Source organism: Eptesicus fuscus, chromosome 3, assembly GCF_027574615.1.
Source record: "Eptesicus fuscus isolate TK198812 chromosome 3, DD_ASM_mEF_20220401, whole genome shotgun sequence".
In the NCBI taxonomy this organism is placed as follows: Eukaryota; Metazoa; Chordata; class Mammalia; order Chiroptera; family Vespertilionidae; genus Eptesicus; species Eptesicus fuscus.
Genome location: NC_072475.1, coordinates 42,640,304 through 42,918,372, shown reverse-complemented (window position 1 = coordinate 42,918,372; position 278,069 = coordinate 42,640,304). Strand labels below are relative to the sequence as shown.

The window sequence follows — 278,069 nt, the reverse complement described above, 5'->3', positions numbered from 1 at the left end:
GCAGTTAGCAGCTGTGCATCACTGCAGATTGCCCAGGACCAAACCAGACAGAGTCGGACCTGCATTACCACCAGTTGTCCACCATCCAGAACTGAAATGTCAGTGCTGACATGTACACATAAGGAACTGTTGGACATTGAAATTGGGTCTCAAAAGAACTGTTGGCCCAGAGAGAAACTCACTACAGACCGATTCATTTGCCTGTCACCATAACCATTATTGCTTGTCTCATTTTCGGTTCTTATAAGTGTATTTCTAATAGCACATGATCTCACTCATCTAGGGGAAATAATGAACAACATAGACTGATGAACAAGAACAGACCCAGAAACAAGGAGGCATGGGTCAGACTGTCGGGCCTCGGGGGGAGGGTAGGGAAGGGTGGGGATAAAGGGAGAGATCAACCAAAGGACTTGTGTGCAGACATATGAGCCCAACCAGCTGTTAAGGACAACAGGGGGGTGGGGGCATGTGTGGGGAGGGGGGTGGGATGGAAATGGGGGGACGAGGACAAATATGTGATACCTTAATCAATAAAGAAATTAAAAAATAAAAAAATAAAAAATAAAAATAAATTAAAAAATAAAAATTAAAAAAAAGAAAAAGGGATGGGTAGAGAGGGAAATCTAGGAGTCACAAATGGTCATCAAATCCATTTCTGGTCCCTCAGGGATGGATGAGCTCACCCAGGGAGAGGGTCTAGGGAAGAGGGAACTCTGGGAGGTACCACGTTTAACTGAGAAAAGGGAGAGAGGCACGTGTCAAGCAGACCATGAAAGAGCAGCCAGGGAGGTAGGAGGAAAACCAGGAAGTCATAGTAACACAGAAACCAAATATTGCTAAGGTACCAAGCAAGGGAGTAGGCCAGACACAAAGCCTTGTTTCTAAGTCACGATTCCTCCTTCTTTCCCTTCCCCTCCCAGTGAAGGATGGCCCCCAGGACACTGGGAGGGAACTTACTTTCCCAAGACGAGTGGAACTGGTCCTGCATTGCTCCATCATGTTGCTGCATGAAGGAAGTGCCTGTGTTGGTACCAGTCATGATGTAAAACTGGATGGTGAAAGAATAGGAAGACATGAACGTGCTCAGGACTAAGGCTCCCCCCTGAATCGGCGAAGGGTTTTCCACTGTCTCAGTAGAGTGGACCAGGGAAGTTCATTTGAGGACTACCATGAGCATTGTTCTAGTTTGATGTGTGTACTTTAGATAGGTAGCTGTCCAGTTCCACAGTCCCGGTTATTGGGTGCCTACCATACTGCAGGTGGAAACAAATCAAACTTCCTCATCTTCACTGGCCTGTGAGTACAAAAGGGACCACAGGAAGGACAGTGATCCATATCTCAAGATCCTCCCACTCTTAAAGCCTCCCCCAGGCATCCCTCCAAGTCCCCACACACAAGTCTCCCTCTCACAATCTCTCTCTCTCTCTCCCCTCCCCTTCCCCCTCCTCCCTCCTTCCCTCTTAAGACACCTCCTCCCTCGCCCTCCCCCTGCTCCTCTTCCTCCTCTCTGTTTCTCACCCCTCCCCCACAACCACCTACAGCTCTGGGCCGCCTTCTGTCACCCCGCTGAATCCAGAGATCACCCATCTCCCTTCCTCGCTGCCTATGGTGTCCTTGGTAATGAGGCTGCTTTCTTCTCCACTTTGCAATTCTTGGAAGATACTGAGCAGAGCCAGGCTCAACCTGCAGAACGTCCTTCTCCCTGACCTGTGCACACACCCTCGATCCCCCCACCTCCCCTCCACCCCCCACTCACACACCCCGGGAGCCGACCGGTCTCCAGGGACGCAGCTCCCAAGAACCAGTCGGTGAGAGGCTGAGTGCGCCGAGCGCTCTCCTGCGGCAGCATCCTCCTGTCCTGCGAATCAACCCATCCATCCTGTGTCCCAGGAAAGACTCTAGGAGCTAGAAACTGGGAGACTAGGGTGGGCAGAAACCCGACTTTTTCTTTTCTTTTCTTTTCTTTTTTTTTTTTTTTTTTTTTTTTTTTTTTTTTTTTTTTTTTTTTTGTACTTCTGATTGTGTTACCATGTAAAGAAAGAATGTGGGTAACGTGCTTGGTATTTTTAAAATGAAATTTAGCCCTAGTCGGTTTGGCTCAGTGGGTAGGGCGTGGCCCACGGACTGAAGGGTCTGGAGTTGGACTCCAGTCAAGGGCACGGACCTCGGTTGCAGGCTCAATCCCCGGCCCTGGTTGGGGCACGTGCGGGGAGGCAACCCATTCTCTCACATTGTGTTTCTCTCTGTGTCTCTCCCCGCCTCTTCCACTTTCCCTAAAAATCCATGGGAAAATATCCTCAGGTGAGGGTTCACAACAACAACAAATCTAAATCGAAAGCGCGCCCAGGGTACAGCACGAGCTGCCAAGCTGTGAGACTGACTATGCGAGGAGCCCGGCACTATCAGGCTGTGCCTGGCTGCGGCCGCCTCACTCCACGCCACCCTCTTGTTTCGGGGTCTCTGGCCTGAGAATGGCGGGGGTGCCGGGGCCCCAAACCCCTGCAGGCCGTTCTCTCCCTTTGCAGGGGCTGGGGCGGAGGTCGTGAAATCCATCAGCGGAGAGCCCACCTCTGCCCAGCTCAAGGGGCTGCAGGGGCGCGGCCAGGGCCCTTGGATTTCACAGCACCTTCTGTGTGCGCCCACGCCCTGGGAGGCCCGCCCCGCGGCCTGGAAGAGGGCCCAGAGGAAGTGGGGGACCCGCCCTTCACAAGTCGCCTCTGTCCTCGGCGTCTCTCGTGCACAACAGCAGATTCGGGAGGCTGAACTTGAGCCTGGAAATAGGTGTCCCGCGTGGGTGCTCAGGGTGAGGCCCCTGGGCCGTTGCGTGTCCTTGTCCCACCACCGCTGGGGTGAGGGCGGCACCCTTGGTATTCAGAAGTTCACACAACTGAGATGAGGAGGAGATGGATGAATCATGGATGGATGGATTCATCCAGTCAGTCATTCATGCAATAACTCTGTCTCTAGCGCCTTCTAGGCACCTGGGAGAAATCCGTGAACAAGGCACTGATCCTGGCCCTCACAGACCTGGGGTGGGAGGTAGTTGGAGACAAAATAATGAACTTGCAAGATCATTTATTGATGTTTAGCCATAAGTAATCTAAACCACCTCCTCCCACACACTATTAAAAGCAAGATTTCTTTGACGAATTGCTCTCCAGCCTGCACGGAAGGAGCCAGCAGGTGGTCACTCAGGGAGGGTATGCCTACCTAAGCAGTATTTTTTTTTTTTTTCATTCATAAAACATCATTCATCTTAATCCCTGGAGCTTCTCAGAATTTTCTAAGTGCCCCTCTCCTTTTTTAGCAGCTAATTTTTGAAACGTTAGAAAGAGGGGCAGTTTCATTTCACGAGGTCATAACAACGCTTTTGCCCTTTGTTTAACACTCAGTTCCTGGCAGGACGGTGAGATGCCTCATGTGGCGACCATCAGTCAGAAGGAAAAGCTCACATCTGAACGGCAAATGGTAGGGATACATGAAGGTCCTACATGGGAATAGCAAGGTTTAATGCCCAGACAGTAGTGTCCAAAATGCCCAATTAACGGGGACATGTAAAACAACGACAAAAGGGATCAAATCCAGAGCACTGAAGGACAAGACTGACGCCTAGCACGCCCAGGCCAGTCATTATTTGCAAAGCAGAATAATTTGCGCTGTGCTTAGTTTGAGGACAATTTTTTGTGTGTGTGTGTCATTTGACATTACCTGCTCATTTATGTGGCACCCCATGCAAGGCCCGCATTCACATACAGGTTTATATGTAGGCAAAACAACACACCATGATTTACCTGTGCACAGGGTCAAGTTCAGAAAATTTCTATCAAAACTAAAACTACCAAGTTCTACCAAACTCAATAACCACTTTCTATAACAAATACTTTGCAAAGCCCCTTTACTATCTTGAAATAAAATTTATAGGTAACATAATCTACCCATATACACAATTGCACAAACTATATATAGATACAGAAATAGATATCACTATAATAGTTGTTGATGCCTCCCAGCCAAAGACCCTCAGGAACACTTGTGGTTGAACAAGTTGAATGCATTGCTCATTGCAAAGAGGGAGAACATGCACTGTGGGAAAGGTGATAGGAAGGACTTTGGGATCTAAGTTTGTGTTAGGTGACTTTTGGAAGGGTTTACGGAAGTGGTGCTTAGCTTTCGAATGGATGCTGTCAAGAGGTGGGAATCCTATATAATAAAGAGGTAATATGCAAATTGACCATCACACCCTTGCATAAGATGGCTGCCCCCATGTGGTCACAAGATGGCCAGCAGGGGAGGGCAGTTGTGGGTGATCAGGCTGGCAGGTGAGGGCAGTTGGGGGGGACCAGGCCTGCAGGGGAGGGCAGTTGGGGGTGACCGGGCCTGCAGGGGAGAGCAGTTGGGGGCAACTGGGCTGGCAGGGGAGGGCAGTTGGGGGTGATTGGGCCAGCAGGGGAGGGCAGTTAGGGGTGACCGGGCCTGCAGAAGAGGGCAGTTAGGGGCGACCGGGCCGGCAGGGGAGGGCAGTTGAGGGTGATTGGGTCAGCAGGGGAAGGCAGTTGGGGGCAATCGGGCCAGCAGGAAAGCAATTAGGCATCGATCAGGCTGGCAGAGGAGTGGTTAGGGGGTAATCAGGCTGGCAGGCAGAAGCAGTTAGGGGCAATCAGGCAGGCAGGCAGGTGAGTGGTTAGGAGCCAGCAGTCCCAGATTGTGAGAGGGATGTCTGACTGCCGGTTTAGGCCTGATCCCACAAGGATCAGGCCTAAACCGGCAGTCGGACATCCCCCAAGTGGTCCAGATTGGAGAGGATGCAGGCTGGGCTGAGGGACAACCCCCACCCCCCCAGTGCACGAATTTCGTGCACCAGGCCTCTAGTTGTTCTATAAATGGGTATTCTAATAAATGTCACCCAGAAGGGCAGACTAGAGCAAGGCTAAAGCTAGTGTTGTAAAGGAGCAGCAGTCACTTGTATTGGCCAAGATGGGGCAATGTTTAGTCATTTCTGTGCTTTAGTCCATATTCACATTTTGTCTGTGTTCAGACATGATCACAGAGTGTTCTTGTCTTTATCTAGATTCATCAGGATCACAGAGTAGCCTTGCCTCTTAGTGGTGTTCAGGGAAATTGTTTATGTGCAACAGGAGAACACTGTGCCAAGTGGTGAATGCCAGGCCGGCTCTCGGGTGTCAGGGACTGCGTTTCTCTTTTTTATATCCTAGCTGAAATAAAAAGGAGAGATAAAAATGGTTGATAATAAAATGACAGACATTTCCATGTGTAAATGTTCCAGCATAACTAAACTAGAATACATAATAGGATCAGATGGTTCCACCGCCTTATGTAAGTCATTTGGATTTAAAAATAAGAATATTGAAAGTGTTTCCTTACAATAAATACAGAAGAATTAAATAGAGAGGTTCCAGTTAACATCAGAATTAAAATTTGTGTTAAGCACTGGTCAGGGCACATACCCAGGTTTTGGGCTCCATCCCTGGTAGGGGGTGTGCAGGAGGCAGCCAATCGGTGTTTTTCTCTCTCCCTCTCCCCTCCTCTCTCTCTAAAAAACAATTTAAAATAAAAATAAAAAACAGTTAAAAATGTGTGTGAAGATATATGTTAATAATACACCATGCTCATTTGTATATGTTTAAAAAAAAAAGAAGAGATAACCCTAAAAGAAACAGAAATAACATGTTAAGCAAATTATAGGCTGTCAAAAAAAGAAAATATAAGAAAGAACAATATTATCAGAACAGCATTGGCCTTGTTTCTAAGAGTAGTGATGAATGAATTCCTTCTGTATGACATAGAACAAGGTAGTGATGAAGTATCTCAGAGCTCACATCTCCTGACTTGACATTTCAATACTCATTCAAGGCAGGCATTCTAGTATTTACAAAGACCCTGAGGACCATATATGATAAACCAGAAGAAAAGGCATATTTTAATTCCATGAGATTCACTTCAGGTCCCTGACCAGCCCTGGTTCCCAAAGCTGAGTCAAATTGAGGCAGACTAAAAGGATAATAACACTTACCCTACAGAGTGGGTGCTGAGATTTGAGATAATGTTTGGGATGTGCATAGTTCATGGTGCTTTGAAAGATAGCCATTGTCATCATTTTGGTCTACACACACACACACACACACACACACACTCACACACACACACTCAACAGATGGAGAGAGAGGATGTATGTTGCTTGGATCTCCGTAATTGCAATTGCATGGAGGGTGCTTGATTGAATGTGTGTGTAGAGACCCCAGTGCGGGCCGGTATTGGGGGGATGGTCAGGGATGGAGAGGACAGGTTGGATGTAACTGAACTGGAACTTGCTCAGTTGGATATATGGATAGTGTGTACAACATGCTTCAAAAAATTTACCTTTGTGCCTTTTTTGGGGTGGGGGGAGTTTGTTTTCATTCATTTATTTACTTAAAAATATTTACAATTCACTGTGTTCTTCTGATTCTACTCGTTGGGATAAATCCTTCGTGAACCTCAGCTTCCTCTCTATAAAGTAGGGGCAATAATATCCTCCAAGATTGTTGTGAGGACTAGATGAGATTTCATGAATATAGCGCCTAGTGCAGGACCTGGTATGCAGCAGGCAGTGCATAACTGTTTGGCCTTTGAAACCCACGAAGGAGCCCACCTTCCTGCTGCTCAGCAGGCCTGCACCTTGGATAGTAATTGATAGAAGATGGATAGTAATTGATGACCACCTCCCCCTCCTAGTGTGCAGTGTCCCCCAACCCCAGCACCACCCCTCCATTGCCCATGGCACTCACTGCTCAGTCTACCCTCCTGCCTCTGCCCCACTGGACTGACTCTGGAAAAGTTTTTAAATAACATCACAAAAATGCAATTCTACATTTTACATGGTTGAGTTTATTTTACTGTGGCCTAGAGTTCTTTTGTTTCATCGGATGACGCAGAATAGAGACTGGATTGAAAGAGAATACAAGAAATCTTAGAGAAATTAGGCCTTCAAGGTGGACCACCTGGGACTACAGCACAGTAACAGTGAAAATCCTGAAAAACAGCAAGGAATTAAAAAATAATAATAACACAATTATCACAAAATGTTTTTCTTTGCATTGTGCTAAACATCTGGTACTAATTTTTTTAAATGGCCTACAAACCTTTTAAATGGCCAACAAATTGTAGCTGAGGCTCTCAATCTGTGGTGCATACAATGACACTGGAAAAGGGAATTATATTTTCTCTGAAATCATTTTTAAGGGCTTCAAATACTGTCAACACCTTTGTATCCATTGTCAGTGATTTTGAAAATAAACGTCCACTGTGGCTTTTTTCATTCCTTAACCTTATCCATGTGAGCAGAGAGCATTCTTATCCCACAGGGGACTTTAGTTAGTGACAATGTGCTTGTCTGATCTCATTACACAGCCGATACTCAACAGCTTTCACAGTCTCATCGATTTTTCTTAGAACAGTATCATCAGAATTCAGCGGATTTTTTTCCTATCATCATTCTAATAATATATCATTCACTGGTAATTGGAATTTTTCTACAATATGTTGCTTACTCTATTTTGCAAGCATTTATACTATTACAGAAGAAAACAGCAACAACTTTACTTAAGGATGTTTTTTTAACATTCAGTATGAATTTTAACTTTTAAACTTTTTCTTTAAATCTCAGAAATATGATATGCTGGCAACTTTATTATAAGTGTGTTTTTTTGTAAAAATCTTTACTTAATGGGGTGACTTTATTAAAAAAGAACTGTAGAGTTGGTGTGCTGGCAACTGTTCACATGTGGGCAGTTATAAAACCAAATTTTCAATGTTCAACAGAATATTGTTGACTCTTTTCCTTTGCATTTGACACTGTCATACAGGCTGAATCAGAATATTTCTATGTAAATGTAGAATCACCATGAAAATGACAGTTAAAATGCAGAGGAATTTTGTTCATCCTATCATACAAGACAATTCTTATCAGTGACTTTTCAAAATGGAAAACTCTCAAAATGGTAAAGTTTTAAATAAAACAGTACAATCTTTCCTTGACATATGCTCCTAAGAAATTTGGTACTTACTAAACCTTTCCCAAAAAAAAACACATAACTATGTGTTCATTTGTAAAATGGAATTACAGTTACCTACGGTCAACCTTTGTCCAAAAATATTAAATGGAAAATTCCAGAAATATACAATTTATAAGTTTTCAATTGCATGCCGTTCTGAGTAGCAAGATGAAATCTTGAGCCATCCCGCTCTGACCCACCCTGGACATGAATCATCCCTTTGTCCAGCTCATCCATGCTATGCACGCTCCCTGCCCGCTAATCACTTAGTTATCTGGAGCAGCAATCTTCAACCGGTGTGTCTCGGCAGGCTCACTCTGTGCCACAAGAATTTTTAAAACATGAAATACCTATTTAGTCAGGGACACTGTCCCCTTTTCCCTTAGATAGTCAAATAAAATAATGACAAGAGCCAACACAACAACAACCATCTGGTGTGAATGAATCAAAATTACACCTTATTTTGATTCATTCAAAAATATATTTTTGTTCAGCAAAAAATGAGCCAAATGAGCATTTGTGAATATGGACTAAAGCACAGAAATGACTTTAGTGACAAATGAGCCAATTGCTTATTTTGGTGCGTCACAGATTTTTAGTAATTCGTTTATATGTGCCATGAGATGAAAAAGTTGAAAATCGTTGACCTGAAGTTATATTTGAAGTCTCCCACATTATTGGAAGGCCCTTGAAAGGCCCCCAGACCTTCCCATTCGTCTTGGTTATGAGAGAGAGAGAGAGAGAGAGAGAGAGAGAGAGAGAGAGAGAGAGAGAGAGAGAGAGGACCTCCACATTACAGTCTATTGTTGTAATTGCTCTACTTTATTATTAGTTATTGTTGCTAATCTCTTACTGTGCCTAATTTATAAATTAAACTTTATCATAGGCATGTACATATAGGAAAAAGCAGAGTATATATAGGGTTCAGTGCTATCTGTGGTTTCAGGCATCCACTGGGGGTCTTGGAACATATCCCCTGCAGATAAAGCAACTACTGTAGCTCTGGGCTCAAATAATTATAAGCAGATTTTTCACCTGCATAGTTCTAGGTTCAGTTATATTCTAGAATTGGATCATTATAAGTCCTGAGGGACACAAGAGAAATCTTTTATTCTGCTAGTCTCGCCCCACTAAATGACAGCAGTAACGCCTGCTTATTATGGGGGGGAAAACCACCAACAACAAAAAATTTCCAAAATACCCCTGGCAGCAGTATAGCCCTGCAGAGAACCATTAATTTTTATGAAGCTACCATCACACATCTGTGGATAACAATCTAAGTTACACCTGGTTAAATAAGAATATAGTCAGACAAACATAATCAGGGCCATTTAAAAACCTTTCTGAGGCTCAGGCCCTTACTTGGAGGCCCTACCCTAATGATATCAAGCATACGAGAATGCACCTTCACCGTACAGTAAATATACTAATAGTCAAACCAGCTATGTGTCAGGCCCCATTCTAAGTACTTCACAACACCCTCTAAAGTAGACGCTATTATTATTCCTATTTTACAGATGAGGAACAGGCACAGAGAGGCTCAGTCACTTGCCCAAAACCACACAGCTGGTACGTGCTGGAGCCAAAATACAAAGGTAGGCCCTCTTATGCCGACATACTATGGCCTGGATAACTCGTGTAGAGTTTGTATTGAAGAAGAATTTAAGATATCATTTATGAGTTAGTTGTATTGCAGGGGACTTAACCTTTGTCCATTTCCGTTGTGAGTTTCCGTTTTGTATTTTGAGCCAATTGCTTAACTTGAGGTCTCAGACATTATTGTGAGGTAGGTACTCAAAAGGCCCCCAGGTCCCTGGTACCAAGCCAGCACTGTTGAAGCCTACATACAATCAGGGAGACCCACGCAGGCACTCACCTTCTTTCCCCTTCTGTTTGTCAGTGTGTGTGTGCGTGCATGTGTGTGTGTACGTGTGTACGTGTGTGTGTGTGTGTGTGTGTGTGTGTGTGTGTGTGTGTAAACAATGGCAATAGTTAGCTTCTAGAGCACTATGACCCATGCAATCATCATCTCTAATAGCACCCATCCTGTAGGATGTGTTATTATCTCAATTTACAGATGAGGAAACCGGTGTCAGGGTGATTAAGTGACTTATCCAATGTTACACATAGCCATGACAGCTAATTCAATCCTTTTGTCTTCAGAGCCTCCGCCCCTCCCTGCCCACATGGACTCAGTTTGGGCCCCTTGGGACTTTCCTGTCTCTTTCCTAACGTTCCTTCCCCAGAACTTTGGCAGGTTTCCAACGGTACTACCACCCAGTTCCCGTCAGCAAGAGATCGCAGCTACTGGTTCTTTCCCTACAGCCACTGTCATCCCATCCCCGAGCGGGTTGAAGCCCTCAGACTCTCACTATAACACAGCCAACAGCAGAGGCTGTTCTGGATGGGGAACTCCAGAGGACGACTTTCTCAGTGCCAGGCCTTCCCGCTCTCCTTTGCCTGGGCAGTAAAGTCACCGTCACTTCTCCTGACCATGCTCTCTTCATAGAGACCGCTCCTGCACCACCCTGGAGGCCATGACTGCACCTGGTTGCCCATTATCCTTGTTGCCTGGACCCAGGAGGACCCAAAGCATGGGGTGGGATTGGGAGGCAGATGTTTTCAACTGGTCACTCTCTCTTGAGACTGAGACAGACTCAACGGGCCCTTCACCTGGAGGTTTCAGAGAATGAGGCTGAAACAGCCTAATTTGACTGGGCTTGTGATAGAGGAAGCTGAGGGAAGGGAGTGAAGACACAGGCACAGAGAAGCAAACAAGGGAGACCTTGCAGAGCCAGAGGAAGGGGGCGTGCATGAGCACAAAACAAACAAAGAAAAAAACTTGTTCCCTGCCTTTGCAGTCCCCAAACCCTCCTGCGGTCTCCCACCCTTCCTATCCTTAGGCTCTGTGAAAGCTGTCAGTCTGCTTCCAATAAATTCCTTTCTTGATCCAGAGATGGAAGACGCTGACCATGCCTTGCCAAACTAGCAGTCAGCAGATGTGCATCACTGCAGATTGCCCAGGACCAAACCAGAGAGGGTCGGACCTGCATTACCACCATTTGTCCACCATCCAGAACTGAAATATCATTGCTGTTATGAACACATAAACAACTGTTGGACACAGAAATCGGGACTCAAAAGAACTGTTGGCCCAGAAAGAAACTCACTATAGACTGATTCATTTGCCTCTCAGCATAACCATTATTGCTTGTCTCATTTTCGGTTCCTATAAGTGTATTCCTAGTATCACATGAGCTCACTCCTCTAGGGGAAAAGATGAACAACATAGACTGAAGAACAAGAACAGCATTGATCAGACTGTCAGGCCTCAGAGGGGAGGAGAGGGTGGGGACAAGGGAGATAGATCAACCGAAGGACTTGTGTGCTTGCATATGAGCCTAACCAGTGATCACGGACAACAGGGGGATGGCGGCATGCGTGTGAGGGGGTTTGGGATGGGAATGGGGGGGGGGGTTTGATGACAAATATGTGATACCTTAATCAATAATTTAAAAAATAAAATTAAAATAAATAAATAAATAAAAATAAAAATAAATTCCTTTCTTGAAACCAACGTTTCCTCCATCACCTTCTGAGCCCCGCCGCAGCTCTTGGTGCTGAGCCCCTGGACAGAGCCAAAAGGACCACCCAGCCCCACCCCCACCCCTGATCTGGCAAGTCATGGCACTAAAGTGAGGGCCTGTCACCTGTTCACCTCTGAATCACAACCACTTACCCCAGGACCTTAGCTGGGGCACTGGCTCACAGCCCCTCCAGTAGGCCCCAAGGCTAGCCCTCCTATGGCCCCTGGCCCACTGTGCTATAGCTCAGCCCTGTCCATCGAGTGGCTCCCTGAGGTCCTTTGCGCCTTCACTTTGACAATTCCAGACTCTGAAGACTCCGCAGTGACTCAGATGATTCAAAACCTGTCCTGCCCCACCCACTGGGTGGCACCTCTCAGTCCAGAGATTTATCTACTGTTTACCTTAGCTGGGCCCACACAATGGAGCATCACCCCGCCAGTAAAGGGACGGTAGCCTGCTGATCTAGGCTTGTAGCCAGACATCTTCATAGGAAACCGTGCAATAAGCATCACGGCTGATTTTCCTTTGGGTTGTATCTACGACGATAGGAGTCAGAACGGTGTTCTGCTGCAGGAGGCTGCCCAAGGGAATTTCTGTGTTCACTGGGAGGGGAGTGAGGGAGTTCTGTGGGGTGCTGGAAATGTTCTCTCTTGATCTGGGGGGTGATCACATAGGTTTGTACATATGCAAAAACTTCTCAAGTAAGTACCCTTACGATTAATGTACTTAATTGCTTGTAAATTGTACCTCAATTAAAAAGAACCAAAAAATGAATTATAGATTTTTCTCTTCCCCAAGAGTACTGGGGGTGGGTAGGGATTTTTTCACCTTGCTGACCTGTTTCCCTGAATTCCTGGGTCCCTTTTCCTCCTTCCTGGGCCTAGAGACTTTCCATTTCTGAAAGCCTGGTTTGAAGCTGAAAGCTACCAAATGGAATTCAAATACTCTTAGTTGAAGAACTCCTGTGCCAGTGATCAAGTTATTGCCTCTCAGCTCCAAGGCGATTGCTCTGTGAGAATGGAGCTGGACCCTAAAATATTTCCCCTTCGCTGGCTGGCCGAGCATTAAGCCTTTCAGTAGTGGCAACTGAAAGAAAGCTGGAGGAGGAAGGCGCTAGCCTGCCAGGTCCCAGTGTGTTTCCTGGGGCAGCCTCCTGCAGCAGGAGACTTCTGCAGCACCTGGCCCAGTGCATACAGGGATTTGATAGACCCAGCAGCCAGCAGCACTAGGGCCTCTCCATGGGCAGCTCCCCACCCCACCCCTGCCCCCCAGAGAACTGTTTCTCAGTGAGTCCTGCTGGCACAGCACCCGGGCAGACCTCAGCATCCAGTGGGCCCCGTCTGCATCCTCTTCAATGAGGTCTGGATCTCAGGCCTGCAAAGGAAGACCTTTGGGCGTTCTACCCCAGCTCTGGGGGAGTGGTTGCTCCAGTACTTATTCAAGTTTTCTCCACCCATTACTAACCAACTTCGCTGTATCCCAATCTCCTGCTGTAGTTCATAATTCTTTATATTAAACTTTCCCTGTTTCAAGTCACGGTGTGGTTTCTGTCTCCTGATTGGACCCTGACTGACGCATCCTCCTTGTGGGTTTCGGTGTGTGAGGTTTTCAAAAAGAAGTAGCAACTGTCTGAGGAGTGATGCACTGAGGTAGAGTCTCTGCTACCAAGTTGCTGTGACCCCAGGTGTCTTAGTCTGTCTGGGCTGCTATAACAAAATACCATAGACTGGGTGACTTAACAGCAAACATTTCTTTCCCCCACTTCTGGAGGCTGGAGGTCTGAGAGCAGGATGCCAGCATGATCAGGTTCTTGGTAAAGCCCTCTTCCTGGTTTTCAGACAAATGTCTTCTCATTGTGTCCTCATTTGGCAGAAAGAGAGCTCACTGGGGTCTCTTTTATAAGGGCACTAATCCCATCCTGAGAGCACCACCCTCATGACCTAGTCACCTCTCCCAGGCCTTACCTCCAAATACCATGACATTGGGGATTAGGATGTCAATATGTGAGTTTTAGAGGGGACACAAGCTTTCAGCCCACACATTGGGAAAGTCCCTTTTTCTCTCTGGCCTCAGTTTCTCCTGGGGTAAAATGAGGATTGTGTCCCCATATTCTCTTCTAACGTCACAGAGATACTGAGGAGAAAGTGAAAGCACGGTGAGTTCCTCAGAAGAAAGGTGCTGCTAACATTCCTGCAGCTCTTTGTTGTCCCTAGAACCATAATGACAGCTTTACTTTAAACACTCACAAGCTCCGTATCACTGGCTCATAAAACTGACTGTCCTGTAAACCAAGGCCTCTGCATGAATCACCATGCCTCCCACTGCAGGGAGGGAGGACTTGGGTGGAGGAATGCAAGGAGGCCTAGAGGCTTTTAGAGGTGAGCAGGGGTAGCTGGATCTCTGGGAGGTTCAAGGCAAGGCCAGATTTTAATACCACACCCTGTCTACGCCCTCAGATTAAGCTAATAGTCGGGATTTCCTTAGCATCAAATTGTGGGACTGTTCCCAGCACACATGTGACAGTAACCATTGATGAAATGTGATACCTTCATGCAGGATCTCTGCACAGTGTGGTTCTAGGTGGTGCCATGCACGTCATAGTTTTGCAAAAGGCACTCCCTGGTGTTGTGAAGTGTTCAGCCTGTGAAGCCATAGGCAGTAGCCCTGCCCAGTTGAGTGAGCCTGAAGCCCTTGCCGTAAGTCCCCTGTGGGTCATCTTCTCCAAGGTCCTCAAGAGAAGGACCTCCAAGCAAGTGTATGACACACAGAACGTGGGCCAAGCCTCCAGCAGCAGCAGAACAATCACACTGATTTCTATCTCACTGTCCTTTGCCACATAAAGGGCAGCAGAACACCTTCTCTGATTTCCCTCCCTGCCCATCGTTCTTCCACCAGCACCGCCATTTTCGGGCTTACAAAATTCCTCACCTACTAGCATGATGTATCACACTTCAGAACATCATAACTTCAGAGCAAGGAACCCTTCTTATGGCAAAGGAAGTGTGAAATGGACATATGATCATAGGATCTACTGATCTTACTGTGTTCTTCAGCACCCCAGAAACAAACAGTCTAAGAGAACATTGGAATGACCTGTTGAAGTCTCATCTGAGGCATGAACTTGAGGACAACCCCTGTGGAGTTGAGGTGCATCCTCTAAGACGAGGTATAGGCACGGGCCAGTGCGCGATAGTGTTATTTCTTCAGTAGCTGTTTGACATGAGTCCAGGGACCAAGAGTTAGAAGTAGGTTTGAGTCTTCCCATCATTACTCCTAGTGTCCCATTTTCAGACTTTGTGCTTCCTGTATCAACAGCCTTATCCTCAGTTGTATTAAAAGACCTGGAGTGGGGTGGGGGAGAGGAGAAAGCATGCTATATAATAAGTGTAACATGCAAATCTACTGAAGGGTGGAGCCAGACCAGCCAAGGCGCATGCCAACGGGCAGAGGGAGAGGATGGCGATCAGGGGGGGCAGCAGCGACCAGTGGCAGTGGAGGGGCGATTGGAGGGCAGAGCTGGCCACTCGCAGGCCTGGACCGTCCCCTGATCGGCCTGCCATGTCACCTCCTGCAGAGACAGGCCACCAGTGGTGGTGGCAGCAGCGGCTGTGGCAGGGGGAGGCCAGACTGCGACTTAGGCCCGCTCCCTGCAACTTAGGCCCACTCCCGGGCCTAAAGCCATCAGTTGGACAACCCCTGAGGGCTCCCGGACTGCAAGAGGGCACAGGCTGGGCCGAGGCACCCCCCACCCAAGTGCATGAATTTTCATGCACCGGGCCTCTAGTCTAACATAAGGGGTCTAGTGAACTTGAAACTATACCTGCTATCTGGACTCTGGAATCCTATGCCAATGGACCAATAAGCAAAGATTACTCACTGGGGGTGATTGATTCTGATTGCCATGAAGAACTAGAGGTCCTATGTCTAGTGATAATGGTGATCAGGTAATAACTACAACCACTGCCCAACAAGAGCATGGTAGCTAAGGCTCAGATTCATTGGAATGAAGGTCTCCCCACCAGACAACCAAGTCACACCAATCAAAGTGCTGGCTGATGGAGAGGAAAATCTATAACAGTGACAGGAGAAGGAGACGATAAATGCCAATTTCAGCTTTGGGACAGCTGTAGCAATGAGGACACCCTTGTATAACATTCTTGCAGAGACTGTGGCTGACAAACTTCTTGATTGGAACTCTATGGTGGACTGGACTTGACAGAAGACAAGCACAAATCTGAGTGATACAAGGATCCCCCTGTGCATCACCTCAAATCATCTTGGCCAAACCTCTTACTCCATCCACTGCTTTGGCAACCAGGTATGCACAGACTTCAATCAATCAGTTCTTTGCCTGTGCAACCTGACAGTGCCTTGCCTTGAGCCAGTGCTCTATATGTCTAGTTCTGTCCTGCTATTGGCACTTATATACATTACTAGAGGCCCGATGCACAAAATTCATACAAGAGTAGGCTTTTGCAGCTGCAGCTTCATCCGGAAGGTCATCCAGAAGGTCATCCAGATGGTCGTTCCGCTGTTTGGCCGTTTGGTCAATTTGCATATTATGCTTTTATTATTATTCTATCTAATAAAGAGGGAATGTGCTAATTGACCATCACTCTGTCACAAAGATGGCTGCACCCACAGCTGAGGCCAAGTTCCCATAAAGAGCCTTAATGAGCAATCAGCAGGGACCTGAGGCTATGCCTCCCCCGCCCCCATATAGGGCTTGACAGGGGACCTCAAGGTGCGCTTCCCATCCTGGTGCTGGGCTAGGGGAACTCAGGCTGCTCCCCCCTGCCCCAGCGCCAGGCCAGGGGACCTCAAGCCATGCCCCCCACCAGGTGGGGCTTGTCAGGGGACCTCAGGCCATGCCCCCACCCAGCGGGGCTTGACGGGGGACCTCAAGGTGCACCCCCAGTGCTGGGTCGGGAAACTCAGGCTGCACCCCCACCCAGCAGGGCTTGACAGGGGACCTGAGGCTGCCCCCCCCCACCGGGTGGGGCTTGATGGGGGACCTCAGGCCATGCCCCCCACTCAGGGGGATTGACAGGGGATCTCAGGACATGTCCCCCACCTGGCGGGGCTTGACAGAGGACCTCAAGGCACACCCCCCACCCTGGTCTGGGCTGGGGGACCTCAGGCCATGCCCCCCATCCTGGCGCTGAGCCAGGGGACCTGAGGCTAAGCCCCCTGCCCAGCAGGGCTTGACAAGGGTGGGACTGGCTGGCTCTGGATCTATCCCAATGGCGGGGGGGGTGGCCGGGTCTGGGTCTCACGCAATTTTGAGATGCATGTGGGTGGGCAGGGACTTGACTCTGGGTCCCGTGGTGAGCCCCAAACTCTGACAGGAGGAAGATTGTCATATACATTTTACTAATTTTCTTTCATCTCTGGCACTTCTATTATAGAGAAAGGGCAAATAGCAATATTAAATTATTTCCTCTAATTAATCCCCTTTTAATGTGCACAAATTTCGTGCACCAGGTCACTAGTCTACACTAATAAAAGAGAAACATGCACATTACCATCACTCTGCTACGCTACCAACCAATCAGAGTGAGTATGCAAATTAACTTGAAAACATGGCAGCAGCCCCCCCCCCCCCCCTCACACCGGGCCAGTAGGGGTCGGAGAAGTCGGGCGCCAGTGCCTGCGGCTGGCTGTGGCCTGGTAGACAGAGAAGCTGCCCACCCTGTGGTCCCGGGTGCCAGCACTTGCGGCTGCAGCCCAGGGGAAGCCACCTGCCCACCATCCCCTGCAGCTGCAGCTGGCCTGGGCGCCTATGGGTGACCAGAGGGAGGGAAGCCTGGATCCTGGGTGCCTGTGGTCGGCTGGAGGAGGGAATCCTGGGTCCCAGATGTGGGGCCGAGGCAGAGGTGGTTAGGGGCGATCAAGCCAGCAGGGGAATAGTTAGGGACAATCAGGCTGGCAGACAGAAGAAGTTAGGGGCAATCAGACAGGCAGGCGAGCGGTTAGGAGCCAGTAGTTCTGGATTGTGAGAGGGATGTCTGACTGCCGGTTATCCCCTGAGGGGTACCAGATTGGAGAGGATGCAGGCCAGGCTGAGGGACACCCTTCCTCCCCGCCCCGCCCCCCATGCACAAATTTTGTGCACCAGGCCACTAGTAGATTATAATAGATGTGCAATCCAAAATACATGGGGATTTAATGCTTGTGGTGCTATTCTTAGAGTCTAAGACTTAGATCAGTGGGGGATAGAAGACAAAGGATAAATTCTTCCTCTTTCATCCTTCAAGCAGACAGCTCTGAGATGCATTCATGAGACTTAACAGAAGGCTTCTAACCTGAGCACAGTCATGCATAGCAGTGGTCAACTCACAAACACATCCTCTGACCCTGTTTCACTTGTTCTTCATTCTTGCTTCCTGAGATCACATTCCCAAACAAACTGCCACCTGAAAGACTTTATCTTAGTATCTGCTTTGGAAGAAACCAAGATAAGATGCATGACCACACCTAATACCTGCAAAGGATATCACTGGGCAGCTGTGTCCAGTTTTTCTTACTAAGAAGGAGGGAGAGGGTGTTGATGGCCAGCTAGCAGTCTCCACCTCAGCAGGGAAGTGTGAAAACATTTAACAGATGCCCCATCTAAAGAGGTAAAAATAATAAAAGTTTTGATGCATAAATGGATAAGTAGTAAAACTTCCCTTATCCTAAGAGGAGAAAACATTTCTTTGGCCGTGACCCAAGAGTGGAGAGAGGAGTATTCTAAGGGACAGGTGGCTAGGATGTGACCACGCTTAGTGGACAAGAAGGAAAGGATGAGCCATTAAAGGAGAAAAAAACATAAGAAGTTTGGGAGGGAGGAGGGGCAGATGAACAAAAACAGGTGGTAAGGCTGCTGCTCACAAACCTATAAATTTGGGTGTAAACATTATTAGTATGAGAGTAGTGACGTGCCTCCCTTCCCTGTCAAAACCATTCCCTCTCTTGACTCAGGGACTCTGCTTTCTTTTCTGTCTCAAAAGAAACTGTTCCTTCTTGCTTAGATTTATCCCTTCCCTGTGTTCCAGACTCAGTTTTCAGAACTTGCTTCAAATATCCCGTCTCCTTCCTCTCTTCATTTTCACGGATTCTTTCTCCTTGTCTGGATTTCCCTCCTTCCCCTTCCTTGTCCCTTGCTCCCAAACTGCCAGGCAATAGTCCATTAGCCTCGTCTCTACCTCCTCACCCCCTACCCTCAACCCAGTACAGCCCCGCTTCAGCCCCAGTTCCTCCATGGAGACTGTTCCAAGACCACCAGTGACTCCCAGTTGCCAGTCTAAGGGCATCTTGTCTGTCTTGATCCCACTTGTCACTCTTGACCCCTCACTCCCTTACTCTGAAAACTCATTCCTCCCTGTGTCTTCTTGACCCTTTTCCTACATTTCTGGCCTCTCCTTCTCATTGGTTCTTATGGTTCCTCCTGCCTTGTAAATACGGGTTCTCCCCAAAAGCCCCACCTTCAGCTACAATATAGTTTGCAATTTGGATAAATTGGACAACTTTCTCACAAAACTTACCAAAACTGAAAGAAATAAAAATTAAAAAAATGTGTGGTATCTTTTTAAGAAACTGTATTTGGCATTTAAATTTTCCAATATTCTAGGACATGGCAGAGTAACTAGTACTGGACTAGCCCTCCTGCTATAAATAACTATAAAACTAGACAACATGTATAAATAAATTTTTTTAAGATATTGGGACAACAGTTAGTAGAGAACTGTGATCCCTAAGAGGAGAATCACCCAAGTGAGCTCCATGAGTATCTGGCTTTTCTTTCTGAAGACATTTTCTAGACCACAGTACCGAGAGGTAGAGCCCAAGCAGAAAACAATGGACTCACTGAGCTGAAAGACAGAAATTAGATTTTAGGCCTGCTGAAGCAGCTGGAACTTGGTGAGGATGGTACTGGAAATGAGACAGCTACACAGAAAAAGAGCTTTAGACATCTGTATAGGAGTCCCCTTAAGTCTTTGACTGAATACTCTTGTGAGCATGGACAGATGAGCAAAGCATGGCAGAGAACAGCTAGTGAGGAGCTGGGAGCTGCGCAGAGATTACAGGGGACTAACAGCGGGAAACTCAGAAGTTCCAACCAGCCAGAGTGGCTGAACAATGTAAAATTCATTTGAGGCCTCAGAAAGGCCACATCTTAGGAGTAGTGCTATTCTAGCCCTAAAATAAGGAATACTCTAGACCAGTCCTAACAAAGCTTAAAACAAGCTTTGAAGAAAAAAAAAAAAAAATCAAAGTGATTCATCAGCAAATAGATTGCCTGCTAAAACAAACCTCAACAACCTCTACTAGTAAAGGAAAACCACATAATTCCAACAACATGGCACGTACAAGGTACAGCCTACAATTAAAAATCACTAGACAGGCAACAAAGTAGTAAAATGTGATTCAAAATCAGGGGGGCGGGGGGAATAGTTAGGAGAAACAAACCCAGACATGATAGAGATGTTGGGATTAATAGACATGGGCTTTAAAACAGCCATTATAAAAATGTTTAAAGGTTTAAAGGGAAAAACGAAACATAATGAGTAAACAAATGGGGAAATTCGGTAAATAAATGGAAACTATTAAAAGGGGTCAAATGCAAATTTTAGAATTGAAAAGTACACTATCAGAAATTAAAGTCTTCTTGACTGGCTTAAGGGAAGATTAGACACTAGAAAAAAATATTTGCAAACTTAAAGGCGGGGCAATAGAACTATCCAAAGTGAATCACAGAGGTACATTTTTTTCAATGGCAAAAAGATTAACAGAGCCTTCGTGACCTGTAGGACAATATTAAGCAGTCTACTATATACGTATATAGATGAAGTCCCAGAAGGAGAGGTAAGAGGTTGTAGCAGGAATAAAATATATTTGAAGAAATAATGGCTGAAACATTTCAGACATGGGAAAAACAAGTCGATAGACAGACAGTAATTGAATGTGTAACCCAAATCAGTATCACCAATGAAGGGCAAGCGAGCACTGTGTTCCTCTGAACGTGACGCCCTGGAAAGGACACAGTGTCACTTGTATAATGTCACTGCCCAGGGTGTGTAAGCTACATCCAATGTGGACAGAATTGCTTCCTAATGAGACGAGATCTTAAGTACACAGAATTACCTAGGGAATGTACTTGCCAAAAATGTTTAACCTGTTTAACATACACAGATAAATCCAGAGCATGGAACATTCCACAAGGTAGCTAGCCTAAGCTCTTCAAAAAGTCAGCACAATGAAAAACTGCCCCAAAAAGTGGTAAGGGGAAACTGTTCTAGGTTAAAAGAGAATAAGGAAACATAACTAACTGTAATACGTGACTCTTGATCCAATTCTGGATTTTACAAAATGCTACTAAAGTAAGTTTGGGCACAAATGGGGAGAATTAAATATGAACTGAGAATTAGGAGATATTATTGAATCAATGTTGTGTTTGGAGTGCAGTAATGATCTCGTGGTAGATAAGAGAATATTGTTATTCTAAATGGATATATATGCTGAAATATTTAGGAGTAAAATGTCATAATGTCTGCAATTACTTTCAAACGATTCAGGGGGAAAAAATCAGAAAGAGAGAAAGAAAGCAAATGTAGCAAAATGCTAATGATTGATGATTAGGGAAAGGGTGTACTCATATTCAGTACACTATTTTTTCAAGACTCAATGAATTCAATTTTAAAAATTTGAGAAAACTATAAATCAGGAAAAATTGCCCAGCCGGGTGTGGCTCAGCTGTTGAGCGTTGACCCAGGAACCAAGAGATCACCGGTTTGATTCCCAAGTTGCAGGCTCAACCCCCAGTAGGGGGCATGCAGGAGGCAGTCGAACAATGGTTCTCTCTCATCATCGATATTTCTATCTCCTTCTCCCTTTCTGAAATCAATAAAAATATTTTTTTAAAATAATAAATAATACAACAGGAAAAATGATCTTAGATAAGACTCGGGGAACAGTCCTAACCAGTTTGGCTCAGTGGATAGAGCATCGGCCTGCGGAGTGAAGGGTCACAGGTTTGATTCCAGTCAAGGGCATGTACCTTGGTTGCAGACACATCCCCAGTAGGGGGTGTGCAGGAGGCAGCTGATCAATGTTTCTCTCTCATTGATGTTTCTAACTCTCGATCCCTCTCCCTTCTTCTCTGTAAAAATATCAATAAAATATATTTTTTTAAAAAACTCACGGAACAAGAGAAAACTTAAAAATATGCATATAGTGTCTTCAGGGAAATTTGAGAAGCTAGTACAAGCATTAAAAAGCCAGAATGCTCTATAATCAGAAAATTCAATGAACAAGACAGCACTCTTAGAAATTAAAAATACGATCACTGAAAAAAACTTCAATAGAAGGATCAGTAGATCAGAAAATAGATCAAAGAGCATTTGAGATCCTGCTCCCTTGCCTATGTCATCAGTTTGGCTCAAATAAACTCTTATAAAAATTCAAAAATATATATTAAAAAGACAACAAAATAGAAAATGTAAGAGAAAAGATAAGAGCTGTAGAGGATCAATCCAGGACTCCAACATATGATTAATAGAAGTTCTAGAAACTGGGGACAAAAATATACTGGGGTGGGGGAAAAGGGTATATGCTCAAAAAATAAAACAAGAAAATTTCCTAGAGATGATGAACATTTGACTTCCATCAAGATCCCAAAAAAAAATGAACTGAAAATAATTCCATCAAGGTTTATTTACACTGTCATTGTGCACGTTCACGGTGCTGAGGATACAGAGATTGTCAAAAGATCCCATGTTAAAATAAATAAAGGAACCATCATTTAAAATGAAGTCAAGCTGAAACCGGTTTGGCTCAGTGGATAGAGTGTCGGCCTGCGGACTCAAGGGTCCCAGGTTCGATTCCGGTCAAGGGCATGTACCTTGGTTGCGGGCACATCCCCAGTAGGGGGTGTGCAGGAGGCAGCTGATCGATGTTTCTCTCTCATGTTTCTAGCTCTCTATCCCTCTCTCTTCCTCTCTGTAAAAAATCAATAAAATATATTTTTTTAAAAAATAAAATAAATAAAAATTAAAAAAAAATAAAATGAAGTCAAGAATCCCTAAAGGGGAGCCAGACCCCAAACAAGAGGACACACCACAGCAGAAGGAAGGAAGAATTTCTCCTTGTCCTGCAAAACACCTTAATGGTCACCAGAACTTCTTTTGCTGGTTGCCTTGGGTTTGAACTCCTGGTTACAGCCCAGCCAATGAGAAGCCGCCACCACCTTGGACTCTGCAGCAGCCCCTCCCATCTTCCACTGTTGCCCTGTAAAAGCATGCTCCCCTCCACTGTTTTACAGGCTTGCCTGTGGTTTACCATAGTTTGCTGGTCCTGAATTGCAGTTCCTCTACTATTCCCAAATAAACCCCTTTTGCTGGTAAAAAATAGATGGTTCGTTTGTTTTTGAAGGTTAACAAGAGATGTAAGCAAACACTCTGACTTGTCACCTGCAAAGGACCAAGAGTCAAGTGAGGTTCTGGACATTGTTACCAGACACTTGACTCTGGGAGACCCTCAAGGAGTACGTCTCGTAGCGGGAGGCCTTGGCCACCAGAGGCTGGGCCTCCCCCCAAGAAGGCCCTTATACTTTGCCCAAGACCATAGTTACTGGCACATCTGTCTTTTTCACTAGGAAGTGAGTTACCTGAGAATAAGAATGCCAACTTATTTATTTTATATCCCCCCCTCTCTTTATTTCTAAAGTCCTACAGGAAAGCGTCAAAGTTCCTTTAAATAAGCTCTAGTCAGTCTCCATCTCACTAGTTCCTTCTTGCCCATTTCCTCTCCCCTTCTTTCTCTCTTAGCTGTTCAAGCCAGAAGCATTGATGGAGACCTGTGTGCTAGGTGAGGGGTTATCAAATAAAGACCCGTCCTGGGTTCCAGGAGTTCACAGCTGTGAGGAGAGAGACTACATGCAGGCACTCCTGGGACCTTCCTCTCCAAATTGCAGCACAGAATCCAGGTAGACCTACGCAATCGTGTAATGCTAAGTGTTGTAAAACTTGAGTTAGACATGAATTAGATTTTCTGCTTATGTAGTTTAAACATTTAACTGGTTTTTACTTATGGAATTTTCTAAAGGGCCCATGGCTCCTGAGGGAAGAAAAGTTTCCTTCTTAATATTCTCAAAAGCAAAAGCAAATGAAGACCCTCCTTGAAGGTTTCCCGGGCAGACAAAACCAGGTAGTCATTAATTGAGCGTTAACTCCCAGTCACTGTGAAGCGCCTTCTCACTGTAGAAGCTGCTTTATTACAGTGTTCCTCGGCGTCTCATCCTATGTTTCGGTCTGAGTGCTCTGGGTTTGCAAACTCCTTGGTGTATACACAATAAGCTTTTACTAATTACTGCTTCATTGGTTTTACTTTGACTCTCTCTGAACCTTTGACAGTACAATGCAGGTAGAATCCATAGGTACCCTCCAACGGCTGTACCCACTACCCCTGTGAGTTGTTCCTTGAAAGGGGATGCCAAGGCATGCAGATGAAGTCTCATCCGCACCCCTGGGCCCGAGGTTAACAATGGGGAGTGGCCCAGAGACCCTGAATGCCTTGGAAGGGTGACTGGGAGCCTGAAACTCGTCACAAGCAGTAATCAGGTGCGCAACTCCCTCTAGTGGCTATCAGTGGAAGCTGCGGTGCTCTCAGCCCAGGAAATTCTTCCCACATACCCCACACACACACCCAGACCCTGGGCCACCTTTTCCGAGTCTGTCCTGTGGAAGAGGCACAGGCCACCGCCATTTATACAATGTCCCTGGGTCCGGGTGGAACTTGCGGTGTACTGGACTCTCCTTGGTTGTACCAGATCAGAGCTTTTGCTCGGGGCCTGTTCTGTGAAGGCAGCTTCTTCCTGCCCAGACCCTCTGGGCATCAAACCTTGATAATGAAGCTTAAGCTTCAGCACCCTCCCTTGCGCAAGTCCCTTCTAAGGCCAATGCAAAAAAAGTAAGGTTTTTAAAAATTATTTTTCCTAAAGAGCGTCCCACAAATTGTATAAGACACAAAGTTTATATCTGAGCCTCTTGGTAACATAGGGACCACTCAGACCGGAGCTCTCTGAACAGTTATTTGATTCAAATGTCCAGTCCCTAACCCCACTTCAACCCCGAACACCACACAGAGGACTTTGAGAGGCCAGTCTGGGCAAGGGTCAAGGACACAGGTTTGTAGATCATACAGACGTAGGTCTAAACCCTACTACTCAACTGTGCCTCTCTTTCTTCATCTGAAACATAGAGATGATAGCCCTGGCCAATTTGGCTTGGTGGTTGAAGTGTTGGTCCACTGACCGAGGGGTCGTAGGTTCAATTCCTGGTCAAGGGCCTGTACCTCGGTTTCAGGTTTGATACCCAGCACTGGTTGGGGCATGTGTAGGAGGCAACCAGGGTTTATGTGTCTCTCTCACATCAATGTCTCTCTCTCTCTCTCTCTCTCCCTTTTATTCTCTCTAAAAAAAATAGAGAGATGATCATTGTACATACTCTTTAGGTTGCTGTGAGAATAGAATCAGACAATGCATAGTAAGACTTCTGTTTGATGCTTGACCTGTAGGAGGCACTCCAAGAATAAAGGCTATGGGAAGATTTATAAATAGACTAGTGGCCCGGTGCACAAAATTCGTGCACATTAAAAGGGAATTAATTAGAGGAAATATCATTGTTCATTGTTTTTCAATTACAGTTGACAGAGGGCTCAGGGTGTATGTGGGGGAGATGTTGGAAAGGTAGATGGACTTCAGAAACTCTTGAGTTCCCCAAACAGTACCGAGGGCCTGGACGCCCAGGGCCTGCTGGCTCCAGGGACTGAAACCCTGAGGTAGGCACCCCCCAGAGTGAGATGTTCATAAAGAGACCCTGATATCACCCCCTCCCCCTGTTCAGCAATGATTAACAGAAGGTCTCGAGGGAGAAGTGAGGACAGAGCCTGGGTGGGCAGGAGGCTGAGAAGAGCATGAGGGGCCGGGCATTGGGGCAGTGCCATGAGGGGACGATGGGGGTACTTTAGCTGCTGCTCTGCTGCTCCTGCTCATGGATGAGGTTGGCGATGGGGCTGGTGATGCCTCCTATCAAGGTCCAGTACTCGTCAAAGCTGATGCGTCCATCGTGGTTGGCGTCCAAGTCCCGGATGAGCTTGTCAGCAGCCTTTCGGTTGCCCGTGTCCATCAGCATGTGGTTGAGCTCTTGCTGAAGCATCTTTCGGAAGCTGCTCTTGCTGATCTTGTTCTTGACCAGGCTGTACTTAGACACATATTTGTAGAAGTTTTCCACCAGAACTGCAACCGCCTTCTCTTGCTCTGTGTAGCAGTCCGCCATCTCACTGCCTCACTCCTCAAGGGGCCTGGGCACCATGAGAATCACAGGTGAGAATAAACCCCACAGGCCAAACCTCCTCCCGCACATACACCCTGGGCTCTCTGTCAACTATAATTGAAAAATAATGCAAAATGATCAAAAAAAAATTTTTTTTAATTTAAGCCCCGTCGGTTCTATCTACTTCTACCCTGCAGGGACAGGGGGACCAAGGCTCCTAGCAAAGACCCACGCCTGGGGAGGGAAGAAATCCAAGTGCAGTTTCCAGCAACCAGGCAGCTAAAGAAATATGGAATATGGTGGGAACACAGAGGTAGATGCAGGTTACTGCTAATGTTTTAGTTCTTAAAACTCGTAGCGAGCAGGGATATCTAATGAATAACACTAAAATCGTTGGTCTTGCTGGGATTGACTCTGGGGAAAACAAAGAAAAGACCTGTATCTGGTTGGTGGGAGAAGAAGAGAAAGAGTCACCATGAAATGTGGGATGCAATTGATCACCGCGATGTTGAAGAGGAAGAGACTTGCAGCTGAGAGCGAACCTGAAATTGTCAGCCTCCGGGAGTTCACAGAAATTTTCATGAAGCCTTCAAACTTCTCCCAGAAGGAGGAGAGAAGGTGCAAATAAAACTATGATGTCAGCTGACACATTACATAGATGAAATGAAGTCCAGCTAAAGCATCCCCTATAGAAATACGTATCCCTTGGTACAATGGGGGAGCCCCCTTCTACTGGCACGAACTTGTTCTATGAGATGAATCAGCACAACGTTTGGAAGTGTGGAGAGGCAGAGAGAAGGCAGGTGATGCCTGTCATAAATATGGAGAAAGGATCCCAAATTGATCCCATTTTCTATGATCCCCACTAGTGAAGCAGCTGCAATCCCACAATGGATTATGTGATCAAGGGATTGGAAAGCTTCAAGAAGCATCGAGAGGTTTTCCAATATGGCAGACAAGTTGAGCTGTAGTTTGAAGCTATCACTGAACATCACCTAAAGAAGCCGTGTTCCTGAGCATAGAAAACAGGTCCTACGGGGCTGAAGGGCAAGTGGTTAAGATAGAAAAGGTGAGCAATGGAAGGAACGGGAAATGGGAAGGGTCTGGGATGGGACTCCCAGACTCATCCTGGGATGGCAGACTCCAGATGTTGGAAGACAAAAGATTCCTCATCCTTCAACAGCTGGAACCAGACCAGCCCCAGCTTATCTTCCCAGGGGAGAGGCCCAGCCCCGAGATCTAATCCAGGCAGACTTTCCAGAACCCTGTTGGTGAGCACATCTCTATACCTACTGACAAAGGCAAGAAGGTAAACAGATGCGGGAGAGACACACAGAGCACAGGCCTCCAGCTAGCCTTCTGGGAGGTGAATTTACACAGGTCGGTCCTGTGTACTATACCGTTGATGGCCCTGTGAACAACTTGTGGTTTTCTCTACACATGTGTGCTCTCACCCAGCTCAGCAGGAATCTGGCCACACAGACATATGACTCACACCAGTGGATTTCTTGTGTTTCTTTGAGACTTAAAAGAATGTCAACTTCATTATAAAAGAACTTCACTCTTAAATATTATAATTGAGATGTCATTTCATTGTGCCATTTCCATGGAGGAAAAAATAATATTTATTCACTTTTTTATGATCACAAAAGTAATAAAATTCATTGGAAAACAGCTAAAAACTCAGATATGTATGAAGAAGAAAATTAATATTGCTCATAAGTTGACCATTCATTCACTAACACTTACTGAGCTCAGTCCTTCTCAATGCCTGGTCTGCTCTGGGCTGCAGAGATTAACGGAACCGGCAGAGCCTTTGTTCTTGTGCTGTTTACATGCTGATGGTGAAGCAGACAAGAGACGATTCAATTAGCATAAAATATGCCTGGTCATCACAAATAGCATGAAGAAGAATAAGCAGGGCAAGGGGGACAGGGAGACGAACAGGAGGGGCAATTTTGCCCAGAAAGAAGCATAGTGAATTTTGGGGATTTTTTTCCTTCTGCTCTTTTAACTATCCATCAACGTTTTTATTATCAGTTGAAACTTTTCACATGAAACTTTAAAAAAACAAACATACTTTCTCTGTCTGACTTATTTCACTTAGCATAATACCCTCTAGGTCCATCCATGTTGTCACAAATGGCAAGATTTCATTCTTTTTTATTGCTGAGTAATAGTTCATTTTAAATATATATATATATATATATCACATCTTCTTTGTCCATCTATCAATGGACATGACAAATACCATATGATTTCACTTGTATGTGGAATTAAAAAACAAAACAAAAACAGACCCATAGAAACAAATCAAACTGATGGTTCCTAGAGGGGAGGGGTAGGAGGGGGATAGGTGAAAAAGATGAAGGGGAATAGTCAGCGATATTGTGATAACTATGTACTGTGACAGTTGGTTACTAGACTTGTGAAATCACATCGTAAGGTATATAAATGTTGTACATCTGAAACTGTATACAGTATTGTATGTCAACTGTACTTAAATAAATAAACAAATAAACATATTTTATTTAAAACATAATTTTGCAGAAAACCTGGAACATATGGAAAAGTAGCAAGAAGACAAATCTCTCATAATAGTACCACAATAGGATAATCTTGCTAAACTCATATAGTATTTATACATTGAATCTTGCTTTTCCTTCTCTTAACTCTCCCTCATAAACATTGCCCCATGAGGGTCAGAGTTTTGAGAGAAAGTACCAGAAGCCACGATTTCTCTTCTATGTGGGAAAAGGCCTTCAGAGACGCCCAGGTGCCCTGCTCCCCGGCTGGGAGAGGAAGAGAGGGATAGAAACATCAATGAGAGAGAATCATCGACCAGCTGACTCCTGCACTCCCCACACTGGGGATTGAGCCCGCCACCCGGGCATGCGCCATGACTGGGAATACAAACTGTGACCACCTGGTTCAGCGGTCAACGCTCAACCACTGAGCCACCGACCGGGCCTTGGTAGCTTCTTAAAAAGTTAAAACTACATCTACTATACGACCAAACCATTCCATTTCTAGGTAGCTACCCAAGAGAAAAGAAAGCACATGCCCATCCAAAGACTTGTATACAAATATTTCCAGCAAATTTATTTATGATAGCTAAAAACTGGAAATAACCCAAATGCCTTTCAAGAGATGAAAAGATAAACAAATTGTGGTTTAAGATAGAGTACTATTAACCCCTAAGATAGAGTACTATTCTGCAATGAAAAGAAACGAACTATTAACACACACAACAGCATGAATAAAATTCAAAGTAATAATGCTAATTAAATAAGTCAGATAGAAAAAGAGTATATATTGTATGATTTCATGTATATAAAATTTTAGAAAATTCAAGCTTCTTGGTAGTTCTAGAAAGCAGACCCATGATTGTCTAGGCCAGTGATGGCGAACCTATGACACGTGTGTCAGCACTGACACGCGTAGCCATTTCTGATGACACGCGGCCGCTGAGGCGGTCGCATGCCGAGGATAAAACATTTGCGAAATAATGTTTTTTCCTCAAAGCGACACACTACCCGAGTGATGCTCAGTTTTTTGGCGAAGTTTGACACAACAAGCTCAAAAGGTTGCCCATCACTGGTCTAGGCACAGAGGGTAAGGGAGAAAAGACTTACAAAGGGACAAAAGGAAACTTTTGGGACTAATAGATACATTCGTTATCTTGATAATGTTGATGGTGCCAAAACTTATCAAATTGTACACTTTAAATACAAGGTTTATTGAATATCAATTATACCTTTTAATAAAGGTATAAATAAATATCTCAATAAAGCGTTTAGGGGAAAAAAAAAAAAACAGCAAATGTCCACTATAACTCTCCCCCTTTTCTCTTGGGAGCCTGTATTTGGGGCCTTGCTTTATTTCCCCTTTTTCTGCCTTCTCTGTCTCTCCTTTAATTTCATAATCTTCCTAAATTAGGCAAGACTCTCCTCTCAGGACTGGGCAGTACGGTCATTCTCCCATAGCAATGAGATGAAAATATTAGGACACAAGTAATCAGAATCCAATTACAAAGTTAATTCACCCTGTATTTCCTCTTATGGTGCCAAACAGTACCCAGATATTAATCACACTGATTTGGCCCTATGTCAGGGGTCCAATTTCTGTGCTAGTCTAGGCAGGTGTGGTTCTCAGAGCTGAGGTGGCTCTCCTGGCAGCAGACTAAACAGAGAGGAGTCTTTTCTGGAGAGCATGGCCTCTGAGCAGCAGCCATATACTTATTCCAAGGGCAGAAGTTGTTACTACATGTTTTACTACTTTCCCGAGAACAAAAATCATGACACCTCATTGTACATTTCTTTTTTTTTTCTTTTTTATTTATTTTTTTTGTGTGTATTAATCCTCACCTGAGGATATTTTTCCATTGATGTTTAGAGTGGAAAGGAGAGTAAGAGATAGAGAAAGAGAAAAATCGATGTGAAAGAGATACATCCATTGGTTGCCTCCCACATGCACCCCAACCAGGGCCAGGGACCAAGCCTGCAACTGAGGTATGTGCTCTTGACCGGAATTGAACATGGGACCCTTCAGTCCATAGGCTGATGCTCTATCCACTGAGCCAAACCAGTTAGGGCTAATTGTACATTTCTTGAATTATTCAATGACAAAGTGGGAAAATGTCCCTCAGTCATAAAGAGAAAACTAAAAAGCAAACCACGGTGGCTTTAAAACAAAGATGGATTTATGACAGGGAATTACAAGTATTTACAATATACCTCTGGCTGTGTACATTGTAAGTAGAAACAATAATCAAGTCTGTTAATTCCATCTGCTTCCCATAAAAGGGAAAAATTCCTTACATGTAGGTATCAGGAAGCCTCCAGTTAATGGAGGGGTTTTCTCCCCAGAGTCTAGCAGAATCCCCTCCCGGTGGTGTTTTGCCTTCTGCAAGCTTCACTTCTTCCACTGCTGTGACAGAAAGTGCTCGCTGTCTGCCTCAGCTTCCTTCTCATCACCCGGCCCTGAACTCGGCTCCATTTGGCTTTGGCCCCATCCCTCCAGTGAGGCAGCTCCCAAAAGCCACCAGCAGCCTCAGTGTTGTTTTCCTGACCTTGTTTTAGGGCTCGTCCTCTCACCTCGCACACTCTTTATCCTTCTTCTCCCCTCTGCCCTTCTCCAAGTCTCCCGCTACCTCTCTAACCACTCTCTTCCATTGGTTCCTCATTTTATCCCAACCTCTTAAGTGTAGGTAATTCCCTAAATTCTATACTTGGCTGGCTTTTCCTCTCTCTGTGCACAAGCTGTCTCTGAATATCTTTTATCCTCCCATGCTTCGAGTTTCCTTTTATTCTTATGACTCCTAAATCTACGTCGTTAGTTAGCCCTAACCTCTCTCTTCACGCTTGAGATTCATGGATGGTGGCCTGTATGGCTCAGCTGGTTGAGCGTTGTCCCATGCACCGAAAAGTCGAGGTTTGATTCCCAGTGAGGGCACATACCCAGGTTGCCGGTTCCATCCCTGGTCGGGGTCCATGCAGGAAGCAACTGATCAATGTTTCTTTCTCACATCCATGTCTCTCTCTCTCTCTCTCTCTCTCTCTCTCTCTCTGTCTGTCTCCCTCTCCCTTCCTCTCACTCTTAAAAAAATCAATAAAGCCGAAACCGGTTTGGCTCAGTGGATAGAGCGTCGGCCTGCGAACTCAAGGGTCCCAGGTTCTATTCCGGTCAAGGGCATGTACCTTGGTTGCGGGCACATCCCCAGTAGGGGTTGTGCAAGAGGCAGCTGATCGATGTTTCTCTCTCATCGATGTTTCTAACTCTCTGTCCCTCTCTCCCTCTCTGTAAAAAATCAATAAAATATATATTTTAAAAAATCAATAAAAACATTTTTAAAAAGAACAACACTTTTTAAAAATATATATATACATTTCTAACAAATAAAAGAAAAAAAATTTTTAATCTGCAATTCAAAATTATGCAGGGGTCCCCTTGCTAGATCAGAAACTGTGGAGAATTCCTAAAGATGAAATGCTGATAAAATAATGATGGGACTGGACTAGAGAAAGAAAACAGTCCCGTGGGAGAGCACCATGCCCAGAGGAAGGAGCGCCCTGAGAGCTGGACCGGACCAAGGAAATTCAAAGGAGAACCACCAAGAGGAGCAGCATTTGGTCTCTGTAAACAGCCCTGTCACATAAACACAAACCCCCAGCCAGTTAGAGAGACCTGGGACATTCCCTCCGGACAACACAGTAGATGTGGGCTTGGCTCCGTGCTTGCTTCAGACAAGGCAGTGTACCATGCATACCAGAAACTGGGGCTCCCACACCCACAAGACCAGCCTCTGCCCTACCCTCCTTCCAACTGCCCACCCTTCCCCTGCCCCACACTCACGCCCAGGCCACGCCTTCTCCAAGCAAGTAGCACAAACAGATGCTAGAGAGTCTAATGAGGCAAATCTCTCAACTACAACAATGGACACTGTCAGCAATCAGCAAAGTTCTGAGGAAGGCCAACACCATGAAAGAAGTAGAGCAGACATTTAAAAAGAATGTACAGAGGCAACGTATAATCATAGCAAGACCTAAACATAATCCAAGTCCTCAGAGGAATAAGTGAGAGTTGGCATCCAAGAATAGGCAGTTTTGATGAAAAGGGCCAATGAGAACTCTTGAAAATAAGAAATTAAACAGATGAGCTATAACAAAATAATTACAGTTTATACGTATTATTGAGCTGTAAAACTGAACTGAGGGATTCTTCTGAAATGTAACACAAGGAAAGGAAAATATGAATTAATGTTTTTAAGAAATGTGGAAAGTGGGTCCAAGATGGCAGCCTAGGAAGACCCCAAAATTACCTGCTCCCATGGACACTCCAAATATACATCTATATCCAGAGCAATTCCTCCTAAAGAACAACTGATGGCTGAGTGAACAGCTTCTACTCAACAAACGAGAGAAGGACCACATACGGAAGGATAGGAGAGATGGAGAGGTGGAAACTAAGGAAACCCTTCCTCAATGGGTGACCTGCAGTAGGGAGGGATAACACTGAGGGGTCTGCAAGGGCAGACTTGGCTGCTCTGGGGCACAGAAACAAAATATTTATTTAAAGGACACCTAAACTGTATGTGAAAACAACCCATTTACTAACCCAAAAGAGCCTGCCAAGCAGGTGGGGAACTGTAGAAAGTTTTCGGGATCTGCAGCAATTGGAGATGCTGGTGAGTTCCATTGTTCACATTCCCCCTCCACCTAGATAGCATGGGCAAGAGCTCAGGGCAAGCACTCTAGCCACCTCCACAGCACTCCTGAGCTGCTCCAGGCAGTGCCTGCTGCAGCCCCAGCCAGCCAGCCACATGCTCCAGGACACCTTAACCAGTGCTTTCTGTAGCTCTGGCTGGCTAGCCTCCTGGGTGTCCCATGTGCCACACTTGCCAGATTTGGTTCCAGCCAGCCTGCCAAAAACACCCAACACACACAGTCTACACAGAGGTCATTCCTACATAAGACCACTTCTTCAAGATCAAGAGAGATAGATAACCTGGCTGGCGTGGCTCAGTGGTTGAACATGGACCTATGAATCAGGAGGTCACGGTTCGATTCCCAGTCAGGGCACATGCCTGGTTGCTGGCTCGATCCCCAGTGTGGGGAGTGCAAGAGGTAGTTGATCAATGATTCTCTCTCATCATTGATGTCTCTTTCTCTCCCTTTCCCTTCCTCTCTGAAACCAATATAAATATATATATATATATATATATATATATATATATATATTAAAAAGAGAGATAGCTGTTTTATGTAATTTATAAAAACAAACACAAAAAGTCAAATAGAATGAGAAGACAGAGGAATATTTTCCAAACGAAGTAACAATAATTAATTAATTAATTAATTAATCAGAAAAAAAAAAAACCCTAATGAAATGGAAATAAATAATTTGCCTGATAAAGAATTCAAAGTAGCCCTAACTGGTTTGGCTCAGTGAATAGAGCATCGGCCTGTGAACTGAAGGGTCCCAGGTTTGATTCCAGTCAAGGGCATATACCTTGGTTGCGGGTACATCCCCAGTAGGGGTGTGCAGGAGGCAGCTGATCACTGTTTCTCTCTCATCGAAGTTTCTAACTTTCTATCCCTCTCCCTTCCTCTCTGTAAAAAAATCAATAAAATATTTTTTAAAAGAGAAAAAAAGAATTCAAAGTAGCATTCAAAAGAAGTTTGCCAAACTTGGGAGAACAATAGAGGAATTCAGTGAGAACTTCAACAAAGAGTTAGAAAAGATAATAAAGAACCAATCAAAGCTGAAGAATACAGTAACTGAAATGAAAAATATACTAGAAGCATATAGATTAATGAAATGAAACAGAAACCCCAGAAATCAACCTATGCCTATATGATCAATTAATATTTGCCAAAGGAGGCAAGAGCATACAATGGAGTAAAGACAGTCTCTTCAATAAATACTGTTGGGGAAATTGGACAGGTACATGCAAAAAAATGAAACTAGACCACCAACTTAAACCATACACAAGAAGAAACTCAAAATTGATAAAAGACTTAAATGTAAGTTGTAAAACCATAAAATCCTGGAAGAAAACATAAGCAGTAAAATCTCAGACATCTCACATAGCAGAATATTTGCCAATACATCTCCTAGGGCAGTGATGGGCAACCTTTTGAGCTTGGTGTGTTAAACTTTGCCAAAAAACTGAGCATAACTCGGGTAGTATGTCACTTTGAGGAAAAAACATTATTTCGCAAATGTTTCATCCTCAGGAGCAGCAAATGTTTCATCCTCGGCATGTGGCCACCTCAGCGGCCGTGTGTCATCAGAAATGGCTACACGTGTCAGTGCTGACACGCGTGTCATAGGTTCGCCATCACTGTCCTAGGGCAAGAGAAACACAAGAAAAAATAAACAAATTGGACTACATCAAACTAAAAAGTTTCTGCACAGCAGAAGAAACCATCCACAAAATGAAAAGGGAACCCACTGTATGGGAGAACATATTTGCCAGTGATACATCTTATGAGTTAATTTCCAAAATATATAAAGAACTCATACAACTCAACAAAAGGAAGACAAACAATCTAATTTAAAAATGGTCAAAAAACTTGAATAGACACTTCTCCAAAGAGGATATACAGATGCCCAATAGACATTAAAAAAAAATGCTCGATGTCACTAATCATCAGAGAGATGCAAATTAAAACTACAATGAGGTATTACCTCACATCTGCCAGAATGCTACCATCAACAAATTAACAAATGACAAGTGCTAGTGAGGATGTGGGGAAAGGGAACCCTAGTGCACTGCTGGTGGGAATGCAGATTGGTACAGTCACTATGAAAAACAGCATGGAGAGTCCTCAAAAAATTAAGAATGGAACTGCCATTTGACCCAGCAATCCCACTTCTGGGAATATATCCTAAGAATCTTGAAATACCAATCAGAAAGAATATATGCACCCCTATGTTCATAGCAGTATTATTTATACCGGATAAGGTCTGGAAACAGTCCAAGTGCCCATCAGTAGCTAAGTGGATAAAAAAATAAAAAGCTGTGGTACATTTACACAATGGAATACTCTGCAACTATAAAAAAGGATTGTTGGGGAGCACAAGAGACTTGGTTGGAAAGTTGTAAGGAGGATATTCCCAGAAAAGGAAAGTGAATGGACGGCTGCCTGCCCTGTTTATCAGAATTCCAACTTAGGGGAGACTTAGGAGAGTGTTCGAAGGCGGCGCCCCTAATTATTCCTTGACCTTCCCAAACAAGTCTGTGCACATGCAGACCCCCAGGTGTTTACTGCAATCCTTATGCTTGGATGCCCTTGCCTAAAGGAAAATGTAAACACATGTGTCCTCCCAAGATTACTCACCCTACTGATTGTATCTAAAGATAAAAATTCCAATAAAAGCCTAACGAGACAGGCAATCCAGGCTGCTTGGACCCTTGAGCCAGGCAAGCCCCTTAACTCTCTCCCCGCACAGTGAAATTGTGTCGGAGTAATCTGTTCATCCATTGTTCAGGGGCTGCTGGTCAGCTCCCGCAAAGGATCTCTTACTTTTTGAAACAGCATGGATGGACCTGAAGATTATTATGCTAAGTGAGATAAGCCAGTCAGAGAGAGACAGCATCACATGATCTCACTATATGTGGAATCTAATAAACAAAATGAACTGATGAACAAATAGGTCCAGAGACATGGAAACATGTAATATACTGACAGATCTCAGAGGGAAGGGATTAGGGAAGGGGGGAGGGAGAGGGGAAGAAGGGAAGAAGAAGAGGACAGGAAGAGATTAACCAAAGAACTTATATGAATATATGCATAACCCATGGATACAAACAATAGTGCAGTGAAGGGAGCTGAGAGGAGTGGGGAACATCTCTAATATCCTCAAAAATAAATTTTTAAAAATACACTAGAAGAAATCAACTGCAGATTAGATAATACAAAAGAACAGATTAGGAGCCTAGAAGATGGAAAAGTTTTAATCGCCTAATCAGAACAGCAAAAAGAAAAAAAAAGAACTTTAAAAAATGAGGATACTTTAAGGAACCTCTGGGACAACATCAAGCACATTAGCATTTGCATTATGTGGATCCCAGAAAAAGAAGACAGAGAGAAAGGTGCAAAAAATGTATTTGAAGAAATAATAGCTGAAAACTTTTCTAACTGGGGAAGGAAAAGAGACATCTAAGACAAGGAAGCAAAGAGAGTTCCAAAAGATGAACCCAAAGAAAACCACAGCAAGACAGATTGTAATTAAAATAACAAGTGTTAAAGATAAAAAGAGAATCTTGAAGGCAGTAAGAGAAAAACACCTTGCCACATACAAGGTAACCGTCATAAAGCTAACAGCTGATTTCTCTGCAGAAACTTTACTGGCCAGAAGAGAGTGACAGGATATATTTAAAGTGCTGAAAGAAAAGAACATACAATCTAAAGTGCTCTGTCTGGCAAGGTTATTATTCGGAATTGGAGAGATAGTTTCCCAGACAAGCAAAAACTGAAGGAGTTCATCACCACTAACCTGGCATTACAAGAAAAGTTGAAGGTCTTCTTTAAGTGGAAAAAAAAAAAAAAGGCCATAACCAGAAATTTAAAAATATACAAAAGAAAAAACCTCATATGTTAAGGCAAAAATATAGTAAAGGCAGTGGATAAGCCACTGAAAAAGCTAATATAAAGGTTAAAAGATAAAAGCAGCAGAATCAAACATAAATACAATAAGTACTTAGGGAATGCACAAAACGAAAAGATCTAAAATATTACATCAACCAGAGACATAGAAGCATGGAACAGACTGTGGAATCTCAGAGGGAAGGTGAGGGTGGGTGGGTGGGTAAATGGGAAGAGATCAACCCCAAAACTTGTATACGTATATGTATAACCCATAGGGTGGTGAAGGCCTGGGGTGGGGGACTGGGGCAGGCTACAAGAGTTCAATGAGGGAAAAGTGGGGACATATGTAATACTTTTAACAATAAAGATTTTTTTAAAAAATAAAATATTACATCAAAACAAAGTGTGGAGAGGGAGTAAAAATAGAGCATTTTAAATATACATTCAAACCTAAATGCCTATTAACTTAAAATAGACGGCCACATATGGAGGTCAATATACATAAACCTCATGGTAACCACAAACTAAAAATCTACAAAAGATACACGAAAAGTAAAGAGAAAGGAACACAAACATAACACTAAAGAAAAACAGCAAACTACAAGGAAAGAGACCAAGAGAAGAAAGGAACAGAGAACTACCAAATCAATCAGAAAACATTCACGAAAGGACAATACATACATCCCTAACAACAATTACTTTAAATGTACATGGACTAAATGCTCTAATCAAAAGACATGGGTAGCTGAGTTGCTTTTTTATTTTTTTATATATTTTTATTGATTTCAGAGAGGAAGGGAAAGGGAGGGAGAGAAACATCAATGATGAGAGAGAATCATCAATCAGCTGCCTGATGCACACCCGCTAACTGGGGACTGAGTCCACAACCCAGGCATGTGCCCTAGACCGGAATTGAAGCTGGGACCCTTCAGTCTGCAGGCTGACCCTCTATCCACTGAGCCAAACCAGCTAGAGTCTGAGTGAAATTTTTTTTTTAAATATATTTTATTGATTTTTTACAGAGAGGAAGAGAGAGGGATAGAGAGTTAGAAACATCGATGAGAGAGAAACATCGATCAGCTGCCTCTTGCACACCCCCTACTGGGGATGTGCCCCCAACCAAGGTACATGCCCTTGACCGGAATCGAACCCGGGACCCTTGAGTCCGCAGGCTGACACTCTATCCACTGAGCCAAACCGGTTTCGGCAAAATTTTTAAAAAGACATCTATATGTTGACCTCAAGAGACTCACTTTACATCAAAAGACACCCATAGACTGAAAGTGAAGGGATGGGAAAAGATATTTCATGCAAATAGAAACCACACAATAAAAGAAAACTGGGGTAGCAATACTCATATCAGGAAAAATTGACTTTAAAAGTATCTTTTTATTGATTTTTTTTTAAGAGAGAGAGGAAGGGAGAGGGAGAGGGAGAGAGAGAAACATCAGTTAGAGAGAAACATCCATCAGCTGCCTCCTGCACGCCTCTTACAGGGGATCAATCTCCCAACCTTCGAATGTACCCTGACCGGGAATAGAACCAGTGACCTCTTAGTTCATGGGTCAATGTTCAACCAATGAGCCACACCATGGCCAGGCAGGAAAAATAGACTTTAAAACAAAGACTGTAAAAAGAGACACAGAAAGTCATTACATAATAATAAAAGGGTCAACCCAAGAAGGGGATATAACATTCATAAAAATGAGCACATAAATATATTAAGCAAATGTTAACAGATATAAAGGGAGAAATTGACATATTAGGTCAATTTAATACCCCACTTATACCAATGAATAGATCATCCAGGTAAAAAAAAAATAATGAGGAAATATTGGCCTTAATACATTAGACCACATGAAATTAATAGATATTTACAGAATATTTTCAAAAGCTGTAGAATACATATTCTTGTCAAGTACATATGGAACATTCTCCAGGGTGGACCACATGTTAGGCCACAAAACAAGTCTCAATAAATTCAGGAAGATTGAAATCATATCAAGTATCTTTTTCAACCACACCGTATGAAACTAGAAATCCTATATAATAAAACTCTAATATGCAAATCGACTGACCGGAGGAACGACCGGTTGCTATGACGTGCACTAATCACCAGGGGGCAAACACTCAATGCAGGAGCTGCCCCCTGGTGGTTAGTGCACTCCCACAGGGGGGAGCACCGCTCAGCCAGAAGCCAGGCTCACAGCTGGAGAGCGCAGTGGCAGTGGTGGGAGCATCTCCCGCCTCCACTGCAGGCAGGCAGTAAGGAGCGAGGGGTCCCGGACTGCGAGAGGGTGCAGGCCAGGCTGAGGGACCCACCCCCCAGTGCACAAAATTTCATGCACTGGGCCTCTAGTCAAGTATAAGAAGAAAACTGGAAAAAACACAAACATGTGGAGACTAAACAACATATTACTAAACAACCAATCAGGCAAAGAGGAAATTAAAAACTATCTTGAAACAAATTAAAACGAAAACACAACTCTCCAAAATTTATGGGATGCAGCAAAAGCAGTTCTAAAGAGGAAGTTCTTAGCAATACAGGTCTCAAGAAACAAGAAAAATCCCAAATAAACAATCTACTTTACATCAAAAGGAAGTAGAAGAAAAGAATAAACAAAACCCAAAGTTAGTAGGAGGAAGGAAATAATAATGATCAGAGTAGAAATAAATAAAATAGAGACAAAAAAAAACACAATAGAAAAGATCAATGAAACTAACAACTAGTTCTTTTTTTTTTTTATTCTTTTTTTTTAAATATATTTTATTGATTTTTTACAGAGAGGAAGGGAGAGGGATAGAGAGTTAGAAACATTGATGAGAGAGAAACATCAATCAGCTGCCTCCTGCACACCCCCATTGGGGATGTGCCCGCAACCAAGGTACGTGCCCTTGACCAGAATCGAACCTGGGACCCTTGAGTCCGCAGGCCGACGCTCTATCCACTGAGCCAAACCGGTTTCAGCACAACTGGTTCTTTAAAATAATAAACAAAATTGATAAACCTTCAGCCAGACTCATCAAGATAAAAGAGGGAGAGCCAAATAAATAAAATCAGAAATGAAAGAGGAAAGATTGCAACTGACACCACAGAAATACAAAGGATCATAAAAGAATACTATGAACAATTATATTCCAATAAATTGGACAACCAAGAAGAAATAAATAAATTCCTAGAAATGTACAACCTTCAAGACTGAACCAGGAAGAAACAGAAAATCTGAACAGACTTAATAGTAGTAATGAAATTGAATCAGTAATCAGTAATAATAAAATAAAATTAAAAACTCCCGACAAACAAAAGTGCAGGACCAGATGGCTTCACAGTTGAATTCTACCAAACATTTAAGGAAGAATTAATACCTATCCTTCTCAGACAATTCAAAAATTAAGAGGCAGAAACACTTCCGAATGACGCTAGCATTACCTGATATCAAAACACTACAAAAAAAAATTATAGGCCAATATTCTTGATGAACAGAGATGCAAAAATTCTCAACAAAACATTAGCATATCAATTTCAACAATACATTAAAATGGTCATACACCATGACCAAGTGGAATTTATTCCAGGGATGCAAGGATGATTCAATAGCCACAAATTCATCAATGTGATAAACCACATTAACAAAGCCATGGATAAAAATCATATGATAATCTCCCTAGATGCAGAAAAAGCATTTGACAAAATTCAACATTCATTTACGATAAAAACTGTCAACAAAGTGGCAGGTTTTTTTTTAATATTACACCTCAATGTAACAAAGGTCATATTTGACACACCCATAGCTAACATCAGACTCAACGGTGAGAGCTCAAAGCTTTCCCTCTAAGATTAAGAACAAGACAAGGATGCCCACTGTCACCACTTTTGTTTATTATAGTATTGGAAGTCCTAGTCACAGCAATTGGACAAGAAAAAAAATAAAATAAAAGGCATTCAAATTGCATAGCAATCAGACAAGATGACATACTATAGGTAAAAAATCCTAAAGACCCTACCAAAAACTATTAGGACAAATAAATAAATGCAGTCAAATTACAGAATATAAAAATCAACATTCAGATATCCGTTGCATTTTTATACACTAATCACGAGCTATCAGAAAAAGAGATGAGGAAAACAAACACATTTACAGTGACATCAAAAAGAATAAAATACCTAGGAATAAATGTAACCAAGGAGGTAAAAGCCCTGTGCAGTCAAATCTCGGTTCTCAAATGTCTCCCATCTGGAACAGTTCAGTTCTCGACCTAGTTGTTCATCGAAAAACGTCTCGGTTGTTGAACAAAACTTCAGTTCTGGACCCAACAACCTTTTCATGCTGATACCTGCATAATGAGTCATGCATCTCTCAGGTGACGAACAAAGGAGAGAATGCAGGAGTGTGAGTTTAGTTTACCGCTAAACCTGACGTTGTTAATGTCTCAGGGAATTGTACCGTGAATATTGATTGAGAAATATCACTATGACAAAGAAGTAACAAACCTTGCAATAAACTTGTTCAATGACAATGCAGTATTTCACTTCAGGCAAGTGTTAAAATGCAGGCAAAATCCCAACAAAGAACAAGTGTTGGTGAGGATGTAAAGAAAAGGGAACCCTTGTGCTCTGTTGATGAGAGTGTAACTGGTGCAGCCACTATGGAAAACAGTTTAAAACAGAACTACCATGCAACCCAGCAATTCTACTTTGGGGCATTTATCTGAAGAAAAAGAAAAAAAAAATATTTTTAAAAGTTATATGCACTCCTATGTTTAGGTCTGATCAAACCCCACCCCCCAGAACTGACCTTTAGGCCACTTCACAATGGACATTCTACTTGCTTAGACCACATTCCACTTGCTAAGACCATTATCTATCCCCTCTGGAGTTTCCCAGAATCCCGACCCTCACAAAGAATTCTCCGCCCAGAAAAAGCCCGCCTAGAGTCCTTTAGAAACCTCTGACTCCCTGTCTTTGGGTGCTAGCACCATTTTGGGGCCCAACCCATGTGGTATCCAGATGACCTAATAAATTTATAATCCCTTACCACTTTGGCTCCTTGCGTTCCTCCTTCCATGACCCTAACACTATGTTTATTGCAGCACTATTTATAATAGCTAAGATATGGAAGTAACCTAAGAGTCCATCAACGGATAAAGGTGTAATATGTGTGGGGTGGATGTGGGTGTAAAGAATGGAATATTACTCAGCCATTAAAAAGAATGAAATCTTGCCATTTGCAACAAAGTGAATGGACCTAGAGGGTATTATGCTAAGTAAAATGAGTCAGACAGAAAGACAAACATCATATGACTTCACTCATATATAGAATCTAGAAAAACAACACAAACGAACAAACAAAACAAGTGCACAGGGCTCTCATAGTTACAGAGAATAAACTGATGGTCGCCTGAAAAGGAAGGATGTCAGGGGATGGGTGAACAGGTGAATGGGATTAAGAGGTATAAACTTCCAGTTAGTAAATAAATAAAGCATGGGAGTGTGATCTGCAGCACGGGGACTATCGTCAATAATATGGTGATAACGTGGTATGTAACAGACAGTTTACCAGATTTATTGTGTTAGTCACATTATAAGGTATATAAAAATTACTATGTTGTACACCTAAAACCAATATAATATTGTATGTCAACTATACTTATTTTTAAAATTAATAAAAAAGTAAATTAAATAGTTACAAAGGTTTAAAAAAGGGAGAGAGCTAGAAATGTGGAAAATAAATTTGAAGTTCCAATTTTTCTCTAATAGGTGTTCCAGAAGAAGAAAATAAAAGAGAGGAAATTCTTAAAAGAAATGCTAAAACTACAAAATAGAACAGAAAATAATATAATACTGTGTTTCCACAAATCAGGAGTGACAATTTATAATGCTTTACCAGATGTGCCGCTAGCAATATTTTTAAAGAAATAAAACTACAAATAAAGCTGATGGTCTTTCTGACCCCAATCTCCCTTCCTCTCCTTTTTCCTTAGGGCAGCAACCACCGTCATGAATTTGTATGTATCTGTCTGGTCCAATAATGTGCATTGCATAATACAGATGATGCTGTTGCATATGGCTTTAAATCTTACTTAAGTAATAATATACCGAACATAGGGCTCTGCGACTCACTCCTTTTACTAACAGTGTAAGTTTTATCTCTCTCTCTGCATTTATAGGGAGAGTGCCAGTTAATTTCTCTGGACTACTGTAGAATATTTCATTGTATTACCAACCCTGCCACATTTCATATTATACCCTTGTTTATAGATGGACTTTTTAACCATCATGAAACAATGCAATAATATGAGCCCTATGCACATGGGTGAAGGTTTTTCCAAGTGTATATCCAGAAGTAGAATTGCAGGGAGATAGGATATGCACATTTCCAATTTTACTAGGTTCTGTGAAACTGCTCTTCAGTTTATATTCCAACAAGCAGTATATGGCTGTCTCCGTTTTCCCTCAACCACACCAAGATGTAATATTTTCAGACTTTTTAATCTTGCCAGTCTGATGGGTGCAAAATTGTCCCTCATTACAATTTTTAGTTGCATGGCCCTTATTTCTAGTAAGTTTGACCATCCTTTCATAGTCTATTGGCCACTTGGCATTCCTTTTCTGTAAATTGTCTCTTTGAATCCTTTTTATTTTAAGTGCTATGTAATTTACATATTACATTATATTAGTTTCAGGTGTATAGCATAGTGATTCAATATATGGCAAGATGATCACCACAATAAGTCTAGTTAACATCCATCCCCACACATAGTTACAAATTGTTTTTTCTTGTATTGGGAACTCTTAAGATCTACTCTCTTAGCAACTTTCAAATATACAAAAAAAGTATTATTAACTAAAGTCACCATACTGTATGTTATATCCTCATGACTTAGTTATTTTGTAACTGGAAATTGATACCTTTTGACCCCCTTCATCCATTTCGCCCACCCCCTGAATTCTTTCTCAATTGTATTTATAGCGTCTTTTTTTTTTTCATACAAAAGCTTTTTATTTTTTTTAATCCTTGTTGGAGGATCTGTTTATTGATTTTTAGAGAGATGAAGGGGGGAGAGAGAGAGAGAGAGAAGTTGCCTCCCTAACCTGCAGCCTGGGTATGTGCCCTGGCAGGGAATTAAACCTGCCCTGACCCGTTTGGCTCAGTGAATAAAGCGTCGGCCTGCGGACTGAAGGGTGCCAGGTTCGATTCCGGTCAAGGGCATGTACCTTGGTTGCGGTCACATCCCCAGTAGTGGGTGTGCAGGAGGCAGCTGATCGATGTTTCTAGCTCTCTATCCCTCTCCCTTCCTCTCTGTAAAAAAAATCAATAAAATATATTTAAAATAAATAATATTTAAAAAAAAAAAAAAACTACAACCTTTCGGTGTTGGGGACAACACTCCAACCAACTGAGCCACACTGGCCAGGGCAGTTTTTAATTTTTTTTATATTGTCAGATTTAACAATCTGATAGAAAATATACTTTTTAAAGAATGGATGGCCTCAAAATGGAGAGGATACACTGAGTGCTCAACGGGATGAATATAGCAAATGCCCATTTAGCCACAGTGCAGTGAGACTTCAGAATATGATTGTCTGAGGGGGTTAGGGGCTTGCTGTTTGTGCTAGCTTTTGCAGTGAGACCAAAAGAGGGGTGGTGGGGGGCTCTCTGGGTGCTGGGAGAAACTGGCAAGGAACTGAGAAGCATTCAGCGCCTCACTCTGTCAGCTGTGACTGCTTCACAAATCACCAGGGACCTTGAGACATTCCTGCAAACAGAATTCTGGAGACTCACTAGGAAGCATGGGTGTAAGACGTTTGTTGTTACTGTTTGAACAATATCTAACAGTTTAGAGTTCACAGAGCATTGTTTGCATACGAGGATGAACCATCCGAACTCGGCCTTTTTGTGGAGTAAAAAAACGATTGAATGCTTGTTGGCTGTGTCTTCGGGTTCAACCTAATCCAAGATTTCATTTCATCCTGTGAGACACACATTATGATCATGAACTTCTTCTACAGATGAGCCACCAGTGTGGCAGGGAGCTGAAGTCTGCCGACGGGGGCCTTATGACGGCTCAACGGCAGCGGTTAGTTTGCCTGCTCCAACTTCCTACCCCCGTCTGAGAACTAGGAAAAGCACTTCATGCTCTTCTCTTCCTGAGGAAGACTGTGCCTGTCACAGTCATCTGTCTTCTAGGGAGATCGGGCTCAAGATCATCCGGGCCAAGAAATGGCTTTTGCCAAGAGAACTTGGCCTGGACGTTGGGACAGACAACATGCTTCAAGCATAACATATGAGCTGGAGAAAAGTATGTCAGGGCAAGAGCAGACTGTGAGCCAGAGAGGATCAGGTGAGTGGGGAGAAAGATTTCTGTGCGTGTCCCAGCTGCTAACGGCGATGCTCGGAGCCCGAGGTAACCGGGCGTGCTATTTCCTTGCACCAACAGTATTCCAGGAAGGAAACCTCCCCGGCCTGGATGACAACTCCAGCCGGCCTGAGAATTTTCTGCTCATTCTTAGAATAGTGTCTGTGGTCACTTTGGTTGCAAACCCAGTCTCCGTTCAGAAATTAGAATGCTAATGCAAGGTAGTCATCCACAGTCTGAACCTTTTACCATAAACCCCACTCTTCCCCTACACCTGCCCAGCTGGAAGCCCACAGTGGGGACAGTGTAGAGGGGCCTGGCTTCTTCTCTCTTTTTCCACTAGGCCTCCCCAGCCAGTTACCATGGCTACGACTACTCCTGCTCTGTGGGAGCAGTCGGGGAAGGGGCAGCAACAGCTGTTAAGTTGACTTCAGGCTTTCTTGCCAGGCAGATGTTAAATTCTGCCTCTTTCTCGCCAAGTGCTTTCATGCCCTCTCCAAGGGTTCCCCACTCGGGCTCTTTCTCCCAAAGTTCTCTCTAACTTCTGGGTGTATCTCCAGTCCAACCTCATTGGGGGTGGTCACCTGAGACCCCTTCCTCAGCCCCTGGGCATTCAGCTCCAGCCTTCAGCTAGTGGAGAGCCCCACAGAGGAACGAAGACATGGAGTTCCTTGCAGGACCTCTCTACTGTGAGGCCCACATCTGTCCAGAGGAAACTCGCATGCTTCTCATCCCCAACCCCCCCCCCAAAAAAAAAAAAAAAAAAAACTCTGCAAGTGCAGGCTGGTCCCAGCATAGTGGCAGCAGCCCAACCAAAGCAGCTTGTGGGCCCTCCTCTCACTTTCCAAGTTTCCCAGGTGGGACCAGAGCCCAGGCCAAAACGCCCAGCTGGAGGGGTCACACGTTATGCTCTCAGAGCAGCCCCGTCCCCCAGGCGCAAGGCCTCAGCAGGCTTGAGGTAAGGGAGCAGGAACTCACTTGTCCCCGCGATGGGACTCCCAGCACAGCGTTCTTCGAGGAAATTTGCCCTCGCAAAACCCTCCTGTCTCCTCTCTTTTTGCTTTTACACAGTCCCAAAGTGGGCAAAGGGGTTTGGAAAGTCTTGGGTCAGACTCAGACATTTCAATGGGTGACCTGGCGTCTCAGTTCGGGTTTTCACATCTATGATACGTATTGGTGCCTGGTGGACATTTTAGTTACAAGGCCCTGTTGTACTCATATGCATCGACCCTCTTTACGGTCCTCAGTACAGACAGCATGATTTCTCACTTTAAGGAGGAGGGAAACTTATCTCTGAGGGCTCAACGAGGGAAGGCCAAGGCCACCCAGCCAGTCAGTGATGGAGCTGGGATGCCAGCCAGGCGTGTCCAGCGACATCTGGGAGGTGTGTGCTCCCTGGCCTTGTACCCAAGGAAAGCATTTAGAGACACCGAGGGAAGCGCTTCCTTCATTTAGGGCCCAGGCCCCAAGTCACAACAAGAGGCTCCAGGCCACTCGAGAGCTGACGTAAGACAGCTCCTGTGGCTCGCTCCTGCCCACACCCTCCCAGGACATCTTCTGGGACCTGGTTTCAGAGAGAGGACTGGTAGGACTTGGGCTGTGGGAGAGACCAATAAATAATTCTACTGATCTGGCAGTGACCCCATCTCAGTGAGACTTGCGACTGGAAGGAGGATGCCAGGAGGGCTGACTCACCTAGTCTAACATCCAAGCCAAACACTGAGGAAAGGGCTCAGCTCGGCCAAGACTGTAACTGCAGGGGGACGGGGAGTCGGTGCTGGGATCCCAGCCATGCCTTTGCCTCGATGTTTTCTCAGTGTGTTTGGGCCTCTTTTTCTCCACGAATTTTGTGTGCTTGGGAACAAGGCTTGCCGGGGCTTCACCTGGTGGTGCAGAAACAGCACACAGAGGTGTTGAGAGGGGAGATAAGGATGAACTGGCGTAGGGTCCTTACAGGAGGGGGGACATGGCAGTGGCCAGCTCCCGAGATGAGCTTAATTTGCTCTTCAGTGAAGTCCAGTCTGGTGGGGGTTTCCAACACAGGGAGTTAGTTCATAAGCCATGGTCCATGCACAATGAGAGGCCACTGAAGAGCACGGCATAGCACACTTAATTATTGGCAAGAGTATTAACCCTTTGCACTCGCTTGCTTTTTTTCTCGATTCCTTTATTCCAATGCTAACCGTGTCGAGTCACACTCGACATCCGAGTGCAAAAGGTTAAGGGAAGAACGTGGAGAGCAGGATCCTGTGGGCCCTGGGATCACACCCTTCAATTAAGTTCCTTCTTATCCTCAGGCTGACCCAGAGGTGTAGCGTCAGGACAGGCCCCAGCCCCTTCCACTTGCTAAGGTCCGAGCACCTCACCTCCATCTCTCCTACGTCCTCTCTCGGGGATCTGTCGGCTGGTCTTCCACACCCTTCAAATACAAACCGAGTTACCATTCCCCACAGCATTAGCCCCAGACAACTGGGCTCACTCTGATGAATGCTCCCTTTAGGGATTCCAGAAGCCTTGCCCCATCCCACCCCCAATTTCTGATGCGGCTTCATCCCTGAGGCCAGAATGTGTTTTTGGCACTTCCTCAGTGAAGAAGAGAAACCGGCTGAACACACACGCACGCACGCGCGCTCTTGTTTAATCTAGGTCAATCTACCTTGAAACAAAACCACAAACACACATATAAATATTGTTTGGGTTTTGTTTTTACCCCCAATCGGCTCATAAGAGGTCTATTATTCTGCCACTAGGGTTGAGCTAAATTCATGCTTAGGACTGAAACATTTCTCCAAGGACATGGTCTGCAGAGATGCACCCCGTATGCCCCCACTGCAAAGGTGATCTTTCTTTTTTTTTTTTTTAATTTAATGAATCTTTATTGTTCAGATTACAATTGTTTCTCCTTTTTCCCCACATATCTCCCCACCACCCAGTTCCTACCCCCCCTCTTCCCTTACCTCCCTCCCCGCTGTCCTTATCCATAGGTGTATGATTTTTGTCCAGTCTCTTCCCATACTCCCCACACAGACACCCCTTTCCCCCTGAGAATTATCAATCCACTCCCATTCTATGCCTCTGATTCTATTAAGTTCACCAGTTTATTCTGTTCCTCAGATTTTTAATTCACTTGACTTTTAGATTCACTTGTTGATATATATGTATTTGTTGTTCATAATTTTTATCTTTCTTCTTCTTTTTCCTCTTTTTAAAGAATACCTTTCAGCATTTCATATAATGCTGGTTTGGTGGTGATGAACTCCTTTAGCTTTTTCTTATCTGTGAAGCTCTTTATCTGCCCTTCAATTCTGAATGATAACTTTGCTGGGTAGAGTAGTCTTGGTTGTAGGTTCCTGCTATTCATCACTTTGAATATTTCTTGCCACTCCCGTCTGGCCTGCATGGTTTCTGTTGAGAAATTAGCTGATAATCGTATGGGAGCTCCCTTGTAGGTAACTAACTGTTTTTCTCTTGCTGCTCGTAAGATTCTCTCTTTGTCTTTTGCTCTTGGCATTTTAATTATGATGTGTCTTGGTGTGGTCCTCTTTGGATCCCTTTTGTTTGGGGTTCTGTGCGCTTCCTGGACTCGTAAGTCTATTTCTTTCATCAGGTGGGGAAAGTTTTCGTTCATTATTTCTTCAAATAGGTTTTCAGCATCTTGCTCTCTCTCTTCTTCTGGTACCCCCATAATTCTGATGTTGGTTCGCTTGAAGTTGTCCCAGAGACTTCTTACACTATCTTCAACTTTCTGAATTCTCTTCACTTCATGCTTCTCTGGAGGAGTGTCCTTGGCCTCTTTGTATTCCAAATCTTTGAGTTGATTCTTGCAATCCTCTAGTCTGCTTTTGGGTCTCTGTATAATATTTTTTATCTCAGTCAGTGTATGTTTAATTTCTAGTTGGTCCTTTTTCATATCCTCAAGGGTCTCATTGAATTTATCGGCCTTTTCCATGAAATTCTTGAAAAACCTTATAACCGTGGTTTTGAACTCTATGTCCAGTCGCTTATTCTCCTCCATTTCTTTGGTTTGTGATCTGTTTCCTTGCCTTCTCATATTCTCTGCTTCCCTGGGTTGGTAGGGTAGTTTTGTGTACTAGGTGTCCTATTGGTTCAACGGGTCAGCCTCCCAGTTACTTGAGGTGGACACTCTTGGTGTACCCTTGTGTACTGTGTGTTCCCCAGCAGGAGCTACAGCAAGGGCTAGTTTTCTCCTCCTTTGCTTGGGCGGTTTTGGAGCAGTCTGGAGCTGTAGTTGGTTAAGCTGCCACAGAACAGGCCATTTATATGCAAAAGCCGCTGTGTGGAGCCTGGGCGGGTTTGTAGGATGTGCGGGGCGGGGCCTCAGGGCAGGGCGGGGTCTCAGGGCGTCACTAGGCTGGGGCGTGGCCAACGGCAATGGCTGCCGTCAGCCGTCTCTGCCTTTCCACGTTTCCAAGTCCCTGCGCCCCGCGCTCCAGCGCAGTAAACAATGATTGCTGGGCGCACCTCTGCAAAAAAGTCACTCTCACTTTCCGACCCGATGGCCGAGAGTCCAGCTTCTCCCCGTAGGCGTCTGGGTCCCCGAGTGTCCCCAGAAACTGGATTTCAGAGTGATCGGGAGCTTGTCTCCCTGCGGGTTGAAGAAAAGCCTCACACCCAGCCGCCCGCCGCTGCCGGCCCGATTCGCGTGCCTCCGTACCTCAGCTTTTCAGCGATTGTGCTCCTTTCTCTTCTCAGCTGTAAATCTTCCACTCAGCCAGCTTTCCCGTGGTTCTGGGTGGTAGACGTTTTTGTCTTTTAGTTGTGTTTTTGAAATTGTTGTGTGAGGCAGCAGATTAGTTGTTTAACTATGCCGCCATCTTGGTTCCGCTTCGCAAAGGTGATCTTTCAATATGTTGGCAGGGCAGCCAGGTCTCGGTGCCTCCGACCTCTGTACGCCAGAGGAGGCTACAGGACTTACAACGAAAGACCTGGAGGCAGATTTCTCAGGACCAGGAAGAGAGAGCTCAAACAGCTCTCTCTCCACAAAACTGTTGGTAGCTCCAAAATGACAGGGTTTGGATTTTGAATTCTGATGGGTTTATTTTGACTCTTAATCTCTCCATTAGAAGGAGGACTGACTTCCTTGTTACATATTTATGCCAGTATATGTATGCTTAGAGCAAATTCTGTAAATACAACAAAATGTTTAAAGTAGTTATGGAAATGACTTGAAATTAAAATATCATTTTTTATTGTTACCTGTGTTTTCCACAATAAATGTCTTCCTTCTCTATTTTGCCAAAGAAATTGAAGCCATTGGCTTGAGCTGCCTGAAATTCCTGTTGCCTTCTCTACACCACTCCTCCAAGTTCTCATCCATCTCTGTGACCATATACATCCTTCCCTCCAAAATCAGAGACTGAGGCAAACTCTCCTTCCATGTCCTTATTACCTCTCTCTGTGTTCTAACTACACCTAATGTGTAAAACTAATCTATCCATGCATTACAGAGTTGTCAGCAGTCATACCTCTGATAAATAAAAAGAGCACAGTAATGATGATGATAATGTTTTGTCTCTCAGTACCTCAGTTTCTTCATCTATAAAATGGGGTGATGAGAAGGGAGTGGAGAAGCAAGCAAGCGGGGCAGCGGAGAAGGGAGGGAAGCAGTTGGGGCAGGGGAGAAGGGAGGGAAGCAGGCGGGGCAGGGGAGAAGGGAGGGAAGCAGGCGGGGCAGGGGAGAAGGGAGGGAAGAAGGGAGGGAAGCAGGCGGGGTGGCGGAGACTGCCGCAGGAAGCCCTATTGCAGGAATCTTTCTGCAATGGGCCTCTAGTAGGGACATAAGCATTTAAAAGTGAAGCAGAAGATTTTAGTGGGGAGGAGAAACCAAGATGGCAACATAGGTAAACACCTGAACTGCTGCCTCCCACAACAATTTCAAAACTACAACTAAAAGACAAAACGGACATCATCCATAACCACAGGAAGGCTGGCTGAGTGGAAATTCTACAACTAGAAGGAAAGAGAAAAGCACACTGAGACTTACAGGAGCTATGGAAGGCAGAGGTACAGAGGTGCACGCGCGGAGAGGGCTGGCAACTGAGTACGCTGCCGGCTTTCTCAATCGGGAGGGAGACAAAAGCTCCTGACTGCTCTGAACTCCAGTTCTGGGTGAGACTCTGGGGACCCAGACTCATACAGGGTGAAACTGGACTGTCTGGCAGCAGGCGGAACTCGAGGGCGGCTTTCTCTCAGAGGTGCTTGCAGCAATTACCGCGGGACACTGAGACCCAGGGGCCTCTTAGGGCAGGGCTGACGGGAAGCCATTGCTGTTTGCTCTGCCCTGAGACTCCACCCCATCCAAGCTGAGTGCAGAGGCTTTTGCATATGAATGGCCTGGTCCTTTGAATTCTAAACTTACCTAACAAATGCAGCTGAGTCAGTAAGACCCAGAACATCCAAAAGAAGGCCCAAGGCCCCGCAGCAGCTTGCATTGCTTCACAGCTGGGCCTCATCTGGGCACCTCCAAAACCCAAACAAAGAAGAGGAATCTGCAGATCTCTCCATTGCTCTTGCTGGGTGGCTTTAGGCAGAGGCTAAATTAGCACCTCCTTGGAGATCCAAGAGCCAGTGTACCCCGGGGTCAGAGTGGGACCATCCAGATTACAACTCCTCAGATCCATAAAGGACACACTCAGGGGGCAGAGTCAGTGAGCACCAAAGCCCCACTGAAGCAAATCTTGTCTCGTAAGGGTGTCTCCAGCACAGAAGTTGTCACATCATAGAAACAGCTGATACTCACAGCCAATTGACCTGAAGGTCAATTCCTCCCAGTGATACCAACAACAATCAAGGCTTAACTACAACAAGACTGTGCACACAGCCCACAGAGGGGTGCACCAAGAGTGTCCACCTCAGGTAACTGGGGAGACTGAGCCACTGGGCCCTATAGGACACCTAGCACACAAAGCCACTCTGTCAACTCAGGGAAGCAGCCAAAATGCGGAGACAAAGAAACAGGTCACAAATGAAAGAAATGGAGGAAAGCAAACAACTGGATATAGAGTTCAAAACCACAGTTATATGGTTTTTCAAGAATTTTCTAGCAACTTCCGATAAATTTAGTGAGACCCTCAAGGATACAAGAAAGGACCAACTAGAAATTAAGCATACACTGACTGAAATAAAGAATAATATACAGCCGAAACCGGTTTGGCTCAGTGGATAGAGCGTCGGCCTGTGGACTGAAAGGTCCCAGGTTCGATTCCGGTTAAGGGCATGTACCTTGGTTGCGGGCACATCCCCAGTAAGGGGTGTGCAGGAGACAACTGATCGATGTTTCTCCCTCATCGATGTTTCTAACTCTCTATCCCTCTCCCTTCCTCTCTGTAAAAAATCAATAAAATATATTTTTTTTAAAAAAAGAATAATATACAGAGATCCAACAGCAGACTAGAGGATTGCAAGAATCAAGTGAAAGATCTGAAATACGAAGAAGCAAAAAACACCCAACTGGAAAAGCAAAAAGCAAAAAGAATCCAAAAATATGAAGATAGTGTAAGGAGCCTCTGGGACAACTTCAAGCGAACCAACATCCGAATTATGGGGGAGCCGGAAGAAGAGAGAGAGCAAGATACTGAAAACCTATTTGAAGAAATAATGACTGAAAACTTCCCCCACCTGGTGAAAGAAATAGACTTACAAGTCCAGGAAGCGCAGAGAACCCCAAACAAAAGAAATCCAAAGAAGACCACACCAAGACACATCATAATTAAAATGCCAAGAGCAAAAGACAAAGAGAAAATATTAAAAGAAGCAAGAGAAAAACCGTTAGTTACCTACAAGGGAGCACCCATACGATTGTCAGCTGATTTCGCAACAGAAACTATGCAGGCCAGATGGGAGTGGCAAGAATATTCAAAGTGATGAATAGCAAGAACCTACAACCAAGATTACTCTACCCAGCAAAGCTATCATTCAGAATTGAAGGTAAGATAAAGAGCTTCACAGATAAGAAAAAGCTAAAGGAGTTCATCACTGCCAAACCAGTATTATGTGAAATGCTGAAAGGTATTCTTTAAAAAGAAGAAAAAAGTAAAGATAAAAATTATGAACAACAAATACATATCTATCAACAAGTGGATCTAAAAATCAAGTGAATAAAAAATCTGATGAACAAATAAATAAATAAATAAATAAATAAATAAAAATAATAAATAAAATGGGGTGATTATAGTACCTGTCTCATAGGACTGTTGTAAAGATTAAATGAATTAATTTTATCTTAAGGACTTAGAAGAGCACCTGATATACAGTAGGTATCTATAAGTGTTTGCTAGTGTTAATATTACTGTACTAATTAGTGTTGCTAGTATTAATATTAGTGCATTCCCTCATTTCTGCCAAAACTTTTATTCATCAACTATCTCCCCCCTCTCCAATATTTTGTTGTTGTTGTTAATCCCTACCAGAGCATATTTTTTCCATTGATTTTTAGAAAGAGTGGAAGGAGGAGGAGAGGCAGAGAGAGAATAACATCAATATGAGAGAGACACGTCGATTGGTTGCCTTTCGCACGGGCCCCAACCAGGGCCAAGGATTGAGCCTACAACCAAGGTACATGCCCTTGACTGGCATCGAACCTGAGACCCTTCAGTCTGCAGGCCAGCACTATATCCACTGAGCAAAACTGGCTAGACACCCCCCTCCTATATTTTAAACCTCTCTCTCTCTCTCTTCAGATTCCTTCCCTTAGTTTATTTAGAGTCAACAATCTTCAACCCCTAGCTCCACCCTTGATTTTACTAACCTACCTTCCTCCCCGCTTCAAGTCCAGACATCTGAAAGAAGTGGGTTTTGAGGTTCACTTTTCCACATTTACTCACATTCAGCACTTCGTCACTCATGATATAATACAATCTGCTGTCCCTCTCACATCTCCAGTGAAACTCCTTCAGCAAAGACCACAAATGCCCTGCTTTTACCATATTCAAAAGCACTATTTTGTTCTTATCTTTCTGTACCTTTCTTCCTTATCTGACCCCACTCTCTCTCCTGAAACCTTTTTCCTTGCCTCTCCTGTCCTCCTCCTTCTCTGGACTCTTCATCTCAGCCTCCTTGCCTGTGTTCTTTCTCACCACTCAGTCCTCAAGCACTGATGCTCCCCAGGGTCTGTGTGCAGCTGCCTGCCCTCCTCAGTCTGTCCTCTCTCCCTAAGGATGCCTAGGCACTGCCAGTCTACTTATCCTCATTCTCCTATAACAACCAAATTACACTTCTGGCTCTGGCCTCTCTCCTAAGCTATAGTCCATTTATCCTAGTACCAGCTGGATATTTACACCTGGAGGTCTCACAGCACTATTTAAACTTAAACTCACTGTCTTCTTAAACTTACATGTTCTTTAGGATTCCCCACCTAAATAGGCAAAAATGTCATGGCCAGCCACCATCGCCATCCTCTGAGCAAGAGCCTCAGGAAACATCCTAGGCTTCTTCCTCTAGTCATGTCTCAAGTCCAGCAGAGCTCATTTTCCTAGTTTTTCTCAAGTTCATCCACTTCTCTCCATAGCAGGCCATGTCAGATGCAGGCAGTGAAAGCATTGTCTCAATCTCTTTATCTATCCTCCTCCTAACTTTCCTCCTTTTTCATTCCCCTCTTGATCTGTTTACTCATTCAATCAGTCAGTCAGTCAGTCAACCAACAAACACAGGTTGAACATCTACAATATTCTAGGACCTAGGAATACAGAAAGGAAAAAGACAATTCTCCTAAGGGAGCTCAGGATTGGTGAGAAAGGGCCACCCAGAAGCCCAGCGTCATGAAATATGCACACACAGGAGCTCGGGAGTCCTTCTGTCTGAACTGAGAAGATTTTTATATAATATTTCAAGCAAACAAAGAAGTATAGACACTAACATATCTTACATCTAAGCACCCAACACCCAGCTCTCTGGAATTCTGATATTTATCTTTCCCCTGTATACTATAAAATATATACACTGAGTGGCCAGATTATTATGATCTCTGAATGCATAATAATCTGGCCACTCAGTATATATATATATATATATATATATATATATATTTATATTAGAGGCCCAGTGCATGAATTCGTGCATGAGTGGGGTCTGACCAGCCTGGCCAGGGGGAGGGGACGTGGGCGGTTAGCCAGCCTGCCTGCTGGTCAAACTCCTGGTCGAGGGGACAATTTGCATATTAGTCTTTTATTATATAGGATATACCCTGAGTGCCAGATTATTATGTGTTCAGAGATCATAATAATCTGGCCACTCAGTGTATGGATCTGTTACAGTATTCATGTTTTCAAACTTCATGTAAAATGTCTTTATGATATTTTTTCTCAACACTATGTTTTTGAGATATATCCACTGTGTACATCACGAGTATTTTCACTGCTTTGTAGTATTCCATTTACTTATTCATTCTCCTGTTGATGGATATGTAGACGATTTCCAGGTTTTCCAATATGAGCAATGTTATAATAAATTTTTATGCATGTCCCATATGTGTCTCCTTGTGCACATGTAGGATTTCTCTAGAAGTCCATTGTAGAGTTACATTCCTTAGACATTGCCAAATTGCTCTTCAACATGATTGTACCACCAGCAGCCCATCAGAGTGTCTGTTTATCTACTCTACATCCTTGTAAATATTCAGTAGTATCCCTTTTTAATTATTGCCAACCCAATGGGTGTGAAATGGTATCTCATATAGCTTAAATTTTTACTTCTTTGATTATTAATAAAGTTGCCCATTCAGTTTCTTTTTGAGTAGCAAATACCTTCCCCTAGCCTGAGTCTTATCTTCAAATTTATTTAAGATGTCTTTTTTGAACAGAAGTTGTTCTGAGAATGTCCTTCATTCCCTTTATGGTTGATTTTTGTGTCCTGTTTAAGAAATCATTACCTGCTCAAAGGTCATAAAGATTTCTCCGTATTTCTTCTAAAAGTTTTAAAGGTTAGCTTTTTAGTTATCTATTTTGGAGGATGAAACTAAGAACCTAATTTAATGTTTTTCCACGTGGATAACAAATTTTCCAAGCATCACTTATTTTTAAAAGTAATTTCTTTCCCCTGCTGATTTGAAATGCCAACTGTTGTATATCTTTTCCATATGTGCGTGGGTCTCTTCCTGGGCTCTCTGTTCTGCACCATCACCCCACTCTCTAATTATCATTCCTTTATAATATCACTGAGTCTTGTTATCTTGTAGGTTAAGTCTTCCTCCCATCCCACCTCCTTGTGTTCTTTTCTAAACTTATCTAGCTCTTGCTCTTCCATATGAATTTCAAGATCAGTTTGTCAAGTTCCATCAAAAAAAAAAAACTTCATAGGGATTTTAAAATTGAAATTTAATTGAATGTCTAGATTATTTGGCAGAAATTGGCATATTTAGGATATTGAGTCTTCTGACCCATGAACCTATGTCTCTTCACTTAATTTCAGGTCTTCTTTTGCATTCTTCCCACAATGTTGTACTATTTTCTCCATAAAAATTATCCTATCTTCTGTTAGATTAATCACTAGGCATCTCATACTTTATTGTGCCATTATGAGTGAGATGTTTGTTTTTACATTGCTAACTGTCCATAATTGATGTGTAGGAAGACTAATAATTTTTCTCTGTTGACCTTGTGTCCAGCAATATTGCTGAATTAATTTAATACTTTTAATAGTTTATCTGTACATTCTTTTGAATTATCTATGTAGACAATTACAGTCTGCAGAACAAAACACTTACATTTCTTCCTTTCCAATTTTTATTTATTTTTTTAATTTCTTTATTGATTAAGGTGTCACATATTTGTCCTCATCCTCCCATTCCCATCTCACACCCCACCCCACGGATGCCCCAACCCCCTGTTGAACTTAACCATTGGTTAGGCTCATATGCATGCACACAAGTTCTTTGGTTGATCTCTCCCTCCTCCCCCCACCCTCCCCTATCCTCCCTCTGAGGCCCGATAGTCCGATCGATGCCTCCTTGTTTCTGGTTCCCCCCACCCTCCCCTATCCTCCCTCTGAGGCCCGATAGTCCGATCGATGCCTCCTTGTTTCTGGTTCTGTTCTTGTTCATCAGTCTATGTTGTTCATCATTTCCCCTAGATGAGCGAGATCATGTGTCACTAGAGATATACTTATAAGAACCGAATGTGAGACGAGCAATAATAGTTATGCTGACAGGCAAATGAATCAGCCTGTAGTGAGTTTCTTTCTGGACCAACAGTTCTTTTGAGACCCAATTTCAATGTCCACCAGTTCCTTATGTGTACATGTTGGCACTGACCCCTCAGCTCTGGATGGTGGACAAATGGTGGTAACGGAGGTCCGACTCCCTCTGGTTTGGTCTCGGCCAGACCCAGGGGCACGGCTTCACCCGGACTCAGGGGCACGTGGCCTCACCCAGACCCAAGGGGCGCGTGGCCTCACCCGGACCCGGGACCCAGCCTCACCCGGATCCAGGGGTACACGGCCTCACCCGGACCCGGGATCTAGCTTCACCCGGACCCAGGGGCGCGTGGCCTCACCCGGACCCTTTCCAATTTTTATACCTCTTCTTTTTTTCCTTGAGTTGTTGCATAGGTGAGGTTCTCCAATGTGGAAAAGAAGTGATGATAGTAGGCATCTTATCTTACTCCTGAATATAAAAGAAATGCTTCTGAAATTGCACCATGTGAGTATGTTTGCTGTTGATTTTTTAAAATATACTTTTATTTATTTCAGAGAGGAAGGGAGAGGGAGAGAGAGATAGAAACATCAATGATGAGAGAGAATCATTGATTGGCTTCCTCCTGTACACCCCCCACTGGGGATCGAGCTTGCAACCTGGGTATATGCCCTTGACCAGAATCGAACCTTCCGTCCACAGGCTGACGCTCTACCCACTGAGCCAAACCAGCTAGGGCATGCTGTTGATTATTGATGAATAACCTTTATCCTGTTCAAAAAGTTTTCTTCTATTCACAATTCAGTGAGTTTTGTCATGAATGGATGTAAAAATTTATCAAATGCTTTCTCTGTATCTGTTAAGTTGTTCATATATTTTCTCCTTTATTTTTTTTAATATGGTAAATCACATTAATAAACTTTCCTAAATTAAATATTCTCACATTCTGAAATAAACTCTAATTATACACTGCTAAATTCATTTTGCTAGTATTTTATTTATCACTTTTGCATCTAGGTTCTTAAATGAGTAACAGTTCTCCATGACAATAACAATTATCCCAAATTAGCTGATTAAATCAGCAATAAACATTTATTATCTCTCAGTCTCTGTGGGTCAGGAATATGGGAGCAACTTAGTTGGGAGATTCTGTCTTGGGGCACTCATGAGGTTACAATCAAGCCAGTGCTGCAGTAATAGGAAGGCTTGACTATGACTGGAGGAACCACTTCTAAGATGACTCCTCACATGACCGGTGATTTGGTGTTGGATGTTGGCAAAAGGCTCAGTTCTTCATCATGTGGATCTCTCTATAGGGATGCTTGACTGTGTCCATGACATGGCAGCTGTTTCCTCCAGAGTGAGCTATCCAAAAGAGTAAGGCAAAGAAGCTTTAGTGTCTTTTATGAACAAGCCCCCAAGTCACTTCTGCAGTATCCTATGGGACACACAGACAAGCCATGGTTCATTGGGGGCGAGTATTACACAAGGATGTGAATAGCAAATGAAGGTCATTGGGGGCCATCTTGGAGGCTGGCTACCAGTGAGATTGGTTTATAATTTTCTTTTCTTGAATCTACCTTGTTTGGTTAATATCAAGAATATACTAGCCTCACCCTGACCGGTTTGGCTCAGTGGATAGAGCATCGGCCTGCGGACTCAAGGGTCCCAGGTTCAATTATGGTCAGGGGCATGTACCTTGGCTGCGGGCACATACCCAGTAGGGAGTGTGCAGAAGGCAGCTGATCGATGTTTCTAACTCTCTATCCCTCTCCCTTCCTCCCTGTAAAAAATCAATAAAACATATTTTTTTAAAAAAGAATATACTAGCCTCAAAAATTAATTTCCCTGTTTCAATTTTCTAAAGCAGTTTTTTGAAGGTTCAGCAAAACCTTCCTGCAAAATTCATGTCTTTTGAAGGGGGATGTTTGATTAATTATACAATTATTATTGGTTAATTCAAACTTTCTATTTCTCCTTCAGTCAAGTTTGATTACTTACATTTTTTCGAAAAGTATCCATTTCTTATTTTCAATTTCATTGATGTGAACTTGTTCTATTGTTCTCTTACTATTTTTTAAAATTTCTGTTCCATTTCTAGTTTTGCCTATTTTTGTTTCTAATATTGATTATGACTTTTTTCCTTGCTAAGTATTGCTAGAAGCTTGTCTATTTTGTTACTTTTCTTTTTCAATGAACCACCATTATTTTTATTCTCTCCCCCTACTTTCCTTGGGTTTACTCATCATACCGTTTTTGTACTGAGTACCTAATTAATTTTAAACCTGTCCTTTTTGTAATAAATGCCTTAAAATTATAATTGTTTTGCTTTATACTATAAGCTTTGCTATATAGTATTTTGTTATCATTTGATTCTAAACATTTGGTAATTTCTGTTGTGATTTCTTTTTAACTCACTTTTTTAGGAATGACTCCTTACAGTTCATATATATGGTTCATGTGCTTTTATCCATTCTGATCATCTCTGCATGTAATCGGTCAACTTTATATAAATAGTGGTTACTTAAATATTTTATCTTATTGATATCAGTTTATTAAATAGGAGTTTAATAATGTTTCCTCTTTTTCTCTTTGAAAAATCTTTGCTGTTTTCTGGTGAATTAATAGTTTTTCTAGTATCTTATTGTCTCTATGTTGGTTTGGAAGCTATATGTTGTATTTTAATTCTTCAGTTTATCTTTAATTCTTTTTTTAAATTCTTTATTGTTGAAAGTATTACATACATCTCCTTTTTCCCCCTTTGACCTCTCCCCACCCACTCCCACCCCCCAGCACAGGTCCTCACCCCCCTACTGTCTGTGTCCATTGTTTATGCTTATATCCATGCATACAAGTCCTTTGGTTGATCTCTTACCCCTCCCCTCCCCTGCCTTCCCTCTGAGGTTTGACAGTCTATTCGATGCATCTATGCCTTTGGATCTATTTTTGTTCATCAATTTATATTGTTCATTATATTCCACAAATGAGTGAGATCATGTGATATTTAGCTTTTTCTGACTGGCTTATTTTGCTTAGCATATGCTTTCCAGGTCCATCCATGTTGTTGCAAATGGTAAGAGTTATTTCTTTTTTCAGTTATTTGTTTTTTATGGTACTCCATTGTATAGATGTACCACAGTTTTTTAATCTACTCATCTGGTGATGGGCACTTAGGCTATTTCCAAATCTTAGCTATTGTAAACTGTGCTGCTATGAACATAGGGGTGCATATATTCTTTCTGATTGGTATTTCTGATTTCTTGGGATATATTCCTAGAAGTGGGATCACTGGGTCAAATGGGAGTTCCATTTTTTATTTTTTGAGGAAATTCCATACTGTTTTCCACAGTGGCTGCACCAGTCTGCATTCCCACCAGCACTTGTTGTTTGTTGATTTGTTGATGATAGCCATTCTGACAGGTGTGAGATGGTACCTCATTGTCATTTTTTTTTTGCATCTCTCGGATGATTAGTGACTTTGAGCATTTTTTCATATGTTTCTTGGCCTTCTGTATGTCCACTTTCTAAAAGTGTCTAGATCCTTTGCCCATTTTTTGATTGGATTGTTTATCTTTCTTTTGTTAAGTTGTATGAGTTCCCTATAAATTTTGGAGATTAAACCCTTATCGGATGTTACATTGGCAAATGTGTTCTCCCATGCAGTGGGCTCTCTTGTTTTGTTGTTTTCTTTTGCTGTGCAGAAGCTTTTTATTTTGATGTAGTCCCATTTGTTTATTTTCTCCTTAGTTTCCATTGTCCTAGGAGATGTATCGGTAAAGATATGTCTGATATTTTGCTGCCTATGGATTCTTCTAATATTTTTATGGTTTCCCATCTTATGTTTAAGTCTTTTACCCATTTTGAGTTTGTTTTTGTGTATGGTGTAGGTTGGTGTTATCTTTAATTATTGACTATTATATCTAATCATAATTTATTCTAACAAATCTAAAGTTGTTCCATTTTCTTCTTCATATACATCAAGGACATTATCACACTTTACTTGATCATTAAACAACTCCTCAATCTTTTGTCATCCAGAGTAGTGCTGTCCTATAGAAATAAAACATGATCCATGCATATAATTTTCTATTTTTAGTAGCCACATTTTTTTTTAATTTCTTTATTGATTAAGGTGTCACATATTTGTCCTCATCCCCCCATTCCCATCCCACACCCCGCCCCACGGATGCCCCAACCCCCTGTTGAACATAACCGTTGGATAGGCTCATATGCAAGCACACAAGTCCTTTGGGTGATCTCTCTCCCCTCCCCCCAACCTCCCCTATCCTCCCTCTGAGGCCCGATAGTCCGATCGATGCCTCCTTGTTTCTGGTTCTGTTCTTGTTCATCAGTCTATGTTGTTCATCATTTCCCCTAGATGAGTGAGATCATGTGTCACTAGAGATATACTTATAAGAACTGAATGTGAGACGAGCAATAATAGTTATGCTGACAGGCAAATGAATCAGTCTGTAGTGAGTTTCTTTCTGGACCAACAGTTCTTTAGAAACCCAATTTCAATGTCCACCAGTTCCTTAAGTGTACATGTCAGCACTGACCCCTCAGCTCTGGATAGTGGACAAATGGTGGTAACGGAGGTCCGACTCCCTCTGGTTTGGTCTCGGCCGGACCCAGGGGCACGGCTTCACCCGGACTCAGGGGCACGTGGCCTCACCCAGACCCAAGGGCGCGTGGCCTCTCCCAGACCCAGAGGTGGGTGGCCTCACCCGGACCTAGGTGCACGAGACCTCACCCGGATCCAGGGACACATGGCCTCACCTGGACCTGGGGGCGCGTGGCCTCTCCCAGACCCAGGGGCGCGTGGCCTCACCCGGACCTAGGTGCGCGAGGCCTCACCCGGATCCAGGGACACATGGCCTCACCCGGACCCAGGGGCACGTGGCCTCTCCCAGACCCAGGGGCGTGTGGCCTCACCCGGACCTGGGACCCAGCCTCACCCGGATCCAGGGACACATGTCCTCACCTGGACCCAGGGGCGCGTGGCCTCAGTAGCCACATTTTAAATAGTTTAAAAGGTGAAGTTTATATTAGTAGTATATTTTATTTAACCCAATAAATCTAAAATATTGACATTTTAATATGTAATTTTTTTTCAATAACGGGCCATTTCGCATTCTTTTGTTCATACTAAGTCTCAGAAATTCAATGTATAGAGCTACACTGTAAATGTAATACATCTCATTTTAGACTAGCCACATTTCAATTGCTCAATGGCCATATGTGGCTAGTAGCTACCATATTGAGCAGCAAAGGTCTAGGTTTTAGTTTTGCCTATTACTTAGGTGAGGGGGGGTTGAAGATTTTCAGTTAACAGTTACCCCAACTCCTTCCCAAGTCTCTATTTTAGAACTGTCTAAAATGATTTTTTAAGCATAAACCCACAAAAGAATGGAAGACAAAAGGACTCCATTTGGAAGCTGAAAAACAGATAGATGAGGAGTAGCAGACCCAATATACCAGAAAAAACTGACACCAAAGCCCACCATACAAAAAATTCAGGAGCAAAGTGGTACAGTGGGCCCAATCCTGAAAAGTCATAGAAACTGGGGATACCAGGTATCTCTGAGAGTAGAGATGTGGGACTAAACATAGGATGATTTATTTAAAATCTGTGTGAGTTGGACTATTCAGCATCCCAGAACATGGCAAACGGGTTAACACCTCACAGTCAACAGATGAGATTCTTCTCCTGAGAGGTTGACCAGTCCTAGAGAAAAGACTTACATATATTGGCACTTGTGGACTCATGGGAAAGTGGTTCAGTCAAACCATCCTACAGTGAAACCCACCTGGACAACACCAGCCCATGCACACAGAGCTTCCAGTCAGCTTTTTATTGCTTTATCCTAAATATTAACAAGCAAGGATTACCAGACATTTGAGCCTCCTCTGGGAAGAGACCAAAAAAAAAAGGATATAAAGACAATTGAGAAGAAAATTGCTTAAAAGTCTATAATTAATATCCTTGGAAAGGTAAGCAGAGATATGTGAATAATAAAAATATGAGAGAAGAAATGAAAAATTACAAGGAGGTTTTGGGGAAAAGCCAAAATATCTCCCTGCAAGTAAAACAGAGAAAGGGAGAGAGAGAGAGAAAGAGAGAGAGAGAGAGAGAGGGCAGGGGGGAGGGAAGGTGTTAAAAAATAGGAGAGAAAAAGTAAGACCTCTAAATGATCAACCTTTAGATTTATTCACATAATTTTAGCAATTTCTGTGCTTAGTATTGTTTATTGTATCCTTTCCTTTCTTTCTGGGTTCATTTTTCTTCTTGAAACACACCCTATAATGATTCTTTCAGTGAGGTTTTTATCTGTATGGAAAGGTTCCTTTTTGTCTTTAACGTCAACTGTAAGTTTGCTGGGTATAAAAGTCCAGTGGCACTTTGAAAATACTACTCCATCATCCAGATATTTTTTTGCTGAGGCTAGAAGTTCCTTTGTAAGTAATCTGTCTTTCCTCAGGTCTATTGTAAGGTCTTTTTCTCTTTGCCTTTGATGTTCTGTAATTTCCCCAGGGAAATTTCTCTGCTACTATTTCCTCATATATCACTTCACTGTGATTCCATTCATTTTTCTTTTTCTAAAACTCGTATTGGACATACATTGTCATTTTACACGCCATCTTTCATGATTCATACGTGCTTTTATATTTTTAATCTTTGTCTCTGTTTACTGTATTAGTGTTCATTCCTAAGCAATGTCTTCTAATTCACTAAATCCCTCTTGTGTCTAGTCTAACAGTTTATTCTGTCTAGTGTATTTTTTAATGATCACTGTTTTCATTTCCAAGATTTCTTATTGATTCTTTTTACATCTACTTCTCGTTTTATTTCTATCTACCTTCATTCATGTCCTGTTAAAGTTCAATGGATATTAAGCCTTCATTTGCCTTTTTAGGCATACTAAACATTTTTTTAATTTTTATTATTATTATTTTTAATATATATATATTTTATTGATTTTTTACAGAGAAGACGGGAGAGGGATAGAGAGCTAGAAACATCGATGAGAGAGAATCATCGACCAGCTGCCTCCTGCACACACCCTACCAGGGATGTGCCCACAGCCAATGTACATGCCGTTGACCGGAATCAAACCTGGGACCCCTCAGTCCGCAGACCGACGCTCTATCCATTGAGCCAAACCGGTTTCGGCTACATTTTTTTAATTATTTATAAGACTTTCACAAAATTAATTTAATCTAGGATGAATTCATATTACAAATGTGGATTCTGTTGACTGTTTTCTTACCACATTTTCATATATTTTGGTTTACAATCTCATAGTGAGTTAAAGAATTTTTAAATTTTGTATTTATATCTATTTTTTAATCTGTTTCTGAATGTCCTGAGCTTGAGACCCTAGGCTCAGTTGAAAACCAGGTCTTATAATAGTGTTTCAGGGCTCCTGCTCTGTGTGGTATGAGGACATCACAGATCCAGGAACATAGCCAGAGGACGGCTTGGCTCTGCTCCTAGTCAAGAGTTTGTCTTCATCTTCCCACATTTCAAGCCCCAGACTGCATAGAAACAGCTGGCTTTTTTTTTTTTTTTCTTGCCTCTTTTCATAAACAGAGGGAACCTCACCCCACCTCGGACTACGAGGAGCCAGGCTGTTGTCCCCTGTCTCACATGGAGCACTTCAGTTCTTCACCAGGAGCTAAGCCTCCGGCAGCTCTTGCTGCTTTTAGACGCCGAGGCCAACCTGCCCTCAGCCCCACATTTCTGATCTGCTCCTGGTACACAAAGATATCCATTTTGATTTGGGGTCCAACTATGTCCTTTTATTTATCATTGTAAAAAAAAATTGTTTATTATTGTTATGTGTTTGGAGGAGAGGGAATAGGCCACAGCATGAACTCACTATGCCATCTTGGCTGGAAATTGAGAGCTGAATTGTGTGATAGCCATACCTACAGAGAAATCCCATGTTTCCTTTTATTAAATGTAAAAGAGAATATATCATTTTGCAGAAATGTGGTAGGCATTTGTACATGGGCTTAGCTATGAATACTGTCTGAGGGCCAGTGGTTCTGATGGAACACATTTCCTCCTCAAGATAAAAGAGGTCCTCAGTTACTTATGTGCCCACTACACACACACACACACACACACACACACACACACACACACACACACACGCTCATAGTGAGTTGTTCTTTGAAAGGGAAGACCACAGGATGGATGCAGACAAGGCCTTAACAGCATCCACTCCTCTCTCCTCAGAGCAGAAGTAGGCCTGAGAATAACTGCAGGGAGTGGCCCTGTGCCATTGAAGGGGACCGCCCCCTAGTGGCCAAAAGAGGAAGCTGCAGTGCCCGCAGCTAAGGAAATGTCCACAGGAGTTAAGGTTTCCTCATACATCCCATCTTGGCCCACTTCTGACCAGTGGAGAGGGCACAGTCAACCCAGAGGGCCACTTAATGGAATCCTCTCTACTGTCTCCCCTGATGTGCCAAAATGTAGCCTACCCTACTCGGGTCTATTCTGTGAAGGCTGCCACTTCCTGTCTTGCCCTAAGAATCAGAACCTTTACTCCAGGGGCCCCTTGATCCAGAGAGCTCTTTGAGTGGGTTCCTTAAGTCAAATGTGCAGACTGTCCCATGAAGGCTACACAGAGGGTTGTGGGAAGTCAGAACGTGGGTTTGGGGATAAGATAGACCTGATCATACCTCTGTCACTCACTAGCTGTGTGTCTCTGAACAAGTTACTTAACCTCTCTGCGTCTCTGTTTCTCCCTCTGTAAAGTAAAGATACCGGCTGCACATACTTTAATGGGTCATTGTGAGAAAGAACCAGATAATCAGGTAACTCCCTGTGTCCCTATATGCAGTCCCTGTTTGGGTGGTGCCGAGGCTCTTACGGCCCCCTCCCCTCCCGTTCCTGGGCCCTGAAGTCTTCAATCAGCCTCCTTTGGCCTTTGGGTAGCAGGGATGGGGGAATTTTTTAGAATAAGCCAAACCCAGGTGGAGTCCACACTGCAGAGGCCCCACATGAAGGCCAAAGTCCTGCGTAAAGCTGTTCCTGAGTATCAGAAACTCACAAACATACCCTCTGACTGACAGTGCCTGGCTGGCTCCTATTTAACTATTTCCCACCCAGTGGCCTGCAAGCCATACGCTCAGAAGACACATGCAGAATTCTGGAGCCCAAGCCAGAGGCACGATTCAAGCACAGCCAAGCCGGGCACTCAGCCGGCCAGTAAGTTGTTAGGTGCCTGCTCTGTGCTGGCCCTGGGTGCTCAGGGAAAGGAGGGGAGCCCTGTCCTCACGGCATTCACAGCAGGGTGGGGAGGCTGACAGACAGACCCTCACGGCATGACTCTTATAACTGCTTTGAAGAGGGTGGCAGCGCAGAGGAAGAGCATAGATCAGGGCCGGTCTGGGCTCACCAGGGACAGCTCCCAGCAGAGGGGCCTCCGGCGGGGCACTTGAATGTGGGGTAAAGAACCTGCCGAGCACAGACTTCATCAATTGGGTCAACACATTTTTATTCACTACCTTCTCCTCCAGTTTCTGTTCTATCCACTAAGGATTCAACGATCATAAAAAGAAAGCTATCCCTGGCATCCTGGTTTTTGCCCTGGCACCCACAGCCAAGCTATGGCATTCTCCTGTGGAATATAAACAATTTCACAGAACATCAACACCAGACAAGGCCACTCTATGACCATGATGGATCTAGACAAAAACAAGCCCCAACCCTGCAGGCCCTTTCTGACGCCCGCATACTGAGAAGCTCCCAGGGCCCCGGGGTGGGTGTTCTCCTTCACTGCAACTAGCAATAAACCCAGCTCGCTCCCCTGCAGGTGGGTTCCTGGCGGTCTTTGGGTGGAGGGCATTGACAGTGATGGCCAAGAAGGTAGGACTGGAGTGGAGACAATGAAACGAGGGGCAAGCCACGTGGAGACGTGCGGGAAGGACATTCCAGGCAGAGAGAACAGCCAACGCAAAGGCTCGAAGGTGAGAATATGACTGGCATGTTTGAAAAATAGCAACTCGGCTAACCTAGCTGGAATAGAAAAGGCAGAGTGGGTTTTCCAGGCGGAGGGAGCAGGCTGCAAAACTGCATGTCCAAGACCGTAAGCTATTGCCTGGCAAGTATGGGGAGTTCCATGTGGTTGAACTAGGAAGTTAGTGTGTTGTGTTTGGGGGAAGAGGGACAGGTACAAAGGAAAAGCAAAACGAAGAGTCTGCTTTGCCTTTTTTGAGAGACTCTTAGCAACGTCACCCTGGGCCCTAACACTCTGTTGGAGCCACTCACGATGGCACTTTTCTTCTATATGGCAAGGGAGCAAATAGATCAATATGTTCTCTTTTCGAGCAAGATCTACCAAACGCAACTTCACTTGTTCATAACTATCCTTCTTGCTATCGCTAGGGAAAAGAGAAAATAGATGCCAGTCCCCCCACCTTTTGGTGATCCTGCCAGCTCCCACTGTGGATGTGTCTCCCTAATCCATCTGGGGGAGAGCCTGTCCCTCTACTCTAGCAGGATTACCTCAGCCAAGTATTTGTGTGGTCCAATGTGATGGCACAGTGAGGGAGACTGAACGAGTTTTATCGCCGGCTGTAATTTATGCCCCAGAAAGAATACAAAAAAAGAGTCTGCCTTCTCACTGCTGGCAACATAAACCGGAAATTTCCTGCAGCTGCTCAGGGCTGCGGCCACAGGTGTGAACACACACACACACACACACACACACACACACACACACCATTGCACCCCAACTCCAACCAACTCAGGGCTCAGAGCAATTCAGCAATTAAAGTTTCCCAGAGAAAAAGGGACAGAGGTGATGCAGGTGATAGCCAAACACTGTTCAGCACTGACATTTAATAGAGAACAAAAGTGAAATTTTGACTCTATCTCTAGATGTCCTGAAATTCCTGTTTCATTAAAATTAATAGAATCCAATAAAAACTCTGATTTAGAACAAAGCCTTCAAAATGTCATGCACAGATTTCTGGTTTTTATATCCTGCTGCCAATGGGGAGCAACGGAAGTATTTTGAACAGAAGGGAGATGTAATCAGATTCAAATGTTAGAGAGATCGGATTAAATAATAGAGAGGTCGCTCTGTTAGCTTAACAGTGGTAGACTGGGCCAACGCATTCATCCTCCGTGCTTTCTGAAATCAATTTTTTTAATATGTTTTTATTGATTTCACAGAGAGGAAGAGAGAGGGATAGAGAGATGGGAACATCGATGAGAGAGAAACATCATCTATTGGCTGCCTCCTGCATGCCCCCTACTGGGGATCATTCCCGCAGCCCAGGCCTGTGTCCTGACTGGGAATGGAACTGTGATCTCCTGGTACATGGGTCGACGCTCAACCACTGAGCCATACCAGCCAGGCTGAAATATTTTTTTTAAGGTTAAAAATTCATAAGGAAAAAGAATAGAAGTGTCAATAGCAACATTTTAGAAGCTGGAAAGCAACTAGACAAAAGGTAACCAATGTACCAGACTTCAGAAAACTCGGTCCTGAGCTGTGGTGCAAGTAAAGGAAACATCCTATTAAAGCCGAAGAACGGCCAAACGGTTCAGGAATCAGTGGCACCAGGTTCTTCTGAAAGTGGCGCCAAAAACAGGAGGATTGAGGGTCCTGCCCATCCCATTCCATCCCTCATTCCAACAAACACTAGAGGTGTGTGTTTCTCTGAACTGACATAGCAGGCAGAGTGAGGGCAGGGCACCAGCTCAAAACGGGGTCCAATGCTGGGTTACATGTTAAATGCTGAGACGTGCCCCACCCACAGCCTCCTCCCCCGCACTGGCAGCCAGGTTCCTAGCCCCCAGCCAGGACACTGGAAGAGCCATCTCCAGAACTCTGACCCGCTCAAGAAGAAATCCCTGAAAGTTCTGATAGCCACACTCCTGTGAAGCAGCCCCGCCCATCCCAGTCCCACATCCATGCTTGAGGCGAACTGGCTAGATCTGGTGACAGGGGGTCAGGGAGGGGAGGAGCCCATACAGTGCCTGGCTTCTGTTCATCTGGTCCCAAAAGAGACTTCCCCCATGCCTTCTCACCAGTCTCTTCCTCCTGACTTTCCGCCTGGCTAGCTCTGTGAACCTCACTGCGAGGAAATGATAGCAAGGCTGTTATTACTCACAGTGCATTGGTTCTTCAAGAACTGTTTCTATTAACACAATATGGACCTTCCTGCCTCTGCGGTTCCATCACTGCTCATGACACTGCATCGCCCACAGCGCAGCCATGAGTGCTGGCTTCCAGGACTCTTCAAAGGTTGTGCGAGGGCTCCCTTGGTAATGATCACAAATGCAAGTCTTCCTAGAGCAGTGATGGCGAACCTATGACACGCATGTCAGCACTGACACACGTAGCCATTTCTGATGACACGCGGACGCATGCCGAGGATGAAACATTTGCTGCTCCTGAGGATGAAACATTTGCGACTAGAGTCTTGGAGTTAGTTTTTTCCTCAAAGTGACACACTACCCGAGTTATGCTCAGTTTTTTGGCGAAGTTTGACACACCAAGCTCAAAAGGTTGCCCATCACTGTCCTAGAGTATGCAAAACAATATGTGCAATTATTTATTTTCAGATCGTGTTAAATTTACCCCTGGGGGGACTTTATAGCATAAACAGAGACAGCGCATCTTCCAACCATAACTCCTCTAGAACTCTTTAGGCCATAATCACTGAATTCCTAGAACATGATCTCCTTCCCTGTTGACCACACCCATGCCTTCCAGCGGAAGGAAAGGTGAGAGGGCCCGTGGCCAGAGTGAAAAGAACAGACTCGTTCATGCTCCCCATAACATCACAGCAAGCAAAAGCACCCGTGGGGAAAGCCCCTTGCTGTTGAGCTGGTGTTGAAAGCCCTGGGAGGAGACGAGTAACACCCAGAAGACTGCCTGGAGTGGCCGTCCTAGTGCCACTGGCAAGGTGGGGAGGGTGCCCAGAGCGCCCTTGCTGCCAGCCCCACCACCCTCAGGTGCTGCCGGCCCGAGGCAGCGCTGCAGTTGGAGCACCGCCAGGCGAGAACTGAAGCCTGGTGTCACACAAGGCAAGCCCAAGAGTTGGCAGTTGACCATCGTTCGCCCAGAGCCTTGAATTTGTCTTGTATCCTGAATGACTCAGTTATGTGATCCCACACAAAAAAATAAAAAAAAAATACTGTGCTGGCTACAGGAGCAATCCACTCACCAGGCTGCCCTCCTGGAAATGGGGCCCAGGCCCAGGCCCCAGGAGGACACCTGGTCCTGGCTCAACGATTCTGCTGGGAGGGCAGCTCTGACTGGTCTAAGCGGGCAGAGTGAGACGTCAAACATTTTGAGGAACAGGCTTCTGGAGACCATGGGCCACAGAGGCCCCAGTGCAGGCTCAGGGCACCGAGCCCAGCTGGTGCCCCAGCCCAGCCCAGACATCCAAGGGGATGGAGGAGAGGTTGGAACATTTGGAGGAAGGCACTCAGAAGCATTGAGTCCTCTAAGGCCTCCCCCAGGGCAGAGACCTGTTTGCCTGCCTCTAACGGCAGTATTCCCAGTTTACCTCCAAGCTGTCCTCTCAGCCCTGAGTTTTTGGGGTCCTTGGTTCTTCTGGTTGCAGGTATGTATGGTAGTCAAGGTCCTCCTCCACAGTCTTCCCTGGCCTATCTGTCCAACCTCATGCCCTCATCTCCTGTTCCTTCTCCAGCCCCACTGAGTCTAGGACTGAGTCTCTATAAACAAGTGATGGAAACCCAGATGGAGCAAAAAGGGGCCGCTCTGGCTCACCAACTGCTAAGCAAAATACTGCTTTGCGTCAGGCCCAGCTGTGTCTGTGTAGCAGAGTTTTGTCCCTCTCTCCAACTCTTGACTCTACTTGGATCTAGTGTTTTCCCATCGTAGAGGTAAAGGCCTTTAGAAGTGCCAGGGAAATGAGAATTCCTCCCCTCAAGTTCACGGCTCTGCCCACGAAGATTCTAGCTGACACTGCTTGGACCACATGCCAGCCTTGAGCCAAAGTATGCTGATGGATGCCCTCCCCAGGTGTGTCTGCCTGTATCTGGGGGTGGAGGTGGGCTGGCAGAGGAGTCCCCAAAAGCACTAGAAGAAGGGGTCTGGCTGAGCAAGCATGGTGAGAATCCAAACGTCCACTGAGCTCAGTCCTATTCAGAGCAAAGACAGCAATGCCTGACCCTCACAGTCTCAGAAGGCCAAGCATCATCTTACTGAAGATGATTTCTGTTATATGTAACCAGAATAGCAAGGCAACCCCCTTACATGCGTCTATAACAGCACAGGCAAAAGACTAGATGGTTACATGAAAATCTTTTTTTTAATCATCTTTTAATTTTCACTTACAATTGACATGCATCATTATATTTGTTTCAGATGTACACCCCAATAACCAGATATTATGTAACTTAATAAGTGATCACCCCAATAAATCTTGCACCCATCTAGCACCACACCTAGTTATTAGAATATTATTGACTAGGCCCAGTACATGAAAATTCATGGACTGGAGTGGGGGTCCCTCAGCCCAGCCTGCCCCCTCTCACAGTCCGGGAGCCCTCACGGGCGAGAGGCACCCCAGGGATCAGGGGAAGGCGACGCCCCCATCACACCTCTGCTGCTGCCACTGCCAGCAGCACAAGCCTTGGCCATCCCTGGTTATCTGAGCTTCAGGCAGCCCTGGGCAGCCGGGGGGCTGAGGAGACTAGGGGACTCCGGAGGCAGGAGCACAGTGGGGCAGAGAGGACTGAGTGCTGCCATCTTGTGGCTGTGGGCACCTCCATCTTTGTGGGCGTGGCAGTCAATTAGCATATTCCCTCTTTATTAGATAGGATATTCCCTATGTTATTACTTTACATCCCCATGACTATACTGTAACAACTAATTTGTACTTCTTAATCCCTTCATCTTTTTCATCCATCCCCCTAACTCCCCTCCCTTCTAGAAACTAACAAAAAGTTCTCTGTATCTATGAGTCTATATCTGTTCTGCTTGTTCATTTTATTTGTAGATTCAATTGTTGATAGAGATATATTTATTGCCATTTTATTGTTCATATTCTTTGTCTTCTTCTTAAAGAAGACCCTTTAACATTTCATATAATACTGGTTTGGTGGTGATGAACTCCTTTAGCTTTTCTTGGTCTGGGAAGCTCTTTATATGTCCATCGATTCTAAATAATAGCTTTGCAGAATAGAGTAATCTTGGTTGTAGGTCCTTGCTTTTCATCATTTTTAATATTTCTTGCCACTCCCTTCTGGCCTGCAAAGTTTATTTTGAAAAATCAGCTGAGAGTCATATGGGACCTCCCTTGTAGGTAACTAACTGCTTTTCTCTTGCTGCTTTTAAGATTCTCTGTTTGTCTTTAACCTTGTGCATTTTAATTATGATGTGTCTTGTTGTTTGGGACTCTCTGCACTTCCTGGACTTGTATGTCTGTTTCCTTCACCAAGTTAGGGAAGTTTTCTGTCATTATTTTTTCAAATAGGTTTTCAATTTCTTGCTCTCTCTCTTCTCCTTCCAGAATCCCCATGATGTAATGTTGGTATGCTTGAAGTTGACCAGAAGCTCCTTACAATCTTCCCCTTTTTTAATTTTTTTATTCTTTTTTCTTTTTTTTCTGATTGGGTGTTTTTTGCTTCCTTCTATTCCAAATTAATGGTTTGACTCTTGGCTTCACCTACTCTACTGTTGATTCCCTATAAATTATTCTTTATTTCACTTGGAGTATTCTTCATTTCTGACTGGTTCCTTTTTATTCTGTTGAAAGCCTCACTAAGTTCCTTGAGCATCCTTTTAACCAGTGGTTTGAACTTAGCTTATAGTAGATTGCTTGTCTCAATTTTGTTTAGTTCTTTTTCTGGAGTTTTGTACTGTTCTTTCATTTGGGCCATGTTTCTTTGTTGCTTCATTTTTGCCACCTCCCTGTGTTTGTTTCTATGTATTAGGTAGACTTGCTATATCTCCTAGGCTTGGTAACATGGCCTAATGCAGTAATTGTCCTGTAGGGTCCAGTGGCACAGCCTTCCTGATCACCCCAGCTGAGTACTTGAGATGCACCCCTGTATGTGGGCTGTACACCCTTCTGTTGTAATTGAGTCTTGATTGCTGTTGTCATGTCAATGGGATGGATTTACCCAGGCTGATCAGCTACAAGGATGGGCTGTGACTACTTATCACCGACCTCCCACCACCTTGGAGGATCAGTTCTGCAGAGGCCCACTCTGAAGAGCAGGAGTTACCTTATATGGGCTCTGGTACCCACTGAGTCCACCCCTTGAATGTATTGCTTGTGGAGGTGGTTGGGTGGTGGTGCCTCAACATGGTCTGAAGCTGTCCCCTGGGTGCACTGGCTCTGGGGGCTCTTGGGAGATGCAGAACAAGGTCAGCCACAGCCTGTGTAGCATACTAGTAAGCTACAAAGCAATCTGCAGATGGCTACTTCTTGTATTGTGCTTGAAGGTGCCCAGGTGAGACCAAGGTCAGCTGCTACTAGTGCCAGACCTGGAGCCACTTAGCAAGAGGTATGGGGCTTGCTGAGCCCAGATACTACTTGTTTGAGAGAATTTAGAAAAATCTCAAGCATAAGCCAAGACAGGCCACTCCTATGGAAAAGCCACTGGAAACAGCTTGGATGGGCCCAAAAGTTGGGTGGGGGAGGGTCTCAGGGAATCACCAGGGTTAGGGTTGAAATTATACATGATTTTGGTTTTCTTCTTTATATGGTTTTTGAAGTTTATCCAGATTATACTTATTTTACCTTTATAAGTACTAAATATTGATATAACAAAAAATGTAAAGAAAACAACATGTTTTTCAGCAAGAATCCTGACACTCAGGGATCATTGACTATTATGTTTTGGCTTCTTAAACACAACACACACACTGTGACCTGTGGAATTGAGTGACACCATCCTGTAGGTACCCTTTATCTATAATAATAAAAGCATAATATGCTAATTAGACCGGATGACCTTCCGGATGAAGCCAGGGCTGCAAGGGAAACCCAGTCCCGGGTGCCAGAGGGAAGCCGGTGCCTGCAGCTGGGGGAAGGAAGGCCTACTCTTGCACGAATTTCGTGCATTGGGCCTCTAGTGTTGTCATAAAGTGCTTGGAGACATTAAAAGAAGTATTTTTGGCCCCGTGGAAAATAAGTTGAACCCTAATCATATTTAAGATTCACATGTGTATGGAAAGCTGTAATGCATAGTTGGTGGGTGGGTGATGAGATCCATGATATGAGCAGCAACTAGAACCCCAGGAAAGAAATTACCATGAGGAAGTGGGCCAGACTCAACACCACAATGTGAAGGCCAGGGGCAGTAGTGAGATAAAGGCTCCTGATCACTATAAACTGAGCTCCACTTGGAATGCAAAGATCTGAGGTTAAAGGGGAGGGGGGGGGGAGACATATATCATGGGGAACCTATTCAACTATGTTAGTTTGGAAAATTACTTCTATGTACCTTGTTTTTCTTATCTGCACAATGGGGATAGGAGGATAATAATAACCATTTCATGGTTGCTTGCAGGACCACATGTATGTTAACTCTTATCATAGTGCTCTTTGGTTCACGGTAAACATTCAGTAAATGGTCATGAGGGTGATGCTGAAGGAAGCACGTCTCGTCCCAGAAGGCTCAGAGTAAAAGGGGGGCCAGAGCACTGAGGGGAGGAAACACCATTAGGAACTCAAGCATGGGACATACGCATCTTCTCCCCTTAAAAAGCTAAACTGAAATAGAAGGATTGTAAGCCCCAGAAATTTGGGAATAGGTGACAAGGCACTCTTAGGCACAGGCAAAAGAGTGAGTATTGTCCCAAGACCCAGGGACAGGCTGAGGATGTGTCATCAACTCTGCATGGGCAGCCAGTCCCACGAGGTACCGGAGGAGGCAGAGACGGGGGTCAGAGATGACTGGCAAACAGTAGGGACAGAGGCCCGTGGCAGGGAGGTAGGAGATAGTTGACAACACAGCAGAGAAATGGTGAAAGCAGCAACTGAAAGGAGCTTCAGGGACCTGCTCTAATCGAAATGAGACACCCCACACACACCCTACCTCTTCTCCATTCTCATCCTTGACCCCAGGACACCTGGAGAAATACAATAAGAGGAAAGGTTATGGTCCTACCTTTTAAAAGTTGATGGCAATTGACCCAGTACACTTGCGGAGGCAGGGGGCGGGGGGGTGGGGGGGGAGGGTGTAAACTAGTAACCTTACCCAGAACCCACAAGTGTGTGGGGTTTAGGAGACTTCTATGGGAGATCCCTGAACCTTCTGGTACTAACTACCCTGGAACAACCTTCTCGTGGGCACAGATAGCAGATTATCACCATTGCTTTTGACCACAGTGTACCGAAGTTGCTGCACCCTTCTCTGACTGGCTGCTCTGAGGGAGACCTCTGACATGGTCACATTGCCTAACCGTGCTTCTAAGGCCTGCCTTTGTCCTCCTCCCTCACCTGCATCAGCGTCCCATGGGGAGCTTTCTAAAACTGTTGCTGCCAGGCTCCCACCCCCAGAGAGTCTGGTTTAGGAGCCAGGCATAGGTGTTTTGTAAAAACTCCCAGGTCAGAACTACTCCTCTACGTAATCAGGACCTTGCAGACCTTTTAAAGACCTGCGATGAAACAGGCACGACCTGCTTGAGAATCCTGTGAACTGGATGAGGCCCCATGAAGCCTTCCTCAAGGGGACCGGGATCCTGGACACTGACTCTGGGAATCCTTAGACATCCTGTCCCTTCCCTTAAAACTAAAATGATCCCACCCAGCCAGTATAGTTCAGTGGTTGAGCATCAATCCAGGAACCAAGAGGTCATGGTTAGATTCTCAGCCAGGGCACATGCTCGGGTTGCAGGCTCCATCTCCAGTAGTGGGTGTGCAGGAGGCAGCCAATCGATGATGTTCCTCTCTCACCGATGTTTCTACCTCTCTATCCCTCTCCCTTACTCTCTCTCTCTCTCTCTCTCTAAAAATCAATAAAAACATATTTTTAAAAAGATAAAGTAGCCCTAGCCGGTTTGGCTCAGTGAATAGAGCCTCAGGTTCAATTCCAGTCAAGGGCACATACCTCAGTTGCAGGCTCCTCCCTGGCCCGGGCCCTGGTAAGGGCTTGTGCAGGAGGCAACCAATCGAAGTGTTTCTCTCACATTGATATTTCTCTCTGTCTTTCCCTCTCTCTTCTACTCTCTCTAAAAATCAATGGAAAAATATCCTCAGGTGAGGATTTAAAAAAAAAAAAAAAAAGATAAAATAAAAGGATCCCTTGAATTCATGTCCCCTGAGTCAGAACTGCATTGTGTCTTTGTACGCCTTGCCTAATCTCTTAAGCCTCAGTTTCCTCTTCTATAAAGTGGGAATAGTAGTACCTACCCCAGGGCATTATGGATGAAATTAAGAATGCATGTCACAGCCCTGGCCAGTGTGGTTCAGTTGGTTGGGCGTCATCCTGTGCACTGAAAGATTGCAGGAGGCAGCCAATTGACGATCCCTTCTCTCTCTCTAAAAATCAATTTAAAATCTTTTTTTAAAAGAGAATGCATGGTTCAGTGTCGGCATGTAATAAATAATAGCTGTTGTCATTCATTGTATTATTACCCCAAACCAGTAAGGACAGAAGGAGCACATTCGCACATCTGCCACAACAACCCCACACCCATATCACCACCTCCACAAAGTACAACAGTGGGGGAACCAGACACCACTGCTGAAATGTGGCACTATCGGGACCAAGGACAGACACCTCCCCTGTACCAATGACTGGCCTCCCCAGTGTGGGTTTGCCTGGATTCATTACTTGGTCCTTATCTTCCTCTTCTCCATCTTCCTCTTTCCCCATTGATACTTCTATTTTTTTCCCTTCTCCTCCTTTCTACCTGCTCTTACCCTATTTGTATCATCAAGTTTCATGACTTACAAACAACAGAAACTTATCCTAGCCATTGGAAGCAAAATGGGAATTGGTATGATAAGGAGGAGGAAGCAGGGATGTTCTTGAGAGCAGTAAGATTGTCAAGGTCTCAGCACAGGACCATCTATCCACAAGCCCCTGCCATTGACACAACGGAATTCACCTGCCACCATCCTCAAACCTTTGGTCATAGCCCAGGAGAGGGTATCCGATTGGTTGAGCCCAACTCACCTGCCCACTCACAGCTGTCCCCGAGAGAGGGATAAATGGTCTCTTTGGTTTATACAGGGGACTGTGGCTATGCCTTTTATCAAGACTTCTCTGAGTGGAGAACTGGGAGGCTGTGGGTGATCTCTGAACTGGTGATCCTGGTGATCTGGGAGCTAATAGGATTGGGAGATTTGATTGGCAGCCTCAAAATGACAAGTAATCACTACACTACCATCCCCCCTCCCCCAGTTTGTATTAAGGTATATGTTACATGTGATAAAATTTACCCTTTCTAGAATTCAGTTCTGAGAGCTTTTGATAAATGTATATAATCATGTAAACACCACTACAATCAAGATATAGAATTGTCCCATGATTCCAGAATTCTCCTGTGCTCCTGTGTGGTCAACCTCTTCCTCAGCCCCAGTCCCTGAAAACACTGATCTCTTTTCTATCCATATAGTTTTGCCTTTTCTAGAATACCATATGAATAGAATCATACTTTTGAGTTGGCTTTTTTCACTGAGCGTAATGAACCTGAGATGCATCCACGTTGCTGTGTGTCTTAGTAGTTCGTTATTGTTTATTGCCTAGTGGTTTTGTTTCACTGACAGATGCAGCATAGTTTGCTCATCTGTTCACCTGCTGAAAACCTTTGGGTTGTCCCCGGTTGTTGACAGTTATTAACAAAGCTTCCATAAACATTCATGTGCAGAGTTTTGTGAAAACGTGGTTTTCTTTTCACTAGGTACATAGTGAAAGTAAAAGGTAGACCGTCATCACTACAGACCAACATCACTACAGACCAACATTCCCTGGGCATCAGCTGTGTACAAAGCCCAGAGATAAGATAAGCATAGGGCCTTGTCTTCCCACCCTTTACTTTCTCCTTCTGGCCAGGGTGCAGATCTCCCCCGGCCCCACCTGGTGAGCTGCAGAAGCTCTGAGGTTCCAGAAGCTTCACCTCAGAGCCCTGGGCCAGATCAGGTCCTGAGGGCTGCTTGGGTGGGAGAGGGGACACTCTCCCCAGAAAACCTGAAGAAGCAGCCCTGTAGCCACTGACTGTTACTTCCTTCCCCAGTGAAATGCAGCTCCAAGAACTCTAATCCTAAAAGCCTAGATAGCTGGGCGGTTCATTCTCAGAGTAGATTTATGTTTAAGAAGCACAATTCGTGCCCTAACTGGTTTGTTTCAGTGGATAGAGCGTCGGGCCTACAGACTGAAGGGTCCCAGGTTCGATTCCGGCCAAGGGCATGTACCTTGGTTGCGGGCACATCCCCAGTATGTGCAGGAGGCAGCTGATTGATGTTTCTCTCTCATCGATGTTTCTAACTCTCTATCCCTCTCTCTTCCTCTCTGTAAAAAATCAATAAAATATGTATTTTTTTTAAAAAAGAAGCACAATTCGTACCTCCTGATATGACCCACTAGGAAATTCAGAACACTCCTATGAAATATTCCTGTGGAAAACTTGAACCAGCATCCAATCAAGACTCTATATTTAACTTTCGGTTTTCAGGAACATAGGGGATGCGGGAACAAATTATATGGCACTACAAGGAGCCAATACATACATACATACATACATACATACATACATACATACATACATAAATCTAGAATGTGGATCATTCTGTAGAGATAATCTAGTTTCTCCAACAAATCACTGGCATGAAATAAAGGGGGGACTATAACAGAATTGTAAGACTTGAGAAACATAATAAGAACAAAAGATGCACAACCAAAGTTAAACAGAGAATTACCATATAAACCAGCCATGCTGCTTCTGAGTAAATATGCAAAGAATTCAAAGCAGGGACTCAGATATTTGTACCCCAGTGTTCATGGTAGCATTATTCATAATAGCCAAAAAGTGGAAACAACCCAAATATCAACCAACAGGTGAATGGTAAACAAAATGTGAAATATACATACAATAGAACATTATTCAGGCTTAAAAGCACGAAATTCTGATACATGCTACCACATAGATAAACCTCGAAAATATTATGTGGGGTGAAATAAGCCCAACACAGAGGGCCAATATTCTATGATCCTACTTCTACTAGATGCCTAGAATAGGCAAATTCAAAGAGACTGAAAGTATAATAAAAGTTACCAGGGGCTGGAAGGAGAACGGGGAGTTGGTTATTGTTTAATGGGTTCAAAGTTTCTGTTTGAGATGATGAAAAAGTTCTAGAAATGGATAGTGGTAATTGTTGCACAACACTGTACCAGTAAATATACTTAATGCCACTGAATTATACACCTAAAAATTGTTTAAATGGTTGATTTTATGTTATATACACAGGGTGACCCCCAAAATGTATATACACTTTAACAGCTGATAGCTCAATTTTGAAAATGAAATGTATTTTAATGAAATAGTGACTTGATAATTATTCAATGTGTGTATATACATTTTTGGACACCCTATATATTTTACCACAAAAAAAATAATTCTATTTTTATTCATATCTTGCAAAATATTAAAGGAGACCTATAAACACAGCCCACAGCAACCTGTTAGAGCCTCTTTGCTCTCATGGCTACTTTCCTCGCATTCACATTGCTGCTGCACACTTCTCCAGCCCCAGAGCCCTGCCCCTGCACCCCATCTCTCTCACCACTTGATTAGGTAGATTGGCTTAGCCTCACTCGCAGCAAGAAAGTATGTTTCCCCTCTGTGCTGGGAAAGGAGGGTGAGGATTAGGCTGGCTACGAAAGACTCTCTTTGACAGTAGAAAGGCAGTAATAATGTGTGTCCTATCACACAATAGAGGCCTTAGCACTCCCTTTCCTCTCCCCCAGAATAACCTCACCCTTCCACGGGCATGCATAGCACTTTATACCTCCCTAATGAATCCCATCCCAATCAGGTCTAATTATAGTGATGTCATTGAGTGTCAACTCTATGCCAAGCATGTTACATATCTTTTTTTCTCTCTTTTTTTTTAGAATTGTTTATTTATTGATTTAAGAGAGAGAGAGAAGCATTGATTTGTTTCACTTAATTGTGTATTCATTGGTTGATTCTTATATGTGCCCTGACCGGGGATGAAACCTTCAACCTTGGTGTATTGGGACAACTCTCTAACCAACTAAGCTACCCAGCCAGGACTGCACATGCCTTTTCTATAGTCCTTATAACAATCATACAGAGAGCCATTATTATCACCATTTTGCAGGAAACTGAGGCTCAAATGTGTCAAATGAGTTGCCTAAGGCCACACAGCCAAATAATGTCAGGCCTTGGAATGAAAGAAGATATTTGCAAATGATATTCCCAAAAAGGAGTTATATCCAAAATATATTTAAAAAGCCATACAACTCAACAATAAAAAAACAAAAAAATTTTTTTTTAATGGGCAAAGGATCTGAATAGATATTTTCCCAAGGAAGACAGACAGATGGTCAACAGGCACATGAAAAGATGTTCAACATCACTAATTATTAGGGAAATGCAAGTCAAAACCACAAGGAAGTATCAATCACCTTACACCCATCCGAATGGCTATTATCAAAAAGTGAGAAATAACAAGTGTCTTTGAGAGTGTGGAGAAAAGGGAACTCTTGTACACTGTTGGTGGGATTATAAATTGTTGCAGCCTCTATGGAAAACAGTATAGCGTTTCCTCAAAAAATTAAGAATAGAACTACCATATATCCAGCAATTCCTCTTTGGGTATTTGTCTGAAGAATATGAAAACACTAATTCAAAAGATATATGCAACCCTATGTTCACTGCAGCACTATTTACAATAGCCAAGATATGGAAGCCACCTAAGTGTCCATCAACAGGTGATTGGATAAAGAAGATGTGATAGCCCTAGCCGGTTTGGCTCAGTGGATAGAGCGTCAGCCTGTGGACCAAAGGGTCCCAGGTTTGATTCCGATCAAGGGCACATGCCCAGAGTTGCAAGCTCGATCCCCAGTGGGGTGCGTGCAGGAGGCAGCCAATCAATGATTCTCTCTCATCATCGATGTTTCTATCTCTCTCTCCCTCTACCTTCCTCTCTGAAATCAATACAAATATAAAAAAAGAAGATGTGATATAGATATGGATGATAGATATAGATACAGATATAGATACATCTAGGTAATGGAACATTACTCAGCCATAGCAATGATGAAATATTGCCATTCATGACAACATGGATGGACCTTGAGGATGTTATGCTAAGTGAAATAAGTCAGAGGAAAAAGGATAAACTGTGATTTCATTCATAGGTGGAATATAAACCGGAAAAAAAAAAAAACACACACACAAATGAACTAACAAAACAAAACAAACTCATAGATACAGACAAAAGATTGGTGGTTATCAGAGGGAAAGAGGATGAGGGAGAGTGAAATGGCGAAAGGTGGTCAAATGTTCGGTGAGGGACGAAAACAAGGCTTTAGGTGGTGAGCATGCTATAGCGTCCACAGATATCAAATTAGAATGTTGTACACCTGAAACTTATATTATGTTATTAATCAATGTTATCTCAAATTTTTTTTTTTAAGTGTCAGGCCCTGGATTCAAACCACTGTACTAAGCTGCTGCTGCTTCAAGACATGCCATGTTTCTGGGAAGTTTTTACAAGTAAGTAAACGGAGACAATAGAGGTCAATTGACCATGAGGGTCTCTAGCAAAGCAGCCTTTTCTTGCTCCTCAGGCCCGGCTCCACCACCATCCCCAACAACCGCCTCCCTTCTTCTCACAAAATGTTATCTCCTGAGCCCAAATCCACTCAGCGGAGTCTTCTTGGCAACCAAAATGAATACACACGTTGCAAACTATTAAGGTAACCACAGCTATGTGGAGGGAGCTCGTCCAAGCTTCGGAGCAGCTTTTCCCTGATCTCAGGGGGACAGCCCCTCCCCCCCTGGAGGCACATCTGTGACTCCCTCTAACTGCCACTTGCCAGCATCTTCATGGCTCCCCACTGCTTCAGACTGTGGTTCATCTTAGGTGTCCAAACTCATTCCTTCTTTATCCCAGGCGCTGTCGCCACGTATCTGCCCTGCCATTATCCCACCAGACCGAGGGCCAAGTTTAGCCCACGCCCGCACTCAGGCTGCGGGGTGTCAGCTTATCCCTCTGCCTCTGCGTCTGGCTTCACCCTTATGTGGAAAAAGAGTCTCTTAAAACCCCAACAATCCATGGCAAAAGCTCATGAGATATGTGATAATAGGGCCAAGCAGAGAAAAGAAGGATATAAAACTATAAACACAGGATAAACTCAACAAAACACACAAGAGGAAGAAAGTATCTCAAAAAACTTGGTATTCTCTGCAAAAACAAATTCTGGATTTTTTTTTTCTTTAACCAGATTTTCTACATTATTGCAAACATTACTTTTATAATTTAAAAAGATGGTTCACTAGAAATAACCATCTCAAATGTTCAGATAAATCATGGTATAGTACTGTTCAGAAAAAGGTTAGGAGGGAAATCAAAGTTAAATGAGGATTATTTCTGAGGTGGTGTTTTAATTTTATTAGGTAATTGACATTAAATTTCTTCACTTTACCCTTTTCTGTTTGCCAAAACTTTTTTTCAATAAAAATTAATTAAATTTGTTACCAGACGAAAATAAAACACTACTTTTTTAATCCCTGTCAGGAAGTTCCCTCGTTCGCCTATCTCTGGAGGAGGGCTGGGGAAATTAAAAACTACCTCTGGCCCAGCCGGTGTGGCTCAGTGGTTGAGTCTCCACCTATGAACCAGAAGGTCACGGTTTGATTCCTGGTCAGGGCACATGCCCAGGTTGTGGGCTCAGTTCCCAGTGTGGGACTTTCAGGAGGCAGCCGATCAGTGATTCTCTCTCATCATTGATGTTTATACCTTCTCTCTCCTTCTCCCTTCCTCTCTGAAATCAATAAAAATATTTTTTTTAAAAAACTACATCTGCCTAACTGGTTTGGCTCAGTGAGTAGAGCATCAGCCTGTGGACTGAAAAGTCCCAGGTTCAATTCGGGTCAAGGGCATGTACCTTGGTTGTGGGCACATCCCCAGTAGGAGGTGTGCAGGAGGCAGCTGATAGATGTTTCTCTCTCATCGATGTTTCTAACTCTTTCTCCCTCTCCCTTCCTCTCAGTAAAAAATCAATAAAGTACATTTTTTTAAAAACAAAAAACTACATCTGAAGGTCTTCCCTGGTGCCATTCCCAGTGGTACCTCATTTGGAGCCTAAGGGATACCTCAGTTGAAACCTATGAGAAAAAAGTTCCTTCATAATAACGTCAGCCTTTCTTAAAAAAAAAAAAAAAAAAAAAAAACTCTGAAAGTCAGGAAAAACATAGTTGATGTGAATCATATGTCTGAGTGGCCGAGTTCCCGCTAAGCTGGGAGAGTGCACAGATGTGCAGGACAGAAATTCCATCTCACACAGCAACTATTCCTCGTGGAGGTCTGGAAGGTAACAGCCGGCCCTCGTCAATGTCCCCGCCTGGAAGGCTGTCTGTGTGTTCCCATTTCCCTACCTCCTCACCCTCCCCTCGCCCGTCCTCTACCTTGTTTCTAACTCCCGCCTTGTCAAAAGAAAGAGGATCTGACAATAGTCATTTGCATTTGTTGACTGATAGGCTGTACTTTAGCAGATGACCTACTATCTTAACCAGTTGTTTGCATTTTAAAACTCCCATCTTCCGGTTGTGGAAGGAAAAAAACTCTTCTAAAGGAATTTCAGGCATCAGCCAGCAGGTGCAGTAATGTTTGTGTCAAGGGGAGCGGGGGATGAGTCCTGAAAGTAAATCTGATTTAGACCCCCTGGGACCTGGGGGGAGGGGATCAGAAGGAGAAGTGCTGGGCCACTCCCCAGGTGGGCTCCCTGCTCCCCTGGGAAGACACCTGGGGTTGATCTGGTTCCAGCTGCAGGAGCTGCTGAAAAGGGGTGGGGGTGGGAGAATGAGGCATCTTTTGTCCTCCAGCATCTAAGAGCCTTTCCAGGGCAGGTCCATCAGGTACCCACCCCTATCATCTTTCCTTGCCCCCCTTCTTTCGCATGAACCCCTTTCCTGAGCGGTTTCAGGAGCCCATTTGCGTTTTCTGCGTGGTGCTTCTTTAGGAGGTGTTCAGTGAGATTTTCAAACTACAGCTCCACTAGCCAACCTCTGCTGCCCACATGAGGACCAGACAACCTCGAGGCCTACCCAACACCCCTCCGCTGAGGAGCTGGAACCCCCCTGGTGGACTCCAGTCAATGCCCTGAAAATCAAATCACTGAATACCAACCCATCTGCCAACTTCTCTGAGTTGGTGAAAATTTTTTCCAAATTTCTGGGGTTTTGCCTCCCCTGCCAATTTAAATACAAAGGGTCAGGTTTCCCTTAAATGCAATCTCCGGCTTTCCTTATTTGTGCAGACTTACATGTGCTCCAGCTCCAGAGGTTATCACACGAATCCCCTCAGCTGGGGCAAGGACAGGCATCACAGCCACTCCACAGGTGGGGACAGAGGTGCTGCAGGGGCAGGACCCAGAGTGGGGGCAGGGCTGGGGCTGGGCAAACTAAAACTCAGAAAAACGCTCAGTGAGTTATTAATAGCGATTATGCAGGGGTTGGAATTCTATCTTTCTAACAGGTGAATTTTTCTTTCTTCCCCACACATTTGTGTATTACTATAAGTATTCGCAATGATTTACTTTTATGGTGAGCAAAAATAATCCTGGCAGCCCCCTTGATCCATGAAAACATATATTAGAGCCAAACAATGTTAAAAGGGTGGCTTCATTCTCAGAACTTTATAATCATTAACAGTCACACAAAAATCCCTCCCTTGTGCCACCCTTAACAGTATATTTCCAGTATTCCATACATATTCTGTTTTTTCCTTCACATTTCATCTCTGACTGACTGAAAATCTGGTGAGCGAAAATGTGTCCCTTCCAGTATGCCTGCTGAACCCCCTCCTGGTCCTAATCCTATTACTTTATGAGACACCCCCTTCGTCACTTTCATTGTGTCAGAAGGGTCACACTTTTTGCCCTGGCCGGTTTGGCTCCGTGGATGGAGCGTCAGCCTGTGGACAGAAGGGTCCCTGATTTGATTCTGGGCATGTACTTCTGTTCACTCTGGTTCAAGTGTGTCTCTCTCACATTGATGTTTCTCTCTCTGTGTCTCCCCCTCCCTTCCACTCTCTCTGAAATGGAAAAATATCCTCGGGTGAGGATTAACAACAACAAAAAGTGTCACCCTTTTGTGTGTCTACTTCCCATTGTTTTCATAAAGGCTAAGGGTGGAATGCAATAGAACAGTTGTCTGAAACTCTTCTTCCTGAGAAGTGCGGCAGCCTACGTGGAAGTTGAGTGGGGGGCCCTGGACTCCCCACTCCCAACAAGCATCTGGGATGTTCACTCTCCACAGCTCCCCCGTTCTCCTGCTGCCTGGAGGCCCTTTCACACGTCTGAGGGTCCGAGGCAGAGTTTGGAAATTACCATTCTGAAGTCATTGCCGTGAACTACTCAAATACCTACACAGACCCTGCTCTACGTGACAGGCCCAAAGCAAACTGGTGGCTGCCAGCTGCCAGCAGCGCCACCAGGTCACAGCCCGCATGGCTATCCCTCACCAGACACCAAAATTTGGATGTGGCAAATAAAAGATGGCACAGGGGTGTCCCCGCAGAAAGCCCAAAGATGCTCACAAGTAAGAAAGCGCAAAGTGGAGGACTGCATGTGAAGGACACTTCAAAAAACAGGTGTATCAGAACCACCGCCTCTCCCCTCTGGCAGCAGAGCCCCTGTGTATTACCTTCCATCTCTTTCCCCGGAGAAGCTCAGAGGCCCAGTCAAACCCTCTACCACATAGAAGGCTTGACTGACCCAATTTTAAATCTTACCAGCACCTGATGGGAGACACTAAAATCCTCTACCCAGGATGGGCTCTCCTTGGGTTTTGTTATTGTTTTAGGGTTGCTTTTGTTTTTTTTAGGAAGGCAAAGGACTCTCAGGGGTAATGCAGCTGCCTAAAGGTGAATGGATGGAGTGCCCTCTTGAGGTCTCTGCAAGTCAGGGCTTCCAAGTTGTCTGACCTGTGGCTCCCATGTGCCCAGGGCTGGACCTCTGCAGTCACTATACCAGGTCCCCAGGATCTGGGGACAGGTCAGCTCTGGTTAGAATGCAGGCCCGTGAGGGGAAAGGTGTTTCAAGGACTGTGGTCTAAGAAGAACAATGGTCTGCCTAGATCCATTAGCTCTTCATTCCTTTGCTCAACTGACATCCACTGATGCTGCTCTGAAGGCTGGCTGGGTGCCTGGGGCAGGATCCAGGAGCAAGGCCCTGCCTCTCGGAGCCTAAGGAGCCACCCTGTGGATGCGCACTCTTCCTCTTGTCTTGTGTCAGTAGCAAACTCATGTTAAATCTAGGGATCAAAATTTCCTTTCTCAACCCTTCTTCCCACCAAACTCCCTCATCAGAGGGGCAGTACTGTCAACTCATCCATTTCTGGGCTAAATCCTCCATCATACCACACCTGGAGCTGTACTTGGTTCCCTGCACTTAGCCCCATGCCGATCCTGCTGCTTTTTCTTCCCTATCCGACCCTCTGATACCCCTACTGACAGCCAGGGCTCTGGGCCAAGTCCAGTCTCTCCCATCCTCATCATCTTCTCATCCCCAGCCTGGCCTCCCCATTCCGCCTGAGCACTCGGCAGACTATCACACCAAACAAAGTTGGAACCCACTGCCACTCTCCTCCCCAGATTTCTCCCTGCCTTTTATTTCAAACCAGCTCCAGGGATCCTACCTCAGCTCGAGTATCTTTGCAATGAACGTATGCCAAGCACTGAGCTGTGTGATTCACAAGCTCTGATTGAATCCTGTGAGGGAGATCTCTGTTCTACAGAAAGGAAATAGGGACTCGCGGAGGTTAAATCACTCAGCTAGTTAATAGCAGAACTGGAACTAGATGCTTCAATGGGCTAAGACCATAACTTCTCAAGCACAGCGCACCATGCCTATCCCTAAATAAGAAGGCGCTGGTTTCCCCTTACTACTACCTCAGTAGGTCATAAAATTCCAGACTCATTTCATCCCACATTGTTTATACAAAAGACAAGCCTGCAGGTGCGTGTATTTGACAGCTCTCGATCCTGACGCTCTTATTTCCCACAAGCCTGTGCGGTCTGTGGGAGTGCCCAGGTGCTGGTGGCAGGAAAGGGGAGAAAGGAACAAGGGGCCTTATTCCGTCCATCACTTAGATAAGCTCAGCCAGGAACTGGACTAGGGCTGATTCCAATCCGCTCTGATCCAGAATTTCCCCAGAACTGATCCAGAATGCAATTAGTTTCCAGGAAAGATTAACAGGAAGTGTTTGCCTCATTTTAGATAAAGAAAATAGAGGCTGGTTATACTTTTTTCTCTTTTGGGAGCAACTTCAAACATGGAGTCAGCAAAAATGCCAGCCATGGGGAGACCAGTGGAAACCAAACTTGCACTTCATTTCTGCTTCAGAGTGCCATCGTTCTTGAGGCTCTAGTCCACCTCAAAGACAGGCCCAAGCTTCTCTGTGGAATCAGGCCTGCCAGCCAGCTGCTGTGCCATCTGCTTCATCTCAGGTCTCTTCCTGCTCCCCAAGGGTCCGAGCAAAGCTCCCGGAGCCAGAGTTCATCTCTCCACCCTCCTACTCTCAGACCCTTGTCCATGGGGTCCCTGGCCATAAAGAAAGACCTTTAGCTCAAAGATTGAAAAAGATGTTTTAATAAATACAAAAATCTTCAATAATGACTCTGCTCAGCTCAGGGGCAGCAGGAGTGAAGTAGGGGGGGGACCCTTGGTGCTGAGTGAGGATAAATTAAAAATCCCAACAAGCCAGTGACATTATGTACAGAAGGAAAGGGGTTGGGCTTCCAAGGCAGAGGCCAGAGGGTGACAGGGCAGGAGCTGGAGTGGACATGGCCGTGGTCTGCCCTGACAGCCCCTCCCCCTTGTGGAGCTGTGGTCCCAGAGGTAGTGGGGGAGGGAGAAGAGGCAGAAAAGAGGAGCCAAAGGCACTGGGTTTCCCGCAGGAGGAGGCAGGGTCCTCGGCGCCACTCCTTCTCCCAGCCCAGGCCCCATCCTCTTGGTCATGGGCCTTCCCGCTGCTCCCTAGGAGCCCGGGGCTTCTTTCTTCAGCTCTGGAGCTGTCCTGGTCTCTGGGGCTGCTGAGGACAGAAGGGAGCGAACTTTGGAGAAGGAGAGAAGGAAATGATGTGGCACGGAGAGCCCAGCAAAGTATCCCTGTTCTGGTCCCAGAAAGGTCAGTATTTTCTAAGCAAGTCAGCACAGAACAGCTGTGTAACCTTAACCTAGTAGCCTAACTCCTGGGAGCTTCAGAAATCTAATTGGTAAAGAAAAGATTATGCCTGGTCGGCGTGGCTCAGCGGTTGAGCATCGGCCTATGAACCAGGAGGTCACGGTTTGATTCCTGGTTGGGGCACGTGCCCAGGATGTGGGCTTGATCCCCAGTGTGGGGCATGCAGGAGGCAGCCAATCAATGATTCTCACTGATGTTTCTCTCTCTCTCTCTCCCTCTCCCTTCCTCTCTTTCTAAAAATCAATAAAAACGTATTTTTTTACAACAATGGAAGATTACCAATAACAAGCCCACCAGGTCAGCTGTGAGGGCAGAATAGAGTGGCAATTGTGAAGCAGAGGGCACTGTCCCTGGCACACGGCGGGTGCTCCCCTCCCTCCTCAGCACCCCACGGTCAGCGCTGCCCCTGGGTCCCCTCACTTACCTCGGCGGGGCGTGCAGTGGGAGCAGCAGCGACTCTCCTTCCCTGAGCCGCAGGACAGTGGCAGCGAACAGTCATCTCGCTCACAGTGGGGCACCCCTGCCTGAGGCAGGACAGAGCGGATCCTGAGGGTCCCCAGAGGCACGGGGGCACAGCAGCCTTCAGCCTCTTTAGGGAGGGAGGGCTGCCCCCAGGACCCTGCCCTCCCTGGGAAGGTCGCCCTAGTCCAGGTCAGGCCTCCAATGCCCACCTCACACAAGCCCCTCACGCCTCACTTACCCCACATCTGCAGGTGATACAGCTCATCTCCCCAAAGGGGGGCACTGAGGGGTGCCAGCTCTGGCTCTCCGGAAACCACTGCCCTGCAAACCGGCAGCCCCGGGGCCCATCGGCCTGCATGGGGTCCCCCAGTTGGAGGTGGGTTCCTGACCCCACTGTTGGAAGGGAGAGAGGGAGATGAAGAGGAAGAGGTCAGTAGATCTGAGCTCTATGAGGGCCACCCAGGTTTTATTTGTCTTTGAATCTCCAGCACCTAGCAGTTTCTGGCCCTTAGTAGGTGATAAATCTGGATGGATGGATGGATGGTTGGATGGATGGATGGATGGATGGATGGATAGATGGGGCAGGAACTAGAACCCATCATAGCCCACTGATACATGCACATCTTTCCATTGTGTTTAGAACCCTGGCTCCAGACTAGGCACAGAGCGGTGCCCAGGAAATGCTGAATGAGCTGAGAAGTCCCTTCCATCCACCCTCACTGTGCATCCCCTCACCCAGGACAAGGCGTGAAGGGCCCTATCTGCCCCAAGAGGCCTCAGTGCCCACGCCCCTCACCTGGACACTGTTTGCAGCAGTCAGTGGGGTTGGCGCGGACAGGCTGGGCACAGGCCAGCCGGGGACACTGCACCTTCTCACAGTGCACCTCTCCCGTGTCCCCCTGTAGGGATCCATTGTGTGAGGGGTGTTAGGAAGGAGGGGGAGCACTCCTGCTTCCTCCCTCTCCTTCCGCGTACCTCGAGTAATATATCCATGGCCTTTTGCTCAGGCCCTGGGCTGGTGCTTTATATACCTGAACTAAATGCTCACTGTCGCCCTGCCAGGCAGGTGCCAGCACATCCGCTCACAGGAGAGGAAAGTGCAGCTGGGGCGGGGGGGGGGGGGGGAGGGCGGCACAGGAAGCGCCCGGGTTACATGGAGACAATGGAGACAGTCAGCTGGCAGAATTCACACAGGTCACCCTTGCCCTTCTCCTGCAGGAAGCCAGCTCTCAAAGCCCAAAGGACTTTCCCATATTATTTTGATCTTTGAGCCCCCCTCACCAAGGCTGGGCTTTTCCTCTCCTGGAGCCCCCTTCCCATCTCTGCAGCCCCCCCACCCCCGGGGTTATAGCACTGGGGAAGACTGAGCAGCCATACCTTGCAGGTGCAGACGGCGCACTTAATTAAGCCAAAAGGGGGAACGACGGGGTGCCACCGGGTACCCGCTGCCCGCCAGCTCCGGTCACCATCAAAATAGCAGCCTGGTGGCAGACAGTGGCCAGCTGCCATTAGTACTGAGCTCCTTGGCTGGATCCAAAAACCAAGGCTTCAGGCTCAGGCCAACCCCACACCCTCTAACCCCTGGGCCCATTCTTGGGCCAGTCACTCTAATGAAGCCTATCAGGTGTTGTGCCGCGCCAGCACAGCCAAGGGTTCGGCGAGCCTGAGCCAGGGCGACGAAGGATGGAGAAATGATAGACAAAGAGAAAAGGCTGGGTCTAGGTGGATCTTCTGTGCCTGGCTGAGGCCACAGAACAGATCCAGACTGCAAAGCTGAGGCTTTATTTATAATCAGGGACAAACAAGGTAATCTGCAATGTTGTTGTAAGTTTCACTTGTTTTGGCAGCACTTGCTGCCCCTCCCACAGCCCACTAGCTACCCAGGAAAGATCTAGGGAGCAGTCACAAGATCAAGCTTAATTATGCTTAGAGGACTGTGCCCTCCAAGCTGGGACTTGTCTGTGACTTTGCCAGCAGGTCAGTCCGAGGCTTAACCCTATAACCGCTTCCTACAAGGTGTCACTGAAATCTGTATCCCTCAGCCTTCACCCACCCATATCTATTCTCACCCTACCGCCCCCCTCCTGATCCCACCCAACAGCGCCTCTTGGTTTCCCACCCTGGCTCATACACTGCCAGCTCACCCTCTCCGGGGTCCCTGCTCCTCGGCAGCCCGGGCAGGTCTCTGACATCTTGTTTCTCTGTGGAGCCAAAAAGTAGTGAAGGCAGAGGGTGACACCCTCCTTCCCTTCCTAGAGGCCTCATCCCCCGTTGGCGGAGCCCCCGTGACTGTCTCCACGCCTGCATGGCACTCACCGGGGCACACAGGGCAGCACTGGTCCGGCACCTGCACTGGACTCGGGCAGCTGAGCAGCGGGCACACCACAGGGTCACAAATCACTGTCCGCCTCTGCAGGGAGAGGTGGGAGGTTGACTGGAGCCCTTGCCCCAGAACCCAGGCCCCAGTACGGCCTGCCTTTCCAGGGCCTCCTACCTGGCAGGTGCAGAGTGAGCAGAGTGGGTCGTAGTTAGGTGCCCAGCGAGCCCCATGGGGGCGCTGCTGTCCCTCGAAGAAGCAAGTGTTGGGGTCTCGGGCTCTCCAGGGGCTGCCAGGTTTGACTGGCGCTGGGGCATCAGGGCCAAGCACAGCGGGCAGCATGGGCAGTGCAGCTGCGCCCACTGCCTCAGGAGCCCCAGGCTTCCGGGCCTCCTCCGCCCCTGCCTCCGCCAGGCGCAGGCCGCCCACCTCGCATTGGTTGGCGAGGTGCACCTGGGAGGGGAAGGGAGCTGAGGCAGCGCCCAGGCTCCCCCTTGCGTCTCCACCAGCTGTGGCCAGCCCGCCAAGCAGAAACACCTCATCCCCTGCATGCCCCTGTGCCCCAGAAGGACGCTCTTCATCCCAGCAATCATTCTCGCTGCCAGGCACAGGGTGGCCTGCTGCCAGCCTTGTTATCTATGTGCCTCGTATGGCTTCATCCTCCCGGGCAGCAAAGCAGTGTGATACTTCCACCCCCCAGGGGCTTGGAGAGAGCAAGTGACACGGAGACACAGGGTGCCAGCCCAACTCTGATCCACCCCCACTGCTGCCTACCTGCCCTCGAAGCTCCCCTTGGGGGCTCCCCTTGGTGGAGATCAGCAGGGACGCAGTGCCCTGTGCCAGGTGCAGCAGCAGCTCAGGCTCCAGGTCCTTCACCACGCCCTGGGCCTGTGAGTAGACAGGATAAGGGATGGGAACAAGGCACTCTAGGGCTGAGTCTACTGTTCCCGACTTGCAGATGAGGAAACTGAGACCCAGGGAGATTAAATAAGGTCTCCAGGATGCAAAGCTCATTAGCAATGGTATGGAGCTCAGGAACCCAGTCTCTCTGACAACAAGTCCATGACCACCCATCTACTTCAGGGGGCGTGGTCACCCCACCTACTCCTCTGGAGGTCCAGGATATTACCTACTATTCAAGGGATCCCACCAGAGAAGGACACAGGAAAGAGAATGAATAATAAAAGGCTGGGTCAGGTTCACAGCCCGGTCTGTCTGACTCCTGAGCCCATGCCAGCTCTGCCATACCAGGCAGCCTGTTCTCTTACACACACACACACACACACACACACACACACACACACTCACACACACACACTCACACACACACTCACACACACACACACACACACACACTACCAGGCAGCCTGTTCTCTTACACACACACTCACACACACACACTCACACACACTCACACACACACTCACACACACACACACACACACACACACACACTCACACACACTCACACACACTCACACTCACTCACACACACTCACACACACACACTCACACACACACTCACACACACACACACACACACACACACACACACACACACAGCCGTTTAAGCTAAAAAGCAGATATTTTCCAAGCTGCCTCCCACCATCGCCTCCTCACCTCTGGGCCATAGAATCCCTTCAGCAGCCGCCGGGGCCCTGGCATCCCAGGTGGACCGAGGAGGTGGGCAGTGACAGTGCCCTGTTCTGAGCCACCAAGCCCAGCCAGCAGCACTTCATAGTGCAGGTGACAGTGGGTATCCAGGGAGAGCCAGGCATGCCCTGCAGCCTGACTCTGCACAGGGGGCAACACCAGGGCTCCTGCCAGGGGCACGGGCAGTGCTGGATCCGGACAGAGGAGAGGTGACAGATGAGCACGTGGCCTAGAGCAGCCGCTCAATCCCGGCTTTCCCATGTTGCCCAGCACAGACTCCATGAGCTGGCAGACACTGCCCATAGGCCCAGGGCTGGGGGAGCAGCAAGCTTTAGACCCCTGCACCATCGCAACAGGGAGGGTCTCCCAGGAGGGCCACCCTTTACATCCCCACCTAGACATCTCCAGATGCGAACTAGAGCTCAGGCAGAGAAAGACACTTCAGGCTCTCGCACTCTGACACCAGCCCTTATGTGCTTGGGTCACTGATTAGAGGGCAGCAAAGGGCAGGCAAACCCGTGGGGCACTCACTGTCATGGCGGGCGCTGTGCCCGCTGTAGGGCAGGGCGGCCACATGCCCCCGCAGCTCTCCATCTGGGAAGTCCTTGGTGGCCACGTTCAGGAACAGCTCATTCTGCAGCAGCATATGAGTCCCTCGGGCACCCAGCCCAGGGCAGACGCCCATGGCCTAGGGGACAGTGAAGGGTGAGCCCCAGCTGGAGCCTGCCAGATCCCAGATGAACCCTCCTCAGCTTTCACACAAGCCTAAGATTCCGAAGCCTTTCCATGTTTTGTGCCCCCACTACACCCATACACACTTCCCCACACCAGTCACCCTGAATAAGAACCGTGCAGGCCCAGGTTCAAGTCCCTTCTCTGCCACTTCCTACCTACATAATAACCTTGAAGAGTTAACCTCTGACCGTTCACCTCATCGTCTCTAAAATGGGTACTGTGAGGGCCAAAAATAATATAAGTAAGGCAACCAGTATAGTACGTGGCACCTAGAAAGGCTCAGTAAGTGGCAGCCATTGCCTTCACAATTAGTATATGATCTCCTGCACTGGTCTCCCTGTCTTACTCCTCTCGTTGGACATGAGCTTGCTGAGGACAGGGGCCATATCTGATTTCCTTTGTCCTCTTTGGCCTGAGTCTCACTAAAAATGTGTCCCGTGAATCAATGTATCAATGAGAGAGCCTGTGAATGCGTGAAGGATGCTGAACCTATCTGCTCCTCCAACTTAGCTTCCCACAACCCCCAGGTCGTGGTACACGGGCCCTGGGGCCCCGCTCTGCCTGTAGCACTCACTGTGTGTCCTCCCGCCTGGAGTCCAGCCATGTGGCACAGGACCGTGCGCTGGTCCCTCCGCTGAGGCTTCGTCTCCAGCGTCATGGCCACCACCTCACTGCCTGTACCTACCACTTGCACCTGGTGGGCAGAGTTGGGGAGAGCAAACTGGAGCGGCAGAGAAGGCCTGGGGCCTGAACTGCAGGCCAAATCTCTAGCCTCACTCTGCTGCCCTTCCACCTCCTGCAGCCCCTGACTTACCTGGTAGATTAGGGAGCCGTTTCCTAGCAGTGTAAGGCTGGCTGAGCCAGCGGCACCTGTCTGAACTGGGGTCAGGGCATCGGCCCCACAAAGGACACTTTGCAGGACTGCAGAGGGGCAAGACAAGTGGAGGCAGGCTGGCCCCATGGCCATTCATACCCCCAGCCCCCAGGATCCCTCCCATATCCACCCTGGCCCTGCCCCTGGCACTTGTCTAATGCCTCTCAGCTGTGTGTGTCCAGGGTGCCAGGCTCCACCCTGCCTCACCATCGCAGCTCTGCCTGGCAGCAATGTGTCCACTGATACGCAACCCTGGGCTACCCGCCCTCTCCAGGGCTATCTGCAGCTTCCCCAGCACCAGCCAGTCCATCTCCTGGGCTGTCAGGTTAGGCAGCACCTCAGCGAAGCCCGGGTCCTAGGGACAGAGCAGGATAATCGGTGGGAGCAGCAAGAGGCCAGAGCAGATGGCAACGAAAGCCAAACCTTCGCTCACCTGGGCTGAGGCATTGGCCTGGAGCTCTCGCAGCAGCTGCCCCTGGTGTAGAATCTGGAGCCGCAAGGGAACCTGGGCCGGTCCTGAAACGATGGTACCTGTGGACACCTCCGAGAGCCAGGTGCTCTCCCCGCCCGACTCACACCCCTCCCCGTATCCCACTTACCCCCACTCCTGGATTCCAGCAGCCCACGGAAGAGCAGCAAAAAATGCAAGGAGTCCTCTGTGTCACTGAGAGTGAGTAGGGTGATGCCCCCTATGCCCTGTTGTGGGGTGCCTTCCAGGGTCAGGATGGCACTGAAGGTCTCTGGGGGAGGTTAGGACCAGGAGAGCCCATCAGAAAGTCCCCTCCGCAGCCCACTCCATTCCTCGGGATAGAGAAGACAGAACTTCATGCCCAGGGGCTGTTGCTCCCCTCACCTGCAGCCAGAGCCCGGTGCCGGATGAGGGGCCCCCAGACCTCGCCTGAAGGATGAGCGGGTGTCACAAGTGCCACGTGTAGCTGCTCTGCCCTGAGGAGCCGCAGAGACAACCGAGGCACTGCTCGCCACACCCCACACACCTGGAGCAGAGAGACAAGACCCTACTCAAACAGTATGCAGGACAGGCCAGCAAAGAGGCCTGTCTGATGAAGAGGGAATACGGGAAGGAGCCCCCATGCTCTCCTAGGAAGCTTAAGAAAGAATCCAGCCCTGGCCGGTTTGGCTCATGGATAGAGTGTCGGCCTGCGGACTGAAGGGTCCCAGGTTCGATTCCGGCCAAGGGCACATGCCCAGGTTGCGGGCTCGATCCCCAGTAGGGGGCATGCAGGAGGCAGCCGATCAATGATTCTCTCTCATCATTGATGTTTCTATCTCTCTCTCCCTCTCCCTTCCCCTCTAAAATCAATAAAAATATTTTTAAAAAAAAAAAAGAAGAAGGAGCCGAAACCGGTTTGGCTCAGTGGATAGAGCGTCGGTCTGCGGACTGAAGGGTCCCAGGTTCGATTCCGGTCAAGGGCATGTACATTGGTTGTGGGCACATCCCCGGTAGGGGGTGTGCAAGAGGCAGCTGGTCAATGTTTCTCTCTCATCGATGTTTCTAGCTCTCTGTCCCTCTCCTTTCCTCTCTGTAAAAAGTCAATAAAATATATTTAAAAAAAAAAAAAAAGAAGAAGAAGGAATCCAGGGGTCCAAATCCTGGCTCCACCACTTACTAGCTGTGTGACCTTGCGCAAATCACATTCTGCTACTGAGCCTCAATTTCCTCATCTGTAAAAGGGGCATATAACATCAGTGCCTTCCTCCCACTGGACTGTTGTGAGGGCCAAAGGAGGTAATGCAGAGCACACGCTCAGCACAGTGTCCAGACTAGATAAACACTCATAAATGGCATCATCTCACCAAGCCATCTTGGGTCGGGGCTGCAGGGTGTTCAAACAGGACGCTGCCAGTGGAGTCTGAGAAGCGGATTCGGGTTGGACGGTCCAGCCTGGGAATGGGGGTCAAGGGGAGCGCGGACTCTGAGCCTCGGCCCGAAGCAGCCCCTCCAGCCCCTCCAGGCTCTCCCGCCCCAGCGCCCAGCCCGCTCTTCCTCCCTCCTCGCCCGTCCTCACTGCCGGTAGGAGATGGAGAAACGCAGACTAGAGCGCAGCAGTACCACCCGGGCCCTGGCCACGGCCTGCGACCTCGGCCCCGTCAGCAGCGCCACGAAGTCTGGGAGAGAAGGAAGATGTCCCTAACCGTCTTCACCCGCTGCGACGGCCGCGCCAAAACCGCGACCCCGGTCCTGGCTGGGTCCCTGCCTACCCGTGTGGCCGTCCCCACGCGCCCGGTCCTCGGCGCCCGGCTCCCCGCGGTCGCTGTAGCTGCGGTGCTCCGGGTCCCGCGGATACTCGAAGGCCAGGCCGGGGGGCTGCTTCTCCGGGCCGCTGCGCTCTGCGCCGGGGGTGGGGGCGCGGGCTTCAGCGGGGCGCGGCAAGGGCCCGGGGGCCGCTCCGTCCGCCCCGGAGGAGGGGCTCGGGACCCAGCACCCCGCCCCGCCGCCCTCCCCTCGCCGCGGAGCGGGCCTTACCCGGCGGGCAGGTCTGGCAGCAGTGGCCCGGCAGCTGGCGCGGCTGCCCGCAGCTCAGGGCTGGGCACTCGGGTTTAATGTTCTTGCAGCTGACCTTGCCCGGGCCCCTCCCGCGGCGACCCCACTGGGGCTGCTCACGGAAAAGACAGACAACGGAGTGAGTGTAAGGCACCGACCCCAAGACCCAAGGAGCGGGGTGTCAGGGACCAAGGTCCCGCCGAGGCAGACACTGCTCCTTCCAAGCTGCGGACAAGTTACTCACACTCTCTGGGCCTCGGGGTCCCTGCCTGAAAGTGGGGACCCTAACCATCTACCGAGGGGGGCTGTGCTAGGCGTTAATACGGGAGAGACCGATGAGAGGGAGCTGGCAAACAGCCCGACGCCTAGCGGGCGACCCAGAATGGTCCACACCTGAGCCTGGACGGGGGCGCTTCCCCCCCCCCCATCTCCGCCGGGAAAGGACCCCAGATTTCTGCAGGCTCGCTTCTTTCTCCTCGCCATCTCCGCGTCCACTCCGACACCCAGGACCCCAGTGCCCCCCGCCCCGCCCGCGAGGGCCCCCCCCCCCCCCCGGCCAGCGCCGTTGGGGGCACTCACCGTCTCGCAGGCGCACAGCACGCAGCGCATCACCCCGAAGGGCTCCCCCAGGTCCGGGTGCCACGTCTCGTCCAAGGCATAGACCTTCCCGCCGAAGGAGCAGCCTGCGGGGACGGGGCCCGCTGGCAGCCGCTGTCCCGCTCCTGCCGGTGCCCGCCCCGGGCGCTGCCAGCGGGCCCTGGGTCCCCGGCACCGCGCGCCTCGACCCCCGCCCCCCCTCCCGGCCCCCCGCCGCGCCGAACCACCTGCGCCCGCGCCCCCTCGGGGCGGGCACGGACTCGCCCCCAGCGGACTTCCCTCCCGCTCCTCCCCGGGGCGCCCACCTACCTGCCGCTCCCCGAATGGGCAGCGGCTCCTTCTCGGGCCGGATGGGCAGCGCGGGCGGCTCGGGGCCGGCGCCGCGGGCCGGCCGGGGACCGAGCAGCAGGAGCCCGAGGAGCAGCAGCGGGGCCGGCGGGGCCGGGAGGCTCGGCATGACGCGAACCGGACAGCTGGGGAGGCGGGAGGAGGAGGGGGCAGGAGAGGGAGGAGGGAGGCGGGAGGAGGGCCGGGCCGGGGGCGGTGCGGCGGAGGGGCCGGGGCCAGGGCCCGGGCAGTGCGAGGGGCTCGTCGGGCGGCCGCGGAGTCGGCGCCGGGCCAGGCGAGAGAGAGGCCGGGAGCGCGAGCGGTCGGCTCTGACCCGGCGGTCCGCTGCTCTGGTGCCCCGGGCGCCGCGCTGGCCCGTTTTATGCCCCGAGCTCCGCACCCCGGCCGGGGGCCTCCTCCTCTGCAAACGGGGCGGCGGCGGCGGTGGCTCGGCGAGGGGCCGGGCTGAGCCCGGGGGGTCCGGCCCAGCCGCCGCGGCCCGGATCGCGAGTGGGGGAGGGGAGGGAGGGGCTGGGACCGGGCAGGGGAGGAGGGAGGGGCTGGAGGGCCAGGGGGAGCGAGGGGGGAGGGGAGGGGGAGGGACCAGGGGGCGCGAAGAGGGGAGGAGAGGCAGGTCTGGAGGGCCCCCCCCAGCCCCCCCTCCACTGCCGGTGGCCCCAGGGTGGCTGGACCAAGCAGGAGGTGCGTGTCCCGCCCAGGATGAGAACCCCAGGCCAGGGAGGGGCAAAGGCTAGGCCTGAGGCCTGGGCCGGGATTCGGTGGTTCCTGCGGGAAGGATGAAGACTTGTCTTTAAGGGTGACGATGTCAGGAGAGGCCTGTCAACCGATCTCCCCCTGACTCTGGGCTCACAGCACCTCTCAAACCCCACCCACCCACTTTCACTGCCTAGCCTGTGTCCCCACCTCTTGTCTGAGGTCTCTCCTCATTCTACTGTTCACGGGGTCGGGAACTTAGCCAGAAATAGACTGTGTCCTTTCCGCCTGGTGACAGTTCCCTCCCGGCTGTGTAACCTGTCCTCAAGATCATCCAACCACCATCGTCCCCACCTGACCTGCTTTCTCACCTCTTCCTTCACCGCGGGCTGCGGGGACCCTCAGCCTCCCCACTCACCTCAAACTCCTCTGTCTCGGTTGGTTTCCTGGTCATGACTGCCTCCCTGTCCCCTCCCACCCACCCACCCACACCACCCCAACCATCCCAGCACCCTCCTTCCTAATCTTGGGAGGCATCTCATCTGGTTGAGATGGAGAATTCCGGGATCTAGGCCATACTCCTTAGCAGACAGCCCCATCCTGCCTGGGGAGGAGGAGCAGGAGAGAGCCTGAAGAAGAACTGGGGGGGTAGGGGGGGGGGGGATGGGAACAAGGTCAGGCCAGGAGGCCCTGAGGACAGAGGCTGTGGGGAGCCTGGGACTGAGAGGAAAGTAAAGGAACTAGAGGCAGGGCCAAAGGAAGAGGGGGGCTAGGCCAGCAGGAGGTATGGGGGGGGGGGGGTGGAGAATAGCAGCTGTCTTTCCTAAGACTGGGACACATGGGCCTGGTTATTCCTCTTGTCACATGTGGAATGGTAGGAGATGGAAGAGGGAGAAAGACCCGGCAAGCAAAGGAGTACACTGGCAGAGAGAAGTGGGCTTAGCTGTCCGAGCCAATGGGCCCCAGCACACACCCCCTCACTGTGCAGTCCTTTCAAACTGTCCAAACCCTTTCCCCATAACGCTGACCTCTGACAGCGTCATTCTCTAATACAGGCAATACCCATGTTCCCACTCAGAAAGGGGGTATAAGACACTACCCCCTAGGGGTTATAGGAGAGAGAAGCAGGAAGGCAGGAGCCTTATTGGATTTCAGCAGCAGGTGTGGTATCTCGGGAAAAGAAATTTGGCCAGCCAGGAACTGAAAACAAAAATGTCCTGCTGGATTCCTCCTGGAAAAAAACAACCTGTTCCCCTCCCATCTGCTCTCCAGCCAGGTCCCAGGTTGCGCATTTCCTAGGAAAAGACAGACCCTCCAGGTGGTGTGTGTGGGTGGAGGAGCTGGGCTCTGATAGTAGACCATGGTCCAGGCAGGGGCTCCAGGTCCAGTGAGGGTGGGAGGAGAAGGCGTCACTTCCGGGGGCCCTCCGCAGTGTCTGGTGGCTCCCTGCTCTCTGATTGGGCAGAAGTGGCCCAGGCAGGCGTGTGACCCCACTGCTGGGAAGGGGCTATGCCCCAACGCCACAAGCTTTCCTACCCATCTGCTCCCCAGCGTGCCTTCTGCTCTGCACCTGGGTCCTGGAGCCCTTCTCACCCGGTGAGTGGCAAGCAGGGCTTGCAGTTAAGTGAGGGTAGGAAGGACAGGAAAGAGGAATTGGGCTCTCAGCTGGGGGAGGGGCGGGCAAACTGGAACCTACAGGCACTGACCTTTGTCAGGAAGCGTGTGGCCTTCCCAGAATGGGAGGAGTAGGACAGAGCAGGGGTAGGGGGTGGGGTGCTGTGTTCTGAGGGACTGATCACAGACTTCATAGAATACAGCACAGTCCCGGCGGGCACTAAGGAAAGGAGGCATGGGCTGGGGGGTGGCGGGGGGGATGAGAAAGGAAGTATATTATTAGGACTTGGGGAACACGGCGCCAAGGTGGACACAGCTCCAATCTTCATTCTTACCCAGTCATTCCTAATTAGCTTAAGGTTCAGAATCCAGGGGCTGGGAAGCTGGGTCAGGCAAGCCAGGGCACAAGGAGAGAGGGTGATGGGAGGAGGGTTCCTGCATGTTGACAGACCTATAGGAAATCCCAATATTGAAACAGGTGCAGGCCTCTTTGCACAACTTGTGAAAGAAGGAGGAAGCCATGTGGGGGGTCCTGTGAAGGAACCGGAAGGGGTCTGAAGAGGGGGCAGGGAGGAAGGTATGGGCTATGAGGTGTGGTGGGTGGCCGTGGCGAGGTATACCATGTAAGGAGGGCATCATCTCACTCAGTAGGTATCCATTCCTGGACAACTTGCCTCAGGAAGAAAGTCTCGGGAATGTTAGCCTACCTCCTTGCCTTGGAAAACCCAGTATTTCAGAACTTGGTGTGCAAAGAACAACTTTAAGAGGCTTTATGTGTGGGAGTAAATAGGGGAAGAATGAGAGGTTAAGTTCTCCCATGCCACCTTCTCTTAATCTTTTAATCAATGACTTATATTAGTCCAATGTTTTGTTTTTTGTTGGTGTTGCTTATTTGTTTGTTTTTGCCTAATTCCACTTCCCAGCCCCACTCCACAAGCTACCCCTCCGTACATTGTACATACATATTTGCTAGTTCCCCATCCTGGCCTTATCCTGGTTTCCCCCCTCTTCTTCAGGTTTGTGCCACAGTGCTCCATTCTCTATCCCCATTCCAGATTTTATGCAACCAAACAATCAAGGTTGCTCAGAATTTGAGGCCCATTAAGATGTGTGTTTGTGTACATATCCTGTCCTGCTGCTCTCGGCAGGAGGCACCAAACTCGTGTCAGATTCACTGAGAAACCCTGACAAAGAGGAGACACCATATGCTACTCTCACAAGAAAACGTGGGAGCACTCAGAGCTTTAGCAGTTCTAGGCTGGTCAGTCAGCATCGCAAGCCCTCCCAGCATCTGTTCCCCCAGCCAGAGTATCTTCCTTAAAACTTGAATAAGTGTTCATCAGCCCCGTCACTTGCAGGATAGATTCCAGACCCTCTTCCTCAGCCCACCTGTGCCGCGCCCCACCCAACTCTGTGTGCCCCACCCCACTCTGCCCAGAAGTGCAAGAGCCCAAGCCGCCTCCATGGCCCCAGGAAGGATTCAGGGCAGAGGCCCCATACAGGGAGCCACTCCAGCCAGACAGCCTGGCCAGAATGGAGCTGACTGGTAAGCACACGCTGGCGAGGCTGAGAGCCAAATCAGAGCACGGTAGAAGGGGAAAGAGAAAGGAGATATGCCGCAGTGGGGGAGGGCTGGGAGAACCCAATTTCCGAGGAATGAGGCATCGGAGTGGCAGATTCCATGGGTTTCAGGCCTGGGTCCTAAATGGGAATTCCTGGACCACCACCCAACAATGATTTCTTCCTGATCCACCCCTTCCGACCTGCCTCTCCTGATCTCAGAACTGCTCCTCGTGGTCATGCTTCTCCTAACTGCACGACTGACCCGGTCTAGCCCGGCTCCTCCTGCCTGTGACCCCCGACTGCTAAATAAACTGCTACGTGACGCTCATGTCCTTCACGGCCGACTGGTGAGAACCCCCAAACACTGTCCCCTCTGCCCGTTTAACTGGTAAGATACCCTCACTCCCTGATCCAATCCCTGTTCTTCCAATATTGTCTTTGGTAAGACCATGACCTTGACAAGGGTTATGATTGGCAATCAAGCTCTCCTCTAAAAGCTAATCTGGACCTATTACTCATGGACGCATCTTGGTCATTAGGTTACCATGTCCTTTCTCTTCCCCTCTCCCACCAATTTTTTCAACAGAGCCAGTGCCCAGACACTCACCCTTTGTCCACACCTGTCCTGCTGCCTGCTGTGGACTTCAGCTTGGGAGAATGGAGAACCCAGACGGTAAGAAAGCCACCCCTTCCCTGGGTTTCTCTAAGTCCTGTCTTCGTCGGTTTCCTGTTGCTTCCTGTGGGTTCTTTAAAATTCCTGAGTTCTCTGAAAATATCTCATCTTCAGCTTGGCCACTCTAACCCAATCTACATTCTACTGTGATAACATCCTCTGGACAAGAGGATGACTTGCAGTGCCAGTGTGTTAAATAGATTCAAAGCTGAACAACATGAAAAGCTGGATAGAGGTCTCTCATGGGCCATGCCTTTGACTTATTCCAATTCAAGCTTCTTCAGTTGGCATGAGTAAGTAAGACTGATCTGTCATCCACAGATGACACAAAGCTGGGAACCACCACAAAAATAACAAAAGACAGAATCAAAATTCAAGTCACTGAAAGGCGAGGTTCAAAACATGGTGGAATTTAACAGAGATAGATAAAAAATTCTACATGTGTAAAGTACTCGAGCAAAGTCCTATTCCAGCTTGCAGGCCACAATGCCCTACTTCCCTCATATAAACTTCTGGCCCTAGAATTTACTATGAAAAGGATCCAGGAGGGTTGAGTTGACCCCAAACTTCACATGTAACAACATTATTGAGGCAGCTATTTAAAAACCTAGTGGTTCTGGGTAGCTTTCAATGTTTAGCACCAATAATGTGGAAATATTCCCATAAAATTCCGAGTGGACTGCACTTAAAAATACTGGACTAAGTACTAGACACACGCTAATTTATTCAGAGGACCTATTAAACTAACATATACCCAGGAGGAAACAACCTGAACAGTAAGAGATTAGAAAACATGTTATATGAGGAATGGTTTAAAAAAATAAAAAGCCTGCCCTAGCTGGTTTGGCTCAGTGGATAGAGCATCGGCCTGCGGATTGAAGGGTCCCGGGTTCGATTCCGGTCAAGGGCGCATGCCCGGGTTGCGGGCTTGATCCCCAGTGGGGGACGAGAAAGAGGCAGCCAATCAGTGATTCCCTGTCATCATTGATGCTTCTATCTCTCTCTCCCTCTCCCTTCCTTTCTGAAATCAATAAAAACGTATTTAAAATTTTTAAAAATAAAATAAAAAAGCCTGTCAGATTAGCTTGTACTAAGCGGCAGTCTCATGGTATAGCATGTGGAGATTTAGTCGGAGGCTCAGGAAACCACTGGGAAGGAGCACTCCATGGTAGGTCAACTCTTCTATCCTCAAGACCCCTGCAATCTCATTCTCCCTTTGGGTCCTAGGGGGCTGGGCTAGGGGAGGGCAGCTCCTAGAGAGCCTTTAGTTCCAGCTCTGCCACGTACCAGCAAGCCCTTCCCTTCACCTTTATGCTCTTTATGATGGTTTCATCTCTACATTCAGTTAAAAAAGAATCACATGATCCTAAGATTTTGTAGCAGAAAGAGATTTTTTTGCAGCACTAGAACCAAGAGGCAAATGCCATAAAAGGGCAGATTTCGGTATAATGTAAGAAAGAAAGAAAAGGAGCTTTTCTGACTGAAAGGAAGTGTAAGACCAGGCAGGGTTACCGGACACTGGAGTTATTCAAGCAGAGGCTGATGACCAATTGTCGGGAGACTGTGAAGGAATTCCTGTGCTGGGTGGGACCTTGGTCCTGTCCAATTCTCAGCTTCTATGATTCATTCTGCTGGCTACTCCTCCCAGCTTCCCACCCGCTATTAGCATGCCCTTTGAAGCAGTGCACTTCTCTCGTCCATCTCTTTCCCAGGAGCAGACCAAGGCACAGGACGTTCTGGGGGCGACGACCCTCCTGCTGGAGGGAGTCATGGCAGCACGGGGACAACTGGGACCCACCTGCCTCTCATTCTTACTGGGGCAGCTTTCTGGACAAGTTCGCCTCCTCCTTGGGGCCCTGCAGGGCCTCCTTGGAACCCAGGTAAGTCCCCAGTCAAGGGAACTATAGGAAATGTCCCTCTTTTCTGACTCAGTCTCCTTAGAAGGCCTGAGGGAAGAGGAATTCTAAGAATCTTGAGGTAGTAGAGATGACCTCCCAAGGAATGCTCCCTCCCAGCCATAAAGCCTGGATGCTGGTACCCTATCTTCCCACATAGACAAGGGAGGCATGAGATCTGGCCCAGGTCTCTGGCCTCAGGCCCATCCTCTGCCCTCAGCTTCCTCCACAGGGCAGGACCACAGCTCACAAAGATCCCCATGCCATCTTCCTGAGCTTCCAACAACTGCTCCGAGGAAAGGTGCGTTTCCTGCTGTATGCAGTAGGGCCCACCCTCTGTGCCAAGCGGGCCCTACCCACCACAGCGCTCCCACACAGTACCTCTCTACTCCTCACACTGAACAAGCTTCCAAACAGGACTTCTGGATTGTTGGAGACGAACTCCAGCGTCCTGGCCAAAACTACTGGCTCTGGACTTCTGAAGAGGCTGCAGGGCGTCAGAGCCAAGAGGCCTGGTCTGCTGAACCAAACCTCCAGGTTCCTAGGCCAAATCCCTGGACAACTGAACAGGACACACGGACCTTTGAATGGAACTCATGGACTCTTTCCTGGACCCTCACCCAGGGCCCTAGGAGCCCTGAATATTCCTCCAGGAACTTCGGACATGGGTTCCCTGCCACCCAACCTCCAGCCTGGATATTCTTCCCTAACCCTTCCTCCCACTGGACAACATACACTCTTCTCTCCTTCACCCTCCGTGCCCACCCCCACGGCCCAGCTCCAACTCCCGCTTCCTGACCCTTCTGCTGCCATGCTCAACCCCACCAGTCCTCTCCTAGCGGCGGCGCACCCTCAATTCCAGAATCTGTCTCGGGAGGAGTAAGGTGCTCAGGCACTGCCCACACCAGCAGTGTCTCCCATTGTAATTCTCTTACCCGGAGGAGAGGCCCGGGAGACAACTGCAGCTCCACCAGGTTTCCTGCTTTCCCTGGAACCCACAGCCCTGGTAAAGGCAGATACATAGGACAGAAAGGGGATAGTTTTTCACTGTTTAAAACACCAGAAGCTATTTTTTTTAAATATGTTTTTATTGATTTCAGAGAAGGGAAGGGGGAAGGGAGAGAAACATTGATGTGAGATACACCGATTACTGCTTCTTACATGCCCCCTCCTGGGAATGGAGCCTGCAACCCAACCTGGGCATATGCCCTGACCAGAATCGAACCAGCGACCTCCTGGTGCATGGGATGACGCTCAACCAACTGAGCCACACCGGCAGGGCAGAAAAAGCTATTTTTTTAACCTATCAATAATATTCACTAGAGCAGCTAGTTATCGTTGGTCTATTTTCTGTACAAATTTACAACTTACGAATTCTCTATATGCTTTTTCGTACGATAATTCCTTAAAGGCCTGGACTGGCCTGCCCTCTGAACAAAGGTAGAGACTAATCTTATGTCAGAAAACAGAAAAGCGAGCGTTGGTTTTCTGCTCAGAACTAAGGTTAGTCTCTTTACCATAACCCTTTACCTCATTCTCAATGGCATTCTGATCTCCTTTTCTTAGGAGATCCTTACCCCTGAGAAATGAATGAGACGTTGTCTCCCAGAAAGACTGTCTGAGCCTATATAAATAAAGAATAAATTAAGTACCCAAAAGCTAACTGAAAAGAAAAAGATATTCTTCTCAAAGGGCAATAGTTCTGCTCCTCCCTAACAAAATAAAAAGAAAAGAAAAGAAAAGCTAACAGGAAGCCTAGGAGTGCCTCACACCTCAGGTAAGGATGTGCAGACAGTTCAGGCAAGACAAGACCTGGAAGTGACAGCTGAGCAAACAGCCGGAGCTTCAGCAGCTCAGCAGGAAGCTTCGCCAAGCTTGGGTCCTGCCTCCCTCCTGTGGAGGTCAGGGGGAAGTGCAGGAAGTGGCATGAGTCAGCCTCCTAGGGCTCACACAGCAGGAGACACAAGTTACAACTCAAGTACAAGTTGAAGGCTCATTTCCCAATACCCAGAGGTAAATAGTATCTAAAAAGCAGCTTTGTGTGACCACCATAAACTCTGTTAGGGGATCTCCAGAGAAAAAAGCCAGGCTTATGGGGCTTTGCCCATAAATGCCATCTTGGTGCTAAGGGAGCGGAGGTTTATATTGCCCAGAACAAATCTCCACTGCAAAGGTCAACACTACCTCCAGAGGCTCCTGTAGGGAAAACTAATGGAAGTTCCTCCTCTTCCCTCCCCACCAAAAGGTCCCTATTGAATATCTAACCCATTCCCAAATCATTCTGTCTCCTCTTCCCTTCACGCAAAACAAAAAACTGTTACGACAAGGAAGTTCCTATCTCTATTCAACTGTATGCCAGTTCTTTCTTCTGGCACCCAGAGCAGCTAGGACAGGAGAGGCACGTCCACAGTGTAGGCAGAGCCAGGAACCCAGAGCTCCCAACTCTGCCGCCAATACCTAGGATCACCGGAGGCGTGCTGAAGCAGGAAGAAAGTCAGTGTGCCAGGAACCGTATGGCCTTCTTTAAGGCTCCGGTGACTCTCTATTTTATAGATGAGGGAGAAGCCAGGCAAGTTCCCAAAGGTTTCACAGCCTGTGAGAAGGAAAAGAAACACCCTCACGAGCCACATGCAGCTCATCGGCCCCTTGAGTGTGGCTCTTCCACAAAATACCACGGCCTGGGCGAGTCTATTTTGAAGTGGCGTTAGAAGAAGTTTAAGTTTAAAAAATGTGGCTCTCAAAAGAAATTTCAACCGTTGTACTGTTGATATTTGGCTCTGTTGACTAATGAGTTTGCCGACCACTGGCCTAGGCCAACTTAGTCTAAAGCGCATGCTCTCCCCAGTGCGGTGCACTGTCCAATGTTATTCAGTGATTCTATTTATTAGGAAAAATTCCCAAGTCCTTAGGGAGTAAATACATCAACAGATAAAAGAATTCTGAGTAAAAAGCCAAAGCTCTTGGTACGAGTGACCAATTTAGACATCTCCAGGTGTCCCTCTCCCCCATTATGGACAGAACAGTTGCCATGGAGAAGCTATCAACAAATGCACTAAGCTCAAAAGTGTTGTCCAAATCTCGAATGGTGTCAGTTTCTACGTGGGAAAGAATCAGTTCATCTACACTACAAATTCCAGGATGCAGTCAAGGGAATGGTAAGTGGAAATTTTAATTTACTGCAGTACTCAAGTAGAGTACATCTAATAATCAAATGAAACCCTTTGTGGTACATGAAAGAGGCAGCACCCAGAACCAGGTATGTCAAAGGGACCAGAGACAATTAGGAGTTCTCAGCACAGTCAGATGAGACAAAGATAGCAAAACTGCAAAAAGTATGTAGCCAGAAAGTTCCAGGCATCCAGTATTGGCATCTGACTTGCTCTGGGGCAAATGTAAATAACTCATGGGCTTCTTCAGTGTGAACTAATTTGTCCCTATTGAATATCTAACCCATTCTCAAATCTGTCTCCTCTTCTCTTCACACAGAACAAAACAAAAAACTGTTACAACCAGAACATTCCTATCTCTTTTCAACTGTATGCCAGTTCTCTTTCTTCTGCCGCCCAGAGCAGCTAGGACAGTCTGCTGTGCCACCCCAGAAACTACTATTAGTAATTAGGTTCTCCCACTCCAACCTAAATTCACCCTTCTCTACCTGTCTCCCACCCCAAAACTGGACTCTATGGAAAGGCTGTAGGATCCCATAAAAATCCACCCCAACCCCCACTGCATCTCCAATTTCCCTCTCCACCCTCCCCACCCCATACTAAAGCAAAAGAAACACCTTTACCTCCTCCCCTGCAGGGACCACTCATTTTCAACCCATTTCCCTAAATACTCTAACACCTCATGTAAAGACCTGAAAATGATGGGGAAGGAGATACCCCAGGCATCCCACCAGGGGACCAGCTCCCCTGGCAATACAAGAGATCAAAAGAGACAACTGCTTAATACACACTCACAAATCTCTGGATAGTTACCCTGAATTTCCCAGGGGTAATCAGAGTCCCGCATGCTTTCTCAGGGACCTTGCATGCCAGGCTGAAGAGCCAGCTCCTCTGCTGGAGTCCTTGTAAGCATCACCATTTCCTCAACTGGGTGCTTCCTCCACGTTCCAGGTGGTGACCGCAGTCAGGCTGCTGCACTGTCTCGGGCACTGGCACTGGCCTGCCAACCTCATTGGTATTGGTGCCCTGTCCGCTTCACTGGTCTGTGCAGCAGCTCCTGTTCAGTGTCACCGGTAAGAAACTTACCCTCCCTCCAGGTCACCACCAGAACACAGAGCAGACAGCTAGCTCCTCCACCTGGTCCCATAACCACCAAATCCACTCTTCCTATTTTCTTCATAGTTGTGTCCCATGCTTGTGTATAAAAGCCTCTACCCAAAGCTTCCTTCAAAATGATGAACATTTCCAGGCTACCCAAGTGACTCACTCAAGTCAACGTGATTTGACTTCTTAAGCGACTGAAAGTGTTGGAAGGACACAAGCAGGGCTCCTTGCCAATTCAAAATTCTATGCCAAATGGGGGTTATCTTCTGCGCCTGGGGTGCCCCAGGAGCCAAAAAACACCTTATCGTCTCTTGTGTAGAAAATCACATTGGAGGACAAATGTTGGGGATAGTCAGCCAGGAGACTGAGAAACCCTCAACCCAGATACCAAAAGGCTGAGACAGATCTTACATTGGATGATCATCTGGCTATGGGCCAGAGACATCATATACTATAGGCAAACTAAAAAAAAAAAAAAAAAAAAAAAAATGATTTTAAAGTAAATGGGGGGAAATTTTAAGGGGAGGAAAAGTCTGAAAAAGTAAAGTTTAATTTAAAAAAATCATACACACAAAACAACTCTGGTTCATTTTAAACTCTCCCGCTGGGTCTTTCACAGGCAAGTCAGTTTCCCACTGAGTCCAGACCAGGCAGAGAAGCACCAGTGGACGGAGAGCCAGCCCCTCCGGAACAGGACAACAGCCACTGCAACTCAGGCTTGAACAAATGTCCATGACCTGAGTGACTAGGCAGCAAGGCTGGCTTCCCAGTGGTTCAGAAGGCCAGTTTCTTCATCAGCAGATAAACTCTGGAATCCACTTCAAATCCATGCAGGTTGTTGGCATCACCCTGCAGCCTCATGAGCAGGCCCCCGTAGGACACGTAGGCAGAGCTGAAACAGAAGGTCCAGTCCCATGAGTCTGAGATTTGGAGCAGCTGTTACTCAGCAGCTCTCCAGCCCAGCCTAAGAAAAAGAGGCACCTTTCTAATGTTTTGTCACTAGGAACCAAAATTCAGACAAAAATGAATGCACAGACACATGCAAGGCAGTGTTTTTTATATTAGCAAAAGTGGAAAATACTACATGCCCAGAATAAAGGAAATGGTCAAATCAATTCAGATATATCCATTTACTGGAATGTTAGATATACAGCTATTAAAATGTTTAGGAAAAGCTCTAAACTGACATGGGAAAACATGTTTTACATAACATTAAGCAAAAAGAGTAGAAGAAAACATTGTAATAAACAACAAGATCTCAAAGAAAAAAAGCACAGAAGAAAAAAATACCTAAATTATTCAAAAGTGTTTATGTAAAAGGTTCCCTCTGGGTATGGAATTATAGATGACTTTTGTTCCTTCTTGACATTACTTCTCTGCTTTTCATATTTCTTACAAAGGGCACATATTGTTTTAATAAGATTTTAAAGAAAAGAAAAAATAGCTAGGCAGGGAAACCAAAGAACTAGGGATTGGGTTGCAGTGTAGCAACATATACATATACATACATACATACATACATACAAACACACAAGCACAAACACACCTAGCAGTTTAATTACTTAATGCTGCATTTATTTCCTAAGGAAGCAACCTTCCTTTGCACCGCACATAGCAAGATTATCAGTCTCTCATTTGGACCACCAGGGCCGAGACCCTGACAAAGAGCAAAGTGAGCAGCCTACATTTTAGACAGAAAACTGTTCCCAGAAGTTTCTTTCTGGGTCCTGCTTAGGTCTGAGGTACTTAGAGAGAGGGACCCAACACAGGAAGGATAAGCAAGTCCCAAATTCTCAGAACAGGGCAGGGTGAAAGGGTTCTCACAAGACCAAGGAACTTACAGACGTGTTGCTGCTTCAGTAGACGTTTCGTCTCCCTCAATCCTGTACACTTTTCCATACATTACATACTCAAATTGGTCAGCCCTGTGGAACAATAGAGGCAGTTATTCTTAAAAGTAGTTAACAATGCCAGGCCAGTGTTGCTCAGTGGCTGGACATCGACCCATGCACCAAGAGGTCAGTGGTTTGATTCCTGGTCAGGGCACATGCCCGGTTGGGAGCTCAATCCCCAGTAGAGGGCGTGCAGGAGACAGCCAATCGAAGTTTCTCTCGATGTTCTATCTCTCCCTTCTCCCTTCCTCTCTCTCTAAAAGTCAATAAAAACATATTTTTTAATTAGTTAACAATAATAAGAGGTTCTTTAAAATTGGTAACTACTAAGTGCCAGCATTATAGCAACAGGCACTTTCCAAATACAATATTATTTAGTCCTCACAGCAAACCTGTGAACTAGATACAACCATCTGTCTTTCACTGACAAGAAAACTGAGGCTGAAAGAGGTTAAGGTTATTCAACAAATGAGTGGTAGGACTGAGATTTTAACTCAATGGGGCTCCAAACTCCCATCACACCAAACTCCCCCCCAAGACTCAAGGCCCATACAGCCTAGGTCACTCAGTAGTCATTTCCTCCACCATCAAAAAGCTACAAATCACAAGCATGTAATCACTGCTCTGGATAAACACCTTGTTAATTGGTTTTTTTTAAAATATGTTTTCATTTATTTCAGAGAGAGAAAGTGAGAGGGAGAGATAGGAACATCAATGATGAGAGAGAATCATTGATCGGCTACCTCCTGTATGCCCCACACTGGGGATCAAGCTTGCAACCCAGGCATGTGCCCTGACCAGGAATCGAACCATGACTGCCTGGTTCATAGGTCGACACTCAACCACTAAGCCACACTACACTGGCCAGGTACCTTGCTAATTCTTAAGTGCAGCAATTTCCTTAAGTTCCTCAGATTCTGCTGATAATCATTTATTCCACGACTTAATTAAATAAGGGTCTTTCTATACCACTTATCTACTTTGTTCTCAGGCATATTTCAAGTACTCCCTTCTTCACTCCCTCACCTGGAAGGTCTATCATCTGTGGGGTTATATTCACCATCATCCAAGGTACCATCTTCATACAAGGTACTGGCTATGACCAACCGGAACTTGTCACCTGAAAGTAACGGCAATATCTGAGAGTGAAAACAGCCGAAATGGCAAAAAGTCTCCTGCTATTTTCTGTGTTCAATACTTACCCAAATCTACAGGGTAAATCTGAATGTTTACATCTAAGATAAGGTCCATCTTGAAAGATTCACTCTCACAATGCAGTCGGGACACTGGAGAGAAGTAGAGAAAGAGTGGCAGAGGGTAAGTGCCTGACCCAGGGTGACCCCGCAGACCACACTTTGGGGGGCGGAACGCAATAGAAGACTCAACCTAACCCAATTTGCATCCACTGGCGTCTCATCTGCTCTCAGAAGTGCAAACTCAATCAGAACCAGATATGCAAGAAGCAAAGTGGAGAAAATCCCAGGAAAAGAATCAAAAGTCCTCTGGCAACAAAGAATATCCAGACTCTAGGCCTGCCTCGGTGATTAAGAAACAACCTAACTTTGAGCAAAGGTTTTGTCTTTCTGTGTCAGGTGCTGTGTTGAGGGGATTATTAGGACATGTAAGAACCGGTGTTTGTCTTGAAGAACATCTCAGTTTCCAGGCAAAGGGTGAGAAAACAGAAAGAAACAATTATTGATCAGTGACAGGATAAAGAGCAACTCTTTATTATTCCAAGCAGTCAACTCTAACTCGGAGAGGGCTTCACAAAAAGCTAAAGATCCTAAGGGCAATACAAGAATATAGGTGGAAAGAGGCTTTACTCTGGGTGATGGGCTCACGATGCAGTATGCAGATGATTTGTTGAATTGTACACTTGAAGCCTGCATGGTTTTGTCAACCAATGTCACCCCAATAAACTCAATAAAAACTAAAAAAAAACAAAAAATAATATAGGTTCTGGAGTCGGATTACTTGCTGTGCAGCCTTGGGTGGGTTACTTCTCGGAGAAAAATGGGTAAGACAATGACTACCTCATGTAGACTCTTGAAAGAAATAAGACAAAGCGTGTAAGGTGCACAGTACAGCGCCTAGCGGAGTGGGCAGTGACCGGAAAGATGCCCAGGAGTTTCCTAGCACCACGAGAAAAGGCCACCCAGGCACCGGGCACAGGATGCGTGAACCCAAACAGAGCTCGGAATCTCCGTTCTTTCATCTATAAAATGTTTCCTGAGTGCGGTCCCTACATCAGGACCTGACGGTAGGCGCCTGCCACGTGGGTTGGGTGGACCGAGGCCGGGGGCGTGTCCCCAAGAACCAGATTAGTCCCTTACCCAAAACCGCCTCTAAATACCATGCTTACCTCGGTCAAACTTCTTGCCCTCCGGGTCAATGTCTTTCACATCAAAAATATCCTCAAACAGAATGCCGGCCATGGCAATAGGGCGACGAGAGTAGCACAGGGGGCGCTGACCGCGCAACCACGACCAGGAGGACGGCGCACCCCCCTCGCGCGGAGAGCACGAGCGGGAGCGGGGGGAAAGGTACCGCCAGAACAGCAACAGCCAGGAAATGGAACAACGCCTGCGCACAGACAGGCAGTAGCACGGCCACTTCCGTCGCCTAGCTCTCGGGGCATCCTAACTTCCGCCCCGAACTACTGCTTCTGAGAGCCTTCAGTGTTGAGGGCGGGCCTCAGGCCGATAACCCCGCCCCAGGGCGGGATCGCAACAGATAGACCCCCACCTCCCGCGGAGGTGGCGCGGTTTCTCGCTCTCTGCGGAGGCTCGACTGCGCCCTCTTCAGTATTCCTGTTGGGAACACTGGAACGCACGGGGCGCTACCCCAGCCAGAGACCTTGATCCTTGGCCCAGAGAAGCCCAGCCCAGCCCAGCCCAGCCCAGCCCTGCCAGCACGCGTGCTCGCCGAGGGCACAGTCCGCGCCGAGAAAGGGCGGAGCAGAACCCCGCCCCCAGAGCGCCGGCTCCGCAGGGCGCCGTCCCTAGCCCCTCCGGCTGGCACCGAGGCCCTTCAGGCCGGCCTGGCCCAGCTCGGCCCTGCTGGATGTCACCCGAGCTGGGTCCTTTCAGTTTGGGAATTTGCCATGATGTCACTCTGGGGAAGAGGAAAGCCTGCACTATCCCTGCCCCTGGTACCGCACCCGCCCCACCATTGTCCTCTTGCCCTGAGCCCTGCTCTCTTCCCCCGCACCGCCCCTGTAGCCTGGCATTGACCCCATCACACTGCCCTCCGGAGCACTGCCCCTTCAGCTTGGTACTGCTCGTTCCCTCTCCACTGCCCTCTCCCCCTGGGCACTGGTCTATGTGCCCCTTCATCCTGGCACGCTCCTCTCCTACGGATACTCTTGCCTTACCCTGCCTGCCCCTTCCTCCAGGACGCCGGCTCCTCTCACACTGCCCCCTTCCTGGGCACTGTGCCCTCCTCCCAGCCAGCACCTCTGCCTCCCACATGTCCCTCCATCCTGTTGCCTCCTCCGGCACACCGCCTGTTTCCTGGGCACTGGCCTCTGCCCTGACACTATCTCCGACACGCACACACAGGCCATCCACCCTGCGTTCACCCCACCCTCTGCTCTATCCTTCTTCGAACCCTGATGGGGAACCAAGAGCCCATCGGGCCATTTCCCCCGTGGCGGCGAGATGTCAGCAGCTACTCGGGTTTCTCCGTGGGCCCTGCCAGGAAGAAGCGACCTCTGTCCCTCCACGCCCGCCTCCAGGAGCGCGCTCTCCCGCACCTAGACCTCCCTTCCTTCGGGCCTCACTGCCCCCCCCCCCCCCCCGCTCCCTCGGCCCAGCCCCGCACACCCCGCAGTCCAGAGTGCTCCAGGTGCACCTCCCCGGGGAAGCCGCGAGAAAGGGGAGGAAGGGAAGGGATGAGAGAGACCCAGGGCCTCAACTCCGAGCATTGCCCCCCACCCCACCCTACCCCCCTATTCCTGGACTCAGTGCTCCCCTCCGAGCCCCCGCAGGTTTGCTTCTCACTCCAGACGGAGCAGCGGCGTATCTGAGCTGCTGGTCCCTCCGGAGAAGCAAGAGAGGGAACCACTTCCGAGAGAGAGACGGGGCCGCAAGAGCCTGATGCGGACGGCGCCGCCGGCCCCGGTCCCGGCTCTCCGACCCCGGCGTCTCCGGTCTCTCCCGCTCGGCTCGGGCACCGGGAGCTGCAGACCCAGCCCGCCCCTCCACGTGCCAGCGGACCCGCCCCCGCTCGGGCACCCGGCGCCCCGCTCAGCCCCCCGCCTCCGCAGAGAGGGGGGCGCGGGCTCGCGCGTCCCCAGCGCCCCCTACCGCCTCTGCCTCGCCTAGGAGGCGGCCCCCACGCAGACCCCGGCCGGGCTGGGCCGGCCCCCGCCAATGGGCCGGCGGGCGGGGCAGCACCGTGGGCGCCGCCCTCGGCCCGCCCGCCGAGGAGGGGACGCGAGCGGGAGGCTCTCTGCACTCGGCCGCCCGGGCTGCGGGGACGGGACGGGTGTCGGCGCGGGCTCCGCGGGCGGGGAGCCGAGTCCAGGCCAGAGCCCGAGCCGCGGCGGGAGGCCGGAGGGCTGTGCGCGGAGATGGCGGCCGGAGCGGCCGCGGCGGCGGAGGAAGGGATGGAGCCGCGGGCGCTGCAGTACGAGCAGACCCTGGTGAGTGAAGCCGAGCCGAGCTCTGAGGAGTGCGCTCCGGACCGCTGCTCCCGGCTCCCCTCGGAAGCGCGAGGACCGGGGACCTACCCGAGCCCCGCCCCAGCCTTCTGAGCTGGGGAAACTGAGGCTCGAGGGCCTGAGAGGTTGGAGGGCCTTATAAGGGACAGGCTGCATGCAGGTTTCTGGCCGAGGCTGGGGCCTGCAGAGGACAAGATCAGGTGCTTGTCCGAGGTGTCCTTCCCATTACCTCTCCCCACCAACGCACCACGTTCTCTTTGCTCCTCCCCCTGACCACCTGGACCCAAGTCTCAGCACCCCACTACCCCTCCCCAGCACCGCTCACACCCGTTGAACTTTATCTGTCCACACCTCTATCTCCACCACCAGTCATTCTCTCTGTCCCCAGTACGTGCATTTTACTGTGCTAGACACAGAAACAAGAGGGTGTAGAAAGATGGTCAAACCCAGCCCCCAATACTGGCAGGAACCCCTGCGTCTATTCTTTGGGGTAAAAAAAAAAAAAAGGTGGCCTGCTGCGCTGGGGGACAGGAACTTAAGCGGGGATGGGTCAAGCAGGAATGGGTGTGGGAATTGGGACCTTTGTCCATGCTTACTCTGAGTATCCAGCCCCTACCCACCCCAGGGGTGTCCCTTGACCTCATTAGAAGCAGGGGGTCCTGGGGTTCTGAGCTGACGTGTGGCCACCACTCTAACTAGTGTTTGAGAAGCCTTTTGCCCTTCCTTATGTCACTGGGGTGGGGGGCCCAAACTCTAGGGAAGGGCTCCTTCATAAACAGCTGGTCCTGGAATTTGCCCAGGAAGGAGGCAGGGAGGGAACCTCTCCAGGAGGAGGGAGCCCCTGGCTGTAATTGAGGCTGGGAGGTGCCCAGTTCAGAGAGGGAATGACCGGATGGAACAGGATGACAGGGAGAGGTGACAGGGGTGGGGGTGGAGCGAGGGTATAGGGTTGAGCCTTCACATAGGGTGGGAGGTGTCTGTCCATCTGCACAAGCCAAGAACGAGGGGGGGGGGGGGGCATTGGTCTAGGAAGCCAGGCACCTGGCCCCGAAACGGTGTCTATCAGTTGCACCAGCCCAGCCCCATCCCCTGCGCCTGGGCTTTATCTCTGGTGTGAGTTCTCAGGGTCACGCTCTCTCCCGGGCACTCTCTGCTCCAGGCTCTCCCCCTTCTCCTTCCGATCCCTTTGTCTTTTTCTCACAGGCTCACCTCCCACTCTGACATTGTGTCGGCCTGTTTATACTCTACTTTGTTTCTCTCCTTCCTCCTCCCTTCTTCTCCCTCTTCTCTGCTCCTCCCCAGTCCTCTCTTCCCTCCCCACCTTTCCTCTCTCTGGTCTCTCTCCTCTCTCTCTCTCTCTCTCTCTCTCTCTCTCTCTCTCTCTGTCTTTCCCTCCCTCACCACCACCACCACCCCAGTCCCAACAGGAGCCCTTTGTGTCTCGAAGCTCTGCGGGTGGCAGCCGGAATCTACTCCTCCCCACCCCTCAACACATGCCCAGCTGGGCAGGTCTAGCCATAGCTCGGAGACTCCCCGGTCCCATCACCCCAGCATCATAGCCCAGCCATCAGCTTCTGCTGTCCCCCAACCTACCACTGGGCTCAGGGCAGCTCCAGGGTGGGCTGAGGCCACCAAGTACTCCCCACCCACCCGAGAGACTTTCCACTCCCAGCTGGTCTGGCAGGCTGGGGCGGGGGGAGGGGTGCGGGGGAGAGAATAGGGACAAGGGGATTAGGATGGGAGGAAGGGGTACAGCTGACTCGGTCACAGGCCAGAGGCCCAGCGGGAACGTGATAAGGATTGAGGCCCCGCCTGTTCCTAGACCCAACTCAGCTGCCCCCAGCTCCTTGAGGATCTTATTGTTACCCGTGTGCCCTTGACCATCCCTTATTCTCTGACCTTCCCTCCTCCCACGTTCAGAGCTGTAGGTTTTTCCAGCGCTCCTCTGGGGCTTCCCTCCCACTCCTCCTCAGCGCTACCCTCCCCCAGGCAGCGCTGTGAGAAGAGGACTGATTATTCTGCCACCCCCAGCGCTGTGTCCCTGTACCTTGGCAGTCCCCATCACTCCGGCAGGACAGCTCCCACAGTCTGCAATGTGCATTGTTCCCACACCCCGAGCCAAAGTGGGACCTGTGGGTTCAAGAGGGGATATATAATCTGGGGGCTGGGAGAAGGGGAGCGGAGACCCCAGGGCCCTCCCGGAATCCCCTCTCAGCCACGCAGAGCTGCTAACCCTGTCTTCCCCATTGCTCAGATGTATGGCCGGTACACTCAGGACCTCGGGGCTTTTGCCAAAGAGGAGGCTGCTCGGATCCGCCTGGCAGGGCCCAAGCCCTGGAGGAGCCCGCTGTCCCCTCCGGCTCCCCTAGAGCTCCTCGAATACGGACAGAGCCGTTGCGCCCGGTGCCGCAGTGAGACTTGGGTTGGGCAGGGGATCTGGCTGTGCTGTACTGGGGGGACAGAGGCCATTCATTAGAGCTGCCCCTTGGGGGTTGGGGGGGGCAGGGGTAGGAGCCCTTTGGTGCCAGCCCCCCCATTGTTTCCTTCCCTGCCCCCAGTCTGTTCCGTACGCTGTCATAAGTTCCTAGTATCCAGGGTCGGTGAAGACTGGATCTTCCTGGTCCTGCTGGGTCTCGTCATGGCGCTGGTCAGCTGGGCCATGGACTATGCCATTGCCGCCTGCCTGCAGGGTGAGGACAAGGGCTGGCAGGGGAGGGCTGGGAAACGCCACCCTGCGTCCTCCATGCCAAACTTGTCGAGGTATCTTGGCTACTTGGCCGCCTGAGGGCCTACCTTCAGACATAATCACTGCCACCTCCCATCCGCCGTGACTTCTCGCCTCCCCTCTCCAACTGCCCCTCTTACCTACAATGATCTCTCCCCCCCCCCCACGAAGGCCTGTAGGACCCCCTCCCTGCCCCTGTGCCTGGGCTCTGTATGGTGTTCCCTGGGACAGCCTCTCCTATCCATGTGGCCCAGCGGCCAGGCCAGGCGGGGACTGGGTGTGCCCCACGGGCCCCGCAGCACCGCCTCTCCCCACAGCTCAGCAGTGGATGTCTCGAGGCTTGAACACCAGCCTCTTGCTCCAGTACCTGGCCTGGGTCACCTATCCTGTCGTCCTCATCACTTTCTCAGCTGGATTCACACAGATCCTGGCTCCCCAGGCTGTCGGTACAGCGGGGAGAGAAGGGAAGGGCGGAGGTGGGGCCTCCTGAACCAGGCCCATCACATTACTCTCCTGGGGCTGCCCACCCTCCAGGGTCCGGCATCCCCGAGATGAAGACCATCTTGCGGGGCGTGGTGCTAAAGGAATACCTCACCCTCAAGACCTTTGTCGCGAAGGTCATCGGGCTGACCTGTGCTCTGGGCAGTGGGATGCCCCTGGGCAAAGAGGTAACTGCGGGCTGGGGAAGAAAGGAGTCCCTCCCAGTGGAGGAGGAAGCCAGGCCGGGGTCAGGGCGTGCGGCTTCCCCTCTCACCTCCGGACCCCCTCCCCCAGGGCCCCTTTGTACATATCGCAAGCATGTGTGCTGCGCTGCTCAGCAAGTTCCTCTCCCTCTTCGGGGGCATCTATGAGGTGAGGGGTGCCCTGGAGGAGGGCAGAGGAGAGGGGTGTGCTCTGAGCCCAGCTGACTCCCCGGTCCACCGCTCCCGCCAGAATGAATCACGGAACACGGAGATGCTGGCCGCTGCCTGCGCCGTGGGAGTGGGCTGCTGCTTTGCAGCTCCTATCGGAGGTAGGTGGCCAGTCCGGCCCCCAGCCCTGCCCTGGGCCTTACCTTCTCATCGGCCCTGAGTCCTGGCCCCGGCCCCGGCCCCGGCCTGAAGTGGCGCTCCCCGGCCCCTCGCAGGTGTCTTGTTCAGCATTGAGGTCACCTCCACCTTCTTCGCGGTGCGCAACTATTGGCGGGGCTTCTTTGCTGCCACCTTCAGTGCCTTCATCTTCCGGGTCTTGGCCGTCTGGAACCGCGATGAAGGTGGGGGCTCCTGGGGGGGTGCGGGGAGCCCCTGAGATGGCTCAGGCGGGGCCCTCGACGCTACGCCTGCCTCCCTCTGCGACTCTGCCTTCCCCCAGAGACTATCACTGCCCTCTTCAAAACCCGGTTCCGGCTCGACTTCCCCTTTGACCTCCAGGAGCTGCCAGCCTTTGCTGTCATCGGGTGAGGAGCTGTGGGAGCTGGGGCGGTGGGAGGGGAGGAGGTAAAAGAGGGAAGACCCCTCTTGCAATGATGCTTCTTCCCTCCCCAGTATTGCCAGTGGCTTTGGGGGGGCGCTCTTTGTCTACCTGAACCGGAAGATTGTCCAGGTGATGCGGAAGCAGAAAACCATCAACCGCTTCCTCATGAAAAAGTGGGTTGGCTTTGGGCGTGTGCGGGTCACAGTGCGGTGGGGGGGGAGGGGGGGGCGCGTTTACAGGTGAGCTGGCATATAGTGGCCCAGTCAAAAACGGGGCACTCCAGCCCTGGCCAGTTTGCTCAGTGGTTAGAGTGTCGGCCCAAGGACCAAAGGGCTGAGAGTTCAATTCCGGGTCAAGGGCACATACCTCAGTTTCGAGTTCGATCCCCAGCCCAAGTCAGGGCACATGCGGGAGGCAACCAATTGATGTGTCTCTCTCACATCGATGATTCTTCTCTATCTCTCCCCCTCCTCCCTTCCCTTCACTCTCTCTAAAATAATCAATGGGGGGAAATATCCTCAGGTGATAATTAAAAAAAAAAAAAAATAGGCACTCCATTGAGAAAATCAGCCAGTGGTGTTTTCCTGGTGGGTTGACCAGTTTGGCTCTTACATGAATTACCTGAAAACTGGCACTTTTGACTTTGCAGTCAGTAGCAGAGGGCACTTAGGTCAAAGACGAAGACCTCCTAGCCCTGGGCCTGGCGCCGACAGCAGTGCTCCCTGGAGAGTAGATGAGCCTTTGTTTCCTCCAGGGAAGCATGGAGATGGGCAAGACTTTTTTTTTAATCTCCAGAGCACAGCTCTAAGTTGTGACCTGAGGACTGGGAGGGGGAAGCCCGAGACGTGACTTTTGTTGGGACTAACGTCCTTCAGGGGAAGGGCAGCCGACTGAGCCTGCTCCCTGTGGCTCCTTCAGTCAACTTCATAAGTGACCCCCGCCTCTCTTCCCCTAACACTGACCTTCAGCCTACGTCACCGCAGAGAAACAGACAGAGCCAGAACCTCTTTCCTCTCGCGCAGAGCCCTTCAGCTAGGCCTGCTGAGGGCAAAGGAAGGAGACACAGCTCCGAGGTGTCCCGCAGGGAGCTGGGGGGTGGACTTTCTGCCATTGCTGCCCGCCTAGGGAGTTTGGAGCCAACAGAAAGTCGTTGGGGCTCGTGATAACCCCAGTGGCCACCACCCCCCGGGCCGTCACCTCGTGGACAGCCAAGGGGACCTTCTCTGGGAACTGGGTGCTTCTATGTAAGAGCTAAGGCTCTGCCGCCACCTCAGCCCTGAGGTGCGCGAGGGCCCCAGCCGCTCCCCCGTAGCCAGTGCACCGCCGTGTTTGATGCTGTGAAACCCACATCTCTAGACGCCTGCTCTTCCCGGCTCTCGTGACCCTGCTCATCTCCACGCTGACCTTCCCCCCTGGCTTGGGACAGTTCATGGCTGGACAGGTAACCCCCGGCAGAACCGGAACGTATGCTTTCCGTTGGGATGCACCCCTCCTAAAGCCAACAGCCCCTGCTCTCCTACGGGCCCCGTCCCTTCATCCTGTGTGTTCCCCAGCCTGAGGCACCCTTTTCCCCTATAGCTGTCCCAGAAAGAGACGCTGGTCACCCTGTTTGACAACCGGACATGGGTCCGCCAGGGCCTGGTGGAGGAGTTAGAGCCTCCCGGGACTGCACAGGCCTGGAGCCCGCCACGTGCCAATGTCTTCCTCACCCTGGTCATCTTCATTCTCATGAAGGTGGGGCTCCTTACAAATGTACAGCTGATGCTTACACGGGCTTATTAGGTGCCAGGCACTGTTCTCGGCACTTTCCACGTATTAACTCCTTTAAGCCTTACAACAGCGCTATGGAAAGGTACTGTTAGTCTCCCTAATGGAGATGGGCATTCAAGCCCGGCCAGTGTGGTTCAGTGGTTGAGCATCGACCCATGAACCAAGAGGTTACTGATTTGATTCCCTGTCAGGATGGTCAGGGCACATGCCCGGGTTGCTGGCCGATCCCTAGTAGGGGGCATGCAGGAGGCAGCCAATCGATGTTTCTCTCCCATCGATATTTCTCTCTCTCTATCCCTCTCCCTTCCTCTCTAAAAATCAATAAAATTTTTTTTAAAAAAAGAGCCCTAGCCAGTTTGGCTCAGTGGATAGAGCGTCAGCCTGTGGACTGAAGGGTTCCTGGTTTGATTCTAGTCAGGGGCACATGCCTGGGTTGCGGGCTCGGTCCCCAGTGGGGGGCATGCAGGCGGTAGCCAGTCAGTGATTCTCATCATTGATGTTTCTATCTCTTCCTCTCCCTTCCTCTCTAAAATCAATTAAAAAAAAAAAAAAGATGAGAAGTTGAGACATAAAGGGATCATAATTGGCCCAACATCACATAGCTAGTGGCAAAGTGAGAATTTAAACTCACGCCATCTGGTTCTGGAGAATTTAAACCCAAGCCATCTGGTTCTGGAGTCCTTCATCCCTGGGGAATTCTGGGATAGCTGGTAAATCTACATTTACCTGATAAGCAATGGGAGTCCTTGGGGTGGAGCTGGGGGCTCCCTGGAGCCAGGTGGCACTTCTACCTGTTTGAACTGCCTTCCGCCTACAGTTCTGGATGTCTGCACTGGCCACCACTATCCCAGTACCCTGTGGGGCCTTCATGCCTGTCTTCGTCATTGGTGAGTCCTCAGTTGCCTGTTTTCCCTTCCCACCTTCTGGCTACCCCCTGGCCATACCCTCACTGCCCGGGAGTGGGTTTTGGTCCAGCCCTGTCCCAGTGCCCACCCCCAAAGGACTGTCCCCTGCACTGAATGACCCACTGGCCCCTCCCCCACCCTCTGACCCTCTCTCTTCCTAGCGTTCCCACCCTCCCCCTCCACTACCTATTTCTCTTCCCACCCCACTCCCTGAAGGAGCAGCATTTGGGCGTCTGGTGGGCGAAAGCATGGCCGCCTGGTTCCCAGATGGGATTCACACGGACAGCAGCACCTATCGGATTGTGCCTGGGGGCTATGCAGTGGTGGGTGAGTGCTCCAGTTCCCCACAGGTCCTGGAAAACCCCTGGTAGGGCCACAGGGTCTGAGGCTCTGGTGCCCCCTGCTGGCAGAAACCAGGCTTCCTCCAAATGCAGAAACCCAATTCTCAAAACTGTCCTGGGCAGCCCTGAGGGTACCATGGGACTGTCCCCAGGTGGGAAGGGCCACCTGGTCCCTGGGCACCCTGAGGCTAAAGGTGGCTTCCCTAGGAGCGGCTGCACTGGCAGGAGCAGTGACACACACGGTGTCCACGGCTGTGATCGTGTTTGAGCTCACAGGCCAGATCGCCCACATCCTGCCCGTCATGATCGCCGTCATCCTGGCCAATGCTGTTGCCCAGAGCCTACAGCCCTCACTCTACGACAGCATCATCCGAATCAAGAAACTGCCTTATCTGCCTGAGCTGGGCTGGGGCCGCCACCAGTATGGAGGGCCGGGCAACCAAGGGGTTATGGGTGAGGGGCAGAAGGTGACCTAGGACCCCCTCACACCCACCTCCAGCAGCGTCCACAGTCAGTGAAGCTGGGAGACCAGCCACCTTGCTCCCTCCTGCCCAGAGCTCCCCTTGTCCATACCCTGGCAGGGACTACTCCTTGGCCTTTAGTCCTTGTCCCCATGGGCTCTGGGGCCTTCCTTATGGCCCTGCTGGTGGTGCTCCGGCTGTCCTCCCCATGCTCCCCACAAACCAAGTGCCTCTCTCTGCCCCCAGGCAGTACCGGGTGCGAGTGGAGGACATCATGGTGCGAGATGTTCCCCATGTGGCCCTCAGCTGCACCTTCCGGGACCTGCGGTTGGCACTGCACAGGACCAAGGGCCGCATGTTGGCCCTAGTTGAGTCCTCGGGTGAGACCAGCAAGGAGCCAGGAGCTATGAGCCTCTCCCAGGGTCGCTGCTCAGGAAGGGGGAGGGAACAGGAAGAGCCAGCATTTGCCAGGCAGGGCTTTCCCCCTGGTGTGTGGCCTGTGTCCAAGGCCCCACTCTGAGTGCGGGAGAAGGTTGGGGGTGGGGAGGAGGGCCTCACTATCGGCTCCTGAGTCCTCCCACCTGCTCTGTTCAGAGTCGATGATCCTCCTGGGCTCCATTGAGCGCTCACAGGTGGTGGCACTGCTGGGGGCCCAGCTAAGCCCAGCCCGCCGGCGGCAGCACATGCAGGAGCGGAGAGCTGCCCAGACTCCTCCGCCCCCCGATCAGGAGAGTCCCCCCAGCCCTGAGACCTCAGTCCGCTTCCAGGTGAGGGAAGGCCCTGCAGTCACACACACCTCCTCCTAACTGCGTGGACTGATCAGGAGGGCGACCTAGCGGTATCCTGGGGCCACCGCCTCACCAGCCCCTTTGCCTGTGCAGGTGAGCACAGAGGACCCGGGCTTCCCTGCAGCCCGGGGGGAGACTCACAAGCCCCTGAAGCCCGCTCTCAAGAGGGCGTCCAGCAACTCCATGAGCCTCAGGGAGAGTCCCCCAGGTGAGCCCAGCACCCACCAGCACCTCCCTCCACTCGCCCACAGAGCCGGAGCCCGGCCTCTGAGACCACACAAGGGCCCCTGCGCACCTTTTAGCTGGGGCACATCCCAGCGAAGAGGCTGCCCGAATGGACCGGGGGTAGAACCAGGATGCCTCGCCCCTTGCCCTCCTCCCCTCTCCCCCAAAGATGACATTGCCCCAGGGCCTTGTGTTTGGGAACACAGGGAACGTGGAGCAGGCTGGCATCGCCCTCAGGAGCCTCTTCTGTGGCAGTCCACCCGCCGAGGCTGCTTCAGAGGTGAGTGGCTGGAGCCTCTCCGTCTAGCTCAACCTCTAATGCTGAGATAACCTCTCCAGTAGCCCTGTAGCACCTGCTTCCATTCTCCCTGCCCTTCTGCCCTCCTGGATGCCAGCTCTGTCCTTGCAATGCACCCTTCCCCCCGGCTCCACCACTCTTCTCACCTCCCTCCTCCCTATAACGTCAATTCCTCTTCTCTCCCTGTCGGCTCTAACCAAGGTGGAGAAGTCGGAATCCTGTGACAAGCGCAAGCTGAAGCGGGTCCGAATTTCCCTGGCAGTAAGTGCTCACTTCTTTCTGCAGCTCAGGAGCACTCGACAGGGCAGGCCAGGGTCTAGGTGATAAACCTCCCCCAGTGCGGGGGGGAGTGGGGGGGATGTACCCCCTTTCCCCAGCCCCAGCTGCCAGCCTCCCTCCCTCTCTCCTAGAGCGACTCAGACCTGGAAAGTGAAATGACCCCTGAGGAGGTAAGGTGTGACTGGACTCTGGACTCTGTTTCTTCCGGGATGTGTTCAGTCATCATCTTGGCTTCTGTCCCCATGGGAGGGACCACGGGGTAGGAAAAGGGGCAGGCCAGCTTTCGGGGAGGTGAGGGCCGCTGGTGGCACCTTCTGCCTAACCCTCCCAGTCTCATACCCTCAGATTCTGGAGTGGGAGGAGCAGCAACTAGATGAACCTGTCAACTTCAGCGACTGCAAAATTGACCCTGCCCCCTTCCAGCTGGTGGAGCGGACCTCATTGCACAAGGTAGGGCCAGCAACCTGGGGCTGGCCTGGGTGGGGGTCTAGGTCCTCCCACAAGTTTGGGCTCAAGCCAGTGGGCAAAAAAAGGGACAGCGGAGAGCGGGCTCTGTGCTGAGCTGTTTTTCAAACACGTTGCTTCACAGGATGGGAGGCCAGGTGCGGGGTCCCCTTAGCCTCTTCCTGCCTGCGGCGGAATCAGGCATCATTTTTCCTCTTCTCAGCCTTGCCCCCCCAGGGAACTCTGGACCAAAGCAGCAACAAAGACCCGGCTCAAGCTGGGTGGGAGCCAGGAGGCCAGGCTAGGGTCAGAGCTAGGGGGGAGGCTGCCAGCTCCCAACAAGGCTGATACACCCACACTGAAAAAGAAAGGGTGAGAAACAGGCAGGAAAAGAAAATCTCATAAACAAGCCAACAAACATCCAAGTAGGGCTGGGGACACTGCAGAGAAGAGATAAACAAAGATGAGAAACGCCCAGTGGGGGGCTTGGAATGTCAGACCCCAGAAAGTCTCAGTTAATGTAGGCCAAAGGAAAACGGGAAAGGACGCAGGAAGATAGCTCAGCAGAAGGGCAAGACCAGCCTGCAGAAATGGGGAGAAAACGTGAGTGCGGACAGGTTGGTGATGGGCGAGGCTGACATTAGAGAACAGGGCTCTCTGGGGAGGACTGCCTTGGGCTCATCACTGGGCGCCTTCAGGCTTCTCAGTGAAGGTGGGGAGTGCAGGCACACCCAGACACCTGTTCTAGCTGAATCGTTAGATTTAATGTGCAAACCTCTGTTGTGTGGGGGCCGGGGCCAGTGGGGGAGCATTCCCAAGGTCTGCAGTTTGGACAGCGAACTTAGATGCAAGCTGTGCCTCAAAGCCAGTTTAGTGCAGACAAGCAGGGGCCCTGGCAGGGAACAAAAGAGAAACAAAAAAGCAAAAAAAAATGTATTAAAGGAACTTATAAGCCTTTGGGTAAAGACCGCTGATCAAAGTGAGTGAGGAACTGCAGTGCAGTTGCAAGAAAAAAAGGAGAAAGGCCCGAGAATAATACATTTGGCTTTTATTTGAAGCAGGGGTGGGGAACCTTTTCGCTGCCAAGGCCCATTGGGATATTTATTTATAACATCATCCGTGGGCCGTACAAAATTATCAGCTGTTTATATATTAGCCTGCTATGTTCGGCCAAACGTTTAATCAGTTCACCCCAATGCCTTGGCAGGGCCAGACCAAATGATTTTGCGGACTTTATACGGCCCACGGGCTGGATGTCCCCCACCCTGATTTGAAGCCTTCCTTCCCAAGACCACTAAAGCTTCTCCATCATCTCACTTAGTTCTCAGACGTCACAGAAAGATGCTGCTGCTGCTGACATTCTATTAGTGCCTGCTGAGTCTCAGGCACTGGGCTAAGCTGTTCACATGTTTTATTTCATCCTCACAACCACGGTGTAAGATAGATAGTGTGATTACTCCAGTTTTTATGGATGGGGACATTGAAATTCAAAGAAGTTAAGCAGTTTGGCCAAGATCACATAGCCAGTAAGTAGCAAAATCCAAGATTGACCCAAAAGCCTGTGGTTTGAACCATTTTGATACATGGGGAAACTGAGGCAGTGAGGTCACTTGCCTCAGTCAGTATAGCAGAGTCAGGCCGAGAGCCCAGATTTCCTGGCCCCAGGCCCAGTATTCTTTCAGCGGGCCACGCTGTCCCTCTCCCTTTCAATTCACTGTTCCCAAGCCCAAGAAATGCAGGCTCTCCAATGAACTCCCTGGTGTCTAATTAAATTAAAATGAAAAAGAACAAAGTAGGTGTTTGTTACAAACTTTAAAAAAAAATCAGAGGAAGAGAAACCTTTGAGGAACCGACTACCAAAAGTACAAAGAACTGGAAGTGATAAGAACATAAGATTAGAATTCAAAATGTCCTTGCAGGCCCGAGGAGTCTATAAGTAGTAGCTCAATTAAGTTCAGGAGGGGAACATCCAGAGGGGCAAGGGAATACACGAGACTATTTAGGAGCCTGTGCAACCGGAGATCACCATATCAGCTAAGTCCCGCATTCATTCAGAGGCCACCTACCCAGAAGCAGTGAGTGGAGGTGGGGGAGGAAGTAGAGTGCCAACACTGGGTCAGACTGGCTGAACCTAATCCTCATTCCGCCCAGTGCTGGCTAGCTGTGTAACCTTGTCAAATTTCTTAGCTTCTCTGTGCTTCATTTCCTTATCTGTAAAATGGGGTACTAAGATAGTACCTACACCACAGGGTTTTCTGAGGATTATGGGAGGTCATACATGTGAGCCACTTAGAAAAGTACCTGGCACATAGTAAGTATTCAATATATTTTAGAAATTACTACTAATTATGCTTAGAGGTGAAAAATAGGGGGCTTTAAGAGATGGTGTAATGAAGGAAGTGTGCAAGAAATTAATATTTTCAGAATAGGATGAGTGATTTAGGTGAGGCTGGAAGCTGGAGAGTCTGGTGGAATCTGAGAATAGAAAGACAGGCTGAGGTGGGCTTGAAAAGGGTCCTATAGGCCATTCTGGGGAGTCTGGGCTCTAACTCGAGTTTGAGAAAGCTGATAGGATGGTAATTCTTGGATAGAAGGGAGGCAGAAAGGATAACCCATTAAGATGTTATAGTCCCATCCTGGCCGGTGTGCTAAGTGGTTACGAGCATCAGCCTGCACACCAAAGTGTCTCAGGTTCATTTCCAGTGAAGGGCACATACCTGGATTGCAGGTTTGACCCCCGGCCCCAGTCAGGGCAAGTGTGGGAGGCAGCCAATCGATGTGCCTCTCTCACATCTATGTTTCTCTCTCTCTCTCTCTCTCTCTCCATATATATATACACACACACACACATATATATACATACACACACACTAGAGGCCTGGTGCAGAAAATTCATGCATGGGGGTGGGGGTCCCTCAGCCCGACCTGTACCCTCTCCAATCCGGGAACCCTCAGGGGATGTCTGACTGCTGGTTTAGGCCCGATCCCTGCAGGCAGTTGGACATCCCTCTCGCAATCCGGGACCGTTGGCTCCTAACTGCTCACCTGCCTGCCCGCCTGATCGCCCCTAACTGCCCTCCCCTGCCTGCCTGGTTGCCCCTAACTGCCCTCCCCTGCTGTGGCCTGATCGCCCCTAACCACCTCTGCCTCGGCCCCCACCACTGTGGCTTTGTCCAGAAGGATGCCTGGAAGATGTCCGGTCTAATTAGCATATTACCCTTTTATTAGTATAGATATCCTTCCCTCCTTCCCATCCTATGTAAAAGCAATGGAAAAATATCCTCAGGTGATAATTAACCAAAAAAAAAATAAAAAAGATGTTACAGTCCCATCCTGATCAGGATGGTGAGGAAGTCAGGAAGAATTGCCAGGATGTTTAGGAGGTAAATCATCAGTAAGGCTTGGTGACTCCCCAGGACAAGTGGTTTGCAAATCCAAAAGGCATATAACCTATCAGAAGCTCACTCTGATTAGGATTGTGGAAAATTCAGGGGAACGAATTAATAGGATCCTTGAGAGAGGATGAGATGGATTATTAAACATAAGAAGACAAATCCAAGGGATTATTAGTACAGGAAATCTTTTTTTAAATTTATATATATATTATTTCAGAGAGGAAAGGAGAGAGAGAGAGCAATAGAAATATCAATGATGAGAGAGAACTGTTGATCGGCTGCCTCCTACACACCCCACACTGAGGATTGAGCCCACAACCTGGACATGTGCCCTGACCAGGAATCGAACTGTGACCTCCTGGTTCATAGGTTGACGCTCAACCACTGAGCCACACCAGCCGGGCAATACAGGAAATCTTATTAAGATATGTTTCCCAATGAAATCAAATGAGGAAATTAAAGATAACTTGTAGCATGTAGGATTCAAGGGACTTGCTAAAGAATGGCAGTTAAGACATTTATTAAAGGAACACAGAAAAACTTATGCTAAAACTAAATTTCCACCTCCTTTTATAAGTACTGTCATGCCTTAGAAGGAGGAAATTAGGAAAGTTCAGGAAGTTCTTTCCTAAAGAATTCAGCAGCTGTACAAGAAAACATTTTTAAAGTGTTAAGATCATTACAATGATTTCTGAGTAGCTGGTACTCAAGAAGCTGGGATAGTAATGCCCATTTCAATTCAAGCATTAAGCCAAGAGGCTTACAAGTAAACTATAAACAGTGTGATAACTGATAGGCCAAAAATTCCAGGAACTGCTGAGTCAGTAGAGTGTTTTTTCAAGACATCTGGCCCAAGAAAATCCACTTGGAGCACAAGGGGAACTAGCTGACAATTTCTGAACCCTGGGTGATTACATTGGAAAGCTTGGGGGAAGGGTCCAAAGCAAGAAAAACATGGGGGTTGGGGGATACTATTGTCCATTGCACCGTAAGCTACATGTCAACAAGACCTGGGATGCTCTGGGCCCTAGAAAAGGCAAACTGTGAGAGACATACAGAGTGCTGCAGGCCAATACTGGGGGGGTCGGAGCCAGGGTGAGGGATACCTTACATGTTCAGCCAGCTGAGGGCAAAGGGGAAGCATGTGTCAGCCACCCAGGTGGAGTAAGAGGAACAGGATTCAGGGCCAGGACCGCTAAGGGGGGGTGTGGAACTTTCCTCCTGGATATATCCATGACTAATCGGACATCCGCATAGTGCCTCCTCCTAGAGGGTACTGAAAAGTGGCCTGGAGCTGCTGGGCCACTTCTTCCTGATGACCCCCAGCAAGTCACTGCACCACTGAGCCTCATGCGGCCTGTCCTGTAGAATGGGTGTCAGACTTCTCAGGACAGTGCTAAAGTTAAACACTAATTAATGTAAGGCTTAGCTAGGTGCCTGGCCAATCATTAGGTGTCATATATGAACAGTTGTTCTCATCCATTCTCCTTGCTAACATGGGATAAAGAATCCTTCCTCTGTCTGTTTCCCATCCATATGAAGATTCTCACTATCAAGTTTCTGAAGACTGGTTGTACAATCTCATACTTTTCCCTCCATTTGGCCTTCCCCCTCCCCCACCACCTGTAGCACCCCCTCTATCCTGCCCCCAACCCAACACCTCCTCCTGGGCCCCTCTCCCCTGGTGCATAAAGTCCAGTGTTTTTCTCCCCACCCTGTAGACTCACACCATCTTCTCGCTCCTGGGAGTGGACCATGCTTATGTCACCAGTATTGGCAGACTCATTGGGATCGTTACCCTGAAGGAGGTAAGATGATAGTGGCTGTCAACGCCACTTCCACTTCCAAAAAGGCATGGAAGCTTATGTCCAGCCACCTGGAGGGAACGGCTGGTGAGTATGAGCAGGGAGCCCAGACTGACCCTCTCACCTTTCCAGCTCCGGAAAGCTATTGAGGGCTCCGTCACAGCACAGGGCGTGAAAGTCCGGCCACCCCTCGCCAGCTTCCGTGACAGTGCCACCAGCAGCAGTGACACAGAGACGACCGAGGTGCATGCACTCTGGGGGCCCCGCTCCCGCCACAGCCTCCCTGGGGAGGGCAGCCCTTCTGACAGCGATGACAAGTGCCAGTGAATTCCTCTGCAGGCAGCCTGGGGTGGCAGTGGCCTTGCTGTCCGCCCGGATCCTACAGCTCTCCTGTCCCTTCTGCCGTGGGAAAGCAGGAGGCAGCTACAGCCAAAGGTTGGGGCCCCAGCCCCCACTTCCAGACCAGGGGCACCAGCTTCTTCCAGTTCCTCCTACTTGGAATCTGACACAGCACCCACCTGCAAGTGTTCCAAGGGCAGGAAGATCAGCACTGCCCTGGCGGGGTGGGGATGGGGCGGGGTACGTGACCCCTGCTGCCCCTTTGAGGGGGAAAGGGGTAGAACTAAGATGGGTTTATACTGGAACCTCCAATGACCAGATGTATATAGAGATTTACAAAGATTTTTATATTAATTTAATAAAACAAATTCTTAAATAGAACAAAATAAACACCTAATGAGCCACTTATATAGAGAATGCTTGTGCCCATCACCTCGTGTTCTTACCTTGGGCCCTCCTGCCTGCCAAAGCCTACAAGGCCTGAAATCTGTAGCCACCTGCACCCCGTGGCCATAAAACTCCAGAGCCTGCTGTCCACGGAGTGTAGGATCTGCAGAGGCCTCCACTGCTTGGCCATCAACACCCTGGCTGCCCCCAGTACTGTAGCTCTGGCCTTTCCTTCAGACAAAAAGGCACTGCCCTCTTTCCTCCCCAAGGAGAGGCACTCCCTTGGCACAATTCCTGCCCTGCTCAGGGCCACCCGTGTGGCCCCCTGGTGGCCCTCTCTGGAAGAACATAGAAGTCACATCTCTGTAGCAACCAGAGCCATGTCCTCTTCCAACTCCACCCTGCAGCAACCTGGTGGGCTGGGAGCCACGGGGCCCCTGCCCACACCTCCTACAAGGGACTGGGAAAGCGCCCAGCCCCCTTCAGGGTGGCCAGGAAAAGGGTGGGGGTACATGCTTTCATCATTCCAATGCCTCCCAGAGAAGATCCGACTGAAAGAACAGACCAAAACCCCTCTTTCTTTAGAAAAAAGGTTTAGAGACAATGGAGAGGTGTAGCACAGGATGAGCCCAGCTGGGAAAGGGACCCTGGGGGACGGCTCAATCCGTAGGCTCCCTGGGTAGGGGTGATTCTATCAAGCACTGTACATGGACTTGGAGGTGAGGAGAGAAGCAGAGGAGAGAGGCAGGGGGAGGGGCAGGGGAGGCCGGGCTCCCTCCCATTCAATCCCACGTAGCCCAGTCATAACTGCCCCCTCAGAGGTTCACATCACCAGAGGAGGAAATATGTGGCGTTTTTGATTTAAGAACATGAACATCACTCTGCCACTGCTGTAGCCATGCCCCAGGGGCCCCGGGCAACCCCCGGCAAGCCCCAGGAGTGGGGGCTGGACATGCGCCCCCAGCCTGGTCCCTGCCTCCTCTCTAGACACTTTCATGCAAAACACACAATGAGGAGTGAGTGCTCCCAGGAGCCCCCCAAGGCTTTGGAGCTCTGCTGGAAGCCTCAAGCCCACAACTGGGCACAGAGGCTGTGCCCCCCGCAGCGGCCAGGGGACACGTGCCGCCGCCAGGCATGGTTTGCGTCACTGTTCCTCGGGCTCCACCTCATCCTCCTCTAAGGACACCACCCCAGAAGAAGCCACGTCAGAGGCTTGCCGCCGGCGCTCCCAGCTGCCCACCGGTGGGCAGAGTGGCTGGCAGTCCTCGCAGGGGGCCGGCTCCACCTCGGCGGGGGAAAGGCAGGACTCTGTGAGGGGCGAGTTGTAGAGCGAGTCCTGGGCCTCCGGCGGGCCCAGGCTGCGGAAGGCACTTTCCCGGCTGGGGGGCAGTTTGGCAAGAAGCAGCTCTTCACCCAGCAGCTGGGAGGCCAGGTGGGCCGGGGAGCCCAGCAGCCCGTCCTCCAGGCTGCACAGACTAGAGCACAGGGTCTCTGGGGACACTGTCTGCGAGCAGTCGCTCTCAGGCTCCACGGAGCCCTGGCGCACAGGCCGGGAAAATCGGTGGCCAGTGAAGAGGTCCTGGAGGTGGGGTCCCAGGGGCAGCTGCCCAGCCATGTCTGTCGGGGAGAGAAAAGAAGGTAACCCTGCTAGCCCCGTCTCAATTGGCCAACCTGGAAGCCACATCTCCGCACTCTCCCTTGGTACGGCTCTAGGGATGGTGGGTAGGACCTGGGAAACTTTAGGCAAGTCACTTAACCTCTCTGCCTCAGTTTCCTTAATGGTGAATTGGGGATTCTTATATACCTACCTTCCAGGGTTGCTGAGAGAACAGTCTGGCACACAGTAAGAAAGCAATAAATGCAGGGATACCTACATGTCCCATGCAGGTTGTTCACTGCCCAAGGGGAGTGTGTCCAAGGCAGTAAGTGAAATTCAGACCACACTCTGCTCACCAAGCAGCATGCCCTGGCATGGGGCTGTGCCCACCAGGAAAAGGAGAACTTTTTTCAAATTTGCACAATGATTCTGCACGGGCTAGTAGTGGCCTTGGATAAATGTAGCTATTTTCATTATGCCAGGGGTCAAAGCAGGCCTGGAACTCAATCAAACAAGAACATTGTGGCCCGGGTCTGTCTTTGTCTCCGTCAGCCCAATCAGTCCTCTCCGGACCACAGCGGCAGTCTCAAAGCTGCTTTAATGTATTGCCCACTTCAGAGAATGTTAATTAGCTAACGGGATGGGGCATGTGGACGCAATCTTCAAAGACAAAGGGGTGGAAGGGGGATGGTGGTCTGGGAGGCTTGAGCCCAGAAGCTACAGAGAAAGTCAGCCATTTGGTCCCGAGAATGGAAGATGAAAGGAGGGCCTTGCACAGCTGCACAGCCCCACAGGGTCCCTTCTGCAAGTACCAGCGGAGAGAAAGCCCACTAGCCTGGAATGCGAGGATGCTAAGCTGGAGCCAAGCAGCCCTGTGGGCAGTCCAGGCTCAGCAAGCTTCCTGTCTGCCTGGGCCACAGCCCAGGAGGTGCTGTGGCTGCTGCACTATGTATCTGTGCTGCCTCGGCCAGCCAGGAGGCTGTCTTGAGAGGACTTTCAGAGGCAAGGCACGGCAGACCCTCCCAGAGACAACATGGTTGCACAGAAGGTGCTGGCGAGATCTCCGGCCTTTCTTTTTTCTTTTTTTTTTCTTTTTTTTTTTTTTGAGGACTGCAAGGCTCAACTGCATCGATGGGCAGAGAAAGGAACTACTCCATTTCCACCTGCTGACTGCCCACCCACGAGAGTGGACAGCCCTCCTTAACTATAGCTAAGGAAAGTCGAGCATTACCTGGACAGAGTCTGCCTCTCTCCGCTCTCCTTCCAAAGGCTGAGGACATTCTGGATCTCCCCTTCCAAAGGCTGAGCTCTGAATCAGAGGGCCTATCAGGCAGTTCCACCCCAGTTGGCAGTACTAGTATAGAATGTCCCCTCACCTGAGTCAGTTCCCCCAGCAAAGTCCTCATCATAGGATTCATCGGTCGAGTCCTCACCATCCACTGAAGACCATGCCCGGAGCTTGGCTTCTGCAATGGCAAATTGCTCAGCCACTCCTGTTGGGGAAGACATGGAATTCATTAGCAGAAGTGAGCTAAGGTTAGGGCTCAGCTTGGAGACAGGAGAGGGAAGACACATGGGTGTGGAAACACTCCAAACCCCACATCAGGCCCAAGGAGATGAGAGAGAATATCCCTATGACAAATGTGTGGCTGATTCTCTTTCTGTCACTCACCTGCCGCAAAGCGAGCCTCTTGCTCACCCTCACTGAGATCCGAATAGGAGGAAAAGGCTGATTCCAAGGCAGCAGGAGAGTCGCTTGGCTTGCTCCAGCCCTTCCATTCAATAAGGTGAGCCACTCGACCCTGGGCCATGGCAGTGGGCTTGGTCACGTGGTCCTTCACCACCTGGGAAATACCTGGAGGTGGGGCAGAGTCAGAAAGCCTGGTAAGAGCATGGGTCAGGGAGCATCTGGGAGGGAAGTGTAAGGGTGGTGGTAGTGAAGGTCCACATGTGCCGTTGGCTGGGCAGGGGGCAGGGATTCACCTGAGAAAGAGAGGAAAAGGGAGATAGCAGCAGGAGCTCACAGGATACAATCCCCAAGGGCATGTAAGAAAGGTCCAAATAGCCACAGGCATGGGAAGGGGTTCATACCATGCAGGGAGGATCTGGCCAGTGCAGCGATCTCCTGGATAGTTAGGGCTCTCCGGGACTTGGGCAGCATCGCGACTGTGTCTCCAACATTCACCTTGGGTGACAGAATCAGAGGGTGAGTGCTCCTCTGACAGCAGTGTCCTCCCACATGCCCGTACCCCACCCAAGGCATCAAGTGGATATGGGAGCTGGGAAGAGATGACAGGGCAACACATGTTTCCCAAAGGCTGCTGGGATATGTAAGAAGGTAAGAAGCCAGGACCAGCAAATTATGTCCCCCCAGGAAGCAATGGAGACGTGGGCAGGCCCAAAGGAGCAGAACTATAGCCAACCCTCTGCCTTCCAAGCTCCCAGAGAAGAAGACAGTTCTGGAAGAACCATGGAGTAGGGTCTTTGAGAAAAGAGGAAAGGAAGAGGATATAACATCCAGGTCCCCTTCCTTTTACCCCTCTTCTCCTCTGTCTTTAGACCCACATTCTAGCTGTTTCTGGAGCCTATCACAGCCACAAACTCAGGATGACCAAAAACAAACCCAACACCTTCTCCTCCATATCTGGCCCTTACTTTGCATCATCCCACCATTCTCCTGTTCAGCCTGGCTCCAAACCTCAGCGTTACCATCAACTCTCCCATAAGCTTTCCTTACGCATATCTGTTGTTAAGATCTAACGATTCCATCGCCAACTGCCTCTAATACTACCCTCATCCTTTGCAAATGCTCCTTGCCCAGATTAGCAGAGTGGTAGTCCCCCAAGCTCCTCAGACTCCATGCTATGTTCTCAGCCTCCTATGTTGTGTAAGTGTTCTCCTTCCCCCTTTCCATGTCTGGCTGGCTCTTTCTCATCTTCTGGGTCTTGGCTGAAACATCACTCCCTCAGAGAAGGCTTCCTGCCCACCCTCCCAGTTGCCCACCCTCCCTCTGTAGTCCGGAACAAGTCACCATCCTCCATCAATGTATCTCAAGTGCGTAATTATGGTCTATTTTATGTGTTTCCTTATTTCTTGTTGGTCTCCCTCACTGGTCTTAAGCTCTTTCAGAAATTCGGTCTCTTTTGGTCACTGCTGCATGCCAGGGTTTAGCACAATGCCTGGCACAGAGCAATCTCTCAAAATACACAGGCCGAATGAACAAGGCAATGTATAAATGTACACAATATTCCTGGGGTGCAACTGGTCACAACATGTCCTTATTTAAAATCTTTCCTGGGCCCCTTCACTGTCCAATGAAGTGCAAGCTCACAGCCAGGCACTGAAGGACTCCGCGAGGCCCTGCCTCCTACCAGGCCTGCTTGGAATCCACCACTGATCTCCTCTGTCCAGTAAAACCCCATTTCTCACTTTCCCTGTCAGCAGGCAGCCTCCTGCCTTCCTCCAGGCAAAGAAACCCAGCTTTTCCCTGGGCAAAGAATGCCATCTTTGCCTGACAAATGCTCCCTGCCATTCAAGGCCTGACTCAAGTGCCACCTCCTATTGTGTTTCCAGTCGTTTTCCCACCCTTGCATCTCTCCTGAGGGATCTCAGGATGGCAGGGCCTGAGTCTGATTCACCTGGGTTCCTACCTCCACCCTGCACCTGGCTCTGTGCTCCTTGGCAAGCCCAGGCAAATGTTTCCCTCAACAAATGAATGAAGTCAGAGATACAGGCACCCTCCCTGGCATTGCCTAGCTCTACTCCATCAGTTCCCACCCCTCACAAGAGGGGCTCCACCTGCCCCTTGACCTCAGGCCCACCCCCTCTGTCCCTCCCCTTCAGTACCTGGCTGACAGGGCCCCCAGGGTGCGCCGGTAGCCTCTGGCCAGGCCTGGAGGGAGGAGCACCTGCTGGGTGTTTCCTGGCTCGCTCTCCCTCCCTCCCCTCATTCCCCCCAGCCGCCACCATCAGTGCCAGCACTCCGCGCAGCTGCGGCCCAGGCCCAGAGAAAAGGTGTATGTCTCCCTGGCAACCCATCACCATGCAACAGGGTCTCCAGGGATATGGCCCGGGATGCGCTGACGTCAGCGCCGAAGGCGCGAGCAGCCCGCCCGCCGACGCTGGCAAGGCGCCGAGCAGAGCAGACCGGTGGGGGCGGCCTTACTGCCGGCCGGATAGCGCCTCCGCGCTCAGGCAAAGGCAGCCAGAAACGGGCTGGCGAGGGATACAGATCCCCTTCATGTGGATACGGTTCCCCCACCCGCTCCCAACACCTGGGGCCCAGCACCTCTGGCAAGTCCTGACTGTCCACGGAGGAAGAGGAAGGGCGAGAGGACCGGCTCCAGCCTCGGAGGGTTCGAGCAGATCCCAAGGAAGAGAGAGAGAGGCCCCGAGGAAGCTCGATCCACTCCACAGCCCACGCGGGGTCCGAGGCCACTGAGGGGTGGGGGAAACGCTGTTCAGCTGGGCTCCCACTTCTGCCAAGATCCCCCTCCTTTTCATCCGGTGTTGCCACATCCTCCTCCTCGCCTTTCCCCACCTCCCAGAACATCAGCAACCACCTGGTGTTCCCACAACTCTGAAAGCTCCTATCCCACTACCCCTAACCTTCCGGCTCCTTTTGTGGCCATTTTGTGGCAGCCACTGACCACCTTCCTCCACTGGATATATTTTGCCATCAAAACCCTCGGGATGAAACCTAAACTTTGATACATTCTGAATCTTCTCTGGTTTCTCGGCCTACCGATTCCTCTTGGAAAGCACACCTCATTCATCCTTCCACCGCCATCACCGGCCCCCTCTCCACCACCATCTTGGGCCCTTTGCAGGCTTGCTGCCTTCCTTCTCTTGGTTCCTCTCGCCAGGCTCAGCTTTACTCTTCTTCTCTATCAAGCCCATGATTTTTTCCTTCGTCCCAGTCCCCTAAGGCTGTTTCCTGATGGCCTGTCTGGCCCCAGCCTGGCTGTTCCTGTTTCAGCCTGGTTCCCAATATCTAAGCCAAAGTAATTTTCCTCTTGCCACCTGAACACCCTACTCCTCAGGTTCCCGTCACCTCCCAGATCACATCTACAGTCCCTGGTCTCACCTCTGCGACTTGTCTGACAAGTCCATCGTCCTCCAGGCCCTTCACGCTGCCAAAGAAACATTTTGCCCAGCACAGAAATCATAGGCATGCTGGCTGTATTGATGCAGAGAAGCAAAAGCCCAGAACTGCTCCAGGCTCAGCTCCCAGTTCTATTCCTATTTTGGTTCCGGATGTTGAGCCATTCTCCTCCCCACTTGGAACCTGTTCCTAGTCACATAAGGAAAGTGTTCCTGTCTCATGGCTTTGAGGAGGTGGGTGTGCCAGGGGCCCAGCCAAGCTCTGTAAGGCTCAGCTAGCTGAGGCTCTTCCCCTAGGCAGTGCCAACAGGCAATGTATATCACAACTGACCTTTAGCTGGAGCAGCCGTCTCTGTCCCTGGGCCTCATCCAGCTGGTGGTTCCCAGAAATGCTACCAACCAGAAGACAGACACAAGGTTACAGGCCATCCCTGGCCCTAGCTGGTACCTAACCCTGAAGTCAGCCAAACTCTCCCCTGACTACAAGAGGAATGACTTCCTGAACTCCAAGCGTTACAGGGCCAGAGAGGTCAGAGCAGCTTTATGCTTCTCAGCTTCAAACGCTGAGGCTAATTTGGTACTACAAATCCCAGAATTCCTCATGGGAACCCAAGGAAAGTACAAATCTGAGTCTTGGTTCCAAAGAACCTCAAGTACCAACCACACAAAGGCCTGTGTGACTGACCACCTATGCTGAAACCCAGGACCCATCAGAAACCTAGCCCTCAACATCTTAAGTTCCTACCTGGCCTTAGGCTTGGCGAAATCCATGACACTGAAGTAGAGTGGCCAACCACAGATGCACAGGACTAAGACCAGGCCCCAGCATGCACCATCCAGGGGAACCAAGGCAAGGGTCAGCAGTTGTGGGTAGACCTGATGGCCTCCCTTTAGGCTCCTGTTTCCCTCCACAGGGTAGGGTGATTTGTTGTTATTGTTGAGAGTGGGGGAAGGGAACTAAAAGAGTTATAAGAGGTGAGAGGTGATCAGGTGCACACAGGTGCCCCAAGTTGGGTCTCAGTCCCGTTCATCAACCATCTGACCCTGAAGTGGGGAGTAAAGGTTTAATTAAAAATTCCCTGGTAGGGTACTTGGCCAGCGTTTGCAGGCTTAAGGAGATTGGGGCTCAGATAAGAGAGGTAGGTTCCCAGGATAGGGCCATTCCCAGGACAGCAAGAAGAGAGGTGTGGGAAGGGGTGGTGGTGGTGGTGATGAGTATATGTGGGTGGACAAGGACAGTCTCCATGGGCTGGAGAGGATTTACTAACCCCTCCCCAGGCCATGCGCCTCCTGCCACCCTCAGCGGTGGGAATCCGGGCGGAAAGACACAAGTCTACCCTGCAGAGCCCAGAAGCAGGCAGGCCAAGGGACCGAACCCAAGTTGATTCAGCCCTCTCCCCGCTCAGGCCTGCTCCGCTCCCTCCTCTAGCCTGGCCCGCCTCCCTGGTGCAGGCTCCTCCCTCTCCCGACGCTGGCCCCTTCCTCAAGGCCCCGACCCACCCGCTCACCGCAACCGGACTCCCCAACCAGTGCCCGGCCTCTGCCTCTTACCCTGACCCGCTGGGCTCCGAGGGCCGATACAGCCCATGGCCGGGAACCCAGGCACGCTAGCCCGCGCTCGGGACCCGGGCCATCGGCTTGCAGAGGGTCGGGCCGCGGCCGCCACCAGGGAGGGGAAAACCCGTCAGGGGAGGGGGGTGGGAACCGCGCATCCGCCACCGCTCCCGGGAGAGGGAACCGGTCCGCTGACGTCAACGCGGGGGCGTGGCCATCGCGTCACCACCTAAAGTGAGCAGGCGGGCGGGGCCGAGCCGGCGTCAGGGCCACGCAGGGCAGGGGTATGGAAAAAGCTTGTCCTCTGCTCCCAGGCCCAACCATGGAAGGACCCCTTAAGGCAGATGGCGCAGGGGAGGGGAGTCGACGTGTCTTGTTGTCTTGGCGAGAATTCATTGGACCAGGCTGCCAGTAGCATGTATGGGGCCATAGGACCTCACTGCATCCAACCGCCTCATTTTATTGATGAGCCCTTATAACCAGAAAGGACTCGCCGGCTATAAACAGCCTGAAACTCTCAACAGGGGTTTGTGCACATTCTGCTAGGAAAGTGAAACCAGCCAAGTGTATTCTACTAAATACCCCAGCTATTCAGTCTCCCTCTGCCCTCCTAACAGGGAACCCCACCACGTCCACTTCAAGGGCCACCCTCCAAGAAAGTGACTCCCAGCTCCCACAATCATGGACAGGGGAAGAGGTAAGAGGGGTGCCAAGTTCTAGGAAGCTGCTGTAGTGCCAGCTCTGGAAAGGAGGCTGCCCGCCGATCCATACCCCTTCTCCGAGGGAGGCCATAAAGCAGAGGCAGTGAGCTTAATTGAATTCATGTTTAATAATTACAGGCACCGTGCCCCCCCTTCCCCCTGCCCAGGCAGCAGCAGGGGTGGTGCAGGGGCTGGGGCATATGCCCCCAGCAGCGAGGACGGCAGTCCCAAGAGTGATTTTCAGAAAATAAAAAAAGGACCCCAGGGGCAAGCAGTGGTGCCCCCCCAAGACACACCAAATTTCAAGACTTTATATATAATATATCTCTGTGTCCCAGGGGGAGGAGAGGGACACCTGGCAGCATCCTGGAGGGGGGCCCCAGGCAGCCCCACGCCATCCTGCCTCTTCAGCCACTTTATTAGCTCAGACACATCGCACTACAGGCACCCACTGCCACCGCCGCTGCTGCTGACCCCCCTGCAGTCCGGGCGGCTGGCTGGGCCATCCGAGTGTCCATGGGACCCCACCGGCCCTCAGTTGTGGTCGGATTCCTCCTCCCCCTCACGAAGCCACTTGAAGAAGCCTGTGACAGATTTAAGGGCCACGCCCTTGCCCTGCTGCTCAGCGGGGTCCTTGCTACTCTCCCAGCTGTAGAAGGCGTCTTCCTTCAGCACATCCTCATCGTACAACGCATCAAAGAACATCCCAAGCAGGTCTGCAAGGTAGGACAGATGTAAGAGGTGTGCTGCCCACAGCCACCCCATCCCACCCACAGGAATCCCTCCCAAGCTCCAATGTTAAAACAAGGCCCTTGACCAACTGTCCAGACATCTGTATCTTTGACCATCTCAGAGTGACTAGGTCTTTGACGGGACGCTAACCTCATGATCTAAAGAGACTGGTGACTGCGCAGGAATGAGTCACTTAGCCAAACCTTACAAAACTTGCCTAGCTTCACTCACCTCAGCAGCTTCAAATTTCCTCACTCTTAATATAATTAACAGGGAAGACTATGTAAAATTGGTACTCCTGAATTTGCAATCACAATCCCAGATGTATCACTCACAATTCAAGGGTATAACCTAAACATCTACTGGCCCCTATTACAGATCCTGACAAACTTGATTCCAATTTCCTCTTACTTTCCACCTCCTGAACATACATACCCTCTCTGGCCTTGACATATTTATATGTGCTACATCTTTTGCCAGGAACATCCTTTCTCTTGTCACCTTCCTAGTGAATTCCTTTAGGCTCAACTCAAGCACCCCCTTCTCTAACCCTCTTTCTCCCTCACCCCTAGCCTTCCCAAGCACTTGTCCTATAACCCTGAACACAACCTACTTCCTTCCCCACACTGCACTGCCGGTATTTCCAAAGCAAACTTTATATTCCTAAAAGTAGTGAACATAGTTCTTCTGAATAAAGAAATTAAGCCCTGGCCTGTTTGGCTCAGTGGATAGAGTGTTGGCCTAAGGACTGAAGGGTCCCATGTTCAATTCCAGTCAAGGGCACATGCCCAGGTTGCAGGCTCGATCCCCAGTAGGGGGCATGTAGGAGGCAGCCAATCAATGATTCTCATCATCGATGTCTCTCCCCCCCAACTTCCTCTCTGAAATCAATAAAAACATATATATACATATATATATATACATAAAATAAATTAATATAGCCCTGACCAGGTAGCTCAGTTGGTGTCATCCTGATACACCAAGATTGAGGGTTCGATCCCCAGTCAGAGCACATAAAAGAATCAATCAATCCATAAATAAGAGGAACAAATTGATGTTTTCCTCTTTCTCTCTCTAAAGAATCAATAATTTTTTTAAAAAAAGCAGAGGGAAATGAATAAACCATAGAATCTAGAGCCCAGTTCATTTGTGAAAAGCTGACTGAGCTGCCTAAGAAGCTGCAATCCAGGATACTCTTAGGGGTATGCACACCCTCAAATCTACAACTGCTTGCTGGTGGGCAGCCTCCCATCCCCATCCCACAGCAATGGCAGCAGTACATTTTTGTCCCAAACTTGTGCTCCAAATCCTTTGCACACCCACCCTGGGGACCCTATACACACAATCTGCCCTGTATTTTCAAGCCTAAGTTTCTCTGATCTCAACACAAAAGGCCTCCTTTACAACCACTATGTCATACCCAAAGTATTTTCGTATTTTGACAGAGATTGAATTCAAAGATTTTTGTTTACATTTGCTGTTTTCTTTTCTCAAATACTATTCAGTCCTTTCCAATTAAGATCCTGCACCCTACTCCACCAAATAATGATTCTGCTGGGATGGCCTCCATGTTTTTATGCTGCAGAAGCCCTTAATTTTCAGGTCATCTCTCATGGAGTTCTCAAGCAGTATCTAGCATTACTGACCACTTCCCGCTCCTAAAATTAGTCCTTCATTCATAGGGTCCTGTCCTCCTTGATATCTGTTTGATCCTTCACCTGAAGGTACTATCTCAGGCCCTCATCACTCTCCCTCAGGCAATCCCGTAATTTTTTGTTGTTTTTTACTTGTGACTTGCATGTGTTGTTGCCCTGTGCTAGCAACTCACAGGTAGACCTCTGGTCCTGATCTCTTCCTCTCCAAATGAATTCAGATATCCAGCTATCTACCAAAATCTCTGATCACCCCCACCCACAGACCACAAACTCAAAATGGCCAGACTCAACTTGATCCAGTGTTCCCTACCACTCAATGGATGGTACCACACTATCACCTCACCTACTAAATACTAAAAAACATCGCGGGAGGCTTATGACTCTCATCGCCCTCTCCCAGGTCAGTGTATGTCTTGGAATCTGCCCACACCTCTCCCATCCCCACAGCCAGACTGAGCCACTACCAACACATTCCTGGATTAGCTGATCCTACTGCATTCACACTCACCCCTATTCCAAACCATACTCTTCCCCTAATAGCCAGATCTAAAGACTGAATTAGAATATTTTAATTTTGCTTAAAGGCCCACAAAGGCGTCTTCTTGTCCTTAGGCTAAAGCCCAGAACTCAACCCCTGGGTACATAGCCCTGCGTGACCAGCCCATGTCCATCTCTCGCCCCCATTTTGCCTCACATGACTGGTTTCTGTGCTCCCTCCCAAATGGTCTTCCTTCAAGTTCTTTTACCTTCTGTCCAGTTCTTCCTACTTCATGGCCTTCTACACAGTTCCTTTTTCCAAGTCTCCCCCTCCCACTTGTTATTTAGCTCCCATTTGTCAATTCCCACTCATTATCCCTTAGACCAAGCATGTCAAAATCTCAGCCCTCTGGCCAAGATTTTGACACGCTTGCCTTAGACTAAGTGTACTCCCCCAAGAGCACCCCGCAGGATCCATCTCCCAACACTCCTCACTCTGTTGCGGATTCCAGGACAGCATGGGAACTGTGCTTGATTTACTGCTAACAGCCCAGGGCCCCAGCACCTACCTATTTACGGAATGCATAACTTCAGGCATGTTAACCTAACCCTCAGTCTCCCAAAATGGAAGAAGACAACACCATCTATTCTAAAGAAGTTGTGAGATAAAATGAGGCAAGAAATGTATCTCAGCCCTGTGCCTGGCAGAGGGAGCCATCATTTATCAGCTCTGCATTCCTGACACCTAATAGCTGGCTAAGCACAAAACAGGTAGTCACACCTTCAAGACTGAGTCTAACTCCTCCCATTTGTAGACAAGGAAACAAACACTATAGAGGGAAGTAATCAACCAGCAGAGCATTTTGCTCTCCAATGACCACCCACCTTTCCATGACTGTCCCCGCTTTCTGGCGGTTCTTCCACCCCACCCCCAACCCTCCAGCCTGGCTCTTACTGGGGGGCTGTTCTAAGGTCACTACAAGGGCCTGGAGGGCATAGAGTGCCTGCAGCTCCTTCTGCTCATCACATAGGTATTTCTGTAGCAGTTTCGCTCGTGCTTTCAGGACTGCAACATCCACTCGGAGGGTAGTCTCAACTATGGGAAGAAAGACAGAGATAAGTGGGATAATGCACCCTCATTCTGGTTCAGAACTAGGAGGCAAAGACCAAAACCTCCCTCCCTCCGTCTGTTGGGCCCACACCCTTGTCCCACCATCTTCCTGGCTCCTCTTACAGATAATTGCGGAATAGCAGACAGTTTTCATGAGGGCTCGAACTAATGTGTTGGATGCTACCTGCTGCTCAGTCAGGTTGGCCTATTCAGGAAAAAGAAAAACATATGACCCATAAATTCTAAATTTTGCCCCCATCATCACACCAGAACAACTTCTCCTTTATCCTGCTCTCCCGATATCAAAAGAAACGTACCTCTATCCAGTCAAACACCTGCTGGTTACTACTGTCCTCCTTGAGCAGCTTCTCCAGCTGCCTGCTCAGCTCCTCAGAGGAGAGCAACCTCTGGCCAGGGGCTTCTGACTCCTCTCCCAGGGTATATTCCACCTTCTGCAACCAAAAAAGCCCATAGTCAAGAGGTAAGTGTACCACGTGAGTGAGATGACGGAAGACTGGCCAGCCCCAAATGGAGCTCCAGCAACAAACCTGTTCAGCAACAAAGGCAGCAACATCCTGGCCTTCCAGTAGGAATTCTTTCCAGCTGAGTCCAGCTTCTCGCCATAGTGCCCCCACCTTTTTGGGACCCTGGAAAACACAAGACCAACTCAGCATCCCTTTCTCTCTCCAAGAATCTAACAGCACCACAAATGGCATCTATCAAATATTTACTGAAAGGCCACTAGGTGCCAGTTAGAGCTCAGGATGCTCTAGACCAGTGGTTCCCAACGTGGGGCACATGCTCCACAGGGGAGAAATTTGATTGTTAAGGGGGGAATTCAAGAATGAGTTATTTTTTGCATTTCTTATGGTTCTAGGAGCCTCATATATAGTATATAAACATACACTGTGATATATTTATGCATTTCAGTCCTCTATTATGTTTTGAAACTTTATTTGCTATATTTTCATATCACTTCATATTATCATTTTTTTAAAAACAATTTCTTAGTTATTTCTTCCTCAGTACTTCAACTGTCCTTTCATTCTTTTATTTTTCTCTTTCATGGATGCCATGTTCTTTGGAATCTTGTTTAGACCAAGTTAATGGCCTTTTAGGCTTCCTCCACATGAATATGAGTTCACTTTTTTTTTTTTTAATATATATTTTATTGATTTCTCACAGAGAGGAAGAGAGAAGGATAGAGAGTCAGAAACATTGATCAGCTGCCTCCCGCACACCCACCACTGGGGATGTGCCCGCAACCAAGGTACATGCCCTTGACCGGAATCGAACCTGGGACCCTTCAGTCCACAGGCTGACGCTCCATCCACCGAGCCAAACCGGTCTCGGCAGGAGTTCACTTTTTAAATAAGAATTATATGTCGGTGGGGGGGGTGCATCAGGATTTGAGAGATGCTTAGGTAGGGCATGGCCATAAAAAAGGTTGGGAACCACTGCTACAGAGGTACAAAATAGGCACAGGACCTCCAGGTTTACAGTCTAGTACCAGGCATAGACATCAAGCACAGACACAAGGCACTCATCCACTATGACACTGCGGGTTGGGGGGAATGGCCTAAGAGGCTCCAGGAAAGATGTCAATTACCTTTCACAGGATTATCCAAGAATTACTGGGTCACAAAAGGTAAACAGCCAAATCCAAATAGATACCTCATCCTAGCCTTACACACTCCTACACACTTTTTTTTTTCTAAAATAGCTTCGTTTTTCCTTACTCCAAGTAACAAATGCTGATGGGAAAGGACAGCTAACAAGTACATTCATTGGTTCCCAAGTCCAGAAAATTTTAGAAGCATATACACCCCTCCACCCACAACACAAATCAGAATCCTCTCATAAACAGCAGTCTGAGAGCACATCTATACTAATAAAAGGGTAATATGCTAATTAGACCCCAGACAAAGCCATGGAGGCAGGGCCGAGGCAGAGGTGGTTAGGGGAGATCAGGCCAGGAGGGGAGGACAGTTGGGGGTGATCAGGCCGGTGGAGGGGGGGGAGGGGAGGCCAGTTGGGGGCGAGCAGGCCGGCAGGGGGGGCAGTGGGGGGCAAACAGGTTGGCGGGGGGGGGGGGGAAGGGGGGCAGGAAGGCTGATGGGGGGTGGCAGTTGGGGCGAGCAGGCCAGCAGGCAGGTGAGCGGTTAGGAGCCAGCGGTCCTGGATTGCGAGAGGGATGTCCGACTGTGGGATCGGGCCTAAACCGGCAGTCGGACATACCCTGAGGAGTCCCAGATTGGAGAGGGTGCAGGCCGGGCTGAGGGACGGACCACCCCCGCCCCCCGCCTTCCCCCCGGCCCCGCACGAATTTCATGTACTCAGCCACTAGTATCCTATAAAAAGCAAGAGATTCTGAAGGGATTACTTTCGTAATCACAGGTATTCAAAATGATGACATCAACTCTTAACAAGATTATACTAGCAGTTCATAGATTTTAAAGATGCCCATGGATTTTAACACCACTGAAATGGAGTTGTCTCAGTATATTACATTTATTAATGGTTACTTTATTATTTTTTTAAAAGATTTTTATGATTTCAGAGAGGAAGGGAGAGGAAGAGATAAATAGAAAAATCAATAATGAAAATCATTGGTCGGCTGCCTCCTGCACTGGGGGATCCAGCCCACAACCCAAAAATGTGCCCTTGTCCGGAATCGAACCTAGGACCCTTCAGTCCGCAGGTCAATGCTCTATCCACTGAGCCAAACCAGCTAGGGAAGTATATTACATTTAAAAATACGACCATAAGTCTTTTTTTTTTTTCTTAGCAGAGCATAAATACATCCTATAATCTATGGCACCTTAGATTCAATGAAAATACAGAAGCAGTTCAACATGCTTTTTCTTTTTTTAAACATAAATTATCCTGGTACATAATTATGTATGCTGAAAGAACAATTCCTTTCAATTCCAAGTCTCATTCCTCCAGGTTCCAGGTAGCTGAACTCTTCTGAAACTGCACTTTCCAACTTCTCACTACCACTAAACACCACACCCAGCTTGCCTTTCCTATCTTCCCACCTTTCTACCTGCTAGTCAACAATTAACTTTCACACCAGGCAGCTTTTCCAGAAAGCATACTGTCATGATTATCAAACAGACACTCATTTGCAACTTCACAGTGCTTAAAACACTCAATTTCAACCACTTTATTTTATGCTTTACTTCACACTGTTGTTTTTGTTAAGTCGTCTTTTTTCTCCTCTTCCAACTTGTTTTTATTCATTGCTGTATTATCAATGCTTACTATGTAGTAAATGTTTTTGTGTTTCTTTAAACACTAGTTTTAAAAAAATGAATGAATGGGGAGAGGGCAATGGGGGAAAAAAGGACATATATAATACTTTCAACATTATTTATAAAAAACGAAATGAATGAATAAATAAAAGAACGAATGAAACAATCAAACAAGGGTCTAGGACCGTGGTCGGCTGCGGCTCACGAGCCATATGCAGCTCTTTGGCCCCTTGAGGGTGGCTCTTCCACAAAATACCACAGCCTGGGCGAGTCTATTTTGAAGAAGTGGCGTTAGAACAAGTTTAAGTTTAAAAAATTTAGCTCTCAAAAGAAATTTCAATCGTTGTACTGTTGATATTTGGCTCTGATGACTAATGAGTTTGCCGACCACTGGTCTAGGGTCTTAGATTCTCATTCTTCAGACTTGGCCAGAACTCTAAGAGGAACTGGTCTGAGGGAGTACCAGCCTCTCTCAGATACTAACACAGCATTACCATCCATCCCCATTAACCCCATCCCACCAAAGGACCAGGAGAGGCTTCAGTGTCACCCCAAATAGCCCAAACAGCACAGTGGGAAGAAATCCTGAACACATCATCCCTGAAAGGCTCTCACTCACCATGCTTTTGCATAGGAGCCCCAGGATCTCCAGCAACAGGGAAGCAGCTTTGCCCAGGGGCCTCAAAGGTTTTGTAATCTCCCTATAAGAAAATTCAGTTGTTTTTGTTAAGCCCTCAACATACTACCCCACCCCTCCCTAAACCCAGGCATCTTAGCCAAACACCCCTCCGTCCTCACCCCCCCTTTCTACCTCTCCTGAATTCCAGCTAAGGGAGCTCACCTGAATAGCTCCCCCATGGGTACTCCACCGTCCTGCAGAATTGGCGTTACCAGTTCTGCTAGGTAGAGCCACACATGGGGGATGTCAATTTCCATATCTTCAGCCAATTCTAGGATTTCAAACAGCCTGAAAAGGGAATTCAAAGTTAGGGCATTCTAGGAAAGAGGAGCCAGGTGTCCACCCTCCTTTTGGGGTAACAAGGCATGACTAAAGAATTAAACATGGAGCCCATCAGGAATATTTCATAAACATGGGGCAATTATCTCAAGCTAAGGACACCTTCTTGTCCTTAGATGGCTCAACCCCCTACCCCTGACAAAAATAATGTTGACCAGGGTGGTTGAGGAACCTACATTCTTCCTCAAGGTTCCACAGGTCCTAAAAAGGAAGGAAATTTGTGGTTTTGTAAAAGTGGGAGGGTCAAAGAAGTCGGTCATACCCTTGATAGTACTGAGCAGTGGAGAGGTGCCCAGCACAGAGCAGCTGGTGCAGCAGCCGTCCCATATGTTCACGAGCAATGGCACTGCGCTCCAGCGTGGACTCGATGCCATGCCGCACAAAGATGAAAAGCAGGGAGGGTGAGGCCAGCTCCTGCACACACTGCACTGCCTCCTGCAGGGGGCACAGGGTACAGGAGGAAGAGAGCAGTCAGAATCTGGTCCAGACCCTACAATGTATACCAGGCAGCACGGTCTCTGCCCACTCTACCATCACTCAGATCCCTCCCACTACCAACCTTCATGTCATTGAGATGGAGGTATTCCTCAATGATGGCCTTGGATTTCTTCTCTAGCTCCTCTTCTGATAGTGCAGCCTTAGGGGGACTCACAGGAGGCAAGGTGGCTTCTCGCTTCCCTGAGGGGGTACAAAACAGATCAGAGACTCTTCAGTTCCAGTCTTTCCAGCAAACTGCAGCTCTGAAGACTATCTAGGGACTGACTAGTCCCAAACTAGCCCACACCATTCCTCCCCTTCCTCTCTCAACCCCTTACCAGCATCCCGCCCGCGGTCCCGTTCTTCCGAGAGGCTAGCTGCCTTGCGCAGCCCCTCAGGCTGGGAAGGCCGCTCTCTACTCCGTTCCTCCACTTCCTTGCTGAAGCTCCGCTTGGTGCCAGGTGTCCGAGAGCGATCTAGCCGGTCCCCACGATCACCTCCCCGCTCACTCCGCTCTAAGCGATCTCCCCGGTCCCCAGCTTTCTCACCTCGTTCTCGGCTCAAGCTACTCCTGGAAGAAAGACAAGCACACGGTCTCTCACCTGTACTGCCCAGGCATTCGCTCCTTTACCCAACATGCTGAGCAACCATCAGGCCTTGTTCTTGGCATCAGGAAAATGCCCCATGCTCAGCATTACAGTTGTGTGTGAGGAATCCTATGGCAACAACCCAAACCCAATCATGGTATCCTCCATGTGTGTGAAAAACAGAGACCTAGGAAACTTCACCTCTGGGCCACACGTCTGTTTTCTGTGCTTTCAGTAGGTGCTGCTTGTTGAAGGGCTGAGAAGCGATTCAAGGTACTAGTAGCTGGACGAGCAGCTTCTGATGCTGGGGAGGCAGTAAATGAAAATTAAAATACATTTTCTTACATCCTATCACCTACTTGCCAGTTTGGGACACTTGGTCCTAGCCCCAACACTAAAGCATTTCAGTCCCTAGTCCCACCAAGTGGTACACGGCTCCTGCATTACCTAACCACTCTGTACTGAAAGCCCCACAGAGAGGCAAGGAGACAAGCTTCCCATGCAGACAATGCTCTACCCAAGAGAGCTCATGACTAATCACCCAGCTCTTTACAGTGGCCTCCCTACCTGCGTCAGAGGGCTTGGCTCCTGAGCCTCCACTGCTGCCCTTGCCCCAGCTCAATCGCCCTCCAGGTGCAAAGAGCTGGTTGTTAGAATCGATGGAGCCAGGCTGAGGAAGGAAAGGGGGTGAAGAGTCATGGGTCTGACCTGGCCAAAGCCCCCAGCCACACAGCCACCAACAGCCCAGACCAGGGCCAGGGAAGCTTTTCCTGTAAAGGGCCAAATAGTAAATATTTGAGGCTTTGCAGCCACACAGTCTCTATTCAACTACTCAACAATGCCGCTGTCACACAAGAGCACTCACAGAGGATAATGGGAATGAGTGTGGTTGAGTTCCAATAAAACTAAGAACAATGAAATGTAAATTTTACATAATTTCACATCACATAATAACATTTACTTTTTCCTACCAGTAAAAACCATTTTTAACCTGGGGGATGTACAGAACAGGGAATGGACCTACCTAATTTGGTGTGTTTGTCAGTGTGCTGACCACAGAGTGGCCCAGACCAATGTGATCACACGTCTTAGGGTTGGCAGTCCTGTCTCTAGTAATTTTAGCTGTCACTTTCCCAACCTCAGAGAATGAGGGCAGGAGACCCAAATGGTGTTTAATGCCTACTCTGATCCCTCAGTATCCTCCTATTACAAACATTACCCCCTCCAACATACACACACCTACCTTCGTGATCTTGGTGAGTCGTGAGGTGTCAATAGGGCGGCTGCCCTTACTGATGGGGACTGTGTTCCAGCCACCACCATCATCTACAAGTGGAAGGCCACGGCCTGGGACAAAAAGGAGAGCATACTGAAACAGTGAGTAAAGCCTAACGCCCTGTCCACTTGGGCTGACCCCAGCCTCGCTTCCTCAGATCCTCAGTTCCATCATGGGGTATCAGTGGCCCAGACACGTGGCACTAACAAGAAGTCATCAGTGGAAAGCACAACCCCTCATGTTGCCCCTCCTCAAATGTAGCCTCAAACTCACTGATAGGTGGGCCTGGAGGGCCACCCCGACGCTTATCGCTGCCCTTGGCCATTAGCTGCTGCACTTTTATGTGCTCCCGATGTTCCTCCATCTCCGCCTCCTTATGGATCTGGTCAATGGTCTTGGGACCCTGATCCCCTCGGCGTGGCACCCAATTGCTCTGTGGGGACATGAAGCCAACCACAAGATAATTACATCAGAGAGGCCAGACAAAGGAGGCACAACTGGGGGCTATAGGGTCAGAGGCAGCAGATTAGTAGTGGGAAGGCAAGGACACACACCCGTCGCAGATCCAGCACGTCTTGCAGCATAAAGCGGATTCGGGATGAAGTCTTCTTTTCCTTGATGATTTTTTCCATCTGGTTGAAATACTGATCCATTCGGGGCTAGGGAGAAGCAGCAAAGAGGTCAGGCCAGGAACTTCTAATTCTTCACCTCCAGCTGCAGGCCCTCAGCTCCATCACTGTGGTTCAGTGGCCCAGACATGACAGCCCAACAGGGAGTTTACCCGTGGACAGTAGGCCCCACGTACTTCAGCTTGTCCCCTTCCACATCCCAGGACCCCTACCTTGGCTTTTTCAAAGTCTAGGTCTTTGCCAATGGTAGTGAGCAGACGGCAAAGGCATTCAAGGGACTCTTCATCGTGGTTCTTAAGCAGTTTAACTACACAGTCGTGCATTATTGCCTCTGTTAACATCTTCAGCTTGAACAACTCCCCAATAAACTTGATATTCCCTAAAGAGCGCCGCCGGGCTATATCTCGAGCCTCTTCCAGCTCTTCCTTCAGGCGTCCCCGTTCCTCTGCCTGGCAGTCGTGAGACAGGAAACACATCAAAAAGATACCCAGCCACAGGGCTAAAACCCTCTCCTCCAACATCTAGATTTCTATACCCAGCAACAAGCACTCATGTCCTCAGGCAGAGAAACCCCCATACCACTACCCTCACCCCCAATTCTACAGCTAGCTTCTGGATAAGCAGTGGAATTGGTTAGTTTTCTCTCACCGTAGCAGCTTCATCCATCTCTTTTTGCTTCTTCTCAAAAACTTCATCATCATCTTTGTCTTTTTCAAACTCCTTCTGACATCGATTCAACAACAGTTTTCGAAAGTTTACAGTCACTGTCGGCTTTTCTGTAGTGGGCACTTTCAGCTGTGTGTCAAAGAGATGGTCACATTCAGATTAGTCCAGGGCAGGGAAGACCCCCACAGTCTTTACCTAAAAGCCAGGAAGACCTTTAGCTCCGGCTCTGCCTCCTCTTAGCTGCCATCAACAGCACAGACTGGAGGAGAACCAAGAAGCTGGACTCAAGAAATGGGAGGCCAGACCCCAAGATTTAGAAAATAGTGGAAACTAACCGCCATGAGGCAGCGACACATGTTGGCATAGGCCACAGAGAAGTTGGGCTCTGAAATGGCCTTCTCAAAAATGAGGTCAATGACCCCTTTCAGGCGTTCCTCGGTGTCGATGGCCAGCTGCGTCACCTGCTTCATCAACTGCTGGAACATCTGGGGTGTCAGCTTATTCAGAATGGAGCGCACCCTGCGGAACAGGTCCTGGTGGGGAGAGGGAATAGGATCCAGTGAGGTTCTCAGAACAGGGGCCACTGGGAGGGATGGAAAAGGGTATGAGAATGGAAGAGGCTAGGGATAGGATGGACAGAAGCAAAATAGGCAAAGTTGGCTCAGCAAACTCTGAAGAGAAAGAACAGAGACTAAACAAAGGACTTGCCGGTACCTGGGTTTTGCTGCCATCAGCATCCTCTTCCCCTCGGTCCTTATCAGCTGCTGTCCGCTTGCTGCTGGGTTTCCAGGCCTTCTCTGCTTTGTTCAGTTTTATATCTTCAGTCATTAATACTGTAGCAATGATCTTGCGTGGCTCCTTTCGGGGGCCCTGCTGAGATCGCCGGGGTCCCAGACCAGCCTGCTAAGCAAGGGGTAAGGACAAGAGAAGATGCAGTAGTCAGCACAACCTGACACGACTACCACACATCTTCAGGGAAAACTTCTAATTCCCCAATGAGATACAGAGGGCCACACATCCCTCTCCCCTTGCCCATCTATCCCGCTAGCCAGTCCCACTCACCGGCCCTCGGGGCAGCTCCCCACCTGGCCCACCCCTTGGGGGCCCACGATTGCTGAGGGTTGGTCGGCCAAGGTTGGCAAAGGATGGAGTAAAGTCTGGGCCACAATTTATGCCTTGAAGTCTAGCAGGATCCAGTGGCCGCAGTGGTGTTTTATTGGCCTGTGAAAAGAACAGAGAAGGTATCAGAAACAGGCTAGGACCACTGACTGCTCTTTCCGGACCTCGGGCTCCTCCCCATCCAGCCAGCCAGTCAGTCAGTACAAACTTAGCTTCCCCTCAAGCCCACCAACCTTATCCAATACCACATCACTGATATGAGGCAGTCCCTCCGGCTTCTGCATACTGGCAAAGATGAACTGAAAGCCAAGCAGGAACTCACGGTCATAACGCTTTTTCTCCTCAAGGTTTAGAGGCTTCCACTGATCTGTAAGGAAGACAGATGAACCAACCATACTGCCTCCTGGGGTCCTGATAAAGAGTACTCAGCCCTCTCAACCCTTCCTTCAACATACCTGACTTATATTCATACTTCTGTTCCCCAGGTTGGATATTCTCAGCATTGTGGATTTTGTCTTCCTTTGAGTCCCAGGTCTCATCTGGTTCCTCAGGTCGTGTGAGCACACTGCTGCTCTCAGGCTCTGGACAGGGGTTGTTGCCTACAGAAGGCTGACTTTCCACCTCCGGTACTCCTGGGTTCGCCTGCAGCCGTGGGGACATTTCGTTTGGTTGCAATTCAGCCACCATTCCATACCCAAACTCTGCCCTCTGCTACTATCTGCTTCCTTACCTCCTTGAAGGCATCTAGAAGGTCTCCTACAGCTTCCTTCTTATTGAGCTCCTTAATTTTCCGTCTCCTCTTTGGCACAGATACTGCCACTATATTTAGGACAGGGGAGGAAAAAAGGAATGGGAATAACTTAAGAAGTGCCCCTAACCCCTCAGGGGAAAAAGCAGTCACTATGTAACATTTCCTCTTTCCATCACATCCTCTCTTAAAATTCCTTAATCTAGTTCTTAGTTTCCATCACAGAGCTTCTGACCCAGACATAATAGCACAAATGGGAGATCAATAAATAGAAAGAACCACACCCTCCAGCTACATCTTACCTTGGTTGGCTGCTGCTGCCTCCAAATTCTGGGACACGTGGGCTGGAACAGGAGTACTCTCTGGTGGAAGCAGTTCCTCTCCTCCCTTCTCACTCTCAGCTTCTCCTCCTTCTTCCTCCTCCTCCTCCTCCTCCTCCTCCATTTCCTCCTCTGGAGCAGGGGAAGTCACCGGAGGAGCCACAGCTGGAGTGGCAGAGAGGATGGTGCGGGGAAGCACTGGTGCTGTACCCTCCTTGGCCTGCTCCTTTGGCTCACTGACTGGGCTCACGTCCACAGCTGGTGGTGAGGGGGCTCCATTGAGCAGTTCCTCAGGTTGGGCAGTTGGAGCAATAGGCGTGGGGGATTCAGAGGGACAAGCGGGAGGAAGGAAAGGGGCAAGTTCTGGGTTTGAGGACTCTAGCTCTGGTTCTAGATCCTCGGATGGGACCGTGCCATTAGGCTCAGGAAGAATTTCCACCTTGGGAGATGCCAGGGGGATGGAAACCTGGAGAGGACTGGAAGAGAACTCAGATTCCGGAATTGGTTTGCTAAGTGTCACTTCTACTTCCAGTATGGGTTCAGCGAGGGGAGTGGGTTCTGGAGAGACACAAAATGGCTCCCCAGTTTCACGGGGCATGGGGGTTGATTCTTCTACAGACATTTGTATTATCCCCGTTGTCATAGTGTCCCCAGGAATAGAGAGGACTGCAAGATTAGGCTCAGATCCTGGTTCCAAGATTGGGGGTGGTGATGGGGTCGGAGAAGGTGACGAAGGCTGCGATTCTGAAGGGCTATGCTCTGTGCCAGGCAGCCCCGGCCGGCCCCCAATGATTGCTCCCTGTGACCGGTCATCTGCACCACAGGAAGAATGAGTAATTAAAGGCAAGTCTTTCTCTGTTGTTCCTCCACCTCCGCCTCCCAGCCAAGGCATTCCCAACCTAATGTTCCCTTCCCCCAATCTTCTCCCACCTAAGCCTTTTCCCTTTTCACCCAAAACCCAACCCACACTCAAAATCCACTACCTGAAAACTTAAGTCATTCTTCTCTGGCACCTGGTTCAAGGCACCACCCCAACTCCTTGGCATTTTGTTTTATTTCTTACACCTCCTTGGCATTTTAAACTGTCACACTCCTTTTCCCCGTAAAAGCTCTGCTCCACATGCTTACACACCTGGCCGGACAACAACAGCAACCTGGGGAGTCTCCCCATTAGCTTGAGGCTCCAGGCCGACTCCCGTCTGCAGGACACAAAGTGTTACCAACTTTGCCTTGAAGAGTCCCACAACCCTCTTTACTAGAGCCATTTCTACTTTAGCTCTGCCTAGAATCCAGGAAGCAGGGAAATAAATCCCTTAGTTGAAGGAAAAGACCACCGGACTTGGGAGTCCAGGGCAGAATAGCCATCCCAACCATGGTCTTACTTAGCAGACAATACCTGGGGAGGAGTGGGTGTGGAGGCAGTTCGGGCCCCAGACATAATTTCCTCTGTGATATCCTTCCCTCCTTGGTTTGGATCTCGAATTCGGATCTGAGGAAAAAAAGCTACAGGATGAGTGGAACGCAGGAGGAGCCCACCTCTCCACCCTGCCCCACACCTAAGACTCCAGGCCAACCCTCCACCCTCCCACTGGGAACAGGTGGGCGGGTGCCGGAAACCCTATGAGTTCTACTGTCAACCCATCCGGCTGCTCTTGTAGTCCCTGGCCTGGTCCCCACCCCTGAGACCCTTGACCTCACAGAGCAGCCCTGTACATCACAATGCCCCTCCCTCCCTCATCCCTGCCCCAACAGTCCCCAAGGCAGTGGTTGCACACCCTGGGGCCCAGGACCCCCATCTAGGACCCATTCGGCTCACTTGTGGCTAGTCGGCCTGATCTCTGGGGGCAGGGCCCAGATCCAGTGGGTGGAGCCAGGGTGACTCAGCGGCTTCCCCAGCCCTGGCACCCTATTCTGGGCACCACGCCCAGGGCTTGAGGATTGAGCAGAGGCGGAGGCCTCAAGAGCTTCCAGGACTAGGGGGTGGGGGTGGGGCCATAGAAAACTAACCATTTCTAAAGCAAGCCACCAGAAACCTAAAACCAAACATGGATCTTTTGGACCCCAGAACCCAGGTCTCTCAGGAATTTCCCCACCAGCCACTTTAGTCTTCCCATGAGCTTCTTCTAAAGTAATCTTAGCACCACACAAAAAAACAGGGGCACTTCACAGATCCCCATTCTTTGCCCATTTCAACTGAAGATCTCCTTCCTCAACTTCCTGCTCCCTGACCCACAACGCGCCTGACCTTGATTCTCCCTTTCCAACATGTCCTAGAGCCCCTGTTGCTACTCACCGTTTTCCGCTCCCTCTTGGGAGCAATCTGGGGTGGCTGGTTCATCAAAACCGGGGCGGGGGCCACACCAGTGGGAAACTGCTGCACACCCTGGGCTGGGTAGTAGGTGCCAGCTTGGCGGGGGAGGGGGGAGACGACACACGGAAAGGAAGAATGGTGGCAGCGTCAGGGCACAACCATATACAAATGCCTGCTTGAGTACCTCCCAACCCCAGAACTTCTCATCACCCACAGCCGGCCCCTTGCCCTGCCCCACCCTCCTCCCCAAGGGAATTAGGTGTCTATCAAAGCTGGGGAACCAGTCTGAGCTGCGTTTACAAGAATTCCTGACACTGGCACACACACCCCTTATAGGCAGGGACTCGTTCCCCATCACACACCAGCCACCAGAATTCTGTCTGTTCCTCTTCCACCTGATAACATGCTGTATGTACCCCACCCCAGGCACCACGTACACATATACTCTGAGGGAGCAGCAACTACTTAACCTGAAACAGAATCAGGTCTTTGGCTGGGAATGAGAAAAAGAGATTTGCCAACCCTATCCACTCAACATGAGTCCAGTTCCAGTCTCCAGCCCTTTGCTCAGGAGCAAGTAAATAAAAAGTAAAATTATGAACCAGGCCCAGGATGAGGAAAAATTAATTCCTTAAAGCAATGGTCTCCAAAGTGGGATACATTCTTTAATCTCATCCATATTCTCCACTTGTTTTTCACAAGCAACCTAAGTATTATTTGTTTAAATTATGCAAATTTATATAAAAAAAAAAACATAACACGTATTAGAGGTACCTAATCAAAATTTTTCGTGATAGATGATCAAAAAACTCTGGAAACCACTACCATAAAGAACAGACTAATCCTCTCTGAGAATATAAATGAAAAACAGCTACAAAAACCTCCCAAATCCACGGGTCCCGAAACCATGGAATGAGTATCACAGGAAATGTTTACTTACAGGCCCTCAAACTGGTGCCTGATCCAATATTCCTTGAGGTGGGGAGGACTCCAACTCTCAGAAATAGGATAAAATTCCCCACCACCCACACATATCCCTACAACCTATTAACCCTATCATTTCTAGACCAAGAGACAAGCCTAGAAAGGGTTTTAGGAATTAGTGAGTTTAGATGTCCCTTGTACTCAACTCTCACCTGATCCCCCCTCCCCTGCTTACCATAGGTCCCAAACTCTGTAGGGCTTGCACCCGGATAGAAACTTGGGGCTCCAGGCTGCACAGGATACTGCTGTGTCGGAACAACATATGTGGAACGCCCCTGGTGAGGGGGAAGGGAGAGGAGGAGGGGGAGAGAAGGAGTTGAGGAAGCTGAGTATCATATCAGACTACAAAGAGAATGTAGGGCAAGATAGGACAAGCCATTAAAAAAAAGATAGGACAAGCCAACTCTGGGCAGTGACCAGAAAGAAGTCCTACCCTATGGAGAAGAGATGGGATTGGAGGGTCAGGATTGGGGAGATGAGGGTTGGAGTACAAGATTCTGTGGCTTCCAGCCCCCAGCCTCCAGCCTCACCTGTCCAGGGATGTAGTAGGCCCCCTGGGAGGCTGGGTAGGAGATCTGGGAAGGGATCATCATTACTTGGGATCCAGCAGGGTAGACATGGGCAGCTGGGCCAGGGCGGGCGGGGGCTGCACTCTGCACTCGGGAAGCTGCACTGCTCGGGGGCTGGGCCCGGCTAGGGTAGAAGTGCTGTCAAGAGGGAGGAAGGCAGTTGACATTGGGAAGGGCCACTCCTGCAATGTCTCTAGTCTGGAGAGAAGTACTAGAGCTATGGAGCATGGGGCCCAATCCTTCCAAGGCCCACTTCACCAAATGATGGTTAAGTGGCCTCTTGTACCTACACATGCCCTCTACACTGAGGTACACACTTCGCACCCTGTGTATTCACTCCCTCACTGCCATGCATACTCATGTCACCTCCACCAGGCTACCCTTCTGAAGAGGCTTCCTAGCACCCAGATGCATTATGCCTAACTAAAGCCTTTTTGGACAACATACTCCCAGCATGCACTGCTCCACCCTAAAGTACTGAGGAACTAACTAACATGCAAAGGTCGCCCAGTTGCCAGGTACACAGTGCAAGATTTAGCCCCTAACATGCATCAGTCAGTCGCAGACTGAAAACTTAGACAGCAAATAAGTCCCCACCCTGAAGCCTCCAGTCCCTAGGTCTAGCCCTGGACTAGGACAGAGGATAAGGGTGAGACCAGGAGAAGGTCCAGAATTAGCAAAGGGGTATTACCTGCAGAGACCTGAATCCTCCCTGAGAGCACATGGGGACAGGAAAGAAGAGCATTATCCCCAAGGTGATGGGGGGAGGTGGGGGAGGAAGTAGGACAAGAATCCTCCCACTTAGTGAGGAAGAATTTAGGGAACAGAGAAAGGCAAGCAGCAGCTGGAGTGTTTATCTTGCCACAGTCCAGAGAGAAAGAAGGGAAGGGGGATGGAGCAATGGCAGCCTCCCAGTAAAAGGAGGAAATAGGAAAGGAGTTGGCAGCAGGGCCCAAAGTACTGCCCCCAATTCTCATGGCACCAGGACCCCTAGTAATGTCACCCCCACCAACTACATACTCCCCAAAGGGCCGTAAGTAATCAACAGTGCAAAGTGCAGAGTCGCATGAAAGAACACAGAGCAACTGTCAGGAAATTGGGGCAGGTACAGGGCCTCCATAGTTTCCATCCAGGCCCAAGCTGGCTTAAAGCTTTCCATAGCTCCCACCCAAGCCCCCTATTCCCATCCCCACAGCCCCTCACCTGACGGGGCTGAGAAGGCGTGTTCATTTGTGTCGCTTGTGGCGTACTGAACACCACCGGTGCTGTCTGCCCCGGGGGAAACGCTGGCTGAAGGGGGAGACCAGAGTTCAGCAAGAGGGGAAACCCGGGTGGGGCAGAAACCCAAGCTGGTGAAGTAAGGGGAGCAGATCTGGGGCAAGAGCCTCAGCAGTCCACATACCCCCTCTCCATGACAGCCCCTGGAACAGCCAGGAGCCCTGTCTCAAATTGGCAGCAGAAAACTGCACTTTGCCCTGACACAGATGGGGGTGGGAAAATCCAGAGGGTTGGAACCTGTTCCTGACCGGCTGCCTGGTCTCCCCCACCCCCACCCCAGTCTCTGCTAATTCCTTCCTAATTACCTGTGGGAGTCCAGGGGATGGGGCGGGTGGGGGGCCTGTGGGCTGTGGAGCTTTGTTCATTTCATTTGGTCCACATCAGGGTCCCCCCAACACCTGTTGGGAAAGAGTGGAGCTCGGAAAGGGGAAGGGACCCAAGCTTAAGGCAAATGGAGTGGGGGAGGGGTGAGAAAAGGGCTAGGTCCCACACTGAGCCCCTGAGACGCCGAGGGGGTGAAGGAGCAGACAAGATACAGCTTACGCCCCCACCAACACGCTGTCAACCCGCATCACCTCCAACCACCCCCCTGACCTGCTGAAACAGCACCCTCACTCACCCCCTCGGTTAAGAATAAGTCCACGGTGCGGCCTACAGGTTCTGGGCATCCGAGGGCCTGGGGTTGGGAGGTGAGGGGTATCAACCTGGCTCCGCGGGGCCCAAGACCAACCAGACCGGAAATTCCAGGTCTCGCTGGCACCAGGCTCCCGGATCATACACGGAGCTAGCAGCTTCGGCCGTGGTGTCCCCACCCCCCACCTGGGGACACCGGGTTCCGGGCCTGGCCCAGGGGCACACAAGGCACGCCTGCCGCGGGTGGCCACGGGGGCACCCGCGCGGGGCCCGAGGCGAAGCCTGCCGCCGCCCAGGAGTGGAAGCCAGGAAGGGCGGGAGTCGGGCAGTAAAAGGCCAGGCGGGCGGCGGCCGAAGAGGAGCCGGTTTCAAGCGAGGGTCGGCCTGGAGGGCGGGCGGGCGGGGCCGGGGGCTCCTCCCTGCCCACCGCCGTCGCCTCCCTCCCCTGCGCCCTCCCTGCGCAGAGCCGACCAGTGCCAAAGAACAACGTGTCACTTCCCGGCGGCCGGGCCGCAAAGGGGGGAGGGGGCGGCGGGCCGGGAGCCGCGGTGCCTGCGCCGGCGGGGCCTCCTCGGGTCAGACCGCGGCGGGACTTCGTGGCCGGGGAACCCGGCGCCCTCCCAGGCCGCAGGGACCGCATATTCTGGCCCCGCGCTTCCCCACCCCCACCCAGCCGCCGGGCCGGGCCAGGCCGGGCACACGTGGGCCGGGGATCGGGCCCTGGCGGGCGGGGGCCTGGGCTTGAGCCGCGGAGCCAGGGCGCCGGGGCGGCGGCACAGGGTGGCCGGTCCCGGCCCGGATGGCGGCGGATGCGGGGGGAGGGGGTGGGGGGGCCGGGTCGGGCCCGGACATGGCGGCTTTACCTTCAGTCTCCTTCAGTCCGCGCGGCCGAGCCCCACGCAGCCGCACAGACGTAGTCCACAACCATTTCCGGCTCCCCGCACAGATCCCGCTCGGCGGCCACCGCTTCTCCGCAGGCGCAGCCGGCGCCCCCACGTGACCGGCGCGGAGGGCGGAGCCGCGCCCGGCGCCGCGGAGCACATGGGATTTGCTCCGCCTCGTCATGTGACAGCCACGGCCCGCCCCCGTGTCCCCTCCCGAACTTTAGAACTCCAGACAGACCCTCCAACTCTGAGGCTGTGTTCCGCAGTCCTTTAGTTCATTCATACTTTGAGCCAGCGTTTACTGAGTGCACACTAAGTGCTAGGTGAAGTGCTAGCTAGGGGTCGAGAATATTGAAATCAAAGACTCAGTATTGCCTAAGTAAGTCATGGTACAAATAGAATGTAAAATATACTATAAAAATACAAAAAGAAATATGAACTATACAGCCTTTGGAAATGATGTGGGTTAGTTCATTAACAGACCTATTAAACAGTGTTATGCCCCGGCTAGGTATCTCAGTTGGTTAGAGCGTGGTCTGGATACACCAAGGTTGTGGGTTTGATCTGGTCAGGGCACATAGAAGAATCAACCAATGTTTTAGAAACTGTTTTTTACATTAGTAATGTATGTTCATTTAAAAACTTTAGAAAATAAAGATAAATTAATATTTTAAAAATTTTCAAAAAAGAATCAACCAATGAATGAGAAAATAGGGGGAACAACAAATCGATGTCTGTGTCTCTGTCTTGCTCTCTCTCCTCTCTCTCCCTTCCTCTCTCTAAAAAGTCTATCTAAATAATTTAAAAATATATAAACTGAGTGCTATGCTAAAAGAATTGAAACATTCTAACTATGAAATTAGTATAAGGGATGTGTCTTTCACAAAGTTCAGCCACTGTCAGAGAGTAAAAATCAATCATGGAAAATTCAGAATGATGGAAGAAGTAATCTCAAAACGACTGCCCAGTAGTCAAAAGAATTGAGACCCCAGAAGGGACCATACTAAAGCCAAATCCACATACCAGGAGTCAGGTAGGTAGCCTGGGTTTTAATCCAAATTATCCTACTTAATACCTGGCAATACACCTACTTAATCTTCTATATATATATAAAAGCCTAATATGCAAATTGTCCCCTCGGAGTTCAACCAGGAGACCGGGAGTTCGATCACTCGCTATGACATGCATTGACCACCAGGGGGCAGCACGAAATGAAGGCAGGCCCTGTCGGGCAGCCCAAAGGCCCCAATTGGCCCTGATTCCTGGCCAGGCCTAGGGATGCTACCCGTGCAGGAATTTCATGCACCAGGCCTCTAGTACAGTTATAAAATGGTAAGATTTGAAACCAGGCAGTCTGGATCAAGTCTAAGCTTTTAACTGCCGTGCTTTTAATCTCACAATGATAATGTGGATTGTGAGGATTAAAGGAGTTAATTCATGTGAAAATGCTTAAACCCAGTCTGCATGGCTCAGTTGTTGTTCATCAACCTATGAACCAGGAGGTCATGGTTTGATTCTGGGTCAGGCAGGGTTGGGCTCAATCCCCAGTGTGGGGCATGCAAAGAGGCAGCTGATCAATGGTTCTCTCTCTTTGATGTTTCTATCTCTCTCTCCCTCTCCCTTCCTCTCTGAAATCACTAAAAATATATTTTTTAAAAAGTGCTTAAAACAGTGCATAGGTTTTTGTTCACTCCCTTCTCCTTGTGTATACACATTATCTAAGAAGAAAAAATATCTCAGCACCAAATGATGAACTGGCCACTTAATATGTATGACTTATGTGACCTCAATCCTCACAATTTCCTACAGAATGGATTGTATTATCATTCCCATTGTATATGAGGAACTGAAGCTCCAAAGGTGGGAGAGCAAAATAGATACATAGAGAAGGAACTACAGTGAAAATGAAAATGTCAATCTAGATCTAGAGTATTCATTGGTTTAAGTGCTGTGACTTAATCACATAGGGCTCCCTACTCTACTCTTCTCATTTCTCTTTCTCCCTGAGCAAACTAAGAAAATCAGCCCTGGTGGTGTGGCTCAGTTGGTTGGAGTGTCATCCTATACACCAAAAGATTTCAGGTTCGATTCTTGGTCAGGGCACATATGGGAGACAACCCGATCAATGCTTCTCTCTCACATCGATGTTTCTCTCTGTGTCTCTCCCCCTCCCTTCCACTCTCTCTATTAAAAAAAAAAATCAATGGAAAAAATATCCTCGGGTGAGGATTAACATCAACAACAAATATCCTCAAGTGAAGATTAACAACAACAAAGAACAGACTGTGGAATCTCAGAGGGAAGGCAGGAGAGGGAGGGTGGGTGGGAAGTGATCAACCAAAGAATTTGTATGCATAACCTAAGGACACAGACAACAGGATGGTGAAGGCCTGGGGCAAGGGCATGCTAGAAGGGGGGAAAAGGGAATATGTAATACTTTCAACAATAAAGATTCAATTTAAAAAATCAGTTACTACCTACATGTCAATCCATTCCTACCTTAGAATCCACTCAAACTCCAGTCAGAACAAGATTCTACCTAAAAGAGATCATACACACACATATGTATATATATACATATTGATTTCAGAGAGGAAGAGAAAGGGAAATAGAAACATAAATGCTCAAGCCCGAAATCCAGGCACTCGCCCCAACCAGGAATCAAACTGCAATTCTAAGATATATTCACCTGCCCTAGCTGGTTTGGCTCAGTGGATAATCGGCCTGTGGACTAAAGGGTCCCAGGTTCAATTGCAGCCAAGGGCACATGCCCAAGTTGCAGGCTCAATCCCCAGTAGGGAACGTGCAGGAGGCAGTCCACCAATATTCTCTCTCATCATTGATGTTTCTATCTCTCCTTCTCCCTTCCTCTCTGAAATCAATAAAAGTATATTTTTCATGTATTGTATTAAACACTGCCCAACCAAAAAATCTGGGATTTGCCCTAGCCAGTTTGGCTCAGTGGATAGGGCTTCGGCCAAGGTTCGATTCTGGCCAAGGGCACATGCCCGGGTTGTGGGCTCAATCCCCAGTATGGGGTGTGCAGGAGGCAGTCGATCAATGATTCTCTCTTATCATTGATGCTTCTCTCTCTCTCCCTCTTCCTTATTTTCTGAAATCAATAAAGAAATATATTTAAAAAAAATCTGGGATTCATCCTACATTCCTTCCCATCCACATACTACATCTAATCAGATACCAGGTCCTACTGGTGTTTGGATCAAAATCCAGTCTTGATTTTCTCTTTTAAAAAATCTTTCTTTGCCTGGCTGGTGTGGCTCAGTTGGTTGAACATTGTCCCATGCACCAAGAGGTCGCCAGTTCAATTCAGGGTCAGGACACATGCCAGGTTGTGGACTAAATCCTCAGTAGGGTGCATGCAGGAGGCATGTTTCTATTTCTCCCTCTCCCTTCCTTTCTCTCTAAAATCAATAAAGGCATTTTTTTTTAAATCTTTCTTCAGCCGAAACCGGTTTGGCTCAGTGGATAGAGCATCGGCCTGTGGACTGAAAGGTCCCAGGTTCGATTCCAGTCAAGGGCATGTACCTTGGTTGCGGGCACATCCCCAGTAGGGGGTGTGCAAGAGGCAGCTGTTTCTCTATTATCGATGTTTCTAACTCTCTATCCCTCTCTCTTCCTCTCTGTAAAAAATCAATAAAATATATTTAAAAATTTAAAATAAATAAATCTTTCTTCAGCTCTTCCCTATCTCCCCATTTTTACTGCCCCAATTTAGGCATTCATTTCACTTGCGTGGTCTCTGAGCCTCCATGTTGCACTTTCCCACCCAGATAGCTAGCTGATCATGTCACTTTCCTGCTCTTATTCAGTGATTGAGATATTGTCAATTTCTTAGCACAGCAAAGCTCTTCTAAACCTGATCAGAGAAGGCTTAGAACTACCTCCAACCACACTTTCCCTGGCTCCACTCACTTATCCATGGTTTCTGAAAACAAATAGCTTTTCCACCTCTCAGCTTTTGTTACTCCTTTAGCTATATCCTACCCTCTTTTCCTCTGGACAAACTCATCTTCTTCCAATTGTTTCCTCAAATCCCTCTTATCTAGGCACTTAGGCCCCATTTGAATGATATCAGGGTAACTTGTTCGCCTAGTACAATATTGATCACAATTGTTTTCTTTCCATTACATAAGCTTTTTGATAAGTTTTTTTTCCCAATTTTTGCATTCCCACAAACTAGAATAACTAACGCAGAATAAGGCTCCATTGATTATTTTTTGCTGAATGAACAATTGAATGTGAAAAGATTAAGAGCCACCATGAAACTTTCCTACTCCAATTATCCTTTTGTTTTCAGTTTCTAATTTATTTTAACATCATCACCATTGGATATCAGGTAAGGCAATTACTATATCCCCCTTATACAGATAACAGAGGCTCATGAGACATGCTGATTTTCTCAAAACTACAACAGGTCTCATGAAAGGGGTTTGACAGGTTTGCTCTCCCAAGGTCAGTGCTTTAACCTTTTATACAGGTTTTATACAGGCTGCCAAATGAAAGCAGAGAAGACAATGGAGACACTCAATCCAAAGTTGCTGCTTCTCCAGCTAGCCAAGAGCTTGGACTACAATGGGGTCCACAAGTCTCCAAAGCTACATGGACAGATTAATATAATGAATTTACAGGCACAGGTTTTGGAGTCAGATAGATTTAGATTTCAATCCTGACTCCACCACTTACTATATGACCTTGAGTAAGTTATTGAATCTCCACATTACATTCCTCACCAAAATACAGAGATACCTCTCTCAAAGTTGTTGTGAGGTCTCAGAAGTATGTAGAATTATTCTTTTAACATTTATAGACCTATGAAGTGCCAGTCACTGTTCAGAGGTTAATCTCATAGTAAGTATTGGGTAAAATGCTAGCAATTACTGCCAGGACCACATGTTCTCTACTGCATCCACAGAGGCCCAGGCCCCAATAGTCAGTGCAGCCCCACAAGGAAGAAGTACTGCAGATCGAGTGATTATATTCCAGGAAGGAGGCCATTTCTCTTTCCCATTGCTACACCAAGGGAAGGTCAGGGTCAAGTTTCTTATACTGATTCTGAAAGGACAGCCCAATAGATGTTAACATGATCAAATTTCTCAAACAGCAGCCTCCCAAGAGTGACAGAGGGTCATAGGAGCTAAAGATGTCCTTTTCATACATCAACACAGAAGTCAAATTATAAAGAGTGGGGCTAATTCTACTGCCTCTTAGAGCAGGAATCCTTAGTTTAGTCCAGTCAGGGAATAATGGGCTTGAGATGGGTGTGCATTGACAGGGTTGGTGTAGGAGGTATATGGGTCCACAAAACCCTCACAAAGTTATTTGTAAGAGTTTGTATAAAAATTTGTGTATATGCATCTCCTAAAAAGAAGATTTACATTTATCAGCATCTCAAGGATTTGAAGATGAACCACTGTCTTAAGATGATTAGGAAAGAGAGGAGAAAGGGTTTAGTTCTTTCCATTCAGGGCAGCCTCCCTGCTAGCCAAGGCTCAGAGTTGCTGCAAACAATACTGGCTCACATCTACTCCCCACCCCATTCTGGCCTCTGTCCACAATACCCCAGAAAACACACAGAGAGGGACCTTGGGGATAAAGGTCTTTATTCAACAAAGTGATCTCACTCAGTAACAAAAGGACAGGAGGTAACAACTCCACCAAAGGTCTGGAGCAGTGTCCACCTCTGGCATAAGGGAGCATGGCCCACTAACATATCAGCTGCAGCTCAGAGCCTTTGGTGGCCACTTAGAGGTCATAGTTGGGGTTCTTCCGAAGGATAACGAAACCTTCCAGAATGGGGGTAACAGGAAGATATTCCTCAGTGGCCAATTCTGCCCGCTCCCCGTGGGCCAACAACACTGGGGTTGTGTGTGTCTGGAACCCTGTGATGGCCTTAGGCTTGCCAGCCTGGCCCACCACATCCACTGCCTGTAGGGTGAGAAAATTGAGATGAAGGGACCCCGGATAGCAATGCAGCAACAATCCAGAGCCCATACCAGTTTCAGAGAAGCAGGTACATGTGCATTCTCCAAGTTCTAGAATACAGTCTGAGCCCTCCCTTCCACTTAACCCCTCACCTGGCCCACACGGACAGACACTGGCAATGGTCGCAACTCCTCATCAAATGTAACCAGCATTCGGGGCTGCATGGCAGCCACCAGCCCATACAATACATAGTGAGATTTGCCTAGGATGACTGAGGGAAGAACACATGACAAACATAGTTAGAGACATTAGGACAAGCCTGATCTGAATCTAGGGACCCCATTCCAGCCCTGACTCTTTAACCCCTGTTATATAGCTGAACCCACATTCCTCTCCTCATATAACCTACTATAAACCAGAGATGTCCCCACCTTACTTGCTAACAGCCCTCAAACTTGATAATCACTTTCCCCAGGCACTCAGGAGCAGAAATTGGACTCAGTTCTCCTTTCTCTAAAGAAAATATATTTGGGCCAGATCAAAAGTATGCTAGATATGCCCTGCCCAGTGCTCAGTAGTTACAGCATTGGACCTTGGATGGAAGGGTTGCGAGTTTGATTCCCGGTCAAGGGCACGTACCTTGGTTGCAGGTTCCCCAGCCTCGGTAGGGGCAAATGTGGGAGACAACCAAATGTGGCTCTCTCTCCCCCACCATCCCCACTCTCTCTGAAAATCAATGGGAAAAAATATCCTTGCCCTAACTGGTTTGACTCAGTGGATAGAACGTCGGCCTGCGAACTGAAGGGTCCCAGGTTCAATTCCAGTCAAGGGCATGTACCTTGGTTGCGGGCACATCCCCAGTAGGGGGTGTGCAGGAGGCAGCTGATCAATGCTTCTCTCTCATCAATGTTTCTAACTCTCTATCCCTCTCCCTTCCTCTCTGTAAAAAATCAATAAAAATAATAAAATATATATATATAAAAATCCTTGGGTGCCCGGCCAGCGTGGCTCAGTGGTTGAGCATTTTACCTATGAGCCAGGAGGTTACAGTTCGATTCTCAGTCAGGGCACATGCCTGGGTTGTAGGCTTAACCCCCAGTGGGGGCGTGATGGAGGCAGCCGATCAATTAATTCTCTCTCATTGTTGAAGTTTCTCTCCCTCTCCCTTCTTCTCTGAAATCAATAAAAATATATACATTTTAAAAACCATCGAGTGAGGATTTAAAAAAAAGAAGTGTGGGAGATAAAAGTTTCATGAGGTCCATCACAGGCCCTAAAAACTTTTAGAGTGGTACAGAGCTAACTCAAAGCCTTGCTCATAAATGATCAAGATGGCCCTGGTAGGGATGGAGACAGGGCACCATGTGCCACCATATAAGATTCCTGACAGGAACTCACTGTTGCGGACATCCAGGAAAGAGACAAGCACAGTGAGCAGCCCAGCCACAGCCACTTGACTCATAAGCTGCCGGTCACTGTGGTAGGGGCAGAGGGTGAGTGTGCCCTTCCCTAAATGTGTCAGGCCCTGAAAAATACAGAAAGTAGAGGTGAAGAGTCACATCTGAAAAGACATCAACTAACTTAGCTACACAGAAATCCAACTCACTCACATCCTCCCTTCCAGACTGAACTCAAGGTCCCCTTCATGTCACTACATGTCTCCCTTCTATCCCCAGAGATATGTCCCTTAGCAAACTCTAAGGAAAACAATTCTATTCGTTACCTGTGCCAAGCGCACCATGAAGAGGTTGTTGGGGTCCTTGGCATGATACTGGGCTAACTGGCGCAGCATCGCAGCCAGGCGGGCATTATTGGTACCTGGAAATGTTAAGCATCATGGAGTATTGAAAAAAAAAGGTCCTCAAACCTCCCCCCAAACTGGTTATGATCTTTTTCTGACTGATACTCACCACTGCCCACCATGCCCATGGCAAAGATGGAGTTATAGGAAACTTCTGGGTCAGCATCATGAGAAAATTTGCTTAGAGTATCCAGGATGTTAAGTCGTGGATTTGAAACAGAAATTAAGGCCAGTGCTAAAGGCACAGCCCGTCGGAGTGTGGGCTCCCCGTATCTCAACTGGTAATAAAAGAAAATAACAAGAGTATCACAGAAAATAGTAAAAATAAGCTTTGTTACAGGAACAGACTAATAGGTAAAAGAGGCTTTAAACAAGTTTTATAGAAAGGGCACAGAAAAAAACATTTCTCAACCATGAAAACCCGTCAGGAAAGTTTCCTCTAGGGACCCCCAGGCATCAAAATCAGTATATTCTCATCCTCTCCATGCGATACTCACCAGGTGGCCAAAGGTTCGTAGTGCCATCTCTGCACCAATCTCTTCTCCCATAGCAATAAGGGCAATCCCCAACACAGCCACTCCCTGCAAATGAAGAGGCAGCAGAACCCAGTAAGCTCAGGCAACAAAAATCTCACCTTTGACTGGAGTCCTGCCTGAAAAGAAAAAGCTGTCCTGTGGGGCACACCCTTCCCCCTCATGTATGAAATCCAGTCAATACACAGCCATACTCAGAGGGGTTCAAAAGCCAACCCAAACCAGCTCCACCCTCTACCCTGCAAACTTCTCCTCCCTCAGAGCTCACTCAGAGAGTGCCTAGCTGCCCACAGAACCTGATGTGCTCCCATGTCAGCGGGAGCTTCCTTCTTGTCCTTGTCCTTCTTTTCCTTCTTGTCTTTATCTTCCTCCTTCTCCTTGGAGTCAAAGTGTTCACTACAAATGTGGAGCAGTTGCTGCACCTTCAGTACATTCCCAGAGCCTATAGCAGGATGGTAAGAGTGAGGAAGGGTAGAAATGAAAAGGTACCAAGGAAAAGCTTACTCCAAGAATAGGAGAAGCTAACCAATCTAATACAGATCAGAATGACTGAGCCAGGAGAAACAACCTGAAAAAAGGTCTAGGAGAGAAATGGAGTCACTGGGAAGCACAAAGACACACACCTGCATAGGCACACACATCCACCAGTGTGTTGGCAAAACTGCGGAATGGCTCTGACACAACCTCCAGCGCAGCCAGGATTGCTTCAATGGCTTCTCCCTTCCCTACAGGACAGATTCAAGGGGTCAGAAGACACTTGCTTCCACACCACAGCCTGACACATAAACTGTCCCTGTTGTATCCATTTATTGTCAGCCTTTTTCCCAAATAGAGAGACATCCCCTCACCCAGGTGATTGAGGCCCAATCCAAGAGGAAGCCAACGGGCATAAGTGTCCTTGAGCTCAGTCTCTGACTTCTCCATGATGGTCTGAAGGATAGTGGAAGTGACATCTCCATTGCAGGACCCCACTGCTATCATTCCACAGGCTAGAGCTGTCACACCTGCCACCTAGAAACAGGGAAGTCAGTATTACACATAAGGTATTAAAACAGTTGTTTACCTATCTTGACTCCAGACAGCGAATTCCTACAACCTGCTGTAACTGCACTAGGTAAAAATCCCTTTCTGATGGTAGGCCAAAATAACAATAGTAGCAATAATTCATTGAATACTTATTATGTCAGCCACTGTGCCACCTGCTTTGCATACTATTAACATTTAATCACAACAACCCATGAAACAGTTCCTACTGTTATTCCTCTTTTAATGGTGAGGAAAATGAAGCCAAAAGAGATTAAGTTATGTGTCTAAAATCACATTACTTATAAGCAGAGGTGGGAGGATTTGAACTGAGGTCTTTCTGACTAAAGCCTATGCTATACTTATCCATCACTAAAACAACGCTACACAAGTAAGAAAATTTAGGGTTGACCAATAACTAAACCAGTGAGTGAGAATAACTCCCCTCAAACTGGGTTAAGTTACTAGCCACTCTAGTCTGGTACTCCTCATGGATCCCAAGGGCTGGAACTAGCAGCAACACCACTGGGACTTAGAATCCCAGTTTCAAGGGATTTCACTGAAAGCGATATAATTCCCCCCTCTCCCAGCCCCAACTCCATTTCTTTTTTCACTATTTATCACAGAGAGTGGTAGGACTCGAGTATTTCCCCACCTCCCATAAACGACCAACAGTCTCTATTCACCTCCATACTGGACTTGGAATCTCCCATCACAGGCAGCAGCAGTGTTAGAACATCTTCACGATTTGAGCCAGCATAGGCCAAGCCTAGCCTGCAAAAGCCAGGGAGACGCAGTCCCCAACACACATCCAAGGAAGGAACAAAAAGAGGATTGGTCATTCAGTCATCATTTCAACAGTCACAAAGAGCCAAGTACTCGACAGGCATAATGGTAGTTCTTGGCAATACAAAGGTGAAAAGGGCCAATTCCCTTTTTTACAGAGATTTCAGGATGAGCATGACCGGAAAGAGAAGCAACAAGCCTTACCCAAAGATAGAACCAAGTCTCATAGTGTTGCTGTTGTGGAGAACATAGTCTGAGAGCAGTGCCAGAGCAGGGTCACACTCATTCCGGACCGCAGAATTCACAATGCCACAGGCCAGAAGGGCTCCAGACTGCAAAAATGCAAAGAGATTCTTCACTCAGACTACTCTACCTTCCTTATCACAAGGACGCAACACAGGCCTCAAAGTAGCACCTGCCTAAACTGGAGTTAAAAGCCAGATAACTGGCCAGTGAAAGGGAGGCCCTGTGGGCCCTAGAACAGGGAAGGGGGATGTCCCCATTAGTGGGCTATGCCCAGACCCACCTTGATGTAATCCTCAGAAGAGTACAGGTACTTGTCAATCTGGGTGAGACCACCATCCACATCCCACAGCAGAATCATGCCAAGGGACGCAGCTGCACTCAACATTCCTATAGCAAGAAAAAGATCTGTCTTAAAACAGTACTACACCGAGAAAACTGTTATAAAGTGCTCTCCCAGGAACTGCACTGGGGATCCCTTGTCAGGTAACAGATGAACCTAGGAGGACAAGAGTGACCAAAACAACACGAAGATAAAGCAGAAACAGAATTATACCATGGTCCTTGTTCTTGTAAAGCCATTTGTTGCCATCATCAGTCAGCAGCTTATCCTGGCCAAAGGCTGCATTCACAAAGCCATTCACAAAAGAAGAGGCCAGGTTCATGCGGGCAGAGTCCACTTGAGAGCCACTGCCTCCAAACCCTGCACAGGAGGGAGAGGAAAGAAAGGTTGGTTTAGAGTAGGGCAAGAAAGAAACATGGCAGCTGGTACCTGGTTCTGAGCTGGCCCCCTAGGATCCTCTATCTTTGCTCCCAACACTGACCTGGAGGAAAGGTATGTGGGAATTCTGAGCTCTACAGGATAAATGTGTTTGGCCAACCTATCACTCCCAATACAAGGGGCATAATTAATAATCCTCCAATCCCCACACACATGCAGATAGCTACTCACTATTGTTCTCCAGGTGGGTTTTATAGATGTCATCAGGCACCTTGGGCTCCATGATATCCAGCTGAAGAGAAGTCAGAGGGTCACAACTGCTCCCCCAGTCCTCCCTTAGCTGTCCCTTCTGATATCCCACTCAGTGGAAATTCTAACCAAAGAGTCCAGTCAGTTATAGTCAGGTAGAATCACAACCAAGAAAGCTTTGATAGAAAAGGGCAGAGTCTCACCTCCCGAGCTAATGCCAAGAAGTTGCTATTGAGCTGCACATTGGACATAATCTCTGTCAGGTCCTCATACTCCTCCACATCTTCACTCAGCTCCAGAAACACCCCGTGCCGGCCTAGCATGAATGCCATCTGCTTCTGCACTACCCTGTGGGAGAGAGCCATCACAACTGCTCAGCCCCTACCCACTAAGGACACAGAAAAGCCCCTCAAGCTCTAACCAGAAACTACAAGCTCCCGCCCAAGCTCTCTTCCTCTGCCAACTTCTTCCCTACATACACATCCTTGCAAGAGGTGAAGATGTCTTCTACCAGTTCCATGTCATTGAGCATCAATGCCAATCTGAGAGCTTCAGGGAAGCGACTGAACTTTCGGAACACACCCAAGGCACAGCGCAGTAGGGCAGAGTTCTCAGGCTCAGGCACATAATTCACACAGCTACAAAGGTAAAAATAATAAAGGGATCAGAAGCTTCAGACATACATTTACCCCACTTATTTCACTTACCCAAAATAAATACTAAATACTATATATATGTTATCCAGGCACTATGCCAGATGCCGGGACTACTAAGGAGACATGATGTTTCTGTCCTCCAGTAGTTCACAGATAAATTAACTACCGTTTGGCACTACCTTTGATGCACATGCTCTGAGAAAACAGAGGCGGCACAATTAAGAGAAAAGCGCTGGGACAGCAGGCTGCCATCATTCCCTATCATACCTGCTCACCTGGTGAGATAGAGGCAGACCTTTGCATATGCATTCTCATCAATGTCCTTCTCCAGCATATCCACCTGCTCAATTTCCATGAGCAGGTCGCAGGCCTCATGCTCTGCATTATGGGCCATGTTGTATGGGACAATCTCCTTCACCAGCGTCAGCAGTGGCTCCCGCTGTGTTTTCTCCGCGTCATCCAGCTCCTGCCACTCCTTTGCCACTTCTCCTGCTAGATGCCTAATGGATAGACCCAGACCATTAGGGGACACAGCTTCACAGGAAGCACTTCCTTGTGGGTCAGGGAATTCAGTGTCTGGGAAACTCAATACACTGGTACTCTAAGACAGATAATACTCTAAGACCGAACTCAGAATTATGTCTCAGAACTCCCTTCAGAGTCCCAAGAAAAGGTCTTACCTGACATACTCATGACCCCACGATGCCAATTCCTCCTGGGAGCCCACTAGCCGATACTTGAGGCACTCACGCTCCCCACTCATGGTCATCGCCAAAACAGAGATGATATCAGCAGCAAAACGCTTTAAAGAAACCAGTCTTTAAAGTTAAATCCAGGGTAGAGTATCACACTATGGAATCAAGATCACTTGTCACTATCCCCCAAATTAAGTATTAACTATGCACCAACCTCTAGAAATTTACACATGGCATCTAAGTTAAGCCTCACAATAACCCCAGGGTTAGTACTGATATCTCCCTTTTATTTTTTTAATCCTCACCCAAGGAAATGTTTTTATGGATACTTAGAGAAACATCGATGTGAAACAGGGATCAGTGCCTCCCATACACACCGGACCAGGGATTAAACCCACAACCTTTTGGTATATGGAATCAACCAACTAAGCCATCCAACCAGGACACTGTATCCCTTTTAAACAAACATGGCTGAAGGATGGTGATAAGGAAGGAGTGGAGAAAGATGGACTCTCAATTTTATTCTAATCACAATAATAAACTACTAAAAGGTTTTAAGCAGAAAAAGACTCACAATCTAGAAAGACAACTACGACTGTTGCATGAAAGACAAACCGTGTAGGAAGTAAAAAACAAAGAAGGCGGCCAGTTAGGAGGCTGCTGCAGTAATCAGGTGAGAACTGAAGATTTCCTAGTTTAGGGTTGTTACAACAAGCAAAGAAGTGACTGAACTAGGTGTTATTTTAAAGATAAAACAAATGAATGTACATGGCCCTGGCCGGTTTGGCTCAGTCGATAGAGCGTCAGCCTTCGGACTCAAGGGTTCCGGGTTCGATTTTGGTCAAGGGCATGTAGCTTGGTTGCGGGCACATCCCCAGTAGGGGGTGTGCAGGAGGCAGCTGATTGATGTTTCTCTGTCATCAATGTTTCTGACTCTCTATCCCTCTCCCTTCCTCTCTGTAAAAAAATCAATAAAATATATTTTTTAAAATGAATGTACATGGGATATAAGGAAAGGAAAAAATTAAGGTTAAAAAAGTAAAATAGGTCATGATAATAAAATCCCAATGTCCAACATAAATGACAGAAACAATATCTTCTGAGAAGGCAATCCTCCTATCAGCTCTTATGTATTTTGACTATGATAGGCTCTATTCAACTAGCTCAGGTCTCAGGTCTATCAGGTTTCCGGTGACTTCCATGAGCGCCATGGTTCCTCAAGAAAAGGAATTCCTAAACTAGGTCTCCACCAGTTTCTGAAACAGTTTTACCTTATTCTCCCCGGGGGCCATGTTCTCATAGATTTCCTTCAGCTTGCCATAGTGTGGGCGCAGGAATTTGAGAGGCTTGGGCACTGAAGTCATGGAAGTTGTAGAAGAACGAATCTGTCTCCGCAGTTCTTCCAGGGCTGGTCGGTACAAGGACGTGTCCTTCTCCTGATCAGGAGGTGTGAGGGACAGACAAAAAAAAAAAAAAAGGAGGCACATCCCTGAAGTCATAGTACATGTGCTTAATGGCTCCCCTAGGAAAATCACTGTCTTTATTCATCTGTGATTCCCCAACTACCTGCACACGGCCTGGCACAAAAACAAATGACCCCGGCTAAAACGAATTGCTTCTCCCAGAAAGTTACAAAATGCTTCAAATAGCTTTTGTTACATTCCTCCCTCGAAACATCATCATAACACTGATCCCAACACAGCCCATCTTTCCCTATACCTCACATCGTGTTGCCTCAGAACGGAATAAAGCAAACAAGTGGGAAAGCTGCAAATACGAACCCGCTCATGTTAACATATCATGACTCACCCCCAGTCGTTCCACGAGCATCTCCAGTTCATCCTGAAGCTGTTTGTCCTCCTCAGACTGGAGGGTTGGAGGAAGAAGCTCATCAAGAGAAGGAATCCCACACACATCCTCCTCCCATTCACCCTGGGGCAGGTGGACAGTAAGCCTGCCTCTTTAGGAGAGATCAGGTGGACGAGGGAAGACAGCGGAATGGGAAGTCCTGTTGGGCAGGCAGCCTGGCTTCTGGACCAGTCCTGCTTGACTGCCACTTTAAAACATGGGATGGCAATGATCCACCTCGGACCACCTCACGAGGCGGTGATGAGGGCTAGTGAGGGCGGCGGGTGTAACAGCGCGGAATTGTGGATGAGGAGCAGAGAAGCAGGGTGCCGGGAGCCCGGGGGTACCCCATCCGCCCTCTCCCGGGGACGGCGGGGCCGTTGGGAGTCTGGCCCGAGGCCTACGGAGCCGCCGTGACTCAGCCCGCACCGGGTCCCGGAGCCACGCCTCACCAGCTCCTGCTCTTTGTCCTTGTCCCCGGCATCCTGCCGCTCCTTGCCGCCCGGCTTCTCCTCCGCGCCGCCGGGGGCCGTCGATGGGGGCTGTTGGGGCTGTACCGCTGTCTTGTCCCGGCCGCCCTCCTCCATCTCCACTGCCACTGCCGGCCAGCTGCGCGCGCACCCCGCTCACCCCGCCCCGTTTCCCAGGGAGCCTCGCGCGTCGCCCACGGCGCCCCGCCCTCCTGCTCCGGAGCCGGCCTGGGACCGGAAGCGACGCCACGGCCTGGGAGTCCCGCTCCGGGACTCCGCCCTCGGAAGCTGCAAGAAAACTACAGTTCCCAGCTGCCCGCGCAGCATAGGCGCAAACCTTGGACCGGGAGTTCTCGTGAATGCCACGAGACTGCGGCTTGGGATTCGGGCGTGCTCTCTGCTGTGGGAGGTGAGCCGGCTGTGCGCCTGGAGACCGCCCATCGGTTTCCTCATGGCGCTGTGAATGGTAACCCACAGTGACACCCCAGTTGGCTGCGTGGCGGGACAAACGGACGAAATTCTCGAAAGCCGGGACGCTTGATTGCCGTCTGTGTGAAGTTTGTGTAATCTGTGTGTAGCCTTACTCCACTGTGGGATATTAACCTTATTACATCCCCTCCCCCTCTCCCCCAGTTGAAGGAGTGTGCTCTAATATTACCATGAGAATATGGCTACCATCTTAAGTCCACCTGTGGAGCCAGGGGGAGTGAGTATTATGCTCCAGTGCTGTGACGGGCTAAAAACGGAACAAGGGACACAAAACTCTGGGGGGTGAGGGCATGTACAGGTGTGGGGTGGGGGCGACAGTGGTAAGATATGTACACATATCATACCTTAATAAAAAAAAAAAGTGGGGAAAAAAAAAACCAAAAAACGAAACTAGGGTCTTTGCCCTCTGTCTGTCTGTCTTGGTCTTCCTCAGGTATGACGGACACTGACATGACTGATTTTAAATATCACATATTGTCTCACAACCTTTTGAATTTGGTAGGGTTGTGTCCATTGTACAGAGGAAATCATATATAGTAAGGAGTAGAATTGGGATCTCTCAGTCTTCCAAGCTCTTGACTGTTGCAGGCAAACCTCAAAGTTTCTTCTTCAGTTTGGGCTATGTGTATGTATCTAGAAGGTGAGAAAAGAGGAAGTAATTCTCCCCTTCATCTGGTGAGAACACTCACCATTTGGCCTAGAGTCATTTTATTGGTTCTGAAGCATAAAAGAACACAGAAAGGTTATTTAAAAAAATCAAAAACAGCCCGGCTGGCGTGGCTCAGTGGTTGAGTGTCGACCTATGAACCAGGAGGTCACAGTTCGATTCAGGTCAGGCACATGCCTGGGTTTCAGGCTTGAATCCCAGTATGGGGCATGCAGGAGGCAGCCAATCAATGATCTCTCTCATCATTGATGTTTCTATCTCCCTCTCCCTTCCTCTCTGAAATCAATTTTAAAAAGTAAAAATATTAAAAACAACACTAGCACAGTGTGGTTAGCACTGAGTGAATGTTGGCTAAATATTTGTATAAATATAGGTGTAAAGGTCTGAAGCCCATTTTAAAACCTATTGCTTTTTTCCACTCAATGCTAGGATTCTGGGGATGACTTTGCATTTCCATCACCAATGACTCCCCCAGTCCTGGTCTGCTGACAGAAATTGAGTAGACTATAGCTGTTCTGCCTATACTATCTCTGACTTCAAGATGTCCATATATTGTCCTGCTTTCTTCAGTCATCTGTAAAGGTATTTCTCCTAAATCTCTCATTTTTCGATGACTTCGTTATATCAGAGCACAGATTTTTGTCTTTTATACCAGTTATATCCCATCATCGAGGAGATGGGGTGATGTGGCATAAGACACAGGCTGTTAACAAATGACTCCAGACGAAGAGTATGTGAATGTTTGTTGTATACTTTGTTTCAACTTTTTGGTAGGTTTGAAATGTTTCAAAATAAAAAGTTGGGGGTAATTGGGAGGACAGAAGCTTTCAAGAGCAGCGTTTAAAACCAAATTCTGCCCTTCACTAGTTGTGATCATTGGACAAGTGTTCTAACCTCTCTCAGCCTGGTTTCTGCCTCTGTGAAATGTGGGTAATGAAGTATCTCCCTCATAAGTTGTTAGGAGAATGAAATAAGACAATGTATAAGAAGTGCTTGGCTAGGTACCTGACAACTGGAAAGCAGGCAGTTGTCATTCTCCACCTACCTGAAATCTGCAGGACTGAGGTGAAGTTATTTCAAGGCCCTATGATAACATGGATATTCTGCCTCAACTTCATTTCAGTCAGGTTGCCCTCCCAGAAACACTCCTTCCTACCATTTGACCAAACTCCCAGCCTTGTGGCCAAATTGCTTTCCAAGCAGGGCCAGCCCATCACCTGTCTTCCTACCACCTTCCTTCAAATTGCATCCTCCAGCCTTCTGTGCTGCCCCCAAACTCATGGCCTGAGATGTAGAGCTATGCATCTTACGGATGGCTCTATTCATCTGAAAACCATTCAAGCCAAAGCATCGCTTAAATAACACAGCACCAGAAGTGCTCTTCGCAGGACACAGCATTGCACTGTTTCCACTAGGTTGCTACTTACTTTGTGTGATGTTTTTCTAAGAGTCACATTGCACTGTGTCCCTTGTTACTGTTAATTCCCAGGAAAGCAGATGTTACAATTCCTTCTTTTTATACCTGCTGTTATAACTTCTCTTCTCCAGACTCTTAACCTCTCATTATGCCTATTTCGTGTACCCCTTCTTTAAAAAAAAACAAAAACATATATATATATATATATATATATATATATATATATTTATATATATTTTTTTTTTTTTTCAGAGAGGAAGGGAGAAGGAGAGGTAGATAGAAACATCAATGATGCGAGAGAATCATTGATCGGCTGCCTCCTGCATGCTCCCTACTGGGGATCGAGCCTGCAACCCTGGCATGTGCCCTTGGCTGGAATCGAACCTGGGACCCTTCAGTCCTCAGGCCAATGCTCTATCCACTGAGCCAAACCAGCTAGGGCTCGTGTACCTCTTCTGATCATCCTAAACATTTCACCATTTCTAAACATGCCCTGCCCTTCAAGCTGACTGGCCTTATCCTTGTGTATGGAATGCCCTTCACTGTTTTCAGCTAGCAAATTTCTTCCATCTTCTGCACTCCAGCTCAACGTCACCTGTCCAGGACACTTCCTGTTCTACCCTTCAAGTTACTCATTTCTTCCCTGTACTCCCACCATGCTTGATACATACTTCTCTCCTTTCCTAGACTGCGCTCTTGGAGAACAGGAACTGTCCTCTCCATCTTTGTGCCCATAGCACCCAACCTAATACCTGGCTTGTGCTGGGCCTTGACAAATATTTCTTTTTTTTTTTTTTTTTAAATATATATATATCTTTATTGATTTCAGAGAAGAAGGGAGAGGGATAGAGAGATAGAAACAGCAATGATGAGGGAGAATCATTGATTGGCTACCTCCTGCACGCCCTCTACTGGGGATTGAGTCTGCAACCCAGGCATGTGCCCGGACCAGAAATGGAACTGTGATCTCCTGAGGAGGTTAACGCTCAATCACTGAGCTACACAAGCCAGGCTGACAAATATTTCTTGAATGTCATCTTTATGTATAATAAGGGCCTGAGGCTCTCTTTGGAGTCAGAGTGGGACATTGAAAATGTCCAGATTCTCCTTTGTGAGTCATGATAGGTCCACTGAAACTGTGTCTTTTTTTTTTTTTTCCCGAGGATATTTTTTTCCATTGATATTTAGAGGGAGTAGAAGGAAAGGAGAGAGAGAAAGAAAAACATCAATGTGAGAGACACATCAATTGGTTGCCTCTTGCACATGCCCTGACTGGGGCCTGGGATCAAACCTGCAACCTAGGTACATACCATTGACTGGGAATCGAACCCACAACCCTTTGGTGTGTGGGCCAATGATCTACCACTGAGAAACACTGTCCAGGGCTGAAACTGTGCTTATTTTATAAGGGACTCTCCTCAAGCCTGACATTTCCAGCATGCTTCCAAGTGTATAATCATATTATTTGACATGTTACCTAGTTGTGCATGGGAACTAATCATACTTCCTAATGGGACAGTGTAGGTTGTGGCCCAGCCCTTACCAATAATTGCTCTCATGTGTCCACTCAGGAGCACCATCACCATCCTTTAATCCCCCTTCTGCCTGAACACACCAGAGCATATCACAGATGCATGTTCAGCGTGGCGGGGCTACTAAGGGTGAAGGTCTGTCACCTGTTCGCCTTGCCTCTGGAACCAAGCACCTGCAGAGTGCTCAACAAACAGGTGCTACCTGGCTTAATTTCAGATCAACATGTGCCTAAGTTTCCTGCAGCTGCCTAGTTGACACATGTGCCTGGCCCAAGGGAGCTGGGTAGCATGGAAATGTACCTGCTGGTGATGGTCTCACATAGAAGTATGATGAAATTGCCCGGAGAACAGTTGTCTGTGCTTGAGTCTAAACTGTCATGACTTAGAAGACTAAATGGTGGTGATTAACAGCGTTTGAGTTCCAGATATTATTTTAATGCAGCCTGACTTATCTGACATTGGAAATTATGTAATCTTTTAAAAAATATTTTTATTTATTTCAGAGAGGAAGGGAGAGAGCGAGATAGAAACCTCAATGATGAGAGAGAATCATTGATCAGCTGCCTCCTGCAAACCTCCTACTGGGGATCGAGCCCGCAATGCGGGCATGTGCCCTGACCAGGAATCGAACCGTGATCTCCTGGTTCATAGATTGATTGCTTAACCACTGAGCCACACCAGCCAGGCAGAAGTTATATAATCTTTTCCCTTAGTTTCTTCCTTGTAAAACAGAGATGATAAAACCACTTTATAAATTATTGTGGGAAATTCATGAGATGGTGTTTTTAAAGTGTTTAATACAGGCTTAAACAAAATAGGGACTCAGTAAATGAAAGCTGCTACTTATTATTAGACACTTTCACCTTTTTGCAGATAGGGAATTTCTGTGTCACAGAGGCCAGCTGGTCAGCATTCTAAGTTGGCTTCTGAAATCAGATGTCAAGGCAAGGCTTTATGCTGCCAAGCCTCTCTCCTTACTCATTATGCTCTCTGACATATAAATCTCATCCTCTATGCAACAACCAAACTTCACAAACCATTTCTTAGTATTTCTTTGGGTTCTGGAATTTGCTAAGCCCATGAATTCCTTTTTTGTTATTGTTGTTTTTGTTGTTAATCCTCACCCAAGGATATTTTTCCATTGACTCTTTTTAGAGAGAGTGGGAAGGAGGGGGAGAGACAAAGAGAGAGAAACATTGATGTGAGAGAGAGATATCAATTGGTTGCCTCCTGGCATGTGCCGGGGATCAAACCTGCATTGGAGGTACGTGCCTTGATCGGAATCAAACCTGGGACTTTTCTGTCCATGGGCCGACGCTCTGTCCAGTGAGCCAAACTGGCTAGGGCCATGAATTCTTTTTTAAAACATTAAAGCTGAACAGGTCCTCAGACATCATCTCATCCAAATCACTACTTATTTTACAGACTGCTAAGGATACTGAGCCCTGAAGGGGAGATGAGCCATGCCTAGTGTCCCACATTTAGTGGGTAACAGAGCTGGAGCCAGAACCAGGTTTCCAGATGTGATGGCCCTCCTCTTTCTGATACATTTAGCCATCCCTCCTAGAGTCATGTTCGCAGTGGCTCAAGCTATGCCTTCCCTTGGTCTTAGAGTTCCCAAAGCCACTTTGCTCCTTTCTGAGTAGCCAGCTATTTCCTTCCCTTGGTGAGCAGCCAGCACCTCCAGGTAACTTGACAGGGGCCCAAATATAGCTCTTTATGGGGACAGCCTGGTGCTGGGACAGGAGACAAACTGTGGGACACATACTGGTGCCATCACCCAGGGACCCCAGCACCAATCCCTGGCAAAGTTTCACTCTTAACCTTCCAAACAACCAAACCTACCCTCATCTTGGGGAACACTGAATTTTAATTTTATTTTTTTAATTCTTACCTGAGGACATGCTTTTATTGAGAGAGAAAGAGAAAGGGAGAGAAATACCAATGTGAGAACCTTGCATTCACCCCCAATAGGGATTGAACCTGCAACCTGGGCATGTGCCCTGACCAGGAACTAAACCTGCAACCTTTTGGCATACTGGCAACGCTCAAACCAACTGAGCAACGCCAGCCAGGGCAGAACACTGAATTTTAAATAGAATTGAGACTGGACTCGTTTCACAGTTCTGCTCTAGTTCTCATTTTACAGATAAAGAAACTGAGGCTCATAGAGGTTAAGGAACAGGCTCAAGTTCATTCAGCTATTAAAGCTTATTTCAATCAGGTCTCTTTGAATTCAGTGAAGTGGTTAGGGTTATATCTGTAAAATGGAAACTGGAGGACTTATAAAATAGGTTGCACCCTGGCTAATTTGGCTCAGTGGATAGAGCGTCGGTCCTCAGACTGACAGGTCCCTGGTTCAATTCTGGTCAAGGGCACATACCTTGGTTGCAGGCTTGATCCCCAGCCCTGGTTGGGGCATGCAGAAGGCAATCGATGTGTCTCTCTCACATCTATGTTTCTCTCTCTGTCTCTCCCCATCCTTTCTACTCTCTCTAAAAATCAATGGAAACATATCCTCAGGTGAAAATCAACAACAACAACAAAATGTTGCTATGAGGATTAGATGAGCTCAGGAAGGTGAAAGTGCCAAGAGAAGAGTCGCTTGAGAGAAGGAACCATCTTATTCATCTCTGCATCACCAGGGACTGGAACATTGTTGGTAATTGATACATTTTTAAAAATACATCTGTGAATGTATAAATTAATAAATGATTGAATGAGAGGTGCCTGGAATGCAAGAGGTTTTCAATAAATGCTTCTTTCCCTCCCTTACTCTGGAGGGTGACGGCTGTATCTGCCATCTCTGTGCCTGGCACTTGCTAGGCCCTGATGAGTGTATGTAGGTGGGATGAGTGACTCTCAGGAGCACTGAGCCTTTGCGGTAATAGGGAAACGCATGCCTTTCCAGCTGCAAGCAGCGGCTGGTACTCCGAGCTCCAGGGAATGGCATGCTCCCTTGGCCAGGGCTTCCCTCCACTGCAGGGTGAGTGCCACCCACTTTTCAAGCTGACCCTAGCACCATAGTTACCCTGAACTCAGTGTCGGGCCCAGTTGCACGCACCAGGGGAGGACAGTGGCAAAGCCTTTGTGCTGTAGACCAGCAGGCAATGGCGATGTGGCCACCAGGGAGCAGAGGATGTATTCTGCCCACTCAGATTTAGCTTCATTCCATTCTTCCATCCCGCCTCTCTTTCTCTGTCTTCTTGGGGCTTCAAATGTCAGTCCCCTGTTTCTGGTGAGTGAGTTATTGAGTGTCCACAAGAGTGCCTGGCATATCGTAGGTGTTCAATAAACATTGGTGGAATGAGTACATGAATAAATGAAAACAGGACCAAAGGAAGAGACAGGCTGACTGATGCATGTCTGTTTATTGGCACAGGGTCCTACAGGGCCAAGACCACACCCTCCCCACCCTCTTCCCTGCAAAAATAAACTCTGTCCTTTCCTCTCCCTGTTCTATCTGCTTTCCTGCTTGGTCCGGGAAGACTCAGCCTTCCCCTAAGAGTTGTGCCCCAAGACACAGGAACTAGCATCCCCTACACATACACACTTCCACCCTGAGCCCACGGAAACCAGGAGGCGGCAGGGAGGCTTGCAGAGGCCCTGAGGCTCCCACTAAGAGCCGAGCACAGTTGGTCTGTCAGTGAGGGTTGGCAGCAGTGTGGGAAGCAGCAGAATGAGGTGGAGGGCGGCCCCTGAGGGGGGTGCTAAAGGAGCTAAGTCCACTCCCAAGTGAGCATTGTGTGAGCCTCCAGAAGAAGCATGGAAGGCACACCACCCAGGCCCTGCGTTGTCCGAGTGCGGCAGGCACGGCAGGCCCCATGGCCATCAAGCCAAGTGAGCTTGGGGGCTAGAAAAGCCTACTCCTTCCTGGGGGAGCTGGTGCCCCCCACCCCCACCCAGGCCTCCTTCAGGCAAGGTGACATGGAAGGATGTCACAGTGAGTGGTGGGGGCTCTGCTGGAGGCAGGGGCACCCCCAAAGCAGAGGCACAATGTGGTGGTTGAGCAGGGACTGGGACTTATGTCACCTGTGGTGTGGAGGGGCTAGACCGAGCCTAGCTGGCATTTGCCTTCTCCAAACTCCAGAGCAAACAGCCTTGCTGGGCGAGCTGCGCCAGGCCCTAGCAACAGCTGGCCTTTTCTCCCCGGACCCAGGTCTACCACACTTCACACAGCTGCCCTGGGTTCATGGGGGAGCCGACAGGGCAGCCGAAGTGCCGCAGGAAGTCACGGGAGTTGGAGAGAGTGCCCAGCACACGGAAGCGGGCAGGGCTGTGGGGGTCGGTCACCAGCCCCTCGTGAGAGCTCTCGGGTGTGCGGACCGAGCACCACACCTGCGGGCCAGGACAGACACGGGGACATATGGTGTCTAATGTGGGCAAGGTCACAGACTGGGCTGCAGCAGAGCCATCCGGGGACACAAACCACCACTGCACTGCCCCTCAGCTCAGGAGGCCTCCGGGACACCGGCGGGGGCTCAGCCAGCATCAGCTCCAACCCCTGGCTATCAGCAGTAAGGGAGGGGACTGCACCCTCTCCCCCAAATTCCTTGAAGGCCCTTCAAAGCTGTCCTGGAAATGGGGTTGCTGCATCTGAGGGGAAGAAGCCCACCCCCCCAGAGGCTGCCTGCTGTAGTGCCAAGTGCCTAGAGGAGACCCTGCCTGAGTCACACTCTGCCACTTACTTTATTCCTGGGTAGCCCCGGATGAGCCACTCTGTCCCCGAGCTTTAGTTTCCTCCTCCACTGCCACCTCACAGTACATGGTGAGGATCAGTCCTGCTGCCCACCCCTCCCCCTCAAGCAGGCCAGCCCTGCCCTTTGAGATCTGCAAACGCCTCCTGAAGAATCCTCTCTCCTCAGGCTTCCTCACAGGCTTTGGTGTGCCCCAGCCAAGAGGCCTCCCCAGACCAACTTCCACCCCCCAACTTCGGCCCCACTTCCCACATGCCCCAGACTTCTAAAGACACACCCAGGAAGAAGTGGGAGAGGGGCAGACCCCAGACCTCCCAGGAGAGCAATACCTGGGCAAATCCCACAAAGAAGAGCTGGTGGTTGGTGAGTCCCACAGCTGGCAGCTGCTGCTCCTCCCCATGCCTTCTCAGCCACGCCTTGTAAGCCTAGGGTTGGGCACAGGAGCGGTAAGTCCACCAGGGCCTTCCCATCCCCTCCACCCGGCTCTCTTCCCCCCAGGGTGGGCCTCAGTCCCTGGAGGGCTGGCCAAGCACTCACATTGTAGGCAGCCTTCAGCCCTCCGTTGTCAGCAATGTTCTCCCCCAGCGTCTGGCGGCCGTTGAGCTTCTCCCCATTGACCCGGTACTGGCTGTACTGCTCCTCCATGCAGGCCGTGTGATTCTGGAAGGCTGCCAGTGACTCATTCTGCCACCACGGCCGCAGGTTCCCTTCCTTGTCATACTCACGCCCTGAGGAGAATGAACCTTTGCACCCCACTGAGACCAGAGCTCAATCCTTGGGGTCAGGAGCTCCCCCCTCCAGGGTCCATTCGACCTGCTCCCAACATCTCAAGGCCTTGCAGGAGCCACTGGGAATTCTAGGCTGAAGGGAACAACTCCATGGGCCTCTACCTTGGTCATCAAAGGCATGTGTCAACTCGTGGCCCATCACCACACCGATGCCACCAAAGTTCAGGGCCCTGGTAGGTGAGGAATGCTGAGTGAAGACATGGTAGGGGGATTTCTGGATCCCACCTCCAGCCCTGCTCCCAGCCCACCCACAGGCCCAGGCTCCAACACCCAGCCCCTCCTGCCTCAGACACACTTGGGGTGGTTGCGGGCATAGAAAGGGGCCTGCAGGATGCCAGCAGGGAAGACAATTTCATTCTTGGTTGGAAGGTAGTAGGCATTCACTGTCTGGGGGGTCATGCTCCACCTGGGGGAGGGAGAGGGAGAGGCTTAGTCTCCTGACGCTCCCGATGCTCCTCCCAGCCCAGCAGCCTTGACCTACCTCCAGCAAGGACCTTGTGTCTTGGTTTGGATCACTCTTGCCCATCCCCCCAAGCCCTGGAAACCTCCCCTGCTCCTCTTGCTGCCCCAACTGCCTACAGCCCTCCATTCTCACTGTTCCCGGCCGGGAGGCTTTCGGAGCTGGTCAGCCATCACTTTGGCAGTGAAGTTATACAAATTCAGCATGTTCTGGAAGAAGGAATCTTCAGAGACTTCATACTATCGGAATGGTGGGAAGGAGAAAGCAAGCAAGAGAACATGTTGAAGATAAAAGTTCCAGCTTGGCTACTAATTAGCACCTCTCTGGGCCTCAGTTTCTTCAACCATAAAATATCTAGTAAGTAATAAACGCCAATATTTGAAGAGCATTTATGAACGGTGCTTTTTTTTTTTTTTTACATAGTCCCTCCTTTTGTTCTCACAAGAACCCTATGAGGTAGGTACTTATAGGACCCCATTTTACAGATGAAGAAACTGAGGCTCAGAGACGTTATACAACTTGTCCAAGGTTAAACAGATAGGGGTAGAAACAGGATTTGAGTCAGGTTTGACTGCAAATCCCTGATGGTTAACACTGCATTCTACTAACGTGGAGCCTGCAGCCTAGCACAGAGCCAGCACTTGAGCAATGTAGGTTGCCTGCATTGCCTCTGAAAGGAACTAACAAGCACCTCTTTCCCTCTTAGTGCTTGAGCTCCTATTATTGAGCCCAGGGAATAGTGCCCCCCATGGGGCTGAAGTTCAAAACTGATGAGCAGAGGTACTCACCCCATCATAAACATCATCCAGCTCTTTAGGCTCCAGGATGAAGTCCGGGAAGCCGATCATATCATAGATGGCATCTGCCTGAAGAGTCCAGGTTAAGGGTTTCCTTCCCCAGTCTTCCATAAAACTGTCTCCTCCATCCCCACCTCAAGGTGGCGCCCCAACCCTGGCCACAGCTTACTTTCTCTTTGGCTGCCTGGCGGGTCTTCTCATCCATCCAAACCAGCTGTCCCAGGGCTTCCTCAAAGGCATCTCGGATCTCGCTAATCATCCCCTCTGCCTGGGAGGGAAGGGACACAAGTCTGCCTCCCATTCACATTAATGAATCCTCACCCCCCCCCCCCGCCCTGTCCACCTGGTGTCCCATCCCTGTCCTTCCAGGGGAGCACGTGGGAGTGCCCACATTCCTGAATTAAGGCTGAGCATCTGGGGAGGATGAGAAGGAAACATGATTTGTGAAGGTACTGGGATTGTGGGTGGCTTTTGTTCTAATTAATAAAAAATTTTAACTGAAAATTTAATTAATATTAAATGTAATATAGCGCATTGATTTTTATCTGATTACAAAGGGAAAGAATTGATAGCAGAAAATTTAGAAAACAGAGAAGAATTGAAGAAGAAAATAGACCACTTATAATCCCTCACTCAGAGACAACTTCATTTAACATTTGATTATCTACTTACAGTGTCTTTCCATATATAATGGAATTATATTGTTATATGTATGTGTGTGTATATATATATATATATATATATATATATATATATATATTGCAACTTACTTCTTTTTCACTTAAAAATATGTCACCAGTTTTAAAGCTGCCTCATAGCCCATCGTAACCACAGTTTGTTTTTCCATTCTCCTATGATTAGACATTTAAGCTGTTTTCATTCTCTCTTATTACAAACAACACTGCCATAAACATCCTTGTAGATAATACTTTCAGCACATTCATTATCATCTCTTAATAAAAAATAAATAAAGCCCTGGTCGGTGGTTCAGTGGTTAGACCCTCATCCTGTGAACTGAAAGGTCGAGAGTTCGATTTCTGGTCAGGGCACACCCAGGTTGCAGGTTCGATCCCCATTTGAGGCGCCTACACGAGGCAACCGATAGATGTTTCTCTCACATTGATGTTTCTCTCGCTCCCTCTCCCTTCCTCTCTCAAATCAGTGAAAAACATATCCTCAGGTGAGAAAAATAAGTAAATAAATAAATATTGTTTTTTCTTATTAAACAAGTAACATAAACTCATTATAGGAAATTCAGGAAATGCAGAGAACTTTAATGGACAAAAGGAACCCGTCATAATCCCATACCCAAAGCAATCGCTGTTAACTTGTTAATGAATTTCCTCCCATTTTCTCCTACATGTGCTCACAAACATGAACAGTGAGTTTTAACTAAAACAAGGGGTAGACTTGGAGGAAACCTGAAGACTCACGATTTCCTTGCTTTGCCGGTCAAATGAGGCCTTCACAAAGAGGGAGCCCAACGCGAAGCCAAGGGCATCGTCCGTGCTGGAGATGCAGGTCTGCCACCTTGGTATGCAGGACTGAAAGGGACAAAGAGCCAGGCCTCCCAGAGATGGCTCTGTCCTCCAAGCTGTCTCTGGGGTCAGCCCCTCTTAGCGCTAGACCAGGGAGGCCTGGGTTTGGGTGCCATCTCTCCTGGGACTCCATGGACAATGGGGAGCACTATCACAAGATGTGCCAACCCCGGCAGAGAAACCTCGGGAGAAACGTGTGCTGCCCACTCTGTTCCTGGCACTCTCCTCCTCTTAAATTCCCAAGAGGCCTGTTGAGGTCCAGAGGTTTCTTTGCTCAGCTCCACATCTCAGTCCCCCTTGCCAGAAACCTGGAAGTCACCAGCTTCCTCCCTCTCCCTACCCCTACATTCAATTTATCACCAGTTTCTACAAGCTACTTCATAATCATCTCTCCCGACCACCCTTTTGCCACTTCCCTGCACTGCAACACTATCATCTCTTGCCTGAAGATTGCAGTGTTCTCCTAACTGGAAACTCTAATTCCATTCTCCTCCCCTCTCCTCGGCCTCTCCCCTCCATCTTCCATTTGGCTGCCAAGAAAGATGATCTAATACATAAATCTAACTGGGTGACTCTTCTCCTTAAAACCATCCCATGGTTCCCCATCCCTGGGGGGAAAAAAATCAATGCCAGACTTCTTAACACAACCTTTGGGTCCCTTCATGGATTGCCCCAGGCCCATCTCCCCACCCTCAGCCTCGGCCGCCCTGTTCTCAAGCTCACACCAGAACACATGCAAACCCACCATGCTCCCTCTGGCCTCTGGGAATTTGCACATCCTGTTCCTTCTGCCTAGAATGCCCTTCTCTCTTGTTCCCTTGGAGAACTCATTCTTCAAATGTCACCTCTTCGGAGTAGTCTTTCCTGATGCCACCTATCCCCCCAGGTATAATGTGCTGCCCCCACCTCTGTCCTATAACATGAAGAAGGTCTTTCATTCAATGTGAGCTCTTATCACCCCTAAGTAATTGTACATGTCCATTTTCCCCACTGAACAGGGCACCTAGAAACTAAGAACTGCATATATTCTTCCTGCACATACTCCTGTTTTACAGACCTGGAAATGGGGATTCAGAGAGGCTACGTGACATGACCAAGGTCCACTGGGTAAAAAAATGGAGGAGTTGGGGTTGTAACCCAAGCCAGCTTGATTCCTAATCCTGTGCTCCATAATGCACCGTGAGGCAACTGGTGCCTGACACAGTACGTGTGAAGCATCAGCTAGGCTGGGCGGGAAAGTGGGAGCAGAGAGAGAGAGAGCGCTCACCTTTTTGGTGCCATAGAGGGTCTGCAGCAGCTTCTCTTGTGCAGACTCAAAGCGTCGGTCCAGGCTCGAGGTTGTCTTCTGCACCAGGTTCCAGATCAGGTAATTGTTCAGGGTGCTGGCATCCGGGCCAGAACATAAGAAAAAGGCAGGTGGGTTACCATTTCTACCCCAAACCAGCTCCACAAATGTGCAGGCAGCTGGCGTCCTGAGAGGCGTGCGTGGGACCTGTCCCAGAATCTCTCTCACTCTGGGACCATACACCTGCCTGCCGAAGTCAGGTTGGAGCAGGGATACAGATCACATGGAGACCCCTGAAGCCCTGGCCTAGGGGAGTGTATCACAGACATTGTTTTTTTGCTGGTTGGAATGTCCATGGCCTTGTCAAATCCTTCTGTGTCTGGTATACCAGTTCCCTATGCTCAGTTCCTGCCTGGAACCTGCACGGAGCCCTGAGCCCCATCCCCCATACCTTGGCTCCGTGCGGTTGATGAGCTCTGACACCTGCTGCAAATAATCCGTCCCATACACCACCACAGGCTCAGAGTCACTCAGCTCCAGCGGTGACAGCAAGAAAGACAGGAACTCCAGCCAGTCCATGGAGGGCGCCAGGGCCTGGGAGCAAAGTATATCTCAAGCCTCCCTGCTTGCTCACCTGGCTCCCAGCAGACCCTTCACCCATTGATATGTTGGAGCCTGGGAGTCCTTCCCATTACCAAGGTGCTATTAATTGCTTTGTGGCCCCTTCCTTTAAGAAACCCTTTTCCAGGCCTGAGCGCCCCTCAATCGCGGAGCCCAGTCACTTATACAAGGAAAACCACCACGTGTGATATTTAGCTGGGGCACAGATTTTCATAACAATGGAAAACACACCATTCCTCTGATACCACCCAGCATCCCTACATAGGTGGCCTCTCCTCCAGAACCCCCTTACCCAACTTCTCCATAATCCAACAACCGAAGGGTTGATGCCTGGCACAGTGAGGGCCCTCTAGGAGATGCTTCCACCTACTTTCTGATTGTTTCGTGGATGTCTTGTACAGTTGTTACAGGTTTTTAACTTGATCTCTCTATGCATGCCCAGGCAACATGAAAGGGACCAAGGGATGGCCCAGTGGAAGGTGGCCTGAAATGGTCACCACATATTTCTTTCCAGGATAGCAACCATGTATTTCTTTCCAGGATAGCAACCAGGCAGCTGGGAAGCTCAGAAAAGCAAGGAAATGAACAAAGGATTGGCTGCCTCCGGAAGATGGCCTGAAGAGAAGCTGAGTGGTCGGTGCCAGGGGCTGGCGCCTCCCAGTTGTCCCTGTTCCCCACTGGCCCCACCTGCAGCTCGGCGATGCTCATCTTGCGATAGATCTTCTCCTCGTCCCGGCGCTGGTCCTGGGGCACTGTGATGTTGGCCAGTTGTATCTCCAGCTCCAGCACCTGCCGCATCTGCTCCCGTGTGGAGGCTGGCTGTCCACCCAGCAGCACCCCCAGCTCTTCCATGTAGTCCAGGTAGGCAGTAAGCACCTGTCAAAACCCTGAGTCATCCTTACAGCCCGGCAACAAGTCCTGCCCAAGGCTGAGGGCGTCTGTTCTGGCCGCCCCCTCTGCTTACCATTTCTTCTGCTGCCCCTCAGCACTGTTTAGCACTGACGCCCTAGGTGGTCCTCCTCCCAGGGGCCACTCCTCACTCTCACCCGGAGCTCCCTTAATCACCAAAGGCCATCTTCTTTCTCCCTCTACTGAAAAGTTTTAGAATCCCTTCCTCTGAACTTCAGATTTCCTCACGTTCCCCACCTCTCCTTTTCCTCACTGCTGGTGTCAGAGGAAGAGGTGTGAGTACCAATCTCAGTCCTCCCAGATCCTAAGGGGGATGGTTAGTTCCACCAGTGATCTTGACCCCTATCCTGCCCACTGACGTACCCCTTCCTCTCTCTACCTCCGTACCTTCAGCTTGAGACTGACTTTTGATACTTCACAGAACCTGGCTTTACTGCTACGTTTTTATCCTCTATGAACCTTTTGCACGGCAGCTTCCCTGAGATGCTGGCATAGGAGACTCCCTATCCATGACTACTGGCAGCCCGGTAAGAGCCTTTCTCCTGACCTTTCCCAAGTCTTGGACCACGTGGTTCTCTCCTGCACTCTCCAAATTCTCTCCTCCTCTGACTCCGATGATGTCAAAACCACACATCTGTTCACACCACTCCCTTCACTTGAGTTTCTATTTCTTTTGGGATAAATGCTACACTTGACCCACAATGTTCATGTAATATATGAGTCTATATACCTGTCCAGAAGGACTCGGACCCCTCTCCCTTCCTGCTCCCCTCTCTAGTCTGTCAACGGGCCATGTTCCTTCTCACCTCAGAGCCTGTACATAAGCTAGCCATTCCCTATGCCTAGAACACTCTCTCCTCCCTGCAGTCTACCCTGACCCTAGGACGAGGCTGGCTGCCTGCTACACTCACTCTCAGGATGCCATGCTTCTCTGTAACAGTCCTGGCAACTGTAAACAGGATGTACTGAGCTATTTCATGCCTGCTCCCCCACTTGGAGGGCAGTGGCAATGTCTTGTTGACCACAGGCCTAGAAGAGGTCTGGTTGAGGAATGCTCGGTAAGTGTTTGAGAATGAATGAAAGAAGGATAAATGACTCTCCTGGTTGTCCTACTCCATAGCAGCCTCCTCTTCTGGCTCTTTTTCTCCCACTGCCCTTCAGAAAGGCTTTCCTTTTCTCCTTTCCCTATTCTCCCCATTTCTCTCCTCTCCCCTAAAGCCTTTGTCTAGGTTTTTAAGGAGATGCCCCTCAAGCCCACAGCTCCCTCCAGCCTCATCCTCTCTCCAGGAATGCACCCAGCTTTTACAGCTGCCTGCTGACCTCTCCATAGAGATGGTGCCCAGGTCCCTCAAACTCTCACGTCTAAAATTAGCAGCTCCCACTCCCTGAGTGTCTGCCACATGCAGGAGCATAAGCTTGCATCTCCCCCTCACCCCTAAAGTACCATATGAAGTAGATTCTATGATCCCATTTTACAGGTGAAGGAACAGTCTCTGAGAGCTAGATCAACCTGCACCAAGCCGCAGAGCTGGGACTGGAATCAAGGTCTGAATTCAAAGTCTGCCCTTTTCCTGTGACATGACATTGTTTCCTCTGACCCAATGTGCCCTAAGCTGGTTCTCCTACAGGCACCCTTGATTTTCCAAGGACCCCGCCATTCCACCATCATTCTGGTTGGTAGCCTTAACTTGCTTCATCTCTTCCTCCTTCCCCTCCTCTCTTCTAACATCCAGTCACCAACAATTCACAATTGGGACTTATGTCCCCTGCATCCTTCCCTTCCTAACAATCTCTCTGCCACTTCCCCCATTTGGATCCTTACAGACTCAGAGCCTGAAGTACTGCAGAGATTCTTAACTGATCTTCAAGCTCCCTCTCTTGCATCTACTTTTCGCACCGCAGCCCAACTGGCTTCCCAAAGCACTGCTCACTGGGTCACTCCCTCCCTGCTCTGGAGCATGCAATGGTCTGAGGCCTATACACAAACTCCTCAGGGTGCCATTGCAGGTCCCTTCCGGAACTAGACCCTATCCACCTTCCCAGCCTCTCATCTGCTTTGAGCTCTCATTTTGCCAAACTGGACCTCTTCCCATGGTCCAAGTACACCTTAGCCTTTCCTTCTTCAACACTTTTGTTTAAACTGTTCTCTTTACCCAGCATAATATCACTCACCCCTAGATATTCTACAGGGCCTGGCTCAAATGTAATCTTTTTTAAAATTTTTTTGAAGCTCTTTTTTAAAATATATTTTTATTGATTTCAAAGAGGGAGAGACAGAAACATCAATGATGGGAGAGAGTCATTGATTGGCTGCCTCCTGCACATCTCCCACTGGGGATCGAGCCCGCAACCCGGGCATGTGCCCTGACCGACTGGGAATTGATCCATGACCTCCTGGTTCATAGGTCTACACTCAACCACCAAGCCACGCTGGTGGGGCTCCAATGTAATCTTATTAGGAAACATTCTCTGGCTACCCAAGTCTCTCCTGAGTCCCAAAAACCCACTTGGAGTCTTATTCTCAGATATCTAGGTCCATGATCCCATGCACACTGAAAGTTTCTTGTAACTCTGAAAGGTACATCTCAGAATTCCCCCACTGCACAGGCACACAGTAGGTGCCTATAAAATGTTTTCCCAGAAGAAGAAGAGGAAGAAGAAGGAAGGAAGGAAGGAAGGAAGGAAGGAAGGAAGGAAGGAAGAGAGAAGGGAAGGGAAGGGAAGGGAAGGGAAGGGAAGGGAAGGGAAGGGAAGGGAAGGATAAAGGGGAAAAGAAGGAAGGAAGGGTAGTCAGCTCACTAGGTGATAAGATAGGCTCATCTTAGTTCTCCACCCTGACCCTGGGCAAAGTAAACAGAGATCAGCCCAGCTCAACATGGGGTAGGGATGGGGATTCTGAGGATGCTCCTTACTTTCTCATTGGCGGTCCTGTTTAGGTAGTAATCTCGAGAAGGTAGAAAGAGCCCAGACTGGTCCACCTGCAATAGCAAGGTAAAGGAGTAAGCCCACCCCCACCTAAACCTGGACTCTTGTGCAGGGGGGCCTCCCCAGCCTGCCGGTCAGAGGGGAGGAGAGTCTGGGCTCAGCAAATGGTCCATACGTCCTTCCCCACCTTTCCCCAGCCCTGTACCTGTATAACATTGCTGTTGGAACTCTTAGAGTCAGCGCTGATGTAGACGGTGAAAAAGGGGGAGGCCCTGTAGGTCCCCGCTACTGCCTTCAGCACCTCCATGAAGTTGTCTTGGTCCCAGGGCCCCGTAACATTCCAACCACCAATCTGAGTAGAGACCATCGTGGAACCTATGACACAGGGGTCCCCAAAGCTTCCAGGGGGCCACACCCTCTTCCAAGTCCTGCCCTCTCCCTGCCCACAGCCCACCCAGGGGCTGTACTTTTTCAATGAGGTCTCGCAGCGGCTGGGCTCCCAGCTCCTCGATGCGCTCCACCTGTAGGCAGGATAGGTAGAAGCGCTGTGTCTTCCGCTCAGCTTCGCTGCTGGAATTGAAGGTGGTGTTTTCTGTGGAGTAGAATAAAGGTCCAGGTGGCAACTATGCTGACTGCTGAGCAGGTTCCCGGGCCCTTACTTGGTCCCTCCTTTTGCCTTCTGAACAAGGGGCGGCCCTCCTCATGCAAACCCAGGAAGACTGGGTGAAACAGCCAAGTGTGGCTTCCTCGCCCGTGTCCATGGAGACATCCAAGATCTCTAAGCACTGCAGGCTCCCTGGTGCCTACCGCACCTCAGCAGCCCTCCAGACAGAATGCAGAGAGGAGTCCCTCCCTTGTGCTTAGAGGTCGGCCCCCCCCTGAAACCCATCTCCACCTTTCAGGAGTCCCCTGCTCTCTGCATCCCTTACCCCAGGAGTGTTCCCAGTCACCCAGTTATTTCTTCATTGGTGGACATTTATTAAGTACCTACTAAGTGCCAAGCCTTATGCTGGGCATGAAGCAGGTACTTGGCACAAGCCCCTGACAGGCGCACTCACCGAGCAGGTGCTTCAGTATGGCTTGGTTCTGGTCCCAGAGGCTATTGAACGTGTTCCAGCGAGAACGCCCGTCAGGCAGGGGGTTCCTCCGAATCCAGCCTCCGCAGGAGAATTGGTAAAAGTCCTCACAGGGGCTCACCCCGCGGTCCAGGGTCTCCAGGATTTTCCCAGCCACTCGAATGCAGGCCTCTGTGAGGCAGGTGCTGTGGGAAGGGTCTGTGGCGGGGAACATGGCCAGGGTAGGGGGCTGTCCGTCAGTCTGAGAAAGGCAAATGCTTTGAGAGGGGCCGCGAGAGCAGGAAGGTTGGGAGGAGAGAGAAAAGCTGGGGAAGGTGGCTCCGCCCAGAGAATATCTCAGAGGCCCTCCAGCCTGCAGCGTCCCCTCAGCCGGGAGTGCTGGGGACAGGTGTGAGCCCACCTACCTCTGTGGTACTGGACCCCCAGGGCCACAAAGCAGCCCAGAAGCAGCGCAGCCAGCAGTAGAGAGACCCCTGCCAAGACCAGCTCCAGCTGGGTGTGCAAGCCGAAGAGGTGTCCCGTCCTCTTCTGGAACCCCACCTGGGGAACACAGGGTGACACGGCTAGCCAGCTGCAGGTGGGGGTGGGGTGGGGGTGGGGGGTCCAAGATCACAGAAGGCCTCCCAGAGGGCGAAGGCACAGGCAGTTTTCAGAGCCATGGAGTAAAGCTGCCACCGGGGTTAGTTAACTCTGGGCACCGAGGCAATGAGGCAGGCTGAGCTGAGTCTTGAGCCTGTTTTGTGCAACGTCATGGCTTAGAATCGCCTCGCCATGGTCCTAGCGCAGAGGCCAGAATCGGAGCGGAGGTGGGTGGGGGCGGGTGCAGGTGCCCCTCCAGGGCAGCCCAAAGCCGCCGGGTATGCCCGGCTTCATGCCAGGGCTGGGGCCTGGTGAGGAAGGGAGGACCCCTCGCTCACCTCCACAGTGTCCAGGGAGGCTCCGCCCTCTACGGGGGTCTCGGGTGCGTCGTCTTCCCGCAGCGTGGCCCGTCGGTACTCCACCATCTGCCAGGCAGGCCGGGGCGCCCACGCAGGTCAGGCGGATTGGGCTGTTCGCCCCCGGCCCAGGCCGGGCGCCTCCCGTCTGCCGCGAGGCCCCTTCCCCTCCCGGGGACCTGTGACCTGGGGTCCCTCCCACCCCTGCCCCGCAGCCCCTGCTCCTCCAGCCCCGAGCCCCTGCCCGAGGCTGCCTGTCCGTCAGCCTCCCTCCCTCCCTCCACTGGGGAGGGGGGTGGGGGGCTCTACCCTGGAGCCCGGAGCCCCACTCACATTACCGCCGCCGCCCAGCTCCTGCAGCGCGATGTTCATGGTGGAGTCCGGGCAGGCGGCACCTTAGGGCTCCTGGCGGCTGGCCCTCGCCCAGGCCGCGGCCTCGGACCCCGGCCAGGCCCCACCGCCGCGCGCCATCGTAGCCGCCGCCACAGCCCTTCACTTGGCCGCCGCCACCCCCGCCTGCCGGGGGTGGGGGGCTCCCCCCGCCTCCCGCGGCGCTGCGCCTGGGGACGGGGACGTGGGGGAGGGGAGGAGCGTCCACCCAGCCCTCGCTCCGGGACCGCGGCCACCCCGCTGAGCTCGGGAGCCTGCCGCCCTCCAGAACCGCAGGGAGCCCGCTCCTCTGAGGGTCAGCCCTCCCCCATCCCCCCGCAGCATCCTTTCACAAGCCTCCCGTAATTTCCATTCCTTTGACTCAGGCCCAAACTCTGCTGATATTTCTCGGCCCAATTATCCAAATGGCAGGCCCGCCCCATCCCCTTTAAACACCTTTGAGAAATTATACTCCATTGAGGAACATCTTCCCGGGGCAGTGCGCACAGCCGCTCTTCAGCCCGCAGAGCAGCACCCAGGCGCTGACCCACAGACAGGGTGCCCGCACGACGTTCTCAGAGAGCACGTAGATCCAGAGTACACAGGCAAGCACCCAGCCAATGCACAGCCGTACACACACGGGATGCCCACCGAAGGTACACACTTGCCCACTCACACACTGTGTGTACATGCACAGGGCTCCCAGCCCAACACACACCGCACACTGATACAACAACACACAGGGCCCACCCTCTGACGCGGCTCTTACATGTTGCTCCAAGACGGCACTTTTACTCTCCAAGATAATTGTTGTCATCAGATCATCTCACAAAGAGAGGGTTACAGATGGTGACAAATTGGCAGAGGGAAAAACAGCCATCCACAGATATTTAAAGAAAAGATGTGTTAACACTTCTAACTTGAGGAAAGCAAACCATTTTATTTGGGAGATTTACAAGAAGAGAGAGGGGGGAAAAACACACACACAACCCAAGCACTGTTTAACTGAAAGGCAATAGTGTGGCATCTATGCATCTGCCATCTGCCTTCCATATTGTCGTTCCTTAATCAGGCCTGGAGGTGTTGCAGTCTGCTACCCTGCAGAGTGCCTCGTATTTTCTTTTACCACAGTGTGTGTGTGTGTGTGTGTGTGTGTGTGTGTGTGTGTGTGTTAAGTGCCTCATCCTCCACCTTCCTCCCCAACACAGTGTCTGACCTGAGAAGTGGCAAATCCATAATCCGGTTCTCAAACATCTTGCTGCAAATGGTTCTCGCATGGAATGCGCTCGAGGCTGAGAAAAGGTGGGTGCCGAATGAATCAGGCTGAGAAATGCTGGATTGTTTTCTTTTTTTTTTTTTTTTTTTTTTTTTTTTTTTTAAATTTCTTTATTGATTAAGGTGTCACATATTTGTCCTCATTCCCCCATTCCCATCCCCCCCCCCTCCACGCATGCCCCAACCCCCTGTTGAACTTAACCATTGGATAGGCTCATATGCATGCACACAAGTCCTTTGGTTGAACTCTCCCCCTCCCCCCACCCTCCCCTATCCTCCCTCTGAGGCCCGATAGTCCGATCGATGCCTCCTTGCTTCTGGTTCTGTTCTTGTTCCTCAGTCTATGTTGTTCATCATTTCCCCAAATGAGCGAGATCATATGTCACTAGATATATACTTATGAGAACTGAATGTGAGACGAGCAATAATAGTTATGCTGACAGGCAGATGGATCAGTCTGTAGTGAGTTTCTTTCTGGACCAACAGTTCTTTTGAGACCCAATTTCGCCACGTGCCCCTGGGGCTGGGAGAGGCCAAGCGTCCCTGGGTCCGGGTGAGACCATGTGTCCCTGGATCTGGGTGAGGCCTCGTGCACCTAGGCCCGGGTGAGGCCACGTGCCCCTGGGTCTGGGAGAGGCCAAGCGTCCCTGGGTCCGGGTGAGAACATGTGTCCCTAGATCCGGGTGAGGCCTCATGCACCTAGGCCCGGGTGAGGCCACGTGCCCCTGGGTCTGGGGGAGGCCAAGCGCACCTGGGTCCGGGTGAGACCATGTGTCCCTGGATCCGCGTGAGGCCTCGTGCACCTAGGTCCAGGTGAGGCCACGTGCCCCTGGGTCTGAGAGAGGCCACGCACCCCTGGGTCCGGGCGAGACCATGTGTCCCTGGATCCGGGTGAGGCCTCGTGCACCTAGGCCCGGGTGAGGCCACGTGCCCCTAGGTCTGGGAGAGGCCAAGCGTCCCTGGGTCCGGGTGAGACCATGTGTCCCTGGATCCGGATGGGGCCTCGTGCACCTAGGCCCGGGTGAGGCCACGTGCCCCTAGGTCTGGGAGAGGCCAAGCGTCCCTGGGTCCGGGTGAGACCATGTGTCCCTGGATCCGGATGGGGCCTCGTGCACCTAGGCCCGGGTGAGGCCACGTGCCCCTGGGTCTGGGAGAGGCAAAGCGTCCCTGGGTACGGGTGAGACCATGTGTCCCTAGATCCGGGTGAGGCCACGTGCCCCTTAGTCCGGGTGAAGCCGTGCCCCTGGGTCTGGCCGAGACCAAACCAGAGGGAGTCGGACCTCCGTTACCACCATTTGTCCACCATCCAGAGCTGAGGGGTCAGTGCTGACATGTACACATAAGGAACTGGTGGACATTGAAATTGGATTGTTTTCTTTGGCACTTTCCACCCCATAACTACATGTTCTCAAACAGGAGACAGTACGGTGTCATAGTTAAGATGAAAGATTCTGGATTCAGACTGAATTTCTTCACTTATAACATTGAAAGAAGAATAGTACCTTTTTTCAAAGGATTGTTGTGAGTATCAAGTGAAACAATACTTGTAAATGCTTGGGGCAGTGTCTGACACATACTAGCACTCAATGTGCTACGGGCTGTTAGTGTTGTTGTTGTAGTAATTAAAATCCTATAGGTAGAAATGAAAATTGAAAGGCTGGAGAAAGCCTGTTCTGTTTTCCAGATAGTAGAGAAGGCAGATGGGTTCTAGGTTAGGCTGGTTCCCTGAGCAAGGAGCTTTCACATCCAGAATACTGGGGTCTGCAGCAGCAAGGACTTGGGATGGCCACTTGGGACAAGTGCCTGGAGTTGTTCATATTCCTTCTGATGACGTGTGGCACCACAGCACTTCCTTCTTTTCCCCTCCCCCCAGGCCTGGATGCAGAGAAACATGGCAGCAGGGGGGTTGGTCTTGCCCCGCGGGAAATTCCACCGAGACATGGCCACGTGAGTGTAAACAAAGCTACTATGTCAGGACTTCCCGGCAACACGCTCATAAGAAACAGTCCCACGGCTGCTGCAATGCCATACTGGAAATAGCAAGTGTATACAGCACTTTCCTATGTGCCAGCTAGTATTCTAGGTGCTTTACACCTATGTACTCATTTATCCTCATGGCGCTTATGAAGCCGTTTTGCAGATGAAGAAAACTGAGGCAGAGAGAGGCGGAGTCACACAGTTAGTAGCAGAGCTGGGATTCAAACCCAAGTGGTCTGGCTCAAGGATACACTTCCTCCTAAGTAGTTGCTTGTCTTCTGCCTAATCCTCTCTGGAAGAGTTAGGGGACACACATCTATTTTCAAGGTAGACAGACGTGGACTCAAATCTGGGTTCAATTCTTTATCAGCTGTATGATCTTTATCAAGTTACTTGAAAGCTCTGACCCTTCATTTTCTTCATCTGTAAAATGGCAACAGTCATCCGTATCTCAGAGAGTTGCTCCAAGAAATGCAGCCACATAAGAAAGACCCTGTACCTACTTTTATAGTGTTCTCAGTTTCACTAGGCTTGGCCTAAATGGACAGTTCCTTTCCATGTCTCTTTCATGACCCAAATCATTTAGTAGGCTCATAACTATTCCTGACTACGTGTTAAGTATCCTATGTATAAGAGGCTTGAAGGTTGCTTTATTCTACAATTCTTTCTTTCCTCTGTGTTTATAATCTTTGACCCTGCTTTATTTTCTCATTCTATTATTCTCTCTCTTTTCTGTTCTTCTTTCCTACAGGAGTAATCTTTTCTTTTCTCTACATTGATTATAAATTGAGAGGGAATGAACAATGGGTTATGTGTTAAATTTACAAGGATAATGTAGTCATGAAGATAAGAAACATCCATGTTCGGTGTTGACAAAGATGAGGAATATGTCACTTTCATATATTGCTGGTGGCTTACAAATTGATGCTTTTTTGGCCAATATAAATCAATAGATATAAGTGTACACACTATTTGACCCAGGAAGTCTAATTCTAGGAAATTGTTCCAGGAAACAATCATGATCCACAGGAGAAAGATCTGGAAGGATACACACCAAACTGCTAATAATGGTTACCTCTTAGGATGGTACTAGCTTTTGCTACATAAAAAACCTACCCAAACTTTGTGGATTAAAATAGCAAACACTTGTTATTTATCTGTTCAGCGGGTTGACTGGGTGGTCTTCAGGTCTGGGTCAGTTCAGCAGGAGCTGAGTGGTCTAGTTGAACGGCCTCATTTACATGTTTGGGTCCCAGCTGGGATGAGTGGGCTCTGTCTCTGTGTGGTCTCTCCTTCTCCAGTAAGCCAGCCCATGCTTCTTCATATGGTAGCTCAAAACTCCCAGCACCAGAAAATAGGGTAAGGCCCAGTACATGAACCTTTCCCAAGTCTTCGCTTTCAGTACATTTGCTAATGTCCCTATTGGGCAAAGCAAGCCAGAAGGTTAAGCCCAGATTCAGGGTTGGAGAAATAGATACTACTTCTTGATTGGAGGAGCTACAAAATATATGGGCCATTTTTTCCCCTACATTTGTTCATCACAGTACTGTCTATGATAACAACAACAACAAAAAATGGAGGGGAAATTCAACAACTAAGAGTTAATATGAATATATCTAATGATGAGATTACTTTTCACTTCTTTATGCTTTTCTGTATAATAATAGCTAACAGTTCTATTTTCTAGCACTTACCTAAGCACTTTATGTATGTTAACTTGTTTAATCCTCAGAATGACCCACTCTGTAGATTCTATCAGTATCACAGTCCCTATTTTACAGACGAAGAGCCTAAGACGCAGGGAAGCTTTAATAACATACCTAAAGTTACACATCAGGTAGAAGGCAGATCCTCAATTTGAATCTAAACTCTGTGCTCCTAACTATTTTTTAAAAATATATCTTATTGATTTTTTACAGAGAGGAAGGGAGAGGGATAGAGAGCTAGAAACATCGATCAGCTGCCTCCTGCACACCCCCTACTAGGGATGTGCCCGCAACCAAGGTACATGCCCTTGACTGGAATCGAACCTGGGACCTTTCAGTCCGCAGGCTGACGCTCTATCCACTGAGCCAAACAGGTTTCGGCGCTCCTAACTATTAGTCTCCTTTCTAAGTCACCTGATTTTTCTGGGGCCAGAGTGTGATGCTTGCTAAATGGACTATATCATTGGTTTTAAACATTTTTTAAAAAATCATTAAAACTCTTTTATTGCAAATGTAATATACTCCAGAAACATACAGAATAAAAGATGAAATTCATTCTGCTGGTATCCCAGTTCCATCCTCAGAGGTAACCCTTATTAGCAGCTTGGTGTGTATCCTTCCAGATTTTCCTTTTATATGCATTTATATACCTAAACACACTATGTATGTATATGGGTATATATGCATATGTATATGTATGTACTTTTTTCACATACATGAAATCATACTCTACACTTGTTAGTGGCACTTTGACAGGCCTTGGATATCTTACCATGTTGATCCACTCAGTCCCAGAAATACCCTCACGGGGTGGGCTTCCTTTGAGTGGACAGTTTGAGGAAGGTGAAACATGGTCATGAGAGATGTAAAAGATTGCCCCAACATATTTGTAACAGGCTGTATTTGTTTTCCTAGTTCTGCTGTAACAAAGTCCCACAAACTGAGTGACTTGAAGCAGCAGAAACTTATTCTCACAGTTCTGGAGGCGAGAAGTCCAAAATCAAGGTATTGGCAGGGCCACGTTCCTTTGGAAGTCTGTAGACAGGAGTCCTTCCTCGCTTCTCCCATCTTCCAGTGGCTCCCAGCAATCCTTGGTGTTTCTTGGCTTGCAGCTAAATCACTCCTATCTCTGCTTCCTCACTTAGCCTTCTTCCCTGTGTGTATGTGTCTTTGTGCATCTGTCCTCTTCTTATAAAGATACCAGTGATTGAATGTAGGGCCCACTCAAATCCATGATGGCCGCCTCTTAATTTAAGTAATTACATCTGCAAAGACCCTGTTTCCAAACAAGGTCACATTCTGAGGTCCAGCTGAACACGAATTTTAGGGGGGTCCTATTCAACCTACTGAACAAGCCTACAGTTTCCACTTGAATAAAAGTGCCATTTATGCTCAAATGTCAACAAAAGATACATGATTCTGTTTAGAACATATGGATTGAGTCCACTGGGTTTTGAGGGGCTTTCAATTGAGAAATCCAATACATGGTCACAAAATGCCACACAAATTTTATTTCATTTTAGCTGTGAAAATGATTTTTTGTCTCATAGGCAGAGATGTAGAACATCAGAATTTTAATATTTTTTAAAAATATATTTTATTGATTTTTCACAGAGAGGAAGAGAGAGGGATAGAGAGTTAGAAACATTGATGATAGAGAAACATCAATCAGCTGCCTCTTGCACAACCCCCACTGGGGATGTGCCCGCAACCAAGGTACATGCCCTTGACCGGAATCGAACCTGGGACCTTTCAGTCCGCAGGCCGACACTCTATCCACTGAGCCAAACCAGTTTCGGCAGAATCACAATTTTAAAAAGTCCCCCCATACACACACTTTTTAAAAAGTATATATATTTTTATTGATTTCAGAGAGGAAGGAAGAGGGATAGAGAGTTAGAAACATCAATGATGAGAGAAAATCATTGATCAGCTGCCTCCTGCACGCCCCCCACTGGGGATCGAGCCCGCAACCCAGACATGTGCTCTTGACCGGAATCGAACCTGGGACCCTTCAGTCCGCAGACCAACGCTCTATCCACTGAACCAAACCAGTTAGGGCTGGAATAAGATTATTTAAGAAGCATCTAACGAAATGAATTCCAAGTTAAATTGTCATTCCTCCATCTCCCTCGTTCTGGGGGAAGAAAAGAGAATTGTTTCAATTCCCCACCCAGTGTTCTCATCTCATCCTTGGTAAGAAACGTTATGTCCCCTTTAGCACTTCGGGTGAGGGACAGCTCATTACCTCCTGAGACAACCCACTTCACCTCAGGACAATCTCACCTCCAAAACTTTCCTTAATATAGGCTCTATCATCTCTATGCTTTGAACTAGAAAATGGAGGCACAGAGAAGTATGCATATTATTCAAATGCATAGGAAAGGATTGGAAGGACATATGTACAGGGGTGGGCAAAAGTAGGTTTACAGTTGTGAGTCAAATATATAATACAATAATGAATAAGTAATAAAAGAATAAACTGCCTGGCTGGCGTGGCTCAGTGGTTGGTTGTTGACCTATGAACCAGGAGGTCACAGTTCGATACCCGGTCAGGGCACATGCCCAGGTTATAGGCTCCATCCTCAGTGTGGGGTGTGCAGGAGGCAGCCAATCAATGATTCTCTCTCATCGTTGATGTTTCTATCTCTCTCTTCCTCTCCCTTCCTCTCTGAAGTCAATAAAAAAATATTTTAAAAAATGAGAAAAGAAGAAAAAAAAAAGAAAAAAAAAAAAACTCCTGTACTCACAACTGTAAACCTACTTTTGCCCACCCCTGTATATCAAAGGTTTTGTATGGTTTTCCATATTTTCCTAAAATGTTACAAGTACAAATGAATTACCTTTAAAAAGTATATATTATTTATTTATTTCAGAGAGGGAGGGAGAGGGAGAGAGAGAAAGAAATATCAATGATGAGAGAATCATCCATCAGCTGCCTCCTGCACTCCCACACTGGGGATCGAGCCCACAACCCAGGCCTGTGCTCTGACAGGGAATCAAACTGTGACCTCCTGGTTCAGGTCAATGCTCAACCGCTGAGCCATGCTGGCCGGGCATGAATTACTTTTTTAAAATCTAGAATGATGGGACCTTCAGTTCAAGTTCTCGGAGCAAGTAGCAGAACCAGGATTGGAACCCATTGCTGGACAACCTCCAGTGGGGGTGACATTTCTGGACTCTCTCCTTAGTGTTCCTGAGCTCCAGCCTCTGCTGCCCTTCCAGGTCTCCAGGCTCTCTCTTCAGCTGGGCCTCCACCTCCAGCTTCCGCCTTATCTCAGACTAGCACACAGCAGAGGAGGGCTTGATAGGGATGGGCCCCCAGATCTGTGGCTCTGAGTGAGGCCTGCACAGAGGCATCCTCCGGCAACCGTTTCTCTTCCCTCTCCTTCCGCCCGCCCCCCCTCGTCCCCGCTCACCCCGCCGCCGCCACACCACCAGTCCTGGTCCCTGGGGCGGCCACCATTGCATTCGCCTCTGTGTTCCAGGGACTAACACTTGGTGAGTTGTTGGAGGAAGGACACTCAGTACTTGGCAGCCTTACTAGCTGCGTGATTTGGTGGGAGGTGGGGGAGTGGGAGGGGGGAAGAGACACGCTTCACTGACAGAGACCCCCTCCGCCTCAATCGTGCACTGAACGTAGGAAATGATGATTACCCTTATCAGCGCTGTCATCACCCCTCTCCTTCAAGGCCTATGATTTCGACAGAGCCCCTGGGCGCTAGCAAGCAGGTGACGCTGCAGTGGACGGCCAGCTGGGGGTGGGAGGTGTGTGGAGGGAGTGTTCCCGTTGGTTCGGCCAGAACTGTCACGTGAGGCACTTCAACACGGGCGGGGGGGGCGCCCTCTGTCCCTCCCCCTCTGCTTGTGGACCCACGCAGAAGCTCACCGCGTCCTCGGGCGCTCCGGGCTTCCCTGCGTCACCTGGAGCCAGGGCGCCCTTCGCGACACCACCATTCATCCTTTCCGCAAGGCACGCGCCGCGCGGGCACCCGGGGCCGGAGAAACCGCAGGGCGCGTCGGACGCTGAGAGCCCGAGTTTAGGCGCCAGCATTAGGGCAGGGGGTGGGCATCCGCCCCGGTGCTCGCGTGTCGGCCCCGTTACCGAGACCTCTCCCGGGTGAGACCGAGATACAGAGACTCGGGAGGAGGAGACACAGTGGTCCATGGGTACCGGGGCCAAGCAGGGAGACAGGGGCCGAAGAGCAAAGACATTGAAGACCGACGTAGACGGAGGCCGTCGCGCCAAGAGGGATGGGTCTCGGAGGCAGATACAGGCAGGCACGCTTTACGGACTGGCACACAGAGAGGCGGAGACAGGCACGGAAGGGCAGTCAGAGAAGCACAGGCTGCGGGGGGACAGTTTAAAACCCGAAGAGCGGCCCCGTGTAAGACCGCCGACGGCGAGGACGCCCCCCACGGCCCTGAGCCACTGCCCAGTGCGGCGGACTCGCCAAGTCCGCACACCTCTCCCGGCGTCCGACCCTCCCCGCGCCGCGTTCCGGCGTCCCGCCCCCCACCGAAGGCCGGCCCAGCTCCCGCCTTCCGGCCCCGGCCTGCCCGCCAATGCCCAGTCCCATTGGCTCGGCTCTCAGAGTCTCCTGGCCAGACCTCCCGCCACCCCCCCCCTCCCCCCCCCCCCGTCCCGGGCAGGTGCGGCACCCGCCGACCGGAACCATTCACCCAGCCGCCACTCCCGCCTCGCGCCAGACCCTCCCACGGCCCTTCCTCCCCTCCCTCCCCTCCCCGGAGAGCCGGGCGCTCTCCGGCCCTCCCGCCCCCCGCCCCGCCCCTCGCCGCCGGCCGGTGCCCGCCCCGCCTCCACCGCGCCCAGCCCGCCGCGCGCTGCGGCAGTCGGGCGCTCATCGTCATTCCGCTCCCGTCCCCGCCGCCGCCGCCGCCATCCCCGCCCCCGCGCACCGCCCCCGCCCGGTCCCCGCCGCCGCCACCGCCGCCGCCGCCTGCCCAGCGGCCCGGGAGGCGGAGGCGCGGGGGAGGAGGCCCCGCTTGGCCCCGCTTGGCCCCGCAGCCCCGGATGCTGCATGACTTCATCCTTCCGCCGGCTCCCCCGCTGAGCTAGGGCCGGCCCGGCAGCTAGCCCGCCGTCCGCGCCCCGCCGCAGTCCCGCGCCCACTCCACGCCCGCCATGTCCGAGATTCTGCCCTACAGTGAGGACAAGATGGGCCGCTTCGGCGCCGACCCCGAGGGCTCCGACCTCTCCTTCAGCTGCCGCCTCCAGGACACCAACTCCTTCTTCGCGGGCAATCAAGCCAAGCGACCCCCCAAGCTGGGCCAGATCGGCCGAGCCAAGAGAGGTACGCGGCCGGGGCCCGGAGTCGCCGCCTGACCCAGAAACCCTCCGCCGGGCGCCTCCCGGAGGCGGTTCCCCGCCAGCCTCCCGCAGCTCTTGCCGCAGACCAGCGCAGCCAGCCGCTCGCAGGCTGGGATTGGGGGCGGGGGGGGGGTCCCCGTTGCAGCGCTGTCCCCCTCTTTCCCTCTCCCGGGAACGCAATGCCCCGGATTCGATGCTCAACACCTCTGCAAGTAGAGCCCTGGCACCCGGGCGAGGGGGAGGGACCGGCCGGGGGCATTTGGGGTTACCTGGAAGTGGGAATGTGGGGAGACGGGCCGCTTCTTCTGGATCAAACGCTGAGTCCGTGGAGGCTACGGAAGAACCTTCGGGTGTGGAGGGATGTCCGATTGGAGAGCATGGGGGGGGGGCTGGAAATCGGACATCCTGGTTCTTTGCATGGGGAGGGGGCTTTGTTTGGTGCCAGGATCGGAAGAGGGGTGCAAATGGCAAGAGGGTTAGGTTGGGGAGAGGCTTGGACTAGCTGGAGATTCCGTTTGAGGAGGGGGTTCAGTTGCAGTGAGGGTTGACGAGGGGGATCCCATGAGGAAAAAAGGTTTCTGATCAGCTCGGATGGAGGAGAGCTCAGGTGGCGGGAGGGTTTGGCTGGGAGGTGGAAGGGCTGGAGCCTTATGACGAGGGGGCGTTCCTCCGCTGGGAGAGGAGGGGTCTGTGGGAGCCAGGCTCGGCCGCGGGTTGAGTCGGCGGCGTGAGAGTTCGGATGGGGAGGGCGCTAGGGCATGGGGGTCGAGGGGCGTTGCTGGGCTGCAGGCAGTTTCTGAGCGGGGCTCGAGGACGCGGGCCCATTCTTGCCGCCGCCCCCCAGGCCGCGCGGCTGACGCGCTTTCTCCCTGTGCAGTGGTGATCGAGGATGACCGGATAGACGACGTGCTGAAGGGGATGGGGGAGAAGCCGCCGTCCGGAGTGTAGACGCGCCGGCTCGGGCGGCGGGCTCCGGGCCCAGCCTCGCAGCGGCCAGGAGCGCGGGCAGGCGATGCAGCTGCCGGCGACCCCCGCCCGGGCCCAGGCGCCCGCGGGCGGGGGCTGCAGGGCCGCGCCGCCTCCGGGTCGGAGTCGCCGCCGCCGCCGCCAGGCACTCCGGAGCTGTCCGCTTCAGCACCACGGCGGCGGCGGCGGCGGTGGCAGCAACAGCAGCGGCGGGGGGGACCCGCCCGGAGCCCACCGCCGCGCTCATGCACTTTAGAACCGCGGGCCGCAGCCCCATCCCGCACACCAGAACGTACAGAGACCCGCGGCCCTCAGCCCCCGGCCCGCCCCCTCCCGCACGGCTCCCCAGCCCCGCCCCTCTCCGGCCGGTTTGGTCTGCAGACCTGACTGCCAGCCGTGTCGGACCGCGCGGCCAGGGATGTTTGGCTGCGTATTTGCATGAGCTTCCCACCCACCTGAGCCCAGCCCTCCAGGCCGCTCCTCGCCCTCACCCCTGTCTGGCGTGACCCCAGCCTCGGCCTCTTTCTAAGGGACTTCCTCAGCACATTTGTATTTTTATATCCGACTCTTTGTTTACTGGCTCCCCTCATTAGTGCCCTCCCCCCTCGGTCTCGTCCTTGCTCTTCTGCGCCTGGCAGATAGGACGGGTGCTGAGGGTGGGAATGGACAAGCCCTAACATGGTAACCAACACGTGGCCAGTCTGCCCAGGCCTGACCCCAGGCGGCTCTCTGGCAGACCCCTCCCCTCCAGGTATCACCTTCCAAGGGTCCAGGTCTGATTTTACCTTGGACCCCTGCCCCCTGCCCCTGGGAACCCAAATGGGGATTGATCTGCACCCTTGGATGACACCTGTGGCCCTAGAGATGTTCTCAACCCAGGGGTGTCCTTTGTAAATGTTCCTCCATCCTCACTGTACCAGGAGTGTGTGAATAAACACAGACCTCCCTGTGTGTGTGTGGCTATTGCTTCGGTTTGCTCAGGGGTCAGGCAGAAATGGCTCTAGTCCCTTTTGGGGAGGGCAATGGGTACTTGAGAATCGCAGGTGCATGTTGCTGGCAGGGAAGAGTTGCCAAGTAAACACAGCAGGCAGCCGGCCCGAGAACATCATTACAATGTAGCAGTCTTGGGTAAATATACAATCAGAACAGGACGGGTCATCAGAGTTGGGGCTGGAGTTAGGGTCAGAATTGTAAAGCAATCTAGATGCCAAGTCTGCAGCCTCCTGTGGATAAATCCAGGTTGAAGGGGGTGGGGAGGCAACAACAGGCCCCAGGGATGCAGGTCTCTCTGGCTGGCAAGCAGAGGGGCTGTGGTGGATTCAATATGGTGGGAAAGGAAGTTGGGGAGCCCAGGAGAGATCTGAGAAACCCAAGAAGGAAGCCAGAAACCTGTGATTTGAGGTGTAACTTAGCCTGGGCTATATTGTTTCATGTGGGGTTGCTTTCATCAGCTCTGTCTTAGGCATCAGGCCCCTGGGATGTGAGCACCTTGGACCCAACCCTAAGCCCTGAGTCAGGAATTACAACAACTTGAGGAGTCCAGGGCAGAAAGGTAAGGAGAACTCAAGGACCATGCTTCTGGCCTCACAGCTGAATGGCACTGAGGAAGTCCTCATGATCTGAGTCCTGGAGAAAGCAGGGTGAGGTGGGAGGTCTGGGGGATGAGAGGATCTGGGTCCCAAGAGCCAGCTGGGCCACACTAAGCTCTTTGCCCTTGTGCATGAGGTAGAGATGGAAGTGGAAACCGTTGCCATAGGTTGCATGCCTTAGGGACCAGCCATAACGGGATTGGGCATAGTGTCTAGTCCGAAAATGGGGGGCAGCAGAGGTCAGCGAGATGAACCGGCCTCCAGGGACCAGCACTCGGCTCACCTGCAAGGCAAACAGAGAAGCCATTGGTGAGGAGTCCATCTTCAGGTTCTCAAAGGTCAGTATTGTCCCAGTTGACCTCCCAGATACTACCCTACGTCCAGCTCTCCATGGCAAATTGAGCCTCCTTCTGTGTCCCTGGTCATTCCATGGGGTAGGGCTATAGACAGGTAGGAGCATGGGAGTGATGTCAAGCCAGGGGGCACTGCTTTCCTGCCAATTGCCCACCCTCCCAGTCTATTACCTATCTGGAACCTGGCTGCTATGCCATCCCTACGGCATCCCAGTAGCCAATCATCAGCTCTGTGAACCTGGCCACTCCAGCCTCCTATAATCTTGACCAGTGTAACTCTCCCCTTCATTTAGATAACCACAGTCCTGAAAGTGACTGCTCCAAACCATGCCTCCTCTGGCTTCTAAGTTCACCCAATCTCCTGAAACCTCAACCCCTCAGCTCCACCTCTTGGTCTGCCCTCCTCTCTTGTTGCTCCCTCACCTCACTCAGCACCTGGTCCACAGTGTGGACACCTTCAGAGGACACGGTCCAGGGATCCCGCTCTCCAGCCAACAGGGCATCCAGCGTGCCCTTCTCGAGCACCACATCGAAGGAACCATTGGGAAAGCCCAGTGCCCGTACGTCCATGGTCTCCCAGCGCAGCTTGGGCACATGAGCATAGCGAGCCCGCATGGCGGCCACCACTACTGATGAGTAATCCACACTGGTCACATCAGGGAAGCCCCCAAGGTACAGCTGGTAGCTCAGGGCACTGTTTCCACAGCCTGGGTGGGAAAAGGTGAGTAGCAAAAGAGCTAGGTTAGCTTTTATTTTTCCCCCCATTTATATATATTATTATTGATTTCAGAGAGGAAAGGAAAGGGAGAGATAGAAACATCAATGGGAATCATTGATTGGCTGCCTCCTGCATGTCCTACACTGAGGATCGAGCCTGCAACCCGGGCATGTGCTCCAACTGGGAATCGAACCGTGACCTCCTGGTTCATAGGTTGACACTCAACCACTGAGCCATACCGGCTGAGTGAGATAGGTTAGCTTTGATTCTCCCCTCCCCAATTATCCATCTACTCTTGGCCCATTTTCTCACAGCCCAAACCCTCCTGTGCTGAGAAAGAAGCAGCACCGTACAGAAAAGAGCATGAGGCTCGGAGTCATGCAGACGTGGGCACATATCCTGGCTCTATCATTCCTAGATGCGTGAATTAGGAACTTGGGTTTCCTATTCAGAAAAAGGAAGATAACAAGACCTAGCCTGCCTGCAGGATAAGCGGCACTGAATTTTAAGAACTAAAACAGCTGAAGAAGCTCTGAACGTAGGAGTTCAAAGATCTGGGTTCGGATATTCCTTGTCACACTGCCTTGGCAATTCACTCAATTCTGAGCCTGTTTTCTCAGACTCAGAATGGGACAATATTGGCATCATTAGGTTCATAGTATTATCATTAGGATATTAATATTGCCCTAATACCGGACTTCCCAGAGAACCTCTGGGAAAACTTCACGTTAGGGGTTATCCTATTTTGTTAACAAGTGAAGGGGACACTAGGTGGGGACACAGTGGAGCTGATCCCTTGTAGTTCCTTACATATTGTATTCTGCTGAGTAAGAGTCCCTGACCTTAAGGAGCTCATGCTTTGGTGGGAGGAACAGATGTGTACTCAGGCGATTGCCATGTAATGTGATGAGTGTTTCAATAGGAACAGGCTGTGGGAGCACATAAGATGATCCCTGTCCCCACATCAGTGGGTTGGGTAAGGGTTTCAGGGAAGCTGACAACCAATCAGTCTTGAAGAATCATAATACTGGTGGGAAGTGCCTGAAAAGCAGTCCCAAAGAGGATCGGGTCAGTAAAAGAATAGGTGGAGGTTAGAGGCATGGATGTGGACCCATAGACTTTCTTTGAAGATCTGTTGGCTTCTTCCAGGCCCTCTTGTGGTCAGTCTCAGCCTGAGACCAGGGCTGGATGACAGCTCTTGCTGGCCCCACATGGGGATGCCCAGCTCTTGGGATTAGATTGCCTTTAATCCCCATTTGTCTCTAAGAGGATCACAGGATCAGCTGTGGGGATAGCCCTAATCTAGCAGGGCTTGGTACCAGGTCAGAGCACCCAGAGGATGCTGGCTGGTCCTCAGCTGACCTTTCCTGTGTTCTTTCTCAGGCCCCAGGGCTCAGGCAGACTACTGTCTCACCTGAAAAAAATTAATGTGTGCTTCCTTACAGCAAGCTCTGGTAGATACACTACATGGGATGGGAGGTGAGAGTGGCTCAACAAAAGACCCTAACTCAGTTCAGGCTGATACCCCACTGGGTTCTCTGACCCACAAACCCTTTACCACCCTACACTTGACCTCATGCCTACAGAGTTCTGCCCAACTACAGACAAACCCAAATATCCTCCCCACCCCCTTTTCTTTAAAATGTTTTTATTGATTTTTTTTTTACAGAGAGAGGAAGGGAGAGGGAGAGAGAGAGAAGCATCTATGTGAGAAACATTGATCTGCTGCCTCCTGCATGCACCCTACTGGGGATTGAGCCCACAACCCTGGCATGTGCCCTGATTGGGAATTGAACAAGTGACCTCTGGGTTCCTTGGTTGACACTCAACCAGAGCCACGGCAGCTGGCAAATATCCTTCCTTTATTCCCCTCCGTAAAGGAATGGTATATCCCAAGAGAACTTCACTAAAGATGAAGGAAGAACAAAATCTGACCACAGGGCCAGTCATGCTTACAAAGCAGTGATTTCTGATCCTGCTGCCTCAGTGATTTGGAGCTAGCAACTAAGATGGGGTTTGGGAAGGTCCCTGCCTCCCTAGGTGGAGCCTTAGAGAAGTAGAGCCCTGGAAAACTGAGCCAGCTCCAAGAACCCACTACATAGGAGTCCAGAGCTATGTGGATGCTATCCCAACACCAAGAGAATGAGGGGTAAGCCAGAATGCCAATTCACTAATTTATAACAAGAAAAATAGCCACCACAGGGACTTGACAGTCAATCCCCTGGTCAGTCCCTTCTCTATATATAGAAAATACAAATTGAAGCGAAATTATGATAAGATTCCTACGGAACATGGAGGATCAGAGATGTATAATGATGGCAAAGCTAGGACAGCCATATGCATTCATCTGTTACGAGGATATTCTAGCCATAGGGACCAGATACACAAGTCCTCAGGCAGGGTACTCTCTGTCCTCTGAATGGTCTGTGATAAACTGCCCCTCTAATTCCCATTTTTAATAATAATAATGATAGCTAATAGTCACTGAACACTGGGGCCTATGCTAAGCATTTCTAAGCATTATCTCAGTTTATCTTCATACTACCTTCATAGAGAAGATAACTGTTATTATCATTACCATTTTCTAGATGGGAAAACTGAGGCTGCCCAAAGTATATAAGAAACTTCCCAAGGTCACATAGTCTAGTGGTAGAGTTAGAATTTGGATCTAGGCCTGTTTCACGCCAGAGCTCTTAAACCACTATGCGAAACTGTTTCCCAGTTTTCAGGAGGTCCACTCACCTTCAGTTGTGACATTGCATCTTTAGTCATTTTATCAGTTGTAACCGAGTTCTAGATGTCTCTCTATGCCCATATACATGGTGCAGCAGCAGAAGCTCTGGAGTCAGATGGCACCCTTACTTCACCACCTACTTGCTACGTGACAACTGTGGACATTGTCAGTGCTCTGATCAGATCCGCTTGAAGTGTCTCTAGGTGTTGGTGTGTGCTTGATTCTGACAGTTTGCATCTGTGACTCTTCAGGCTGAAACTACCCTCAGGGAAACTTTTGCCTGTGATCACAATCCTGCTTGGTCTCTTCCCTTCCCTATTCCCTCACTCTCTGGCTGATTGCTTCGGGAGCTCATCCCTAACAAAGAACTAGGGGAGGAATCGTAATCTTAGGATTTGCTTCTGGACCCAACCTGAGACAATGACCTGCAGCAGGGGATACCAAATTCAGCTTGCCACCTGTTTTGGTAAATAGTTTTCTTGGAATACAGCTATTCTCATTCACGTATGTACTGTCTGTGGCTGCTTTTCTACTTCAACATCAGTGCTGACTAGTTGTCAGAGAAACTGTATAGCTCACAAAGCCCAAAATATTTACTATTTGGCCATTTTCAGAAATAGTACTGACCCCTGATCTACAGTAAGTCTAGTAATACTTATTACTCACTTCTCAGGGTTGTCATAAATATTAAGTTAGAAAGGGCCCACCCAGCACATCCCTAGCACCTACCAGGTGCTCAGCTTGTTTGTTAAAGTGGAATGTAGCATAGGTACTCCCCAAGGTGTGGGTCCTCTTTTTATTTATTTATTCTTTAAATATATATATATATATTTTTTTATTTATTCTTTAAATATATTTTTATTGATTTCAGAGAGGAAGAGAGAGAAGAGAGAGAGAGAGAGACATCAATGATGAGAATCATCAGTGATCAGCTTGCTCCTGCATGCCCCCTGGGGGCTGAGCCCAAAACCCTGGCATGTGCCCTGACCAGGAATTGAACTGTGACCTCCTGGTTCATAGGTCGATGCTCAACCACTGAGCCACGCAGGCCCGGCTGGGTCCTCTCTTTAGATCTTGGGAGTAATGCCTGGAAAGTTTTCCTTTTTTATTTTTAGACTTTTCTCCCCTCTCCAGAAAAGAATACCTTCCAGTATAAGAGATTTTAAGGCAGTCTTATTCTCAGCATGAGAATCCGCTGTGGGCTTGCTGAAACTACAGACTCCTAGGACCCACCTTAGACTGTCCCCGGATTGGGTCCAGCTTTCCAGGTGATTTTGATGCACACTAAAGCTTAAAAAAAATCAGATCTATGGTAAATCTATAAATAAATGTAATGGCTTAAAAGCATAAAATTCAAGTTTTTACTTCTGGGGGAAAGAGTTTGGGAGGACTACACAGAAAACCTTAAATATACATGAGCCTTTTTATTCTGCCAGGCATTGTTTTGGGTATCTTTCATACTCATTCAATCATCTTAAAAACTCAATAAATAAGTAATCTCTTTTTATTTTTAAGGCTGATAAAATGGAGGCACAGAAATTTTAAGTATTTTTTCCAGGACTACATGGTTAAGATTCCGTGATTTTGCCCATTATTCCACAGCTAAGATTACATGAGCCTAGATTCCAACAGAATTAGCTGCCTCCAGGGTCCAAGTTCTTAAGCACTAGGTTATACTTCCTTTCTAGTCCTAGGAATATTCTGTTTTTCAAACTGAGTATGGTATACACATACATATTAGATTTATTGTTTATACCTTTCATATACTGTATTACAGATGACATGTATATGAAATACTTCTTTTCTTTTCTTTTCTTTTCTTTTCTTTTCTTTTTATATGGAACACTTCACGAATTTGCGAGTCATCCTTGCACAGGGGCCATGCTAATCTTCTCTGTATTGTTCCAATTTTAGTATATGTGCTGCCAAAGCAAGCACATGAAATATTTCACTTAAACATATAAATGCTTTTAAAATACCAAAATAAAAACTATAATTGGAAGGAATCCCGTTGCGCAATCAAACTTCTCTAGACCCCCCCCAAGGCTGGCTCTGGGACAAAGCCCCATCTTGCATCCTAGTACTTTTTCCTCGAATCTCAACAATCTCGCTGGCAATATCCCCTCTGACCTCAGAGGGCGCTGTCCTCATCACTGCAAGCAGGGCATAAGACCGGGTTCCCGAGTTTGGAAAGTGGTAACTCTCTCCAGGTGACAACAGCTCCCGGTGCCCATTGTCGCAAACAGAAAGGTGGTATGCACTGTGCTCGAGATGCCTGCCTGTGCCTTATCCGACCTGAGCTCGCAGTTCCATTTCTAGAAGCGACTCCGAAGCTCAGGACGGGTTTACCGCCCGTCCTAAGTCATAGAGCCAACTAGCGTAGGGGCTTCCTAGATTCTCTGAGTTCTCCAGAGCTTGCGGCTGCCTTCCGAGGGCCCCGGGTCACCTACCACGCTCAGGCTCAGAGACACTGTCGAGTTGTGGGGGGGACAGGGAACTGACTCTTGGCTTCTGTTTGCCCTGACTCCAGATTCTGAAGATACTGGCTCCTGGCTCCTGACCTGGGCATCCTCAGGAAGGGGCAGACAGACGCGAGGAAAGCGGACGGGGGCGCCCAGGCGGAGCCGGTCCAGTCAGCTCCACCTGGGCTGGGCAGCGCCGGGACTACGCACCTAACACGAGGATACGGTCCTCGGGCCGCAGCTCCGGTTCTAGGAGGGCACGGAAAGAGGAGAAGTCCCCGAACCACTCGTAGGGGGCAGAGTCGGCCGCGTCCCGGTAGCGCTGGTCCCAGTACTGGACCTCTCGGTACCCAGAGTTCTGCTCCGGTAGCTCCGGCCGGGGCTCGGGGGCCCCGGGAGAGGCCATGCTTGCCGCTGCGGGGCCTGTGGGGCAGTCGGCCGGCACCTTTAGGCGGGGCTTGGCTCCCCGGTGAAGCCAGTCTGAACGGTACTGTCGTGGGGGCGTGGCCTCGGAGTCTCCGCCCCCAAGTGAGGTTGCTCAACATAAACACGTGGAACTTCCGTCCTCTGCTAAGCGCGCTTCGAAGAATCTTCCGGCTGGTTAATCAGGGCGTCCGGACTCTGAAGCTTCCGGCTGTACTTGTCACTCACAACTGAGAACCACACTCATGGTGTCAGACTCACTCTGGTTCATCACTGTCCCTTCTCATATTTTCAGTTTGACCGGCTCCTTACATTAAATATGAAAATTAATGAAAGGTTCGTTTCTTCCCCGTTTTGAGCACCCGGAAGGCTCTGAGGGGTGGCAGGAGGGGCGTGGGCACAGGCATGAGCACAGATATTATCAACCCCGGCGAAGTGTTATGCTGGGCCGGGAGGGATGACTTGGGGGCGGGGGGGGGGGCGGGGGGAGGGTAGGGCACGGGCAGGAATGTTGTTTTTCTGGGCAAATGTTCGATCCATCTGAGCTCCTGGGTACCCAGGGCTAAGTGTATACGGAAGAGTAAGACCATTCCTGCTCGTAGGGAACGTGCAGTCCATCGGGAGAGACCGATGTAGGAGAAGTACATTTTAGTGTAGGAAATAAGGACTCTGGCAACTCGGTTAGGACACCGGCTCCCAGAGCGGAACCTAAGTGCCAAAGGGTCCGGTTTCCAGGGTGGCGGGCCCACATGAACGGTGCACCGACAAGATGGCCGCGGGCGTACGGAAACGCGCCCGGGCGGGACCCCCTCCACGGGTGGCGGGACTCTGCGAGCAATGGTTGCGGCGCGCCTGGCAAGAGCGGCGTCTACTGCTGCTGGAGCCGCGTTACACGCTGCTGGTGGCTGCCTGCCTCTGCCTGGCGGAGGTGGGCATCACCTTCTGGGTCATTCACAGGGTGGCATGTGAGTGCGCCGAGGGGGAGGGGAGTGGAGGGGAGCGGAGAAGGCGGGAGGGAGGTGGACCCGAACGCCCTACTCAACCCGGGACTCACATTCGGAGCTCAGACCCAGACCCCAGGTCCACTTAGTCATCAATTGCAGACCCCTGTCTTTTACCCCAAGTTCCAAGCCTGCTCCACAGAAAACCAAACCCGATCTTATAATCCCTCCCCCATGACGAAAGGAGCGACCCTAGAGATTGGTCCTCTGCCCTGAAGGTACAGCCCGCCAGGCTAAGAAAGTAAACCAGCGTGGGCGTCAAAGACCTGGGTCTGTGTTAATGTCCTCCTCCTCCTCCTTCCTGCTGCTGCTGCTGCTTGTCTCTGTGGCTTTGGACTTGTCACTTCCCTAGCTGGGTCTCATCTGTTCAATTCTGGGGGTTATTTATTTTTTATTTTTATTATATTTTTAATTGATGTCAGAGAGGAAGGGAGAGGGAGATAGAAATATCAATGACGAGAAAGAATCATTGATCTGCTGCCTCCTGTACATCCAACACTGGGGATGGAGCCCACAACCCAGGCATGTGCCCCCACCGGGAATCCCCGAGACCTCCTGGTTCCTAGGTCAATGCTCTACACTGAGCCACGCCCACTGGGCCTGGAGTCTCTTTAGAGCTGGAATGTAGAACCCAAGTGAGGCCAGTACTAAAATGAGATTGCAGAAGTTGAGACCAGATTATAAAGGAGTCAGTAAACTGTGTTAAGGAGATAGTAGTAAAGTTAGTGGTTAAGAATCTAGGATCCTATGAATTCCAGTTTCAGTTCTGCTCTTCCTAGCTCGCTGATCTTGAGCTAAGTCACTTAACCTCAATAATTCATAGGTTCCTCTTCTAAAATGGCAGTAACGGAGTTTGGTCTTTATCTTAACAGCCTTAGGGAATCGTTGAAGGATTTCAAGCAGAGAGACATGATACATTTCTACAATAGGAAGAGCTCCTGATTGCAGGGTGGCAAATATATTGTGGTGAGGTGAACGTGAAAGCTGGGAGCCTAATAAGGAAGCTGTTGCATCATTGAGGCTAGAGATTATGGTAGGCCCAAATTTTGCTATATAATAGTCGAGAAGGATGAGACAGTAGAGATATGTAGACTGAAGAATAGACAGGACATGGTAATAGGGGTGGGAAATGAGAGAGAAGGAAGTTTCAGTTTTGTGACTTGGGCAACAGGGATGTTGATGGTGCCATTCATGGGACTCAGGAAGGGGAGCAGATTTAGAGTAGATTATGAGTTCAGTTATCAACATGTTGAGTTTGAGATGCCTGGGTTCACCCAAAGAATGTCAAGTAGGCAGTTAGGTCAGCGGTTGTGATAGAAGCCCTGCGGGTGACCTGGAACTCGGTGCTTGGATGGGCTGGAGGTGTTGGGGGCAGACAAGTTTTGGACTTGGAAGTAACCGCACCGTCCTTTCCTTTTCCAGATACAGAGATTGACTGGAAGGCCTACATGGCTGAGGTAGAGGGCGTCATCAACGGCACCTATGACTACACCCAACTGCGGGGTGACACTGGACCTCTTGTGTGAGTGGGGGATAGCAGGATCAGCAAGGATGTGAGGGGCCGACTGGATACAAGGCGGGGTATCTTGGCCCAGATTCATGTTCCCTCTCCTCTCTCAGATACCCGGCCGGCTTCGTGTACATCTTTATGGGGCTGTACTATGTCACTGGCCATGGCACGGACATCCGCATGGCCCAGCATATCTTTGCTGTGCTCTACCTGGCCACCCTGCTGCTTGTCTTTTTGATCTACCACCAGACCTGCAAGGTGAGTCCACAATGCCAGGGCCTGGGGCTCCAACCTGGGAGGGCTGAGGTATGGTGATGGCTCAGGGTTGGTGAGCTGACCTCCTTCCCCACTGTGCCCACCTCTTAGGTACCTCCCTTCGTCTTTTTCTTCATGTGCTGTGCCTCTTACCGTGTCCACTCCATCTTTGTGTTGCGGCTCTTCAATGACCCAGTGGCCATGGCGCTGCTTTTCCTCAGTATCAACCTTTTGCTGGCCCAGCGCTGGGGCTGGGGTTGCTGCTGTTTCAGGTCAGCATCCCTCCCTTCTGGTCCCCTTTCTTACTTTTTGTATTTCCATCACTTTCCCCCCTACATTTCTGCAGCAAGGGAGTGGCCAGACAATGTGGGTCAGTTGGGCCCCACTGAGTCCAGGACCTGTAGAAAGTTGTATTGGAGTTGGTCATTAATATTCTTAATATTCAGTATATATTTGTTTGCTCAGTCTGGGCATAGAGACTAGGTATCTATTCCCTACCCCCAGCTTCCTCCCAGGCTACCTTACCCGCCCTCCCGCAGTTCTGAGTGTGGGCCCTTTCTCCAGGTTGCTGGTGCTGGGGCTCATCGAGCTCTCCTGGAACACATACCCCTCCGCGTCCTGCACCTCTGCTGCCCCACACACCAAGCTATCCTGGAGCTTGGTGGTGGAGGGGAGGAGTTGCTAGGATGGTGGTGGTGGGGGTGCATAGCCCTGGAGCTGATTTCCACCCTTATCTCTTCTACGCACCTTAGCCTGGCAGTCTCTGTGAAGATGAACGTGCTTCTCTTTGCCCCTGGATTACTATTCCTTCTCCTCACACGATTTGGCCTCCGTGGGACCCTCCCCAAGCTAGGCATCTGTGCTGTCCTACAGGTACTCCCGCCTCACTCCTTTTTAAAGATGGCCTCCTTCCCTCCTAGAGACTTCCTCACAGCCAAGAGGCAAGGGTTTTGGAACTGATTCTGGACTGGGTAGCCACTACCGCTCTGGGCTGTTTTGTTTGTTTGTTTGTGTTTTGCTGTAATATAAGGATGTTGAACTAGATGGTCTCTTAGGGCCTTTCTAGCTCTGCCCAGTTAGACTTACAGCACTGTCATTACCTGCCTCCTCAGCTTCTTCTTTGGCCCCAGGCTCTGACGGGGGTGGGTGTGTGGGGAGGTGTGGGGGGAGGAGTCCTCGGGAATTAAGAAACTTCTGAGCCTACACCCGATTCCCACTCTCCTGACTGGTATGAGGCTGGGGTGGGCCTGGGCAGCTCTGCTGACAGTACATCCATCTCAGGTGGTGCTGGGGCTGCCCTTCCTGCTGGAGAACCCCGTCGGGTACCTGTCCCGCTCCTTTGACCTTGGCCGCCAGTTTCTCTTCCGTTGGACAGTGAACTGGCGCTTCCTCCCCGAGAGCCTCTTCCTGCACCGTGCCTTCCACCTGGCACTGTTGGCCACCCACCTCACCCTGCTCTTGCTCTTTGTTCTCTGCAGGTGGCACAGGTGAGAAAGGGGATCAGTGCCAAGGGCAGATGTAGGGGAAGGAGTGAAGGGCCTGGGCCTTAGGGGCTGCTTAGGGGAGATGTTGAGCTCATGGAGGTGAATTTTAGAGCTTGGCCCATGATGAGAGCTTGATAAATGTCTGAATGGCTTTTCCCCAGGACAGGGGAAAGTATTCTGTCGCTGCTGAAGGATCCCTCCAAACGGAAGGTTCCACCCCAACCCCTCACACCCAATCATATCCTTTGAGTCATGGGAAGGTAAGTCTTGCCCTCTCCAGGTGCAGACAGGGTCCCTGGTCAGGTGGCCCTGGATGCCTGGTGACCTGGGGAGGGAAAAAGAGGCACCAGTAATAGCTACAGGGCCCATTCCTAGAGCTCCTGCTCTGTACCAAACACTGTGCTGAGCATTTACATATGTGAGCATATTTATTCATAATTTCAAATATCATTGTTATTATGAGTGCTCATCCTCTGCCTGGTGCTGTGCTTAGAGGTTTATATACATTCTCTAACATTTAAAGCTTACAGGAGACCCTGATATAGGAAGTATAGTTATTATCCTCATTTACAGATGATAACATTAGGGCTTTAAGTGGTTAAATAATTTACCAAGACCACCCAGCTAGGAAGTGATGGGCTCACTAGGCTTTTATGGCCCTAGGTATCACTGTCTCCACCTCAGATTGAGGAGCACGTCCAGAGAGGTTAAGAAACTTGTCCAAAGATATGCATCTGGGAATGGTAGAGCCAGGGGGCTATCTGATCCAAAAATTGTTACCCCTCTGCTTTGGAACCTCCCTGCCTGACCCCAGCCCCAGCCCCTGTCCCTTCTGCTCCTGCCCTTGGCCTTGACCACTGCATACAGATAGTTTCCACCCTCTTCACCTCCAACTTCATTGGCATCTGCTTCAGCCGTTCTCTCCACTACCAGTTCTACGTCTGGTACTTCCACACACTGCCCTACCTCCTGTGGGCCACGCCTGCACGCTGGCTCACACACCTGCTCAGGTACTGGCTGGGACACCCTGAGGGAGGGTATGGGTTAGGGTTAGGGACCATGGAGGGGCTGGACAAACCCTGTAGCTTATTTGTCATCTCCAGGTTGCTGGTGCTGGGGCTCATCGAGCTCTCCTGGAACACATACCCCTCCACATCCTGCAGCTCTGCTGCCCTGCACGTGTGCCATGCCGTCATCCTGCTGCAGCTCTGGCTGGGGCCCCAGCCTTTCCCCAAGAGCATCCAGCACAGCAAGAAAGCCCACTGAGGTCACCTCTGCCCCATTCTCAGGACCCCGGACGTGGATGGACTCTGTGCCCTTCCCAATAAACCTTACCAAGTCCACTTCTGTGCAGCCTAATGGAGGTGCCTAGACCAACTTGTGAGGGGTATGCATGCGGCAGATAAAGAACTCATTCAGGCGGTTTTAAGAGGCACTTTTTTTTTTTTAGAGAGGAAGGGAGAGGGATAGAGAGCTAGAAACCTCGACGAGAGAGAAACATCGATCAGCTGCCTCCTACACACCTCCTACTGGGGATGTGCCCGCAACCAAGGCACATGCCCCTGATTAGAATCGAACCTGGAACCCTTCAGTCCTCAGGCCGACGCTCTATCCACTGAGCCAAACCGGTCAGGGCAAGAGGCACTTCATTGCATAGGACTTGGGGGCTGTGGCTCTCTCCTCTTTTACCGAACTGCACAGAGCTCAGAGGGGAAGGAGCTGGGGGTGAAAGGAGCGGGAGAGAGCACAGGCAGGCACTTTCTGTGGGGGAATGAGGATTCTGGAAGGGGATGAGAAGCAGTGGGGGGCAGGCCGTCACCAACCTACCCCTTCCCGGCACCGAGAAGCCGGCCCGGGTGGCAGTGACTTGACTCTGTTGGGGGCCGCCACCCCAGCAGTGGGCAGCTTTCACACGTTCGCCGGGCTGTAACACAGCAGGTGTAGCTGCAGGTTCTGGTCCCAGTGACGCAGCAGCAGGAAAAGACCCCGGGCTGCAGCCTTGAGCGCGGCCAAGTCAAGGCCATCGGGCAAGTGCTGTGCCCGCAGCCAACAGTCCGCCTTCGCTGCTGCCAGCTCCCACTCGCCGAAGGCAGCGGCACAGCGGTGCTCCAGCCATGCAAGTGCCACTGCTGTGGCCCAGGTCCGGCCCCGCAGGTCGGCACCACTTGGCCCTTCTGCCCCCTCTGAGGCCTCAGTGTCTGAACCCTGCCCACTGTCCACCTGGCCTGGACCCTCGGAGCCTGAACTGGGGGACGGGCTGCAGGAGGCCGTGGCACTGTCTCCCTGGCTGACACCAGGGCCAAGAAGTGCCCAGGGAGATGAAGCTGAGGTGGGGCTAAGGCTGGCACGGTGCACAGCGAAGGGGGAGGCACGGCACAGGCGCTCCTGGGGGATGTGCACCGCAGTGCAGAAGGGCGCATCCAAGCGGAAGGAGCCAGGTGCCTCCTGCAGTCTCACCTGAGGAGAGAGGAGGTGGGGGGAGAAGTGAGCTGAGACAGTGCCCTGGCCCTGGCAACACCACCCTCCACCTCCCGAGTCCTCACCAAGGGCAAGTAGTCATGGTTGCTGCCTTCACTGTTGCCGTCACTGGCCTGGCCTGTGTTGGGGCTGCAGAGTCTACGGCTGTCTGGGCCTCTGGGCTTCCGATGGCCCAGGCTGAGCTTCAAAGGAGGCCGAGGGGACATGGTATGAGGACCTCGGGTAGGGGCTGCAGAATCCTCCAAAGCAGACTTGGAGCTGTCATTTTGGTCTGGATCTGAGCCACTTGCCAGAGAGCCTCCCTGAAGGCCTGCAATGGAGCCAATCAGTGCCAGTGGTGATCCCTAAGCTCAGCGCTCCCTGCCATTTGCCCAGAGTTGAGTGTTACCTTTACAATGGACAACTGTGGGCAGAGCTGCATCTAGGTGGCCCTGAGAGGCAGGAGGGGTGCCTGGGGGCTCTACTGGCTCTGCAGGGGCACAGAAGACAGGGCTGAGGTTTGTCTGGGCGTGTGGCCAGTGAGGTGAGGGCCAGCACCTGAGAGGACACTTGGGAGGGACTCTACCTGAGCTCCGCACCTGCAGGACCGAGGGCAGGACTTCCCTGGTAGTAGCGTCCACAGCTACGGGGCAGGTGAAGCAGGAGGGGGCAGAGCTGACCTTGCTTGTCTGAAGGGCTCGGAGCCAGGACCTCCGGGCATGGCCTGTGAAACCAAGGAGCAGTTTGCTGACCCGGAGGGGGTGCACTCCCACCACCCACCCTCTACTTAGGGCTTCATAGAAAAAAACTTCAGTGTTCCCATAGCTTCTCTGTTCACTTTTGAACAGAGTAGAGTTTCTCAGGATCAGGACCAGCTTAACTCTCCAACTTTAGCAAGAAGTGGTTAAGCTGAATCCTTAATCCATAGCAGGGCTACGCCTCTTGGCCACCCAGAAATTCAATATTCTGGACACCACTCAGGAAGCATGGACCAGTGCCTTTTCCATCCGCTCATTTCAGCACTGTCCAATAGAACTTCCTGTGAGGAAGGAAATGTCCTATATTTGTATGATTCAATATGGTAGCCATTAGTTACGTGTACCCATTAAGCACTTGAAATATAGCTAGTGTAACTGAGGAAGTGAAATGTTAACTATTTGGTTTTAACAGTCTTCCTGAGTGCATTTGTTTTTATGTTATGGGCACTAGAAATCCTTACAAGATCTCATTTCTCTCTATTGGCTGCTAAGAAGCTTGCCAATTTTGGGTCACATACTTGCAAAGGCACATAACCTCATGGTGTGCATCCTATATAATAAAAGCCTGATATGCTAAGTGTCCAGTCATCTGGTCATCCATTTAATCAATCAAAGCGTAATATGCTAATGATATGCTAAGGCCGCTCAACCGTCTGCTATGACGTGCACTGACCACCAGGGGGCAGACACTCTAACCAGTAGGTTAGCTTGCTGCTGGGGTCTGGCCAATCGGGACTGAGAGAGGCCAGACATGCCCTGGAGCCCTCCCATAGTCCCTCCCCAGCTGGCCAACCTCCGTCCCCCTCCCTGGCCCTGATCATGCACCAGGGGGGGTCCCTTGGCCTGGCTTGCACCCTCTCGCAATCTGGGATCCCTAGGGGGATGTTGGAGAGCCAGTTTCAGCCCAATCCCACAGGCATAAAAGGCTAACATGCAAATCAACTGAATGGTGGGACCACAGATTGCTATGATGTGCACTGACTACCAGGGAGCAGATGCTCAATGCAGGAGCTGCCCCCTGGTGGTCAGTGTGCTCCCACAGGGGAAGCACCTCTCAGCCAGAAGCTGCCAGAAGCTAGGCTCATGGCTGGCGAGCGCAGCAGCAGTGGCAGGAGCCTCTCCCACCTCCATGGCAGTGGGACATCCCCCAAGGGCTCTTGGACTGCAAGAGGGCGCAGGCTGGGCTGAGGGACCCCCCCCCACCACCCCAGTGCACAAATTCTGTGCACCGGGCCTTGAGTATTTAATAAAACCTCATTCTCTCCTTCCTGTTGTTATCCGTTTTTCCCCCATTACCCTGCTTAATTTTTCCCCTTGTCAATGTGGATGAGCCACCTCAAATTGTTTATGTGCAAGGTGAGGTATAGAGAGAGTGATCAAACAGACCCATTCCTCTGCCACTCTGCCCCATACAGGCTCCTTGGGCCCACCAGCAACTCACCCCAGTCAGCCATGGTCTCAGCCCCTCGGAGAGCCAGCTGCTCATTGTCCCGGACCACAGAAGCTGCTGTCAGCCGATGGAGTGCTTGGTCCCAAGCACCTTCTCTTTCGTGAGGTGATGGAGGCAGTAAGCCATCATCTCCAGGCCCCCAGAGTGTCTCTAGCCCAACACCCACCTCCCAGCACACAGGCTGCTCCCCACACAGGGCCCGGATCACCACGTGGCAGCGTGGAGCCTGCGGAGGCAGTGGCACTGCTGGGGGTGCAGATTCCCCGTCAGGGGGCACAGCCGTGAACAAGAAGGGTGGTTCCATCAACATGTCCCAGTCCATGGGCGCTGGGGAGAGCAGGTTTCCTGAGGAGACAATGGCAGGGACAGCGGTGTGGTGCCCTGGGCTCCACCTTCCAGAGGCCTCCTTGGTGTCAGAATTCAACTCTCCATCCAACCTTTACCTGAGTCATCCAGGCCTTGTCCCAGCTGCTGCCCCGACTCAGGGCCTGGCCCATCCGGTGCTGCACCCAGAGAGGGGTGCCGGGGACGGCCAGGGACTGGGTTCACCTGGCCGGGGGGTGATGAGAGGCTTCGGCCAGTCAGAGCCGCTCTGCGTCGACGGTTCAGCACCTCAGCACTCAAGGCCCCAGTCTGCATGTGACAAAGGGGGGGAGGGGCATTGGCCACGGAATGCAGAGCTCCTGGCCATCACACACACACACACAACTTTCCCTTTGACTGAAACCCTGAGTGGCAGTTAGGAAAAAGGCCAGGCTCCCATGGCCTCTGGCCCCCTCCCAGTCATGTCACTCTACACCCTATTTCTCACTTGCGGTTACTTGTCTTTTTGCTCATGCCGTGTCCCTCTTTGCCTGGATCACTTCTACTTATTTTTCCAGATATGGCTCTTGCTTTCCCGACTCCCTGAGACAGGGTTAGTCACCTGAACTCTAAGTCCCCATAGCACCATGTCCCTGTGCTCATCCCTGTATGTTGCATGGCATCATTATAGATTTACCCACCCAGCTCTCCAGCTAGACTTCATGTAACCACTGCACCATGTATGGCATACAGCAGATGGCCAAGAAGTGTTGCTGGACATATGGTAAATGGATGTGGGTTGAATCTCACCTTGACTGGTGCCAGTGGGGGTGGAGGCAGGGGGCAGGAGCGGGAACCTGCAGGTTCTCCCCAGGCCAGGCTGCGGCAGCCCTGCTGAGACGGGGGGTCCAGGGGAACACTGCCCTCGGGGGAGCCAGGGCCCTGGGAGCCAGGGGACTCACTGCTGCCTGCGGAGCCCGGGCCTGGCTCAGGGCTGGCAGAGCAGTGGGTGAGCACATACTGCTCCCGGATGTATGAGGACTGGAAGATGCGACGCCATATGGCTGTGTCAGAAGAGGGGTTCGGTCCAGGGTCCGTGACTGGGTCTGTCAGAGCATCGGTACCTAATGGAGGCAGGAGAATGAGCCAAGCCCTGGCCCCTCCTCTTGCCCATTCTTCCAGCACAGCCACACACATACACCCAGCACTCACTCTGCTCCGAGTCCCCAGCAGCCCATGGACTGGACAGCTCTCCTGGCACAGTGCCTGTTCCCAGAGGCTCTGAGGTGCCAGTGGGCTCAGTGCCAGCGCTGGTGGCAGAAGGCACCTCCTCTGGGGATGGGAACATGGAGCCGCCCAAGCTCTGCCAGCCAGGCTCTTGGCCCTAGGGAGGAAGAGTCATTGGGGAAAAACCGGATTGTCGTACTATGCTACCTCTTTCCAGACAGATTTAAGATGGCTAACTGCAAGAGGCAATAAAGTTAATAAACCAGAAATGAAAGCCCAGTACTAGGGAAGGAGGAAGCATCCATGCTAACCATAAGGTTAATACAGCTTCTGTGGCTGAGCTCCAGGTCTGGCCCTGAGCTTCCTGGCAACCAGGCAAAAAGGCAAACAGTCCATTATCAAAAAGGGAGACGCATGCTTAGTTCTTCCAAAGAGAGAGAGCTTTTCATAATAAAAATAACTATCCTATCTCTAACTCCTACTATGTGTCAAGTATTCTACCAAGAGCGTGTATATTATGACCTCGAATTACAACAGCCCTATGAAAAAAAATCCATTTGAGGAAATGGTCTTCAGAGAGGTTAAGTCACTTGCCCAAAATCAAATGGCTAGTACCTGGCCGAGTTGGGATCTGAGATTTCATCTACACTGTGCTGCGTCTGTCCCTGAATGTTACAGGAAATAATCGGATGGTGCCTTCGTAGGGCACTGAGGGAAGTAGTGAGCAAATTTTGACCAAAATCTCATAGCAAATGCTGGATCTGTTCTCTGTCTGTGTGGCTTAGTGACCCGTGGTAAAAGCCAGGGCAACACTTTACAGGACAACTCAGTGGAAGGCCTCAAGAGGAGGCAGGTTGCAGTCACCTTGGAGGGCCCAGTGTGGTCTCTGAGGAGGCCTGGAGGTAGTAGGAGAGTCTGGCAGAGAGGCACGGGAAATGGAAGAAGGGTTTGGAGGAGATGCAAGGGCTTCAGCCATCCCAGGCCCACTGCCTGCCCCCCAGCCCAGGCCTACCCCAGGGGGGTGAGGCCGGAAGCCATCCACCCTGAAGAGTGAGCAGTAACCGAGCAGCTGGTCCCCAGGGTAGAGTGCTGGGATCTCCCGGGGGGTCAGCAGTGCCTCCACCGAGTCTGGCACAAACCAGTCCACAGAGATGTCGCTCAAAGCGGGCTCCAGTGCCTTGCGCAGAGCCTGCACCAGCTGTGAGGAGTGGCCATGGGGGAGAGAGAGAGGTGCCACTCAGCTGACAGAGCAGAAAGGCTGCCCTTCCCATCTGCCTAGTCTCTGGCTGAGGGGAGCCGGGTCAGGCTGGGGTTAGGGGGAGGAATGGGGGTAGGAACAAGCAAGGGGACTGAGAGCTCAGGCCTCAGGGCTTGGTCTGTCTCTTGGCCTGAGCTCTACCCTGTGAATGAGAAAAGGCTTATCAAGGATATGACTCAGTACCAGGACACAACTGAGAATAGTATTTGGGGGGTGGTCAGAAGCTGTGCTCCCCTCACCTTTAGCCCCCTGAAGCATCCCACAGCAACACCTGTAGCTCCTCCCCTGATAGGCATCTCAAGGGAGAGTAGGGATTGGAATGGGGGAGAAGCCAGGAGACCCCCACAACGGGCCTGGGTTCTGCTTCAGACTCAGTGTAACTTGGGAGAAGGACTTGAGGAGTAGGGAACAGGGCCCAGGCTCAAGCTCACCATGGGCTGCAGCCTCTCCCCAGGCCTCAGGAAGTAGGCCTGGCCCCTGCTGAGGGCAGACAGACCCTGGAGCAGCTGGTGGCAGGCAGGCCCTAGCCCAAAGGAGAAGCACCTGATGAAGGAAGGGAGGCAGTTGTGACCTTCAGAGCCTCTGAGGGCATTAATCTCAGTCACCTCTCTCTGCCCACCTCATACCTGGCTGCCCCCCTGTGCCACCTCATGAGCTCCAGGGTTTGTTGGGTAGTGGCGGCCACGGGCGAGGCAGCAGTGAGCAGGAACAGCTGCCGAGGGTGGGCCCTGTGCTGGGGCTGCCTCATGGCCCAGTCCAGCGCAGCCAGCACATCTGGGGGACCGCCCGCAGCCGGCAGGGTCTCAACACTCTCACAGATCAGCTTCACAGTGTCCTGCAGAGAGAAGGCACAGGCTGAATGAAGCATCTCCACGAGGCCCCCAAGTTCCTGGACCACACTTACATCACTGCAAAGCCTGCTCTCGGGGAAGAGGGGCCGCACTGCCGTGCCAAACGTGGTCAGGTTGATGAGAGTCTGGGATGGGAGTGACTTCACGGCCAAGACAAGGGCATCCTGGGGGGGCAGAGAGGACAGTGTGAGGCAGGCCCCTGGGCACTGGTGGAGAGAAAGGCACACAGATGGCCTGCCTCTGCAGGTTTTGTATAAAATGGGCCTGGATGAGGATCTGGGAGAGGCCCTGTGTGTGAGAGACTGTGTGAGAAAGACTGTGAGTGAGAAATGGAGAGTGTTAGGGAGACATTTGTGTATGTGACTCTGGAGGTGTATATGACACTTGGCTTTGACATTAGGTGACAATCCATTATGTATGAGATAGGCCCTTGGAATCTGGGAGAGATGCGTCTGTGTACGAGAAAGAGAGTGTGTGCGCACGCGCGCGTGTGTGTGTGTGTGTGTGTGTGTGTGTGTGTGTGCGCGCGCGCGCGCGCGCCTCAGACCGACTGCCCCCCGGGCCTGCCCCACCGTGCCCCCACAGGCCTTGTGTGCTACAGTGCTGCCATCCAGCAGGAAGAGGAGCTCCCGTGTAGCCGTGCCCAGGTGTCCGGGCTTGGAGCTCAGGTCTGGGCAGAAGCTCAGCATCAGCACGGGGTTCAGCAGGATATCCTTGTGGAAGCGTCGCTGCAGGAACCACACCTGAACACGGGAGCCCAGAGTCACCCTGGGCCGGGCTCAGTGCAACTCCCAGCTGGGCTGGCAGCGGGACTCAGCCCTGGGGCCTTTTTCTATCTAATCCACCCAATGAGTCGCCTTGTTGTGGTCATGTGAGTCAAGGCCAGGGCAGAGGCAGTGGCTGTCCTCTGCCTACGGCAGAGGGAGCCCCCATTCTCTGAGACACAGTGCAGGGAGGCTTGTATGGGCCTTCCGGAGACAATACTCACCAGCCCTTTGGGAGGGTGGTGGCGGTACTGAGAGTTCTTACTGTGAGCAGAGCCCCCTACTCATCCCGACATGAGCCTGCTCGCCTGATCCTCATGCACAAATGCACCTAGCAGCCAGGCCAGGGGCCAAGTCGGGCCCCCTGGCATCTGTACCTGCCGGTCCCCATCACTGTGTCTTCGCTGTAGCCTCTGGAAATCCCGGCGGGCCCTCACTCGGGCCTCGTATTCTGCTGAACTCAGGCTGCCGGCCTCCAGCATCAGGTGCGGCTGGTGGGGCTCTGGGGAGGAGGGGACACAGCTCTGTCAGGGAAGTCCCTGTTTCTGGACCCTAACTGCCCAGTCCTGCTGTCCAGGGAGGACCTTGTAGGTCCAGCCTCCCTCCACCACCAGGCCCACCCTTACAGATGACTTGGTCCATCTGGCTAGGAGACCAGAAATCTATGCTTGAGAAATGCTACGGAGGTGGCCCTGAGGTTGGTCAGAGCCGGCCCACTGTGTGCCCCATTCCCTCACCGCTGGGGTGCAGCAGGATCTCCAAGGCCCGGTCACAGCGGTGGCCTTCTGCCAGTGTGACACAGATGGTGGCTGCAGAGCTGGCGTGAGGTGGGGCATCTGCCCGTAGAATATGAGAGGGGCTCTCTAGGCCTGAGGGACATAGAGGCAGGGAGGGGTGATGATCGTCCCACCCTAAGTCAACTAAGAGCATAAAACACCACCTACCCAGACCGTGGGGGCTGGGGGAGGGGGGCGGGCCCAAGGATCATGACGGATTAAGCTCAGCTCTCAGAACCTGGTCATAGGCTCCAATGGACAAGAGGGGGGTTGCATGGTTTCCTGGTTTAGGAGGCAAGAGTCCCAGCTCTGTTCCTGGTTGGTCAACCCAACTGTTGATTCAGCACCCTCCCCCACTTCTCGCACTGGTCTCACACTAAGCCTCTCTCTTCCCATGGGTGAGTGGAGTGGTATGTAAATAAATGACACTGACAAACTGAGGGGAGTGTTGTATAGTAGTGTCCAGAGGATGCTCCCACTGTGAGACTGGAGGTCCCTAAGTCTTAGGTCCCTGTCTCCTTTTTGTTCTGTGTTCCTCCCATCCCTGAGCCTTGAATTATTTCCCAGTCAGCTATGCTGAGAGGGGCACCCACCTGCCAGCAGGCATGGCCCAGTCACCAGCATCTCGAAGGAGAAGGTATATGGGGCAGGGCAGCGGGCAGGGCCTAAGAACACGTCCGGAGGGGCAGCTGGCTCTTCCCAGGCCAGACCTTCCTCCTGAGGGCTGCCCACCCCAAAGCAGCTGGTAGGGCTGGAAGGGAGCACGAGGAGGGTCATTTGGCCACTACCAAGGCCCCTAGCCCCTCTGGCTGACTGGCCCCAGCCCGTCTCCACCCTGCCCATTACCCAGGGGCACCCTGCCAAAGCCCCCTCACCCGCACTAGACCCAGAGAAGCCGAGGGAGGGACGAAGAGAATCACCATAGGCCCAACCTGTCGTCACAGAGCCCCGGAGGTCTGGGGGGGCCCGGCGGACCTGGCGGGGCCAGTGGGGTGAGCACGGAGGGCAGAGCCACATGCAGCACCCCATCAGGCCTTGAGGGCAGTTCCCGGCTGCTGCACAGGGTCACTGTCATGGTGCCGGCCGGGGTGATGAGGCCGGTGGGCAGCACCAGTGTGGACCGGGCCTGGGCCAGATCCAAGACAAGATGACCTATGATGAGTGAGAAAAGGGGTCAGAGGGGGCTGGAAGCAGAAGAGGATGAGGGAAGATAGGGGTGGGTGCAGGCACTGAGTCAGGGGAGCTGGGCAAGGGGTACTGGAGAGACAATGGGCTAGTGCATGGGTGATACAGGATGGAGGCATGGGATGAATGACAGTAGAAAGAGAGGTGGATGGATGGTAAAAGGATCTGGCTGTCATCAGGAAAGGGAGCAGTGACAATACTGCTAATGGAAGCTGAGGAGAACAGGGCACATTCACACCATGCCAAGATTCTGGGGGACTCATACCCTCTGGACCTCTGCCCCTATCTATCCAACCCTTGGGCATCATCTTCCTAAAGGACCATCTTTGTGGACTGACATTTCCTGTAGCCTGGGACCCACAAATCCCTTGCTCATGAATACTAAGGAGTTCCCCACTGCCCACTAGGAGTGGCTCCAGAATTTTCTACCCAAGAGGAGTTTAGGAGCAGTAATCTACTTGGAAGCTGGCTAGAGGACATAAAGCTGTATTTGCATACCAAGCACACCATTTACTTAGATCAGTGATGGCGAACCTATGACAGGCGTGTCAGCACTGACACATGTAGCCATTTCTGATGACATGCGGCCGCTGAGGTGGCCACATGCCGAGGATGAAACATTTGCTGCTCCTGAGGATGAAACATTTGCGACTAGGGTCTTGGAGTTAGTTTTTTCCTCAAAGTGACACACTACCCGAGTTATGCTCAGTTTTTTGGCGAAGTTTGACACACCAAGCTCAAAAGGTTGCCCATCACTGACTTAGATCATAGTTTTATTTGACAAACTGAGGGGAGGCGGGGGGCGGGTCGTGGAGTCACCACGGTTGCGAAAGGAAAAACGGCCAGGTGTGTACAGTGATAGGCAAGGCCTTCCATGGTCTGGCCCCAGACTACGTTTACAGCCCTACTTCACCTCACTGTCCCACAATCATCACTTATCCATTCTTTTGAGAAATACTTGCTGAATAAAAGAAGGGGGGAGCTGGGAAGTGAAGAAGGAAGAAAGCCTGCTGCCACATGGTGTGGCGAGAGCACAGTGTGAGTCTTGCCTCTGTGGCTTCTATCTCTGCCCTTTGGTAACTCTCTTGTTTTGAGGAGCCTCAGTTTCCGCCATGTGGGGGCCATAGTAACTATCTCAAAGATCGTTGTGAGGAATAAATGAAATACTATGTGCAAAGCATCTAACATGTAAGAGACCATTGCTGCTATTTTTTATGACCTATAAAAGGGAGAAGGAGAACAGCAATTGCATTCATACCTCTCAGGACTCAAACAAAGCAATACCAGTGAGTGGGCTTTGTGAAGTGTAAGTCCCTGTAAACACCAGGTGTTTTATTACCATCACCCAGGACAACTTAATTCCAAACCTTCCCTCACACCATTGCCCTGGCCTGGGGTGCCTTCCCCTTCTCCTCCACTTCCCCGCCTCCTCCTTCCTTTCAGTCAAATGTTGGCTCCACTTCCTTCTGGAACATTCCTCACTCTGGCTTCTAACTACCTGCTGGGCTTATGCCAACTCTCAGCACCACTGGATTCTGTCCCTCTTTTCACTCGGACGGTAAATCCCAGGTGCAGAAATCAAATGAATGCGCACAAAGTAAAGGAAAGAATGGAGTGCAAGCCGTGGAACCTTACCCAGGGGTGGACCCACCCAGCCCTCACTGAACCCCTTTGTGGTACAAGATGCTGGGACGTGGGAAGGACCACAACCCCGTCCCAGGCTCAGGAGCTATTGCTCCAGAGCGGGAAACAGATGTGTGATGCCTGCTGTGTCTGTCTCCCTGGCTGAAAACCGTGGGTCAGGCCTGGGTCACAGTCCCCCAGCACCTGGCGCATGTCAGGTGCCCAATCCACAGCTGTTGAATAAAGGGATGAATCCATGAATTAAAAAAAATAAAAAAAATCAGTGGTTGGAGGGGGCAGGAGGAGGGGCGGACGCAGAGCCAGGCCGTTCGGCGGGCTTTGGGGGGCGGGGCCGGGGTTGCCCGGACTCACCCTGCGCGCAGCGGCGGGGCGTCGAGGCCCCCAGCGCGGGCCCCAGCGCGCGGCAGCAAGCCGCCTGCGAGCGACGCCGGCTCTGCAGCTGGAAGGAGACGCGCCGTCCGGCCGCCTCCGCCTCAAAGCTCGACACCACCTCGGCCTCGGCCAGCGGGTACACGAACACGCCTGGGTGGGGGGCACAGGCGGCGTCGGATCTCGCCCGGCACCCGCTCCCCCGCCCCATCCCGCGCCCCTCCCGGCCTCACCGTCCACCGGCTGCGGCTGCGGGTTGCGGTAGGTGAGCCGGGCCCGCAGGCTCAGGCAGGGGCCGTTGGCGCAGGCCCGGACCCAGGAGTCGGTGAGGGGCAGCGGCGTCCAGCGGGAGGGGCAGTACAGGCCGGGCATGGTGCCTGGGGAGGGCGCGGGGTGAGGGGCGCGCAGGCACCGCCCGCGCCGGGGAGAGCCCGCGGCTTTCTAACTCCGGCGGGAGGGCGGGACCTGCGGGATCTGAGGCTGCGGGGGCTCGGGCGGCCGAGGGGTGGAGAGGGGAGGGCGGAAGGAGGCCGGGGGCAAGACCCGCACCCTCGCCCGTTACCTGGGAAGCCGGGGCGGAGCGCGGCTCCGGGCAGCTCGGGACCGGGGCGCGGAGGGTTAATGATTAACTGGCGCTCAGGGCGCCGAGCAGTCCCGCCGGCGGCCCCTCTAGGGGCGGAGGGGGGGGTCACAGCTGTTCCCTCCCCCGCTCCCAGCCTCGCCGCCGCCCCGTACCTGCCGGCCCCCCAGGGCTCCCCGCGGCTGCCAGCTGTCGGAAGATGCTCTGGGTGCGGAGCAAGGGTTTAAAGGGCCAGTATCCTCCTGGGGGCCCCCAGCCCACAGGACAGCAGGGGCGAGGCGGGGTGGGAGCCTAAGCGCTGCAGTCCCTTCTCTCTCCGGCGCCTCAACTGACCTGGATGCGGAGAGAGCCTGCAGGCCGGAGTGGGGTAGGGGGTTGGGTTGGGAAGAACGAGGTCGGGAAGCGAAAGGAGGGGGTCTTTCGGAGGCCAGGCCGGGAGAAGTGTAGGGGCGGGGGGAGCCCGTCCAGGGCCCCTCTCCCCACCCGGAGCCGAGCTGTCAGGGGATGCCGTGGGCTGGCTCTAGGGATCGTCCCCGTCCCGCAGGCAGCCCCAGCCTCACCGCCGCGTCCTCGGCAGAGTCCTGGGCGCCGCCGCTGCGCCTCGGGGGCACTCCGTCTGGGCACCTGCGGGGCTCCCGCTCCGGACTCCCGCAGCGGCCGCTCTCCGTCCGCTCAGGGGCGTCGGCCCCGAGGATGCTGGTCCCGCCCCCGTTCGGAAAGGCCGCCCCCGGGCCCGCCTCGGCCCCGCCTGCCGCTGCGGCGGGGCTGCTGTTCCCCGTCTTCCAACCCCCTCCCGCTTTGTGTGCGGTACCGCCTCCGCGCCAGCCCCGGCCGTTCCAGCCGGACCCGTACCGCACTGCAGGGACCGCGTCCCCGCCGCCGCACAGCCCCCCATCAGTGCGAGACGGGCCTCCGAGGCCCCACCCTTTCTGTCCTTCAGGCAGTGAGGCGTCCTGCAGATGCCCCAGGGCCGCCCCCCAACACCGCAGCGACCACAGCTACCCCAGGATCAGCCCCCGCCCCGCGCCAGCCCTAGCTAGGCTTTCCGTCTCTGCAATAACCCTCCCTCATCCCTGCAGCGAACCCCAGCTCCCTGTGATCCTTGGACCCCAAGCCCCAACAAGCCATCCCCATTCCTTTTCAGAGTGCTCCTCCCTCACCGCGGAAACCTCCCCGCTGCCCTGCAGGTGTCTTCAGCTTGTCTGATCACTCCAGGGACCCCTCACTCCAAGCAGGGGTCCGCATCACTGCAGCGACTGCCCCCCACCAGGAAGCAGACAGCCTCCCCACCACTGCAGAGCCATCTCCCCACTTTTTCCGGGGGTGGGGAGAGTGGGCAGGATCACCCCCCACAGGATTTAACTCCCTGTGCTTCAGTTGCCCACCACCTTGGAAGTGAGGCCTTCCAGCCTGCTGAACCTTCTAGTGATGGCAGACCACCACCCCTCCCCCGCCCCCAGCAGAGACCCACCTCAGCCCATCCCTGCAACAGGCGAAAACATCTCTGTTGGTAAACAGGTTCCTTGACATTGGCAGAATTGTCCTGAGACTTGGAAGGGTTACGCTGCAGAAGCTCTCCCCAGTCCCTGACAGAGAGTCTGGGCGTCCCGGGGAAGTGACTGCGTTAGTCACCCTTGCAAGCTTTCTTGCAGAGGCCACCCTCAGATTCTGCAAAGAGACCCTGAGGAGAGCTGAGAGTAAGGGGCAGCAGGTGGGAAGTGGTTTCACCCCTCCCCAGCTTATCCAGTCGCCATCCCCACCATTCTGTCCCAGGGGGATCCCCTGTCTCCTGGAGCACCTGAGCCCTTAACCACACCCTTCCCCTTGCTCAAACCACTTAGCATGGTGGCCTTCGCTTGGCCTCTCCCCGGGGAACTCCGTGGGTGGAAATGCACGAGGATGACACGGAAAACATAGCCACCATCACAATGACCCAGCCCACAGCGAGCTCCAGCTGCATTCTACCCGTGTTCTTTCCACACCATCGGAGCCATGGTCCCACTGACACCTGTCCTCCCTTCTTTGCTGAACCTGCTTTCAGACTCATGCGGAGCGAGCTTCCCTCTTACGGGTTTAGGGAGAAACAGTAGTTGGTGAGTGGGCAGATGGGCCATCCAGGTGCTCCAGGTCTCCAGGCAGCACCAGTCCAGGGAAGTCCTCCGGGAGCCCAAGGGGGTTTTGTGCTTTGCCCCTTCTGCAAAGGAACCAAAAGTTATATGTGGCCCTCGGGCCAAAGCCGCAGCTGCAGGGAGCAGTCATTAGGGGGCCTCAAACTCACAGAAATGGCCAGAGGTCCTCTTTGGTCCTGAGAAGAGTTTGGATGTAGGGCAGTGTCCCAGGAAGATGGCGTTCCTGTCAGAGACTAGATAACACACTTGTAGTAGCCAAGCTTTGCTGGGAAGCTGGACCGGCCCTGAGATCCTGCTGGGAAGGCTGTCTTAGCCCAGGCAAACGGAGGAAGAGACATGTCAGCAGCTCCAGCTCTGCAAGAGGCATAAAGCATCCTGCAGGATGGGGCAGGGCAGTGCAGGCTGTGTGACACCAGGGAGAAGAGGGGCTTTGTGGGGACAGCAAATGGGTCTCTGAGGCCCAGCTGGGAGCACTCTGGTGGTAGGGCTGTGGCATGGCAGGCCACTGAGGACAGGAAGGAGCAGCGCAGCCCCAGAGGGTCCAGAAACAGGTTCCAGAATGGGGAGGGGAATCCTAGACGGGGCTAAGGAATGGCATGGAGCTTGGGTGGTCTGCTGTGTGCCAGGCATAAGGAAGGGGGTGGGCGGTACAGAGCTAAAAAGACATAGTCTCTGTCTTGAAAGGCTCACACTTTGGTGAGAAAATGGCTCACACTTTAATCAGAAGTCAAATTCTCATTCCTTTTTGTCTTTCACAATACTGGCATTTGTGAAGAGTTCTGGCCAGTTATTTTGTAGAATGTCCCTCTGTTTGGGTTTATCTGTTGTTTGCTCTTGATTGGATTCAGGATATTAATTTTTGGCAGGTTTACCACAGAAGTAATGTAGCCTTCTCACTGTATTACATTAGGATGTGCTTGTCAGTTACTGTTACTGGTGATGTTAACTTTGATCATTGGATTAAAGTGGTATATTAGGGTTCTCCAATTGGAAGCAAAACCAATAGGAGATGTATCTTTAGCTATGTGTGTGTTTGTGTTCTTATTTATGTTTTCATTTACTTATTTGTTATAAGGAATTGGCTCATCCAATTATGGAGGCTGGCAAGTTCAAGTTTGCAGTGTGGGCTAGCAGGTAGGAGAGCCAATGGTGCAGGTGAAATCTGAAGGAAGTCTGTTAGAGAATCCCCTCTTGCTGGAGAGGCTGGTCTTTTTATTCTACTCAGGCCTTCAACTGATTGGATGAGGCCCACCCACATTATGAAGAGCAGTTCACCAATTTAAATGCTAATCTCATTCCAAAGCATACCTCAAGTTGATACATGAAATAAATTATCACAGGTAAGGTTTCTAGGTTTTTCCACTGTAATGCTATTTTTTTCTTTTTTTTTTTTTTTTTTTATTGTTTATAGTAGTACATATATCTCCTTTTTTTCCCCATTGACCTTCCCCCAGCCTCCCCTACCCCCTGTCGCATGCCCTCATCCCACCCCACCCCCAGTGTATTTTTTTTCTTTTTGTAAATAAATAAGTACATTTGTGGGGAGATAGTTTGAGTCTATGTAAGTATCCCAATCTTCATCAAAATCTTACCTACAAGTTTTAGCATCCATTAATGTCACAATTAATATATTATATCAGTTTTATTGAGGTATAATTTATATACAATAGAATTCACCATTTTTATTGTGGTAAAATACAGATAAGTAAATTTTACCATTAGTGATATTAATACATTCAAAATGATAGTAGCAACCATTACTACTATCTAGTTCTAGAACATTTTGATCACCCCAAAAGGAAACCACATATCCATTAAAAAGTCACTCTCCATTCCCTCCTCCTCTCAATCCCTGGAAACCAGGCTTTCTGTTTCTATAGACTTCCATATTCTTGCATATTTCATGTAAATGGAATCATACAATATGTGGACTTTCACTTAATGTTTTCTTGGTTCATCTATGTTGTAGCATGTATCAGTACTTAATTATCTTTTTTGGTTCAATAACATATCATTGTATAGCTATATCATTTTTGTTTACTCATTCATCAGCTTATAAAAATTGTTTTTTTCCCCACCTTTTGGCTATTGTGAACAGTACTGTGATGAACCTTTGTATAAAAGTTTTTGCTTGAATATCTATTTTCAGTTCTTTTGGGTACATACCCAGGAGTGGATTTGCTAGGTGATATGGTAATTCTATGCTAACTTAGTGAGGTTTTCCATACCAGCTGAAAATGTTTACATTTCTGTCCGCAATATACAAGTGTTCCTTTCGTTTTCACATTTTGCCGACACATCAAAACCTCAGTGTACTGTGTTCTCCTTCTATGGGTCATGCATTTGGTGTCATTTTAAGAACTCTTCACTAAGCCCTAGATCCCAAAGATTTTCTCTTATGTTAGCCTCTAAAAGCTTTACGTTTAAATCTTTGATTCATTTGAAAAAATTTAATAAGGTGTGAGGTTTGGGTCAAGGTTTTTAAAATTTCCCTCTATGGATAGCCAATTGCTCCAGTACCATTTGTTGAAAAGACTATCCTCCATTGAATTGCTTTTGTACCTTTGTCAAAAATCAGTTGGGCCCTAGCCAGTTTGGCTCAGTGGATAGAGCGTCAGCCTACAGACTGAAGGGTCCCAGGTTCCATTTTGGTCAAGGGAACATGCCTGGGTTGTAGGCTCGATCCCCAGGAGGGGGCATGCAGGAGGCAGCCTATCAATGATTCTCTCATCATTGATGTTTCTATCTCTCGCTCCTTCTCCCTTCCTCTCTGAAATCAATATATTTTTTAAAAAGATCGGTTGAGCCCTGGCAGGTGTGGCTCAGTTTGGTTGAGCATCATCCCATGCCCAGTTCGCTTCCTGGTCAGAGCACATACCAGGGTTCAGGCTTGATCCCCAGGTATGCAGGAGGCAGCATATTGATAGTTCTCTCTCATTGATGTTTCTCTTTCTCTCTCCCTCTCCCTTCCTCTCTGAAATACATTAAATATATATATATATTTAAAACAAACACTTTTTAAAAATCAGTTGGCTTTCCCTGTACAAGGCTGTTTCTGTGTTCTCTATTCTGTGCCATAGTTTTGTGTGTCTGTCCTGCCAATATCAAATAACCTTGCTTACTGAAGACATCCTATATAATCCTATATAATAAAAGGCTAATATGCAAATAGACCGAACGGCAGAACAACTGAACCGGTCACTATGACATGCACTGACCACCAGGGGGCACGTGCGGAACATGGCGGGCATCAGCAGCAGGTGGCAGAGCATGAAACATGGCGGGGGTCAGCCATGGCGGGATGGTGGAGCAGGTGAGCGGGGGTGCCAGCCCAAGGCAGGGTGCCAGTCACTGTCATTGGGGTGAGCCTCTGGTGGTTACTGAAAATTCTTTGCTCCCATCCACCACGGTCCTGCCTGGCACTTGCACCTGCTGCTGGTGCTGGCCCTGCTCACACCTGCTGTCGGCGCCCAGCACCATCCCCAAGCGAGCGGCGGCTGCTGGCCCCGATCACCCCTCAGGGCTTCTCCACCTCCCCCTGCTCCTGAGGGGCAATCAGGGCCAGCAGCCGCCACTTGCACTCACTGCGGTGGTCAGGGCAGCAGCTGCCACCAATCGCTTCGTGCTGTCAGCATGTGGGAGCGGGAGCGGGGCTGCTGGCAGACAAGGGGGCCGTGGTGGGAGGGGCCGGGCAGGGGCACAGAGGATGGGCTGAGACCTGCCCCTATGCTCACTGCAGCCTTGCAGCCCACAGTTCCTTTCAAGGTGCACAAATTCGTGTACTGGGCCCCTAATATTATGTAAGTCTGAAATTGTATAGACTGATTCCTCCCACTTTATTCTTATTTTCAAAATTGGTTTAGTTATTCCAGTTCCTATGCCTTTCCATATAAATTTTAGAATAATCTTGCCTAGATCTACAAAAAGTTTTGCTGGGAAATTTATAGGAATTGCATTAAACCTGTATATCAATTTGAGGAGAATTGACATCTTTACTACATTGAATGTTCTAATCCACAGACATGGTATGTTTCTACATTTGTTTAGATCTTTATTATTTATTTTTTAAAATATATTTTTTTATTTATTTTAGAGAGGAAGGGAGAAGGAGAGAGAGATAGAAACCTCAATGATGAGAGAGAATCATTGATTGGCTGCCTCCTGCATGCCCCTTACTGGGGATCGAGCCCACAACCCGGGCATGTGCCCTTGACTAGAATCAAACCTGGGACTCTTTAGTCCACAGGCTGACGCTCTATCCACTGAGCCAAACCAGCTAGAGCTATTATTCATTTTTTATTTAGATTTTTATTTTATTTTTTAATTTAGATTTTTAAAATGTAATTATGATAATAGCTATAAGAAACTACATTTTTCAATGCAATTATTATGATAAGGGAACTTGACCATCTTGGGGGAAGGGTCAGAGATAGGTACTCTGAACAATGAGAATTGAAGAACTAAGAATTAGCTAAGCAGGGGATGAGGGAGAAGGTTTCCAGCAGAGGGAAAAGTGTGTGCAGGCGCCATGAGTTAGAAAGCGTGGAGCCTTACAGGGAATAAAGGAAAGTTACTGAATTATTCAGGGCTTTAGAATCTTATTAAGGATTTTCAAATTTACTTGAAAACTTTTGAAAAGTCGTTAGAGGGCTTTCAAGCTAGGGAATGATGAGTTCACACAGGGTTTATTTCAATTTATATCTTTTAAAAAATATTTTTTTATTCATTTCAGAGAGGAAGGGAGAGGGATAGAGAGTTAGAAACATCGATGATGAGAGAAAATCATTGATCAGCTGCCTCCTGTATGCCCCCCTACTGCACCCCGGGGCATCCTGGGGCATTTGCCCTGACGGAGAATTGAACCATGATCTTCTGGTTCATAGGTCCACACTCAACCACTGAGCCATGCGGACCGGGCTAATTATATCTTTTTTAAAATTGTGGTAAAGTATATACATAACAAAATTTACCACCTTAACCATTTTTAAGTGCACAGTTCTGTAGCATTAAGTATGGTCACATGATTGTGCTTTAATTATTTTTTAATATTGTAAAATTAATGCATAATTAGGATATAAAGTCTTTTTTTTTTAAATATATGTTATTGATCTTTTTACAGAGAGGAAGGGAGAGGGATAGAGAGTTGAAACATCGATGATAAAGGAACTTGACTATCTTGGGGGAAGGGTCAGAGATAGGTACTCTGAACAATGAGAATTGAAGAACTAAGAATTAGCTAAGCAGGGGATGAGGGAGAAGGTTTCCAGCAGAGGGAAAAGTGTGTGCAGACGCCATGAGTTAGAAAGCGTGGAGGCTTACAGGGAATAAAGGAAAGTTACTGAATTATTCAGGGCTTTAGAATCTTATTAAGGATTTTCGAATCCCCGACCAGAAATGGGGATTGAACCTGCAACCTAGGTCCATGCCCTTGACCAGGAATTGAACCTGAGACCCTTCAGTGAGCAGGGCAGACACTCTAACCACGGAGCCACACCGGCCAAGGCACCACTGTTTTCTTATGTTCCTCCCACCATACATTGGAGAAGTTACCCTATAGGAATAAATACACAAGTGTTTAAAAGAATACAGTCAAGGATACAAACAAACCTGTTTTTAGGGACAAAAAAAAAAAAAAGGAGGGAAACAACCTGTGTGTCCACCAAAAGGAGAACTGTTGAATGAATGATGGTGCGTCCATATCATGGAACATTGTGTTGCTATTAAACAACGATGTACGTCGGTGAAAGAAAAAAAAACAAATTGCAGAATGATGTGACTCAATTTTTATAAAGATAAGTAAATATCAAAGTCCTCTAGAGATGATTTCAGTGTAGTGCAAAATTCCTGCTAGGAAAGGAATTGATGAGAAGGTGACTGAATCACCTTGGCAGTCACTCCTTTATTACTTCTTTCCAAAACCTGAGGGCATGTCAGTTACCTCCTCCCCTCCTGCTTCTCCCTAAGAGCTTAAAGGGTTTAAACAGTTTGGTGGGAGGCAGCAAATGGGAGTGATCAGTTGTGATGTTGTATGCTTTCTGCCCTAGGGCTCTTTCCTTCCACTTTCCTTGAATCCCCAGGACTGGATGTGAACTGGAGTGGGCCTTCAGACCTTTCCCAACACCCTTGCCAGACAGAATGGCTGACACTCCCAGGGGAATATGAACTCCGAGGCCAAAATAACCAGACACCTGGAGGGGTGCAAGTGAAAGACAACAAACTAGACAACATATGCTTCCTAAGGTCCAAGAATTCAGAATATTCAGCCCAGCCAGTGTGGCCCAGTGGTTGAGTGTCGACCTATGAACCAGGAGGTCACAGTTCGATTCCCGGTCAGCCCATATGCCCGGGTTGCGGGCTCAATCCCCAGTGTGGGATGTGCAGGAAGCAGCCGATCAATGATTCTCTCTCAGCGTTGATGTTTCTATCTCTCCCTCTCCCTTCCTCTCTGAAATCAATACTAAAAATACATTTAAACAAAAAATGAAAATGAAAGAGTGGGGCTTACCCTACCAGATATGGTCCTGGTATAAGAACAAGTAGACCAATAGAGAACCTGACACATGTATTAATAAATACAATGTAATATGATATATTATATAAAATATGTAATACATAATACATAATATATATTATATAAATGAAAACATAATATGCAATAAATGTGGCACCACCATTACTAAAGAAAAGAGAGGTTAAGTAAATAATGCTGGAAAAACTGGTTCACTCTATGGAGAAAGGTGAAGACTGTGTTACTATACAACACATGTAAGGATGAATTCTAGATGGACTGAACCTCGTAAGAAAAATAAAGCATATGATTAATAGAAAAATAATTGTATAGTGAAGTAAGCCAGTCAGAGAAAGACAACTACCATGTGATTTCACTCACATGTGGAATCTAATGAACAAAATAAACTAACAAAAAAAGAATTAGAAACAGACTCAGACAGAACAGACTGACAGCTGTCAGAGAGGAGGGGAATTGTGGGGCTGGGTGAAAAGGATGAAGGGATTAAGCAAAAACAAACAAACAAAAACCTCATAGACACAGACAACAGTATGGCGATTACCAGAGGGAAAGAGGGCTGGGGGAGGTAGAAGAGGGTAAAGGAGGGATAAATGGTGAAGGAAGAAGGCTTGACTTGGGGTGGTGAACACACAACATACAGATGATGTATTATAGAATTGTACACCTGAAACCTATATAATTTTGTTAACCAATGTCACCCCAATAAATTCAATAAAAAATTAATGTTGCAGAAAACCTCTGTCACCTACTGGTGGTAGGGAAGGACTCAAATACTTCAAAAGAACAAATCATGTTGCCAAACACTGATCATTTTGATTACATAAGAATTAAGTATTGCTTCTCCACAAGATACTTATTAATTACAAAGGGAAAAACAGCAATTTACAGCGTAGAAACCTGGCAGACACCACCTTAACCAAGTAATCAAAGTTAACATCACCAGTAATAGGACAAATTGACATCACATGCCTCCTGATCAGATGCTCTGAGAAGGCACAGCCTCTCTTCTATGACATTCCTGCCAAAAATGCATAGCCTGAATCTAATCAAGAGGAGACACCAGACTAACCAAAATGGACATTCTAAAAAAAAATAAATAAATAAATAAATAAAAAAATGTTCTGTACTCTTCCAAAATGTTAAGGTCATGAAAGATAAACATCAATGGATTGTTCTAGATTGCCTCCTGGAGGCTAAAGAGGCAAGACAACTAAATACAATTTAGTGTGATCCTGTATTTAAAAAGAATTTTATAAAATAAATTGGTGGTGCCCTAGCTGGTTTGGCTCAGTGGATAGAGCGTTGGCCTGTGGACCGAAAAAGGGTCCTGGGTTCGATTCCAGTCAAGGGCATGTGCCACGGTTGTAGGCTCCTCCCCAGCCCAGGCCCTGGTCAGGGAGCGTGCAGGAGGCAACCAATTGATGTGTTTCTCTCACATTGATGTTTCTCTCTGTCTTTCCCTCTTTCTAAAAATCAATGAAAAAATATCCTCAGGTAAGGACTAAAGAAATAATAATAAAATAAATAAATAAAATTGGTGGTACAATTAGCAAAAATTGGGTAAACTCTATAGATTAGATAATAATACTGTCAATGTATATATCCTTATTTTGATAATTGTACTGTGGTTATATAAGGGAAGTCCTTGTTTTTAGAAAACAACATATTGGGATATTTAGAAATAAAGGAATGTTATGTCTACAACTTATTCTCAAGTAGTTTGGGAAAAACTTATACACACATACACACAAATACACAGAAAATGATATAGCAAATGTGCAAAATATTAACATTTAGGAATCTGAATGAAGGGAAGAGCAGTATTCCTTGTAATATTCTGCAAGTCTGAAATTATTTAAGTAAAATGTTATAAAAATTAAGTTTCTTTAAGTCTGAAATTATTTTAAAGTACAGTGTTATAAAAATTAAGAACTTCTGTTTAGTGCAGGACACTAAGGGGAAAGTTAATAGCTAACACAATGAGATAAGGTATTTCCATATGCATAAATTTAAAGATGTAGATGTTCATATGTGTTTTTTTAATTGATTGAGGAAAGGTGAGAGAGAAACATCAATCTGTTGTTCCACTTATTCTTGTACTAGAGGCCCGGTGCATGAAATTCATGCATGGGTAGGGTCCCTAGGCCTGGCTGGGATCAGGGCCAATCAGGGCCTTCTGGCTGATAGAGGGGGCCTTCCTTTGTTCCATGCTATCCCCTGGTGGTCAGCACACATCATAGCGAGTGATCGAACTCCTGGGCTCCGGGTCAAACTCCTGAGGGGACAATTTACATATTAGGCTTTTATAAACTAGAGACCCGGTGCACTCGTGCACGGGGGGGGGGGGGGGGGGGGAAGGGGGGGCGGGGGTGTCCCTCAGCCCAGCCTGCACCCTCTCCAATCTGGGACCCCTCAAGGGATGTCTGACTGCCCGTTTAGGCCTGATCCAGGTAGGATCGGACAGTCGGACATCCCTCTCACAATCCAGGGCAGTCGGACATCCCTCTCACAATCCAGGACTGCTGGCTCCCAACTGCTCGCCTGCCTGCCTTCCTGATTGCCCCTAACCACTTCTGCCTGCCAGCCAGATCACCCCCTAACCACTCCCCTGCCATCCTGATTGATGCCTAACTGCTCCTCTGCCAGCCTGTTTGCCCCTAACTGCCCTCCCATGCAGGCCTGGTCACCCCTAACTGCCCTCCTCTGCAGGCCTGGTCACCCCTAACTTGCCCTCCCCTGCAGGCCTGGTCCCCCCCAACTGCTCTCCCCTGCAGGCCTGGGTCCCCCCCAACTGCCCTTCCCCAGGCCCGGTTGCCCCCAACTTCCCTCCTCTGCCAGCCTGGTCACCCCTAACTGCCCTCCCCTTTAGGTTAGATTGCCCCCAACTGCCCTCCCTTGCAGGCCTGGTCCATCCCAACTGCCCTCCCCTGCTGGCCATCTTGTGGTGGCCATCTTTTTTTTTTTTTTAAAGAAATATCTTTTTTAAAAAATATATATTTTATTGATTTTTTACAGAGAGGAAGAGAGAGGGATAGAGAGTTAGAAACATCAATGAGAGAGAAACATCTATCAGCTGCCTCCTGCACACCTACTACTGGGGATGTGCCCGCAACCAAGGTACATGCCCTTGACCGGAATCGAACCTGGGACCCTTGAGTCCGCAGGCCAATGCTCTATCCACTGAGCCAAACCAGTTTCGGCTGTGGTGGCCATCTTGTGTCCACATGGGAGCAGGATCTTTGACCACATGGGGGCAGCCATCTTGTGTTAGAGCGATGGTCAATTTGCATATTACTCTTTTATTAGATAGGATAGAGTCCTGGTGCACAGGTGGGGGCTGGCTGGTTTGCTCTGAAGGGTATCCCAGATCAGGGTGGGGGTTCCCTTGGGGCATGGGGCGGCCTGGGCGAGGGGCCTGTGGTGGTTTGCAGGCTGGCCACACCACCCCAGTGACCCAAGCCCAGGCCCTGGTATCTGGAATTTATCTTCTACAATTGAAACTTTGTAGCCTGGAATGAAGCCAAGCCTCCTTTTTGCTCCATGGTGGCAGCCATTTCTGTTGCTATTTATTTATCTTCTATAATTGAAACTTTGTAGCCTTAAGCGGAGGCCTGGGCTGGCCAGGGTGTGCTGAAAGCTTGGCTTCCTCAATCTCCGGGGGCAACCCTAGCCTCCTTCTCTCTCTAGCTCCGTGGCTGCCGCCATTTCTGTTGAGATTTATCTTCTATAATTGAAACTTTGTAGCCTTGAGTGGAGGCCTCAGCAGGCCAGGGTGTGCAGAAAGCTTGGCTTCCTCCATCACCAGGGAAACCCAAGCCTCCCTCCTGCTCGCTCAGTGGCCGTAGCCATCTTGGTTGGGGTTAATTTGCATACTCACTCTTGATTGGCTGGTGGGCGTGGCTGGTGGGTGTAGCAGAGTGATGGTTAATTTGCATATTACTCTTTTATTAGATAGGATGTGCCCAGGGTCAAACCCGAAACCTTGGTGTATTGGGATGACACTCCAAACAACTGAGCTACCCAGCCAGGGACTACATGTTCATATGATTATAGATAAGGTTTGGAAAGATATCTATAAGTCTGGTAATAATGGTTTCTTTAGGGAAGAGGGTACTAGAATTGGGATGAAGTGGGTATTAACTTTATTTGCATTCTTCAACTTGTTACAACACTCATGTATTACTTTTATATTTTTAAAATATTTTAAAAATCTGAAACAATCTCAGCACATAGAAAATTTGAAATAAAGAACAAATCCCCATAACCTTTTATTTAATGTGTATTTTCTATAAACAAGGACATTCTCTTACACCACCACAACACATTTGTCAAAATCAGGAAGTTAATTCTACCTAGCAAATACATCATTTAGACTAGAAGGATAAAGAGTTTCCCAGAAAAAGGTAAAGAAGTTCATCACCACCAAACCAATATTAGGAGAAATGTTAAAGAGTTATTGTTTTTTTTTTCAGGAAAAAAAGATAAAAATATGAATAATAAAATGGCAATAAATACATATCTATCAACAATTACTTTAAATGCTCCAATAAAAAGACACAGGGTAACTGAATAGATAAGGAAACAAGACCCATACATATGCTGTCTACAAGAGACTCATTTCAGATGGAAAGACACAGAGACTGGAAATAAGGGATGAAAAAAGATATTTCATGAAAATGGAAGCAAAACAAAACAAAACAAAAAGCTTAAGTAGAAACACTTAAACCAGACAAAATAGACTTTAAAAAAAGGCTACAATAAGAGACAAAGAAGGACCCAGCAACTCCACTTCTGGGTATTTATCTTAAGAAATCTAAAATAAAATTGAAAAAGAAATCACTATGTTCACTGCAGCATTATTTACAATAGCTAAGGTATGGAAGCAACCTAACTGCCCATCAGGAGGTAAATAGATAAAGAAGATGTGGAACATATATACAATGGAATATTATTCAGCCATAAAAAGAACAAAATCTGCCCTGGCCAGTGTGGCTCAGCTGATTGGACAGTTGTCCCATGCACCAAAGGGTCACAGGTTCAATTCCCTGTCAGGGCACATACCCAGATTGCAGGTTTGATCCCTGGTCAGGCCACATATGGGAGGCAACCAATCATTGTTTTTCTCTCTCTTTTTCTCCCTTCCTCTCTTTTTATTTTTATTTTATTTTTTTTAAAAATATATTTTATTGATTTTTTACAGAGAGGAAGGGAGAGGGATAGAGAGCTAGAAACATCGATGAGAGAGAATCATCGACCAGCTGCCTCCTGCACACCCCCTACCAGGGATGTGCCCGCAGCCAATGTACATGCCCTTGACCGGAATCGAATCTGGGACCCCTCAGTCCGCAGACCGACGCTCTATCCATTGAGCCAAACCGGTTTTGGCCCTTCCTCTCTTTTTAAAAAATCAATAAAAACATATCCTTGGGTGAGGATTAAAAAAAAAAAAAAAGAATGAAATTTTATCATTTTTGACATGGATGGGCCTGTGTTGAGTGAAATAAGTCAGAGAGAAAGACAAATACCATATAATTTCACTTATATGTGGAATCTAAAGGACAACATAAATGAACCAACAAAACAAAAACAGACTCATAGACACAGAGAACAGACTGAGGTTTCATTGCCAGAAGGGGGGGCCTTTGGGGACGGGGTGAAAAAGGATGTATACAAGTTCAATGGCTGATCTCTTCCCACCCACCCTCCCTTGCCTTCCCCCTGAGGTTCAACAGTCTGTTCATGCTTCTATGTCTCTGGGTCTATTTTTGTTCTGATGATGTTGACTTTGATTACTTGATATGGTGGTGTCAGTTAAGCTTCTCTACTGTACAGTAACTCCTTTTCCCTTTATAATGAATAAATGTTTGGGTGGAATTACTTTGAAAATGTGTCTTGTTCCTCATTAAAATTTTAATTTATTCATATACTTATGTATATTAATATCAACTGTTTTATTCAGAGGTTATAATCAATATATATTGTTCAAACTGTCTAATTTGTCCAGTGGGAGCATTTCAAGCTAACTTTTGTGTCCTTTTTATATGTCCCAATTACTCTTTTTTTTTTGCTTTGTAGTATAAGATTTCTAGGCTCATCTTGTCTCTCTTTCTCAGCCCTAGAATCAGCTCATTCACTAGGGAGCACTGGCACCTTACCGTGTAGAATGTTATGTAGAAGCTAGGATTTGGGCACTGCTCCTTGCCATTGGGATGGGGGTGTCACTTCTCAGTAGCCAGAGCTGGGACAGAGCTACATACACACCTAAATCTATATTGATTTTTAAATCTACCTCTATTTATTGGAAAACATGAGTTTACACCAATATCTCCAATTTTATCCAACATCACAAGGTTCATCATTCTAGTTTTCTCCCTTTCTTTTTTTTTTTTTTTTTTCAATTTTTTTATTTTTTTATTTTAATGAATCTTTATTGTTCAGATTACAATTGTTTCTCCTTCCCTTTCTTTTTAATATATTTTTTATTGATTTCAGAGATGAAGGGAGAGGGAGATAAACATCAATAATGAGAGAGAATCATTGATCAGTTGCCTCCTGCACACCCCTTCCCCCACCCGCCCCTGCACTGGGGATTGAGTATGTGCCTTTGGCCAGAATTAAACCCAGGACCCTTCAGTCTGCAGGCCGACACTCTACCCACTGAGACAAACCAGCTTGGTCTTTCTTCCTTTCTATATTTATAATTTCCTTCTCCAACTGTGAGAAACCGGGCTGCCATTTTCCCGAATACATTTATCCACATGATTAATCCCTGTCACCACTGCCTTCTTCTGCATTCACATGTCCTTCTCACTCTTGTCTCCAATACTGTACACTGGGTTGCTTCCACCTGCCTCCTCAGTAAATATCCTCCTCACCCTAAACTTGCCTAACACCCTGTTCCGGGGTCTTCTCCTCCTCAAAACATCCTCCTTGCCCTGGCTAAAGTGGCTCAGTTGGTTGGGTGTCATCCTGTGCTTGAGAGGCCGCTAGTTCGATTCCCGGTTAGGGCCCATGCCTGGGTTGCAGGCTTGATCCCCAGTAGGGGATGTGCAGGAAGCAGCCACCAATGTTTCTCTCCCTCTCCCTTCCTCTCTCTAAGTCAATAAAAACTTAAAAAAAAAGACATGAAACAGACTGATAATTTTAGAGGGAAGGTGGGGTTTGTTGGGGAGACAATAACCGGGAACTTATACGCATATGTGCATAGCTGATGGACACAGACAATAGTCTGGTGAAGGCCTGGGAGCAGCTAGTGTGGGGTGGAGGGGGTCAACGGGGAACAAAACAAAGGGGACATCTGTAATACTATCAACAATAAAGATAAGTTAAAAAAAAAAAAAAAGAATGTCCTTCTCGCCCTGCTTGAACTTTGATTTCCCAGGCCAGGCTGCATTCCCACCCCAGAGCGCAGGCCATTCCCATGCATGAATGTCCTCACCTCACTCAGGTTCTGACACCTCATACTGGACCACCTTCCTATACAGATGCCCCCCCTTGCCTTGTTAAGGTTCTGACATTCTGCTTGAACATCGCCCATCTCCAACAATTAGGTTCAAAACACTTGCCTGAAAGGATTGAAGGTAACATGACCTTGAGTATGTCCATGGGCAAGTGTGACATGAGAATGCCATCCATTGCATGAATAAATATGGAACAAAGTTGAGAACAGCGATCTGGAGAGATGTGAGAAGTCTGGGGACCCAGATACCTCTGTTCTTGCCCCCATCTCTGCATGCACAGAGGTATCTGAATCTAAGTAAGACACTTATCATCTTTCTGCCTCAAGCTCCAGTTCTGTAAAATGGGAATAACTCATCAGGATCCACTTAATGGATTATGGAGAAGACCAAAAGAGAACATTTGTGAAAGCATTCCTTGGTGTTAAAAATGCTGTAGCATGGGTTGACAAATATTTAATGTAGGGTTTCAAAGGCCTCTCTATATACAGTAAAGCAGAAATCACTTCCAAACCATCCATTTATTTAACATAAAGAAAATAGAAACCTAGAAAAGGAAAATAAATAAATAAGAAAATAGAAACCTAGAATTACCAACAGGACGTGACCTATACATATTATTAGAATGGGCTTAAATTGCATGATTTCTGCTTTACCCCATGCAACTCAGCAGGTGCCAGGCAGTCTCATGCTGCGCTCCTGCAAGCACACTTTCTGATGCCTGGCTCAGCAGATGAGGGCTGTGGGTGGCCCTCCTGGGGCAATCATCTTGATGATGGCCTGGAGTGTTTGCACACGTGCCAGTCTGTGTGTCTCCAGAGGAGGCCCCAGGCTGCCGCTCCCTCACTCCATCCATGAAAATGACACTCTTTGGATCCACAGCTCTTTACAGTTCACAAAAATTTTTGTTCAGCTTACACGGGGCTTTGTCTCATTTAATCCTTCCAACTACCCAAAGAAGCAGGCAAGACAAACTGAGTTATACCCATTTTATGGATAAGGATAATTTCCTCAGGAGAGGTCGACTTGCCCAAGATGCCATTAGTGGTAGAGCTGTGCTAATTCCAGTGCATGACTTTGCCACTATTTCCACGTGTTTTTTGTTATTAATTTAACAAACAACTTCACTGAACACCCAGCGTGTCAGCCAATGCCAGGTACTCCTCATCAGCTTGCTCTTCTGAGAGCTTATTCAAAGCTCCCTCCCCTGTCTCATGCAATTGATGAGTTTTAAGTGATGGAATGAACAAAACCATTGAGCAGGTCACACGAGGAGCTGAGCGGTAGTACAGTATGACAGTTAAGAGCTGCACTCTAGAACCAGACTGGCTCGAATCCCAGTCCTGCCACCCACTATGTCAACTTCCTGTTTCCTCATCTGTAAAATGGGAATAATAGGTCTGTGAAGATTGACTTAGTGGGGGTAAAGGACTTACAAAAGTACCTATTACACAATAAGAACTCAATAAATATTCTGTAATTATTTCCTTAGCATTGTCTTAAAAGGAAACAAGGTGAGGTTTAAAAACAAAAAGGTTCCCTTTAAATCTGTTCCTTAGGCCCCTAAGCTTTCAAGACTTTGGCCCAGAAAAAGGAGTCCTTCCTTGTTTGAGCAGAGCAGACAGCTTTATTTGCACACCATCCTCCCTAGCCTTGTCTCCACCTGCACCGTGCTAACCCCATGCCCTTAGGACTGGATTTTGGTTATGACCTTCTGGCTGGTTTCTTGGGTTTTCCCCCTTTTCTCTCTTCCAATATCATTCTCTACTTTTCCTCAAATAATTTCCCCCCAATACTCATTTCTCAAGCACTTTTATTGAGCACATGTCTATAGGCTAGGCACTGTAGTAGGTGCTGTGAGGAGCTGCCCGGACCTCCTTTCAGGAATGAAGGACTTGCTGCCCTAGCTGCTAAGAGTGCTGATGGCAAAGTCCTTAGCTGTCAGTCCCTTTGGGAGAATTGTCTCAGCTGAAGAAAACTTCTTTTCTCAACTTCACATCTTGTAGCAGCCAGCATTCAACGACTGGTCAACTCAGCAGATAAAGGCCTGCCTGAGCCATTGTCTCAACTCAGGACAACTCTGCAGGGCCATCCAGCTCTAGAATGTGGGGCCAACCGAGGCCTCCAATGCTGCTCAACGTCTCCCTCTGCTCAGTCCTGGTGTTGGTCCCAGCAGCATACCCCAACAAACATCCTGCATGATTTCTTCACACTGCTTCCCAGGAAACCCAACCTGTGGCAGGCACATAAGACACAAAGACGAGCAAGCCATGGTCTGGCCTTCTAGGCTAACAAGGCAAAGTGGGATTTACAACTTTAATAATGGCAAGCAGCTTATAACGGGGGAAGCACAAAGTGCAATGAAGCCCACTTGGAGGGAGGCAAGGTTGAAGGGAGTCCGTCGCTCCAGGTTCAGGGACCCCGAGAGGCCCTTCAGCCAGGTTGTGAAACCAGCCCGCTAGCCTGCTGGGATCTCCCGAGGTTCCAACATCCAGTCGGCATGTTCAGGCTGGTGCAGAACCATAAACTGATGATGCTAGAGGTGTTGTTTGGCTTGCACCTGTGGGTGGGCCAGACCCAGGCTTCCTGAGTGGCTTTTACTAGAATTTTACATTCTAAAATGACAAATTAACCTGGGGCATAGCCAGCAAGGGTAAATGGCACCTTTTCCCCTATTTCATTCTAAAATTTGCCTGGAATACAGTGAGAACTTAGCCTGACGTCAGCAGGGCAGCTCCAACCTCAGCAGTTGGAAGGACCAGCTTCCCAATGGTTGGGTTAAATGGGCTCTCCACAGTGTGAAAGGAGTGGCTACTGTGATGGGCAGTCTGTGGTGATCAGGGGGCTTCCCACTCATACATGTCAAATTTCTCTGCCCTGTGCTTTCTGGAATGGAGTTGACATTGTCTATATTTTCCCTCAAGACAACTATCTTCTGCCAGCTCCCCTCTTCTAATCTCCAAAAGTTCACCCTACCCTTAATGTAGTCTTTCTCAGCTGCTACAATTCATTCATCTCAATTTTCTGAAGGCCTGATATATAGGCCTGTATTGTCATATACAGGCCCTTCCTGTTTTGTTCCTGGAGTCATGACATTGGAAACCAACCTGAAAGAGCCCTTCTTGAGAGCCTGACAGGTCTGAACAGTCCCAGAGACTGGAAACTTAACTCTCAGGAGGCAGCCTGAGCTATTAAAATTTTTCCTTCCTTTGAACCCAAACTTGTCTACCTCTGGAATCACTCAGAAAATTTGCTTTTCCCACAATAGTCCTTCAAATCAGACTGGCCACACTTTGTGAATCATATGCATAATGTGCTTGTCAGCTAATCCTCAACACAATCCTATCAAGAAACCAGGCAGAGGTATTCAAAAAGGTTAAGTGATTCCTTACACAGCTAGTATCTCTTAGTCTGGTGACTCCTTCTATTACCAGTAATGGCACTGGGACTTGATCTTAGACCCAACTCCAATGTTCTTTGTACAAAGTCACCTACCTCCAAAAGAAGCAGATTCTGTCACAGAACCCTTTAGCTGCACTCCCACCAACTCTAAGGACTTGGGAGAACTCATATCAGGATTCACAAACTTGTGTGAGGTGAAGGGGCTGAGCCTGGTAAACAGGTAGGCACAAATCACACACAAGATGGCCCCTGACTGGCCCATCTGCAGGTCCGAGGTTGGCAGAAGCGATGGGGGCTGTGAGAAGGCTCTTAGGAGCATGAGGGTTCACAAAGCCACAGACACAGTTAGAAGAACCTCTCCTGTGGACTTCTGAAAGGGAGTGAGAGAGGCTGAGGAGGCAGGCCTATTAGTGGCTCTTCTGCTGTTTTCATTCGTCCATCACTGCCTGTTCTGTGGTAAATCAGCAGAGACTTCCTGTCTCTCTTCTCCTTTACTCCAAAAACAGGTATCTCCCTCCCAGCTACCTGCACCATAACAACCTCACCAGCTGAGTTAACATTCCTTGGTTGAACTTTGTGACTATAATTCTCCACGAAGCCAGCAAGTTCCTTCTGTTGACTGGTTTCCTTCATCACCACGGAGAGCAACAAAATGTCTCTATGTTAGTGTCTTCTGTATAGCAATTACATAGAGCAGCGGAGCCCTCGAGAAACAATATTTATAAATCATATTACCTCTGTTAAAAATCCCACCCCACACTTAAGACTGCTTAATTTGAAAACAAAGTACTCTATTTCTTCCCATTAGATACCATTTTCAATTTCTTCCCAGGCCACTCTTACTAGTACATGGTTAGAGGAAAAATAAAGAAACCACCCAAGCAAAACGGGGACAAAGACAGTTTCTCTTCAGATCCTCCTGAAGGTCCTGATCAAAGAAGCAGGGTGAGCCTGGGCCAGAGACCACGGGAGAAAGCAGATGACAAACCATGTCTAAAGCTGCAGGATTACAGAATTAGTTCACTCTCTTAAGCAGTGAGGCTGAGCCCACACTACAGGGACCAGCACCACAGTGATGTAACACACTGCCCTTCATTCAAACAGCCCAGCCCACCGCAAGGTCAGGCAAGTGACCTCTGAGCCCCAGTGGCTTTAGCGATGTCTCCTTCCAGGGTCAAGGCTGGTGATGCTATAACGCCCTCCTTGTGATTGATACAAATGTCACAGGAGAATAATAAATCAGAGAGCCTACACTCCTTAACACATTGCAGCCCCGCCAGGGAACAGCAGAGATGAGGCAAGGAAGATTTAATTTACACAGCAGCCACTTGGGGCCCAGTCAGAGCTGGGGCAGTGGGGGAAGTATAACCCCAGAGGGTACCCCCCCTACCCCTTCCACTTACAAGACCAGTCCTCACAGACCCTTAGATGGGGTTCCCTGGATTGTGCAGAGCATGCTCCAATCAAAAGGAGAGATTTGGGAATAAGGCTGTCCCCAAAGTCAGGGGAGGTCCGTGGCCTGGAGATGGTTGCCTACATGGTGGCCCAGGGGTCTGAGAGACCAGTCCATGTCCTGGGCATAGCCCTCAGCTTGTTGGGCCTAGAGGAAGCCCTCACGGCGGAACTGTTCCTGGAGAAGGGCACGGTACTGGTCAAATCCCCCCTCGACCCGGGTGACGCCGCCTCCTTCGCACACCCACAACTCCTGGCACACCAGCCTGATGAAGCGCTCATCGTGGGATACCAGAATCACGCCACCCTGAAAGACAGGAGACCAGAGGCACTCAGGGGGGTGGGGGGTTAAGGAGTGTTGAGGCCTGGGAAGGAGTGGGCATTATGAAGACACACTCACCCTGAAATTGTTGAGAGCACGGCCAAGAGCCTCAATTGTCTCCATATCCAGGTGGTTTGTGGGTTCATCCAGAATGTAGAAGTTGGGGCTGCAAGGCAGAACCCAGGAAGGTGGATAGTTATGGGGAATTGGAGAAATCATGAACTCCTCTGACATAAAGACAAGAGAATCATTTTCTACTAGGCCAGAGGGGAACAGGGAGGGCAAGAATTCTAGAAAGTAAGGCCTTACCAGGGCATAGTCATCTGAGCAAAGGCTACCCGGCTCTTCTGGCCCCCAGACAAGCTGGCAACAGGGCGCACAGCCAGTTCTCCAGAGATGCCATACCGGCCCAGCTGGTGACGATACTCCTCCTCAGGCCGTCCTGGAATAGGCCCCATTCCATCATGGCCCAACTCCCTCCCTTCATCCTCTCCCCAGCCCCACCTTCAAATACCTCTGTCCTTACACCTATACTTGGGTGGGCTGCTCAGCACCTCCCCAAAGGAGGCCTAACTGTAGGCAGCAGCCCTGGGCCTTTCTCCTGAACCCCAAGCCCTAACACACCAGGAAACTTGTGTGACAGCAGCTCCACAGCACTGACGTTCAGGTCCAGCTGTTCCACGTGGTGCTGGCTGAAATAGCCAATCTTCAGATTCCTGCAGTCAGAAATGAAGGTGCAAGAGGGGATGAAAGGCAAGGACCATAAAGAGTGTAGCTACAAGTGTAGGGGTAGTTGGAGAGTGAAGGTGTGGGCCCTACCGGTGAGCATGTCTGATGCCTCGAACAGGTGTTAGATCCCCCATAAGCAGCTTCAGCATGGTAGACTTCCCAGCCCCATTCTCCCCAACCTATAAGAAGAAACATGAGAACTTTAGAGTGTACATGTATAGGACACAGAAGGAAAGGAAAGGAGAATTGGAGTTGGGTAGTCCCAATGACTCTTTCAACTAAAATGTTTTTCAGAAACTCAAAAGAAAAATGAAGGGGGTAATAAATATGTAGAGAACCTAATACCTGAGTACCTAGTAAGTGCTGGGGATTTAACTCTCCCAATAATCAAGTGAGGTAGACGCGATCTCCATTTTATAGATGAGAAAACTGTTTAGTAACAAAGCTGGGAAATGGCAGAGTGAGGATCTGAAGTCTGACCCTGAAGCCTATACTCTCTCCTCTATGTTCCATGGTTTGAGAAAACTGAGAGCAGAGATGAGCAAGACAGAATACTGCTTCAAGTATTCATCAAGTACCCCAGGCCAGGCTTTCTTTTCACCTCTCAGGGCAGCCCTGTGAGGCTGGAGTATGGGGACAGTGTAAGTATAGCCAAGTCCTTGGCTCGGGCCGACTCCTGCCCAGTGGACCTCTTCCCCCTGCAGCCTGAGGATCTGGGCCAATCCCAGCATGTGCTGGGGTGGGGGAGTCCCAGCTCCTGGAACAGAGAAACAACAACCATACCACACAGATGCGGGATTCAAGATCAGCAGAGACGGAGAGACGGCTGAAGATGACGTGTTTAGGATCATAGTAGAAATCCACCTCATCTAGTTGCAGAATTGGTGGTGAGAACTTCTCAAACCCATCAGGGAACCTGTGGGAGGGAAGGTGGGGATGAACAGCACTGCGTTGTCCAGAAACAAGAGCTTCCAACCAGCCCCTCTGGCCCAGCACTCACTTCATCACTACTTCCAACTCCTTGTCCACAGGTTTCAGCTCTGGCCTGAGGAAAGAGGGGGCAGTCTAGATTTATGACTTTTATTTGTCCAATCACACAAGAAATACATGCTCAGAGAAAACTTAGAAAAGCTTGTAGTCGCACCACCCAGATAACATTCTTATTTTCGAGTACAGTTTTGTACTACATAACAAGGTTAACAACAGACCGCATACATGAGGGTGGTTCCATAAGGTTATAATGGAGCAGAAAATTCCTATCACCTAGTGGCATCAGAGCCAAGTCATAATGTCATAGCACAATGTCTGTAGTGATGCTAGTAAAAATAAGCCTACTGCACTGCCAGTTGTATAAAATACAGCACATGTAATTACGTACAGCACATAATACTTGATAATGATAATAAATGACTATGCTACTTATGTACTTTTTGCTGTAAATATCCTGTGGCTACTGCATCTCTCTTTTTTTAATACATATTTTTATTGATTTCAGAGAGCGAGAGAGAGAGAGATAGAAACATCAATGATCAGAGAAAATCATTGATCAGCTGCCTCTTGCATGCCCCCTACTGGGGATCAAGCCCCCAATCCAGGCATATGCCCTTACCGGGAATTGAACTGTGACCTCCTGGTTCATGGGCTGATGCTCAACCACTGAGCAACACCAGCTGGGCTTTTCTGTAACTTTTTTTATGTTTAGTTACACAAATAGTTACCATTGTTACAAATGCCTACAGTATTCAGCATAATAACATGCCATACAGACCTGTAGCCTGGGAGCAATGGGCTATAACATACTGCCTAGGTGTGTAGTAGGCTATACCACCTAGGTTTGTGCACTCTATAATGTTCGTACCATGACAAAATTGCCCAACAACAATCTCAGAATGTATCCCTGACATTAAGCAGCACATGACTGTACATTCTTCTTTTGCTTATGCTAAGCAAAAGAAGCCAGACACAAGGGTCGCATTGTATGATTCCATTTATATTAAATGTTAAGCATAAACAAATATACACAAACAGAAAGCAGATTAGTGGTTACTAGAGGCTGGGGACAAGATTAACTCTTTGAGAACAGTATAAAACTTTTTACTTTCTTGTAGGGGAGGAAGTTCAAGTTGGTTTCTAGAAAAGGGGAGGCCTATAATGAGAGGGCAAGGATGGCCTGCAAAATGAGGCAAATATTAAGAGAACAGGAGTCAGAGCTATGGGACATTGTACTCACAGCTTCTCCAGCATCTTGAGTTTACTCTGTACTTGAGAGGCTCTGTTGGCATTGTAGCGAAACCGGTCAATGAAAACCTGTGGGTGGATGAGTGCAGGCATTGGTCAGGCTCCCTTACTCCCTGCAACTCTAATACCCATGGGATGGGGCCCTCAGCCCTGCCGGCTCCCACACCTGGATATGCTGGCGATACTGCTGCTGTGCCTCATATTCACGCTGCTGGTTGAGTAGTCGCTCCTGCTTGCTTTTGATAAAGGTCTCAAAGTCGCCCCGGTAACCATCTAGCCGCTGGCTGTGCAGGTGGATGATGTCTGTGGCTATGGCATTCAGGAAGTTTCGGTCGTGGGAGACGACCAGAATTGTGGAGGGCCACGTCTGAGGGGTCACAGGACAGCAGGCCCAGTTTGGGAGGGCACTCAGCTCCCAGCCTCTAGGTGTTTTGGAGGCAGACTTCCCCCAAACCTACTCCGGCACCTATAGGCACTCACCTGCAGGTAATTCTCCAGCCACAGTATGGCCCTTACATCCAGCATGTTTGTGGGTTCTGGAAAAGTGGACACATTTGGGATTGAAGGGCTGGAGGTGTAGGAACTTGGGTGTTGCCACCTTTCCCCACCCTGAAGTTAAGGTGTCACATTTCAAACTTACCATCTAACAGCAGAAGATCTGGCCTATGGATAAGAAGAATGCAAGGCTTGAGGTTTTAGGTCAGAGATCATTGCAAACCCCTAAGTGCCAAGGCCCATCCTCCATAATATCCATACACAGGCCCAGAAGACTCACCTAGCAAACAGGGCCCGGGCCAGGGCCAGTCTCATCCTCCAGCCACCTGAGAACTCCCTAAAGAAAGACAGAGCCGCATGAGAGGTGGGTGCTCACCAGCACAGGGGCGGAGCCAACAGTAACCACAGTCAAGAATGGCAAGGGCCACTCACCGGGTGGGCTGCTGCTGCATTTTAGGGGTAAAGCCAAGTCCAGCAAGAATGACTGATGCCCTAGAAGTGAAGAACCCAGTTGGAACAGGTAACATAAGCGAAAGGTGAAATGTGAAGAAAGGGGGAATTTCAAATACCTGGCAGGTGCCTTGTCAGCCTCAATCTCCTCCAATTTGGCATAGATTTCTGCCAGCTGTGCAGCTTCTGAGCCCTCGGCCCTGGGATGGAAATGGGGGGCAGAGCAATCAGCCTGAGTAGGAGCAGTTCAAGAGGATGTCCTGCACCCCATGCTGTTGGAAAGCAGACCACTGGCTGCCTTTTTGCTGGGACAAGAACAGAGTACAGGAAGGACTTGCTCACAGCATTGAGGGCCTTGGACACTGTGGAAGGGACAAGGGCTTGAGAGTGCTAGTTCTAAGCTCTCCTGCTCACTGGGATGGGCATGCGAATTTTGGATTATGACAGAACGGCAGGCACTCTGTGAAGGACAACTGTTGCTGTCCTTCCCTAGCACGGAGCCTTCACCTGCCAGCAGCAACCTGGGCACTGAGCTCCCGCTCTCGCTGCAGAAGGTCTTCTCGTACAGTGTCACTCTCCAGCACACTCTGCAGGGCAGGGGTGTCATCTCCAGCAACCTCCTGCTCTACGTGCAGCAGGGAAATATGGGCGGGAACTCGCAGGCTCCGGGTGGCCAGCATCTTCAACAGTGTTGTCTTCCCCAGCCCATTTCGGCCCACTAGCCCATAGCGGCGGCCCCATGCCAGGTTCACATCTGCACCAGCCAGCAGTACCCTGCAGGGGCAGCAGGAAGAAGACAAAGGGTGCTCTAGACATCGGTGTACTGCAAGTTTAACAACAGAAACCTAACATTACTTTTAGCCCCATTTAACCTCTCCAAATTCTCTTTAATTGGAAAAAGAAAAGTATCACATCCCCCACTGCCACTCCCTCACCTATCGCCAAAAGACACGTCAAAGTTCTCGATTCGAACATCGTAGGATTTGTTCTTGCCAGATGATTCCAACCGACTCTCCTTTCTGCTGCCTGCCTGGCTGGCTGATGCCTCTTCCAAGACTCTTTTAAAAGAAGAAATGGATGGCTTTTGGCACTCCCAACCACCCTTTCATCCCAGTAGAGACTGCTCTGCTCTCTTAACCCTTTTTGCTAAACTCACAGAGGATTGCTGGTCTTGAGTGTGTCCTTCTCTGAACGTTTCTCCTGCTTTGCCTTTAGTCGAGCCTCAGCCTTCTCCAGCTTCTTTGCATTCACTGTCTAAGGGTCCAAACAAAACCATTTCACCCTAGGGTGTAGGCTGAGAGAGAGCACCTTAAGTTAACCCTCTCAATTTATCCATAACGAACAGAATTAAAGATTCAGAAATCCCCCAGAAAGATAGTCCAGTATTTAGAAACAGTCAACTCCTACCCAAACCATACACAGCCCCTCCCTTTCATCCTCCTCCTCACCGAGGACTGTTCCCTCTTCAGCAGTCCTGGAAGGTTGGTGCCACAGTCTGTAGACGAGAAGAAAAGCAGTCACCTTCTCCCTGAGGGAAGGGAAACTAATATTTTGAGTAACTAATATAAACCAGACACAAAGCTGATAAGCAACTCTAACAAGAGCATGCAGTTGGTTAGTAAGTCACACAACAGGGGGTGGGGAGTGGGTGAACCCAAGTTTGTCCAGCTCCAAAGCCCATATGCTTCATACCATTGCCAAGAGCTTGGAGAACCCTCCAACCCTACTCCCTTCATCAATGGGCTCTTTTGCCTTCAGTAAAGACATCAACTAGCTTCTACAATCTTGTCCTATGGAAAAGAGGTGCCAGGAGTTCTGAGCTCCAGGAGGCAGGTGGCTGGGGCCTTGAGGCTGAGGAAAAGGAGAGGGTAGCTAGTTCAATCTTCCCTCCTTCTCACCGTAGCTCTCCGTCATCTTTGACAACTGGATGGGGGCGTCCAGCAGCACCTGGCTGTTTCCCTGGCTCTGTGGCTCAGCCCTACACGGTAGGGACGGCAAGCGCAGAGTTAGGGGTTGAGGAAAAAGCTCTTGGGCCATCAGACCTTATTCCCTCCTGCCTCTCCCCACAAGCCCCCCTGCCACGTACAGGCGTAGGGTGTTGTACATGCGCTGACACACGGCTCTGATGCCCGCGTCATCCTTGCTGTCCCCGGACACCTCTTGCAACAGTTCCCCCACAGCTTCCACCAGGTCGTCCACAGACTCGAAGTCCGCGCTGCCGCTGTGCAAGACGCCTGGGCGGGGCGGGGCAGGTCGAGGAAGACACGGGGTAGGGTGGACACGCAAGGAGTTTAACCCCGGAACCGCGACCCGAGTCTGGCCTCCGGACCTATCCCGCCCTCGGGACAAGAGGTCACACAGAGGCCAGGCCCAGCAGCGGCCCCGGCCCTGCCCTCCCTTAGTCTTTCCCACCCGACTTCCACTTTGGCCTCCCCAGCACGCTGATTCGGTTGGGCTCACCGGTTACGTAGTCGAAGACCTGTCCGTCAATTTCGGGAAACTCGCTCCGCAGGATTTCAGCGCAAGTCGCCATGTTACAGTCCGGCTCCCTTCCGCGCAGTCGCGGTGAGACCACGGCCAAGGCCCACCCCTGCCCTTCCCCCGAAAGCGCGTCCCTCCTTTCATGGCGCATGCGTAGTGGTGACATAAGTAAAGCGTGGATTGCGCGGAACCCGGTGGGCGGGGTCGAAAGAACCGTGCGCCAGCATTACTGTGCCTACGCCAGAGCTGCTCTCTGCGCTTGCGCAACGCCTTTTCCGCTGAAAAAAAGCCACACGTGCGGCCCTCGCTGCCTCCTGGGAGGTGGCGTTCCGGAAGGCGGAGAACTCGAATGCCAAAGGTTCAGCGGGTGGGAACCGCCCGAAAGGCCGGCGGGTGGGTAAAGCACACTGGTCTTGCTAGGCTGCACGCCTGAGCGGGTCCATTTTTGGAGCCAGCTGAGAGGTTTGCTGACTCACGCTGGTTCCTGAGCTTTCAGAAGCCCCCTGCGCAGTTCTGTGCAGCCGCGGTTATTATGTTTCCCAACCCTTATGGGCTGGTCTCAGCCTGGAAGCTCGCCTGCTCTGCTCGAGGCTTGCAGCTCAATACAAGTTATGCCTATTCCACCACCCCAGGGCACAGCCTCACTCTGCCAAAGGGCAAGAAAGCCAGGTGGAGAAAACCAGATGGACAGACAACACGGCCTGTGTAAATTCATTGGTATTTGTTCTCTAAGTCTACCTAAACCCAAAGCAGACTTCTCTGCAGCCTGAATCTCAGTAAATAACTCTAAAGATTACTTCCTTTCCCGGATTCTCTCAGAAGTTAATGATGCTACTGCTTTACATTAAATGTGAACTCTTCCAACCCTGCTCTAAAATTGCCATCTAAAATTACATTATTAATTCATCCTTGTGAGGAATCAGTCAATCCTGATATTTAAAATAAAGCTATAGAAGCTATTAAGCTTCTAGATCTAATAACCACTTTATAGGAAACACTGGGAAAGAGAAATTCTGAGGGGGAAACTATGTATTGTACAGAAATAGCTGGTTTCTTCAACATTGCAAGAGCTGAGGAGAACTTGTGGTTTATAAAATTCAAGAAGCATTCACCTACTACAATGGACCTTGTTTGGATCCAGATGCAAACTAAAAATTTTGTAGGACACTTGAATTAAGTATGAACACAGATTGATCAATGAATGGGCCATGAGTTGATAATTGTTGAAACTGGATGATGGGACATGAGCGTTCATTATATTTTGCTACTTGTTTTTTTGAAACTTTCTAGTAGATTTTTTTAGGTTCAAAAAGGCTGAAACCAAGCAAGGAAAAACTCGTGAGGGTAAATCTCCTTTATCTGCCTAAAGCTAGGAGTGAATTAGAGAAAGAATCTCTACCCTCAGGGAACTGGGGCCAGGTGGGGCTGCTGGCCCTTGAAGCTGTTTTCTTTTCAGAGGAGATAGGAGACCTGGGGTGAACACAAATTAGGATTAGGGACTGGATGGCCTTGGAGGGGCCTAACAATTGAGACCAAGACAAGGGAAGAAGTCTTGAGAGGTCAAAACAGAAAACTGTACTCAAAGTAGGCAGTGTAAGACATGGGAAGAGCAGTCCCACCAGCTCCCATCCCCCCTGCATCAACACAGCCAGCTACTTCACTCTACAGTTTATTGGGTCTATAACTGGACAAAGTCACAGGTGTACAAAATGAAGCTCACACTATCCCAAAGCAGAATAGGGATTGAGGGCTAGGGATCCATTACTAGCTGTTGGGGGAGCTCTGAGGTGAAGGGCAACCAACCCTCCCACTTGAGAGATGTGGCCACAGGGGAGGGGAGAAGCCCACCTGACTTTGGTCACAGAACTCATCGAGCCTGGCAGTGGGCCAGGACAGACAGATGGATGGAGAAGCAGGAGCCCCAGAAACCACCTTGCCCAGGAAGCCCAGGAAGCCCAGGAAGCCCAGGAAGCCCAGGGAGCCCAGGGACAGCTCCACCAGTCCTACTTCCGATGTGGTTGGTCCAGACCTAGACTCAGGGGCTGGTGCAAAGGAAAGGCAGCAAAGCAGGAGGGAGGAGACACTGATGTGTGGTGGCTGGGGCACTTGGACTTGTGGAAGAGGGTGGGTGGGTGGGGAGGCGGGGCTAGCTGCCACTAGGCAGCTAGCAGCGTGTCTCATAAATGCCACTTCGGCCAATGTAGCGCACCCATTTGATGACATCATGGTCGCTGTAGTTCAGCTTCGGTTCAAACACCTTCAAGTAGCGCACCTTGAGGCCAGAGGGTGCGAATGGCACCTGGGCAAGGGACAGCTCCAGTTAGGAATGTGGCCTTCCAGTCAATCTCTCTCTTCTGGGAAGTTCTGTAGCCCCGTCCTACCTTTATCTCTTTACTACAGGTGACTGAATGATTAGTGTCCTGAAAGAAGTTGGGGTAGTGAGGGGGTCCTCCAAAAGGTTACTAAATAAAGCATATCCAAGAGTAACCAGTAATCATTTGGGTTTGAAGTCAGGCCCTGCCTGTGATAACTTGAATCAATTCTTTTAATCTGCAGAAAGCAGCAACCAAAGACCTGACTTAGAACATCTCAATATTATGGACTTAAAAAATAAGGTGGAGAAAATTGTATGTCTAACATAATTTGCACAAAGCAAAGTCAGCCCATTTTCCTGTCTGTAAGTAAACTTTGTGTCTTATTTGGCATTCCAGCAATCTAAAGCTTTCCAAAGAATTATCTTACAACAAGCCAAAAGAAGGTAAAGATTTTGGTTAGTGTGAATAGCAATTTCTAGTTGGAAGCCTGAAAGGGGAATAAATGGATCTATGAATTAAAGTCACTTCCCTTCTCAAGGCCTCAGTTTGCTAATCTGCAGGTAGTAGGTACAGAGGTTGATCTGAATGATTTCCAAGGTCTTTCCCAGCATACCCTGCTATGGCTCTAGGCCCCTCTTCCACCATACCTCAAAGTTCATGGAAATGGGGGGTCGAGCCCACTTCTTCTTGTCATTGGTGGGCAGCAGCTCAATCTCTGCGCTGATCTGCGATTCCTTCATGCCTGCCATGCGCTTGATCCTAGGAACACAGGAGCAATGGGCAGCAAGTGCCGCTGGAAGCTTGGAGGAATTTCGAAAGGGGCGGGAGGAAAGAACCCAGGAGCTTGTGGGAGGTGCTAGGACAAGAAAATGCAGTGAGGACCTGGATTACCACTTGCTATGGAACCTTGGGTCTGCTATTCCTTTAGCACTGTGGGCTGCAGTTTCTGCTGAGATAGATGGTTGTGCCATCTCTTACTGTTTACTTTACAGACATGGGAAAATGTTAAAGCATCCTAATAATAAATGTAGGCATGCACCCAAGTGCAAACAGGTGGTACCCTCACATAGGTATAGGGTGAGAGCAAACAGAAGCTCCTGGAGAAGCAAAAAGGCAGTCCACTCCCTCCCCGAAAAAAACACATACACACTCAGAGGACGAACAGTAAAACTGAATGAGAGGGTACATCGAGGCTTCTTAAGCCCTGTTGTGGCCTCATGAAGAAAAGACTCACTTCCACACGATGGCGTTCTCACTGGCCTTGTACTTGGCCTTCCCCTTCATGCAGATCACCTGCACCCCACTTGTGTTCAATGGGGTTGGGATCCTCACCTAGAAGTAACACACCTGTCAGGGAGCTCTGTCAAGCCCTGACATCAGCTGCCTTTATTCCTGAAGACAAGTGCTTCTTCCTCCCCAAGTCCCTGTCCTCACCTCAATCTTCTGAGCCAGTAGTGAGGGCTTGAAGTTGGACTTGATGACCACCTTGACCTCAAGCTTGGTGCGCCCCACTTCCCGCACCAGTGGGATCACCCGGAAAGGAAGGATGATGTCCTTGGTGGTGCGATACCTTTAGGAGTAGAGAGCAAGGTTGGCATAGCAGAGTCTGTCCTCTTCCCTCTCCCCACTTTTTGCCCTTGCCTCCTCACATCCCAGTGGCACCTCATGAGCTCAAACTCTCCATCTGGTGGGATGAAGCTGATGCTGCGTTCAGAGTCAAACTTGCTGAGTCGCACACACTGGTGGAAGGTGCAGTCATCGATGGCAATTGATTGCTTCCCGCTGCAAGAAGGGGCTCAAAGTGTCATCGGTACAGGAGAGTGGCAGGAGAGATTTAGGCTGGGAGGCTACCCCACCCACAAAGGCTGTCAGAGCCTGGGTGAGGTTCCCACTATACACTATCAAAAGCTATCAGGAAAGGAAGACCTATGTAATACCTTCAACAATAAAGATTAGAAAAAAAAAAAAAAAGCTGTCCCAATACAGTTTTCTGACTTAAGGGTCCCTGCCCCAGAATTAGGGATCAGTGGGAGCTTTGCAAGCTCATCATCTCTTGAGAGCTCTGCTGCTTAGGACCTAGAGGTTTCAGGTACACTGGGCAGAAGCCAGCAGTATATACAGAAAAGCCTTGGTTCTGGGGACCAAATAAAGGGGCTTACTCTCTGAGTAGGACGAGGGCAATTCCCTCTTCTCTCTTAAGCACAGATGTCAAGAGCAACTAGCCAAGTACATCCTTGGGAAGAGGGAGTTTGTATTACTGCAGAAATGATGTCCAGAAAGAATTTGTGATTTACCAGGTCCCCCTCAACCCTCCAATTTCCACCCTCTCCCACCAGCTCCCCTGCCTCAGGCACCTCTTGCTTGTTTCATCAGCTGTGCCTTTGCCCTGCTTCTCAATTACAATCTTGTCATTCATCCCAAACTTGCACTCAGGCATGCCACTCAGGTAGCTCTTCATCACCACCCGCCCTGACACATGGGCGCTCAGCACCTGCCCTGGTGATGGACAGACAAATGGAAAAGCTGAGTCAGGACCAGGACCTTACCCCAGTCCCCCGCCAGCTTTATCATGAGAGGGCTCTCACCCTGCGGGGACATGAGGAGGTTCACACTCTCCAGCACATCCAGGAAGAGCTCGTTCCGGCGATACTTGATGCCCTCCCGCCGCCAACCAATCTGCCCAGTCACCTGGCTGGTGATCTGGGATTGTTCCTCTTTTGTCTACATGGAAATAGAGACAAACAGCAACGGCCTCACTCCTCTCCACTTTTAATCATCCTGTCTCTATCCCCACTCCATCCTCATCTCTTTCCTTCTAGGCCCCGCCCTGAAACCCATCTTCCCCCAGAGGCCCAGTGGGGCAGGACCTGAAGAAAGGGAGTAAAGCTGCAAGGGTAGAAGTTGAGGGAATACCTTACCTGATGCTGGAGGCCACAGGGCCAATGTGGAGCCCACAGGAAGCCGTAGGGTAGCGCAGATGGGAAGAGACAGGCAGAAAAGAAGGCTATGAGGCCTGGATCCTAGAGGAGGGTCCAAACTCTCTCCTCCTGAGGAACCAAGGCCTCCAGAGCAATCCCCATTCTTCCTTCCCCCAGTGCAAAAGGAAACTGCTTGATCTGTATTCCCAGTAACAGAGATGCTGAGTCAGTTGCACCTCGGTTGGGAGAGGGCCACATGGGAAAATAAGCCTGCAGTCATGGCAGAAAGATCAGACCAGCACTTCCTGTTAGAGGCAGCTTCATGAGTCAGCATTGACAAGGCTCAGGGGCCAGCTGGGATGAAGGGGTTGGGCTCCACCCGGACTGTAGCTGTATAATTCCAATACCTGGCTCTTGATGCCCTGCTGGGTAATGAAGGTTTTCAGTGCGCCTGTCTCCGAGTTCTGTGGATAGCCAAAGTCCAGGATCTCTGCAAAAGGAAGGGAACCATCAGATCCTGGAGAAAGCTGAAGGCTCTTTCATTCCTGTCCCTTCTTGGCCTAGACATGTCTAGCCAGCACAGCCCCAGAAGAGTGTGGGATCACCTGCAGTAAAGTCTTCTAGCTTTGTAGTATTTACTCTGGGATGTATGCTTTATAAGAAAATGTCAGATTTTGCCCTGGCTGGTGTGGCTCAGTTGGTAGAGCATCATCCTGTGCACCAAAAGGTCCCTGGTTCAATTCCTGGTCAGGGCACATGCCCAGGTTCTAGGTTCAGTCCCTGGGGTTAGGATGCATATGGGAGGCTACCAATCAATGTTTTTTTCTCACATTTATTTTTTTCTCTCTCTCTCCTCCCTTCCTCTCTCTAAAATGTCAGATTTTATCAAATGGAGAAAATCAGTAGAAGCGTCATGTGGTCAGTGGGTGAGAGGTCAAGAAGCACTGAGCCTTAGAAAACAGAGAGATGTTGGGAAGGTGGAATGACTCTGTTCACTTAAATCATACCCTACAGAGGAGCCAAGATAACAATGCAATGCACTTGAGGGGCTTATAATACCTCACCCTCCTCCAGGCTCTGAGGCACGTGTTGAGATGGAAAGCTGGGAGGACAGTCATGAACTAAGGCCCAAACCACAAAGGTAAGAGGGTGCAAAGTGCTTACTGCAGGAGTCCCAGCCACCAAATCCCAGTCAGGTTCTCAGCCCCCTGAAAGACCTCCTCTACGCACTAGCGCCTATTTCTGTGTTCTACTTCAGAGCAGACTTTAGGTCTGGATTTGGACTCCAAAGACCACATAGTCAGGGCTCAAAAGACCACATAGTCAGAAAAGGAAGTTCAGAAGGCACTGGAGCTTCAGACCTGCTCCCACCTCGAGGCCAGGCCCCATCAGGTTCATCCCCACCCTAGGCCCACCACTCCGCCAGTCTCACCATCCAGCAGCTCATATATGAGCACAAAATTGTTCTTGATGTTCTCCTCGCTGATCTTGCCAAAGTAGGCAGCCATTACGTCACACATCTTATAGAGGAATTCGAAGACCATGGCAGCATTGACATTCTGCTTGGTGACAGCTGCCAGCCAGATGTTAGACCGTTTAACATGGAAGAAACTGGTGCGAGCGATGTTGGTGACGGGGCTGCGCACCTGTTGCCGGGCATGGATAACATTGACCCGAAAAGCGTCCACCGCATTCCTCCTGAGGAAAAAGGGTAGACGGGCTACTCAGCACTCAGGCAAACCTCACTCTACAGGGATCAATCACAGCTACTAACAGCATCCCCACTTCACTGCTGAATTCTGACACATACTCTAAAGTGCCATGATAGGAAGACAGATGTAACCTGAATAAAGTGAGGTCCATCAAGTTTAGGGATGCCCCCAATTTCCCAGCTGCCCTTCTCTAGCTTCTCAGTGAGCTCCAGGCCCACATGAGAAAGAGACCCAGTCTTCCCACTGGTAACCCCACCAGTGGGGAAGGCTGGCTCCCCCACAAGTTAGACAAAGCCAGCATGACGTCAGAGAAGGCTCCAATCTACTGAGGGAGAAGCACCAAGGACCTGTGGAGCTGGGCCACCCATTTCTGTCTGGGATCCAATTCCAGGGCAAGCTCAGGGAATGAAAAAGGATGAAGAAAACAAGGATGGGGGGCAGGACACCCCACCCTCCGGTACCTGGGCGGCAGCTTAACAGGCTGCTTACCTATTGCTACAGCAGCCAATGAGATGGGATGAGAGAAATGACGCCAGCAAGAAGAGGAGAGTGACAGCAACGAGAGAGAGGGTTAGACACACAACACACTGGGGTAGGCAGCACACACCATGAGATAAAAACAGACAAGTAACAGGCAAGGGGTGGAGAGCACAGCAAAGCATGCAAGATGGTGTATGCCCTGGCCTTAGCTTAACCAGGTCCATGCAGGGCCGGAGCAGGGTGCGGATGGTGTAGTCAGCAGGCTCAGGCAATCCAGGTGTTGCCACATCTTTAGCTCATGCCCCACCACCAGCCAATGGACAAATAGTCACAAAGGCCACACCAGTCCATCAGCCTGGGAGCCAAAAGCCAACGAGCTGGGGCACTGCAGCAAGCCCATTCTTTGACTGTCTATGCCAAGATCTTTGAGGAAGAAAAACAGGGCCTAAGAACAATGAACAGAGGAGCCTAACCTCATTAGAGCTGCTCACTCAGGAAAGAACAGTAGCGTGCAGGATGGGGCAGAATGAGAAGGAAGGCTGTGCCCACTTGTTAAGGTCTGTGGGACCCAGAACAAGAAGCTATTCTGGGTCTACTCTGATAGGCCAGAAAGGGCAGCATGGCCTCCCTGACCTTCTGCCTTTCCTTCAGTGACCCAGGGAGGGCCTCAGTGCTCACAATCTCTCCTCCAAGAATGGCCCAGAGGAACTGAAAACAGCTAAGTCAGCAGCCTGCCTCTTTCTGAGAAAGGGAGTGGAAGAGGATTTGGCAGCCTGGAGAGGCTTTCAAAAGAATCCGGTGAAGACTCGCATCATGAGAAGGGCTTTTGAAGGCAAGACTTAAATGGATTAGTACCTCCAGCCTGGCCACTAACTCCACCCAGGAGACACGTCTCCCTCCTCCTCAAGGGAGGAATCAACCAGCCCAGGCAAAAGCACTCATCCCAGCAACCAGGTCTGTCACTAAGGGAAACAGGAGGCAGTAAAGGCAGCAGTTCCTAAGACGGCGAGGGCCACGTCAGAATTCAGCAGGCAGAATTCCACATGTCCCACCTGGGGGCCAGCAACTGGCTCCCAATACTATCAGACCTCATGGGAGCCAGGCTGTACATGCTTAGCTTCCATGATGCAGCAGGGGGAGGGGGAGGGAAGGGTCCAAGTCAAGTGACTGATAGGAACAGACCTAATCCTGCATGCTGGGGAGGAGGGATGGAAGGTGGGGCGCAGCTGGTTCAGCCAGGGGACTCACCCGATGTCATCTCGGTAGACCCGGGAGATGAGCACCTCCCCCTTGTGATTATAGATGAATAAGCCTCCAATCATGGCGGCAGCTCAGTCTCCACAGCCCATCGCTCTGAGAAGAGACCTAGGACAGGCAGAGGCAGGGTAAGGGAAGGCTTCAGAACCCCTGCCCACATCCACTGTGGGGCTGTGCAGGTCACAATGGTTTTTTTTTTTTTTTTCCTGACTCAACCCTCCAGCAAGTGACCCTGCAGCCCTTGCAGGCATGCTCCTCCCCTTAGCCAGGCTCCAGTTCCTGTTTATCCCACACTGGATGGGAGAAAGAAATGGTGAGGGACTTGGGCCCAGGATACTAAGGCCATTTTGATCCTCCCTTTTCTGGGGCTGAGCCCAGAGAGTAGCCCCTCCCCCTCTTCACAGAACTGAGCTCAGCGAGGATCCTTTTCCGCCCCTTCCTGTGCAGCCTCTCACACAGGCTCTCACCAGGGAGTCCACGGGAAGGCCTGCCTGTGGCTGCAGGAATGGTGGCAGGAATTACTCCTGTGGGTTCAGGCCTGGGGCTCAGGGACGGCTGTAGGAGCACCAAGTCTCAGTCTCCACTGCCCTTCTGAGAAGGGGCAGGGCCTGAATCTCTGGCTAATTGACCGAAATCTAAACATTCCAGGGAAGGGTGTGCAGGGGGGGAGGGGGGTGGGGGGGGGGGGGGAGGAAAGGAGGCCTTAGGCCCTGACTTAGATCCCCAAGTGTGGCTCCAACCTCCCCCAGGCAGTCAGATAAGCAGGCAAAAGAGCAGAGTAGAAAGGTCCCAGCCCTGACAGACTACACTTACACGACCCAAGCTGCTTAGTAGTTATTTTTGGCAACCACCCCTCCTTTCAAAAAGGGAGGCTCCCTCTCAGCTCCCAAGTACAATAAAAATAAGGGGGGGGGGGGGGGGGAGGCGGGATGCAGGTACATAAAGTTAAGAGATCCTTCCAGTGGAAATTCTGTGATTCCAGACCCACCTCTGGCCTGGGTGCCTACATGTGAGGGGCAGGATGCCCCAACTATCCAAATTATGTGGGTCAAACTAACGTAGACCGTTTGCAAGGGCAAAAAAGGGTTCGTTTAGTTCTAGATTTCCTGGATTAGCCCTGGTATTAATTTCACAGGGGGTAATTTAGCAGACTTTTCTAAACTGTAAAACAAAGCCTATTACTATGGCCACCAAGGTCTCCCAGACTCAGTGAGAGGTCTCTGAAGGTGTTGGGCACAACCCATGCCTCAGTCCCTAAGGGTCCAGGAGAGGAAAGGCAAGATGGAGGTAGAGCCTGGGCAAAGAACCAAGTTCACAGGTACCAAGGCTTCGGGAGGGATCTGGGGCCCCAGACAGGGACGGAATGTTGACTTAAGCGGGAAGCCTGGCGGCGGCGGCGGCGGCAGGCAGAACACTCAGGTGAGCCCACAGCAGCAGCGGGGCCGGTGGGGGCGCCCAGGGCAAGTTTCAGGGTGGCAAAGGTCAGGGCTTTGAAGAGGAAAAACGGCAGGGGGAGCCTGGCAGTGGCGAACAGAGGATGCTGGGGAGACGGAGCCTGCTCTGGGGTTCAGGTGTAAAGGCATGAGGGGATGGTGGGCTTTTGCCCTGGGAAGGAAGACATCGCGGGAAAAGATGGTTCCACGGGGTGCGGCGCTGTCACAGGTCTGAGGAATAAGAGCCTCAGGCTGTCACTCAGCGGGGAGGAGGGGGGTGGGAGGCTTGTCACGGTCCAAGGAGGCGGCCCAGGGGGTGTCACTGTCCTAGGAGATGGGGGAACAGCCCAGGGGCCGAGGGGAGGCGTCGAGGGGTAGGGGTGCTGTCACCATCCCAGGGAGGGGGCGCCGCGCGGGGTCCCTGCCCTGGGAGGATTCTAGGAGGTCTCCCTCTCAAGGAAGGCGCCGGGCGGGTCAGGTGGAGGGCGCGCTCCCCGCCCGTCCTGCAACCGCGCCCCGGGCGTCTCCACCCGCCGCCGTCAGCTCCTCTGGGATCTAAAAGGCTGAGGCCACTCCCGGGCGTGGGCAGCTTCCCGCCTTCCCTTGTGCAGGGAAGGGCAAAGCTGCAGTTGGGCAGGCGTCCTCCTTCCTCCCGTGAGGCCTGATCCCGAGCTCACCTGGTGTCCGCGGCCCGCTGCTCCGCCCGCCCGGCCACTCTCCGGATCCCAAGATGTCCGCCCGCCCCCTGCTCGCCTGCCCGCTGCCTCTGCTTTCACTGCAGTGCCGCGGCCCCGCCCCGGCCTCGCCTGCGCCTGCGCCTGCGCGTCGGGCTCCCGCACGGACTACAAATCCCATCAGGTCGTTGGGCTTTCTCGCTTACAATTTTAAGCTCTCTAGATTTAGCAAAACTACAACTACCGACTGACTTCGAGAACCTTCGAACGGGAGAGTAGGTGTTCCTTGGGGGAGGGCTAGGAGTGGCCTTATCCAGCCTTAGCCGAAAGGCACATCCCAGCCTATCCGATTCCGCTCACGTCCTTCCCCCCCCACTGAGCATTCTGGGAATTGTAGTCTCTGAAGTCCCTCCAGTTCCTATTTCAGTGTTTCGGAGAGCCTCAGAGGATTACTACCATTAGAAGTCCATCTGTTAAGTCTTGGATCGTTGTAGGCCTTTAGTGTCTCCAGAGTCCTCAGACTGGCTGTCCTCACTACTTTCCATACAACACACGACTTGGCAGTAGAAGTGTTTGTGCTGAATTTACTGCTTTCTAACACCACCCCTGACTCTCCCAAATTTTAATTTTTCATTGTATATATATTTGCCAGACATAAGCCTTTCTCCAGGGATCAAGACCCAAGGAAGGGAACAGGGAGTGAGGAGGCAAATACTTGGAAGAAACTAGATAAAGCTTTTCAAGACTATGTCCATGTTCCTACTTCTTCTATACCTATGTTGCTGTCAGTTACTCAAGGCCAGAACATGTGTGCCTTCTAGTGGGAGGCAGATATGTTGTTTAGAAAACCATTGGTGAATTTAATTTAATTGGACATGGGATTTGAGATTCCCTCTCTGAACAGAGTTAATCTTCACATCCAAGCTGAGAAGACAGAGCCGACCCTCAGACATGAAAGGCATGCCTGGCTCTTGCAGGACCTGAAGAAAATATGTTAGCTCTTCTCTTTCTATACAGAGAGATGCCCTGATGCCTTTGCTAGTCAGGGCTGAGCCCATCATGGGAGAAAGAAAGGACAAAAAAGGGCAAACCTGGATGCAAGTGTAATTGTCCCTCGAATCCTCTTGTCAGAAGCCAAGATTTGGCAGGATGAATATTTGGCCTCCTTCATTAAAACTGTGGTCATTACCTGAAGCCATTAAGTGACCAAACATAGGCACTTCTGATCCTTGAACCAGCACACAAGGCTTCACTCCTACCTTTCCCAAAGATTTATCTTCAATAAATACCCTAAATCCTTACCAATTTAGAGCAAATAATAATAATAATAATAATAATAATAATAATAGCTACCATTTATTGAGCACCTATTCTACTGTGTGCCAGGCACTGTGCTAGGCACTTTTCGTACAATATCTAATTTAAATCCTCACAACAACCCTGTGAGGTAGGTATTATTATCATCATTTTACGTATGAGGGAACTGAGGCTCAGAGAGATTAAATAACTCTCCTATCACACAACCAAAAAGTAGTAGAGCTGGGATTCAAACCCAGAGTAACTTAACTCCAGATCCCATGCTCCTGTGAACTAGAGCAGAGGCAGAGGGGAGAAGGGCTGAATTCAAGAAAAGATTGTTGGAGTAGAATGGATATGATTTGCTGAATAGTAAGATATGGGAAGGGATTTTAAGTCCATAAATGTTTCTAGCTGGTGAGCCTATGTAGATTGTGAAAGTAACTAGGAATTCATGAAGTGGGGGAAATGCATTGAGTCCATATAGATATGTCCATGGAGATGTCCGGTGGATAATAAAAACACAGATCTAAAGATTGGAGGGAAATTGGGGATGGAGAGATATATTTGAAAATCCCCAGCATATCAAAGGCAGGTAAGGACCTCCTGATGGATGATACCAATGGGGAGTAAATAGGAAAGAGAAGTGGACTGAAGACAGAACACAGGGAGCACCAACAATGAAGGTATGAGCAATAGTGGAAGAATCCTCAAGAAAGTTGGACATGGCAGAGTCAGAAAAAAAAGGAGATGTATAGGAGGCAGTCCTCCTCCCAGGTGGCTAGAGGGAGCCATGGTCTGGGTTGGGAGCAAACCAGAACTGCTAGAAGGCAGGCAAGACCGAGTCAAATTTCCAATGTAGCCTTCACTCACAAAAACAAACAAACCAGGAAGTATTTAAATGAATGCCAAATGCCCCTTCCCTGGTTTGCCCCAAAGCCTGGAATTTAGTACTTCATCTCTTGACACCCCAGTTCTGAAAATATGGGAGCCCAAGTGAGCCAAAAGAATTTATAGAAGAGGCTTAAAGTCATAAATTGTTTAAAGTAGAAAATAGGTTAACAATACAAACCTGGCACTCCCAGAAGTCTCCCTGCCCAATCATGCTCTGGGGTATCATGGTGGTGTGACAACAGGAAAAAGTGTGCAATGCAGGGGGCAAGGGGAGAACAGCCTGTTTGTCTGGGGAGTCCTCTGATGAGCCCCACATATGGGCTTTATCCTGGTAGGACGATGATAGGGACATGTGGGGGAGGCTTAAGGGCTATGAGGAAGGGGAGGAAGGATAGAGGTAAGTCAGGGGACCAGCCCCACAACCTGGGAGAAAATTGGGAGAGAGGCCAGCCCTCTGGGCAGGGACCAGCCCTGAGGCTTAAGTGGACTTGCATAGGCACCTGTGTGTGTGCATGTGTGTAAAAGAGTGAGAGCACGCACACTCTCTGGAAAGGCGAACGGTCTCTCATATATGGGCAGAGGGCTGGAGCCCTCCCCAGAAGCCTAGTGACATGCTGCAGTGTGGGTGTGGGGGCTGAATATCCTCGGGAAGCCCTGAGGGGCTGTTGAAGCAGGGTTCCTGGTTTCCTCGGAGGCTGGGCCTCCCCTCGCTGGGGGTTCACAGAAAGTCAAACAGCCCGAAATTCTTGGCTGCTCCAGGCCCAGGAAAAATTGGGGAGGAAAAAAGAAAGAAAAGAAATGTTTCAGGCCCAGAGGTGAGATGAGCCTGCTGGTTAGTAGGGTTAGGGGTCTGAAGGAACCAGCACACAACTGCAGGCAAAGGGTGGGGTAGAGCAGAGATGCTCCCTGGAAGCCACTAGCAGATCAGGCAACGAAGGCTCCCACGGCTCCTGGTCAGGGCCCAGTGCAGGAAGGGAGAGCATGGATACTTACTAAAGGTGACCCACACAACTCTAGGGTGTAAGCAGCAGGCAAGAGACGGTTAGGCAGCAGGCAAGGGACCATTCGGGGCAGATGAAGCAAGTATTTTTTTGGTGTCAGTACTGCGTGTATGTGTGTGTGTGGGGGGGCAGTTCAGAGATTGGACACATGCTTGTGGGGATGAGGTTAATAGGGAGACGGTGTAGCTGAATGAATGGTGGAAGGGAACTGAGGTGGGGAAATGGTGGGGATAAGGGGCTGAGCAGGCCCTCAAGGGCACAGTTGCATTCCTGAAGTGTTTGCACAGGTGAAGGGAGTAAGGAGCAGCACCAGCGAGTTGGGTCCCAGGGACATGAAGGATCCTGAGAAGTCCTGTGCAGCAGTTAGTGGGCAGAGGGACAAGCGGGGGCTGGTGGCAGGTTAGGGGCCGCAATAGCTATGTGTGGGTCACCCCACCCTCGCTGAGCTCAGCGAGCAGTTAGCGCGCCTGGATTTAGTTCCGTTTATTTCCCTTTCAGGTACCAGACAAAGTAAAAAAGACTGGACAGGTGGAGAGAGGGACGCAGCCAGCCAGGTTAGGGGTGGGATGGAAGTGGGGGAGGGGCCCTGCTCACATCACATCCACAAAGAACTCACTGGGGTTTCCCATGGCCATGCGGAAGGACTGTCTGCTGGCAGTCAGTTCGGGGGGCACCGAGGCCAGGTCACGGCCTGGGGGGGCTCCTGGGGGTCCCATGGCCGCGGGCGGTGGGGGCATCATCAGCATGGGGGGGCCGTAGAGAGGGGGCACGCCAGGGGGGCCGTAGCTCGGGTGCGTGTGATGGCTGCGCAGGCTGCTGGCCAGCGAGTGGTGGCTGCGGTGGCTGTGCTCGCTGGCGGCAGGCCCCGAGCGCTCGCTGGGCGCCCGCTCCCGGGGGCCCCGCAGGCTGCTGCGGGTTGTGTGGTCCGACTCGCTGCCGCTGCCACCGGACTTCGAGTCTCCGGCCTTCGGGTCTTTCTCCTTCCGCCGGTCGCTGCCGCTGCGGTTGGAGCCACTGCTCCGGCTGCCTGTAGGGGACAGGCAGGGACAGGGTGGTGGATGTCCAAGAGCTCGCGGGGGAAGCCTGGCGTTCACCTGGGTCTCTCCCGCACCTTACCTTCACTGTGCTGACTGCTGGCACTGCCCCCGCCGTAGCTGTACCCCAGCTCCGGGAAGCCTGGGTGCGGGTTGTAGGGGTGCGGGGGTGGCGGATACTGGTAGGGGAAAGCCATGGGCCAAGGGGCAGCCCCCGGGTGCGGCAAAGGGGCCAGTGTGTCCTGGTCAGAGGCACCGCTGGAGCCGTCGTGGTCGTGGAGGGACAGGTTGGCCATGTCTGTGGAGGGCAGGAGAGGGCCGGATGCTGGGACTCTCCCATACCTTTGCACCTCTGTGTCAGGAGAGAGGTCCCAGCCTAGGCTGGACTGGATGCATATGAAATGACAACAGCAGTGGCAGTTTCCCGCCATTATGGGGGGAGGCCTAGGCCAGAGAGCTCGCATTCCTTCTTTAGACTCTCCCCACCACCCAGCAGAGGTGGTGGAGAGGGAGCCCCTGCAGAGGCAGCCCCAGGGAAAACCCTTCTCAGGGAGGCCCTGAGTCACCATTCCTGCCTCAATGCCAAACCCTGACACCCAACTCCCAGAAAAGCCTTTGGCAGTGCCTCCTCCTTCCTCAGTGGACTGGAAGGGACAAAACTCATTCTGTTCACTTAGAGCAGTGATTTTCAACTGGTGTGCCACAAGAATTTTTGAAACATGCAGTACCTGACTAGTGAGGGCTCTGACCTCTTTTTCCTTAGATTGTCAAATAAAAGGACAGTGGCCAACACAACGATAACCATCCCATGTGAGTGAGTCAAAATTATACTGATCTTTTTTATCAGATTGGCAAAACCATTTTTTGTGTGTGTGCCACAGAATTTTAGTCATTAGTTTATATGTGCCATGAGATGAAGAAGATTGAAAATCGCTGACTTAGAGGGTAAAAGGTAGGGGAATGTAGGAAGCTGAAATCTCAGCCAACGACCAGGTAGATACTGCCTACCTGCAATTCATTAGGCACAATACAAAACACTATCTCATACAAACATTACCCCAACCCTATGAAGGTGCTAGGCACATTTTTTTCCCAGATGAAGTAAGTGCAGTCCAGAGAGGTTAAATGACCAGCCTGAGTTCAACATAAACTGTAGCCAGAACAGAAGCTAAAACTTGCTTACTTTTTTACATTTCCAGTTGAGGTTATTAGTAAGGAGTAGGGACCAGTTTGGTGAAATTGTGCCCTCCCCTCTCACCTAACAATAAAAAAATACCCATTAAAAACCAGAATGGCCGAAACCGGTTTGGCTCAGTGGATAGAGCGTCGGCCTGCGGACTCAAGGGTCCCAGGTTCGATTCCGGTCAAGGGCATGTACCTTGGTTGCGGGCACATCCCCAGTAGGGGGTGTGCAAGAGGCAGCTGATCGATGTTTCTCTCTCATCGATGTTTCTAACTCTCTATCCCTCTCTCTTCCTCTCTGTAAAAAAATCAA

The 278,069-nt window shown here is 49.4% G+C and overlaps 16 protein-coding genes, 1 long non-coding RNA gene and 3 other non-coding genes across 33 annotated transcripts in view; 5 read left to right on the top strand and 15 right to left on the bottom strand.

The window, feature by feature from the left end:
- Positions 1-25,468: 25,468 nt before the first annotated feature.
- Positions 25,469-41,324, bottom strand: LOC103300655 (protein S100-A16-like). Its single transcript, XM_054711409.1, has 3 exons — positions 41,215-41,324; positions 27,703-27,791; positions 25,469-25,981 (listed from the first exon to the last, which is right to left on the bottom strand). The coding sequence occupies exon 3, from the start codon at positions 25,954-25,956 to the stop codon at positions 25,645-25,647; it is 312 nt and encodes a 103-aa protein (XP_054567384.1). The 5' UTR covers positions 25,957-25,981; positions 27,703-27,791; positions 41,215-41,324; the 3' UTR covers positions 25,469-25,644.
- Positions 41,325-88,386: 47,062 nt separating this feature from the next.
- Positions 88,387-98,541, bottom strand: CHRD (chordin). Its single transcript, XM_054713108.1, has 23 exons — positions 98,394-98,541; positions 98,067-98,170; positions 97,470-97,599; positions 97,205-97,333; positions 97,012-97,111; positions 96,800-96,887; positions 95,838-95,979; positions 95,584-95,724; positions 95,418-95,500; positions 95,192-95,339; positions 94,925-95,031; positions 94,685-94,804; positions 93,907-94,063; positions 93,343-93,563; positions 92,497-92,610; positions 91,900-92,175; positions 91,722-91,815; positions 91,550-91,606; positions 90,783-90,886; positions 90,202-90,304; positions 89,644-89,798; positions 89,368-89,467; positions 88,387-88,791 (listed from the first exon to the last, which is right to left on the bottom strand). Exons 1-23 carry the CDS (start codon positions 98,539-98,541, stop codon positions 88,736-88,738), a joined length of 2,877 nt encoding a protein of 958 aa, XP_054569083.1. The 3' UTR covers positions 88,387-88,735.
- Positions 98,542-102,272: 3,731 nt separating this feature from the next.
- THPO (thrombopoietin) lies at positions 102,273-105,668 on the top strand. 2 transcript variants are annotated; one of them, XM_008157548.3, is made up of 6 exons: positions 102,273-102,285; positions 102,522-102,649; positions 102,889-102,975; positions 104,688-104,855; positions 105,091-105,171; positions 105,288-105,668. In XM_008157548.3, exons 1-6 carry the CDS (start codon positions 102,273-102,275, stop codon positions 105,666-105,668), a joined length of 858 nt encoding a protein of 285 aa, XP_008155770.3. The 2 variants fall into 2 exon arrangements, with proteins under 2 accessions (XP_008155770.3, XP_054567375.1); XM_054711400.1 differs by having other exon boundaries at positions 105,108-105,668.
- Positions 105,669-109,673: 4,005 nt separating this feature from the next.
- On the bottom strand, positions 109,674-113,730 carry POLR2H (RNA polymerase II, I and III subunit H). Of its 2 annotated transcripts, XM_008157544.3 has the most exons (5): positions 113,396-113,714; positions 112,236-112,319; positions 112,060-112,153; positions 110,983-111,066; positions 109,674-110,033 (listed from the first exon to the last, which is right to left on the bottom strand). In XM_008157544.3, the coding sequence occupies exons 1-5, from the start codon at positions 113,466-113,468 to the stop codon at positions 109,916-109,918; spliced, it is 453 nt and encodes a 150-aa protein (XP_008155766.1). In that variant the 5' UTR covers positions 113,469-113,714; the 3' UTR covers positions 109,674-109,915. The 2 variants fall into 2 exon arrangements, with proteins under 2 accessions (XP_008155766.1, XP_008155767.1); XM_008157545.3 differs by lacking the exon at positions 110,983-111,066 and having other exon boundaries at positions 113,396-113,730.
- A 1,876-nt stretch (positions 113,731-115,606) lies between these two features.
- Positions 115,607-131,220, top strand: CLCN2 (chloride voltage-gated channel 2). Its single transcript, XM_028133960.2, has 24 exons — positions 115,607-115,678; positions 117,951-118,107; positions 118,255-118,386; positions 118,739-118,867; positions 118,956-119,089; positions 119,196-119,273; positions 119,355-119,433; positions 119,548-119,673; positions 119,772-119,856; positions 119,945-120,046; positions 121,230-121,314; positions 121,452-121,607; positions 122,461-122,530; positions 122,765-122,875; positions 123,097-123,310; positions 123,597-123,730; positions 123,945-124,117; positions 124,232-124,346; positions 124,570-124,643; positions 124,863-124,922; positions 125,072-125,110; positions 125,286-125,390; positions 130,501-130,587; positions 130,717-131,220. Exons 1-24 carry the CDS (start codon positions 115,607-115,609, stop codon positions 130,909-130,911), a joined length of 2,712 nt encoding a protein of 903 aa, XP_027989761.2. The 3' UTR covers positions 130,912-131,220.
- A 43-nt stretch (positions 131,221-131,263) lies between these two features.
- FAM131A (family with sequence similarity 131 member A) lies at positions 131,264-138,081 on the bottom strand. Its single transcript, XM_008157537.3, has 6 exons — positions 137,994-138,081; positions 137,196-137,344; positions 134,999-135,092; positions 134,580-134,762; positions 134,284-134,400; positions 131,264-132,927 (listed from the first exon to the last, which is right to left on the bottom strand). The coding sequence occupies exons 1-6, from the start codon at positions 138,079-138,081 to the stop codon at positions 132,455-132,457; spliced, it is 1,104 nt and encodes a 367-aa protein (XP_008155759.2). The 3' UTR covers positions 131,264-132,454.
- Positions 138,082-140,374: 2,293 nt separating this feature from the next.
- EIF4G1 (eukaryotic translation initiation factor 4 gamma 1) lies at positions 140,375-161,071 on the bottom strand. 5 transcript variants are annotated; one of them, XM_028133949.2, is made up of 33 exons: positions 160,976-161,071; positions 160,099-160,155; positions 159,785-159,877; positions 159,405-159,491; positions 158,163-158,339; positions 157,808-157,907; positions 156,631-156,743; positions 155,734-155,826; positions 155,470-155,536; positions 154,320-155,150; positions 154,000-154,088; positions 153,725-153,911; positions 153,503-153,636; positions 153,213-153,371; positions 152,865-153,053; positions 152,486-152,683; positions 152,133-152,279; positions 151,697-151,933; positions 151,410-151,514; positions 151,129-151,288; positions 150,823-150,926; positions 150,147-150,249; positions 149,781-149,883; positions 149,331-149,563; positions 149,075-149,193; positions 148,778-148,950; positions 148,339-148,464; positions 148,117-148,198; positions 144,789-144,887; positions 144,558-144,692; positions 144,364-144,445; positions 144,085-144,225; positions 140,375-140,981 (listed from the first exon to the last, which is right to left on the bottom strand). In XM_028133949.2, exons 3-33 carry the CDS (start codon positions 159,842-159,844, stop codon positions 140,800-140,802), a joined length of 4,815 nt encoding a protein of 1,604 aa, XP_027989750.2. In that variant the 5' UTR covers positions 159,845-159,877; positions 160,099-160,155; positions 160,976-161,071; the 3' UTR covers positions 140,375-140,799. The 5 variants fall into 5 exon arrangements, with proteins under 5 accessions (XP_027989750.2, XP_008155755.2, XP_054569774.1 ...); XM_008157533.3 differs by having other exon boundaries at positions 152,865-153,050; XM_054713799.1 differs by having other exon boundaries at positions 157,808-157,874; positions 160,976-161,070.
- On the bottom strand, positions 151,005-151,080 carry LOC114228367 (small nucleolar RNA SNORD66). The gene has a single exon (XR_003614513.1). It is a non-coding gene; the product is annotated as a small nucleolar RNA SNORD66 (small nucleolar RNA).
- On the bottom strand, positions 151,564-151,644 carry LOC114228368 (small nucleolar RNA SNORD66). The gene has a single exon (XR_003614514.1). It is a non-coding gene; the product is annotated as a small nucleolar RNA SNORD66 (small nucleolar RNA).
- A 5,529-nt stretch (positions 161,072-166,600) lies between the features above and the next one.
- On the bottom strand, positions 166,601-176,104 carry PSMD2 (proteasome 26S subunit ubiquitin receptor, non-ATPase 2). Its single transcript, XM_008157528.3, has 21 exons — positions 175,947-176,104; positions 175,456-175,512; positions 174,918-175,082; positions 173,632-173,753; positions 173,227-173,451; positions 172,775-172,933; positions 172,499-172,643; positions 172,278-172,338; positions 171,882-172,028; positions 171,609-171,715; positions 171,287-171,414; positions 170,983-171,070; positions 170,122-170,284; positions 169,897-169,998; positions 169,570-169,715; positions 169,238-169,321; positions 168,850-169,018; positions 168,663-168,757; positions 168,338-168,464; positions 167,092-167,210; positions 166,601-166,942 (listed from the first exon to the last, which is right to left on the bottom strand). Exons 1-21 carry the CDS (start codon positions 176,079-176,081, stop codon positions 166,760-166,762), a joined length of 2,727 nt encoding a protein of 908 aa, XP_008155750.1. The 5' UTR covers positions 176,082-176,104; the 3' UTR covers positions 166,601-166,759.
- A 60-nt stretch (positions 176,105-176,164) lies between these two features.
- LOC114228355 (uncharacterized) lies at positions 176,165-182,757 on the top strand. The gene is made up of 3 exons (XR_008555543.1): positions 176,165-176,430; positions 177,550-177,702; positions 182,593-182,757. It is a non-coding gene; the product is annotated as an uncharacterized LOC114228355 (long non-coding RNA).
- Positions 182,758-184,230: 1,473 nt separating this feature from the next.
- On the bottom strand, positions 184,231-196,472 carry ECE2 (endothelin converting enzyme 2). Of its 2 annotated transcripts, XM_008157523.3 has the most exons (19): positions 196,434-196,472; positions 196,083-196,169; positions 195,570-195,705; positions 195,148-195,363; positions 194,557-194,681; positions 194,295-194,441; positions 194,077-194,142; positions 190,943-191,131; positions 190,086-190,228; positions 189,617-189,731; positions 188,245-188,355; positions 186,981-187,079; positions 186,803-186,880; positions 186,150-186,253; positions 185,850-185,960; positions 185,657-185,724; positions 185,304-185,494; positions 185,096-185,191; positions 184,231-184,407 (listed from the first exon to the last, which is right to left on the bottom strand). In XM_008157523.3, the coding sequence occupies exons 1-19, from the start codon at positions 196,470-196,472 to the stop codon at positions 184,231-184,233; spliced, it is 2,298 nt and encodes a 765-aa protein (XP_008155745.2). The 2 variants fall into 2 exon arrangements, with proteins under 2 accessions (XP_008155745.2, XP_054569772.1); XM_054713797.1 differs by lacking the exon at positions 196,083-196,169.
- A 9,970-nt stretch (positions 196,473-206,442) lies between these two features.
- On the top strand, positions 206,443-208,670 carry CAMK2N2 (calcium/calmodulin dependent protein kinase II inhibitor 2). Its single transcript, XM_008157527.3, has 2 exons — positions 206,443-206,742; positions 207,637-208,670. Exons 1-2 carry the CDS (start codon positions 206,574-206,576, stop codon positions 207,705-207,707), a joined length of 240 nt encoding a protein of 79 aa, XP_008155749.1. The 5' UTR covers positions 206,443-206,573; the 3' UTR covers positions 207,708-208,670.
- Positions 208,671-208,821: 151 nt separating this feature from the next.
- Positions 208,822-216,076, bottom strand: EEF1AKMT4 (EEF1A lysine methyltransferase 4). The gene is made up of 3 exons (XM_008157526.3): positions 215,792-216,076; positions 210,091-210,374; positions 208,822-209,597 (listed from the first exon to the last, which is right to left on the bottom strand). Exons 1-3 carry the CDS (start codon positions 215,985-215,987, stop codon positions 209,310-209,312), a joined length of 768 nt encoding a protein of 255 aa, XP_008155748.1. The 5' UTR covers positions 215,988-216,076; the 3' UTR covers positions 208,822-209,309.
- On the bottom strand, positions 214,951-215,057 carry LOC114228371 (U6 spliceosomal RNA). Its single transcript, XR_003614516.2, has one exon. It is a non-coding gene; the product is annotated as a U6 spliceosomal RNA (small nuclear RNA).
- Positions 216,077-216,773: 697 nt separating the features above from the next.
- ALG3 (ALG3 alpha-1,3- mannosyltransferase) lies at positions 216,774-221,597 on the top strand. 4 transcript variants are annotated; one of them, XM_054711368.1, is made up of 9 exons: positions 216,774-216,969; positions 218,428-218,527; positions 218,626-218,773; positions 218,882-219,042; positions 219,523-219,643; positions 220,052-220,257; positions 220,421-220,493; positions 221,121-221,264; positions 221,358-221,597. In XM_054711368.1, the coding sequence occupies exons 1-9, from the start codon at positions 216,774-216,776 to the stop codon at positions 221,580-221,582; spliced, it is 1,374 nt and encodes a 457-aa protein (XP_054567343.1). In that variant the 3' UTR covers positions 221,583-221,597. The 4 variants fall into 4 exon arrangements, with proteins under 4 accessions (XP_054567343.1, XP_054567348.1, XP_054567352.1 ...); XM_054711373.1 differs by having other exon boundaries at positions 220,416-220,493; XM_054711377.1 differs by having other exon boundaries at positions 216,777-216,932.
- A 565-nt stretch (positions 221,598-222,162) lies between these two features.
- VWA5B2 (von Willebrand factor A domain containing 5B2) lies at positions 222,163-233,668 on the bottom strand. 3 transcript variants are annotated; one of them, XM_054711366.1, is made up of 19 exons: positions 233,530-233,668; positions 233,279-233,449; positions 231,019-231,250; positions 230,692-230,849; positions 230,060-230,191; positions 229,700-229,824; positions 229,146-229,301; positions 228,612-228,722; positions 228,334-228,542; positions 228,139-228,250; positions 227,462-227,647; positions 226,435-226,606; positions 226,033-226,346; positions 225,363-225,552; positions 224,911-225,264; positions 223,298-223,435; positions 223,121-223,201; positions 222,798-223,042; positions 222,163-222,711 (listed from the first exon to the last, which is right to left on the bottom strand). In XM_054711366.1, exons 1-19 carry the CDS (start codon positions 233,666-233,668, stop codon positions 222,163-222,165), a joined length of 3,774 nt encoding a protein of 1,257 aa, XP_054567341.1. The 3 variants fall into 3 exon arrangements, with proteins under 3 accessions (XP_054567341.1, XP_054567340.1, XP_054567342.1); XM_054711365.1 differs by having other exon boundaries at positions 230,692-230,882; positions 231,031-231,250; XM_054711367.1 differs by having other exon boundaries at positions 231,031-231,250.
- A 16,809-nt stretch (positions 233,669-250,477) lies between these two features.
- On the bottom strand, positions 250,478-261,682 carry ABCF3 (ATP binding cassette subfamily F member 3). 2 transcript variants are annotated; one of them, XM_008157517.3, is made up of 21 exons: positions 261,540-261,682; positions 261,166-261,313; positions 260,978-261,057; positions 260,528-260,574; positions 260,236-260,333; positions 260,015-260,137; positions 259,587-259,853; positions 259,199-259,279; positions 259,062-259,121; positions 258,910-258,966; positions 258,775-258,797; positions 258,615-258,670; positions 258,301-258,501; positions 258,127-258,203; positions 256,897-256,941; positions 256,680-256,812; positions 255,987-256,075; positions 255,792-255,883; positions 255,477-255,609; positions 255,246-255,333; positions 250,478-255,152 (listed from the first exon to the last, which is right to left on the bottom strand). In XM_008157517.3, exons 1-21 carry the CDS (start codon positions 261,610-261,612, stop codon positions 254,994-254,996), a joined length of 2,130 nt encoding a protein of 709 aa, XP_008155739.2. In that variant the 5' UTR covers positions 261,613-261,682; the 3' UTR covers positions 250,478-254,993. The 2 variants fall into 2 exon arrangements, with proteins under 2 accessions (XP_008155739.2, XP_027989823.2); XM_028134022.2 differs by lacking the exons at positions 260,015-260,137; positions 260,236-260,333; positions 260,528-260,574; ... (1 more) ...; positions 261,166-261,313; positions 261,540-261,682 and adding an exon at positions 259,378-259,384 and having other exon boundaries at positions 259,587-259,686.
- A 1,839-nt stretch (positions 261,683-263,521) lies between these two features.
- Positions 263,522-272,434, bottom strand: AP2M1 (adaptor related protein complex 2 subunit mu 1). Its single transcript, XM_008157515.2, has 11 exons — positions 272,353-272,434; positions 270,234-270,350; positions 268,226-268,491; positions 267,201-267,283; positions 266,461-266,596; positions 266,230-266,371; positions 265,538-265,657; positions 265,310-265,445; positions 265,110-265,207; positions 264,523-264,634; positions 263,522-263,859 (listed from the first exon to the last, which is right to left on the bottom strand). Exons 2-11 carry the CDS (start codon positions 270,305-270,307, stop codon positions 263,725-263,727), a joined length of 1,302 nt encoding a protein of 433 aa, XP_008155737.1. The 5' UTR covers positions 270,308-270,350; positions 272,353-272,434; the 3' UTR covers positions 263,522-263,724.
- A 1,249-nt stretch (positions 272,435-273,683) lies between these two features.
- Positions 273,684-278,069, bottom strand: part of DVL3 (dishevelled segment polarity protein 3) — a 17,078-nt gene continuing 12,692 nt past the window's right edge. Inside the window, exons 14-16 of the mRNA XM_028133972.2 lie at positions 276,657-276,872; positions 276,157-276,567; positions 273,684-275,289 (exon numbers count right to left, since the gene is read on the bottom strand). Coding sequence (XP_027989773.2) covers positions 275,258-275,289; positions 276,157-276,567; positions 276,657-276,872 — 659 coding nt within the window. The 3' untranslated portion in view covers positions 273,684-275,257. The remainder of the gene's footprint in view (positions 275,290-276,156; positions 276,568-276,656; positions 276,873-278,069) is intronic.

Coding starts and splice junctions, on each gene's coding strand:
- PSMD2 (XM_008157528.3), bottom strand. CDS start 176,081: ATGGAGGAGGGCGGCCGGGACAAGACAGCGGTACAGCCCCAACAGCCC. Junction 172,934..173,226: donor GTCTGCCTCTATCTCACCAG/GTGAGCAGGTAT, acceptor TTACCTTTGTAG/CTGTGTGAATTATGTGCCTG. Junction 168,758..168,849: donor CATGGGCATGGTGGGCAGTG/GTGAGTATCAGT, acceptor TAACATTTCCAG/GTACCAATAATGCCCGCCTG.
- ECE2 (XM_008157523.3), bottom strand. CDS start 196,472: ATGAACATCGCGCTGCAGGAGCTGGGCGGCGGCGGTAAT. Junction 194,442..194,556: donor TGCGAGACCTCATTGAAAAA/GTACAGCCCCTG, acceptor GTCTCTACTCAG/ATTGGTGGTTGGAATGTTAC. Junction 185,495..185,656: donor ACATGCCTTTGATGACCAAG/GTAGAGGCCCAT, acceptor CATTCTCCTCAG/GGCGTGAGTATGACAAGGAA.
- ABCF3 (XM_008157517.3), bottom strand. CDS start 261,612: ATGGCGACTTGCGCTGAAATCCTGCGGAGCGAGTTTCCCGAAATTGAC. Junction 255,610..255,791: donor GCTGTCACACAAGTTTCCTG/GTGTGTTAGGGC, acceptor GGCCTATTCCAG/GACGGCCTGAGGAGGAGTAT. Junction 255,153..255,245: donor GTGCTCTCAACAATTTCAGG/GTGAGTGTGTCT, acceptor CCTGTCTTTCAG/GGTGGCGTGATTCTGGTATC.
- CHRD (XM_054713108.1), bottom strand. CDS start 98,541: ATGCCGAGCCTCCCGGCCCCGCCGGCCCCGCTGCTGCTCCTCGGGCTC. Junction 95,032..95,191: donor TGCCAGGCAGAGCTGCGATG/GTGAGGCAGGGT, acceptor GCCCCTCTGCAG/TCCTGCAAAGTGTCCTTTGT. Junction 91,816..91,899: donor GCTCACTCTGCACCTGCCAG/GTAGGAGGCCCT, acceptor CTCTCCCTGCAG/AGGCGGACAGTGATTTGTGA.
- POLR2H (XM_008157544.3), bottom strand. CDS start 113,468: ATGGCCGGCATTCTGTTTGAGGATATTTTTGATGTGAAAGACATTGAC. Junction 112,320..113,395: donor GGGCAAGAAGTTTGACCGAG/GTAAGCATGGTA, acceptor ACTTCTCTCCAG/TGTCCCGACTGCATTGTGAG. Junction 110,034..110,982: donor ACTGAAGCAGCAACACGTCT/GTAAGTTCCTTG, acceptor CTTCTGTTTCAG/CTCTGCCTACGTGTCCTACG.
- EEF1AKMT4 (XM_008157526.3), bottom strand. CDS start 215,987: ATGGCCTCTCCCGGGGCCCCCGAGCCCCGGCCGGAGCTACCGGAGCAG. Junction 210,375..215,791: donor GGACCGTATCCTCGTGTTAG/GTGCGTAGTCCC, acceptor TTTCCCACCCAG/GCTGTGGAAACAGTGCCCTG. Junction 209,598..210,090: donor TGGACCAGGTGCTGAGTGAG/GTGAGGGAGCAA, acceptor TTTGCCTTGCAG/GTGAGCCGAGTGCTGGTCCC.
- ALG3 (XM_054711368.1), top strand. CDS start 216,774: ATGGCCGCGGGCGTACGGAAACGCGCCCGGGCGGGACCCCCTCCACGG. Junction 218,528..218,625: donor GGTGACACTGGACCTCTTGT/GTGAGTGGGGGA, acceptor CTCCTCTCTCAG/ATACCCGGCCGGCTTCGTGT. Junction 219,043..219,522: donor TGGGGTTGCTGCTGTTTCAG/GTCAGCATCCCT, acceptor TACGCACCTTAG/CCTGGCAGTCTCTGTGAAGA.
- AP2M1 (XM_008157515.2), bottom strand. CDS start 270,307: ATGATTGGAGGCTTATTCATCTATAATCACAAGGGGGAGGTGCTCATC. Junction 266,597..267,200: donor AGCAGGGCATCAAGAGCCAG/GTATTGGAATTA, acceptor ATTTCCATGTAG/ACAAAAGAGGAACAATCCCA. Junction 265,208..265,309: donor TACTGGCTCAGAAGATTGAG/GTGAGGACAGGG, acceptor TGTTACTTCTAG/GTGAGGATCCCAACCCCATT.
- FAM131A (XM_008157537.3), bottom strand. CDS start 138,081: ATGCCTATGATTTCTGTGCTGGGCAAAATGTTTCTTTGGCAGCGTGAA. Junction 135,093..137,195: donor ACAGTCAGGACTTGCCAGAG/GTGCTGGGCCCC, acceptor CTGTCACCCAAG/GTGAATGTTGGAGACACAGT. Junction 134,763..134,998: donor GGCCAGATCCTCCCTGCATG/GTATGAACCCCT, acceptor CCCCACCTCCAG/GTATTTCCCAGGTGGTGAAG.
- VWA5B2 (XM_054711365.1), bottom strand. CDS start 233,668: ATGCCCGGCCTGTACTGCCCCTCCCGCTGGACGCCGCTGCCCCTCACC. Junction 231,251..233,278: donor GCCCCGCCGCTGCGCGCAGG/GTGAGTCCGGGC, acceptor CACTCATCATAG/GTCATCTTGTCTTGGATCTG. Junction 225,265..225,362: donor ACAAGGCCTGGATGACTCAG/GTAAAGGTTGGA, acceptor TTGTCTCCTCAG/GAAACCTGCTCTCCCCAGCG.
- LOC103300655 (XM_054711409.1), bottom strand. CDS start 25,956: ATGGCGGACTGCTACACAGAGCAAGAGAAGGCGGTTGCAGTTCTGGTG.
- CLCN2 (XM_028133960.2), top strand. CDS start 115,607: ATGGCGGCCGGAGCGGCCGCGGCGGCGGAGGAAGGGATGGAGCCGCGG. Junction 121,315..121,451: donor GACAGTTCATGGCTGGACAG/GTAACCCCCGGC, acceptor TTTCCCCTATAG/CTGTCCCAGAAAGAGACGCT. Junction 124,923..125,071: donor GGGTCCGAATTTCCCTGGCA/GTAAGTGCTCAC, acceptor CCTCTCTCCTAG/AGCGACTCAGACCTGGAAAG.
- EIF4G1 (XM_028133949.2), bottom strand. CDS start 159,844: ATGAACAAAGCTCCACAGCCCACAGGCCCCCCACCCGCCCCATCCCCT. Junction 152,280..152,485: donor TGTGTCGCTGCCTCATGGCG/GTTAGTTTCCAC, acceptor TTTGACACACAG/CTGAAAGTGCCCACTACAGA. Junction 144,446..144,557: donor AGGTGTTTGACTGGATAGAG/GTACGTTTCTTT, acceptor TTTCCTGAATAG/GCCAACCTGACTGAGCAGCA.
- CAMK2N2 (XM_008157527.3), top strand. CDS start 206,574: ATGTCCGAGATTCTGCCCTACAGTGAGGACAAGATGGGCCGCTTCGGC. Junction 206,743..207,636: donor GATCGGCCGAGCCAAGAGAG/GTACGCGGCCGG, acceptor CTCCCTGTGCAG/TGGTGATCGAGGATGACCGG.
- THPO (XM_054711400.1), top strand. Junction 102,650..102,888: donor ATGTCCTTCACGGCCGACTG/GTGAGAACCCCC, acceptor TTTTTTCAACAG/AGCCAGTGCCCAGACACTCA. Junction 104,856..105,107: donor AGGGCCTCCTTGGAACCCAG/GTAAGTCCCCAG, acceptor TCCACAGGGCAG/GACCACAGCTCACAAAGATC.